The sequence below is a fragment of the Arvicanthis niloticus genome, chromosome 12 (genome assembly GCF_011762505.2).
Source record: "Arvicanthis niloticus isolate mArvNil1 chromosome 12, mArvNil1.pat.X, whole genome shotgun sequence".
Classification (NCBI taxonomy): domain Eukaryota; kingdom Metazoa; phylum Chordata; class Mammalia; order Rodentia; family Muridae; genus Arvicanthis; species Arvicanthis niloticus.
The window spans coordinates 75,463,183-75,746,499 of NC_047669.1; the positions used below are offsets into that span (position 1 = coordinate 75,463,183).

The following is a 283,317-nucleotide window of genomic DNA, read 5'->3' on the forward strand; positions in this document are numbered from 1 at the left end:
AGCTGAGGGCTTCCTAATGCGCACACGCCCTGGGTTCCTTCCCATCACCACACACACAGGGAGTGTTAACATGGAGCCCAGCAGGTAGAGGCAGGACAGATGTTCAAAGTCACTTGGTGGGGTGGTGCATGCCTTTAATCCCAGCCTGGTCTACAGAGCCAGGTCCAGCACAACCAGAGCTACATGGAGAAATCCTGCCTCAAGAAAACAAACAAACAAACAAACAAACAGTTTCAACGTCATTTTTCATTAGCAAGTTCAAGATCATCTCGGGCTCCTCTTTAAAAGCTGTACCTTGAACCAACTGGGCTGGAGGGTTAATTAACTTCCCTAGGTTTCACTTTTATTAATCTAACGCCATCAGCATCAGAGAGCCTGAGGTCTGTACAAAGTAAAAGCAGCACTCTGTCCCTCTGTAGGAAGCCTCCTGGTGCAACCCTTCTGCCCCTCTGTAGGAAGCCCCGTGCTCACTTCTCAGCTTGCCAAGCCAATAGCTTGTCGTGCGGTTGTGCTTTGTCTGTGGTGGTTTGGACGAGAGATGCCCCCACAGGCTCTGTATCTGAACACTTGGTTTCCAGCTGGTGGTGGATCTGCTTGGGAAGACTTAGACAGTGCGGCCCTGTGAGAGGAAGTGCGTCACTGGCGCTTGGCTCAGAGAGTCTGAAGAGCTCACTCAGTCTGCTTCCTGCTCCAGCTGCCACACCTCCCGACCATAGTGGACTCTCTGGAACAAGAAGCCAAGTGAACCTTTCCTTTTATAAACTGCCTTGGTCATGGTGATTTATCGCAGCAGCCAAAAGAGACAACAATGCCTCTTTTGCTTGGGGTTTGCTACTGCCTCTAAGCCAGAAGGCGACAGAGGCTCTGCGTGGCTCTGACTGCTCTGTTCCAAAAGCCCTCTCTTCTTTGATTCTCAGATGTATCCCTTTTCCAAGTGACCATTTTTACTGAGAAACAACCGTCTTTTCCAAACACAGTGAAAAGGGAGGGGCTGAGACCTAACCAGCACATCCCTTAAAATCTGGAGTTTCCTGAGGCAGTTCTTGTGGGCTGGACACTTCTGCTTAGAAGGGCCATGTCTGACTTCTGACTCTGTCTGTGAAGACAGATCAGAACAAGAGTTGTCCTAAACACAACTAGGAAAGCTGGGAAAACACCAAAGATACCTGCCTAATGTCAGCGAATGATCCAAACATCATCTGTTCCTGGAGAGACGATAGAGATGAGCTGGTCCTGAGCCTGTCCACCTAAGACTAGCCTCGAGGAAGGCATAGGCTTGGGAAGAGCGGAGCAGCCAGAGGGGTACAAATTCTTAGAAGAGAAAGAAAAAGGAACTCCAGAGATATGAACTTCATAGTCTATGCAGGTTTTCTGCCCAGAGTTGAAAAACAAACAGAAAACCACTGAGAGATGAGAAACTAGGCTCACGTTTCAATATTCTCCTTGTTAGCTAACTGTCTACTCAAAAGACATCTCTGAACGTCAGAAAATGATCTTCAGTGAATACATCTTCGGGTGAAGTCATCCTAGATTTGGGGTGTTCTCTACAGCAGCAACTATTGTGATAAGAAGGGGTGAAGACACACAGGCATGGATCAGGTGGATCACATGGCAGGGAGGCAGAGACCAGGGCATGCCTGGGGTCACAGCTGGAAAGGACAGGGAGGATTCTTCCTCAGTCTTAAGAGCCCTGCTGAGCTGCTTTTCCCAGACTTCCTGAAGAGAGTTCATTTCTCTTAGATATAAGCCTCTCAGTCTGTAGTCATTTCTTCCCATCAGTCCCAGGAAACAGTTCGAGTTTCTTGGTGATGAAGGTATAGAACTGAAAACTTTCCAGGCAGCTATCTGAAATTGGGGAGCCGAGTCCACACACCCCAGGCTACCCACTGAGACCCAGCAGCATCTGGCCCCCAGAGAAGAAGAAGCAGCAGCAGTCTGAATATGAAACAAATTTCTTTACGACAAAGATACTAAGTGTGCGTTTGAGTCAGGTGGGATCTAGTGTATTGATCTGACACAAGTACAGTGTGGGTGGAGACAAGCAATAATTGAAGGCTTCATCTGTCAATCACCTTCCTAATACAGTGATAAAACACCATGACCAAGGCCTGAGAGAAGGGTTTATTTGGATTGTGCTTCTGAAGAAATAAATGGCGGTGGAGCGGAGGTGGCAGGCAGCTGGATACATCTCACATCTCAAACCACAGAAAGCTCCCCAGCTAGGATAAATTGAGAAACCTCAGAATAAGCAAGAAAGAAAAGGTCTTGTGTTTTAGGATCTGCAAGGCTTTTTTCTCCTGTCTTTTGAACAAGAACCTTCACTTTTATTTTTGACTGAATGTGGAAATGATGTGAATTACTTATTCCCCACTATGTCTCAAGGCAGAGCTCAAGTGAGGAAGAGTTGGGGCAACAGAAGGGAAAGGAAGAGAAGCTGGAGAGATGGCTCAGTGGCTAGGACACTTACTGTTCTTGTAGAGGACCCAGGTTTGGGTCCCAGCACCAAATGGCAGCTCACAACTGTCTGTAACTACAGATCCTCGGGATCTGGTGCCCTCTTCTGGCCTCCTTGAACACCAGGCATGTACCGCACACACACACACACACACACACACACACACACACACACACAGGGAAAACACTCATACTTGTAACATAAAATAAATCTAAAGGGAGAGTGTAAATGGAAACTTACAGCTGAGCTTGGAAAGTTTTTATCTGCCCACAGTGCATATTATAATATATTTTTATATTTTTAAATTTATTTCTTAAGTGCTTCAATGTGCCTGATTCCTGAGGAGGTCAGAAGAGGAAGCTAGGTCCTCCAAAACTGGAATTATTGACAGTTGTGAGCGGCCACCTGGGTTCTGGGAATCCATCTCCAGGCTTCTGTGAGAGCAGCAAGTGTCCTTAACCATGGAGTCAGCTCCCTAGCTCTGTAACGTATTCCTGAGCAGGGAGCTGGACTCACACAGAAGCAATCTGAACAGATACCTATGTCAGGATTGAGGGGCCTGGGTGTTTATAAGAACTGAAACTCCTTTTAAGTTCTTAGCATAGACATATTCTTTAAAATTTTGTTTTCATTCGAAAATCATTTCAGGGTCTGTGGAGATGATTTAGTCAGCAAGATGCTTGAAGCTGAGGAGTGAAGCCTGAGTTCCACCCATTGATCCGCCATAGTACAGGCTTCAGTGCCAGCCTGTAAAGTCACGATGTGACAGGTCAGACTGTGTGAGCTCTCTTTTTGGGAGATTGGTTTCTCCTCTGACTGGCACCAGGGTCTAGCCTGTTTCTTTATCCTTCAGCATGAGATTCCTAGAGAAATTCTGGTTCCTTGGAGCCCACTGTGTCCATGAAAGGGAGGGGCACATGTCTCTCTCTAAAATATCTTCGTTACTGCTAGGATGGCTATGCTAGGGACACCAAGAAAAAAAAATACAGAGACGTTGCAAATACTGGGAGAGATTTCTTTAAGTCCATCATGATAGTGGACCTCTGTGTCTTTTGACCCAGAATATCAAGTCTTGCAAGCATATTGTCTGTCCTATGGTGATTGCTGGAGCCTCTCAATAGTTGGCACCATGAGACACAGTCATGTTTACTCATAGACCCTGGAGAAACTGTAGCCTCTGGGCACTCACCAATTCTTTCATGGAATATCCCACAATCCTGGGCCCCAAATTCTCCAAAAGGCAGGAATCTCTCCAAGAAAACATGCAGAGAACTGGTTTGCACTTACCCCAACTCTGAAGGAAGAGCAGGCTCTCTGAGTGCATAATCCACGACCAAGGCTCCTGCTTCTCCTGACCCACTAAATTATACAAGGGCACCAGGCACCAGGCACCAGGCACAGAAGCTAGAATTAATGTTTCATGGGGCATGCCAGAGAGTTCTTATGTCTCTGGTGGAAAATTTCCATGCTCTTGTGACAGACCAGTTTCCACTGATGTCCCCACAGGGAGGGGAAGAATTGAGTTCCTTGCTTTGTTTTTCCCACTGCATAGAAAATCGCCACGTGAGCGCCATGCTGCACAGAAGCCCACACAGCCACGTGGGCAGCCTGCTCGGCTTTTGGTGAAAATCCCACATTCACTCAACAAATATTTATTGGTCATCTGTGAAGTGCCTGGCTCGGACTCAGGGTGCTGAGAGTGAGAGACAGGATGGACTGTAGCATGTGCTAGAGCCTGGGCTGCCTGGGCCTCCTTGCCCCCCCCCCCCGCCTCCCATCCCCCCCCCCACCAGTCGCACAGCTCCTGGCCAAGTCTGATAGTCACGTAATGTCTAAGAATTGGAAGAATTCTGAGAGAAAACCGTGCCCTACCCCATGTCAGGAGGAGCTTAAATTCCCAGCTCTCTTCCTTCCCAGCTGCACAGTAGAAATCAGAGGCCATTTGGATATGGTCAGAAAAGAAAAAGCAATACCTGGCATAGGGGCCCACAATGAAGACCAGAGAGAAGACAGGGCTGTGGCATCTTCCTTTCTCTACCCTGGGTGTGATTTTCACACCCTGAAACAGTATGCCCAAGTTGTAATAGGAACACTAGATGAATAGCTCACCAGAGTCCCGTCTGCCATGGTGGGACAAAATATACCCAGCACCCCAGCTGCTAGAGGCTGGAATGTGAAAATACCCAACATTTAATTTCAGGACTTACTTCTGTGATGTGGCCACAGTTCGTCCTACCTGACTTCAAATAGGCTTTCTGAGCAGGATAGGAGGAGCTCTCAGCCAGAGAGCACTGCTAATGTGAGGGGGGAGGAGCTGTCAGCTGCAGAGCCCCCCTGAGCTCCTCCAGAAGACCCCAGTTCAGCTCCTCGCAGCCGTGTTGGATATTTCACAATTGCCTGTAACTGCAGCTCTTGGGAATATGATGCCCTCTTCCTGCTTCTATGGGAGCCCACACTTATCCACGTACATGAACACACACACACACGGGGGCAGTGAAGGGGAGAGAAAGAGATTCATCTATAAACATATGTGTACATACATGTGGTTGAGTGTGCTCACATGTACATGTGTGCATATATGATTATATGCATGTATACACCCAGCTGTGGAGTCATAGAGAAGGCAACACACGGGGGCAGGGGAAGGGAGAGAGAGGAAGAGAGAGAGAAGGAGGATGAGAAAGAGAAGAAGAAGGAAGAGGAGGAGAAAGACAAGGAGAGGAAGAAGAAGAAGAAGAAGAAGAAGAAGAAGAAGAAGAAGAAGAAGAAGAAGAAGAAGAAGAAGAAAGGAGAGCACTCTCCATCTATAGACCCCTCTGTGGGGTCATAGAGGAGGCAACAGACAAGTCTAAGGCATAGGTGACATAAGACCATAAGTCAGAGCTTCCCCTTCCTAGAAACTGCAGGAATTTTCTTGTTTATCAAGTCCATCTCCAAAATGTCCTTCTGAGCCTCAAGTTCAGTGTGTACCCAATCACTGGCCAATGATGTGAGGGTGGAATCTTCCACTCAGTGCGCTAGCTAGCCTGGCCATGTTGTCTTTAGAGTCTAAAATTTCCTAACTTCTTACCATGTAATTAGTACTTGGTCAGGAAGAGTTGGAGGTGTGACCATTGGAATGAGAATTGTCCCCCATCGCTGCATATGTTAGAATACCTGGTTCCCATTTGGTGGAACTCTTTTGGAAGGATTAGGAGGTGTGGCCTTGTTGGAGGAGATGTAGGTAGTCTTTGAGATTTTTTTTTTAAGTTTTATTTATTTTATGTATGTGAGTACACTGTAGCTTTCTTTAGACACACCAGAAGAGGACATCAGATCCCATTACAGGTGGTTGTGAGCCACCATGTGGTTGCTGGGAATTGAACTCAGGACCTGTGGAAGAGCAGTCAGTGCTCTTAACCACTGAGCTATCTCTCTAGCCTAGTCTTTGAGATTTTAAAGCACCAAGCCACTCCCACTTAGCACTGTCTCTCTACCTTGCAGTTGTCTCAAGATGTGAGCTCTCAGGTACCACTCCAGGTCCATGGTTGTTGCCAGCCAGTTCCATGTTGTTCCACCATGATGGTCATCGGCTAACCCTCCAAAACCATAAGACCCCAAAATCTTTCTTCTGTAAATTGACTCAGTCATGGTGTCCTCACATCTACAGAAAAGTAACTAAGACAGAGGGTATACACATGCACATACACACTGCATGCATGTTTATGCATGCACATATACATGCATATACTCATGCATGCACACATGTTCATGTGAGCTCATTTAACCACATGTCCCTACACATGTTATTTGACACGGTTCCTGAGAAGACATTAAAAAGAAATGTCTACTCACAGCAGATAGGGAAACAATGACAGATCAAAATAAGAATACCATTGAGTCCAGCTTGCTGAACCAATCAGTTTTATTGGTGCCACTTACAGGAACAGATGTTACTAAGAGGCAACTACATTGTCAGAGCCCAGGCTAGAAAGGGTGATGGCTCATGAGAGCTAAAACCTTGGAGAGCACAGAGTAACCTGCCCACAGTTGACAAGCTGGAGAATCACTTCTAGGCCACTGAACTGGTCTGAGCCTCTTCCAAGCAGCTCTGCTTGTTTGAAAGTGTCTCTCATTGACCTTTATTGCTTACATAGGCTTGGGAAAGTAGGAGCCTAGTGAATCTGGTCAGTTTCAGGGACTTCCTAAACCTTTTGAGTTGTTTATCCCTGACTTTTAAGGAGCATCCATCCATGGAACTCATATCTCAGAGGAGACAGTTGTACAATAACAAACAAGTACACACACATGCACAAGTGCACACGCGCATACATAAACCGAGTGTTTGCTCATGGTCTCTACTAGCAGAAACCACAAAGGCAGCAGCAATGTGTCTTCCATTCAATCTTTGAATAAGCACATCCAACATGCCATGCCTAATTCTATTCAGAACTGCTAGCTACGGGGGGAGTCTGGGAAACATACGTGTATATGTAGGAATCGGCAAGGCATTTACCAAGCCATGTTGTTGGAGACTCTTAAAATCTTTGTATCAGCTGCACATCTTTTTCACTGAACATATATAAATATCAACAGCTGCCCACCCTCACCCATTTAGGATAGTTTGTTTTCAGAACTTAACTGTATAAAGGTCCTAGTGTTAGTTTTCTGTTAATAATACTGTTTATTATTATTTAAAATGATACCAATAATAACTACACTTTACTAAACATTCCTTCTCCTGGGCAATGAGCTAGACCCTTTGTTATTCGTTATATTTATCTTTTTTTTTTTTTCAATCAAGCCTTTGTAAGTCCAGACTGATCCCCAACTCATGATCCGCTTGCTACGGCCTCCCTGGGTGCTGGGATCACAGGTGTACGCCATCACATCTGTCTTATAAATTTAAGATTTTAAAATGAAAAGTTGAGCTAGGAGTGGCGGTGCATACCTTTAATCCCAGCACTTGGGAGGCAGAGGCAGGCAGATATGAGTTCGAGGCCAGCCTGGTTTACACAGTGAGTCCCAGGACAACCAGGGCTATACAGAGAAACCCTGTTTCAAAAACGAACAAATAAATGAAAAAACAAAAAAAAAAACAAAAAAAAACCTGTTAACCTCTTTCTGAGATAACTGTTAGCACCACTGTGCAGATCATGGGCTTAAAGGAAGTCAGATCTTGTACCTGTAGCACAAATACTGGTGCAAAAAAGTTTTCTTTTGCTTTGCTTTGTTTTACATGACACATGCCTCCCAGGAGTCACACAAACAGAGCCAGTATTTCCAGTGCTGAGGACCTTGCTCAGGTCCTCCGTACATATGTGCATAAGCAGGCCAGATGCTAACTCAAAGTCTCACTAAGAACTCACTTTGTCACATCAACGCCTGGCTTGGGTCCAGGAAACGCTGAACAGTTCCCACCTGAGTCACAGCCTGGGTGAGCACACCAATGATTTCTCAATCCAAAGGGCTGCTGCATTCCTTTTTCAGTAGGCTTCTTCTAAGCAAGTGTTTCTGGACTGCAAGTGAATGAGGCGAGCATGCCTGAGGCGTGCAGCCCTCTGTTGGCTTCAACCACCTTCACACGCTAGGTGTGTCACCACGAAAGAAGACCCAAACCATCCTGCGAGCCAGAAGTCATGCAGTCTGGCAACCCTGCACAAGGCACTGATTCGATATTTTTAAAGATGTCATTTTTAATTATGCATGTGTGTGTGTGTGTGTGGGGGTGTACACACGAATGCAATGCTTGAGGAGTCCAGAAGAGGGCGTGAGATCCCCTGGAGCTGGAGTTACAGGCAGATGTGAGCAGACCAATGCACACGCTGGGAACCGAACTCAGCCTTCTGGGGAAGCAGCGGTTGTCTTAACCGACGAGAGCTCCGGCTCCTCGATGTTTTGGGTTTTGTTTTGTTTTGTTTTTATGTTGATAATGGGAACATCTTTTCCCAGCGAGTGCAACTGCTTCAGTCTGGATTGCTTAATAAGTTAATTGCTCTATCATAAGCTAGTCCTCACATAAATATTAGCCACTGACATTCGATGTTGCTCTCGACCAGTGCCCGAGGCAGTAGAAACTAACGCTGAATATGTTCACTGCTACAGGTCACCGAAGGCAGTGAAGCTGCTATACCAGGCGATAGTGGCACACACCTTTGATCTCAGCACTAGGGAAGCAGAGGAAGTCAGATCTCTGGTCTACAGAGTGAGTTCCAGGAGAGCCGGGCTACACAGAGAAACACTGTCTCAGAAAGAAAGAAAGAAAGAAAGAAAGAAAGAAAGAAAGAAAGAAAGAAAGAAAGAAAGAAAGAAAGAAAGAAAGAAAGAAAGCTTGCCTTACTCCTCCTACCAGGAAGGAGTGGACCTTAAAAGCATAGATTGGTAACTCCCTGCAGAGCAGATTGGAGTCAATAGGATTGGTTTGGGGAATTTCATGAGTTAGGCACCAAAGTTGCTTATTGCTGACTTGAAAGCCTGGGCCTGCATTCCAATGAATCCCTTCTGACTTCCTGTTTGGGAGTTCCCAGTCTTGCTGAAAAAAAAAAAAAAAAAAAAAAAAAAAAAAAAAAAAAAAAAAAAAGGCCCCTGCCCTTTAGCCTCAGGCAGAGGCAGGCAGATTTCTGGGTTCTGAGTTCAAGAGTGAGTGAGTTCCAGGACAGCCAGGGCTACACAGAGAAACCCTGAGTTGAAACAGCAACAAACAGAACAACACCAACTAAATTCTGCTGTTATTAACAGTACTCTTATTTGAAACTGTAAGTTCCCCAGGGAGGCTTTGAAAAATTAAACAGGAGCAGACTAGTCGGCTCAGCAGGTGAACATGCTTGCTACAACCCCAAACCTGGAGTCCCCAGAATGAAACCTCTAACCATAAGTGGAAGCTGCAGAGTCAGGCAGAGTTTGAGGCCATCTTGGGCTACCTGAGATTCTGTCTCAAAAAAATAAAATAAAAAGAGAGGCTTCCAAGGCCAGCCTGGACTACGTATTAAACAAAATAAATAAAACGTAAAGAAAATCTTTTGGCTCCCATCACACAGGCTGTTCTGAAATGTATAGCTCTGTATCAGATCCTCCTGGCACCGGCAGAGGAAGGCTGGGAGGCAGCATTACCCAGCCAGACCTCGGTTTTATTTATTCCACATGGTTCCACAACGTGTTTAAACACGGCATGCTATAATTTTTCTGGTGATTTCTATGAATCATTTTTTAATTATGAATAATGTTCTCAGAGACACTCCTGCAAAATTTTACCCAAGGTTCCCTTGGCAACCCTCACATAAAACATCTCAAGTGAAGCAGCTTCCAGGATCCACACAGAAAACCAACTTCAGAGATTCCTAAAGATCCATCAGTCATCTCTAAGCCACCACCACTACCTGTCTCTTGATTCCTTCAAAGGAAGCCTAAGAGTGAGGGCCACAAACTGACCTAGTGAAATGCAACTCATTAGCCCAAGGATTGCTCTACAGATAAATTTCCTAACTTAATTTAGATGCATTGTTTCTTGTGGCTAGGAATTGTCCTTGGGTTTAAATGGTTACCTTTCTGTCACCCTCTGAGGGGAGCAGGGGGTGTTGAGTTTTCAAGCAATCTGCTATTGCTGCCTTCTTGCTTCTTAGCTCTCAGTCCAAGTGACCCAGAAATTAGAATGCTTATGTGAGATCTCCACTTACAGTCTTCATCTCCAGAATCCCAGAACTGATGGATCTCCAACATCAAAGAAGGTCCAGATGTACCAGGGCTGCAGCTCAAAGGCAGGGTCTGCGGGTAGCTTATAGGAGGCCCTGGGTTCTCTCTCCAGCCTGCAGAAAACAAGCAAAGGAATGCTTGAGGTGTCCTTATGAACCAGAGGGTGGGGTTGGTCCTGGAATTCTAGAACTTTCTGCCGGTGAATCTCTTCAGGGATCTACTGCCCTACATTTGTCAGAATTGGCTCCGAGATAGATAGATAGATAGATAGATAGATAGATAGATAGATAGACAGACAGACGGTAAACAGAATATAAACAGTCCGTCAGCTGTTACTATGGGATCAGGACGCTGCTTAAACAGGGCAGAGGGTGTCCTTCCGGTCAATTACCTTAAGTAAGCACTAATAAGCACTTTGTAAATTATTTCTGTGTGTGTGTGTGGGTAACAATGGCAAGCTTCCCCATAATCCAGTAATAAAAGCAGGTCCGCACGTGACCTTTCAAGGATTAAATAGTTCTAAAGGTATTTGAAGTCCCTGCTTGGTGCCGGCACTGTACAGATCTACCCTACCTACTCTCTGAATGCGGCTCTGACACCTGCACGCTCCCCACCCCCACCCCCGCCCGCCGCCTGCAGGGATCTACTGAGAAGCTGAGGATATCAGTAAACACTCTAGCACCCTTTCTCCTGGAAAACGGAAAGTCTACAAAAATAAATGACTCTGAAATTTTAACTGGCTTCCAGTCCCTCGATTCCATTCCGCTGCGCGCGCTTGCACCTGCCTTCTGTCCCTAAAAGGACAGTGACCTGGGTGCCAAGCCCCGGAACTCCGAATGATTCCAACGCGTTTGAGAGGGAAGCATGAAGAACCCTGTGGCCAGAAAACGAGTCCCTGTGCACATCCGCGGGGTGCAAGAAACTTCAGTCCCGCAGCAAACACGATTGCTTTGCTTTTGTCCTCACGTAGCGGGTGGGGGAAGGCCTCGAAGTTGGAATCAAAAAGATCCGTAAACCGCGAGTCATTTGTTAGCTAACGGATGCTTTCTCCAAGGACAATATTCTTGACTTGAGAACAAATGTTAATCTCTCTCTCTCTCTCTCTCTCTCTCTCTCTCTCTCTCTCTCTCTCTCTCTCTCTCTCTCTCTCTCTCTCTCCCTCTCTCTCCCTCTCTCTTCGGTTCGTTTTACACGAAAACCTGCTCTACACTGTGCAGAGGGTTCCAAGGTGTTTGCTCTGGCATCTAGACAGATCTTTATCTACCTCTCCCTCTCCCCTCATTTTAAAATTGGAGGCGATTTGGACGGACGAGGCATGTTGGATTTTATTCCTTAATCGGGAGCCACTCCAGAGTTTAATCCAAAAAAGGTTGATCCTTCCGGAACTCCAGAACGGGGGACGCGGAAACTGGAGGCCCGCGTAGGGGTAAAAGACTCACTGGGTTCCGATAGCTATTAGACAGATCCCCACACTCAATGGCCACTCTACGGGAGTCTCAGCGGTCCCAGGCCACTGGTTCTCGTGTAGAAAGAACTTGTGGAGGGGACTTCGGAGCGGGCCTGAGACCTACGCCCATGCGGCTTCCCGCGCGCGCGCGCGAATCACGCTCACTGAGCAAACCTCTAGATTCAGGAAAGCCGTGGACTTGCCGCCAGGTTTGCATTTGTTAAGGACCAAAGTTTTCAGTCTGAAAAAGGCCAGAAAAATCTCATCGCCAACTCGCACTGGGCCCAGAGGTGGGTCTCTCGGAGCTGAGCCGCTTCCACCGAACTGAGAATCCTCCCGCAGAATGCAAGCCTGACTCCCGCCCCCTCCTCCAGCCAACCCCTGCGGACCCTAGTGTGACCCTCAGCTCCGCAGCCCGAGGAGGGCTTCAGCGCCTGTCTGAGGAGCCCACATCTGCGGCCATCTTTCGTTAGTGGCCAGGATGCAGAACTTCTGGCCATCGTTGGCCTTGAGTCCTGAGTGTCACCCCTCCTCGAACGAAGGCTGAGCGTGTTTTAGATACACGTCCCAGTAATCCTGCCTTTTACGCTGGCTTTTAAAAGAAAGAGAAAAACAAAATGAAAATCTGAGCAAGACGGGGAGAGCCCGGGCCGGGGTTTAGATCCGCCACGGTTGCCCAAGCTGTGGCACGCCAGCCCTGCCTACCCGCTTTCCAGAAACTTCCTCTCCTTAAACTTTGAACGAATCCGTATATTACAGATTTATTTAGAATAGGGAAGAGACGCCTCACTGGCAGCTTATGGTATGTTAATTAAACGAAACGAGCTACTATCTATAAAATATTGTGTCAGCCCTGTAGTGTAGTCAACCCTAATTTAAGCCTGGGCTGCTATCTATCACTTAGGGGGTGAGGTCGGGGCATCATATCCGCTCTTTCTTTGATGTTCAGAAATATTTATCTCAGGTGGGTAGGTTTTGTTCTGGCTCTTAAAAGGGATTTTTTAGGTTGAGGTGTTTTTGTTTTTTTTTTTTTTTTTTTTTTTTTTTTTTTTTTTTTTTTTTTTTTTTTTTGGCTGCTTCAGCGACGTCATAAATGAACTAATCGGGTTTTCAGATTTCAAGGCGGTGTGTAATTGATGTAACCACTGAGGAATTTCAGTACACAGCCGACTAAGCCTCCTCCCGCTTAGGGGTTTTCAAACGTGATCTCGGCCTCCCTGAAAGCCATAAGGATCGTTTGTAGAGGAAAGCAGGGCTTTGCCCGGTAGCAGGTGGGCTGCCTGGCCCCCACCAGGGATTTTAAGGGGGCTGTTTCCTTTAAGCTGCTTCAAGAGCCCTCTGGGAGAAACCGAGCGGGTGGTGGCAGGTCAGGTAACATCACTCTGGGACCTGACTACCCCTTCTTTTGCTGGAAGGGCCTAGCTTGAAGCTGGGCAGCTAAGTGTACCTACAGCCTAGGCCCCAGAGTGACCTCCCCAGGAGGTCACTACCGTCTGTGTCCCAGAGGAAGGGGAGGGGGCAGGAGGGGGAGAGACATGTGTAATTCTTCAGCTGCTGTGTCTCTCAGAGACCAGGGGGAAAGCATGGTCAGATTTAGAAGACAGAGAGAGAGAACATGTGGGGAAAAGGACTACCCCTTCATCTCCAGACAAAATTAAATGGATCCGATTATGCACAGCCCCCCCCCCAATCCCTGTGGTCCTCTCTCAGGAACCTGAGAACCCCTACAATAAGTTCCTAGTGACAGTTTCTGGCACCCTAAATGCATCTTCTTGAGAGAAGGGGAGAGGAAGGCAGGAGTAACTGTGACCCTCTGGATTCACCATCTTGAAATCTTTAGTCATCCTAGATGACCAACTCTAGAACTGCTCTTCTCGAAATCCAGCCCCCTGTACCCCAATACTGGAGCCCTGAGCTTAGCGATATCTCTTTTCTCCAGGGCAAGGAGAGGTTCACAGGAACAAGAAGTGCTAGTGTCCTGACGGCCATTGTGGTTGCCGGCTATAGGGCTTTGCCTCAGACTCTGGAAACCTGATTCTTGGGCCCACCATAAGAAGATAGATATGTCCCATTACTGGGGTCAGTTAAATGCCTAGACCAAGCTAAAGCAAACACTTTCTCCAGAGGAGTAACTTCCAGTGGGAGAAGAGGAAGGAGGAACAGAAATTTTATACAACTTAAGAAGGAACAGGCACTGTCTTGACCTCTGCCAGAACAAATTATTCTGAAATTGTTCTGGCTACCTGTAATTTATATTTTAAACAATGGGTTTGTTAACATTGTAATTGTCTTGGAATAACAATGACCCCCAAGGGGTGTGGGTGTAACTTATATATGGAACAGAGTGAGGGCAGAAGAGTGTAGTATTCTTTTGGGCAGCTCATGCCAGAAAAGACTTCCAGTTAAGAGCCAGTTCCATCTGTGAAGCTGGATGGGAGGGAATGAGGCTTGCTGAAGGAAGCACACATCCCACTGACTGCCTGTGCAGATAATGGCTAGAAATGAATGTTTCCAATCTCCAAGGATTCAAGATTTTCTGTTTCCTTCGAAAGCTCAGGAGGTTGAAACTCTTAAATTTCACTTAGAGGCAGGAGACAGCCAGAAACAGGAGGTCTCTCCCCCTTCACACACACCTTGGTGGTGGCCAGATCTCTGATCTCTGAACTCCTTTTGCAGCACCAGCCTCCCCAGAGCCTATCCTTGGAGAAACATCCGGGCGGGCCTTGATCTAGCGGAAAGTCAGTTTCTGCTGGCGATGGGCCTCAGGTAGGCACAGGCTGTGCAGCTTGGCAAAAACAGCCCCAAACATCTGAAGCGGAAAATTCAAACAGATGTGGGGCAGCCTGGCCCCACCTCTTTCTTCTTGGGGCCCAAATTTCATCCAGATTAGTTTTCCTAATGGAAAATTTCTAAGAGGTGGGATTGGTGGGCTGGGCTTCTGATGGAGCAGATTGAGAGGTGGGTGCCCGGCCAGCAGTCACACTGCAGGATCCTTGGGTGGCTTCTTCACATTCTCCCTCTGCAGGCTCATCCCAGCCAGTGGGTGAAAAGAAGCTTCTAAGTGGTACCCGCGATCCTAGGGTCTCTGTAGCTCTGCCTCTTCCCCAGGGCCCAAGGCTGGTGCCATGCTTGGTGCTTAGATGTAGTTCCAGTCTGTAGACCCTTTCTCCGGTCCTGCAGCCAGAGACAAGCAGTAGCTGTTCTAAACTATGGTCAGAGCCAATGAAAACTTGTTCAGGACCCGGCACGGTGCCTCAGTAGGTAAAATACCTACTACACAACATGAGGACCTGAATTTGGAACTCACATAAAAAGTCAAGAGGGACCAGGGGCTCTTTAATGTCAGGCATGCTGGGCCTCACTCGCCCGTGGTCTCGCTGAAATAAGCAGACAAGTTCAGAGCAGAGACCCTGTCTTAAAAATGAAAACTGGCAAATGACTGAGAAAGAAATTCCACCCAATCCCTGCTTCCCTCATGCTCTACATATACCGTGCACATTTCTCTCTCTCTCTCTCTCTCTCTCTCTCTCTCTCTCTCTCTCTCTCTCTCTCTCTCTCTCTCTCTCTCTCTCTCTCTCTCTCTCTCTCTCCCCTTTTTCCCATGTCAAACGGAGCTTCTAACTTAATACTACGGTCTCACAATAATAGACTGTGGATGTCTGGAGTCTTGTCCTGAGGATCCCATGCTCCAACTCCCGAGGGAGAGCTCTAGATGGATCTTTCCTTATTCCCCACAGACGTTAAACTGCATTCTAGCTGGAAATCCTCTAGTACTGAGATACCCGCCTGAAAGACTCGGACTTTTGACGGTGGCTCTGGGGACCCTAGTTCTATAGCCCCGAAGTGTGGTGTGAACCGATGTTTGACATTTGGAGAAGCGTTTCTGTGGAGCCCGTCTGGGCGTCTGCTGGGCCTGGAGCTACCCCATATCCAATTCAATCGCGTTTGCCATTTCTTTTCAAAAGCCAAAAATGTCTTTCGGATGCTGCCACTGCGAAAATCCAGTCGCAAGAGTTCAGACAGGCTTTCCTGTTACAAACTGGGAAATTCGTTTGAGAAGTTTCAGTTCTTGTTACTTGCCGGGTTTCTCCCATCTCCACTTAGCCATGTTTCTATGATCTGGGTAATCCCTTTCAAGCCGGAGAGGAATTCTCGGGAGTCCATAATTGAGGGTCGGGAATCCTGGGCGTGAGAGAAGCGTTAAACCCCATCGTAACTGCAGAGTACAGGGGCGCATTCCACGGAGGCCCGCGAAGCGGCGGCAGGGTGGGTCCGCAGCCCCTGCTCGCCCGCAGTCACTAAAGGCACAGTGCCCCACCGAACTCCCGACAAGGGCTACAGGTTTGGACACTGGGTACCCGCGCCACCCGCAAACTGCCCCGACCGTGCACGTGCACCGTACTGCTGCAGGACCCAGAAAATCTCGCAAGCGTAGAACCCAGCTCCAACTCAAAAACCCGAAGCGTGAGCTCCTCTGTGCTCCCGCCTGGTGCGACTTCGCACCACCCGGCGCGCCGGGTTTTTTGTTTTGTTTTTTAATTAAGGAGCGAAAGGCCGGGGTTTGTGCACCGCGCGAAGCCCACAGTAGTCTACAACATTTCGAAGGCCTTCGAACTTCGGGTTTTCAAATGGGGGGTCCCAGGAAAAGGACAGAAGAATCTGCTTCATGCAAGCGGTTGGGAGGCCCAGCTCTCCCATCCCGGGGGAGGGAGGTCTGCAGATACCAGGAGCTGGTCGACTTGCAAACTTCTCTCAGACTTGGGAGAGGACTGGGGGGCGGGGGTGAGGGGGGGAATGGGGCAGTGGCTAGGACTTGGAAATCCCGTGTCCGGCACCCGGTTCCCAAGGTCAGACTTCCTGCATCCCATAACTTTACAGCCGCCAAGAGAGCCACGGGGATCACAACTACAAAAAGAATTTCCCAGAGACCTCTCTGGATCTCTGTCTAGGATCCAAGATGCCTGGGAAGTGGTATCTGACCCGTGTCAGGAGATTCAGGCTCCAAAGTGGAGTGTGGGTGGGTTCGGGCAACCGCCACCGCCCGAGTGCTCGACGGGACTAAAGCGCCCGCACCTATCCCGGCCTCAGGAGAGGGGAAGACACCACAAAATGATTTAACCTAGTGTGACTCAGTGGGAGGATGCTTGCACGCGGTGACCAAGTCTCCCTTCGCCAACTGCCTCTGCTTCACCTCTGAGGGTCGCGTCAGCGTTCCGGGTGACCCTAGCTCTACCTTGGTCGCCCTGAAACTTTGGCCCAAGGTCGATTGTTCTGTTCCCTCTAGTGCCCCTTGGGCTCAGCGCCCCCGCGTGCCCTCCGGCCCACCCCGTGCGCCCACGGCCTCTCGCTCTTCTCCAGAAGGCGACAGTCTCTTTTCACCCTTGTTTCTAAAAGAGAAGGGACGAAAAGGTCACTTCAGTGCACGTGTGCGTGTGGATGAGTTGGGGGAAAGGTGTAATTTTTCCTCGGGCCACCCCTTTAGGCTCGCGAACCGGCCACCCAAGGAAGGTGCGAGCGTGGGACTAGAATTGCCACCCCCCTCGCCGGGCACTTGGCCAGCTGTTCGCACCGCCTTTTCTGGGCCGCGCCCGCGGGTGACCTGCCTGGAGCCTCCGTGGAAACCAGCTCCTGCAGCCCTCCCTCCTTCCTGCGCCGCACGGGTCGCCCATCCTCCATCCCAGGCCCTGACACTCAACCTCGGAGCGGGTAAGCGAGACGCTTCCCGTGCTCTCACCCCGGCTTACCTTACCCCGGGAGCGCGCCGGTCTCTCGTGGGGGATAGTCCCTGGAGGTGGCGACGCGGAGGCGCGCCGGGGACTCCCGGGCCGCGGCGGGGGTCGGAGGCGAGACTCACCGCCCTCGCCGCGGCCCCACCCCTTGCCCCCCCCCCCCACCCCGGCGGCCCCGCGCAGCCCAGTGCTCCGCCCGAAGGCGGGTCCGCCATAAACAAACGCAGCTCGGTCACACGTGGACCGCGGAGCAGCTGCGCCCCGCCACCGATCGTGGGTTCCAGACGCCCGGGGTTAAGGAAGCCGGAACTGCCGGGAAGGGCAGGAGAGCGCACCGAGCTCAGGCTCGGCTCCGGCCACTGCCACCTCGCTCCGCTCCTGCTCCATGGCTCCGCGGCCGCCGCCGCCGCTGCCGCCCTTGCCTTCCGAGGGCCTTCGAGGCAGCGGGTGCAAGCCCTCCTTTAAGGACTAAACAGGGTCGCCGCCTGCTCGTGCCAACCACAGCCCCAGGAGGCCCGAGATACCGGAGAAAGAAGAGCGAGCTGGAAGCAGGTCCACACCGGACAGTCCAGCCTCCGGCCTCAGGCAAAGAGGGGGACCGCGCAGCTGGTTTGCGACGAACTCAGGGCTGGCGCCCGTGCAGAACCCGTTGGTTCTGCCCCAGGCCCTTTCCCCGCACCTGCCTGAGCCCCGCACCCCGCGACTCACCTGACCCCTGGCGTCCCCGTCCCCATCTCGGCTGCCGCAGCCCAAGCGCGACTCCACGGGCCTGGAGCGCAGCGAGGTCTAATATGCCCAGAGCCGAGGCGCGATGAAGGAGAAGTCCAAAAATGCGGCCAAAACCAGGAGGGAGAAGGAAAATGGCGAGTTTTACGAGCTGGCCAAGCTGCTGCCGCTGCCTTCGGCCATCACCTCACAGCTGGACAAAGCGTCCATCATCCGACTCACCACCAGCTACCTGAAGATGCGCGCAGTCTTCCCGGAAGGTGAGGCTGCAGGTGGGAGTCCGGAGGCGCGGGGGAGCTGGGCAGCCCGCGGCAGGAAGGAGGCTTCGGGGCGCAGAGAAGCCCGCGCGGCCTCCTGGCTACTGTGGCCGCGTCTGGGGAGGCCGCGCCGGGGCCTCTTCCAGGGCCCGAGCTAAGGGAGAGGGACAAGCTGCGCCGGGCCAGGCGACCCAATCACCTATAAGTCCCGGGCAGAGTCGGAAAAACCAAGCGTTGCCCCGGGTTGGTGTTTGCCAAGCTGGTACGGGCAGGCTAGTTCGTTCTGGTTGTTCTTTCCCCTTTCCTTCCCCGGCCCTCTCCTCTCACTGACTTCTTTCTTTTCTTCCGTCCATACCACCAGTCTCTCTCTCTCCGGCGCTCTCTCTCTCTCTCTCTCTCTCTCTCTCTCTCTCTCTCTCTCTCTCTCTCTCTCTCTCTCATTTTATTTTTTCCTTTCTCCCTACTTCTCTCTCGCCTCTGCTTTGGCTTCTTTTTCCCATTTCTCTCTGTTTCTGCTCTACCCTCTACGAGACTGGATGCACAGCAAGGCCCGCGCACCGCAGGCCAACGCTGCCGAGCCGAGCGTTTGTGAGCAGATTCGAGTCTCTCGTATATATTGTTTTTCCCAACTCGCCTCCCTTTGCTCTGGGAAGCGATGATATGGATAGGAGACAAGAAACTGGATAAGCTTGGGCACTGGCATTAAGAGAAAAGGGATTATTTCAAAAAGTGGCGGGTGGGCCTGATGGTAACATTTCAGGATTTAAAAGCGCTACAGCGAGCAGTTGTCACCGGGCCGCAGCTCTCCTGCGTATTTGGGTTTGTAGGAAATAGCGGCCTGCTGGGTGGACACGCTCCAGCGGGTGACAGGCGGCTGGGTCAGGCACCGTAGGGAATCAGGTCTGGGGTCTGTGGCCGGGCCCGAGGGATTCTGACACGGTCAGAAAGTACCGGGCTCCGAGGCCTGTTGTCACAAGGACCTCCAGGCTTTAGGGCTGGTAGGGCAGGCCTCTTGGAAAGCCAGCGCCGCGGAGGAAGACAGGGATTTGGAGAGTCGTTGCTCCGGTGGCGACAGGTGTCCCTCGGCCACAGGGCTCCTCCACCAGTGCTGTCCCGCGGGGCGCTACACCCGAAATCAGTAAGCTCCCTCTGCGGCTGTCTTCCCTAAGCCTGTTTACTTTGTCTGAATCTTAGCTGAATTTTCTCCACCACAGTGGAGGTCAGCTGTCTTGTCCGCGGGACAGCCTCTAGTACCGGAGGGGCCCGGGAGTTAGCGCCGGCGGACCCAGGCCGGCCTCGGGAGAGCTCTGCTCTGGCATCCAGCGGTCCTAAAAGCATACCCAGCTGGGACCAAGGAACGTTCCTCGGTATTTCTCCCCTTGTGCAGAAAGTTCTTGGTCCCCTTGATCTGAGAAGCAAAGGTGGTTTCCTGCTGGCTGAAGTCTCAGTGAAAAGTTTAAAAAGCGAATTGGGTTTTATAACAGCAGCTTTTCCTTGGTCTCTTTCCACCGGAAAGAGTGGTGTTAGCTGATGTTAGTGGTGTTAGCAAGGAGCCTTCCTATCCGCTTGCTACAAAATAGGCGTGGAGATCAGGCCTCCTGCCTCCTCCAGCCATACTTGGTTTTAAAAATAGAAATTATCAAAAGAATAAATGCTATGTTGTCAGTTAATTGAAGCAAACCAGAGATTAGCTGGCAGGGGAGGACTGGGGTAAAGGAAACTATTCCTGTTTGGGAGCCGGCCAGCAAAAAACCGGACACTGTTGTGTGTACCGCACAGTAGCCATTTAAATAAGCTCTCAGTCTGGTGTGCTTAAGACAGCACTTGTCTGCGTTCTGGGTTCCTGCAGGAGGGGGTCTTCTGTGGGTGCTGCCCTGAACAAGTGTTTCCAGTGCTTTGCTCAGATGCTGCCCAATTCCGGGGGCCACCTCTGCTTCATAGAAGATAACTCTAAAGCTTGATACTCCTTGTGGGGGTCAGCCTGATACCATTTAGCTCTAGAAATGGCTCTGAAATTGTGGGGCCAGCATAAGGAAGGAAGCAATGCCCTAACACAGACACCCCTTTCTAGCAATGCTGTCACAGGAATGAAGTCAGAAAAAGGGTAGCCTAGGGTGTAAAGAACTCACCTGCCCACTCACTCTGTGTGGTGACACCCATTCTCACAGTGTCTGGAGCAGTCTTTGTTTTTTGAAGTACCTCTGTTATGCAAAATAACGTACTTCCTTCTCCAGAGGCGTTCTTCTTGTAATTGATTTAACCTGTTTGGGGGGAAACTAGGTTGGCTGAGGACTGCTGCATTGAAGTCAGATCAAGCCCGTGGCTCTCAGGGGGCTTGGTGGACAGGGCAGTACTGGACACCAGCAGGATCTTTAGATCAGTTCTCCCACACAAATTGAAAAGATTCTGAGCAAGAACCCACCCACCAAATACAATTTTGCCTTGAACAAGGGTGTTTACTTGGTAAAGAAGAATCTAGAAGACCAGCTTGGGACTGTGAAGGGAAGTGTTGTGGGATGCCCCAGAGCACCGGGTCTCTGTGCTGCAACCTTTCATGCAGTTCCTCGTGCTGTGATGAACCCCAATTGTGAGATGTGAGATTACTTTCATTGCCACTTTATAACTGTAATTTTGGTACTGTTGCGACCCACAAGTGAAGAACCCCTGTCACAGAGGAACCCTTCCTAGCTGGGGAATGTGAGGCCAAAGGCAGACAAGCCAGCCGTCCAGCTTATGCTGTAACTGCGTGGCAGGCAATGGTGGGTGTCTGTACTCCAGCAGTACAGAGACAGGAGAAAGAGAAACTGGAAAGGGTCAGGCAGCGAGGTGTCCTGCAGTTTGGGGAATGCCTCCAGTTTTCCCAGGGGAGTAAAGGCTGTTCTGCCTTCTGTAAAACAGGCCCATGAGCACACCATATTTGCACAGCGTTGTTGTGGATGCAACAACAAAAAAGTGAGAAAAAGCAGAGGAATCTTGCAACAGAAACTGGGAAAACCACTTTGTTCCTGTGCCCAGAAACACCTGAATGGCAAGGAGGCAGGGGCAACTGGCTCATGCATGTCTAAAGACCCTCTCCTTTCTACCTCTGTTTTCTTTCCAATGCTAAACTGATAAGGCTGGTTCTGTAACAAGGGCTAGAAATAGGGAAGAGGGGGGCATACTTCAGTGGGTGGTTGAGGGTGGGTAAACAGGGCTGTGGTATAGCCTGAGCTGTGCTGGGTAATGTGGCCCAGCCTCTGGAGGAGCTTTTAAATATGAGGCAGCTATAGGTAGCTAATTTTTACCAGACAGAGCCAGAGCCATCCCTGCTGTAGAGTTCACCAATCCATCTCCTCCAAGAAAGCCTCTGTTGAGCTTCCCATTAGTGAGAAAGCTTACTTCCTCTGGACCCAGCACATTATTCCTGGCAGGAGAGACTGGCCCAAGGCTAGGCTCAGGACAGGGAGTCTCCGTTTCCACCTTCTTTTAATGTGGGAAGAGGAGAAGGCATAGGTGCCTCATCCCAGTATACTTAAGAGAAAGCAACATCCCCCCCCCCCCACACACACACACAAACGGGTAGGGAGAGTTGGTGTTCAAGGTCTGAATTTTACCAACAACTGGATTCTTTACAGTTTAAATTTAGCTGCACACATCCCCCTCACCTCTGTCAAAATACCCAGCAGGCACTGGGCTTAAGTCACGCTTCCTCAGGTCAAAATTATTTTATTTCAAGACTTTGGCGAGGAAACTCTTGCCCTATGCCTATGTGCTCACACCCATCTCTTTACAGCCATTTCTTTATTTACATTTTGAGGCCTGACGCTCCTGGGTTGGTGCAGCGGCTGCCTGCTATGCAGCCGCTGGCTTTGGAGAGGAGAGACAGTTTGGCACTGCAGACTGAGAAACTTCTGGTGGGAATAAATCTCCCAGAAAGAGAGCTTCCCCTATGGGCTGTGGGCTCTGCCAGGTAGCTTTCTCCCAGGCGCCACTGGTGGGTACCACACTTAAAGTAGGGTTATGTATTTATTCAGCCTTGGAGGTTACTATCTCAGGGGCCTTTGGCCCTGGGGTCAAGGAGTGTACACTCTAGCTTGTGGTGGGACACCCAAAGCTTGAAGCCAACCCCTTCCTTGTCCCAAGACCCAGTAGGAGGCCTTCTTGGGGCCTCCATCAAACTGGTCTCTTGGCTCAGTGATTTGAAATGGGCGTGGGTGCCAAGAAAGGTCTTTTCAGAGACCTGGGAGAGAGCAGAACTCTAAGGTAGGGTGCTGGTGCACAGGAGAAGGACAGCTGTGGTCCAGAGGAACAAGCCAGATCTCAAGTCTCAACTTTATAACCCTGCAGAGGCTGTAGCCCTGGCAACCACCAAACCTTATCCAGGGCAAGGATTTCATGTGTGTGTGTGTGTGTGTGTGTGTGTGTGTGTGTGTTGGTGGTGTACAGATCCATGTGGTAGATACTGTGAGGGTGCTGGGATTTAGATGACTCCTGTAGCAAACCCCCACCCATTTTGACAGGCTTGATTTATAATCTGGAAGAATCTCAGTGGCCTGGAACCAGCTTGAAGTTGCCTTCTCCTGGACCATGTCCTCTTCCCCACTCTACAAGAGTGCTATTTGGGGGAGGAAAGGCTGGTGACAGAGAAGGAATGACAAGGAGCTATTAGATGCAGTAATAATGGCTTAGAAGCTCTCATCCTGGTGCTCCCCACCTCATCCTGGTGCTCCCCACCTCATCCTGGTGCTCCCCAACTCAGTTCTCTCTAACTTAGTCCCAAGAAGATGAGGTCTAGAGTTGAGAAAGTTAGAGGTCTTGGGGTGGCCTGAAGATTAAGATTGATGAGATGATGCCTCAAACATCAGAGGTGAGGTGTGTGTGTGGGGGGGGGGAGGAGCAGGAAGCCAGATCTCTGATGTAGAGAGGCATCTCTAACTGGGTTTTATACTTTCTTTGCCAGGGTGGGGGCCAGACAGTCCCCTCCAAAGAAGGAGGGAGGTATTAATTTCATTAAATTTCAGGAGACCTTCATGGGGAGCCCCTTTGTCACCACTTTTTAGACACCCAGGTTTGAGGGGTGAGAGAAAGAAGATGTGGAGCCCCACTGTGTTCACCAGCACCCAGGCCTTAATTGGATCAGGACCCATCTCTTCCTAGTCAGAAGGATCCTGCTTGTTGGTACAGTGGTGTGTGCAAACCCAGGGTCCTTGCATCTGAGACACAGGTGGACAGCCAGCCTCCCAGAGGCACTCATTTCCCATTTCCCGTCCTGTTCTAAATGTCTTGTTTTGTGGTTTGGTACTTGTGGTTTGTGGTTCGCATCTAGAGGAACCCTCAAGAGCCTGAGACCCTCATACTTGCTCACGGGTCATTTGTTGACCATCTGACCAGGGGGTCAAGAGTGGAGGGACCACATTTAGCTGCTAAGCTTTAACTGAAGGGCAAGCAATATGGCGTTAAGTGCTGACCCAAGGATGTTAGAGGAAACCACTAGAAATGAGCTTGGCTCCCTCCCTAGTTGTCTCAGAAATGTCTCCCTGGATCTCTCCATGCAACCTGGCCTTCTACCTGGGGGCTCCCTGGCTTCTCCTGTAGAGGACAGCTATTGGGGAATCCAATCTTAAGACCAACTGCAGGTGAGGGTGGGGCTTTGTGCTCCCTTCCAGGGGAGGATCAGGTTTAGGGTCCAGTGAAATGGACCACCATTAACTATAAACCCTGGGGTACCCTCATTTTTTTTAGATAAGTACGTAAATCCCTTGGTTGGGTCTAAATAAGGGCCATTTACCTGGTGCCTCAGTTTTCAGGGGTATACTATCATTTTCCAGGACCAAGACCCTCTTCATGACAAATCTTACTTTATTCCATCCCTAAGTACAGCCCAAAGTATACTTTTACCTCTCCCGCAGCGGTTCCTAATGGATTAGCTGGCAGAGCCACTACTCCGGGATGAGGTAACTGGGGGTGGGGTGGGGTGGGGTGAAGGAATTGTCCCATGCAGCCCAGCCACCTCTTGCCAGATCCGAAAGAGGAATATTTTCAAGAAATTACAGGAAAAGACTAGCAAGGTACAAAAACATCCGGGCATTTTAATTATATGGAAAAGAGTCATATGTGCCCTGGGCTCTGTAGAGACAAGACCTTCCGTGGAATTTCTGGGAACTGGGAGAGGGGCTTCTGGGGAGAGATCATTCTGGAATGGGAAGAGTACCTGAAGACTCTGGGAAAAGTCAAAAACGTTGAGGAAAAAGAGAAGCAAGTTTGCATAGAGCCGGGACGGCTCTATGGCCAGAGCACCATCCAAACCCAGGAAGGCTGGGGAGGCATGGGAGAGGACAGTCGCCATTTCAGACACTAAGTTCCCTCGATCCTTACTAAATTCGTTCTTCTCTGTTAACCTGGGGGGGGGGGGGTTTACACCTCGGTTCTTTCTGTGGCTGTTTCAATGGGGATAAAAATTCGGTACCCAGCTTTCCTCTCCACAAAACAAAGTACCCAGCCCAAAGCAAACGGTGCTCTGGGTGGATTAGGTGGGATGCTTGGAGGGGAGCGGATACAAACCCACCCTTGCTGGTCGGTGGAGGCAAAGGGGCCAGGGATAATGAGCTACGCCCTTGCCTGGCACTGGAGGGTACGTGTTAATAGCCACTTCTCTCTAGGAGCAGAAATTAGAGGTTTCCCCCTTTCAGTTCCCAGGACGCCTGTACTGTACTTCAAGGTCCGTTTTCTATTTCCTAGGTTGGAGGATCAGAGGCCGCCGTCAGCAGTGACTCTTAGGGAATCCACTTAAAGCTGTCCATATTGAGGGGTTTTGTGGCCACAAGGTTTGCTAAGGCTGGCCAGGGTGCGTGCTTAGAGTGTCTGAGGCCCCTGACCAGTGGCCCCACGCTTAAGGCACACGGGCAAGTAGAGATTTGGCCTAGCCTGCGGTCCCCCAGAGGAAGCACCCGCTGGGCTCTATTCTGGGAAAGAGCGTTTCAGGTGCTCGAGCTCAGAGCTCCGGCTGAGGCTCTGCTCACCAGCCTCCGAAGAGGGCAGAGAAAAGCCTCTGCCTGTCCTCCGCAGGCGTGGGGAGAGGGAGACTCGGAAGGCTGGCTCTCTTTCCCCGCGTGCATTCTGGGATAGAAGGGAGATGGTAGGAAGCCTAGGCTCTTAAGGGATCCCCTGTAGATAGAGGGGATGGGGAGAAGAGTCAAGTGCCCAGAAAAGCAAACCAAGTGAGCCTGGAACTCTGGGGTTGAAAAGGACCCGTTCCGGGAGAAACTAAGCGCCCAGAATCCGGGGTCTCAGGACCTGATCATCTTTGTGGGCTGTGCTCGATGAAGTGGGAAGAGGGCGGCAGCGCAGATCCTCCAGGGAGGATTTAGGGCCAAATCGATACCCCGATTTGGCTTCCCGGATGGCCAATTTTAAAGCAGATTAGATTACCTTGTGGCATTTCAAATAAAACAGCAATTTTAGAACCATGAGGACGTCAGCAACCCTCGGGAGCAATGGACCTGACGAGATTGGGATGGAACGGGGAGGGGGACCCCAGAACTGGGAGCCCTGTGGAAGTTTGTCCTCGGGCTTTTGTTGTTGTTGTTTTGTTTATTTGTGTGTGCTTGCCGTGTTGCGTGAGTGTGTGCACTCTTATTTGAGATAGGATTTTTCTGTGGTCCTGGTTAGCTGAACTCACTCTTGGATCAACCTGGCCTCGAACTCAGAGATCCTCCAGCCTTTACCTCCTCCACCTTAGTGCTAGGATTAAAGGCACGCTATGCCTCCCCCGCTTTGGGCATTCAGGTTTTTAAGCCCCCATTTAGGGGTGTCAGAGAGGACGCGGCGCGGGAGGGGGCGCGGGGGGGGCGGGGAATGCAGTGGAGGTTGGAGCGGAGGGCGCACAGGGTCCAGGTGGGTGGATTTCCACGTGCCTGGCCTGGAGCCCTGGCGTCTATGAGTGCTGCGATTAAATTATTTGCTTTATTCCCTTGTCCCAGGTCTAGGAGACGCGTGGGGACAGCCAAGCAGAACAGGGCCTCTGGACAGCGTGGCCAAAGAGCTGGGATCCCATTTGCTGCAGGTAGAGCCACGGGACAAGTGTGAGAAGGGTTCCCTGCGGCGCCTCCAGGCCGCAGAAGTGGGGGGCGAAGGGACTGGGAACTGGGGCGCAGGGATCTGATGTGCATCTGGTCAGGACCCAGGCATGAATCTTAAAACTCAAGAGTGCAGAGTCAGGCCAGCGATATCTACACCCTGTACCCCGCCAGCACCACACGAGTTTCTAGGTCTGGGACACACCGCCCAGAGCGGGACTAAGTCCTTGGCACTTTTGCTTCTCTCGGTGACAGACCTAGACCAGTCACTGTCGTGGAGACCGAGCTCGGCTCCATAGCTTTGCAGGAGTTGAGGTGACCGAAGCGGAATGCGAATCCTCGCCTTTTTTTTGCTCCCCAACCCCACACTACGCTCGCTTGCTTCTTTTCAAAACTTTTTCACTTCGCTGCAAACCCAGAGCTCCCCATTTTATTCTGAGAGGGAAATTGAAGACATGGAAATTGTAAATAACACCCACGGGGTCGCAACCAGAGTTGGAGTCCAGTTTTGTGGCCCATTATCAATAACTCAAATAGGGGGGTCCTCAGGCATTGGGCTTCCCGAGCCTCTATCACCATCTCGACTTCACGCGCGCGTCCGGGTTGCGGTTGTAACTGGGCAACTCTGGAGCCCGCGGCCACTTCCACTGCAGCGGCTGGGGTAGCTGAGGACAGGGCCGCCTCTCTCCCATCTCAAATGCCCGCCTCAGAATCCCATCAACGGTGCGATTCATTCCCCGTACTCCTGTCATTTGTCTCTGCCACCGAAAAATGCCCACGGATGGCTATTTTGCATTTCCTTCCTCTGTTTTGTGTTTTCAAAAAAAAAAAAAAAAAAAAAAAAAAAAAAAAAAAAGGTTCGCGGATAGCCCTAGTGGCTTAGGTGGGAAAGTCAAAGACCAGCAAACAACAACACAGTCCTCCAGATCTTTGAATAGCTTTGCCACAAATCCTGGGTGTAGCCTTCAAACTGCACATCCTGGGGAGGTGGGTTGTATTTGGGGCCTTAGCGAACTTTGTGGCTGCCAAGTAGGGTGGCAGCCGCAAGCCTGCGGACTCCACGGTGGCAGCTAGGAGCCGGCTGTTTTGCGTATTTCAAACGCCTTCATACAGTGACATTCATGTCAGGTACATCTAAGGAGAACCCCGGTGGGCAGTGTGAATGCCCTAGATGTCTTTAGCGTGGGTAATTCCTTAGTTGGTGACACTCCACACTTTCTTTGAGAACAAGTTTTTGTTTGTTTGTTTAAGTTACTGAAGCCAACTTTCAATTTTTAATCGTAACTTTTTAAATGTCCACTCATTTCCTTAGATACAATGAGAGATCCATTTGTCATTCCTTAAACGAATTTCGAGTCCAGCATTCAGATTAAAACATTAGAAATTGATCTTTGGTTTTCATATTTGAAATGTCACTGATTCCGTTAGGAAAAATACAACATAGCTGAGTTAAAAAACGGAGAAACATTTTTAAAAGTGATTTTTACCCGTACTGTAATGAAGGTAATGACAGGTTAGATGACAAAGAATTTTGGTAGCAAACTTTGATACAGCAGAAGGTTATGAATATCTTCACATTTTAATTCTTCTTCACTCTTTTGACCATCCCACCCCTTTAAAGGAGTGTTTTTTGAAGAAACCCAACAGTAATCTGGTTTCAATTACATGTTGTAAAAATAGAATTCGTAGCCAGAAATTAATTTGGGATATTTTTATGGGTGTACAATTGTGAGTTTGTATGGAGCTTTTAGCAACTTTATTGTCCCCCCCTCTTTAAAGTTCCTGATCTTAAAATACGAATGAGTACATACAGTATAGTTTTTTCTTTTCAAAAAGTATTTAGTCTTTTTGTCCTTGGTGGTGCAGTTGTTATTCTCTTTCTTGTCTGGATCGCTTTTTACAATCTCATATTATTTCTGGAAGGTTAGCCAACTCAGACAGAAATCAGAATTTCACTGGGTTCGTTTGCATTTTTCAGAAGTCCGATACTCTTTTCTTCTTGACTTTGGCAAAGGTCATTTGATCTGTTTCAAAGTCTAAATGCTTGATTCTGTAGACACGGTCTGGTAGAATAATCGAACATTTTGTTTTATTTCCCAGTGAATGGCAATGGTAGGAATTTATTATTCTAACGGTACTTAGGGGTAACTAGAAAACCGTGGCAAATAAAGCGTTGGTCCTAGTGGTATAAGCCACTGCCAATTCCCACATTAAGTAGCCCGTGGAGCTGTAGATGCTCCCCTAAGAACCATAGAATGCCGGATTCGGATTCGTTCTAAGTGCTAAATAAGGCCGAACAATAAAGCCATGTCGAGCTGAGCTGGTTAGGACTTCTCAAATGTTTTGTGTAGTCTCTGTACTGTGGATGTGAGATTGTTGTAAAAATGCGTTGAAAGCATTTGAGAGCTTGGCTTGGGAATCGGCTCCGAGCATTGTTACCTGCAGTCCTTATGGCCCTGGGCTTTTAGTCTCTCAAGCAGCAAATATGCACATATATAGTTTTGTCTCAGGGCCCCCAGGCAGGCTAAGCAAACACCCTCCCCCCAAAGCAATTACCCACCCTCCTCCTCATTTTAATAGACTCCTCCAGTCCAGAGTCTTCTGGTTGTTGGATTCACTGCAAGGTGTCTAACTGAAGTCTCTCACACTGCCTCTTTCTCTTTACAGACCCTAGACGGATTTGTGTTTGTGGTGGCCTCTGATGGCAAAATCATGTATATATCTGAGACCGCTTCTGTCCATCTGGGCTTGTCCCAGGTAGGTATTGTCTGATTCCACGGGCCATTGAAACATTAAATGTTACCCTGACAGCATTGCCCAACCTTTTATGTATGCTTTTATAAATGAACATAATCTGTACTTGTAAAGTCCCCTCCGTGGGCTTTCCTCGCCTTACATTTTTTTTTCTTTGAGGTTAATGTCAGTCCGTCTCAGCTGTGGTCAGCCCTGTTTTGAGATCACATTTTACAATCTTTTTAAAGGCAGATTTCCTGATCTGTCACTTAGTAATGTGAGGTGGTACCAAAAGGAACTTTCCTAAGAGGGACTTTCTGCCCATGGTCACTGTCTTGCCTGTGGTATCAGGCATTGCTGTGGGATCAAGAGGCAAGCTCTCTTTCAAATTGTGTAGCATGTACCCTGGGGAAACTAAAAGAGAAGAGCGGGTTCATCGGTTGTTCCCATGGAATTCAGGGTCATTTTTCCTGAGGGTTTTTTTTCTTTTTCTCCAGTTCGATGCTTCAGTAAACATTTTACACTCTGTGACAGAAAGCCATAAAATTCAGCTCACTACTGTTCGCAGGGTCTTGATTTCTTCAGAACTTTTCTAGAGTGCCATTCCTTAGAAGAAGAACTGGGCTCAGCTTGTCTCAGCTTGCTTGTTTGCTAGGTGGCTAAAGGCACATCTGGCCAGGGAGAGGCTGAAAGGTCAGTCCTATTTACTCCATCCATGGCTCTCTCTGGTCACAAGACACACTGAAAAAACCTTGTTCTGTGACGGATTTCATGTGTGTTTAATGTGTCTGACTACTCTACCCCTCACTGCCTCTTATGCCCCACCGTGAACACCTTTCCCACATTCCTATCTGCCTTGTTTTCTTTCGTGACCCACTGGGTTTTACTGGAGGCTTCTGTGTGAGTGCTGGCCTGAAGCTACTCACTGGAGCCTGGCAGACTCACAGGGCGTAGACAAGTAAAGGCAAAGACTGTCCTCTCAGTGATGAGTAACCAGTCGCTCAGCGCTGGGGGGGAGGGGGTAGGCCCTCCAAGTCCCTCCCTCACCCATGCCTGTATTCCAGCCTATGGGTTGATAGGCCCATTCTGTGCAGATCCAGCACAAAGGCATTTTATAGTGGCAACCTCAGCTGCTATGAGCTCAGGATTGCAGTTGGGCTTCATCTAGAAGATGGGTTTGCAGCCTTTCTTCATCTTCTGCCTCTTATGCTCTTTCCAGTTCCCTCTTCCACGGTTCTGGTTCTCCTGACCCTTAGAGAGGAGATGGTGGAAGTGACCTGTTTAGAGCTGGGACGCCAATGTTACTTCTTATTTTCTTGAGCAGCCATGAGTCTGCGCAGCCACCATCCTCCCAGTGCAAAGAGACGCTTCTCCGACTAAGGCGCAGAGGAACGTTTGTCTATGGCTGTAAACACGAATATTAGAACCTCGTTTGGGAAGTCACAGTTTTTTTTATATAGGTAGGAACTTAATGTCTCTCTACATTATGAGCTGTCAGTGTAGCCAATGATGGAAGACACTGGAATTAGTGACAGACATAGAGAATGTGCCCTGAGAGACACCGAGGGCTTCCTCCTGTAGTTAAGCAAAAATGAGGTTTCTAATTTCCCAGTTTCTCCTTCTCTCTCCCTCCCTCCCTTCCTCCCTCTTCTCTTCCTCCACTCGACTCCCCTTCCCCTCTTCCTCTTCCTCTCTTCTTTCTTAAAATACATCAGCTCTTCTGAATATAATTCACTGAGGCTTAACTCTTGTACCTATTTGACTCATAGGATTGACACACTTGTAGGACTGGAAATACTGTTGACAACATGAGATTTACTAGTCTATAGGGCCGGGAGCAGGGCTCAGAGGTAGAGCAGTAAGAGCACTAATCCCCAAAACAGGAAAGAAAAGGAAGGGGGAGAGGGAGGGAGAGGGAGAGAGAGGGAGAGGGACAGGGAGAGAGGGGGAGAGAGGGAGGGGAGAGGGAGAGAGGAAGGGAGGGAGAGAGGGAGGGAGAGAAGAAGGGAGGGAGGGAAAGAGGGAGGGGGAGAGGAAGGAAGAGGGAGAGGGAGGGAGAGGAAGAGAGAGGGAAGGAGAGGAAGGGAGAGGAAGAGAGAGGGAGGGAGGTTGTATCTATAACCACATTTCTGTGGTTATAGTTCTATGAATTTCTAGATTATCATATGCAGAAACAGTTAGGGCCCTTTAACTGTACCCAGATTGGTTTATCATAACTCTTGACTTGATCTGTGGTCAAATGACCTCAATCAGGTGATTTTTCACTTTCACTTGTGATCTGCAAAAACTACTGTAAAACCACTGCTACAGCATTATAAATATACCAAAACGTTTCATGCACCTTTAGGCTGACCAATCAGCAAACTTTTAAAGTAATAAAGTCACTATTATTGAATATTAAACTTAGATCTGAGCTTCCTAGCAATCAAAACAAATCAGTCTTACAGTTTTCATTGTCTGGTTAGACAGGCCCTTCATGTCCCAGAACCATAATTTAAATAATAAAGTAAGGCCTCCTACCCTCTCTGAAGGCAGGGATTGAACAACCATCTTCTAACTTATTAGCAGCAGCATCTGAACCCAGGCTAGATAGAGCCTTTGATGGGTATCTGCTGGAACTGGCAGGTTATTTGGAATGTGGTGGCTCTGCCTAGGTCCTGGGGGAAGCCTAGGACTATCCACTGCTTCCAGTAGGTGGCTTGGTCCACCAGGCAGCGCCTCCTGGTCATTTTTTTCGGTTTCCATGTGGGAAATGGGATGGATTGACTATGAACACTCTAATTAAGAACTACCAAAGCTTGGTCTAGGTGACAGAGCTGCATCCTGCTCCTGATTAACTCCGCTGAAGAAAAGCTAGGCAACCTCACGAGCTGTGTATCAGGTTTCCTTTTGATCAGGCTCAGAAATAAAACTTGGTAGCATCACTTTTGAAAGGGGAGAGGGACCACATGCTACTATGTTGCAAGAAGGCTGTAGGGGATACCTTTTGATTCTGCATCCCCTGAAGAAAGATTAAATAGACTGAAGCCAGACCAACTGCGGAACAACTGGTTTCTTCCTGATTCCTATGTGAAGCTGTGAGTTCTAGTCAGCAACGTTAAAGACATAGTAACTCTGCTGCTGCTGCTGCTGCTGGGCATATCCTTGTTGGTGTCTGGTGTCTAGGGATCCCCAGTGAGCTATTTAAATAAGCAACAACAAAATTCCCCACCCCCACCCCAACCCTATCTCTTGCTCTCAATTAAAGCCACAGAGGAGAAGGAAAGGCAGGCAGATCTGTGGTGTACATAAGGAGAAGTATTAAATGGGATACCCAGCCAACTACTCTTTAAAAACATATTTTGCATGCTGGACTGTAGTGAGACATACTTTCAATCCCAACACTCAGATAGAGGCAGGAGAATCTCTGAGTTCTGGGCCAGTCTGGTCCAGGACAGCCAGGGCTACACAGAGTGACCTTGTCTTAAAAAACCAAAACCAAAACAACAACAACAACAACAGCAACCATGTTTTCCATCCTGGAAGTTATTTCTGCAAGTAGCGACTGTGAGGTCAATATGACAAAAAACATTCATTTATTAAATTGATTTACAGTTGGTTCTTAAACAAGATCACTAGAGATGGGGGTGTAGCTTAGTGTTAGGCATGAGGCCTTGAATGGCCTTGAATTTGATCCCTGGAACAGCAAAATACAGTGAAGTAGTGTTAGTGAGACTTTCTGGAGTACGCTTAGTACTTTCTGATGAGTGACAGCCAGAGTCTTTCATAGGTTCTAGTTTCGTGGTGCCATTCTATGTTCACAGAAAGTCCAGGTTATAGTCAGTGGCGTCATCAGCAGATGACGCTACCCTGGAGTCCAGGTTACAGTCAGCAGTAGAGGGCCATGGGGAGCACACGCTGCTCCGAGCCATGGTTGTGTGAAAGCTCACAGAAAGGGATTGTCAGAATGATCTATTTGAGGTAAAAATAATTCTTCATGTGTAGTAAGTTCTTCTCCGTTTAAAGACCATTATTACATTTTAAAAATAAAGGTTGGAATAAGAAATCTGTTTATCAGGGATGAGTTTTCTCTTTTATTTTGCTTTCCAATTAGCAAACAAATGTGATCACTGCTGTCCAATTCTGGTTTAAAAATAGCAATGAAGGGAAAATAGAGCTGTGTGTACATTTTAAGTTTCCATGTGGTTTAAATCTAACGAAGTTATGTTCCACGATGTCTAGGTAACCAATACTCACGTTCAAAGACGTGTACACATATGTGAAATAGCTGTTTATGAGACACATAAAGAAAAATGGAATATTTGAGAAGGATGCCAGAGACTGGCTAATAAAAACAGCAGCCATGCTGTTCAAGGTCACGAGCCAGAATTCTTCCACTTCAGGAATTAAGGGCAATGACTCATGTTTGTACATAGCTCGAATCCTGAATCCCAACCCATCTTAATTTAAAATGCTTCATCTGCTAGACTCAGCAAAGTGCCCAGGCAGAGCTGTGCACGCTTCTCAGAGACTGAGAGACTCTGCCTTTTCCACACAGACCCTTTATCATCAAATTTATCATATCAGCTTTCTGGGCAGGAAGAAACTTATTCAGCAAAGCATTAAAACGCTCTTAGTGGGAACACCATTGCTTTTGTGGCCAGCAGCTTTTCACAGACACTGGAACTATTGAAGTCCTGGTTTAATATGGCTGAGATGAGAGACCTGGGGAGTTTTGTTGAGACAAATACATATCTTTAGAGTTACATGTATTTTGGGGACTGGGGTAATATAGCTGCATTTCTTTCAGCATTTAAAAGCATGGACACATATATAAATACAGGAAACACCACGTCAGCCATAATTTTGAGTTAAGGTCCACACTGTTATATATTACTCCATATTTTTTCTATGAAGACATTTCCGTTGTTTAAAGGTTATTGGGGTTCCTGGACAACCCCATGCGTTTTATAATGGACCCCAGAGCTCACAAACAGCAAGTCCTTCACCCACAAATCTTAGATCAGCTTATACTCCCGCCTGTCATGAGAACAGAAGCTTTGAAACCAGACGAAGCAGTTTAGTTTAAGGGCAGCTGGGTCTTCAGCAGAGTCTCTGAAGATGCTTGTCTGCAGAGACATCACTTGAATACTTTTTTTTTTTTTTTTTTCAAACGGAATTTCAACCAAGATTAAATGCTTACTTCCTTCAGAAAAAAAAAGCAAAGGAATCGGACAATATAAAATCCATTCTACCTCTGGTTTGTTTCTAAATAAGCCATTGGAATAAGCCAGTGGATGGGGGAGAAGGTGGATTGGGGGACGGTGTTGGACAGGAGGGTGGACGTGTGTGTGTGTGTGTGTGTGTGTGTGTGTGTGTGTGTGTGTGTGTGTGTGAATGGACAGGGAGTTGGTGGAGGGAAGGAAGCAAAACCAGAAGGAGTTACTGTTTGAACTGTTGACTTGGGCCTTTCCACTGCCTGCACAGTGAACCCTCCCGGGGCCCCGCCCCAGACACCTTCAGAGAAGGGCAACTGTCTCAAACAGCTGGTTTCAAGGCAGCTGGTTATTCAAACTTTTTAGGAATTAACAAGAGTGTAGTGCAGGAAAAATGATTAATTTTTCTTCTTTATTTTTTTTAATAAAATCACCTGGCCGGAGGTGGGGGTGGGGGGAGATGGTGTAGTGGTCAGGGTGCTTGCCATCAAAGCTGGTGACCTCACTTTTCAGGCAAGTTCAACTCCTGGAACCCATACGGTGGAAGGAGAGACTCAAATCTAACGAGTTGTTCTGGCCTCCACTTGTGTGTGCCTTCCCCCTGCACAGGCACAAACACAAGCACACACAGATAAACAAGTAACCGAGAACCAACTGTAACTCAGATGTGGTTTTGAATCAGGCCCTGTAGTCTCAGAGAGGCAGGTCTGCGCTGGGGATGGTGTGAAGCCTCAGGTTTAGAGTGTGAGGGTTAAGTAGGTGGCAGGGAGGAGCTCTCTGCCTGGATCCCCCTCCCCCTGGTCCTGTTTGTATAATATTGGAAGCAAAGATTCCAGGGATGATGAAGAAAGTAGAGTGGCAGATGCTGTCTGTGAGGTAAGGCTTAGAAACATGGTTTGTGTCAGAAGGGAAAGTAAGCCACATGCCCTGACAAACTGGAAGAGCTGGCTACAGAGGATGGGGAAGCAGAGTCGCCCCTCCTTTGCTTCTTGGCCTTGGGGCTGATGCTAAGGAAGCTGTGAGTGCAGGGAAACTGTATCACTAGGCTGCTTCTGGAGGTGGCACAGTCAGATCCTTGGGCAGAAGATCCTGTGATCCACAGCTCTCAGCACCAGGTGTGACCACTCAGTATCTGAAGCCAGGCGTAGCACCAGCTGCACAGCCTCCCTGTTGCCTCGGTTTACCCTCTGCCTGCGCTGAGAGGTCTTCAGATCCACCTAAGGCTCTTGCCACTGAGGGCACTTTGTGAGTGCAGAGTTTCTCCCTACACTGACTGGGCTTTGAGGCCCACTGACTCTGATGGAATTAATACCGCCATTCCTAGTATAATACTAGATATGCTGACTCAACTCTTTGGATTGTAGTTCTAAAAATAAGACCCATTACTACTGCATAGGAGTCTATTCCAGGGTCCTGTCCAGCATAGCTGTTGCCTAGGTCCTGCTCTGGAGTTCCCTGTGGGGTGTTTCTGGGATGTCTAAACGTTGAGATAGTGACCTTGGGAAGCAATGGCTGCTTCCTGTTGCCTAAGCCCCACCCCTCTATAGGTCACAGGTCATGCAGAGGGAACCAGTCACACCCTGGGTGGGTCCACACAGTAAGCTTGAACCAGGAAGGTCAGAGTCATATTCCTGGCAACACCAAGGAGCTCTGGCTGTGCCTGGGGCATGGTTCAGTGCTGACACAGAAGGGCCATTGTCTGAGTGGCACGGGAGTCTTCCTCTGTGGTTCTCAGCTGGTCAGCCTTGAGTGGACATGGCTCTCCAGAGGGTGCAGAACAGTCAGGGCAGCTGGTCTCCAGCTGGCTATTCCACTTACGTGGCACGTATGTGACAGAGAGACAGGCTGCTTTAGTGTTCCAAGACATTCTCTGTCTGAAGGACACTGTTCAAGCCTCCAACCCTGAGTGCCACCTCCACCCTTCAGTGTGTCTATTGTCCTGTATACCTTGTCCACTTAGAACCCTCTGGAAGCCCAAGCCTGTGCCTTTGGCTTTTTCGGGGGGTGAGGATTGGGGGCACAGTTCAGAGCTATGCAAAGAGGAGCTCTTTTCCTTCTTTGCATTGGGCCAACGTGTGAGCTTCAAGGAGAGAGCAGAGTCCTGTCCCCACATGAGGTGAGCCTGTGGCACACCTGGTCTGTGTTCTCTCCCCTTGCACCCACTCTGGAGAGACCTGTGACATGTCTGATCCTTCCGTCCCCTGGCAGGTGGAGCTCACAGGCAACAGTATTTATGAATACATACATCCTTCTGACCATGACGAGATGACAGCAGTACTGACCGCCCACCCACCGCTCCACCATCACCTGCTCCAAGGTTTGTCCTCCACAGCACGGGTAAACCAGAATGAAGCAAGGTCATACTCTGACTCTGAGGGTTCAAATCGGCTTCCCACACCTGCCAGTGTGGGTTTGGGTCAGATTAACAGCACTATTAACAGCAGCTACACTTGGGCCTCGGGGCTGCTTGCTTGCACTGGTGCGGATCAAGCCCAGGGCTTTGCACTTACAGGCCGAGTGCTCATTCTTTGTCTCCCAGCTGCCTCTGTGTTTTTGGTAGACAGTTATAGAGTCCCTACTGTGTGCCATAAGCTATTCAGCATTGGATCACAGGCTGTTCCCCTCACATGCTCCTGGTTCAAAATGCCAGCATAGCCTGTTGCGAGCCTAGGCCCGCCTGCTTCTTCCGAGGACAGAACCAGGGGCTCGAGAATGCTAGATACCAGGGGGAAATTATATCTGTGTAATTTTGCATGTCACTTGCACATGATTGGAGGCTTTTGACCATGCTGGGATCATTAGAACCTTGGCTTTGTTGCCACGGATGTTACAGATATTTAAAAAGATGTATGGGGTGAATACTTGGAAACTTTCTGAGTAGTGAGGCCTGTGACTGAATCTTAATTTAACACAGTAAATGGACAGTTAGTTATATTCATATTGCCATGTTTAAAGATGTTGGTAATTCTTTGCCCACATAGCTGGTTTCTTTTTGTAATCTATTTTTTGCATGTGGAAGTATTCTGAGCAGGGGCTTTAGGTTATGTGCCATGGCACAGATTAGTTTGGGAACCCTGGGCATCACACACACACACACACACACACACACCTCTTTTACATTATAGTTCTGAAGAGTGCAGGAAGACACAGTGTATTCTAGAGGCCCCAGCCTGTCAGCTCCCCTGGCAGTCCTGTGAGGCATGCTGACTGTTTTGGGTCTCCTTTGTACCTGGGGCTACCTTTAATGGTGTGGCCAAACTTCCCTGTGTGAGGGATGGAAAAGGAAGGCAAAGGCCTGTAGATGGCTCAGCAGGTAAAGTCTGAGCCCTGGAGAGAAAGACTTGGGGAAGGGGGTTCTAAGATGACAATCATCTTACCAAGCTATAGTGTTCCAGAGCCCACCACGTAGCTGCCAGGAGGCGACTGTGTCTGTCTCCCTCTGCCAGGGACAGGGGCTAAGTTGTACCTGGCATTTGGTATCTGCTGCCTTGAAGAAAGTAGATGCTTCTGAGCCTTTTCAAGAGCCACCTTGGCACCCAGTTCCTCTCTGGCCTGTGAGGGAGTCTGTCAGGCTGACCCCACTGGTCTCCAAGGTTCTTGCTATGGTCATGGTTCAGGCTGCTTTTCTTCAAAGTCTTGGACACTGTACCAGGATGATCTGGCCAGGATGGACCTTCCCCACTTAGACTTTGGTTGTTGGCAGGGCACCGTGGGTCAGGGTCTGGGTGTGGGCGAGGAGGCATCTGGATGCACTGTCTGCCCTGGGGATTTGTGGGTGCAAGGTTGGGGGCTGTTGGGGACACAAGCAGGATAGTTCCTGTCTAACGGCGTCTCTGCTTCCAGAGTATGAGATCGAGCGCTCTTTCTTTCTCCGAATGAAGTGCGTCTTGGCAAAAAGAAACGCAGGCCTGACATGCAGTGGATACAAGGTATACGGGGCTCCTGGGTGGAACAGAAAAGGCTGGCAGGGGTCTTTACTGTGTGTCTTATATCCTGCTTCACACTTGAGGCAGGAGAGAGAGGATGGGGGAAGCCACCATGTCACCTCTGCCAGGACAGAAGTCTTGAGCAAGGCTCAGGGTAGATTATGAGCCCAAAGGCCTGGCACTGTACACAGATGTTCCAGGCTGGTTAGATTTCATCATATAAGACCAGGATTGCCGTGGCTTAGCATAGATTTTCGTCCCCTCATCTATGAGTTCCACTTTGCGTGCCACGGATCGGCTCCACTGGACCAGCTGCCCCTGTGTTTGTTGAGTATCCTGGGCGGGGTCACAGTGAGCAGTGAGCAGATGCTTCACAGAGATGTTGCTCTCTGCCTGAATGCTTAAGAGAATCTGGTATCTAAGACGGTGTTTCACGACCACCACAGAGGCCCTCCTAGAGGCCAAGCTCTGCCCTTTCTGTGGTACTACATCCATCTGGCCACCATGGCCTTCTGAAGGGAGTGACACTGGCCTTGTTTCATCCTCAAGCAGGGGAGGTAAAGGGAGAAGGGGTGGCGTGCCAAGCTGAATGGTACAGCTGAGACTTCTTAGCCTAGCCCATGGTTGAATTTCCCTGCCAGATATGGCCACTTGTTGAGGTTAATTACACAAGCTAGGAGCAGATCAACTACATGACCAGTTGGCAACAGTACACCTCAGCGTTAGAGACAGGAATTTCCAGGTAGGAGGGTAGGCTGGGGACAATCTGCCAGGGATTCCTGCAGGAGTGTCTTGTGCTGTATTTCTCTGGGGTGGGGGTGGGGTTTAGGGTGGCAGCCTTTTCCACTTGCCCCCTGGGAAAGGAGGATGGGTTTGGGGTGCTATGTGGCCTTTGTGTTTTTCTTTTTGGAACACCCTCCTTTGGAACAGCCCAGCATCCTCCTGCCTCTCAAGCGGCCCTGCTTTCTCAGCTGTGATCTCTTCCTTTGACCTTTACCCTAACCCCACTCCTCACTTTTGTTTTCTGTGGTTACTTTTTGTACAACTGGAATGAAACCTCGTGCCTTGGCCTCGGTGGGCAACCGCTCTAACCCAGCTCTCCCACCTCCCACGCTTTTACAGCTTGAGGGATACACATTATTTTTCTGTACTCAGGAAGCCTCCTTGAGACAGGGCTGGGAACCCTTAGCTCAACCTGCACCTAACAACATGTTCCTCAAGAAGCCCCATGCTTTACTAGTTTCTGCCACTTGTCCAGCTGTAAACACATACATCATCCGTTTGTCTTGCCCTCAGTTGTCCCCGACAGAAAGGTGGGAGAACAGGCCAGACTGGAAGGCTTCAGGATCTCTTCCATCTCTACACACTGTAGATTTGTGAAACCTGTAGAATTTTTGAACAGAGAATTTGGGTGCCCTGTGGATGTGGCTCAGCTGTAGAGATCTAGGGCTTAGCACACAGAAGTCTTAGGTTTGGTCCCCAGCACTGCAGAAACTGGGTGTGGTAGTCAACTCCTGTAACCCCAACACAAGGGGGGTGTGGACAGAAGGATAAATTGAAGGTCATACTCTATTGTGCTGTGAGTTTAAGTTAGCTTAGGCTATGTGAGACCTGGCATGGGTGTGTGTGTGTGGATAGAGACAGAGACAGAGAATGATAGACAGAGACACACAGAGAGACAGAGATAGACACAGAGAGACAGATACAGAGAGAGACACAAAGAGAGACAGAGACTCAGAGAAAAAGACAGAGATGCAGAGAGAGACAGAGACACAGACAAAGAGAGACAAGACTCAGAGAGACAAAAAGAGAGATAGAGACACAAAGAGACAGAGAGAGATAGAGAAAGACAGAGATAGAGAGATAAAGACAGAGAGAGATAGAGAGACGGAGGGAGAGAAAGACAAAGACAGAGAGAGATAGAGAGACAGAGGGAGAGAAAGAGAGACAGAGAGAGATACAGAGACATAGAAACAGAGAGACAGAAAGACAGAGAGAGACACAAAGAAGACAGAGAAAGACAAGGAGAGAGAGAGAGACAGAGAGAGATAGACAGAGACAGAGAGCTTGAGTTCAGATGACCACTGTTGTAACAACCATGGTCCTCGCAGGATTTCAAGTGTTTAAACGGCAAACACACTTGACTATGGGTAGAAGGAGGATCGGATGCCTCCAGGTGCCTCCTTTGCCCTAGGAACTGTGAAGTCTCCAGGGTGGTCTTTGGCTCTCTAACTACTGCCTGGTGACTTATTACTAAGTAAAACTTGAATTATAAACAAATTAAAGGTGAACACGTTGGCCTGGGGCGTCAGCTCAGTTGGTAAAGTCCTTGTCAGGCAAGCGTAAAGGTTTCACTTAGAGAATTCTTAATTCTCTGGAGTGATGAGTGTGTTGGGTGATAGAAATGTCAGAGTCAATTCCATTAGAAGTTGGAAAATGTTTTAACTATGGCAAGTGCTCATAGAAAGGCAGTTAGTTCCCTAGTGCATCTTTATTGTGTTCTTTAGTCAAACGTGGCCAGGAGTTTCTGTCCAAGTCCACCATGCCTGAGTGAGCCTGGGGCAGCCGCTTGCCTACTGTGTACCTGATATCATAAGAAACAGTTGGGTTTTGTTGTTTTTCCAGACAGGATTTCTCTGTGCAGCCCTGGCTGTCCTGGAATTCACTCTGTAGACCAGGCTGGCCTCGAACTCAGAAATCCGCCTGCCTCTGCCTCCCAAGTGCTGGGATTAAAGGCGTGCGACACCACCTCCCAGCTGTAAACCAGGCTTTTATTGGCCTGTTGACGATGCAACTCAACAGAAACTTGGCGGGAGAATGTTCTAGCACTTCAAAAACAAATGAACAAACAAACAAAACCAAAAAAGCCAAGGCAGAGCCGTCATGCCCACTGAGCTGTGTCTTCCTTCCCAGGTCATTCACTGCAGCGGCTACTTGAAGATCAGGCAGTACTTGCTGGACATGTCCCTGTATGACTCCTGTTACCAGATCGTGGGGCTGGTGGCCGTGGGCCAGTCGCTGCCCCCCAGCGCCATCACGGAGATCAAACTCCACAGCAACATGTTCATGTTCAGGGCTAGCCTCGACCTGAAGCTCATATTCCTGGATTCCAGGTGAGTCTGCCCCTTGCTGTCACCGTTGCTCCGACTCCCCAGCAGGCCCCAGTGGTGGGAACTGGTCCTTAAGAGCTACACTACTGAGGTAAACTAAAACAAGAAAAAAGACCTACTAAGTGTGTAGATTAGCAAGGAAGTTAGTCATGAAGGGAAGGACTTAAGATGCAGGAACTTGTTTTAATTAATTGCCTAATGTTTGGATCATAAGCTTGTCAGGAGCATTTATGTTACGATATAAGAAGACCCTGTTGCCTTCCCTTCCTCCCTTCCTTTTTCTCCCGTCCCCCTCCCCTCCTCTTCTCTCTTTCTTTTGAGACAAAGTCTCATGTAGCCCAGGCTGGCCTCAAATTCACTATTTTCCCCGAGGATGACCTTGACCCTCCGCCTTTTCCTCCTGTGTGCTAGGACAGGCATGTACTTCACATGTTGCTCTCCCTTTGTCTTCTCTGAAAGCTGTAACTTGAATTCTCATTCATCTCTCCACCACACTGGTAGGACTTTGAAATAAATGATATTCCACTCTGAACAGCGTGTGAAGCTCCTACCTCTGTGACAGCCACATAAGTCAATGGTGAAAGCAGACAGTTCCCCTTCCATGTGGGGAGGTGTGACCGTAGTGTGTGGACACCTGGTCAATGCCTAGGCTGGGGAAGGGAAGGAAGGCTTTTGTTTTGAGGCTTTTGTTTCAGGGGGCCTTGCAGGAGCAGCCTCTGATCTTACCCAGAGATCTTCGGGTCTCAAGAGTTAAATGTTTTTTTGGTTTTGATTTTTGTTGTTGCCATGGCTGTCCTGGAACTTGCTCTGTAGACCAGGCTGGCCTTGAACTCTCACAAAGATCTGCCCATCGCTGCCTCTCGAGTGCTGAGATTAAGAGCATTCAACATCGCAACTGGCCTCAAAAGTTTAGTATTTGATAGCCAGTAGTTGTATTTTTATGGGACATCTGAGGTGTTTTGATACTGGTATGCTCCACATTCTGGAATGATTCAGTCTCCACAGATCTTGACTGTGTTGCCCTCTTCCATTGCCTTGGGTAAAAGCTGTCAGCTGTGCCCACCACTCGATTTCCTGGAAGTCTTCGGGAAGATGAAAGTAGCCAACAGATTTAAGCAGCTGAGAGCTCAAAGCCTCAGATACTCGAAGGGCCATGTTGCCACTTGGCTTGTGGGTTCCTTGGCTGCATAGGCCAAGGTCTTTCCAGGGACTTCAGTACTCAAGCAATCCTCCTGCCTCAACCTTATGAGGAAGTAAGACTATGGGCATGTGCTACTACTCAGAGCTACTGATTTTTTTTTAATGTTCTAAGTTTTTCAAGTTAATGAAAAATAGTGTAAAGACTCACATCTGTAATTATACTACTTCTGAGGTTGAGGCAGGAGGATTAATATGAGGTCCAGGCTAACCTGAAGCAGATTCAAAGCCAGCTTGAGCTACAGAGCAAGACTGACTCAAATAAATCAAACCAAACAGGACAAACAACTTATAAAGAAAGGTAAACTACAGAATTAAAATATCCCATTCCACCCAGGTATTGGCCCTTTATTGAAAAGAGACAAATCCATCTGGCCCTGGATGGGGTGTGAGATGTGAGGTTAAGTCAGGATTGATTCTCGTGTTCCTCAAAGCTGTTCAAAGGATGGAGAAGCGAGAGAGATAGCGTTACAGGGTCACCCTAAAATCCCAGGCAAAAATGAAACAGAATCATTGGCCAGCACCTTCTGTGATGGTGAGATGGTGGCAAGTTCTCTTTTGTTTCCTGCAGAATCAAGGACTGCTGATGTAGAGGAGGGGTTGCAAGCTTTGTCAGAGACTGGGAGGGATGAGGGAGGGTTCTTCTGGAAGTAGGCTGCATGTGGGCTGTCCAGGGTCATGACTGGAGAAGTGCAAAAGAAACACCTGGCTTCTTCCTCTGGTTGCCTCTGTCCTAGTCAGGGTTACTATTGTTGTGGTGAAACACCATGACCAAAAAAGCAAACTGGGGAGGAAAGGGTTAATTCTGCTTACACTTCCAGATTGTAGTCCATCACTGAAGGAAGTCAGGACAGGAGCTCACACAGGGCAGGAACCTGGAGTCTGGAGCTGATGCAGAGGCCATGGAGGGTGCTGCTTACTGGACTGCTTCTCTTGGCTTGCTCAGCCTGCTTTTTATGGAACTCTGGACAACCAGCCTAGGGATAGCACCACCCACAGTGGCTGGGCCCTCCCCCATCAATCACTAATTAAGAAAATGCCCTACAGATGGAGCTTATAAAGGCATTTTCTCAATTAAGGCTTTCTCCTCTCTGATGATTCTAGCTTGTGTCAAGTTGACATCAATCCGGCCAGCACAACCAGCTTGTATTTTTCAGACAGTTCAAGAAAACCCCAAGAGAATTCTCTGATGAATTCTCTCAAAGAGGAAAGAAGAGACTGCATCCCCAGAGGAGCAACTGGAACGTCTTTTCTGCTTGCCTAGCTCCCAGCACTTTGAAATGTGGAGGTCTTTTCATGGAAGGGTGTTGGCTAGCTCAGAAGTCAGGCTGCTGTCATGTAGGAACACTTAAAGGGTCAGGACCCTTCACTGTCACTTGCGTTTCTGTCTCCTTGCCAGTAACATGTTCTTGAAAGCCTGCTGGGCTAGAGCCAGCTCTGGAGGGACAGTCCCAGATTGACAGTGAGGAAGGTGTTGGCCTGAGGTCTCCAAGTCCCAGGAGCAAGGTTGGTGGACCTCGGGGAGCAGCTGCTGGTCACTCACCCACCATAATCCCAGCACAACTGAACTTGGCTTAACCTGATGTTTGGATCCTCAGGGGTTTGTGGTATTCCCTTTAAAACTGTAGCTGATGCTGTTGCTAAGGTTGGATGAGGCCAGCAATGTCTGTGGTGTGGCACATCACTCCAGCAGGTTTACAGACACTGGACGTTTGAACAAACCCAGAGGGCACCCTGCCAAGCCCTTTCCCTGGCCTTTAATTTTTAATGTTGGTGAATGGTTTGCTGAGAACATGGTGCATGTGTTTCTGATTCTTTGATGCATTCGTGTTCTTGCTGATTTAGCCCAATGGTCCAGGGGCTGGAGAAGCCTCTCAGTCCCATGCTGCAGAGATTCCTGGGCTGTTTTTGGAGTCAGCCAGCTGCATTTTACCCTTCCTCCCACCCAATTAGACTCGACTGTGTTTGCAATTAGGGGCCCCTTGGAGCAATCCCTAGAGTCCTGAACAAACAGAGCAGGAGCCAGCAACACCCCCCCCCCCATGCTCACCTGGAACCCTGTTCCCTCCCCGTCTTAGAGGAACATCAGTGGAAATACACAGACAACTGAAGAGCCATTCCAAGGGAGAATCTGAGGCTCTGAGAGATGTGTGATCCAGGTCTGAGCAGATTAAAGAATGAAAATGGGGTCACATTTCCAGGTTCCATCTGGGGCTAGTGTTTCGTAACTGGCAAGCATGGCCCTCAGTGCCAGCCTTCTTCATTACTGCCCCTGTCACTCCGCCGTCCCCTGAACTGACTCCTCTCGGCTGCCAGGCTGCTTTCAGAATCCTTTCTTCTGCTCTTTCATCTGTTCTTAAATATCTGTCACCAACATGCTTAGGGCCACCTACCTCTTTTAAGGACACAGTTCCCAGCTTGGTTGGGCCAAGTCTATGAAGCCATACCATGGAAGGGGCAGCCCAGTGTGGTACTGATGAGGGCTTAGTTGCTGACAGCCATTTCTCTTCAAAGCGCTGACGTGAGAAATTAATATGTCTGGGACTTGTTGAGAGTAGAGGGATCATGTCACAGGCACACTGGGAAAGCCTTCCACTCCTGAGGAGAGTGAGCCCTTCCACCTTCCAGCCAGAACATTTGCAGTCCTTGTGCTGTGTTCTGGGGGGTCTGTGGATAATCCTTCATGGATACCAGGCTTAAACAGTTACTCTGTGATTCTCATTAGTAAAAACCTCCAAACTGTAAGATCTGGAGACCAACTACCACGACGGACAGCACTCAATGTAGAAGAGTGATTTAAGCCGCCAACCCAGAGCCAAGAAGTAGAAACAGCTTCAGTACCCACCAGCAGTCAAGGGAATAAACAAAGCACAGTGTGGTATCTACACGTGAGAATACTCAGTCGCAGAAAGGAATTCTCTGCCACGTGCTACAGACGGCAATGAACTTAAACATGGGATTCTGTATGAGGGAAGGCGGAAGCCAGAGGGCAGACACAGGAGCATTCCAATTTTGAACATACAAGTTCAGGGAGACAGGAAGTTGAGTGGAGAGCAAGGGCGGTAATGGAAGGCTTGGTGGTGTTTGGGGGAAGGATGGCTGGCGGTGATGTTTTGAAGGTGAGGGATTTCTGTTTGGGATAACCAGAGGGTGTGGGAAGGTGATCGTGGCACAGCATGAATACTGTCAGTGCACGTAGACCATGCATATAAAATGGCAACATAGTAAATAGTATGGGGTGTATATTTTATTAGGATTAAAGAAACAAAGGAACCAGAGGGCAAAGTGTGGGCTGTGTGAGCGTGAGAATGAGTTCAGGTCTCCAGCAGCTACGTACAAAAGCCACCATGGCATTGCAGCCTATAACCCCAGCACTGGAGGACAGAAATGGGTGATTGCATGCAGGAGGCCAAACATAGAACAAAGCAGGTTCACGAAGGACGGTCCCCACAGGCCCCCTGAGTGACCCTTCTTTATCACACGGCTTAAGTCAATGGTCCGATCAACGCTTTCCCCTCAGCACCCACAGATAGGCAGGGTTTGAGAAAAGTTCGGTTGCCAAGCCGTCCCAAACGTGCTGCTGGCCTGTGGTTCCAGAACATTCTTACACCCAGTTCTACAACCTACCCTGAGCTAGGATTCAAAGACTTTCTTCCTGTAAAAAAAGATCATTACAACACCCCCACCCCCACTCTGAGCCTCTTAGCACTTGATTAGTTGGCAAATACTGGTTTAAAGGAAATTGCCTAAGAACAGCTTGGCTCATGGAACAGCTGTCCTTCCACAGGGTGACAGAGCTTACGGGCTATGAGCCACAAGACCTGATCGAAAAGACACTCTACCATCATGTGCACGGCTGTGACACCTTCCACCTCCGCTACGCACACCACCTCTGTGAGTATCAAGCCACCAGGCCAGGGACAGCTGGTCAGGGTTGGGGCACTAGTGACAGGGAAGGAACATGCCTCTTGCCTGGGGCTGGCATCTGTGTGAATCATAAAATCCAGTGTGACTCTCTTTGTCCCTTGCTAACGATGGCTCCTGCCGCCTTTCTTTACTACTTACAAGCATGGTCTTAGTGATGATGTCAGACCCCGGTGGCCTTGGGTTCTAGACTGTGGAATTGGAGGTCCAGTAATCTATGGGATCTGGAGTCCAGTTATGAATACCGGCAGTATTAATACAAGAACAGGATAGAGCCCTTAATATGCATAGCCAGGCACTGGATTAAGAAATTAAGTAGAGGAGCTGGAGAGATGGCTCAGTGATTAAGAGCACTGACTGCTCTCCCAGAGGTCCTGAGTTTAGTTTCCAGCAACCACACGGTGGCTCACAGCCATCTGTAATGGGATCTGATGCTCTCTTCTGGTGTGCCTGAAGACAGCTACAGTGTACTCCAATACAGAAGAAGAAGAAGAAGAAGAAGAAGAAGAAGAAGAAGAAGAAGAAGAAGAAGAAGAAGAAGAAGAAGAAGAAGAAGAAGAAACTAAGTAGACTACCAACTAGTGAGAGAGATCTTCATTTTACTTTTAAGGATACTGAGGTTCAGATAGAATGATGCAGGTGCCTGTGGCCAACCCTTAGCAGAGTTCAACAGTTGAGTCTTGTTCTACTGGGATGCCAGAGACGCCTTCTGTTCTAGCACAGGGGACAGATTTGATTTGCCCATGGAGGCAGTTTCAGGACCTTGGGGTTTGGAGAGGGTGTATAAAGAAATGGCACTTTTCTTCAGGAATGCATTCTTCAGGAGAATAATTTGGGTAGAATGAAACATCTTGTCCTTTTGCCTGCCAGCCCCTTCAGGCTCACAACAAGTCTTGGGTACTTGCAGGATGCAGATGCTTGGACAAGCTTCCAGTTGTGCCCTGGGTCATGTCCTGGGTGTTGATTTTGTTCTGGATCAGCTAGAGATGTTAGAGGACATTTGCTGGTGTCCTTGGAGGTGGCCAGCAGATCCAGGGCTGTAGTGTCCTCTTGACTATGTAGTGTAACCAGGGAATGGTGACAGGATATCATTTGGGCTCATCTCCTTTCTCCAAGTTCACAGGGAAACTGCCATGACCAGATTCCTGGCCCCTTGGCACACAGAGATGAGAAGTTAGAAACTGTGTGTGTGTTCACGTGTGTGTGTGTGCATGTGTGTGTGTGTGTGTACATGCATGTGTGTCTGTTTTGCATATGCTGTATGTATGTTTATATACATATATAAAGTTATATATGCATTTATGCACAAATGTGAGGTTATATATGCATGTGTGTGTGTGTGTGTGTGTGTGAGAGAGAGAGAGAGAGAGAGAGAGAGAGAGAGAGAGAGAGAGAGAGAGACAGAAAGCCAGGGGTCTCATGGGAACATTCCTATCTCCACATATTGACCAGAACCAGAGGAAACTCTGACAGGAGTTGTCTGTCTGCAGGCAACACAGAATCACAGGCCCTGGGTTCCAATCCCAGTAAGATCAGAAGTTTTTCCTTCTTTCTCTTCTCTTCTCTTCTCTTCTCTTCTCTTCTCTTCTCTTCTCTTCTCTTCTTTCTTTCTTTCTTTCTTTCTCCTTTCCTTTCATTCATTCATTCATTCTTTTGTGTGTGTGCTAGAGAGGCGGGGAGAGAGAAAGGGGGAAGAGAGGGAGAGACAAGGTCTTACTGTGTAGCTTGGGTGTCCTGGAACTCACTCTGTAGACAAGCTGGCCTTGAACTCAGAAATCTGTGGCCCTGTCTCTGATGCTGGGATTAAAGTCCTGTGACTCCCTGCAAGGCATCCTTATCTATACAGAGTTTGTTACCAGCTTGGAGATACATGAGACCTTGTCTCAAAAAGGAAAGTATACAGACCTCACTGGCTGCTGCTGTTCCAGCTGTCTCACAGTCCTTGGGTGCTCTGGGAGCCAGTGGGAGCCGTATGAGTTAATGGGGTAAAAGAAGAGAAAGTGCCCAGCACTTTTACATGGCAGTTCCTGTCATTCTCAGCTAAGAACCATTTGTGAGTGACATTAATCCCCTGACTTATTCCATGTCTGGTCAGAGTGTGCTTTGCTTAAGGAAGCTCTCCAGCAGGAGAGCAGGTGCCCACAGCTGCAAGCGGCCACCAGCTAGCCCCAGAGCCCCAGGACCCACTTCTCAGTCTCTCCTCAGGCTCCTCCTCTCCTTGGCTACCATTCAGCTGTTTTCCAGTCTCTGTGTACAGCAGACCTTCTCCTGGGCCTGTCACCTTCCCTGTCTGAGGTCCCCACTGACTGACAGTCATGACCTCAGGCCATCCTCACACACCTGCTCCATGAAGAGTGAAAGGCGCTGAGGCCCCCAGCCCCACTCTGACCCCCAGCGCCATTCCCAAGGCTGCTGCCTGTCCTCTCACAGGCGCACCTAGCTGTGCTTGGCTCCTTAGAGCCCTACAGAAGTGACATAGCTTCTTTCTCGAGGACCCTGCTGTTCGTGATGCTTAGATCTCTTTGGGGACCAGATGAGTGTTCTGGGACAGCCACAACAATTTCTCCACAGTTGTGAGGCACAAGTGTGTCAGCATGGCATCTCCTCTCCTCTGCATCTTCCCTGTGCTCTGAAGTGCTCGGTCGTCTGTGTGTGTCTGAGCATCTTCTCTGTGCTCTCAGTGCTTGGCCCTCTGTGTATCTTATGGTCCCATTATCTTATAAAGACATTGGTCATAACGGGTCAGGGCCCACGCCTTCTGCCACCATATTTACCTCTATAAAGTTGCTATCCCCAAAACGTCACATTCTGTGGTGCTAGGGGTGAGAGTTTCAGCTCACTGTGGGATGACACAGTTCAGCCTGTAGCAGGGACGTTCTTTACACCTCTGATCCCACTTCAGCTGTGGGTGCAGGCCCTTTGTGCAACTTGGTAGGAAAGCTCCATTTCATGAAGAGATCACTTCCTATGATGTCATGGTGATGGGGAAGTAGGTGAGGCAAGGACGCATTATAAATACCTCACTCTGTGGCCTTGTCCATGTTCACAGTGCGGAGCCCACCCTGGCCATGCAAATGTACGGAGAAGCCAGAATTAATCCTGAGCAGAAAAGAGTAGGAGAAATGGCTGTCACACAGTAGGGTCACAGGGATGGCTGTCACACAGCAGGGTCAGAGGGATGGTTGTCACACAGCAGGGTCAGAGGGATGGTTGTCACACAGTAGGGTCATAGGACTGGCTATCACACAGCAGAGTCACAGGGATGATTGTCACAGAGCAGGGTCAGAGGGATGGCTGTCACACAGTAGGGTCATAGGACTGGCTATCACACAGCAGAGTCACAGGGATGGTTGTCACAGAGCAGGGTCAGAGGGATGGCTGTCACACAGCAGGTCAGAGGGATGGCTGTTATACAGTAGGGCCACAGGGATGGCTGTCACACAGTAGGGTCACAGGGATGGCTGTCACACAGTAGGGACAGAGGATGGCTGTCACACAGCAGGGTCAGAGGGATGGCTGTCACACAGTAGGGCCACAGGGATGGCTGTCACACAGTAGGGCCACAGGGATGGCCATCACACAGTAGGGTCACAGGGATGGTTGTCACAGAGTAGGGTCATAGGGATGACTGTCACACAGCAGGGTCACAGGGATGGTTGTCACACAGCAGAATAAAAGAGATGGCTGTCACACAGTAGGGTCACAGGGATGGCTGTCACACAGCAGGGTGAGGTGGCTATTACATGGCAAAATTACTACATGCATCTCCACAGATGTTCCTAAAGGCTTGGGGCCTTGAGTAAGCTGTATTTCTGCTTCCCAGCCTCCCATGCAAAACACTTTTCCATGTTAAAAACAAAACACCCAATTGTTTGCTCTGGTTAGAAAACTCAAACCCCCGGGCAGTGGTGGCGCACGCCTTTAATCCCAGCACTTGGGAGGCAGAGGCAGGCGGACTTCTGAGTTCGAGGCCAGCCTGGTCTACAGAGTGAGTTCCAGGACAGCCAGGGCTACACAGAGAAACCCTGTCTCGAAAAACCAAAAATAAATAAATAAATAAATAAATAAATAAATAAATAAATAAAAGAAAACTCAAACCCACTCTTTGCTACAACTTTAGAGGATGAGAAGCCAGGGCCTCATCTGTCAGCCAGAGTTCCTCAGGAAAGGTCTAGCCTTTGCAACTGACTGTATGTCAGGCACTGTGATGATCCTTCTTCTATAAATGAGAAAACTGAGCCATGGGCTGTATCATAGAAGATTGTGTGTCTGTGTGTCTCTGTGTACTTATGTGTGTCTCTGTGTGTGCGTGTGCATGTGTGTGTGCTTGTGCATGTGTGTGTCTCTTTTTCTGTGTGTATATGTGCCTGTGCGTGCATGCATGTGTGTATGTGCATGTGTGTGCATGTGTGTGTGTATGTATGTGTGTCTCTGTGTGCTTATGTGTGTCTGTGTGTGTGCGTGTGCATGTCTCTTTTTCTGTGTGTGTATGTGCGTGCGCGCGGGTGTGTGTGTGCATGTGCATGTGTGTCTCTCTTTTTCTGTGTGTATATGTGCGTGCGTGCGTGCGTGTGTGTGTGTGTGTGTGTGTGTGTGTGTCTGTGTGTGTGTATAATAGCTGCCATGCCTTTGCTCAGCTCTCTGCTCTCCACTGGCCACCTGCATCTCCTGGTGTTCTCCTTCCCTCCCAGGCTTCCCTCCATCTCCGTCCTTGAGGTCTGCAAGGGGAGGAGTGACAGTTTATAGGTGCCTAGCAGCTTTGGGGGACTGCTCGGCTGCCCGGCGTTTGCACCCATGCATGGAAGGTGGGCTCATGGGCCCAATTTTCAGGAGCTGTGTCACCAAGCTGAGGGCTTTCTTACACGAGCAACACAGGAAATTAACAGCCCGAGGAAAATGGGTAATTGGGAAGAAAATATAAACGGCCCCCTAGTGGGGTGCGGCTTCTCCATGAACACACAGGTCCCGACAGATGGCAGATGTCAGCACCAATCTGACACTTGGTCGGACGCACTAAAATTAGCGTTCTGTTTAAACAACTAAGTCCTTCTACGCATTAAAGGTTTGGGGATTAAAACATAATTGGAGCATTTTGGATTCTAAAAAGGTAATCAGGCCTTACCACTCTGCAGGTACTGGTGGTCTCCAGGGGCCTTTTTCTCCCATGAAAACGGTGACTGTTAAGTCAGGGCTCCTAATAAGTGGGGAGGGGCTACTCCAGGGACTGTGCAAAGTTGTAGGTGACATTCCTTCATGTGTGTGTGTGTGTGTATGCTCACACGTGTGCACGTTTGTACGGTGAAAGCCCACCCACTCCGTTAAGTTTCCTCCTTTGCCCCAGAAGGCTCTCTGTGTGTCAGGGGGTAGGGCAGGATCTTCTGAACTCCAGGATTCATGTCACTTTGTGTTTACAGTGCTCGTGAAGGGCCAGGTCACCACCAAATACTACCGGCTGCTGTCCAAGCTGGGCGGCTGGGTCTGGGTGCAGAGCTACGCCACCGTGGTGCACAACAGCCGCTCCTCCCGGCCTCACTGCATCGTGAGTGTCAATTATGTCCTCACGTAAGTCAGCCGCATTTGTTTCTCTCCTTGCTCTCTCTCCTCCATCCCTGTCACACTGCTCCAGGAAGTGTCCCCTCCCATTCCTCATTCTCTGGACGGTTTGCCTCCCTTTTTGTTTATGGGAATAATCTGGTAGATCGGGAGCTCCCAACCATTAACGTGTCAGGAAGCAGTGGCTAGGATGGTAGGGGAGCCTTGAAGGATTATAGTTTATTAGATCCTGGGACTGAGCCTGAGAGAGGGGCCCAGGAGGGGACAGTGTGCAAAGAGGGTGGATCCATGTCCTGTGTCAGTAACACACTTCTGTGCTACTGCCCTTAGGGACAGACACTCTCTCCCATCTCTCTGTCTTCTCACATACTCTGTTACCAGTGTGGTTGAATAGTTGGTGCCTGAAAAACCCCAGATTTAAACTGAAAAAAAAAAAAATCATTTTGAGACAGAGTCTTAGCATTAGTTGAGGCTAGTTTCTATCTCATGACCTTCCTCCATCAGCCTCCCAAGGACTGTGATTTCAGGAAGAGGCCACCAAAGGAATGCAGATGTGTGTAAGTCCACAGAAGTCACAGCAATCCCTTCCTGGAGTGTGGCTCAGCGTGTCCATTAAAGCTACTGTCGCACAGTCACCGTACACTGGCCTCTCAGCCCTGACCTCAGCCAAGGAAGCCCTCCTTAGTGCCCTGAACCCTGAGGATTCAGACCCCAGGTTCTTTCACAGAACGATCACCAGGCTACTTTATGTTTTAGGAGGATGATCTGGCAAAGCTACACGGGGAAAATGCCCTGCCCCTTAATCACACCAGCCAGGCCTGGCAGCATTTAGCAGTAACTCTCCCTCTGGGGATATGACTTTGCCAGATTGAGCCTGCAGGCTCGACACGAGTCCGTGTAAAAGTGGGCAATGTTAGGAGCTGGTTCCCCACAGGTCTGCCCCACCAGGCTTCTGGGCCCCTCAACAGAGAGCAGCTGGGCCTCAGACACACAAACCAATCGGGGTCATGAGGGTCATTGGGGTTGCTGCCTTTGCCTTGTTAGCATGTCCATCCCTTGCCATGATCAAGAGCGTCCTTGGGACATGTATGTGGGCTGCATGGGTTTGGAAGAAGCATATTATGTTCCTTCATTCTTGCCAAACAGTATTAACCGTGCTCAGAGCCCTCGGTCGCCAACCTGGAGCTGCTGGTGGCCTCTGTCAGAACCATGTGTCCTTCCATAAGAGTTGCTCTGGGACTGGAGGAGGAGCTTGCTCAGGGGGTGCAGCTCAGGCAGCTGCTCTTCCTCCATGCATGAGCTGCTGGGCGTGACTTGCCCACTCTTGCTTTCCAGGGATGTCGAATACAAGGAACTTCAGCTGTCTCTGGACCAGGTGTCCACCTCTAAGTCCCAGGAGTCCTGGAGAACCACCTTGTCTACCTCACAAGAAACTAGGAAATCAGCTAAACCCAAAAACACAAAGATGAAGACAAAGCTAAGAACCAACCCATATCCCCCACAGGTAACACACACGGGGCAAGACAGCATCTGTCTGGGGGCTCAGGATACCTGGGCATGAACTAGGAACCTCTGTTCAGGGGTGTTCTTGCAGAGAGAGAAAAGGTCCCACAAACAGCTCAGAGGATTAGTATATGCTACCTCACTTGGCTTATGGTAATATCAAAATGAAACTTTCCCTCTCAAAGTGTCATTAGTAAGCTGTGGGAAGTGGTAAGTGTCCACAACCATCTGGTGTGTGGTCATCTCGGAGAATAACGTCCTTCCACTCAGAGATCTTGCAGTAACACTGGGGGCCCCCTGAGCTCTGGTCTGGTGGACTAGAAGGTAGGTAGCTTACCCTTGGCCTCTCCTCTGTCTTCTTTGCCCTGCAGCAATACAGTTCGTTCCAAATGGACAAGCTGGAGTGCAGCCAGGCGGGAAACTGGAGAACGAGTCCCCCCACAAATGCTGTGGCTCCCCCGGAACAGCAGCTCCATTCAGAAGCCAGCGACCTTTTATATGGGCCGCCCTACAGCCTCCCCTTCTCCTACCACTACGGACACTTCCCATTGGACTCTCACGTCTTCAGCACCAAGAAGCCAGGATTGCCCGCCAAGTTCGGGCAGCCCCAAGGATCCCCGTGTGAGGTGGCACGCTTTTTCCTGAGCACGCTGCCAGCCAGCAGTGAATGCCAATGGCACTATGCCAACTCTCTCGTGCCCAGCAGCCCACCGCCAGCTAAAAACCTTTCTGAGCCTCCTGTGAATGCTGCCCGGCATGGACTTGTGCCAAACTATGAAGGTGGGTCCCATTTGCACAAGGGGAAGGGCAGGGGTTCAGCATCAGTAGCAGTGGGTGGTAGATGGAAAAAGAATCCTCATACTTGGGGCAAACTGGCCTTTTCTGCTTCTAAGTAGGGATTACCACGCTTCCTATTGGCAATCATGGCTTCATGGGTGCGAGCTTCATATGACAAGGACCCCAGAGACGGCGTAAACTGCAGAGGGAAGCTGAGTGTCCAGTCCCCATACAAGTTCTGGCCTTATTCATGACCCCGCAGGGAGGCAAAAGTGATTTTCTAAACCAGCTCCCATGTTTGACCACACTCCAGCTGCATCCTGGAGATGCCTTTTTGCCATACCTCAGAGCGAATGACAGACTTTAGTTCTCTTCCTAGACTGGTTTTCAAAGTACAGAAAACAAATGCAGAAATGCCTGGCCTTGGGGACAGAAGCCATGAACATAGAACAATTAACAAGGGCTCTTTAAGCCTCTGCCTTTCTTTCTGTGAAACGGGATCACTGGCATCTATTAAGTAGTCCCCTGAAATGTGTACCCCCCCAACACATCCATGTAACACAGCCACGTCTCTTCCCTGTCCTCTGTTTCCCACACTCTGCCTCTCTGGCTTTGCTTTTTGTGCTAACTCTGAGAATATGACTCCATATTGTGATCAGTCTACATTTTTTTTTTTTTTTTTTTTTTTTGCCAAATCTGAGCAGAGGAACAATTAAGGGAGAAATCAGGCCTTTGTGGACATAAGGAGGACATTGTTTTCAAAAGTAGATAATTTAGAAGAGACCAACCAGCCACTGGGCCCGCCCTGCCTTGGCGTCGGCCTGTCCCAGAACTCATCTGTGCAAGAGTTCTTCACAGTCCAGGAAAGAATAGGGGAAGGACCTTGCAAACACCCATGTGAGCCAGACTTATTTCTTTGTATGTGAGGACTGACTGGTGATATAACACACAAAATCCAACTTCTATTGCTATTTTAAAGCAGAAATGGTTGGCAGCCAGGCGCCGGCTTGCCACATGTGATTAGGAGGGGCAGGAGGAAGGACTAAAGGTGATAATTTGAAGCAATTTGTGACCAACTTACTAGTCTTTGGTATTAAAAGAAAACAATGGTCTCATGGGAAAGCTCAGGAGTTACTTGAATGGGCACGGTTAATACTTTTAATTATGGGCCTACTAAACAGCACAGGGCAGTCACCACCCCCCACCGTCTTGAGGGATTAGTAAAATGGGTAGACTCGGTGCAGTGAAGAAGAGTCTGCTTGGCTTCTAGTCCGTGGCTGTCCGCAAGCTTAGCTCCGCGTGTCTTTAAAGCATCCTTTAATATTGATGGCACACTGGAGTATTTGGATCTGTTGCATTAAGCGTGTTACTCAGAATGAATCTCACCTGTTCCTCTGAAGTTTCCAGCAATGTCTCACGATTGCACTGCGCTGGCCTGAAATACAAGGGGTGGCACGAACGGAGGAGGACTAAGTAGCACTGTGCACGATGGAGGGCACGTGGGGCAGTGTATGATGGAGGATCCCTGTGCGTGATGGAGAAGGACCACGTGGCTCTGCACGTGTGAGGGCGCGTGTGGCTCAGTGCAGGAACAAGGAGGACCCTGTGGCTTTCTGTGCACGATCGAGGGCGTTCGTCTCTGTGCAAGGCTACCAGAGCCTGTGGCTAGGCAGGGCTGAGGGTACGTGTAGCTCAGTGCAGAGCAGAGGATGGACAGGTTTCTGAGTGTGTGACTTCCTCTCCAGTACAATCCTCTCACTTGTCGCTTGTCCCCACAGCGCCCGCTGCCACCGCGCGCAGGTTCGGCGAGGACCCCGCGCCCCCAAGCTTCCCGAGCTGCGGCCACTACCGCGAGGAGCCGGCGCTGGGCCCTGCCAAGGCGGCACGCCCGGCGTCCCGGGACGCACGGCTGGCGCTGGCCCGAGCGCCACCCGAGTGCTGCGCGCCGCCCGCCCCGGAGCCACAGGCGCCGGCGCAGCTGCCCTTCGTACTGCTCAACTACCACCGCGTGCTGGCGCGCCGCGGGCCGCTGGGGAGCGCTGCGCCCGGAGCCCCGGAGGCGGCCGGCTCGCTGCGGCCCCGACACCCCGGCCCCGTCGCTGCCTCTGCGCCCGGCGCACCCCGGCCGCACTACCTGGGCGCCTCGGTTATCATCACCAACGGCAGGTGACCCGCCAGGGCCCGTCCGGCTCCGCAGGGCGGCCCACAGGGAGAAGCCATAGGCCAGGCCTTCTCTGGTTCCTTTTTCACCCCCAAGGTCCAGCAGATGGAGGGGCGAACTTTATATGCACGATATAAATTAATTTATACAGAGACAACTATTTTAATAGAACTCCACAGCCGACTTTTAGATTTTTACCGTAGATGCCGGTGGAGAGGGTTGGGACGCAGTTGAAGGATGGGAAGAAGGCCCATCTTTGTCGCCAAGGGCCTGTTTTCATGAGGCTGAGCATCCAGATGTCAACCTGTGACCTCAAACTACCGTTTCCAGGGATCTTGGTTTCCTCACTATGAAGTTTATCAAGCCGAGGCCCTATAAATGAGAATTCAAGACATACATGCAGCTTGACAGATGGATGGCACCTTAAGCACCCCCACCTCCCACCCCGGTGGTCCTCTGTTCCCGAGGGGTTGAGACAGGGTGGAAAGTCCTTTCAGAGTCCTTTTGGACACTTGTAAATGCAAAATGTCATCCTTGTAAGTCCCACGAGCAGACAACAGTTTCTGCTGTCTTTGAACTCCTGCATCTCATTTTCAAATTTAATCCTTTTAAAAATACAAAAACCAACAAGCCAAGGCTAAGGAGCTGTGCAAGCCTATTGTGTGTGTGGACATGGGTGTGCTTCAGAAGCACACTAACAAGCTCGCTCATAACCCAGCCCTTAGGCACTTTGGTTGACACCCACAAGTTGCACCTTCAAAATATGAAGTAGGCATTAAATGCAAAAAGATATATCTATATAGCCAGGCACAGTAGAGAATGGCCCTGCCAAGCGTAATTCCCTGGCAACATCCCTCCAGCCCACACAGATCTGCTAGCCCTATGCTTGTGTTTGCTTGCAAGTAGGAACTCCTAAAGCTAGTTAAAATGCATGTGCAATACGGAAACCGGAACGGACTGCACCTTGTGGAAGAAAAACATGCTTAGGGGATCTGATGAGAGCGGTGTATACATGTAAGCGTTTTCTACATAGTAAGAGCTTCATATGAACATGTTGTGTGTGACAGGTGAATGGAGACCCTTTTTATAAACTTACCAGCAGTGTTTAAAAATAAACCTCCAGTACTTTTGTTTCACATTTATGGTTTATTTACGGTTATATGCATTTTTCTTTTGGGGTCACTATTTAGGGCTTGGGGTGTGACTCAGTGGCCTGGTGCTTGTCTGGCAGGAAGGAGATACTGGTTTGAACCCAAGTATGGAAAAAAAAAAAAACAGAAAATCACTATTCAAAAATGTTCTCATGGCCCTGACCTGGACATCTGCATTGACCAATAAATATCTGTGTTAGCTGCCCCCTTTCAATTTCTCTACACAGGAAATATCTCATCCATTTACTTTTTAAAAATATAGTTTATGGGGCTGGAGAGATGGCTCAGCGGTTAAGATCACTGACTGCTCTTCCAGAGGTCCTGAGTTCAATTCCCAGCAACCACATGGTGGCTCACAACCATCTGTAATGGGATCTGATGCTCTCCCTCTTCTGGTGTGTCTGAAGACAACTCATATAAATGAGTTTATATGTGTACTCATATAAATGGAATAAATTTTAAAAACTGTAGTTTACATGGGCCTGGCAGTGGTGGAGTTTGCCTTTAATCCCACCACTTTGGATTAGAGGCAGGAGGATCTCTGTGAGTTCCAGGACAGCCAGGGCCACACACAGCAAGTCTGTATCAAAAAACCAACCAACCACCACCACCACCACCACAACAACAACAAAACCCCTTTACTTTAGAAAACTCTTCCCACTTGTACAGAAAGGTTCCACATTAAAACAAAACAAAAATCAAACCAAAAAAACACAACTAATCTGTCTAGAATCAGTGGCTCGAAGGAGTGTAAACTTCAGGGGGCTGGCAAGGTTAGGACCAGCAATATATGTGGAAAGGCACTGGGTCTTGGGATAGCTGCTCACAGCCCTCACCTGTATCTAGCACAAGATGCTCTCAGTGTCTACACATGACAAGTCAAGCTTTTTCCCCCTTCCCTTCTCCCTCATGCTCCAGCCCAAAGGTTTTTATTTATTTATTATATGTAAGTACAGTCTTCAGTCACCCCATAAGAGGGCATCAGATGTCTTTATGGATGATTGTGAGCTACTATGTGGTTGCTGGGATTTGAACTCATGACCTCTGGAAGAGCAGTCAGTGCTCTTAACCACTGGGCCATCTCACCAGCCCCCACAAGCCAAGCTTTTATGCTCATGAGTCTCAGGATTAATCCATGGTTCTTGGAAGGTCTCTGCTTGATCCGTGGGCATTAGCACCAATATTTCTCAATAAAGTTCCACTTAACTGCTTTTGTGTCAACTTGTATCCACTAGACACAACCCACAAAGGAGGTTAATAGGAAAGGTTATTAGTGGCGTGCAGGGGGAAGAAATGACACTGTTGTAGATTTATAAATGATAATGTAAACAAACATAAGGGAGTCTGTGTGTTCCTAAAAATTAAAATGTGTATTAATAAACATTTGCTTTTTTTGGACAAAAATCACCAGTTTTCATAGCTGACAATAGGAAGGAAGATTCTTCAGAGAGCTAAGCTGGCTTCCAGAGGTTATGGACTCAAAGTTGCCAAGCAGTTACCATGGCAACTTAATATGTTCTCCTCATCCTCAAGATTTTGCCCTGATATCTTTTCTCAGTTCTGTGAAGCTTTAATAATGATGCATTCTCTTTCAAACAACAACAACAACAAAAATATCACTGTGGGCCCTACCTAAGATGGAGCATGTTGACACAAATGCCAGATCAAATGGACTTGAAGCCTAAGCCAATTCAAGCCTTTGGCCCTGCACAGGGCCTCCCAGGGAAAGGAATTCCTTTATGTTCTTGGAAGCCTCTTTCTAGAAAAGCCATTCCACTCATACCGCAGCAGAGACAGGAAGGGGTAGAAGGGTCGATCCCCACCCCACCTCCACTCCCTTCATCCTTTCAGAAACCCAGGCCTTCTTCCCTTAAACCATAAAGGTATGTGGTGTGTGTGTGCATGCATGTGTGGTATGTATTTGTGTGTGTATGTGTGCATGTGGTGTGTATGTGTGTGTATTTGCATGTGGTGTGTGTATTTGTGTGTGCATGCGTGTGTGGTGTGTGTGTATATTTGTGTGTACGTGTGCATGTGGTATGTATGTGTGTGCACATGCATGTGTGGTATATTGTGTGTATTTGTGTGTGTATGTGTGCATGTGGTATGTATGTGTGTGTACATGCATGTGTGGTATATTGTGTGTATTTGTGTGTGTATGTGTGCATGTGGTATGTATGTGTGTGTACATGCATGTGGTATATGCGTGTGTATTTGTGTGTGCATACATGTGTGGTGTGTGTGTGTGTATACGTGTGCATGTGGTGTGTGTGTACATGCATGTGGTGTATTTGTGTGTGTGCATGCATGTGTGGTGTGTGTATGTGTGTGTATGTGTGTGTGCGCGTGTGTATAAAGTCTACACATGTAAACTCTATCCATGTTATCATCTCATCTATTAGAACTGCAAAGCAGTTCTGTCAACCTATGAGTTGATGCAAACTGATCCCTAAGACAAGCAAGATATATAATATTAAAAGTCTCAGGACAAAAATACCTTTAATGAAAGTTGAGCAGTTCAAACACCCAGAAAGAACAGTGTTGGCGAGTGCTCACTTTGGGTAAAAGATGTTAGCTCTTGGAGTCTTTGTGAACCTTTTTTCCAACTAGTAAGATTTCCTTTCTGTCAAAAATACGTAAAAACTCACAAAGTACCAGGTTCTTGAATTCTTACATGTAATCTTTGTTATAAAAGCATGTTCAAATATCAAATAAAAACAGTGTAATCAGAAGCCACTGATCATTCTTAGTGAACCCTGGGGTAAAGCAAGAATAAGCTGGAGCCACAGTGAAAATCCTAAGTTTATTTTGGTAGAATTACTTTATAGGTATTGGTTTATAGTAATTCTTTTCACAGATGATTCTTTGAAAAGCTAAAAAATAAAAAAGTAGTAGGAAAGGGTTACATTTTTGTTTATTTCAAAGATGCATAGAGATGAACCAGGAACAAGGAGGTCCCATTTCTGGTATGTCAGGGTAGCAAAGCCCCTAAGATCCCCCTCTTGCATTCTGGAAGTGTCAGGTGGGATAGGCCAGTGACTACCACACTGTGTGCTAGGTGTAGGGGATCCCCAGAGTCTGTAGTCCCTCAGTGGGTGTGTATTTGTTCAAGCCTCTGACATGACATTGCTTCCATGCTGGGTCCCATCATTCTGCACAGTGACATCCACAGGACACAGGCCCCTGCTCCCAGCCCTCCCTGTAAGAACTCCCTCATTGCTCTAGCTGAGCCACGTGAAACCCAGTGTTTGCTATGTGTGCCTTCCAAACACCCAGGGGTAGATATGTAAGCAGGTTTATACTACTAGGAGTAACCTGCTCTAAGGCAAATGGAGATTCGGGGTTAAGTGACCACATCTCAAGATTCGGAGGGAGCAAAGTTAGGAGACTTGTAAAGTTCCTGGAGATCCTGGGGTGCTGAGTCTGAAAATACCCTCGCATGTAGCAGGTACAGTGGCAGCCTTCACACCCCATCAGCAGAATGCGCTCTACGACGTGGAATCTGAAGTCTTTGGTTCATGTGAAGCAATGGGAAATGCAGCATCTGCTTCAGGCTATTTTGTCTCTCAAGACAAGGAGTGTCATGTCTGTATAATCGAGAACACCCTAAACAGTTTTCCACCCTAAAACTACTCCAAGGCCAATAAGCATGCCCAGAACATCTCTGTCTGCTCTGACAAGACCACACTTAATTAGTTTTATCTTACAGAAAGGAAATTAAATGATAACATTTTTTCCCCCAATGTAGAACTATCCAGAATAGCCCTTCAGCTTAAAATAAAACATAGCATGTTTTTCATTAAATAATCCCCTGTAGAAATTTAAAATGTAATGCTGGCAGTCCTGAGAGATGAACAGCCTTATATTACAAAGTCTGAGAAGTGAAGCTTTGTAACATCAAGCCCAGAGATCTTCGTTCTTGATGATATTTTACAGATGCTCTCTCAAGGGCCCATCATTTTGTAATTTTGGGTGGTGTACAGTTTTATTTAAACTTGCATGAATTTAAAAAAAAATATGGGAACTAAAATTTATATATGTATTTTTTTCTTTTGAGAAAAATTTTAATCTAAGTCTTATTTGCAAGAAAAGTTACTTTCAAGTTCTTTTAAAGTCACATTCCCTCAAATACGTGTCAGGTTGGTGTAGTTTACCGTTATTTTTGCTTCTGTGCTAGGCTGAAGGTGGATGGGTTTCTATACTGAAAACCTCTGGTTTCTGGAGTTGGCCTGACTACACAAGCTGGATAAAGATGGTACTCGTTTATGACGAGGATCTTGTTCAAAGCTAAGTGTTCTGTTCCGTCGTTTCCTTTCCACCCACTTCAGTGGAAGTGGCAGGAAGCAGGAGGGCAGACAGGAACTGGTTCTTTTAGGCTGGGCAGCGATGGGTATGATTCACAAGCTCCACGGAGATGGGAGGTACATGGAAAAGCACGGAGCACATCTGGAAACACAAACCTAGAAAGGCTTCCTTTCCTTTGTTCTTCCAAGGAGACTTTTAGCACATCAAAATTTGAACATCTCCTTTTAAAGCCACACACACACACACACACACACACACACACACACACACGCAATCAGGCATGCACTGTACACACATACATCTCTTCAAACTGATGGCATTTTGTGTCACCCTCTCTCTTTCATGACATTAGGAAATAGGGGGCAGAAAATCATGACTTACAGTACAGTGCTACACTCGGCTCTGTTGGAGGACTCAGGCTTACGGGGAGCACCACTTCTAACAGAGCCTGTGACTAATCATCTTAAAAGCTCCAAGAATCCTCCCTTGTGTGAGCGAGAGGGTGAGCCCACATCTCCATCAGCCTAGGCAAGCCTCTACCTCCAAGGAAGATGCCGTCATGGCTTCAACATCTAAAACTTGACACATCTGACCCTGGGAAAGGGGCCTCGCTGGCTCTCTCATCTCTGCAGTCATCCTTCAGCCCCGTGTTCTAGGCTACTACAAGAAGCCCAACTTGACTAAGAACAACAGCGACAACCCTGTGTGTAAGTAAACACTTGTGTGTTCTGGGACAGCTCTGAGTGTTCACGTGAGCTGTGGGCCTCCACTCCTTGGAACATATTCGTACCATCTCACCACCATTCCCAACCCCTCGCTCCTTATTCCCCAAAGTACACACAAACCCAAGCTCACATGGGGAAGCACACTTCCATACCGCACAAGGCAAACTAAACTCCTAGACTAAACTGACTCTTCATCTGCCTGACAGTCAATCCTCACCAAATGCCCCTTCAAATACCCAGTAAAACCAGAGATATACATTAAAAAAAAAAACCCAAAACAAAAACCCAATCCCCGGGGTGGGGGCAGGGAAACCACAACCTGAAGAATTAACAAATGGCACTGGCCTCTGACTCTGGTTAGCTTCCCAGCCCTAGGCATGCAGAGACAACAGTTCTGCAAGCCGAGTGCCCGCCCGATCAGAGCTCCCAGGAGATCCCAGGAGCAGCTTCCCTGTTGCTGCTTGTTGCTGCTGGGGCAGATCCAAGCTGTCTGGGGACACTCAGAGGTGTTACTGTCGCTTGGGTACAATGAGGTTTCTCAGCATGTCGAAGGAGTTGCCGTCTGGATGCACCGTCACAACCCCACCGTCCTCTTGGTGGACCTGCAGGAACCCGGAATCATCAAGGCCCACAATGGACACCTGTGGCCCCTCGCTGCTGCCCAGGCGGACTTGCTGACCACTGAGAACGAAGCACACCAACAGCAGGGTCACAGGAGGCAATGGAGGCTGGAACGTCTTGCTCAGTGACTCTCCATTACAAGGGACTAGGTTCTGGGGACAGGCTAAGGCTTACTATGTTGACCTCTGACCTTCTCTGTCCCTGTGAAATGCCTTAATACCTACTCAGGCAACCACAGAGCCAGACTTGAGCTTCTGTGTACCAGATAATACTAATTCCGATCCCGTTGCTGGTGATTTGTGCCTCTCCTCACCCCAAACACTCTTAACTCTTAACGTGCAAAGAGACAGGAAAGTGGAGAGGAAAGCCGAGGAGGCAGGAGAGACAAGAGGGGGGACTGGGGGCCAGTGAATGTGGCCAAATCACGTTGTAAACGTGTGAGATGTCATAACCCAAATTCAATACTTTTCAAATCAATATATGCTAGCTAAAATAAAGAAAGGAAAAGAATTCACTACAAAGGGACAAGCAAGATGGCTCAGTGGGTGAGGCAAGCCTGGGTACCCGGGTCTAATCCTTGGAACCCATGTAAAAACGGAAGAAGAGAAGCTGCCCCACCTTCTCTTAAGTGTGTTTTGGAAGGGTAGAGAGGCTTGTCTTACACACTTGTGGCTCTCACACCTCAGCTGCAGAGGATGCTGGGAACAAGTGTTAGCATGTGGGGCTAGCCCCACCCTAGGGTGTAGATTTAGTAGATGCTGGGTGCAGGTGTGGCTGCCATTGTCCCATGGGGATCCCACCTCGAGATCTAGAAGGATCTACCACTCAGACATGTCTGCCTCTTCACAGGTCACAGTCCTCCCACTCACCCTCCTAGGATGCTGGCCCCTGCTACTCCTGCTAGGCCGACTTAGGCTTTGTACTCACTGGGCTTTTCCATCAGAGTTACGAAATAACTATCCAGACCTGTGCTCAGATGTTCCTGTTAAGAAACTCAAGTGATAACTTCAAGGAATTTCAAAAGAAAGAAGAGAGTAGGACTGACCTGTGCACCCAGTATTTATAATAGAGGGGCAGAATGCCGTCGGGCCCTTGGTCCTGAAACCTGTCAATCAGTTTCTCCAGCACGGTCACGGCCCTGGCTATGAGACAGTCGGCTCGCAGGGGCTTCAGGCCTGCCTCGTGCTGCTTGTTGTATTCTTCGACGAGGTCATTGATACATATGGTAGGATTACTGTTGGTCACATTGAATCCACAGCCTGGAGAAAAGCAAAATAAGCAGCTTGGCGTTACTGATGAGTCACCACCTTCCTGATGCTGGGAGCCGCTAAGACATGATCACGTTCTGCATGTTGTGCTGACCTCCAACCGTGAGAGCATTTCGTTGCCGTTTCATAACTGTAATTCTGCTATTGTTACAAGTCATGGTGCAAATATCTGATATGCAGGGTATCTGACATGTGGCCCCCACAGGAGTCTCGAGTAACAGGCTGAGAAATGATGTTCTAGATGATGGTATAAATTCTTCCAGCATTCATGAATTAAAAGTCTGAGGGAGAATAATCAATTACCGACAACTTGGGCTTTCTTTCTAGAAGCCAGATCACTATGTTGCTAACCCTGAAACCTGTCCTTCTGGACTCTCAGGCGTCCCAAAGCTTTGCAAATATAGCACAAGCTACACAGCAGAGTGATCCTGTCCTTTAGCTTCCTGAAGCAATGTACTGGCCTCAGTACGGGTGGATGCTGGTCAGAATCTGTGTCTAGTACACGCGCTCACGTAAATGCGGGGTGCGTAGCATTAGAAGCATGGGGCAGCCGGCCTAGAAAACACTGCCAGTTACATCAGGACTGGAAATGCACAGCCTTGTGTTCTTCAGCTGGCACTGGAGACGTGATCACATGGTTCTGTCTGTTGCTGACTTCAGAGTGTCAAGTGAGCTCTCCTGGGAATTAGGGGAGGTTGGTAGTTGGATGCCAGGGTCCTAAAATCTTCTGAAACTGCCTGGAGCCTCCTCCTCCCTGGATGTGCTGAGGTGGATCAGGCAGGGACTCTATCTTACTTTGACTGGCCCGGGGTTTTTTTGTTTGTTTGTTTGTTTGTTTGCTTAAGGCTAAAAGGGCAATGTTTCATGGCTAAGAATGCAAGGCCGATATTGCCCTAGTTTTACCTCTGTTACTGCAATAAATAACCCAGCAAAAAAGCAGTGGATGGTGCTGCCACACCAGGCTGGGTTTTCCTACCTCAGTTAACATAATCAAAACAACTCCCCAGACTCTCTTTCCAGGTGATTCTACACGGGTCAGGTGGACAGTTAACCACCCTAGACATCACCTTACTGTTTATTATAAAATGGTGAAGTATTTGTTCCAGCCATTTCAAGTTCCATGAGCAGCAGGCCTGTGGAGAGACACCTGTGAGGTGTGATACCAATCTGGCAGTTTCGGGCCGCTAAGCCCTTGAAGTGTTCTCCACTCATCTGGTCCTCTCTGTATCACCTCACACTCTGTAACTGCAAGGCTAGAAACAACCATCTCAAACCTCTCAAACCGACACTTGCTCTTTCCGATACAGGCATGTGCATTAAACATTTTAATTTTTGCTGGTTTTTGCTAATATTAAAAAATGCTGGTGGAAAAGTGTTAAAAGCTTACCAATGAGGATATAAAATGTTTCTCCCATAAGTGTCGAATTAACCAGAACCCCACCGATCTTCATGAGATCGCTGTAATAAATATCATTGGGCCACTTCACTCGCAAGTTGATATCCTAAGAAGAAAATCTGCATGTTAATTGAGCAGTCGGCCGTAGGGCAGCAAGCAGCGATGAGACGGAAGATGAACAGAATATTCTCGAAACTAACGGGGCAGGGAATCTGTCCTCTCCAGCTTTCAGCAGTTGACCACTCTGTGGTCCATCACACAGTACTTTTTTTACACTTTATTTTATGTTTATGGATGCTTTACCTGCATGTGTCTATGTGCCTTGTGCAAGCCTGGAGCCATAAAGGTGTTGGACGCCCCTGGGCCTGGGGTAACAGACAGCTGTGAACTGCCACAGAGGTGCTGGGAATCAAACCCAAGTCCCTTGGAAAAGCAGGCACTGCTCTTAACTGCTCAGCCAGCTGTCCAGCCACGGGTGACACAGGGTTGAAGCTCCTGCTGGAGCTGGAAGGTAAAACTCTGACAGAGGCCACTCAGCATCTCCTCAGCACACTCCCTTCCCATCACCCTCTCTCATTAAAACGCCTTTTGCACAAACGGCCCTGAGGCTCAGGCGGGAGGACTGCAAATTTGGGAACATAAAGTTAAGAACAGTGGCTACTGGTCTCCAAGTCTGTGGACCTGACCTTCCCGCTCCGGCTGAGCCCGTCTCAGCACAGTCTGCATCTCTGCCTTGGCTGCGCCCCTTTCCTATTTAGACCCACACGGCTCCTGAGCTGCATCTCTGGGCACCCAGGCTGGGTGCCCAATGCTATGCTTCTGGACCTACTATTGCCACGAAAGCCCGTCCTCTCCCACCAGACCCTCACTGCTCTTAGCCCTTACATAGCCATCGGTTGACAGCACAAGGCAGCAGGAAGGGCCTACGTGCTGCTGGGGCCCAGCAGTGCTCACAGGTGCTCCTCACTTGTTTCTGACTAGCATCTGGCAACCACAGGGGACACAGGGGTCAGCCTGGCTCAGTGCTGCTGGCCCTCAGTGGGAAAGGCTGTGTGACTTTCCTATATGTAAAGTGCTATGGCCCACACAGACCCAAGTAAAACAAATCCTGCCTGCAAATTGCTGGGAACTCGTGGTAAGGGAACAGGGTACATGCAGTTCTCTCTCAAAGTCTGTGCCTAGAGGAAGGAATGCTGGGAAAGGTACTTTAGCTCAGAGAGGAAGAAGACAGAGCTTTAAGACACTGAAAGAAGTGAGGGTTGGAGTGAGAAAGGGATGTGAGGGTCTCAGGAAGGACAGGGGAAGACAAGGGAGCACAGAGGAGGACAGGAGAAGACAAAGGAGGACAAGGGAGAACAGGGAGGACAGGGGAGGACAGGGGAGCACTCAGGAGGACAGGAGAAGACTAGGGAGGACAAGGGAGAACAGGGAGGACAGGGGAGGACAGGGGAGCACTCAGGAGGACAGGAGAAGACAAGGGAGGACAGGGGAGAACAGGGAGGACAGGGGAGAACAGGGGAGCACTGGGGAGGACAGGAGAAGACAAGGGAGGGCAAGGGAGAACAGGGAGGACGGGGGAGCACTGAGGAAAACAGGAGAGCACTGGGGAGGACAAGGGAGCACTGGGGAAGACAGGAGAGGATGGGGGAGCACTGGGGAGGACAGGAGAGGACGGGGGAGCACAGGGAGGACAGAGAGGACAGGAGAAGACAGGGAGGACAGGAGAGGACAGGGGAGGACAGGGGAGCACAGGGGAGACCAGGGAGGACAGGGACAGAAGCCTTGGAAAGCAGACACAGGTGGCCTGGGATCAGGAAGGAGGCCACGTCTCAATGACACTGATTTACTATGTGAAAATCAATCCTGGTTTGTATGCTGACAGTGACATCCAACTAAAGACAAGCTGGCACCCAGCGAAGGCCATAAAGAAGGGAGACCCAACACAGCAGAGGCTATTTCCACCATCCAGTCACTCTTCTACGTAGGTCAGCTCAGCCACATCAAAACTAACTCCACTCGTGGGGGTCACTCAGGCCCAGAAAAACAAACTCGGTATGACCCACGAGTGTGGATTCCAGCTGTGGATGGTATGACCCACGAGTGTGGATTCCAGCTGTAGATGGTATGACCCACGAGTGTGGATTCCAGCTGTGGATCTTTAGTTTTGTATGTTTAACTCGAAACACCCACAGAAGCCAGGAACTTGTAATGTGGCTGCGGGGTGGGGGGCAGGGTGCATGAAAAGTGGGGGACAATAGGTCTGGGTAAAAGTTAAGAGCCATACAATGGGGGAAACACTTAAGAAGTGACAGAGACGGGGGAGGAATTGGGGAGTAAAATGTATGGGGTGGGGGGGAGAATTAACCCAAATGAAGGGACTATAAAAAGACATGGAAATCTATAATTTTTAACACCCCCCCTCAATCTCGGTGTCATGGAAATCTATAATTTTTAACACCCCCCCTCAATCTCGGTGTCAGACACAGGTAACCTCCTTATGAGTCACATGTCAGGGAGGCTCCCAGGGTACCCAGGGTACCCAAAACAACAGAGGCTATTGTCACTTACCCTTGGCTGCCCACCATCACTAACTAGTAAGTCCCTACATTGAGGACATCACACACTTTGGTTGCAGCGCAGTGAGGGATCAGTCTTGACCTGATGGGGCATCCTCCTGGCTGGCCAGATCTCCTATGCCAGATGTGTTATATAGGCTAATGAAGACACCAGTGGGCTTTTCCAGAGTTGGACTCTGAATGTTCTGTTACACACCTGCCAGACAAGATGCGCTCACTGCTGCGGTGGCTGTCAGGAGGACATACTATGACTGCACTGGAGACCTTTTTCTTAGAAGAGGATTCACGACCGACACTGTAAACCTGACCCATGCCCATGTCTGGGGAGGTCTCAGGCCCCGGCATGAAACGTATTATTAGTGCTTTACTAACTGGTTATGTTGTCAGACTGTCATGGGACTGCTCATGTTTGCATACATGTCTACATATGTTTACTCCTACTCTGTGCTGTTCTCCACCTTGGTGGGAGACATTTCTTTCTGTAGAGGGCAGTGGTTAACGCAGGAGCTCACAACTCAGAATGACTGACTACAAGTTCTTAGCCCTGAATAGATGTCTGAGAGAAATCTCCCACTTTCTCTAGGCTCAGGGAACATCAGGTAAAGGGGACAGAAAGAACCGGAGAGCCAGAGAACGGAAGGGGAGGACTTTTGTGGTTACCTGAAAGAGACCTGCACAAGATTCAACCAACCAAAATTTAGTATGGATGGGGAAAGGGATCACACCAATAGCTGAGGAGCTATTAAAGTTGATTGATGCTGAAGGAGAATCCTTTTTCCTTAGAGGGGTGGCCACCGGTAGGTTGTTTGTCCTCCATTGGATGGTCCCACGCCCATGAGCAAACACGGAGCACTAATCGGATTCAGTGGATTATAAAAAAAACAATTAGAGAAAATAAAATTGGGAGGGGGATGTGTTAAGGGGGTGGGGGTGGGGCAAGAGTTGGAGGCGTGAAGTAGGGGTGATATGATCAAAATGCATTGCATAAAGGTCAGATAAATGAACGAAAATAACTCCACTCAAAATGGAAGTCATCTTATATAGGACATGTCATGGTGGACTCTCCTTCCCCCTGACACAGTAAGCCAGAATGAATCTTTTCTTCTAAAAGTTTCTGTGGCCATGCTATCCCATTACAGCAACAGAAAAGTAACCAGGAGTGGGGTCATTCAGGCAAGGTTAAGGATGCCAGCGTGCCTGTCCTTGCAGTGGGGGAAGATGGCATCAAATGAGCCTGGCTGTGAACTCCCATCAGCTGCAGACAGAGCAGCTCTGCCACGCGGACATGAGAGTGGGGGGAGGTGGACAGAAGTTAGCTAGGTCCATAAAACAGCCCCGCTTTTAAAACTGAAAACACAGACAGCTCCCACCCAGCCCAACAGTCTGACACAATACGTTCATTAAGAGAAAAGAGAAGCTTGTCCTTACTGGGATGCTAAGAAACCTGGCAGACAGCCTGGGAAGGGATTCTGGAAGATGCTCTGTGGAAGCAGTCACCCACAGTGGCACTGTAAAGGGCAAGCCCACCGGGCGAGCATTCTACCCCTGAGCTATGGCCCCAGCCAGAACTACTCACTCTAAATGGTGCCACACAAACTTTGGTGACAGCTCTGCCGATTGTGCAAACACAATCTGGAGGCTCCACAGGAAGGGGAAGGACAGTAAAGCCACACATACCTCATACTCTGGGATAGACCGCACTGCCTCCACCACGGCCAGGGACATCAAATGCTGGACAAATGGAATCCTCTGTCCCAGTTGTGACCTCAGGGGGATGGAGACCAGCAGAGTGAAAAGGGCGCATCCCACAGGGCTCAGCCAGGCATTCGGGCCCCTTCCTGGAAGACAGACACATTCAGAGAATACCGCTTCCCACGTGGACGCTCCCTGGACAACAATGTCCCACTTGGGTCTGTTTGTGCTCCATAATACATCTTGATGTTCTGGGCCAGAGTTCAGTCTCCAGTACTCATATGAAAACCTGGGTATCAGAGTGTGCTGGTGTGTACTTAAAACTCAGTACTGTGGACGAGCAAGTCCCTGGGGTTCTCTGGCTGGAACAGCCTAGCTGAATCTATGAGCTCAAAGTCTCAAAAAGAGAGACACTGTCTAAATAAATAAATAAATAAATAAATACTAAAAATAAGTAAGATGGACAGTTCCCAGTGAACAATACTGAAGGGTGACCCCTGGTTTCCACATGGACATACATATACCATATCTGTACAGACACCTGCGCGCTGGTGCACACACACACACACACACAGACACACACACACACACCGATGCTGCAGAAACATAATGAGGGTAACCCCTGCCTTTGTGCTCGGACAATTAACAGTCTTACAGTGTCTGCATGCTGTGCTACCGCATGGTTGGGTGTGTGAGGGATAACAGCAAAGCAGGGTGACCGGACTAAGTACACTGGTCCACGGAAGCCGCTTCTGAAAAGCGGTGCTTCCGGTAGTACTGGCTGTGTGGCCCAGGCACATGGAAACCCAGAGCCACGCCTTTAGTAATAGTAGTGTGAAAGGCTTCACAGTGCTTTCATGCTGGGTTGAATCTGGAGCTCTGTGTACGTTAGGCAAGTGCCAGCCTGAGCTACGGACTGAATGTTTAACAAGCAATCCCCGGGGGCTGGGGAGAAGGCTCAGTCTGTAACGTACTTACAGCTCCAGCCTGAGGATCTGAGTTCGAATCGGTAGCATCCACATAAAAGGACAGGCAAGAAGCTGGGCAGATGTCTTGACAATAAAGTGGTTGTCACACAAGCATGAGGAAACTTGGGAAAGAGAGGAAGGGGAAACCAGGTACTGGCTAGAAAGACTAGTTAGAATTGTCACACTCCAGAGTCATGGAGCGACCCTGCCCTCAATAAATAAACTGAAGAGTAACCACGGTTCCTCCATACGCGTGTACACACACACACACACACACACACACACACACACAGAGAGAGAGAGAGAGAGAGAGAGAGAGAGAGAGAGAGAGAGCCAGACATGATGTGCCTTTGCTGTAATCTAAGTGCTGAAGACATACAGGCAGACAGACGGATTCTCAGGGTCTTGGTAGCCTGCTAGTCTAGCCTATAGGTGAGCTCCAGGTTTAGTGACAGCACGACACTTGATGACACTGACTTTTTGCCTGTACACACAAGTGTACATACCTACATACATGTGCAATACACACAAATGCATGCTCATGTATTACAATACACACATACATGTACATATACGCACATACACACACATGCACATGCCACTATGCACACACACATACATACATATGCACACACATACATGAACATACACACACACATGATCCCTGATAGCAAGTCTCTAAGCTGCTACTTGTTTTGTAAAACTGAAGTTAGGAAAAGGAAATAATCAAAATGAGAGACATAGGTTAATTAAAATTCTTCTAGAGTGTCTTTCTAAAAACTCCACCATCTCCAGTGGGAATGGGTGGTGTGCATGGTGGTGTTTACCTGTAATTTCAGCACTTGGGAGGCTGCAGCAGGAAGTTTGGGAGCTGAAAGTCAGCTTGAGCTACATAGGTAGTGTGGTCTAATATATATCTCCACCCCATAGCTTTTATGCAATATATTTTCTCAAAGAAGTGGCAGACTCCCATCTCTCTGCTCTGAGCAGGGAGCAGATGTGGGTGGTCTGGTGCTGGCTGGCAGGAACATGACCCATGTTCCTGTAAAGCCTCATCCATGCTTCCTGCTGGTCCCACCATGGCTCTGGGACAGTACTGACTCTCAGTCTGCAATGGGCAGGCGGTGGAAACCCAGACTGGCTCCGTACTCTTGAGCAGGCACTGATCCAGTGCCATTTTGTGGGGGCTGGTGGGCAGGAGGCCTCTGGATGTGATGTAAGCTTACTACAGACTCCAGCAGACCCTCACCAAGGACCTTCAGGAGAATGTCTTAGAACTTCGTTTCTATCACAACCTGCACGGTGTATGGGGAACATAGGTTAGCAGGCGTGGCAGCCATCAAACGCAAACACTATGTAGTTAACAAACTGTGGACTGGGAGACTGCCTGTGCCCTACTGAAGTCAATGGGCCTTCTCCTTTCTCCTGCCCCATTTCAGAGGGCCGTTAAAATGGAAAGATCCTAACTCGAGTGGCCTCAGGGCTCAGCACACACTGAGCTCTCCAGCCAGGAGGTTGGTGGGTTTCCTAACTCGAGTGGCCTCAGGGCTCAGCACACACTGAGCTCTCCAGCAGGAGGTTGGTGGGTTTCCTAACTCGAGTGGCCTCAGGGCTCAGCACACACTGAGCTCTCCAGCAGGAGGTTGGTGGGTTTCCGGAAAGGAAAACAACAGCAACGACAACAGGAGATGACTGACCTTTGCCCTGGGTCTGCCGAACTGCAATGGCGATTAAACCCATTTCCTGCGGCATCTCAAACATCAACCTGCAAACGGTGGGAAAAACTGGTCAGTTAGAACGGACGCATAGAGGAGGGTCAGCAGCTCGGACAGAACAGGGACAAGTGTGTGCGTATGCACGGTGGCTAGGAAGGGCCAACAGTCTGCGAAGCTGTAGGAAGGAGGAGTGCTGGTTCCCTCACAGCCTTTGGTGGGAACCAGCACAGGGGTGAGGCAAATACCAGTGAAGGGCAAGAGAACAGAGAGGGGCAGGGGTGGAGAGAGGAGAGCGGGTTGGGGCTTGGTTTGACTGCTAGGATACAGTTCTTTGGACGAGTGTATCAAGTTGTTTCTTTCCCTTACCTTGTATCTACCTTCAAGTGACAACAGTGTCTGACATTTGTTTCTACTTACAGTGAGTTTCTGTTTGAACACGCACACGTTTCTGATTACCCAGAAAACCAATATGCTGGCAGTAAAGCATTTAAGAGATACCCCCATCCCCTGAGAACTAATTACGCTTTAACTGCAGTAAATAAATCAACACCTTTTGAGAATTCCCAAGAACCGCAGATCTGTTTGGGCTTCAGGTCTGCTTTTAAAATAGTTTCACTGAAAAAGATACAAACTTCTCTTTGCCAGTTAAGTGGCAAAGCAGACTGAGGTGCATCTCTACCTGACTGGCTGATACTGGGGCAAAAAGAAAGAGAAAGGAGAATGTGCACACACAGCAGAGGCCCTCACTCCGAGTGCTGTTCTCTGCATTTTATTTCTGTGCTAAGACACCTCTCCATCTTCCTGCAGTTGCTGACCTGGCATCAAGCAGACATAGTTCAGGGCAGGAGGTATTAGTAGCCAAAGCCAAGCTTCCTCCTCTATCAGTGATATGGGAGCAGTCTTTTTAAAGTCTGCCTTCGTGTCTTTCTTTCTGTCTGTCGTTCTTTCTTTCGTTCTTTCTTTCTCTCTTTCTTTCTTTCTTCTTTCCTTTTTTCTTTCGTTCTTTCTATCACCTATCTATTTGATCTATCATCTATATGTGTGTACTTATATATGTGTATGCATCTATCTATCTATCTATCTACCCATCCATCCATGCATGTATGTGTATGTACTTATATATGTGTATATGCATCTACCTATGTAGCTATCTATGAATCCATGTATCTATACATATCTATATATGTGTATGTATGTAATGTGTACCTGTATGTATCATCTATCATCTATGTGTACTTATATATATATGTGTGTATGCATCTATTATCTATCTATCTATCTTTCATCATCATTTGTGGGAGAGGTGGGTTGAGCAAGGCAGAGGACAAACTGTATTATGTATTAACAAGAAATTATAAGTCATTCTGAAGTGTTCAACATTCTTGCAAGCAGAACCCCTTAAAGCAAGCCTGTGCCCTGTGTAGCTCTCCACCCTCCCCTGCAGGCTAAATGAACCCCTAAGAGAAGGAAACTGCTTAAAAACCAACTCCCCTGGCAATACCCCGTGCCTCCTGTATCCCCGAGGTGTGCAGTACTTGCACAGGGGAGGAAGCCTAAGATTTCTTTGTGTGCAAACGAGACATCAGACTATGTTGGGCAGGGTCTAGCTATGCAACAGTGGGCTTTTCCTTACAGCTGCAGGAGCAGAACAAGGCACCAGGGAGAAACCCAACCTGTGCCAACGCACGTGAAACACATCCTCACAGTATTTCTCTTGGACACCATGAATCACTTCTTGAGGTGGAGTATGCTTGCCCACCCCTGGGCACCAAGAATAAAATGTCTTTTGCTTGTGCCGGACAAGAGAAAAATTCTAAGATGGAGTCTTTGTCCCACGGCAGAATTAACATTGTCTTTCAGGGATTTCTGCTTGCTAGAGGGTCCCATTCATGAGTCTGGGCTCCCGGGTAAATGGGGGGGGTGGGGAGGGGGGAGGGCAGGAGGAAGATGGGCTTGAGTATTCTGTGAATAGACTGCAGAAGCTCTCTGGAAGGTGAGTAATTTAGAATGTTCTTTAAACATGTGGACCGTAGACGTTCAAACGCTACATACACCCAGGGATGGAAAGGGATGGGGGCAGGGCCGCAGGAATAGAGTGGCTCAGCAACCCAACCCGGACTTTTAGAACAAAGAGGAGCGATTAAGGGAGCTACACACCAAACTGCTAGGGGTTTGGCAGCACTTAACAGACCATGCTAATGAGCAGAGTGAGTCCGTGCTGCTGAGGCCAAGAGGAAACTGCAACAGAGACAGAGGAGGAAGGAGCTAATGCCGGTTTGAGACAACTGTAGGCCGCCAGATTTATTTGTGCTATCTGAGATAACTCTGGGGGCCAAGCCTCGCGGCTCATGGTCTACAAAGGAGCATTTATGAACTTTGTCAATGCTGCATTTCTGAAAATGGAGCTGCTGCAGTCTGCTTTAAGTAGAGAAAAAGCAACCATGGATATGTGCCATCCTTTCTTGGTGCCCTTGAAGAGGGAAAAATGGGGGTAGGGTAGGGAGAGGATTGCCTAGTCTTTACCTACCAGCCTCTGTATTTGATTTTGTGGCTGGCAAAGCCACCTAGTAAAAGGTTTGGGGCCTGTGCACTCCTCGTGGTACCAAAGAAAAGTCCTTGTGTGCTGAGCCTGAAGCTTCTGCAGCCCGGTAAGGGATCGATCTGCAATTGAGATGATCTAATCCCTACACCAAGTGCTCTGGTTACAGAGGACACCACAGTGGTGCTCTGCGCAGACTGGCCAGTAGGATAAAGTTCTGATATTCATACAGCTAAAATGGTGAGCAAAAGCTTGACTGAGATCCAGCCCATCCTCTGTGGGGATCTGGGGCAGCCACATTCGCCACTTAGAAAAGCAACAATTTGGAAAAGATCTAACTTTTTGAGAGGAACAGTTAGTGGAGTCACAGTGTGAGGACCCTAAAGGACAATCGGTGGTCATTAAAATATGAGCTCTGACACACAGAACTGTGGAAGGTACGCTGGCCCCGAAATGCACATTGAACAGCAAGGTTCAAAGGTTACACGTGCATTTATTCAACCTATGGGAAATTCAAAGGAAAAGGAGGCAGAGGCAGAGGCAGTCGGATCTCAGAGTTCAAGACTAGTCTGGTCTATAGAGCCAGTTCCAGGACAGTCAGGGATACACAGAGAAACCCTGGCTCAACAAATAAATAGATACACACACGCACACACACATGCACACACACACACACACACACACACACACACACTGTCTCAACAGATATGTAGATAAATAACTGTGAAGATGGCAGTGTCAGAGTCTAACAATGCACACTGACACCATAAGCAGGCCTTCCTAACACCCATGGATGTTAGCTTTGTTTATTGTTAATACGTTCTGACTCAGTAACTGTGTTGCCTGCATCTAGAACTGAATCCTAAAGAGTGAAAAAAACTGAGTTATAACTACGTTCTTTTGTCCCCATTTTATATTTTATATTGAGATATGACCTACATCCAATGAAGAACACAAATCTTTTTTTTTTAATTTATAAAATGAACATTATTTTTATTTTTAAGGTAATGCTACGGTACAGAGACCTCAGAATAACTGACCGTCCTGCTGGGACAAACACATGAGAGAAAGAGTTGAGTGTTTGCCTGTAGTTCTAGTCTTCCTCAGCCTGAGGTATATAAGCAAACAGATGTCTACAAACTCCTTCAGTGTGTCCTTTCCCCCCTTTGTCCCATGTGGCCATCTTGTGTGGCCATCCCTTTTGCCCATGTGATCAGGCTTGGCAAAGATCCTGACTTCACTTCCTTCCACCAATCGCTGTTCCTTTTACATGTTTAAAGGTTGTGAGTTGTGAGGTGTGTGTGTGTGTGTATGGCCTTGTCTTAGTTACTTTCCCCTGCTGTGATAAGACACCAAGGCAACTTAGTTGGGGTCTCAGAGGGCTACAGACTCCATGCTGACTGAGAGAAGGAACTGAGAGCTCACAGACTGATCCACAATCACGAGAGACACACAGTGGGGAGAGTCTTTTGAAGCCTCAAAACCCTCCCCCAGTGACACATCAATAAACCACTTCTAACTCTTCCCAAACTGGGGACCAGGGATTCCAATCTATGAGCCTGTGGGGACACTTTCACCATGCTCCCCCTCCCCTTCCATCCCTTCTAGCTGGTCTGTACCTCTATAATGTAAAAGCAAGCCAAGCCTCAGTTGTCTCTGCTTTGTTCTTTCATGACCCCTTCTGCACATGGTAGGCACATGCCTGCTTTCTTCATTCTCTCCCTTCCTAGAGAAAGCTGCCACCCTGGATCTACATCATGCTCTCTGTCTCTGTCTCCCTCCCTCCCCTCTCTAACCTTTGATGTAGGCTGGGCATGCTCAGCACATCCAGGTCTCCCTCACTCCTGTCTGGTCGCTGCTGCGTGGTGCAGAACTCCACGCTGGTTCATTACTTAGGTGTCCCTGGACCTTGATTGCGTGTGTAGAGCCACCGCCAGGGTTGCATCTACAGAGTAGAGTCAGAGGTGGGATGCTGCACGGAGAGCAAGCCCTTGTGTGACTTTGTGAGATATGGCCAGACCCCCGACCTACTCTTGGACCAACTACAGAAGACCCTCATTCTACCACATCTTCCCTGATGGCCTGCGATGCGTGTGTGTGCATGGGACACCCAGTTAGGACCTGTGCATGTTTATGTTTGGGAAATCATGTGCATGTATATGTTTGGGAAATTATCTATGCTATCTATTCCAAATATTTTCTTCTAGCTTGTTATTTATCTTTTAATTTGGCTTATAGTCTTCTACCATGAAAATATTCTCTCTCTCTCTCTCTCTCTCTCTCTCTCTCTCTCTCTCTCTCCATCCCCCCCCCCGTGTGTGTGTGTGTGTGTGTGTGTGTGTGTGTAACACATTGGCTTTCCTTTTTTTCCTCTTGCTTTTGCTTCATGGCTAGAGACTCTTTCCATCCCCGACTTCTACAGGAATTCACTTGCTTCTTGTGTATGAATGAGTTCCTGGTCCACCGAGTTTCTTCCTGAGTAGGGAGAGATAAAACTTTGGTACACGCCTGGTTTTTTATTTTTCCAATTCCTACCAGTTTGTCTCAGAACCGTTGGTTGGGAGATCTTTCGTCAACAGACATACTACCTACCCTTTGCCCTGGAGATGTGGGACCCCGCCTTCATTTTGTACAATATCCAATGCACTCAGGGCTGTTTCTGAAAGGGAATCCTTTTCTGTTGGCATCGGTCCCCATTCCTAAATTCCCAGCTCTAAAGCAGGGCTGACATCACACAGTTTTAGTTACCAAGCACATCTCGGTGTCCACTGAGCCCGGTCCTCCTCACTGGTCTCCTCTGGGTGCTACTTCCCCAGGCCTTTGCAGATATCGAGGGTTTCTGTCTATCTGTTCACTTTGTATAAAAACATTTTCTAAATTAATTTGAAAATTGAAATGTTTGTGAAGCCGAGTCACCCTGTGAGCATGGAGTCTTATGTTGCTTAAACACATCTCTTTAGATGTTCCTATAAGGTCCTTTGTTGTTGTAAACGAATGCCATAATATCATTTCACTGTTATGTGTGATGAAATCTTCTGATTGCTATGGGCTAATTTTATATCCTGCCCCCAAATGAATCCCTTCATTGCTTACGTTAGAGAATTATCACTTCTCTATGGTTTCTCAGGCCAGCCGTCATTCCATCTGCACACACAGTTCTACTTGCTTTCCAGTTACACCTTTAGTAGGCCTTAGGTTCTGTGATGTCAACTTGGCGGGTTTCCACTAGTTAGCCTACCAGCAACACAGTGACGTCTTCACACTCAGTTAGAGCTCTCTAAGGTCTCAAGAACAAACGAACTACCAAGCCATGCAGAAGGGTAGCTCCAACTATGAATACAGAGTAGGCTCTTTGGCTCTTCAGAATATCCTTAAGGCTTTGGACAGTATACAGCTCTTAGGTGTCTTTTACTGAGCCAATTCTTAAATGCCCCCAAATGGTGCCAGGTGTCATGACCATGTGGTCACATTTTACAGCTGAGGAAGTGGAAGTTTGGGGGTCGGGGGCTGGTTCACTACAGAAGACCTGCTGTTTTGTTTTGGGGTCTTGATATGTAGCCAAGCTGACCTTGGATTTGAGATCCTCCTGCCTCAGCCTCTCAGCTCACTCTTCACCAATGAGATTGTGAACACCATTAGTCAGTCTCCTCAAAGACATCTGTGTCAGTTTAACAGTCCTAGGAGCTGTAAGGTTTTCTGGAAAGTTCTGAATACGGAGCCCTAAACCTGAGAAAGGAATCTCTTTTATTTTAAACAACTGAAATAAGATCTTAAATCCTCAAAAACTAAATGCTACTAAATTTGTGGTGAAGTTCATTCTCCCCCCCCCCCCCCGCCATATTTCTGGGAAGTAATTTTTCCTGTTTCTATGAATTCTGGTCCCCACCCCCTTTCTCATTCCTCCCCTGTCTTAAAAAACAGGATCTCATGTGTAGCCCAGATTGGCCTCAGATTCTCTGTGTAGCTGAGGATGACCTTGAGCTTCTGATCCTCCTGATTCAGGGATTACAGGCAGGTTCTACCACATTTAAGTCATGTTACTGTGGACCATGCCAGGGACGTCACACACCACTTTATCAACTGAGCAACATTCCCAGGAAACAAATTCTTATTTTAAATTTATTTTTTGATGGTGCTGGGGATTGAGCCCATGGCCTTGAGCATAGTAGGCAAGGCCTCTCCCACGGAAGCCGGTTTAAATATGCCAACTTCTCCTCACCACATTTACATAAAATAATAAAATAATGAGTTTCCTTAGCTACAGAGCCAAGGAGTTTCTGAAGCACCTGGGTGGTCAAAGCAAGTTTCATGGAATGAGTTTCTTCTATAAAGGGAAGCCCCGCCCCCCCACTCAGGCCCCCATCCAGTCTTTTTCCACCTCAGTTCCATCTGTGCTTCAGGGAAGGACTTTCCCACCCTGCCAGCTGGCCTCCAAAGCTAGAGCATCTTCTACCACTGCTGCCCTGAACATCACCCTTCCTTCCTCTCAGGCTCCACCCTGCCAGGGGCAAGAGGCACAGAGAGTGTGCCGGGGAAGCTTAGCACCAGCTCAGCTCCTTGCGCTGCAGGACAAGGGGCCTCTTTCTTCAACGCAGAGCTTTGCTCCATGACACGCTGTGTTGGCGGCCCCAGGAACCAAGCCTGGTCCTGGATCCAATGCTGGAACAGGTACTCATTCAAATAGTTATTTTCCATGTCCTCTGGGCCAATTCCACTTTCTGCCCATCTCTCCACCCCTACGAGACTGACTGGGTTCCACGTTGGTGGGACACTTCACCCCACTCCCTCACTGAGTGACTCTTCTGCTCTCTGAGGGGTTTGACTGCTGATCCTCAGAGGATTCCTCAGCACACCAGCACATGAGACAGCATCTCCGTGCGCATGACGAGCGCCATTCCTTTTTTTATTCTGATGTCTCCAACTGGCTTCCTGTGTCCCGAGCTGTAGGCTCATGCTTCCGAGATGGTATCAAGGTGAAGAGGTAGTAACTTCACAGACATGCCCCTGCCCCACCCACTTCATTAGGAAAATATTTTGTGTCTGCAACGTGTAAGTGTGGAAGTCAGAGGTCAGCTGTGGGAGCCGGTCTGATCCGCCCATCACAGGGGTTGCCAGGCATTGACCCCAGGTTCTCAGGCTTGGTGGCAAGTACCTTTTCCCACTAAGTGGTCTTGCCAGGCCCTGGCTGCTTTCTCCTGGGTTTAGTTAGCTTTAGGCCTCAGCTCCTATCCACTGGGAAAGACAGGCAAACTCTCCCTTGTCCCTCCTGACTCAGGTGTCCGAGTGTCCTTCTAGGGCCATCTCTGGCGGCTTGTCCATCCCACACCATTCCCATCAGTCTGCCAACAAAGTCTACAAGGTTTTCCTTCACATGAGCAAGGTCCTGAGCTCACCTGTGACCCTGGCTGCTGGAGTTACATACACAGCCCTGGGTAGTGAGACAAGCTGCCTGCTCGCTGAGGCTTCAACAGGGAGAGGAGCATCCACACAGCTGGGGTTTCTGGAAACAGCCTTCTCTCTGGTCCTTTTCCTGCCCTTTAAAAATAAAGTGTGTACGTGTCCATTTCTGAGACTTAACTGCCTTTTTTATTTTGCTTGACATCTTAGAATCAACCTTCTGTCTGTGTTTGTAAATGCTTTTCTATTTAAATCCCCCCCCCCTTCTCTTTTTAAATTTAAGAAACACAGGACCATACTGCTAAAGGTGTCAGGAAACATGCTCAAGTAAGGGAGGGCTCCGAAGACGGCCCTGCCAACAAAATGCCAGTAAAATCTGAAACCTGGGTTCAGACACACTGGGAATGTTCCAAAACTTAAGACCTAAAGAGCGTCTCTATTCCAGTAAATCAGCCTCTCTGTGAATGCCATCAAACCAGAGCTTTAATGAGAGAGGGAATATCAGAGGAAGGGGTGGAGAGGAAAGAGTTTGGACCGGTATGAAACTTAATTTAAAAACTATTATGAGAAGATTAATTTCCCCTCCCCCAACCAAATATACATATCCTTCCTGAACATTTTGTTTCATTTTTCCCCCCCACCCGCCAAAATGGGAAAAAGTAAGGAAGAAAGGAAATCCCTAGCTCATGAGACAATGACTGCATGTATGTGCATGTGTAAGTGCACACGTGTGTGCCTGTGCATGCATGTGTGTGCACACACGTGTGTATGCCTGTGTGTGAATGCATGTGTGTGAGCATATGTGCATATGTGTGTGAGCCTGTGTGTGCACACCTGTGTGTATACGCATGTGTGCGCGTGCAAGAGCATGTGTGTACATGTGCCTGCCTGTGTACAAGCTAAATGTTGGTTCCAATCCCTTCCCCTTTGCTAGCCTGGCCTGCCTGGCCCCTCCTGTTGAGTGCTAGAGCTGTAGGCATGTGTGGCCTAAGCGTTGAGGATCTGAACTCAGGTTCCTTGTGGTTACATAGCAAGCACTTTACCCACTGAGCCATCTCCCTGCCCCAAGGTGCACTTTTAAAAATAACAAATATTGTTTGCAGGACTTCTACGGATTGAAATGTCATGGTAGCTGTGTGAAATAATTCGATGAAACCAGAAACAAAGTGGATTTTCACTGAATAGGGCGGGTGATGAATAATAAAAGGCCACAGGCTGTTTGTTGGAAGATGGACAGTCAGATGTCAGCTGAGTGGGTGTGGCCACAGATCAGGCCTGAACACTGAGCCTAGCAGCTGTAGTTAATGACGTGTGCACACAGTGCCGTAGCGTCCTCTGCAGAGGTGCAGCTTATCAGAGCCTGGCGGCAGAGGAGAAACTGACAGTGTGGCCTTGGGCTTTGTAATATTATGAACCATTTTGCTGTGCCTGTCTCCTCCACTTCAGGAACGGGAAAAGATTGGTTCTGGAAGCTTCCCTAGAGCACCCAGGGCCACCGTTGAGGCGTTTCTTTAATCTCACCAGGAACCTGCAGAGATGGCCTGAGACAGGCCCGTGCCCCCTCCCCTCCTGACAGTGATAGGCTGCTGTCTTAGGAATCCTAGTGGAGAGCTTTACTGAGGGCACCTGTGGGCCTGCTCCTCTGCTGAACTCGGTCTCCTTGTTGATAAATGCCCTGAGCAGCGCTTGTCACACTTAGGTCCCAGCTGCTCTTGCTCTGGCTTTCCTCTTATTGACCGGCCAGAAGGCTCCTCTGTGATACCTCTCCTGGATAAAAGCACGCACGTGTGCTCGTGCAAACACACACACACACACACACACACACACACACACACTCTGTCTCTTTCTCTCTCTCTCTCTCTCTCTCACACACTCTCTCTCACACACACACATGCACACACATGCACACTTGCACATACACTCACACACATACACACACTCATACACACATTCATACACACACACACACACACACATACACATACTCACACACACATATGCACATGCGCACACTCACACACTCACACACATACACACATGCACACTCGCACATACACTCATACACACATGTGCACACACACGCACACTCATACACACACACTCATACACACACACAGATACTCACACACACTCGCACACAGGCCACTTCACTTAAACCATCTTCCAGCTCATCTGAGGTGTTTCCAGTTCAAGTAGGTCTGGAAAAGAGGCCCTGTGTGTCCTTGTACTCAACATGGGTCAGAACAGATGAAAGCCCCATGCAGACACCCAATAAGGCCATCAACCCACCAACTTCAAGGGTAGATGCTGTGTCTGTGTCCAGCTGATAAGGTGTAGGAGTTACCTGTGTTGATAGCCAGGTTGAAATAGCCCCTAAAAGTTGGGGATCCCTGGGGGTACACTCTCCCTGGAATACATTTTCTAGCAACATTTTTCCTTGGACATACTTTCCTGGGAACAAACTCTCTCAGGGAAACCCTCTCCTAGATATATAAGTTCTTTCATGTGAACATTGCCCCTGGAGCTCGCTCTGCTGTGGGGCACGCTCTGCTGTGGGGCACACTCTGCTGTGGGGCACGCTCTGCTGTGGGCACGCTCTGCTGTGGGGCACGCTCTGCTGTGGGGCACACTCTGCTGTGGGGCACGCTCTGCTGTGGGCACGCTCTGCTGTGGGGCATGCTCTGCTGTGGGGCACACTCTGCTGTGGGCACGCTCTGCTGTGGGGCACGCTCTGCTGTGGGCACGCTCTGCTGTGGGGCATGCTCTGCTGTGGGGCACGCTCTGCTGTGGGGCACGCTCTGCTGTGGGGCACGATGCAGCCAGGAGTTTATTTCCCCTGTGTTTCTTCCCTAGTTTGGCTCACGTTTGAATGTGGGTTTATTCCATTCCAAGGCTCAGCTCATTCATCGCCCTCAAACTTCGAGACAACTCTGTGTCACCGTGACTCCTAGAGATGACTCTTTTACCTCTCTGAACCCATACGATGCTGGATCCCCTTTGTTCCTGTGCTGGAAGCTTAGAGAGGCGCCCTTGAAGAACCTCCCTGAGGAAGTCACTCATCTGGCACAGAGGAGGGGCTGTGCCCACCTTCCACACATGATGTGTATTCTGGGCACAGGCGCAAGCATGCCAAACATTAGCGTGGGACAGAGAACTTTAGTCAAGGGAGAGGGGCCTTAGTGGACTCCCTAGTGGGACTTGGGTGCTGACATACCCAGGGACCTGCCGTTCCACACTGGTCCACCAAATGACCCTCGTAAAGCTGGAAACCATAAACGGAGCTTAGCGTTCTAGGGAAACAAAGACTGCTGGGTGCGCTTTTCTCGAAATGAAACTGCCCGAAGCTTCTCATAAGGCTTTTTACGATAAGCATTAAAATGCAAAGAGGAAGATTAAAGTTCCTGCCACAGATGAGGCCTGTGGGGAAAGAGAGGAGGGCTGGCGGGCAGGGGCTGGTGGAGGCTGTGTGCAGCATTACAGCGGGATATTATTATATAAAACGAGTGTGTTATTAAAAGGATCCTAAAGTTATAAAAACTCAAAGGAACCTTTAGTGACGATGAATAACTTCTTTGGTAGAGATGAATAACTCACATTTCCTCCTTTGGGGGAGGGGGTGGTTACCTGGCCGAGCTCTTTAATTGCTAATAGTTGGATCTGGTTGTTTTTGTAGGACGCCCTGTCTAGGGGTGGGGAATCAGAATGCAGTGTTGGACTAGGAACACATTAGTGGGCCTGAGGGAGGTACTCCCCTAGCAACTGGGTACCCTGATTATCCTAATAAAAAGGGCAACAAAGATTCATCTCCAGTAGCTACCTGAGCCAGGAGACATGGTATGTCCTTCCCTGTAGTACAGGGGACTGAACCTAGGGTACCATGCAGAGACAAGTGGTCTCCCAACAAGCTACAAACACAGTCCTCTGTTCTCCTTAAAAACTACAACAAAACACAGGTCACTGCATTCAGGCCACAGTGAGAATGAATTCAGTAAGCCAGATACTGTCTCGTGTAGCCCAGGCTAGCCTCAAACTCACTTTGTAACTGAGGCTGACCTTGAACTTCTGATCCTCCTGTCTATACTTCCCAAGTGCTGGGATCACAGGTGTTTACAGCACTTCGTGTGGTGTGGTGCCAGGGACAGAACTCAGGGCATTCCACGCGCCAGGCAAGCGCTCTAACATCTGAGCTACACGGCCCAGCCCCTTGGCTGCCTTATGTCTTTGCCTACCTACATGGAAAGCTGCAGAAGACAGCAAACAGACTTCTGCTCTGCAGAGACCTTGGCAGTGAGGGGCCCTTCTGCTGTACCCCCATTCCAACAGGGAAACATTCTGGTCAGCCCACCAAGACCCTGTGTTCCGGACAGCAGAAGGAAGAATTTTGGAATGCTCCCTGTTGCAGAACATCATGGCGTCAGCAGAACGTACACAGGCCTGCTCCTTTACCACCACAGTCTACCCATGTTGAACCGGCACTGACTCTTGATTCTCTTCAAAGTAGGGAAGCTGGGTGTTGAATGATGTGCTTTGTAAACAGAACTAACTGCATGATAAATGGAGACTGTGCACTTATCACAGATCCGGGACACGGATCATGATACAAACAACAGAAAAAAACCCAGCAATAAATAATAGGCTTGTCCCGAAACAAAATGCCCCTCATGTAACCCTTGAAATACTCTAAAAGAACATAAAGAATTAACTTCAAACATACACTAAGAAGCGGGAGTCATAGAACATAAACACTGTGCATCAACAACTGCTAAGCCTTGCCATGCATGCACTGGAGACCAGGGACCCTCGCCCTGGGCACCCGGCAGCTTGGCCGCCCAAGTCACAGCACATCTAGAATCCATAGCACCCTTTAATATGTGACTTCCAGAGAGGCAGCTCTTAGCATTTGAAACAGCCCAGTAGACTGCCAAATTCCTGCTGGGTCGGCCAAGAGGTAGGAACCCACCCCTCACCCACACCCCCCAAAGAAACCACGAATGGTTTGTTTTTTAAAAGCAATACATCAAACACAGAAAGGGCTCTTTTGTATGCCGTGTCCATGTGGGAGCCAGAGAGGAGAAAATGGCTCACCCTCCCGGGAGGAAGGCGCTTGGCCTTACCTGTAACTTCTCTTCTACCGTGTAGATTTTTCTCACCCCATTAAATGTAACCCACCCTAGTGGGGTTTTTTTTCCATGTGAGAGAAATAGAGGGTGATGGGGAATGGAGCCAGCAGGCGAGGCTGACTGGGCGGCCATCATGAGCCACACAAGTGGGTGCCACAGCACCACGTGGAACATGGCTGTTCCCCAGGGTCTGTTGGGCAGACATACAGGACTGCTTCTGTGGCTTCTGAAACCAAAAGCTGAAGATAAAAATGAAGAAAAATAGGGGAGTTAAAAAAAGAAACAAAGGCGGGTCAGAACAGGGCGTCTTCTTCCCAACTGGAGGTCAGCCGGTGGACGCTGCAGGCCTCATGCTGTGGGGCCCACAGGGGAATCTAAAATAACTGGTGGACAGCAAGCTCAGAGACAGGCAAGATGCAATCAGCACTTGGGAGCTCGCTCTGAAGAACAGAAAAAGACAAATCCTCCCTGAGCCTCTTCCCAATAACTAGCTGCCAGCAGCAAGCAAACCCATGTGGAGAGGCTGGTGAAAGACACCTGTGGGGGTTCTGCAGGCCCGGCAGTAAGCCCTGGAGACAGGCAGCCTTTTCTTCTGTCACAGCAGGAAATCAGGCTTTGGCTTGTGTGTGGGGACCGACAGCTGCCACCTGCTTATCAACTGTCCACCACGGCAGCCGCGGGGACACAGGAACCATGGACATTTGACTGTTCGGTCCTGTGAAGGGCTAATGTGGAGCAGGAGAGGGTGGTCATGCTCGGGTTTTATTTCAACAGCCCCGTGTGAGGGAGCCACTGCTGGCTTCATCTGGGCTCTGAGATGGGGACTGCTTCTATCCCATTTGCAGGTGAGTAACTGCTAGGAGCATTGGGATCACTCACAGGGCCTCCCAGCTGGTAAGGGGCGGCTCACCCTTCACAATTGCTCCTGAGTAAAGAGCCAACAGCCCGCACAGCCTCCTGGGACTGGGAATAGGCCCAGGAAACCGCAGGGAAAGGCTTATGCAGAGAGCCGTGTCTGTCTCTGCCACTAGCCACACAGCAGGGACATAGATGTTTCCTATGCTCTCTCATTGGAAGTGCCTGACCTTCCCAGGAGGGTGCTGCTCCAGCACAGGGCTGCTGTGGGGTCTCAGTCATGCCCATGGCCCTCTGGCTTCTGCTCTGAAGGACCAACCACCAAAGTGGCACAGCCACGCTCTTCTGGCCTTTCTGGAGCACCTGTTCCAGAGGGGCCACCTCTGAGTTCCCTGAAGTACAGGGAGAAAGGAAAAGAGCTTGGGTCATGTGCCAGCCTCCTCAGGTTCTAGGGGAGTTACAGTGAACAAATACCCTGCATTTACCTCGGGGGCTGTTATTCTAGTGTGTGTATGCTGGGGAGGGGCAGGTAAACAGGCTAATTAGGGAGAACACAGGCACAGTAAGGAGGCCAGCGATGAGCACAGAGAGGGAGGGACCAGGGATGGATATGAGTGGGCAGGAAGGCTGCTCTGATAGGTGGTTTTTTCAGAGGGTAGAAGAAAGTATAAGCGAGTGCCTGAAGACATCTGAGAGCAAGGCCGGAGGCCCTGGGTAGGCTTGAGAGAGACACAGTAGCCACAGAGGCTGGAGCTCACCCCCAGGGCCACGGGAGCATGGCTGGCTGTGCTCAGGGGCAGAGCCAGGGGCTTAAAGATCATAAAAGAGACTGGGTTTTAAGAAGAGTGAAATAAGATGTGAAACTGAGCCGGGTGTGGACGTATATGTGTTCTTTGCACGTGGGAAGCTAGCCTGGGCTATATAGTCCGAGCTGAAATCCACACTTTAAATGAGTTCACCTGGGGTTCTATGGAACCAGCCTGAGTATGATGGGCTTGGGGCAACCAGCAAGGAGGTAGTCAGAGTAGCCATGCTGGCTGAGAGGGAGTGGGTGCACAGGCATGTTTGGAAATGGTTCATGTGAGACAGATGGAATCAGAGGAGCCTAAGGGGCTTGCCTGGCCTTGGAAGAGCTGGGCTGAGCTGCAGGTGCAGGTCTGGATTAGGTGAGTGTGAGCCAGTCCATCAGACAGCCCAGGGGATTTCCACAGTAGCCCAGGGGTTGCGGGGGCGGGGTGGGGGAGGTCTGGGTAAGGAAGGATGTAGGAATCTTTACGTAGAATATTTGTTCACTGTAACCACCCGAGGGCAGAAAACAGACTGGCACCTGTTCTTCCAATTTTCCACATGCTCTGCAAATCTGAAATATGCCTCAAGCCCCACCTAGGATGTGGGGGAAGAGTCAAGCAGAGAGGGTGGGACTTCTCGTGACCTCCACTCTCACCCTCTGTCTCTTTTCAGAAAAGAAGTGTGGTGGTCACACCTTCACGACACATGAGCTGCAAACAGACAAGGATTGAAAGGAACTTCCTTCCAGCCCTGGAGCTCGGAGAGTCGGTGCTCCAGCATTGGGGACAGAGGGCAGGACAAGGGACACACGGCCTTCAAATCTTAACGTAAATGATGCACACACATCCTTCAAAACACTGAAGACCTTCCACACAAATGACTTGCTGTGGTTTGAACATGTCTTCCCCGCCATGAGTTAGAGGCTCACGCTGATGCAATTAGAGGTGAGGACTGGTTAGGATGAGAGGAAGGTGAGGCCACCATGGCACTAGAAGCTTTAGGAGGCTCAGACAACAGACTTGACAGGGCTCACTATGTGGCACCCTCCACCATGTTGGCACAGCAAGAAGGCCTTGCTGAGTTCAAGACCCTGCTCACGGACTCCCCAGCCCAAGAGCTATAGACCAAGAACACTTCTGTTCTCTGTTCTCTGTAAGCTGCCCGGTCACAGGCAGTTTGTTACAGCCACAGAATATGTTCTGAGAAACTACTGAGACAGACTTTATGGTGTCTGCGCCATACACTTTGCCTAGAATAGTATATGGGTTTCATAAATAGTTGTTGAGTAATGTATATTCAGAGATTTTAGAGCCATGCTTAATTCACAGCTCAACAAATATGCAAAAGGATTATTCCTTGAGAGACAAACGTGTGAAGGTCCCTTTCACAGACACAGACAGCCTGCCACAGGTGTAAGTTATTACTAGCTGGACATGTTCTGTCTCCCTTCTGAAAGCACCAGCAACAGCGCTCTGGTCATTCATTTCTCTGCAGCACCGAGGATAATGCCCCGTGCAGAGCAAATGCCCAATAAATTTAAATAAATGTCAAATAAATGAGTGAATAAATATCCATTAAAAATTAACTGGACAGTTAATTTAGCTTGCTCCCTGGGAAAAAAAAAAAGGAAAACAGTAAAACTAGAAAAATACCTTTTTAATTTAAAAGGTTAATTAAGAACAAGGTTAAAAAAATATTTTGGTGGCTTAAGTAACCAAGCACAAAAGGGGTTCAAAACAGCACCAGCTTTGAAAACCGCCCATTCTGTGACATAAAGTAGAGAGGGCAGGAACTTGTTGTGCATGCTCCATGATCTCAGCATGACTGCAATCCTAAAACGAGACGGTTAACCTGGCACCAATAAACACAGATGTGGAAATTCTAAATAAAATGTCAACCAACTGAAGCCAACAGCACACCTTCTGGCTACACACTGCAAGTAGTTTATCCTAGAAACATAAAGACGTCTGGTTTAACATCAGAAAAACATGGTGATGAACTACATCACACCCGTGCTAACTGAGGGAAATCACGAGACTCTCTGGCCAGCTACAGAGTGCTCATCCTCCGTGGCTCATGGCTTGAGGTCGGTGTCCTGATTACGGTACAAGTTTATTAGAGAGGTGCTTTGAGGACTTAGTCATGTCTTGGAATGAACAAAGATTCTTTTGTTCTTTTTTGTAAAAAACTAAATAAGAGTCACTTTAATCATTGTTTTCATTTACAGCTCATGTGTTTTAGCCTGCCAGAAATATTTCCTTCTATACTTTTGGCCCTACTAAAATTTCAGTTTTTGGTTCATTTAAAATTATTATTATTTTTTTTTACACACTATCAAGTAAATTTCCCCTCTTATATAGCTATTTGGTTGTCAGAGTACCTATTGAAATAGCTCTCTGCCCCATCCAAGAATACTGCCCCTCTCCTCAAAATTCAATTAGTGTATACCCAGGAGTCTCTTTCTGCACACACTCACTGCCCTGTGCACACTCACTACTCACACCTTCATTGTCATGACAACCATACTATCTGACCTACAAGGTCAAGCCAATTTTTAAGAGTCTCTTAGCTATGTAAAGATTAGCTGTCTATGCTGAAATACATTTTATATATCCAATCAGCAAATCTACACAGAAGCCTGAAGTCAGTGGAGAGATCTGAGACACGGTGATGAGCCTTGAGATGACACGCAAGCAGAGATTAAGTGATCTTCAAGGGACACGGGCACTGAGAGACAAGGAGAAAAGGAAGGGACTCGCCTGAGCTCCTGTACCCAAGTGACCGTGAATGTATTTGGGCTGTGGATAGTCTATATTGATTGTCAATTTGACGGGGGTCTGGAATCATCCAGGAGACAGCCCCCCAGCACATCTATAAGGGATTATGTAGAGCAGGCCAGCCTTTGGGAATGCCTGTGAGGGATTATCTTGATTAGGTGGGAAGTCTGTCCTAAGTGCATATGGTGCCAGTGAGCCGGCTGGGGTCCCGGACCACATACATGGGAGGTGTGACTGAGCACCTGTGATCTTCACTCTCTCCTTCCTCGCTGCACAGGCACCATGATGCAAGCTCTGGCTGCTGCGATTTTCCTGTTACACTGAGGAAACCCTTGAACCGTGAGCCAAAACAAATGCTTCCTCCCTTCAACTGCACAGCCTAGGAAAGGTAATAGTGCAGTCCGCCTTTGTTAAAATAACAAAGTAACCAGGTGTGGGCTCACACTTGTAATTTCAACTCTCAGTAGGCTGAGGCACAAAAATAGCAAGGTCAAGATCATCTTGGACTACATAGTGAGGTCTTGTCTCAAAAATAAATAGTGATTCAGTATAGTGTTAGTCATGAAAGCATGGGGAGGAGGGTTGAGTTTAGTACCTACACAGAGAAGCTAGGTATGGAAGCCTGTTTGTAATCTCAGTGTTGGGGACATAGAGATCAGATCTCTGGGGCTTCCTGGCCAGCAGGCCTAGCCTACTTTGCAAATTCCAGGCTAATGAGAGACCCCATCTCAACAAACAAGGTGCAGGGGACCAGAAAAAAACCAAGGTCAGCTTCTGGCCATCATATATACGTGCATATATGTGCTCCTGCACACACACACACACACACACACACACACACACTAGACAATAGATAGATAGATAGATAGATAGATAGATAGATGATAGATAGATAGATAGACAGACAGATGGATGGATAGCTGATAGGTTGATGGATAGATAGGTAGACAGATGATGGATGGATGATGAATGGATGGATGGATGGATGGATGGATGGATGGATGGATGGAACACACACATAAAGTGTAGCCCCCAGTGAGCTCTGGTCTGCAAACAGTTTGGTTGTCACATGCCATGCCAACAGTGCCCAGTACAGCTCTGTTTAATTGGATCTGCATATTTTCCAAAGGCCAAAGACTCCCTCAGAGTCCCAGATTTAGCCTGGAGGCTCAGGATGTCCATCTAGTTTTCTAAGCCTCATTTTCTAAGCACAGTTGGGATTGCAGTTGCACAGAGCCACTTATGAGCAACTAATATGCAAAAATGCAAATGAGACTCAGGCTTCCTGAGGAGAAGCCCCTTGTCTCCTCCTCTTGGCTGGAGGGTTCCACATAATTCTCCTTCACTGATTCCCCATGAGCCACAAAGAGCACAGGACAGGTCAGCCTGCCCTGCCATCAACATCAAAGAGGACCCAGGCAACAGCCTGGAGGATGGCTGCTCTCACTGAGGAAGTTCAATGAAAGCAGATGTGGCCACCTAAGGCAGCCCATGTGGAATGCCTGGCACACAGCTACACCATAAATACTCAGTGCACAAGAGATCCACACAGAGACAGGCATTTGCACAACCGGCAGACACTCTGCCGCCAGGCTGTCCAACGCGATGGGAACAGACATCAGATCTGGACCGAGTACTAGAATCACCACAGCTCAGACAGCTTTCTCCCTGCTGGCAGCGTTCTCAGCATCTGATGCAGAATGCCTTGTTCATCTGACAAGGTATTAACCCCTTGCACTGAAGTATTAACCCCTTGCACCGCCTAGGGGGTAGGTAGGAGGTGCTAAAATTGTCTCCTTGCTAGACATAGAAACTAAGACCCATATAGGTGCCAGTGATCACCTGACTGTGGGATTCTCCAGTCTGTCCTCTGTGGAGCATTTGCTTCCCCACAAGTGGGAGCCCTTGAATGCACATCCCATGCTGTCCTCATTACCTTAAAACGATCTAACTTGCAGAACTTTAAAGTGCAGTCCGTCATGATGACGCCCCTGCCTGACCTGGGGAGTTTCATGTTGACTACGATTTCTTTCCTTTGCAGTGTGAATTCAACCCACATTCTATCTATCTTGGTAGTGGGGCCATGAGGTACCAAAGCTGTGGCAGATTCCTCATCAGCACCACGGCTGCTGTGATGTCAGACTCAATGGCATCCTTTGCTCTGGTGGAAGCTCAGCTGTGGACAAAACCTATGAGCTGTGTCACACAGATGTCATGCAATGCAGGAAGCTGTGCTTGCCTGGACAGATTTACAGAAGAAAGGTAAAGACAAATGGGAAAAGTGTCAGGCGAGCACAGGTGCCCTTCTGATAACTTCCTTCTTAAGCACACGCACCCTACTACCCAGTGCACACAGGGATACCTCCGACTCTTCAACTGACTACAGTTGGCTGAAAATCAACTGTGGCAGCTCTCTGCCCAGGGACATCTTGGAATCAGGTTCTCACATACCATTAGCTTAAGGTGCTGTACTAATGCTATGATCCCATGCAGAACAGTCTATGACAACCAGGATGCAGAGAGGAAAGCTCTGGTCTCATGGCTCGGTTTTAATAGATACGAAGGTAACTGGAAGGTGAGTGGCAGAGCTCACAGGTGAGCTGGATTTAACTCCTGGACATAAAGACAGAAGAAGCCAGGCATGAGGGCACATGCCTTTAATCCCAGCACTCACCAGGCAGAGGCAGATGGAGCACAGAGCAAGTTGCAGGACAGCCAGGGCTATGCAGAAAAACCCCGTCTTGAAAAAACAAAGGATGGAAGACGAGAACTCTACCTTGTCTGCAAGAGTCTCACAACCCTATGTCATTATTACGGACGGTTCTGGAGTGAACACACCTGTCAGGAATTTGTAAGAATTTCAGCAGGTTGTTTTATTCCTGTGTTGTTAGTGGTGGTATAACAATAGGAAATGTTTTAACACATCATACGGTGTTTATAATACACAGTGCAGTTACACATAAAGAGCTACTATTTCATATGTTACCATCAGCAAAACTATGCTTAACCAAGGCAGGCTAATGTGAGCTAAAGGAGCCTGACCACGGTGGCCTCGGTCCAGTGCTGTCACATGGGTTTCCTCTAAGTGGTGGCTCAGGTCCTCAGGCCTCCTCCAACTTGTGAAGCCACCATATTCCCACCTGACTGCAAAGGGGAAAGGGAGACTTGGGGATCCCAGGGGTGAGGTCTAGAAGAGGCACCCTTCCCACTCACCCTATCTGGTCACCCAGGAAACAAAGAGGAAATAGCAGGGCTGGGAACCACTGGCAGGTTGCTCTCGCCACTACATGGACTAGACGGTTTGTATTTGATACACTGTTCTCATTGTGCTTTCCACCACATGCTGTTTCTCCGCCTTGAGCATTTGACTCATTCAGAAAAAGCTGACAGGTTGAGAATTGGAGAAGATAGCACCAGACCCTGAGTATTCCAACTGAGCCAGGCGCCTATATCTTAAGCCCCTTTGTCACTCTGCACTGGACTTGAGGAACATCACAGATTTTGGGAAAGACTCGCTCTAGATTTAGGGTTACCCTCCTGCTGCCAATGGATTTGGAGTAGTGTCACCCGATCATGGTGTGGTCCCTGTGAGAGCCAACAACGACAGTGTGAGCAGCCAGGCAGCTCTTGCCAGTCAGTAGCCGTCACCAGTCACTTGAGTGTGGAGGGGCCCAGCGAGATGGTTCAATCTGTTAATAAAGCGCTTCCTGTGCAAGCATGAGAACCTGAGTTTGGATTCTCAGCACCTACATAACAAGCCAGGTACCAAGCATGCACCTATAAGCCTAACGCTGGGGAGGTAGGGACAGTAGGATCCCTGGGACAAGAAGGCAAGCACTAGTTAAACTGGTCAGCTTCAAGCTGAGTGAGAGGCCCTGTCTTTAAAACTAAGGTAGAGAGCAACTGAAGAAGAGACTCAGTGTCAACCCCCAGCCTCCACACACATGTACAATCGTCAACCCTGTCCCTTCAACCGAAAGCAAGGCCAAGTCTAGCACTAGCTGCTATGGTCATATGCTGGCCTGACTAAGCTTAAAGACACACTCAGTACACAGAGCAGTGGTGTTGCTGAGGTGGACAACAGAGACAGTTGCAGAAGCGACACCTGTCTATCGACAATGTCCGCTGCCTCCTTCTCTGTCTAAAGTACCAGCATTTCGCTGCTAAGGATGGAGGGGCTTTATATAACATTAAAAGCAGTGGTGTTCTCTTCTCAAAATGAATGAAGCGTGCAGTATCCAACCCCAAGTCCAGAAGTACTCGCACAGGGCAACCTTGTGTCCAGCCAAGGTTTATTGCCAAGGTTCCAGTTTATGCCCGCGAGGCACGGCGAGGTTCCTGCATGTGGCTGCAGCCTTTGGCTTCCCCTAACAGAGTTCCTGGCTCTGGCAGGTTTTGGCTGCAGGATCTATCCTGCGACTGATTTATTCTGCAGTTCCTTTTTCTCTGCATGAATCGTACTCATGTTGCCAAAGCAAGAGTAGAAAGAAGAAGAAAACATAGATTTTAAAAAAAAATTACAAGGTTAAGAAAAAACAGTTTTCAATATAGAAATGAATTTGTGATCAAATACCCATTTGGGAAAACTGTCAGAATCAGGTAATGGAATGGACAATTTGGTCTCTACATCTCCATCATGATTGAGAGCTATGCACATGCAGGCGACCCGCACACTCCCAGTCTGGCCACCGCAACAGACCATAGGCCTTTACTGAGGACAAATCCCAGGTGGTAGGGTAATTTTCTCTCCTATACTGACCAATGCTTCATTAGGCCATGACATAGCATTCTCCGCTTGCCTTTAGCCAGGTAAATAAAGAGTCATGAAAATGCTAAGCATTTCTCCCTTATATGAACGTGTGTGCCGCACTGATCTTCCAGGCTTGCCCTCCGCTGCTGCTGTGGCGGATGCTCTACGAGTCTTCCATGAGGCTGCGTTAGCTTTTCCTGTACTCCATCCAACCCTTAAAACCAGTGCTGTAACTGCTAACCATTCCACCCCTACCCCATCCCACCCTACCCCACTCTCACTCCTAGTCCCAGGGCGCTGGATCACACACATACGCGTGCACACACACATACACACACACACACATACACATGTGCACACACACGCGCGCGCGCACACACACACACACACACACGCACACATGTGCATGCACAGGGGACTGCTCTCAATTTTGCTTCTTGGGTTCTTTGATCAGGATGGATCTTTAGCTACATCTGCAAAGGAAATAAAGGTAGTTATAGGCTGGAATCAGGGACAACTCTGAGTTCCCTCAAACCTCTCAGAAGCTATGAGCACCCAGGTCTGCTTTAAGTGTCTACAGGGCTATCTCCAAGTTACTGACCCACACCTCTAGGAAGAGCTTGCCTGCTGGTACCAGCTCTATGCACTTGCATGGCTTGTGACAACTGGACACCTCCCAGGGGTTGAGAGTCTTTTGTTTTCTCCTCCCATAACCAGCCCTGGATTCTTCAGGGGCCTCAGAGCCATTTAGTCTAAAAGCCCAGTGCATCCTGTCCACTCTGTGCTGCAGAGGTGAAGAGCTGTCCTGTAAATCAAAGAACACTAACCACACCGGATTTCTGGTGTTCTCCACGTACCGTGGGAATGAACACTGACCTCAGCTACAATGGATGAGACACAACATGCCCCCCTCAAGTCTATCATCTGTAGTTACCTGACATTTGTGTGTGTCTGTCAGTTGACACACTAACTCTGGAGACTAGAATCCACCCAAGTCTGAGAGCTCAGGACAAGTAGAGTCGATCTCATTTTGTAGCTGAGTCACGTGAGTTGGTGGTCCTCAGGCCAGCAAGGGCCTCTGACTTTCCACTCTGCCAAGCTGTATCAGCATGTGACCCTAGGGACAGGACAGCATATGGTGTTCCAACAGGAACGTGTGGAGATATGAAGTTGCCAGAGACACTCCCAGATTTTAAACAATAGCAACAAAACATCTCTGAGAACTCTTGGTACTTAGTCAAGTATAAACGGTGATGGTTATGGGCAGGAAGATGGCTCAGTGTATGAAGTACTTGCTGGGCAAGCATGAGGACCAGTTTAGATTCCCAGTGCCCCATGAAACTAGGTAGGATGGTCCATGTCTGTACCCCAGACCGCGGGGCAGAGACAGGTGGGTCCCAGCTCACTGGCTGAAACCTTGAACTCCAGGTTCTCTGAGAGACCCTATCCCAAAATTTAAGGGGAAAACAAAAGGGGAAGATTCCAGATGTCAACCTCTGACTTCCACACACATGCGCAGAGACATGCACACCCATATGCACACACAGGTGCACACAAATGTACACACAGCCATATGAACACACAGGTGCAGACACACACATGCATACACACATGAACACATAGCCATATGCACACACAGGTGCACACAAATGTACACACAGCCATATGAACACACAGGTGCAGATACACATATGCACACATAGCCCTATAAACACACAGTTATACACACACACTCTACTCTCTCTCACACTCAAACAGCCAAATACACATATATATACACACACACCACACATACATACTCCTCCAATATGGACATGCAGATGCACATACACACATATGAACACACAGGTGCACACACACACATATACACCTATATGGACACAGAGGTGTACACACACATACCCATATGGACAAAGGTACAAACACACACACATATGGATACACATGCATACACACACACCCATATGGACACACAGATACACATTCATGCACACACAACCCCATATGGACACACAGGTATACACACACACATACAGACACACACACGGACACACACACAGTAGTCGGGCATGCCCTGAAGCAATGTCAGGCTCAGATCTGTGCTGGCTTCCTCCAGATCTGTGTTTAGGTGGCTCCTCCTCCCAGGCTGCCTGGCTCTGGGCTCTGTGTTTATAGGCAGGGTGGCAGGAAGGACATGACCTCTCCAGCTCATGGCGGGTTAAGCAGCCTGATTGAAGGCTGCTGCTAATTAAGGGCCCCTCTTGTCTGGCAGGACCACCGGGGTACCTTCTGCACTTGTTCATGACCACTGCACCTCTCTCAGAAATTAACTCCTGATGAGTACAGACAGGGGCCCAGCTGGTCCTCCGAGTCCTCCCAACTAGATAAATGGAAAGTAATCAGAGTGCTGCTGACTGCCAAGGGGAGAGGGGCGCTCCGTGACCTCTCGGTAAAACCCACAGTATACTTTTACTGTGGCTTAATTCTCCACACTGGGGCCACTCAACGGAGCCAGGAATGGTGTGAGGAGGGCTACAGGGATGGCCACTGCATCCGGGCTGAAGTCCAGCTTGAAGGAATACAGAAGTGACTCGAGAAAAACTAATTTCTCCATCAGCAAAATATTTTCAGATGAGCTGTTTCTCCCTACAACACTGCACAGACCCCAAACAGCTCCTAGAATGGTTTGCAAACTGCACGATGTTAAACCCTTTAAATGTTAAATCCTTATTTCCAATTACTTACAGAAGAAGCCTCCCTTACAGCTAGATTTGTGGCCCCAGTGTCCAGCCCTTCCTTCCAAATACAGAAAAGAGGAGGCAGACGTGTTATTGATTATCTCCTAGTTTCTGTGGATCTGGCGGGCTGTGCTTACTGCCTTTGGCTCAGGGTCTCCCTCAGTACTGTAAGCCGCTGTCAGCCTGGGCCACAGCCACCTGCAGGCTTGGCTGGGGAGGACCCACCTCAAGCTCATCCCTTACCGTTAGCTCTCCATAGGCTGTCAATCATGAGGCTTTTGCCATGGGCTCCTACAGCCTGTCAGCTTGCTTTTCCAGGCTTCCTTTAGCTCTCTGGGATAGAGAGAGACAGATTCCATGAGGACAGGGAGAGGAGGAAAGGGGAGGGGAGGGAGAAGCAGCAAGCAAGACAAACGTAGCAAGGAAGACGCTCATTTGTAACCCAGTGTCAGAAATGGCAGCTGTACCTGTGCTAGACTGATTTGTTAGGACGAGTCACAAGAGCCACCTCACCCAAGGTGAAGGCTTACAGCAGAGTCCCAAGGGTAGGAGGCAGAGGCCCCTGGGCTGTCACAGCTGCTGACCACGAAGGGACTCTTCATATGTTAGATGAACCAGGGCCTGACCTTCCATAATGAGCCCCTGGAAACTACACACAAGTACACAGCAAGGTCCACGTGTAAACTACACATGACTACACAGCAAGGTCCACGTGTAAACTACACATGACTACACAGCAAGGTCCACGTGTAAACTACACATGACTACACAGCAAGGTCCACGTGTAAACTACACATGACTACACAGCAAGGTCCACATGTAAACTACACATGACTACACAGCAAGGTCCACATGTAAACTACACATGACTACACAGCAAGGTCCACATGTAAACTACACACAACTACCCACAGGAGGTCACACATCAGTATCACTGCCTTCACCCTTGTCGGTCTTCATGTTTCATAGAATATGGCTTCCTATCACATGTGGAGCATTCGCAAGGAAACTAGGGTAAACTAGCTTTCAGCCACAGCCGTCCAGAACTGACCACTCTCAGATGCCAACTGTTCTTATCACGTGTGTACAGACTGCTATAGCTGCTGCTGGCACTTGGCTCTGCATGGGAATTGAATGCTCAGGGGTGCAGCCTCACAACAGAAAGCACCACTAGTGTGTTGGCTGTGTGTGATGGACAAATTCTGGATCAAGCACCTGCCGGCATGATCCTACTCGTAGACAGAAGAAATACCAGTTACCAGTGTGATTTCACATCACTTAGGAACTACAGGTGAGCACTTCCAGGTCCTGGCGATACTCAGCTGCATTAAAAGAGACAGTAACAGACCACGTATCCAAGCACTATGAAAATCTGAAGAACAGAGAAAAGCAGAAAGTGGAAGTACCCACAACTCTACCACCAAAAGATATTTTGGTAGAACGGATCTAACTTGTTTTCTATAGTTGAAGGAAGAGGAGGAGGAAGAAGAGGAAGAGGAGGAGGAAGAGGAGAAAAAGAAGAAGAGGAGGAACAAGGAAGAGGAGGGAGGAGGAGGAAGAGAAGGAGAAACCACCACCACCCCAAAACACTGCCAGATACCACTGCCGGAGTTTGCTGCTGTGTTCAGGGTGTGCGCAAGTTTTGCAGCTAATAAATGTTCTTCAAAACACCTGATTCAGGCAGGTGAGCCAGCTCAGTAGGAAACAGGTGTGCTGGGCAGATCTGGTGATCTGAGTCTGATCCCTGGAACTGTGGGAGCAGGGAACCAATCCACAAAGTTATCCTCTGACCTCCACGTATGCACTGTGTCATTTGCACACACCCCCCCCCCCAACACGGGAACAATAATAAATACATGTATATAGAGAGGGGGTTGGATAATGGTGTGCTACACATGTGGGGGGTTGTGCGTGCATGGGTGGGGTAGTGTGCATGTGTAGTGGTTACATATGCATGTGCATGTGTGTGCATGCGTGTGGAAGACAGAGACAGTTGTCAGGTATCTTCTTGATCACCCTTATACACCTAAGGCAGGGTCTCTCACTCAAACCCTGACCTGAATGATCAGGGTTGTCTGTCTAGCTAGCTTGCTCTGGGGATCTTCTGTTTCCACAGCAGATCACAAGAGGGCTTCCACACCCACTTGGCATTTATGTGGTGTTGGGGTCCAATGCTGGCCTCATCCTTGACTGCAAACACTTCGCCCACCATCTCCCCCCCAAAAAAAAAACCTGATTTAAAATGGATATTTGAATCATTCATCATCTTATTATGACTTAATTTGTAAAAACTGGTTCCTTTTACTTGTTTTAAAAAAAATTAAAATTGTATCCCTTGGCTCCTCATTTCCTGCTTCTTAGAAATTACTGGGATATTCATTTCAATTTCTCTATTAGCTTCTTAGTTATGTTTCTTTACATTTTTAGGTTATTGCACCAGGGACCACAGTATATGCTGTAACTTTTTATAACCCGCCACAGTCAATACTGTACCACTTCCTGTATGATGAAGAAACCTTAGAACCACGGAGGCCCGTATGAACTGCTTTAGGCTGACGTTGTTACGTGTACCGCACCTACAGATGTTATAAACCCCATGAGGCAGTGGAATAATCCTTGCTCTAAATAGTTATGTGGTTAATAAAAAAATTAAATATGGGAAAAGCACATAAAGCAATATTTTGTACAAACAATTCGTTTCCAGTTTTCGTCACGGCCCCTGCAGGACCTGAGTTCCCCATGGCTCTCTCTCTCTCCCTCAGAGGTCCCTTTAGCCTGTGTCTCAGCAATGGTCTGATGGTGATAAGCTTTGAATTTTCTTTGAACCAAAAATGCTGTTATTTCCCCTTCATTCTGGAAGGATGCGTCTCCTAGAAGTCAGAGTCAAAACTGTTCTCTTTCAGGGTTTCATAAAGACACATCTGACACGGTCTCGTTCTGTTCCCCTGGTTTCTGGTGAGAAGTCCAAAGTTAATTAGATGCCACTGTTATCCTGTATGACTTCTGTCGCCAAGGGTTACTTTTTGCCTTTAGCTTAACCCTCTGAAAGAGTTCCCCTGGCTTTCAAACGCTATTGTTCCTGCTTGGCATTCTCTGGGCATCTATTTTTCATCAATTTGTTTAAAAACTGCTATCAGTTCCTCCAATTATTCCTTCTGTTCCACTTGCCCTTTCTCTTGATTCATCTCCTCTCAGCTATAACCACTAAGTGGTTTATTTTTTAATCTGAGACAGTAGTAGGGGTTGGGACACAAGGCCCAACTCGCAGCAATTCCTGGCCCTCCAATAAGAAGATGACACACAGGTAACATGACTGTTCTTTCAGCCCCAGAATTTCCGCTCAGTTCTCGTTTGATCACTTCTCTTCTTCCCCGTCTCCCCCTCCCGTGGGCATGGGGTGGGGGTGGGGTGTCTTAGCAGTGCAGGGGGCTGTGTGCTGTAGCTCACCTCTGTGCTAGGTTCAAGCATTCCCTCATTCTCCAAGCTGCCCTGCATGAAGGGCTCTCATTGGTCAAACCTGGGGCCAGTAAGCAAAGAGAATGAGGTATGTAGCCAATTACATCACATTAGAGAAAAGCACACTGTTGCAGACTACTGCTTAAAAGAAAGAAAAACCTTATTCTGAAAATTATTCTTTACGAAATACTAAATGAGGAATGGAGAACTAATAATAAGAAAAATCACCAATTTACAAATGCAAGAAAATAACTGATCCAGGCAAGGATCACTCTGGTTATTGGAGAACCAAGTCCCACCTGATTTAAAAAGAGCAGACTTGGAGTGAGGGGGGTGGGGGATTAGCTCATGGTTTGAGACCATGGTGGGTTGACGCCTTCTGTCTTAGTCACTATTCTGTTGCTGTGAAGAGAAGCTATGACCAAGGCAATACTTATACAATAAAAGACTTAACTGGTAGCTGGCTTACAGTTTCAGAAGCTTAGTCCGTTATCATTATGGTGGGGAACATGGTGGCACACAGGCAGACATACATGTCGCTGGAGCAGTAGCTGAGAACTATGTCCTGATCTGCAGGCAGCAGACAGACCAAAACTGGTCCTGGTATTGGCTTTTGAAACCTCAAAGCCCACCGCAGAGACATATTCCCTCCAACAAGGCCACGCTTCCTCCAACAAGGCCACGCCTCCTGATCCTTCTAATCTTTTCAATGAGTTCTACCTTTCTGGTGACTGAGCATTCAAATATATAAGCCTGTGGGGACATTCTTATTCAAACCACCACACCCTCTTTTAGGAAGTGAGGTGAGACAGCTGTCTGGTACCAGGAGGTGGAGGAGAAATGCTCACCTCATGTGGCCAGAAACAGAGAGAAAGGAAGGGACCAGGACCAAGTAAAACCTTGGAGACACCCTTATCTCTGCCTTGGTTCCTCCCACCAGGCTCCAGTTTCTGAAGTTCCTGCCATCTCCCAAGATAGCAGCAGCAGGGAACCAAACCTTAACCATACAGCCCAAGGAGGGCATTTCAGGCTCAGATCTGCACGATGATGACAGCTTACCCAAAAGGGAGTTTCCATGTATAATGGAGGAGCCCACACTTATTGCCTTCGCCAAGAGGTCGGGTTCATATGCTAACAAGACTGAGGTAAGTGGCACCATGTGGGGAGCCGACAGAAGGCAGCTATCATCCTTGCAGCCATCTTGAGCCATATACCCTGACAAGAGACTTGTTTTCAACAGCCTACAACAGCTGAGCACACTCTGATAACATCTTGTTTTATATACCCAGGATTTTCCCTTGGGTGTGTGTGACTTAAAGGTGTGACTTAAAGGCGTAACTTAAAAAGTGAGACTTATAAAAGGCGAGAGGCAGACAGAAGAAAGACGGGAAACTTGGAACTTGGAGGCTCTAGGGACTAGGAACTAGGGACTAGGAACTCGAGACTTGGGAACTTGGACTAGGAACAAGGGACTTGGAAAGAGAGAAGAAGAAAAGAGACTTGAGAATAAACGGGACTGAATCACACTCTGTCTGGTCTCCATTCTTCGAATCTGCCCTCATTCTCTCTCTTGCTGAACCCTGACCCGCGGACTGGAGCAGCAGTACAAGCCGGGACAATTTAGTCCCCAAAGCTTGGGGCAGTGTGGGCTCTGACAATTTTGGCCCCCAAGCTTTTGACAGTGCAGGTTCCAATATCTGGCAGAGCGGTCCCCGACAGCACCATGTTAGCTTGAGGGGGAGGGGAGATCCTTACTCAGGGCGTTCTGAACAGAATCAAGTTCTTGGTCTTAACTTTTGGCACATAAGACGCAGTCAGACTCATAACCTAGAATATTCCTTAAGACTGGCCTCTTCACATAGCTGGTCTAATTTTTTTTCTTTAAGCTGATTAAGGAAATGTAAATACTGCAACGCATAACTGTGGTTGCATCTTGTTAGAAGCACACAGCCACACAAGACACTTGCTACAAATGAAGAATTTGAGCACAGACTGAACACCCATGAGCTAATGTTTATATGAGCAGCACAATCACCGGGGAGGGAGAGAATTCTTACTGGTAAGAGAAGCATGGCAGAGCCAGCAGGAGTAGTATTTCCTTGAAGCAGGTCAAAGTATTAATCACTGTGGAATCTATGTGTGTTATATACTACTGTTCATTATACTTTTTCTTCAACTTCCCAGAGTGTTTAAATTATTACTTTTAAGATGTGGGGGTAAATCTATTCTACTCTGTAGTAAGGTCATGGCTTAAAACTGGGGATTAAATCCAGAGTTGAGTGGTTTTCATGTATTAGCATCCATCTTGTATTAGCACAGAGGTGACAAGCTGGTTTCTTTCCATCACTCTCTCTGCTTTGACAGTGCCTGACTGGAGAAAAGTGACTCGTGGTGGTGCCTGCCCATCTCAGGCCAGCATGACTTGTTAACTCTAGTCCATGAGCAGCCCCTGGGAGAGGGGTTGGTTGAGATCCCTGGATGAAAGTGGCACTCCAATGTTAGTAATTACTTATTCCTAGTGTCCCTGCTCTGACCTGCAAGATTCCAGATACCAGAGGAAGCACTGGAGACAGACCTTTCGAGTCTCCAAGGGACTGGAGTCTCTGGCCACAGAGAAGAAATCAAGCCATTACAAATCAGTAGAACCAACTGGATGATGATTCAGGACAAAAACTGGAGGCCAGGAAAGAAGCAGCACTCTAAGGGACACAGTTTTGCTCAGAACTCCCCAAGAGCCCAGTGGACAGATGTCCCCCTACTGCCTCAGGAGGACAGGCACATAGTTTCAAGCACACAGGTTAGATGTCTAGACTAACAGACATATGGATTTCCTACTCAGTCTCCCTCCATGTTTTAGTGCTGCAAACAAACCACCTCCCTTGGTCTGGCTCACACCTGCAGTGGCTGGGGCAGCTTTTTCACACCTGCAGTGGCTGGGGCAGCTTTTTCACACCTGCAGTGGCTAGGGCAGCTGTATCACACCTGCAGTGGCTGGGGCAGCTGTATCACACCTGCAGTGGCTGGGGCAGCTTTTTCACACCTGCAGTGGCTGGGGCAGCTGTATCACACCTGCAGTGGCTGGGGCAGCTGTATCACACCCGCAGTGGCTGGGGCAGCTGTATCACACCTGCAGTGGCTGGGGCAGCTGTATCACACCCGCAGTGGCTGGGGCAGCTGTATCACACCTGCAGTGGCTGGGGCAGCTGTATCACACCTGCAGTGGCTGGGGAAACTGTATCACACCTGCAGTGGCTGGGGCAGCTGTATCACACCTGCAGTGGCTGGGGGAGCTGTATCACACCTGCAGTGGCTGGGGAGCCACATCAGCATGGTGTGGTTACAGCATGGTTACAGGCTGCCAGGGTGGTGGTAGTTAAAAACTTAGCCAAAAATATATGGGATTCAATTCTTCCTTATGAGGCTTCTACACAGTGTTCCAAGAGACCAGATATGGAAGTTGTCAATCCCTTGAGACCCGAGTCTGGGATGCCAGCAGTCAAAGCTGACCCAGAGCCCACCCACACTCAAGAAGGGGGAGACACACAGTTAAATCTTGTTTTGAAATAAGCCTGCTTTTTATTTTTTATTTTTTAAAGATAACATCTTGCCATGTAGGCCAGGCTGGCTTCAAACTCATAGTGATCCTCCTGCCTCAGCCTCCTAAATGCTGGTACTACAGACATTTGCCACTTTGTCCAGTTCTGAAATGTTCTACATAAGGGTTAAAAGATACAATTACCTTAACCATCAAACATATAGGCATCAATATCCAGCCACATTGTAACACAACAGTCTTTGCTACCTGGAACTTGACAAAAACAGACTTCCCTTTCAAAGTCAAGCAAAGGTTCTAGAAAGAATGTACATCATTTCACAGCACAAGAACCAACTTTAAACCAAATGCTCCATTACCCAACCAACATTCACCATTGCTTGCACTCGCCCAGGCACTCAGGGAATACAGAAAGGAATCAGGTGTGATCATCTCACAACACTGCAGGGAGCCAAAGGTTGTCCAGTGAGCTCTGATGGGTGGCCTTCACGGGAGCTAACTGTGAGCAAAGCCCTGGGAGCCAAGTGGGAGAGTGGGTGGACAGTACAAATTAACCAGCGCCCTCTCATGTACCCAGCAGGGTCGATACGCTTCTCCACTTCGCCATCTATAGTGCCTCTTTTCTTAGCATTTCTACCTGGGCACCCCGGTCATCGGCCCTAGCAAGTAGCAGAACAGGGTCCTTTTAAGTTATACATCCCTAGTGAAGTCAATATAATTTGAAAGACAAATATTCATTTTATACAACATTTTAAATTCAAAGTTTTATTAAAGTAATTAAGAAAAGGCAAAATATTCATACATGAAACAAATCCAGAATATATGCAAATCAAATCTCATGTTGTAAATCTTAAAATAGGAATAATAAAAACAAATTTTAAGAAAGGTTTAGGCCTGGGAAGTAGCTCAGTTGGTAGAGTGTTTGCTAGCATCCAGGGAGCCCTGGAGTCAATCCTCAGTACCACACATGCTAGGCATGGTGGCACATGCCTGTAAGCCTAGCACTGAAGTGTGCACAGACAGGGAGGTTCAAGGTCCTCTTTGATTATGCAGAGAATTAGAGGCCAACCTAGGATACATGAGATCCTATCAGAAGGAAGGAAGGAGAGATGAATGGAGGGACGAAGGTAAGTTGGTTGAAAAGCTTAGTTCCAAATTCTCCAGCATGCTGCCAATGGAGAGACAGAGGCTTTCTTGGGAGCCTAGGCATCCATGGAAAATATTTAGATTCCATGACCACCATGATGGGCAAGAATATGGGGAGTGTGTGTGTATGTGTGTGTCCAGAGACCTCACCTGCAACCCCATCTGCTGTTGACACCTGAGGAGTGTTGGGAGCCGACTTTAGCAGAAAGCGGCTAGATCAACTTTGCAGCCATCTGGAACCATATACCCTGACGAAAGATTTGGTTTTCAATAGCCTACAACAGCTGAAGCACACTCTGATATCCCACATATTTTGTGTTGCTGTTTACTGGCCCCAGCTACAAGGTGCATGTGGTAGTCACGCCTGCAAGACATGTGGTTCACGTGCTGTCCACGTGCTATCTACACCATACATGCCTGTAAGGCGCACGTGCTATCCAAGCCTGCAAGGCATTGCGGTGCATGTGCTGTCCACGCTATAGACGCCTGTAAGGATTACGTCATATCAACACCTACAAGGCACGCGGTATCCACGCGCCTACAAGGCACGTGGCAAAAGCCTATAAATAGCTCAGAATTCCCTTCAATAAACGAGACTTGATAGAAGAGACTTGATACGAGACTTGATCAGACGCCCTGTCTTGTCTCCATTCTTCGCGTCTCTTGCCCCAAGAGCCCCTCTCTCTCTCTTGACCAGAGCACTTAGCCCCAAAAGCGTTGAGGCAAAAGTGTTGAGGCAGAATGTGGGCCTCAACATTAGTGGCGCCCGAACAGGGACTCCAGTAAGCGGGATACAGTGGAAGACACCCTGTGCTGGAGAACCAGTGGACTGACAGAGCCTCAACGTTTGAACTCCAGTAAGCGGGATACAGTGGAAGACACCCTGCGCTGGAGAACCAGTCGACTGACAGAGCTGGCTGAATTCGGAAGTGAAACAAAGGTGATTACATAGTAACAAAAACGGGGCAAGAAATAAGTAAATAGAAACAGATGAAAAAGGATTTAAAGATACAAGGAGTAAATTGCAGGCTGCTCTGAGTCAAGAGAGCCAAACAGATAGATAAAGGTTATAGTAACAAAAACGGGGCAAAAAAAAAATAAACAGAAACAGATGAAAAAAGTTTTAAAGATGCAAGGAGTAAATTACAGGCTGCTCTGAGTCGAGAGCCAAACAGATAGATAAAGGTTATAGTAACAAAAATGGGGCAAGAAATAAGTGAGTAAAAACAGATGAAAAAGGCTTTAAAGACGCAAGGAATAAATAGAAGGCTGCTCTAGACAGAGAGCTAAGCAGAATGATAATGTTAATTGATTTAACTTTCAAAATGGGTGTGATTCTGAGTTATATAGTTATATTTTTCTGGATAAAAACTCAATGTAAAGGTTTTTCTGGTTACTGGCTTAAGGAAAGGCTAATTTAGAAAAAAAGGTTTTTCTATGAGTTTTCTGATGAGGTCACTAAGGTAATAGTTATGTCTTCCAGAATTATATGGATATGGATCAGACATGACAGAGGTAGGCCTCCAGAACACTAGATTTCAGAGAAGCAAAATAATTATCTTGATACTAAAACTTGTTTTGAGATTTGTATATTGCAGAATACACAGCTTTGGAGAATGAATCTTATCACCTGCATGTTCACTGATGCCCTGGACTTCCAACAGGATACAGTTAAGACAGACGTCAGAAGCTTATCAACTTACCCTACCCCTCATCCCTCTTCTAATATCTCAACGCCCATGTTCAGCTTGAAGAAGTTAATGAAGAGTCGGTGCCCCAATTCCCTGGACTTGGGGACTGAGATGGTTAATATTAGGCTGTCTTAATCTGTATAATTGTTACTAAGCTGATGCAAAATTCAAGGATTTCATTGGTATAATTTCTTCTATTGAAAATTTGTGGGTACAAGGCTTAGACCTTTCACTTCTCCAACAGGGGAAGTTGTGTGTTACCTTAAAGAGTGTTGCTTTTATATCAACAGTTTAGATATTAAGTCTCTTGGGTTAATATGGTTCAACAAACTGATGGTTTTTGTACAAGATACTATACAAATGAAACCCATACAGGTCCGCTATTACAGGCTGGAAACAGGGGACTCTTAAATCTCTGTCATCAAGACTGACGAGGATTAACCCCTAACTTACGTGTTAAGCCAGATAGCCAATGACGGGTAAGAGAGCATATCGAGACCCTTGCCCCTAAAATAAGGGAGGCCTCACCATCTTAAGTGAGGCTGGGGTCCTTTGTTCCAACCTAGGACAGACACGGTGTCCGTAAGTTTTCCCAGCCTTCCCTTTTGAAAAAAAAAAAATTTAAAAAGGGGGACCTGTTGGGAGCCGACTTTAGCAGAAAGCGGCTAGATCAACTTTGCAGCCATCTGGAACCATATACCCTGACGAAAGATTTGGTTTTCAATAGCCTACAACAGCTGAAGCACACTCTGATATCCCACATATTTTGTGTTGCTGTTTACTGGCCCCAGCTACAAGATACATGTGGTAGTCACGCCTGCAAGACATGCGGTTCACGTGCTGTCCACGTGCTATCTACACCATACATGCCTGTAAGGCACACATGCTATCCAAGCCTGCAAGGCATTGCGGTGCATGTGCTGTCCACGCTATAGACGCCTATAAGGATTACGTCATATCAACACCTACAAGGCACGAGGTATCCACGTGCCTACAAGGCACGTGACAAAAGCCTATAAATAGCTCAGAATTCCCTTCAATAAACGAGACTTGATAGAAGAGACTTGATACGAGACTTGATCAGACGCCCTGTCTTGTCTCCATTCTTCGCGTCTCTTGCCCCAAGAGCCCCTCTCTCTCTCTTGACCAGAACACTTAGCCCCAAAAGTGTTAAGACAAAAGTGTTGAGGCAAAATGTGGGCCTCAACAGAGGAGAGCATGGATGACAGGCTAGGCGCTGGGGCTAGCACCCACAGCCCCACCAGGTGACCACACAAAAAACTGGCCTGCATGATCTTACATAATCACCCAGGGAAAGAAGTATCTGTCGACAGGGTGAAATTTAAAGGTGGCAGGTTTTCCTAACCCAGCTAGCTCTCAAATAATTGAGACAAGACCTAGAAGCTTTAGGCATAATAACTGAGCAGCTATTCCTAACCCTCTATGCTATCTTAGCCACTTCCCAGACATACACCCCGTGTTACTTGTATTTTGTCTCCCCTTGGCTTGCTCTGCTCCATGTGTGTCCTTAACGAGTCCCTTGGTGATTCCTCCTCATGTCTGACCTCATAGCGACCTTCTTCTTCCTCCATCTGACCTTGGCCCTTCTCCTGGACTCTTACCTGCCTCCTGGCAAACTCCTTCTGCCTTGCTCTTCTCTCTAGACTGGAATTCCAGCCTTCCTATCTCCTCTGCCCATCACTGGCTGTTCAGCCCTTTAGTGACCAATCAGAGAGAATGAGGGATCATTGTTTACACCGAACTGATACTGGAGATTCTTTGATATTCAAGGCAATGCTGTGTCTTGCACAGAAATCAGCATCTGAACACACAGAGCACAAGACCCTCCTCCAACATCTCTCTATGCTTCTCAGAGTCTTATCAAGTCAGGGGAACAGGTCCCCAACAGAGCTCACAGAGACAAGAACAGACCCGCCCCCCTCAGCACTAGGTCTGCGTGTCCTAAGAGACGGCTGTGCTAATCAGACCCAGAGTTCCATGTCACTTTATATTGTGCATGATTTACTGTATCTACTGGATTATTTTATCATTATTGTTTTGAGGCTTCTGAGACAGGATTTACCCAGTTTGGCTTAGAGAACTCTAACCCTGCTGACTTGGCCTCCCAAGTACTGGATGACAGGTGGGGTATCACTGCACACAATCTATCCACTGACTGTGGAGTAAGACACAGCCTGGCCAACATGAGAACCTGGCAGAGGGCTTAGAACATTTATGTTTAAAATAAGTCAATGTTTAAAAAGTAAGACTTCATAAGCCACCTGGTACAGCTTTTATTATTTTTGAATTAAAGTGTTTGCTTAATTTGTTAAGTGAGATCCTCAAAAAACAAGCGCCAGTTACTGATTTTAGAGAGTTTAAAACGGAAAGAACTGTCCAGGTGAAATGGCTCAGCAGTCAGCAGCGGCTGCCTCACAACCCAGAGCCCATAAAGACCAGGTGCCTCAGTGCGCCCCTGTAATCCTGGGGCTCCTATGCTGAGATGCAAGGCAGAGACAGCAGAGACCCTTAGGAAACCAAGTCTGGGGAACCATCCTCTGCTTTCTTCATGGGCTATGGCAGGTGCGCACTGACATGTGAAACACACACACATGAGCACACTCTCACACACACACACACTCACGCATACACACGCACACACGCACAGGATTTATCACAGTGGTTTACAGAAGAGAGGGAGAAGGGACAAATTAAAAATTTCACATCTAACATTTTCTTCCTCTCAAAGGGAAACAAGTCATACAGACAAGAAGCCCTGAGTGCCATGATACACATCTTGCAAATAAGTAAAGCGCATGGACACGGTTTCCTGGTATTAACAGTGTCACTTCGGCAGATTATAAATTCACTCAGCGTTCTTCAGCACCCGCTCTCGGTCCTAAGCAACGCAAACATGCTGCCTAAACAGCCAGGGTTCTAAAGCCCCCACTTCCATCCTTCCACCACATCATTTCCTGGATAATCTCTCATGCCCGAGGCCCAGAGACACACTTCTTTTTGCACCATAGAGTCTTCGTGCCAACAGCAAGAATTCACCCTGGGAAAGGCTGAGCTATCCAACTGAGTCCTGAAAGAACTGACCAGGGCTGTCCACTTCCCGGGGGATGGGGGTCATGGTGGAAGCAGATGCTAAGAAAATGGTCTGAGGCCATTTTCAGTTGGAAGGATGAGGAGGTTCACAAAGACCAAGTCACATGCTGGCTTCTTGCAAACGAAGCCAGTACTTGGTGCCAATGCAATTATGAGTTGGAAAGTGTGTAATGAGCAAAGCAGCCCATAACTCCTCTCGGAACATGTATGCACAACTTATTAAGTGACATTAAAAGCAAAAAGTCACGGCGCACGCTGGAACCTCAGCTCCAAGGCTCACTGCTCTGGGGCATCTGAGTCAAACCCCTTCATCTGGAAGTACCTAACGTTGAGAAACGTTAGGTCAGCCGCTCTTGGAGAAACAGCTGCGAGCCCTTTGCCTAATGAGGTGATTGGGCCAGCACTTCAGGTGGCTGCTCCAGTAAGCGAGCCCAATAGTTAAATCTAACGTAAGCCTAACCCCCAACCTGCAGAAACAAAAACACTCGTATGTGGGTGTTTTTCTCTTCCAAAAATCTCAAACTGCCAGCTCTCCCACCTAAAGCCACCTGGTGGAAAAACATGTCCTCACGCTCAGCGGACTTCCCTGGAGAGCAGGCAGGGAACAGCTCACTTGGTCTTTAGAAATGGCAGAAATTTTCCCTCGGGTCTTCAGCCTCCACCTTCTCCTAACACACATACCAAGGAAGCCAGAGGGGCCTCACTGACCCCTCAGGGCACCAGAACTTGTCTCTTTCAAGACTGTCGCTGAGGGATCGATGTGAGCGGATGACTCTGCTAAGCCGGCTCACACACCCCTCGTCCCATAGAGGAACTTGCTTCCAGCTGTACTGTCAGACTTCACAGATAAAAATACAGAAGGTCCAGCTAGGTGACAGGATTTCCTTATCCCCAAAGGCCACATGTTCAAGGCTTTATTGAGAGGCGAGGGCACCTCAAGGAGGTTGGGGGTGGCTGGTGGAAGGCCTTTCACAGAGGGTGTCTCTGATATGGATACTGGGACTCTCTCCCCTTCTTATCTGTTTCACCTCCTGGGCCCCAGGTAAGCAGCTTCCTCTAAACACTCCTGCCATTATATTCTGCCATACCACAGACCCAATGGGGCCAAGAGGCCATGAACGAGAACAGCGCCTTTCAGCCTTCCTAAGGCTGCGACCCTTTAATGAAGCTCCTCATGTTGTGCTGACCCTATCCGTAAAACTGTTTTTGTTGCTGCTTCATGACTGTAATTTTGCTACTGTTATGAATTGCAATGTAAACATCTGATATGCAGGATATCTGATATTCCACCCCTGTGAAAGGGTTGTGTGACTCTCCCCCCAGGGGCCGTGACTCACGAGTTGAAAACCGCTGAACTAAAAACTTCTAAAACCATGAATCAAAATAAACCTTTCCCTTTTAGAAGTGGATCGTTGAGGCATTTTGTCACAGTGATGGGACACTGACATAAACGTGAATTTCTATTAAACAACGGTCAGAATGGATGGCCCTGAATTACGAGGGCAATGATGCAGGGCGAGCAGGATCTGTAGGCAGTCGCGGTGGCAAGTCTCAACCATGCCTTATGATGCTAAGATACAATGTATCTAAGTCAGGCCTACTAAACACATCTCCTCCCACCTCCTCCTCCCTCGTCCCACCTTCCTTCTTTCCTCCAATGGATTACAATTTTAATATTTTTTCCCTTGTCACACTTTTTTTTTTTAAATCTGTGTCTGTCTGTCTGTCCCAAGTGTCCCCACCTTGGGATACTTATTTGTGTGAAACAAGATGGCAGCTTTGTGGTTATTTCTTGGTTCCCACATCATCCTTGATGATGCAGGGTTTGTCTTCTTATCTCTAAGGTATCATGTAGACCAGGCTAGGGGGCCTGCGAGCTTCCAGGTAAGTTTCTTGTCTTTACCTTCCATCTTGAGGTAGAAGTGCTAGAATTACAGAGAAAGACACCACACCTGCCTGTTTGTTTGTTTGTTTGTTAGTTTACATGGGTTCCAGGGATCAAACTCAGGCCTTTGGGCTTACTTGGCACTCTATCTCACATCTTGCCAGCCCTTAAAATTTCACCTTAGGATATTTTCAACTTCCATGGGATGATGATGATGATGATGATGATGATGATAAACCTATCACAAGTTAAAAAGTATCTGCCTCAATACAGTCTAATTGGTACACTAAAGATTTGTCCCGAGTTTATCTGAAACTCAAATTCAACAAGACATCTGGTATCTTATTTCAAAAGTCAGGGCACAAATATTAAAGATGGAGGAGAAATGAACACCTTGCTCTTTTCCTAGCAATCAGCCTGGGAAGAGAAAAGGCGGCGCCTGGGAAGGAAAGACTTGGGGCGAGGGGAGGGTGTGAGACAATAAAGCCGTCCTCAATCTCATGTGCTACCTCTCAACCTGAACATCACTGGGATCTGGTTAGTTTAATATGTGGAGACTGAGAGGTGGGGCCAGGGGCTGGGCGGGGCTGGGGGTGGGGCTGGGCGTCTTCCTTTCTGAGCCCCTCCCAGGCAAGATGGCCGTTGCTGGCCCAGACCTATCACTTTCTGAAGCCCAACTAGGCGAGCGATGGTGGAGGTCTGTAGAGGAGGAAGGCAGCCATGGAGCAGTAACCCTCATCTCCCCCACCCCCATTTTAAATTCATGTAACTCTGCCTCCTTACAGTTCCCAGGGAGAAACTACAAAAGAGGCAGACTTGGCTTCAGACGCGTGGCCAGCCGGCCGGAGTTCGAAGCAAGGTCCATGGCACCGCTACAGGATGCCTGGGCACACCTAGGCTCTGGGGTATTCGAGAGCAGTGTGCAAGCTTTCTTTCCTCCCACTGAGACGTTCTCATTAACTGCTGTGTAGAATACACAGAGCCTGCAAGTCAGCCTGACAGTTGGAGTAGGTCATCTGCAGTGGCCCGCCGGAGTCAAAGTCTCGTATTCTTCTTTCAAAGAAGGTGAAGGAGAAAACAGCTCCCCATCCAAAGCTGACATCTAGTTTTACCACTGTGTCCACCAAGCTAGGGTCCCACTTCCTGTCGGGTCTTACACGTTCCCCACCTTCAGCGCCAGCCCTCCTCACACCCCCAGGCTCCCTCCCGCTTCTGACAGCGTTGGAGTTCAGGGCTGGGGAGCTGCTGTAGGAGGAGCACTTGCTGAGTTCTAGAGGAGCTGGGCTTCATTCCCAGCACCCACGTGGCAGCTCGAAGCTGTCTGATCCCATGTATACATCGCTCTTGCTCTCTTCTGACCTTCTGGGACACCAGGCACACACTCAGTACACAGACATACATGCAGGCAAAGTGCTCATACACAGAGAAAACAAACCAACCTTAAAAAGAAAGAAAGCTAAATATAAATATCCCATCTCTTCTGAGTTTCCTGGTAGCTTCCCACGGTGAGAAACCACCACTCTTGTCGAATGCTAAGACGTCTGACAAGAGTTCTGATCGGAAGCAGAGCAGCTTTGGTCACGCATGCTTCCTGTATTGCTGAGACCAGCAGCACATGCAACTAGCCAGTGTGGAAGCCTCCGCTGGTGTGGGCAATCCACAAATACAAGCCAGTGGGACTCTTTGGACCGGCTTTCTCAGGTTCACCACAGCCACAACACCAGCTATTTGAAATCCTCCATGGGGAAAACACAGGTGGGAAGAACCAGCTGGTCCACACAGGCCTTCTCCAGTCAGTCCCAAATGCATGCATGTACACTCATCTTATAAACAGCTCACTGCCACAGCTAGTTTCAGAAAAGTATCATTCTATCCACATTAAAGGTGGCTGCACCCCCCATGCCCCTGCAGACACTTTCCCTGCAGAGAGAAAGATACAAAAACCACAATTAAACTTGTTTACGCTGTTGGCCACCCCCACAAATAAAAGCAGCAATAACCATTTTCAAAGTCCCTCTCCTGAGGATGATCCCATCTCAGACTGAGGAATGGCCCAGGACAAGACTGCAGCAGCGGGTCCCATGCTGACCTCAAGAGATGCCACTGCACCTGACGCCCTACGCCTTGGCCCAGAGGTTGTCAACCCTCCATGACTCGTGCTTCCCATCCAACTATGAGAGAAACTGGCAGCTGACAGTCCCTTCCCATGCCCAGGGGCCTCGAAAGAAAGGCTTAATGATGACGCCTCCATGGAGGACTGGCGACAGCTGCCCAAATGTCTGAACCCCAGAAGGATTTAACTTATTTTCCTCTTCTCTTCTTTATTTGAGGTGGAAATCCAGTACAGTCCAGGCTGGCTTGGATTCCCTTTATAGTCCAAGATGACTTTGAACTTCTGATCCCAAGAGCTGAGTTTAGGCATGGGCACCACACCGCTCAGTATGTGCAGTGTCAGGGATCAAATCCAGGGAACTATGCATGCCAGGCAAGCACTCTACCAACTGAGCTATGGCCCCAGTCCCTCCACCACACACACACACACACACACACACAGAGAGAGAGAGAGAGAGAGAGAGAGAGAGAGAGAGAGAGAGAGAGAGGAAGACATCCAAGTAGCAAAACCCCAGGTCCAGTTGGCAGCCCTTCTGCCCAGTAATCTTGAAGAACAGCTTTGCTTAGCTCCAATACACCATGGTGGTGGTCAGGTGACTTTTCTGAGCACAGTAAGCATTTGATAAAGACTGAGATTACATTAAAGCCAGAGGACAAAGAGGGGCAAACAAACCTTTGCACGGCATCTTAGTCTCACAGTGGGAAAGGATGCTTGCACACACACCGGGCATAGATTAAAACATGGATACTTTTCTTTGGATTTACCGTTTGTATCTTTATTCAGTCTGGACTTAACTGGTTTCTCCGCCTCTCCCTACAACACTGAGACTTTTCACCAAGCGACCCTGCCTTCTCTAATTTGATTTTCGGGATCGGAGACTTTCATCTTCTGAATCGCCGCTTATCCGGGTACTAGTGGTGATGAGCTCCCCAACGACTGTTTGACTGTGGCTCAAGATTTAAATTTTCGTCTCAAAGAAGAATTTAAATCTCTTAATTCTCCAAAACTCACCTACCCTCCACCCACTGGGCACCTCCCTCCCTCACTAGCTTCCCTGCCCGCCTGCCCGGTGCATAAGGTCTTCTTGCCTTTGACATCACTCAACTCTGAATAAAAGAGGTTGGAGTTTTGTTACCAGCGAAACGAACTCTATCTTGGAGACATCCAAGTTGTGTGGATTTGGCATAAGCTTCTTTCAGAAGCTGCTACTCCGTTATTGGGCCTGTTTATGCCTAAAAAGAAGATTCTGTGTTCTATTGTGTCCAAAGCTTTCAAAGTACGATTGTTCAATTTGCAAACTGCAATTGGTTAACCAAGCTGAACTTAATTAGTCCGGCGATCCTACAGCCTACATCAAACCCCAGTGTTTGATGTATTCTACAGCCCTCCAAGCCGCCTACAGCTGGCTGAGGGTCACAATGAAAAGGCAGGCGGCCTTAGGTCTGGGAACTGAAATGAGCCGTTCTGAGTGCGGCTTTCCTTGCGTTTTCTGGGGCTGCGCAGCTCTGACCTTCTCCAAATCAATCCTTTGCGGATTAACATGTAAAGCAGAGCCGAATTAATTTCAGAAAGGGAATATGAGATCAGACCAGGATCGTACAAAACATCTAACTCCTAAATACACTAACACCATTCAACGGGAAGCTGTCAATGGGGGGGGGGGGGGCAGGGAGGGGCAGCCGAAGGATTTGAAGGTTGGAGAAACCTATCAGACTGGTTAGCTCGCTGCCTCCTTCTGTGGCATGGCTAATGCATTCCTCTAGACGTTAATCCTATTTCTAAGGACCCTCCTGCGAGGCGCACACAGGCCGTGATGAATGGGAACTCAAATGCATTAAAATTCTCAACAACTTCACCAAAAGGCACACTATTAAACTCTGAGTGTCCCGGGTAAGACGGTTCATTAAAGGTGCAGGTCTTATAGAACCCGCTTTTGTCCTCGCAAACTCGGGAGAAAGGGGCCTGGGTGTCACTTGTGATACCTGCGGTCAAAATATTTTTACATTAGGTCGTTGGAGAAATCTCATAAGAGATGCTACACGAAGCAGGCCTTTTTCACGGTCTGTCCTAACCAACGTTACCCCTCCTGTGCCTGGAGGATGGGTTTCCACGGCTTTAGCTTTAGCCATACAATAGTGTCATTAAACCCACTTAGAAAAATCAGACATGAAAGAGCACTTAATTTCCCTTGAAGAATGAGCGGCGCTGAACACTTCTCCTTTTCCCCCCATTGTATTTTGCTTGTACTCAATTAAGAGATAATTTAGCCGTTTATCAAGATGTGATCTGAGCTGAGCAGTCAGACAGTCATTCACTGCAGCTGTCTCTGCAGCCGAATCTGCGGCCACCAGCCACACCAGTAGGATGGTGGCCTGAGGGTGTGTGGAGTCCATAGCTACAGCTCAGGGAAGGCCGCACAACCCCAGACATGATCATAACACACATGAGCTCAGAAACACCGAAGGACAAAGCACTTGGGACCCTACAAGACTAGAGGGGACTCAGGAACAAAACTGCCATGTCACCCAGAGGCCAGAGAGCTGTGGTGGCTCAGGACATAGAAGTTTACCCCGGGTGCTAGGTGCCACTGGAGCAGAGGGCTCCGCTGGGTGGAGAGGCACAGGCACACGGACAGAAGCTCAAGCCAGGTCACTCTGTTCCCATGGATCACGGTGTGCACGTGCACATGGGGTCCCCAACTGACTGCTCCCCATGGCACTTTTCTTTGTGCTGAATACCACACAAGGAACCTCGAAGTCTCCACCCTCACCTTTGCATCTAATCACAGCCCCTGAAACTAGCTTGTCAGTCCAAACTCCGGAGTTTGACACGAGTGATAATCATGGCGACCACTCGACAGTTTTGCACACATTACCCCTAAACCTCACACTCCTTCAGGTGGGTGGTGTCTGGGAGACAGATGAAATAGGCTCAGAGAGGGCAAGGCCGCTGTTAAAGGCCACACAGCTAAGCCACAACAGAATGGAACAGAGAGGTCTTTTGGACTCCAAACTACAGGCTGGTCCCATAAGGAAACGGTGGGAAAGAACCCTAAGAAATGAAGTGTGGTTCAGACGCCACAGCCCCAGAGGCTGCAGGGTCTCTCATGCCCAAAGACACTTGTTAGACTTCGGGAGAAGGACTTTAGGAGTAAATGAGAAAACCACCCTACCTAGGCTAGACTGGGTGTCCTCACAGAGCAGCAGAGGGAAACAGGAACATTGGGAGTCTCTAAAGACTGATGACCAGCACCTGACAGCTCTTCCCTTCAGCAGGGGTGAAGCAAGACGAGGGGACAGAGCACAGAGAAGAAGAGGCCTGGAGGATGAGCTTGGGAAGTGGGCAGGAGGTGTGGCGAGATTACCCCAGTGCCAGGTCTTGCCCGTGCATGCATGATCATCCCTGGACTGGGGCCCGGACTCGGGAAAGAGCAACTATGGGGAGACAGAAAAAGGAGAACACATGACAGGTTATCTCTCCACCTGCCCTTTTGTCAGTCAGTGACAACGGACACAGATGTAGGCACGGGTGCTGAGCAGACATGATACACAGATATGAATGCAGATATAAAGATAGATACAGATAATCCTTACTGTAGAGTTTACTGCTCATGGTACTTCACAAATAGGGTTCTAGAAGTCTGGAAAATGTCCAGAAAATGGAAGAAAAAGAAAAGGATAAGACCTATGTTTAGTTACAGCAGGAAAATCGGTTCAAAAACTGATAGCCAGGCTGGTGAGATGGCTCGGAGGATAAATGAGATAAGGGAGTTTGTCTCCAAGTGATGACTTGAGTCCCATCCCGGAACTCACACAGTGGGTTGCTCTCATAAACTGTCCTCTGTGCTTCATGTGTGTGCCATGGCAAGTGCACACACACACATACACACACAGACACACACACACACATATACACACACAGACACACATACACACACAGACACACACACACATTCACACACACAGGCACACACAAACACATGCACATACTAAATAAATGTAATAAAATTAAAAAAAAAACAAAACAGCTATTCTTTAAGCACCAATAAATACAACATTTAATTCAAAGTCCAATTAAAAGAAATAAAAACAATTTAGAAGTAAGCATATCGCATGCTGGAGTTACATGTTCTACTGGTCAGGACACCGTCACTTGTGTTTCGTGGACCTGTATGCCAACGCTCACTCCCCCCCCACCTCTCTCTGTCTCTGTGTCTTGTGTGTGTGTGTGTGTGTGTGTGTGTGTGTGTGTGCGTGCGCGCGCGTATACACATTTCCAAAGCACTGTCATATATACAAGAACCAACTGCTTTTTAAAAACTTAAGAATTCCCTCCAATGTAGAGTACTCCTCCCGATTTCAGAAGTATTAAAACTGATGAAACAGAATAAAATCAAGCTGAAGCTGGTCAAGCCTACATTTCCTACTATCCTGGGGAAGCTGGAGTTTAGACAGGTCACTATTTACTGAATGGCTGGATGGTCGAGGAGGTGGCATTGATTAGTCTGGATGGCTTGCAAGTCTCCCTGTGCCATCTTTCCTCTCCTCTCCCACTCCTCTGAAGTAGGGGACAATCACACCACTGTGACGCATGAAAGTTGGCTCTGTGTGACCTGGAGACACTAACTTGTAAACCACACAAATCCTCCCATCTGCTCATCTTTGCTTATACGTGTAAGCGTGAATGTAGCCCAGGGGTAAACTGGCAGCAGCCAGGTCAACAATTTCAAATGCACAGCCTGTGTGTGCCGGTTGTCTGCTGTACTTCCGTTTCTACACAGGCTGGAGGGATGTGAGTGTGGAAGTACAAGAGTGCTCAGGGGCTGAGAGTGTTACCCTCACCCTGTGAGTCTGCTACCATCCGAGGTGCAGAGTTAGAGTCACCAGTGTAAATTAAACACAGTTGGGTTCAGTGTATGCATTACCTAGGTGAGTCTTTTCCTCTCCAGCCGCGTAGACTGGAACTATTTAACTATTTCCTCCTCAGAGGTTCTCTACCTATTTGACCCTGTGACATCAGGACAAAGCCAAAGACTGGAAGACTGTGGGTGATCGCAGGAGGACCCTCCCCACACCCGCACTTTCAGTCTCTGGTTTTAGTGGGTTGTAGCCATCTGTGGCCCAAGAATATTACACTGAAAATTCTGGAGATGAACATTTCATCAATGTTAAGTGGCACACCATTCTGATAGCATGACTGAACGTTGAGCTATCGTTCATCCTACCTGGCACGTGACCTTTCCCTTCACCCAGTGTCCCAACAGTGTGTAGTCCCTCTCACTGGCCAATAGCACCCATGATGCCTGTGTTCTAATAACCCTTATTGTACTTACTAGTATCTTCCAAATATGAAAATACCATTGCAGGCAACTTGAATGTGCCAGAGAAGCCATAAACAAGAAATGGTGAAAGTTCGTTATAGGCATATATGTATGGGGGACAACTGCACATGTGTTGGGGTTGCTACGATCCCTGCTTAGTTATCTTCTGGGGCTATGCGCACAAAAAGAGGCACACTCACTTTCCTCAACCACGAGAGAATGCAAGTCAGATATTTCCTTTCTATTGATACCTCTGGAAACTAGGCATCTAAACAGCCACACCCACGACTGACTAGTGCTCCAGGTAGCTCTGCCCTTTGGGAAGTAATTTGGTGATGACCTGCTGCTGGTCGGTTGTTGGTATTATGGTCACTCACTGGTGCATTGCTGCTTGATTTTATTACAATAGGTTTTAGATTGGTTGTTTGTTTTAGTAAGGAAAGAAAGACATGGGCATAGAAGTGTTGAGTGTCACTTCAGAATCACAGGAATTTGGAAGAGACAACTGTCGAAATTACAATGTCAACGATTTACAGAGTGACTCTGGCAGCTGCCCCACCTCAGCGGGCCCCAGCTGGGTGCCTGGAGCTGGTGACCACAATAGGTGGACAGGAGCATCCTCCTGCTATGTGGTCCTAAGGAACTACCTATAATCATATCTCCATTGTCTATAGATAGAAAGTATTATCTGTTGCCCATCGTTTTGGCCAAGGTGTACCCAATGGAAACTCTTAAGAGTTTCTATGAATCTGTGCAGTGCCAGGTAGGGTATCTGCAGCGTCTAAGTCTGTTCAAGTTGGAGAAGCAGGAAGACACAAACACACACAGGCAGTGCTGCCAGGTGCACCTGCTAAAAGATGTCCTCACAGGATGACCAGGTGTGAGGTGGGTGTGAGCACGGTCCAGCACACCTTCACTGTAATCTTCACCCAGGAAGAATATGTGTCAACACTTGAAGCCTCTCTCACACATAAAACTCTGGAAAATGACAGTACACAATCCTAGCCACACTCAAGTAAGACTGTGTGCGTTACTTTTTCTTACTGCTGTGTCAAAATACCAGACAACATCCATTCACACATTCTGCCATGGAGAGAGGTGTGAGGTGGCTGCTCACAGTGCTCACAGGAAACAGAGGTATTAATTAGCATGTTATTAGCATAAACGCTAATGTTCTGCTTACTTCATCCATTTCATTCCTTGTGGGATACCAACTATACCCAGGTGTAGTTAAACCTCTCTGGAAATAGCCTCACTGTGATCCAAGTCCTGTCAAGTTGACAAAATTAAGCATCACAGTCTCTGTAGACTGATCTTTGCTGACAGACCTGGGATGGAAGCATTTGAGAAAATAAACCGAAAACATACTACTTGGTGTGATAACAGGATTTTTTTTTTCCCTGTTGTTTTGCCATTTTCAGTATAATACAGTCTGTCCCATCACCTGGGCTAAGACCTGGCTAGTTCAGTGTGTCTGAAATCTATATCAGGCTGTGCTGAGGTGTCACTAGAGCTGTATTGTACATGTAGATGAAATGGCTCAGACTTACACAGAATCAGCAGCCAGTAATGAAACTATGGCTTGACTGTGGCTCTTAGCTACTGTGCAACCCTGTCCATCGGGATGGGGGGATAGGTGAGTTCCCATCCTAGACTCTCCTCGTTAGAGCAGAAACTAGCAAGGCCTGCTGCCCACACCAGTGCTGAACAGGACAGTCCAGGGTGGACTGGAATGTCTGAAGCCCAAATAGATGTCCACCACAACAAAGAACACATCTGAAGTCAGTTTTGGGGCTATTCAAAGGGCTGCAATACGCAAGCCACAGGGACTTTGGGGTGCCACTTGTTTTGGGATTTGGTCTTGCTCACTGGCTCCAAGATGGAGGACAGTTATTGGTTGAATTGTGACCCCAATAAAGAACCTGGAATGCTGACTCCCAGGATGTTACATTGTAACCTCATTTGGCCTTTGCAATGTCATTGAGTTAGAAACAGGTTATATTGTAACCTCATTTGTGTCTTTGCAGCTATCACCAAGTTGGAAGGAGGTCATTAGAGTAGCAGTTAACTTTCTTAAAGGGAAACCACAGACAACACTCCTGCAGGGAGGAATGATGTGAGGCACAGGTGTGAAGCTGTGTGCTGTGTGCCAGGAAATGCTGGAAAGGGGAGACTACCGGGGAGAAGAATCTTCCCTGGTGGGTCCTAGACTTTCAGATAGACCTCCAGCTTAGAGACAATAAGTTTCAGACACTTGACACCACACCCCTATAATAGCTGGCCATTATAAAACTCCATCAATCAATCTACCTAAGACTCAAACTCCTTGGGGTGTAGCTCAGGGGAAGAACCTTTGCATATGAGTAAGTTTCTGGGCTTAATCCCTATCTCCCGAAAAAACTGATCAACTAATCAATAATGTATATTCCTTTAGTTTGATACTAAATATAATTACTGTCTGTTAATCAATTCTTGAGATTGGTTTGGTTCTAATGTCTGTGTACATATATATGAGTTTGAGCATGTACCCACACAGACACACACACATTTGTGCACACACATGCATACATACATGCACACACCTGCATATGTGCACATGAATATGCACACACACACAGGCAGACACACACGGGCTTACACACATGCATATGCACGTACACATACACATGTATACACACATGGACACACATGCACACGTGCACATGAACATGCACACACATGCACACACACATGGACTCACACATATGCACATACACACACGTGCATGCATACACACACACACACACACACACACACACTGCTTTGATTTGTAAGAGGTGTTCCACTCGTCCTTCCTTCTTAACTCCAATACACCAGGTAGATTCACTTCTACCAGGGAGTCCCAAAGCTGTTCCCAGTCTGAGGACCCTGTCCAGCCACAAGCAGGGTTAGCCCTGCCGGGGGACCATGGATCCTGATTGCTCCCCTGCCACCTGGTATCACACCTGTAATGTGGTGGCTTGTGAACAGCAAATAGCCAGCCAGGAACTACTGAGGATAAAATCCAGTTGGAACTGGAACTCTCACATCTGCCAGCCCTAGCTGAAGGACATAAATTGAGGGGCACCACTCTCCAAACAACCAGAGGAGAAACATCTGGACAGAGGAGACTTTCCCACCTAATGCCAGGAATAAGAGGCCCATGTGGGTTTTTACAAAGAAAAGAAAAATGAGGGAGATTGCCCTGGCTTCACTCTGGACCAACTCTAACGTGAGAACAACAAACGGAGAAAGCCATCCAGCCCAGTTTTGCACCAATCTGCATGCTTTGTGGGACAGCTCCTGACCAAACTACATGAATTTTTCAGGTGCTATCTGACATCATCTTAGGCTTTCGGTGAAGGAGATGTTCACTCTCTTCCTCCTGTTCCAGGTCATTCTCTTTCTTACAGGCCTGGCAGAGGCACCCCCATGACAGGAGAAGCTTCTCTGATGGTCACTGCAGTCCTTCCCTGTCCCCTAGGATCCGGTGTCAGGACTTCTTAGTTATCTCCATTATAGTATGCCAGTGACTTTTTTTCTTTTCCCAAATATACTAAAGATCTATGCCACACATCAATTTTAACTTTTAGGGGACAAGTAAATCAATCCTGATACAAGATGACTAAAAATCCAGAATAAAAATAATCTACTAACTGCGAAAGGTATGTACGTAAGCAACCCTGTCTCCAGGGAGGGGAGGCGGGAGCCTGGTTGCTGATGAGGACTGAGCCTCCACAGCAACCACGAGGACAGCAGTATTGATGAGGACGGAGTGGAGCACAGAAGAGGAAGTCACTGAGTGTGAGATGAAAGGAGGGAGGCCGTGTCTGTGAGGCAAGCAGCCATACAGGAAGTGATATATCTCCGGGCCTGTGTGAATGGGCTCTCAAAACACAGGCAAAGCTTGGATGTGGTCCAGCGTCCATGGATTATCTCTGTGGCGCCTGGTGGTGGTAAGCACCTCAGGAGATGGGCTGAGGATGAAAGCGAGGGTTCCAGAGGTACTGGGAGGCAGCAGGGGCTTTTCTGGAGATGAACTTTGCAGCAGAGGTGAGCAGCCAGGAGGAAAGACTTGGTACCCCAGTGATGTGGAGAGACACAGGAGGGCTGAGCAGAGCAGCCCAACGCACTGATCCCATTTGTCCCCAACCAAAACCTTCTTTTAGATCAGCAACTTTTTGCTGACCTCAGGAATAAATCAGGGGGACTGGTGCCCCAAGGCCTCCTGCCCTTTTTGTGGGGTGCTTTCCTGTCTCTCAGATACTGCACAAATGCACACAGGCATTCACTCCCTAATGCCCTGCAGGTGAGGCTCTGGAGGTGTTTCTGTGAGGTTTGGAGAGCCTCCCTTGCTGTTCTGCTCGGCTTCTGCATGTCCAGTCCCCACATGGCAGAACAGCTAGGGTACCCAAAGCCTGCTTCCTGGATGCTGTGAGCAGGCACAGCCACAGTGGGGATCTGTCGTGGGGTCTCAGCTGCAAGGGACACTCTTGAGATCAGCAGTTCCAGTGGGGACATCTTGCTAAGCAGTGGCTACTTCAGAGGCTGTGACCCAGGAGTTCTTCCCGAAGCCAGAGCAGAGTCAGGACCTCGTGGCCATGGTCCCTGACCTCCGAGTCCCAAGGCCCCTGTATTAAATCCCATTCTGCTGAGACTGTCCTAACTACCACGCCCACAAGGGTCTGTCTGAACTGACCTCACGATGAACGTTACTGTCCTGTAGCATTATTTTCTAGAGTGGCTATATCAGCAGATGGTCCACTCACCACGAGTGACGTACACACCAGCAGCGCTCCGTTCACCAGTGAGAAAGTCCACCCATTCACAGTCAATCAGTCAGCCGCAGAAACGTAGCTTGCCTCCTAGTGAGTTTGGAGCTTACTCAGGAAAGGCCAAGGGGAGAACGGAGACACCAGGGTTCCAGGGTTGGACTAAAGAGGAAAAGACGGGCCTGAGCAGAGGAGAGAGTGAAGGACAACAGAAGGCCGGGGTGGGATACAGAGGTGCTGTGACAGACGAGCGTGAGGGAAGGGGGCAAGCAGGACAGCAGAGCCAAGAGGACAAGAGGCAACAAGGGAGTGGATGAGGATGGGAATCTGCTGATGGGATGGGAAGGGCCGGAGCTTATACACGAGTCTATTTGGAGAAGAGGCAAATCCTCTCCAAACGTGCACACCCGACGGTGAGCAAGAGGAGAGAGCTGGCGCAGTGGACGCTCCCTCCAGGAGTGGCTCTTGGAAGCCTTATGTCTGCTCTTTCATGGCTCTATCCTTTCTTTAAGAATTAAAGTCTGCTGTCTTCTACCTCTATTCCGTGTGCTGAGTATGAGAAAGGATATCCGGCTTTTTGTGTACGTGGAATCGGGAAAAGGTGTCTAGATCCACAGTTCAGAAGAAACTGAGTGAGAGGCTCTAGCAGCCCAGGGCACAGGGACAACACTGGAGGTCTTGACAGCAGGACTGCATGTCTACAGATCATCCTCATTTGCATCTCTGATATTGGGAACTTGCACGAGAAAGCTGGAGCAGCCAGTGACCAAATGGGCAAACGGGTGGATTCTTCACTCCTGCTAGGATCCTGGAAGTGTAAAGTAAAGTGTAGGCAAAACTTCCTTCCCTCCATCCTTCCTTTTGCCCGAAAGGTTACCAGCAGATTCAGCAGTCTTTGTCCTGACTGTAACAGATAACGTAATGCTGTATTTTCACTAACAGCGAAAACAATTCACATTAGAAGAGGCCCTTCTATCCACCAGGTTAATTTTTTAAGTGGATAAGCAATTAAAGATGCCAAGTAGATTAAAATTGATCCCCTGCATAAAACTTGTGATCAATAAAAAAGACCATCTGTAAATTTGATTGCATAAATCCCTTTTACTTAAGCCGCCATGAGCACAATCTCAAGGATCACGCCTTTCATCTCCTCGAAAAGGAAAAATGTAATAAAGGTCGCGGCCTTCAGAAAATGCCAGAATGTCTGTTCAAAAACTCGAAACCACCCTCAGGAGATAAGTGGGCTTCGATCAGCTTATGCTGTTAATCAAGAAAAACTGTGATAAAAAAAAAAAAGAAAGAAAAGACAGTAGCTGAGTTTCCAAACACGAAAACACAAAGAAAGTGCTCTAAAAATGCAGCTTGCATCATTAACAGGTTCCAATTTGTCCCTTACTGGTTTCCATGGCCTGGCAACTTGACATATTGTCCTTCATCTTCTTGACATGGGCATAGCTTGGGCATCATCCATCTCCTCCTCTTCCTCCTCATCGTCATCCTCCTCATCCACCTCCCTCCTCTTCATCCCCTCTTCCCCCTCTCTCCTCCTTGCTGCAGTGAGACATCTGTTGCAGTTCCCCCGGCCCTCTGACACTCCAGGTGGTAACATTACAAATGTCTGCTACTGTCTTATTTCTAGACAGGTCTCACCGCTCGGGCCCAGCGTTTGGCTCTTCTTTGCCCACCCACACCATACTGCTTGATGCAATTGCTAATTGTTAGTGGCTGTGTACGGATCCGTTCTAAAGTCTGGCATACAATGGGCATTCATGTCATGGCATATGAGCACAAATTACAATGTTAATTATACTGATATTTATTACATATTATACAAGTACTATAGACACAGGATATGGCAAAGACTCTACAGCTTTGACTTGTGACGACCGTGGAAGGGAAGAAACTCCCCCTCTGTCCCCTGCACCTAGACGGTTTTTAGGCTCCATCAGATCCCACAAGGCTCCTGCAGGAAAGCCCAGCTAAGCGGGCCACTGGCGCTCAACACACACTCTCGTCTGAGGGCCTGAACACAGTCCTTCTGGCTTTCATGTACTCAGAGTTGTAGCTCCACAGAAAGGTCGAAGAGGAGTAATTTGCCTGACAGGAGGGTGGGCGCAGAATGGACACAGAACTCCAGGACTGAGTTAGCAGGGACTCCTAGCTGGGAGAATATCACACCAGAGACACTTGATAAAAATATCCAGTGTAGATCTTACAGCTGTGAAGATTCTCTAACATGTGTCAGTCAGTGGATCAAATGAGTGTGGGGTGAGATGAGAAGCCCACCACAGCTCCAGCTCCTTCCTCTCACTCAGAGCCAGTGAGGTGAGGATTCCCACGGCCACACGAGGCCAGCATGTGCCAGACACGGCTCTGCATCCCTCCCAACCATTGCTCACTGGTTGCTACAGTGACCTGTGAGTAGCCCCTACTTTACAGACGGGAAGATAAGGCATGGTTAAGGTGAGTGACTTGCTAACCAAATGCAGCCTCAGATCTGATAAGAAGGCCATCCATAGATCCTGTTCACTGCCTCCTTTAAGATGTAACTGTTTAGTTACTTTCTTTCATTTAACAAAGGAGTGTTACACCAGTCTAAGAGTCCCCAAAACGTGTCCTTGGAGGTCGGTATCATGACCTTTTTGAGGGCTCAGAGGTAGCCTCAGACTCTATATTTGGCTGATTTGATAAGATCAAGGTGATGCAGCCCATCATGACAGGGACAGCATGGTGGCAGGGACAACGTGGTGGCAGGGGCTGGTTGCTCACACGCATCCACAGCCAAGACACAGAGTTTGAACAAAAACTAAGTTGTGCTGTAAACCTCAAGACCCACTTCCTCCAGAGGGTTCCCCCTCATACAGGTTTCCCAAAGAGCGCCACCAGCTAGAGACTAAATTCCAACATGGGAACCAATGGGACATGTCACACTCAAGCCAAAACTTAAGAAGACATCCACGCAAATGTCTCAACACTAACTCTTTCAGCCAAACCCCCTGAACCTCCTCAAATACTATCACCGACTGGGGACCAAATGTTCAAATGCCTGAGCCTATGGGGACATTTCTCACTCAAGTCACCAAACCTGCAAAGGAGGAGTAAGATGGAAAATACTTCAAGTGAACAGAAGAGGGCAAGGCAGCTGCTAAGCTGAGGAGGAATCAGAACAAACAGAGGAAGACACTGTAATGTCTGGGATCTGGGGATCCCTACACCAAAATTACTACCACTGCCTGCAGAGACTTTCGGTGACCACCAGGCAGCTCAAACAAGCCATGTGGGCTTTGTAAGATTCTCTTTCACTGATCTCTCCCAGGCGCTAAGGAGGATATGGGAGCAACTGGGACAATCTCACCCCAGCCAGGGCCCGTTGCACTGAGGTCACCGGATTCTGAAGATGGAAGTGAACTTCTCTAATTGTAAGGGGGTGTGACCATATATCAAAGAAAGTAATGGAACCCAAGAATGTCCCATCCAACAGGCTGAGAAAGACAGCAAGCATGAGTGACATTGTGGAGAGACACTGCGCACAAGTGTGACCAGCATCCAGGGGAACTGATGGGGGGGGGGCGTTCAACTCTGGATTGGGGGGGCAAATGTTAAGGGTGACCACGCCTGAGCGTCTTGAGTTCTGGCCAACTGGGGCTGCTTGGGAGGAGGCTACTCACGGATGATCCTCAAGCTTAACTCTGAACACATATCAAGGATTCAGGTTGAACATGAGAACAGTATCTGAAGAAAGAACAGTTCTCACTCAGGACCAGGCTGAGTGTCAGCGGCCTTTGCAAGATGGCCATCCTCTGAGGTGTACAAAAGATGGTCTTCCGCCTCATCATAAGCTCTTCTGGCTGAGCAGGTAACTGCCTCAAGGGGAACCCAGGATGGTGAAGTCAAGTTATCAGTAAAGTGGCTCTGTCTGTCCTGCACATGATAGCAGATTTCACTTTACAGTAATTAAGTCAAGAGTTTTATGGGGCCAACAAGCTTTCCAGGACTGAACACCCTTACTTGAGTCTCATGGAAATCAGGCAATCGAAACCATCACCTTTTGGGTTAATAATCTGATTAAATATAAATAACTAAAGACTGCTTTATGAGCAGTGTGATTAAACGCAGAGCAGATGTGCATGCTGGGTATAAAGTCGCAATCTCTCCAGATTACAGCCAAAGCAGTCATTTTATCATCAGTTCCTCTCTAGCCCATAAAGTCAGACATAGCTCAGAAGCCATTCTGATTGCTGGCCCATGCCCAGCCTGGTGCAGGATCCTGGGGACGTGCTCTCCTCCTGACTCCCATAAGGCCTCGGTGCCCGTGGCAGGCCACACCCAGGGCTCCCTATTCCCTGAGTTAATGAACTGGGCATCTCTCCCAGTCCAGGGCTGGGATCCGGTATCACAGGAATAGGTGCTCTTACACGCCCTAGATCAGCTGTCTTGGGCAGTCGTGCCAGGGAGGGGTCTAATGACCCACTTGAAGATGTCACGCTCTGTGAGGAACAATCAACACCAGGGCAACTTTAGACGTGAAAACATTCCCTCGGGCTTGTCAGAGCTGGCTCCCTCCTGTGTGTACTTCAGCCGCATCAGAAGAGCTGATTCTTATTTTCAAAATTCATCTAGGAGTCACCTGACTCACCATGACTCCACCACCCTCTCCTTCTACCACACCCCCGCCCCATTCATGTCTAATGTGATGTTTTACTCTACATCGACATATGAATCTGTCCGGCATAGACAGTCTCAAGGACAAGCCCCCCTTCCGCCAAGGCAGCCTGCTTCCCCCTCCCATAAGGCAGGAGCTGGGAACATGACACCCCCAGCCCCAGGCTCCACTGCACCCTTGACATGCCCCCAGGCACGAAGAGATCCTGGGGTGACTTTTTTTTTTTAAGCAGCAGGTGTCAGGCAGGATCTGAGCTTCTCTCTCCACAGCTGGAACCTGTGTGGTGAATGACAGTGAGCGCACGAGCAGGGTCCTCAGTGCTGCCTGACCCACCTCAGAGAAGGCTGTTTATGAAGTAGGGCATTTGGAGCTCTGTGCTACGCTGGTCTTTATAATCTGGCTCCTTTAAGAAACCTTAACAAAACTCAAAATCCCCCAAGGACACAGTGTCTCTTAGGTTCAGACATTTCAAAATACAATACAAAAAGTGACATCTTGACCACATGCATGCCAAGGACAACTAAGAAAATAAAACGACCTGGTTACGTTTAGAAATCCTTGCCCGGAAAGCAAGGCGAAGGGAGCAGGTGTCTAACTCGTGGGCACTGCTGGTGCAGGTCTTTAATATCAAGCTCACAGAATTACCAGCAGGAATGTAATGACCGAACCCCTTGCCAGCAAGGTTGGACACTGTGAGAGAAAAGCCAGCAGTCAGAGACAGAGTCATGAATGATACTGGAGATGTGGATTGAGATATTGTGATTTTGGAGAAGTGGGCAGGATGGCTACCATCACGAATGTAATGTCAAGTTAGACAGTGTAAGCCACTCAGCGTGGTGGTCCAGGGGCACTGTGGTTCTTATCCACCCGGGAATGACAGCAACCTGGGTGGGGGTGGGGCTCCAGGACATGCCCCACACTTGGGTTCTCTAAGCAGCCCTTGGAGAGTGGCCTCCTAACCAACTGCTGCCTCCAGCTTTCTCCCCACTTTCCAGATAACAGGAACCCAGGCTAGCTGTAAAGGCAGAGAACATCAGGGAGAGCTTCTCAGTCATTTTGTCACAGTCTTGGTGAACCTGAGGAACAGTCTGACTTTGAAGAAGTGAAGCAAGATAACCCTTCTCCCAGACCCAGGGCCAGGAGCACTTCTGGCCTTCAGGAGGGGGACCTGTCACCACCCACCACCTTGCTGCTTACCAATGGGAGCTGTCTTTCCTTCTGTAGTGGACACACAGACAGTGTCCACACCCGGACATGCAGACCTCCTAATGCCTGGTGTTTGTGGGTGCTGTGATCCCAATGTACTCAGAGGAGCTCATCCCAAGTGACCTGGGCCCTACATCCAATGGTGAGTATTCTCCTGAGAAGGGAGAGAAGAGAGACAGCCATGCTCAAAGTGAAGAGACCTAAGAGATGCAGCTGCCAGCAGGGGATGCAGAAGGAACAAAGACTGGATCCCCACTTAGAGCCACCAAGAGCTCCACCTTGTCACAGCTGATCTTTGACTGTGGCCTCCAAATGCTGAGGGAAAATCCCAGATACACTGTGCACACCTGTCATCTGCAGGCAGCAAGGGCCCATCACTCTGGCAGTTTTAGTGCTTATGTGACCATGCTATCAGGGCAGCTGAAACACTGGGTTCTACGACAGTAAAACGGGGGGGGGGGGGGGGGTGAGGGGGGGTGCTGGGCAGGATGATGGTGTGTTTATATCTTCAGATAGATACCTCAAAGCCTCATGTGGTCTGCAGGAACTTACATATGTGTTTTCCAACTCCAGCGACATTAGCATGTAGAACCCAGGAGAACCGCACAGCATGGCCTGTTGTTCTGGATAACAAGTTCTAAAGTGAACACTTACTCCCCTGGGTGTTAGGCTGCTAGATTGTGAAAGGTACACTTGTAACCTGTTACCACTACACTGGAAGCGCTTTCCAGCAGCGGGAAGCATACGGACACACTCTACCACTCAAAGGGAAGGTCGAGAATGTTTCTTAACTAGATCATCTTCAGAAAAAGTAAACATGGCTTTATTTGAGAAATTCACATCTCATAAAGTTATTTATTTTAGAATTTCATTGTTATCTTTTACAAACTCATAAACCAGACATCTCTATTATTACCTAACATTTTTATTTAGTCGACGGCAAAATCTAATATCCCCCAGTGCTACTTCTATATAGAAAAATTGAGTAGATATTTAAACAATTAATCTTCTTCGCAGATGAAGGTATGTTGCCTCCATAAACAATGATGGGTATTTGTAATGTCTCAAAGGAAAGCTTCCGAAGTACCTAAGAACTTGCTCAGGAACCCCTAGGCTCTTACTTTCCAAGGACTTAAACTGCTCAAGCAGAAATCATGAGGCTCAAATAATAACCATCTCTGCTGTGCTCTCAACGTGTCAAGTCTCCCACAGGCTTGTGTGTTTTGTGTGTGTGTGTGCGCGCGTGCACGCGCACACACACACACACACACACGCACATTTCGTCCCCAGTTGTTGGTGGTGTTTAGGGGGGCTATGGAGCAGACCCTTTGCTGGAGGAGGTGTCACCTCACTTCCTGACTGCAGACTCGGTGCACAGTGATCTTGCTCCTGCTATCACTGGTTACCTGCGGCCATGTCTCTGCAGCTGTGACCAGCTGTGTCCCCTAGACTATCACCCCAAGTAAGCCCTTCCCTCCCTTAAGTTGAATTTTGTCAGATAATTGGTCACAACAACTAGGAAAGTTAGGAATACAGTATCTCATGTTTTAAAGTAACATTTATCCCTGACATGCCATTATGGATTAGCAAATGATTGTAAGGTAATCTTCCTAGGTTATGAAAAGAACAACAGGCTAAGCTAAACTTGCTTCTAGACTAAATTTATTATCTTCATCAGGAAAATTAATAGAAATTTGATTTTTTTTGACAGAGGAATAGAGAAATGATTTTAAAAAAGGAACTAGGGTGGATGAATTTTACACAATGCAAAGTATACCCCACTTTACAATTTTAAATAACATTAACTTACATTTTAAGATGACAGGACCTCGCTATGTAGCCCTGGCTGGCCTAAAACTCATGATGTAGACCAGGCTGGCCTCATACTCACAGAGATCTGCCTGCCTCTGTTTCCTGAGTGCTGGGTTTAAAGGTGTGAGTCATCATGCCAAGCCTTGAAATTTTCTTAAATAAACATATTCTCTATAAAAATTCTGCCAGTCAATAATGCCCTTCTGGCACTGATGGTATCCATGGCAAACACAGATGTCCTCTAGTCATAATCTCTCCAATACTTAACACACAGGATTGCTAAATCAGCAAAACTATTGTAGAAGAAAATGCAGTGGGTAGATACATGCCAGTATATTTTTGTAAAATCTACAGAGTGTATAACCCAGGCAATGGACACAAATGTACATAATGATGGAGTTAGTAACAACGTATCAACAGAGGCTCATAAACGTAAAAGCCCCACAGCAGTGAGAGTTACTTGTAACAGAGAAACCAGGAGGAGGAGGGATTGTGGGAGTTCAGGGGGAGTAGGCAGGAGCCCAAGCAAGCTCCATACCTCCTGTAAATGTAACGTTCCTCTAAGGGCGATGGGATCATGCCTCCCGCTTAAGGGCTGGCACTGCTTGCTCGTTGCTAAGGGCACCTACTGCTCCTGCAGAAGACCCAACTTTGGTTCACAGCATCCATATCAGGAAGCTCACAATTGCCTGTAACTCCAGTTCCAGGGAATCTGATGTCTCTGGCCTACCAAAAGAACCTGAACTCACATGAACACACACACATACACACACACACACACACACACACACACACATACACACACGATTTTAAAAAAATGAACCTTATTAACTAAAAAATAAATCATCCTCCCACCTTTTTAAAGATTTCAGTATCTCACACTGGTTTGCGGAGCACGATACACAGCAGGAAAGAGCAAAAGCCCATTCCCAAGGCTTTGCCTCTGTGTGCAGTCTTCATCGTAACTGGAGATGCCAGGTGCTAGTTTAGAGATACATTATGGCGAACACCTAGCATGGGTATTTTTCTCTTTCTTTCTGTACTTGGCTGGCAAATCACGCTGCCTAAGAAAACATGATGCAAGATGTATTCAAATAAAAGCAAGAATGAGGGTGGACTTTAATCCTGCAGAGAGAAACCCAATCGATTGGGCCCATAAGGAAAGATGTAGTCACTAGGTGCTCCCTAATTACAGCTGCTTTGGTGGGCAGCGTGCTGGCGAAGCAGATGTGGGAGACCATTAAAGCTGGGCTCCAACATCTGTTTACAATTTCGAGGCAATTGTAAATACAGCAGAGAAGGTCAATTGGGCCAATTAAGGCCGATGTGCAAACCCACCACTGTGGATTTCTTTCCAAGCTTAGGTAGGCTTGACTCTTTCTGCCTGCATTTCCTATGACCACATGCAAAGAAGGAAAAAAATTAACACGGGAAATGAGCTTAATAATAACTGTTATCCATTTCAATGGTGACATTAAAAAAAAAAAAAAACCAGCAGCAAACTTTGTGTTCATAGCCATAAACGTACACCCTGAGCTTCACGGAGCCCGTGCTCTCTCCCTTTCACTCCAAAGCTGCCTCTCAACTCCCTTCCAGGGGGGGCTTGTGTGAGACACACCAGAGGGACAAGGAATGATGAGAAACATCCTTTTATACAGAATCAAGAAAGCCAGCGCCATGACACAACCCCACGATGCTCAGACATCCCTTGGAATATTCCTGCTTCTCCTTTAAGGATAAAACCAGAACCTTCCAGAACTTTCTAAGCCAGTGTTGCAAAGACCAAGACTGATAAACCACATGTTCCTGGACAGACAGTTGGTAGAAAGGACAAGGTGTCCATGGCATGACAGGGTCATCTTTGTTGAAGTGGCAGCTGAGCTGTTACCAGTTGGTGGGGTGTTTGTGAAGGGTAAGGAACAAGCATAGTGGATATCCTCCCCCTTTGAATTCAGAATGGTGGCTACTAGGGTATCTCTCGCATTGGTTTTAGGAGCACAGACCTCTAAATCCCCCTCTTTGTGGAGAAGGGGAAAGGATGGTTGGGCAGACTTGGGTTCAAGTTCTGCATCTTCTGGTCAGGCAGCAACAGCCCGTTTGCTCGTCTGTAAAATGGGCATTCTATCACCTTCTAGAGCTCTAAAACTCGGTGCATGTGAGGCACTCGATAAATGCTGGCTTCTTGGGGTCGAAATGCATTAGACAATAAATACTGGGTTCCTCTGTCCTCTTCTGAGAACATCAAGACACTGCCCCAGGGGCTGGATCTGTGGCGTCAATCATGGCAGCTGGTTCTCATGAATGCTGTTTCTACCTACTTCTGAGGAAAGTCTGTTGGGGGGGGAGGTCTGTCCAGAGAAAGGTCTGTCGGGGGAGGCTCTGGGATGTTGTTCCTATATACTATTACCTACTTTGGTTTTGGTTAAGCAAACAATGTGGCTGATGAAAGCATGCTGCCAGTCCTGATGGTGGCAGCAGAACGGGAAGACTTGGTCCTAACGTGACACAGTGGTGAAGGGAAGACAATACAGACTCCAGGAATCTACAATGGGAAAGAATTTTTTGTCTTATGTGTTCTTTTTACTTTTCAACCTTGAGGCTCAACCCCTCAGGTCTGAGCTCAAATAAAGAGCCTCCTGTCTAAACAAATGCTAAATCTGAGAGCAAACAGCTCACCAGCATGTGGCTCTGCTGTTGACAACCCTGTCAATAACTCGGACCTCGGCCTGACCGGCCCAACAATGCTGCCATCCCTCTAGCAAGCAGGGAGATTTGCAGAGAGCCACACCAAGTACAGCTCTTGCAAGGTTTGTAGCCTTTTCAGAAACACGAAAATCTAACTAATTCAGTTGGCTGGTTGGTCCAGGCATTCAGCTTAAACCAATTTTGTAAATAGTAGTGTTTGGAATACTCCCACTGCATGGTATAAAATGATAAAAAGAAGAGGTTCTCCTGTCCTCCCATCCCAGGAGAAAGCCTGGTAAATGTTCATCTCATTTAAATGCACATATAAACAAACTTTTTAATTATAAAAAAATGGGTAATGCTGTATGTATTATTTTTGGACATGATTTATGATCTGTTGGAGCTATGTAATAGAGGTATAGAATCTATAATTAGCTACGTATAGAATGTATAATTACTGGACACAGATGGTGTTTTTCTATATTATAGAGCATAGATTAACAAACAGCCACACACGTACATGTCACCCCATCATTCTCAGGTTAAAGTCCTAAGAACTGAGTTGTTGAGTTCAAATGTACACACAGTCGAGGTATTTGATGCACTAGGTAGCCAAGGAGGCTATATTAGATCCACAAGTACAAAAGCATCCTTAGCCTGGTGCTTCCACCCAAATAATCTGTGTGGGTTAGAGCACGGAGTGTATGCTCCCCTGTGTGGGTGTGCGTGGGGCCACAGCATGACCTGGGGTGTCTTTTCTTGCTCTCCACCCTGTTTTCTTTCCTGACAGGGTCTCTCACTGACACTGGAGCTTGTGAATTAATTTCATTGTGACCAGGCTGGTGAGCTACCTGTCCCCCTCATCCCACAAGTGCTGGGGTTGCAGATGTGAGCTGTCATGACCAGCGTCTTATGTGGATGCCTGAGATCTGAACTCAGGTCCTTTCGCTGATACAGCAGGAGCTTTACCTACTGAGCCATCCCCCCCCAGCCCACAAGTAACTTTAATCTCTAATACGTTATTTCTATTTTTATTAATAATGACATTTAGATCTTTCCCACATTTCTACTGGTCGCCTGATGTTTTTGAGAAAGTGTTCAATTCTTTGACCCACTATGAAAATGTTAACCCTTCGATGACAGCATTCCGCATACTTTCTCCTCCGCCGGTCAATGGAATGTTGGCAGCGTGCGTTGCTACCCAGCTGTATCATTAGGCACAGCCCATCGGTCTCTCTGCCCATGGTTCTCTGGGATCTTCAACCTTTAGAGAGCTTTCCTTTCTCTGAGTAAACAATCTTACACACTGGCTGACAGTGGTGCTGTCCTGACTTGGTTTCCTATGGCTACATCTCTTTGTATTGTTTGAGAGTTTTATGCACTCCTTCTCCTCTCCCCCAACCCTCCTCCCCTCCCTCCTCCCACTCCGCTTTTCCCTCCCACTTCATGGACGGTGCTCATTTTAATTGCGGTGACCGGGAGAGCAAAGCAGAGCTGAGGAAAGAAAACAGAAACCCCAAAGGAGGGAGAAAGAGGTGAGAAGGCTTCTAGAAATAACATTTGGCAGACTGGGGCTAAATGCACGTCTAATTTGCTTCTCAGTTAATGAAGGAGAAAATGGAGCTTTTGAAGAAAAGGTCCATTCTAGAGCTGCGACAGTGAAACCCCACCGAAGACAACACCAGCATCCTTGTTATTCGTGGAAATCTAATCCTAAAATAATAAGGGATGTATTGATACAACAGTGCTGTGAATAAATTTCATTTAAGTGATGTTATTCTAACAATGACCCAGAAAGTGTTGAACTGAAGTCGTCTGTTACCTGTCCCAGGTGTGCTTGTGGCGGGATAGAGCCCACTTACAGAGCCACAGGCATCCAGGAACATATGTATGGAGAGGCGTGTTTACTGTGCAATTAATCAACTAGTATGTGCTACAGGATGCCTTGTGTGTGTTTATAAAGAGATTAGACACACATATATAATGCGCGCACACACATAAAATTTGCTTCTGTTGAAAGGTAAAACAGAATATCAAACTCGGTGTGTGTTGGCCATTAAATGTAATCATAATCTCATTAGGTTCCAACAGAGATGAATGGCTGGCCACCACTGTGCCAACCCATGCTCCTCTCAACTGGGGAAGGAAAAGGAGCCTCAGGAGTGTCTGGCTGGAAGGAGGCTGAGAAGGCTGGGGAGGTGAACCCTATTCAGTGTGATAAAGCTGTCTGGGACAGCCTAGAAACCCTGCTGAGGAGCAGGGTAGAGGTGGCCAGGGCAGAACCCAGCGTGTGGCACCATCCTCCTGCCTTTCTGGGTATGTGTGAAATTCTGGCTCAGCTCAGCCTCCATTTCTGACTTGCTTTCCCAGATGTGAGGTGGCACTGCAAGCTTCTCTGCCCACATCCTTTCTTTAAAATGTGTGCATGTCGGTATGAGTGCATCTGAGTGTGTACATGTCTGTGCGGGGGTGTGCAGATCTGTGTGCACACATATGTGTGTATGTGTGTAAGAACAACCGTGGGAGACATTCTTCAAGAGCTTCTACCTTGTTCTTTTGAGACAGAGGCTCTCAGTGCTAACTGGAGCCCACCATACAGCCAGGCAGGCAATCAATGAGCCCCAGAGACCCACCTGCCTCTATGTGCCTAGTTCTAAGTACACACCACCATGCTGGCTTGTGTGTAGGTTCTGAGACCAAACTCAGAACCTTATGATCACACAGCAATGCAGTTCACTGAGATGAATCTCTTCTGCTTGTTACTGTTACTATTAATGCTTCTGCTTTTGACGACACACAGATTTGCACACTCTTATTAGTCTCTGACACAAACTAAAGCATGTGGAAGCTCACTCTGCTGCGGGGTCATCAGCACAAAAGCATACACAATCTGTTAAAAGCTACTTGGTTAGGCTCTTGCTTCTCTGTGACTAGGCCTCACACTTGAATGTAATCCTTTTATTATTTTCTTTCTGTGTGCCTGAACCTCCTCTCCTTAGGGCGAGCCATGTGCAGAGCTCAGGGGTGACGGTGGGAGATTGAAAGACCAGAGAAAGACCGTGGGGAGCAGTGGCCGCTTCCTGCAGAGTTAGGGGATAGCCTTCCTGTTTCTCATATTAAAAGTGAGCCAGTAAGACTGGGACTTGCTTTAGCATCACTGTCCATGGTCTCAACATCTGCACATCCTCAGTTAAAGAAAGGAGGAGGCCCTGAGTGAGAGGGAGGATGGGGAGGCGAGTTCCGGAGAGCAGCTGCTCTCCTTAGCCCACTCACCCCTTAGGGTTTGGGGGGTTCTCTTTGGAATTCACAAGGCTGAAGGATAGGTGGGTACTCAGAGGTGTGCAACCCCCACCCACCCTGCTTTGGGAGTTAGGGAGAATGGGAGAAGTTTTCTAACCACATCACCCAACTTCCCGAGCCTTCCCAAAGCTGCTAGGGACTTAACTTTCTTATTTTACAAATACATTAAGGGATCATGGGGCTATCTCAGGAAACCCCTGTGATAGCGGGCCTAATCTTTACTCCACACAGCATGGCCCACACACTGGCCAGAGAAGGGTGGAGTCTTGAGACAACCCTCTTATGCCCACCTGCACCCCACAAGGCTCCCTTCCTCACTGCAAAGTAAAGGGAGAGAGGTCCTCAAAGGATTGGGCGCTGTGGCCGCCTACTGTATGACTTCCGTGCACCAGCTGTTATTAATTTAAAGATGAGCGCACACCTGTGAGAACTATCTGTATTCATCAGCTCACTCTGGGGTCAGTGACAAGCCATACAAGGCCCAGGGACCCTGCGTTCTTTAGCATCACAGGAGACCAGCCAAAGAGGCTCATCAGAGCTTGCAGCAGGCCCTCAACACAAGGCGCTGATTCACCAGATAACCACCGTCCATAGCCAGAACCTGGGTCGTGCTGCTTAGTGTCAGCCATTGCTGTCCCACTGACAGCAAGCCCATATGACGTGAGATCTAAGGGTCCCTGCTCACAGTTGGTTCTGATTGGTAAACAAAGTTGTCAGTCGCCAATGGCTGGGCAAGAAGACAGAGGTGGGACTTTAGGATTCACAGGTAAGGGAACCAAGGGGAAAAGGGAGAATTGCCATGTTGGGAAAGGAGTAAGATCCAGGCCTGAGAGCTGCAGAAGAGAGAGCATACAATCCTATGACCTGCCTGGGTCTAGGGTAGCAAGGATGGAATATAGATTTTAGTAAGTAACAACTCAGGAGTATTGGAGGGGAGGTGTTAGCCATGTGGAAGTTTGAGAGTGGCCCAGTCATTGAGCCATTTAAGGCATATTAGAATAGAAGGTTGCGTGTGTGTGCGCATGTGCGTGAGTGTGAGCCTGTGTCTGTGCCTGTGCCTGTGCCTGTGCCTGTGCCTGTGCCTGTGCCTGTGCCTGTGCCTGTGTGTGCGCATGTGTCTGTCTTTCATTTGGAAACCCAAAACTAGTGGGTAGCTAGGAACTCGTACCACCACCAGGGCAATTTGAATAGCTTTAATCACCTATAGCTACAGCTCCTAAGTGTAGATATGTTTGTATTTGTGTATTTGTGTGTGTGTGTGTGTGTGTGTGTGTGTGTGTGTACACAAGTACACATCTGTATACAAGTGCACATCTGTAAGCAGGTACATGTGCGCATAACTGTAGATGCCAAAGAACAGCCTTGGCTGTTGTTTGTTGTTTGTTGTCTCCACCTACTTTGCTTCTGAGTCAGGGTGTCTCACTAACCTGAAGCTGGCTAAGCAGGCTGAGCACTAAGCATGCACCTATTCCTACCTCATTTCTGGGGGTGAAGAGCAAGCCACCAAGCCCTGCCTTTTCCCACAGGTTCTGGGGAGTGCAGACAGACCCTCGGGATTGTGAGGCAAGTAAAGACTACCCGAGCCATCTCCCCAGTCTGCACCTCAGATCTTTCTGATGAGAGCAGACTATGGCTTTCAGAAACAAGATGTTCTGATTAACACTGCATGGACATATACATGTCTCCGTGGTGGGGCAGTCGGAGCGCAGACACCTTTGTTTGACACCTGGAACCTTCCATGACTGAGCTATTCAAGAATGCCTGACTTTGGAGAGAAATAAAGAGGACTGTAACACGGGCACCCCACTTCCTCCAGGGACAATGTCCACGCCATGCTTATCCAGCTAAGCCTCTGAGGGATGGAGTGGGACCCCCCTCACAGGAACATGAGCACCAACAGGCTTGTCTGGGACCTAATGTGGACCTTAGCCGAGAGCCTGGTATGGCTAACTGGCATGCTATGAGGACTGGCTTTGCCAGCTATGGTACAGATCTAAGCACTAGATCCACTGAATTCCAAGGTTCACTGCTTTTTATGAAAACATATTTAAAGCACAGATAGAGTAAAATCATTTTAAGAAGCATGTTGTATTGACAATGATGTTTTAAAATGAAACATTTCAACTTCTTATCTATTTTTAAGTACCTCAGGCTAACCCATGTGACTTTCACAAGACATAGTAAAGTTTTAAGAACCCTTCAGGGATTGACAGGTGACCAACTCTAACGACTACCAAGAAATCCTCCCACAGGTCAAGTGGCTTTCATCAGAGCTGAAGGAGGTCCTGGCGTTTACGACTGACAAGCTGGCAAAAAATAATTACTGATGGGATACTGAGGTAATCTCTGATATTTTACTTGTAAACATCTCAAAAAAGTTATTGGGGCTGCTTTTAAAAGAAACCAATTCCTTCCATTCTGGAGGAGCTGACACATGTGTTTGCTGTGGAGGAACAATGCAGGCGACCAATAAAAGATGTTTCAAGCCTGAAACCAGATCACATTAATATAATCTATGGAGAAATTGAATGGAAATCCAACTTCGGGGAGACAAAACACCAGTGTATGATCATAACTATTAAGAAGCTTCTGGAAACTACAGCTAACGATAGGTTTAGCTGAAGCAGCTGCTGGAGAAAGATATTGAAATACTGTCATTGAATGTCAATATTTACCATACCATTCTTTGGAAACAGTTGCACTTTTGATAAAATTGGTAACTGTTGCCTTAAATCCACATAAGGGGATTTAGGATTTTCAGAACTATTCTGGGGTACACAAAGACAAAGCTGAGGAACACTGAGGCCCTGGCACCCCTCTCCTGTCCTGAAACCAATGCCCACTGGGTCCTCCTGGAGAAGGCTGCACCTGTGAGAACCCGGACCTGCAGGAGACCAGCTCTGAGCGCCTGGCAGCAGCTCCTCAGGGAGCCACACTGGGGAGCAGGCCAAGCTGGGAAGCTTGGGAACCCAGTGTCCGAGTCACAAAGCAGACCTGGCTCTGTGCGAGGAGGTCCTCCACAGGGCCGTCCTACCCCAGGGGCCACAGCAGAACTCCTCCCTTTGCTCTTTGGGTTGTTATTATGGTGATTTTGAGTTCAGAGGGGCCAAGGGTTCCCACTGTCTCATCTCATCCAATGAAACAACACTTTAATTCTGTTAGACATTCACTCAAGATGGAGCACCTATCCACAGCTGTCCAGTTTCAGAACCTGTTTGCATTTTTGTATGTGCAGTTTTACTACATACTGAATGTTCCAAACACGCTGCCTCCACAGAACCCTGCCGAACAACCTCTACTTCACACAGAGGCATGGCGCTAACTACTGAGCTTCACCTCTGCGAGTGACAGGAATGAGCATAATGCTTATGACTTTATTTTAATAAAGTATCTTACTTCTTGTGAAGCTGAAATATTGCACTGATTTTTAAAACAGTGTGTATAGATGGGCCGTATAATCTACAAATGTAATTGCAGAATATTAAAGCCTGTGGTGTAAAATATTAATTATGGAAACAGAACTGGGCATGCTACAACCTGGATGAGCCTAGGAAGAACTTTCATTACTGCCTGGGTCCACAGCACAGTGGCAAAGCACTGGCTTACAGAAGCAACACCCTGGTTTTATTTCCAGCCTTACACACACACACACTTACACACACACACACCATACACACTCAAGCACACTCACACACCACACATACTCATGCACATACACACACACCACAAGCACTCTCACAAACTCTCACACACTGACACACTCACACCCTCATACTGACACACTCTGACAGACACACATACACTGACATACACTTGCACACACACTGGCACACACTCACACATGTACACATGTACACATGCACACTGACACACACTCACACTGACACACACAATCATATATTCTCACACAATACTCTCTCTCTCTCTCTCTCTCTCTCTCTCTCTCTCGCACACACACACACACACACACACACACACACACAGAGTGAATGCCCAGGCTGAGGAGGGATCAGAGAGTATGAAGAGTGACTGCTTATGGGTACTTATGGGTACAAGGGCTTCCTTGGGGAGGATGAAGGTCCACTGTAGTGAGGACATGCTGAAAGCCACTGAATTAGACCACGTGCATACTTTAAATGTCCAAATGGCATAAGGTGTGAATTATATCCCAGAGAGGCTGTTTGTAAAATGCAATGGGCCTAACTTGTTTAAAAACCAGGAGAAATGTAGTGGGACACACTGGCAGGGTGCCTGCAGCGTTAACATTGCTGCGGAGTCCCAGAGCGACTCTGCTGAGCAGGGTGGGAAGGCCAAGTTCTGAAAGGACACACAAGCTCAATAAACACGAGGCGACACTTTCCAAAATAGACTGTCTCAGATTTCAAATAAAAACCAGGGCTTTTATGAGTCAGAAAGATACAACACATACCACACCAATAGCAGTCCCTGCAGACCCAGTCAGCACACCGAACGGGCCTTTCTAGGAAGCACGGCATCAGGCCATGTAACGCAGCCCACAAAGCCATGAAAACAGCAGGAAGAAAAGCCCACGAGTGCCCCGGCATCCCCCAGTAGCACCCAACACCAATAATCACCTAGTTAAGACAAAACCACATCTAGGGACTGCGTTCTCTCACCTCTGGTTATGAGGTGGGCACAAGCCAGTGCATGAAATAGCTAATGTATTCCAAAGTCAGAAACATGGTGCAAAAGAACAGAAATGTATTAGCATAGAAAATCTCACACATGTGTACACACCCCAGATATAAACATCCATATATTCACCATACATATTTGTGCATACACACACACTTGCACACACACACTCATGCTCTCACATTCATGCTCACACACACACTAGTACTCATACACACAAACATGCATACACACATACACTCATACTCACACACTCGTGCACATATATGCACACACACTCATGCCATACTCACATACTCATGCACACACACTCATGCTCACACATATACAATGCATATATATACTCATGCTCATACATACTCGTGTTCACACACACTCACCCAAGTGCACACACACACAAACATGCATACACACATGCACACAAATATACTCATGCTCACACACTTGTGCACACACACTCATGCTTACACATATACACATGCATACATACACTCATGCTCATATACACTCGTGCTCACACACACTCACCCAAGTGCACACACACTCACACACAGTTTTCCAGGTGGTGTCACTCTTTTTATTTAGTAATATAAATAAATGCAGTGGGCACTTAGGATGGTGCCGCACTGACACATATGCAGGAGTCCTTCCTTGGGTATTGTCCATCTTGTTTTATTAAGCTTGGATGGCTGGTCATCGAGCCACAGGGATTTACAAGGCTCTGCCCACCTAGTCCTGGATTACAAATGTGTGTCACCACACTTGACTTACTACATAAGTTCTGGAGCTTGAACTGAAGCCCTCATGCTTACAAGGCAGCAAGTACATGACTGGCTGAGCCATCACCACAACCCAGTAAGGATGTCCAGCAAGACAGGGAAGTAGTATGGATGTAGGTGTTATAACCCAGGTTTGGGGAAAGTAACCCTGTGAAGCATCCACCAGCCATGCTGGTCCAGGAGGCCACGAGGCACAGGGGAGGGGACAGGAGGAAGGACCCAGCAATTATGCCCAGAGAGCAGGGGAAGCGAAGGACAGAGCTGGCCCTGACCCCTGACCTGGAGTAGCTCCTTGCAAGACCACTCACCTACACCACCAACATTCACACAGCAACTCAAGGGCAGGTCATATGTTAGATGGGACAGGACAGCATGTGTGTGCACATGCATCTTGTACACAGGACACATAGGGGACCTTGACGGAGCATCTGATTTATTCCCAGTGAGCTCACCCTTTCTCTCTGGGTGTCCATTATTATTCCTGTCTGGAATGAGGTTATGGATGGTTGACAGCTACCACGTGTGCGCAGGAAACTGAACCCACCTCCTTCTGCAAGAACAACTGTTCTTAACCACTAAGCCGTCTTTCATCAGAAGAGGAAACTAAACAGAGAGACCATGCTGCTTCTCCACTGTCACCTAGTGCCCCAAGATCATCTAGTCAGTAAGTCCAGCCACGCCCTCCATAAGGCCATACCCCTGCTAAACCACAGTAATCCCTCACCTGGCCTCACAGAACCAAGTTTGAATGAGTGGTGCGGAGAGAAGAAGGCAGAACAAAAGCCCTTCATTACATAAGGTCCGAGTCCACTCCACGTCCTGCATCGTGAGACTGCATCTTAACTCTACGATACTGTGGTGCTGCTCATGAGAAAGTTGTGTGAGTCAATGAACCAACCAAGTGACACCGTTAGCTTAATCTTGCAGTGAGGAGACACAGGAAGGAAAACAGGTAATAAATAAAAAGGCAAAACAATTATTTCTCTCAGAAGCTCACCAGAAACGAGAATACCGAACCGTCTGAAGCAGTCCAGTGTAGACGCAGCATACCTGCAGAGCCGTAAGTGCTTCCCACAGCAAAAACAAACACGTAAGCGCTCATGGTGGCGGCGACTTCTCAGCCGCAGGAGCCACTTCCCTGCGTTAACGTGCTGCTGCTTAGAAATTATCACTTGATCAATTACCGTCCGCCTGGGTTTATTTTCACGGAGTGCTTCCATAAAACAAGTGAGAACAAGTTCAGAGCAGTTTGCTCATTTTCTCGATTTTTCGCCTCTCCCAGTGGTGGGTGTGTTGACAGAAAAATTACTTCACTTTATTTCCACAGACATTCATAGAAATGCTGACCAGAGCTGGAGGCACTCACTCTGTGACAAAGCGGAGAAACAGACCCCGTCCTTGAGGAGGACATATGTGTCCCGTGGCCCAGATCAAGACACCCGAGGGAATGTGGGCCACAGCGTCCCAGTCTCCGCTTCTCCCTCCACCTCCACCATCTTCACTGCTCAGACGCAGACCTGAACAACCTCAGCCACTGTCAGCTGTGGGAATACGCTGTCACCAAGAGACGGTTAATACGTTCTGCTGCTGTTGCTGTTTTAATTAACAGGACCCCCTGTTACCTGTGCTGGCCTCAAACTTACTGTTAGCTCCAGCATAAACCTGAATTCCTGATCCTCCTGCCTCCACTTTCCACATGCTGTGATCATGGCATGTGCTGGCAAACCCGGCTCTCATGTTCATCTTAGAGACTATTTCCTGTTGGGGGTGGTGAGGTGGGAAGGTGGATAAGAACCTCTGCTCAGCACACATGAGGACCTGAGTTCCATTCTCCAGCACGCATGTACGTGTGTGTGCCTGTATCCCCAGCATTTCAGGGTACATACAGGTGAATCCTGAGAGCCCCCAGGCTAGCCAGCTGAGCCGAAAATACAGAGCTTCTGGTTCAGTAACAGACTACAACAAAGAAATGAGATGTCTCAAGGCAGTAAGGCCAAGAAGGATGGCTAGAGGAAGTCATCCTGTGTCCTGCTCTGACTTCCTCATCTCACAAACAAACTTTCTCTCTCTCTCTCTCTCTCTCTCTCTCTCTCTCTCTCTCTCTCTCTCTTTCTCTCAAACACACACACACACACACACACACACACACACACACACCCCTCCCTTTCACATAATTTCCAATGCAAGCTGTTAAAATTCTATCATCAGCTTTTTTCATCCTCTAGAAGTCCAAGGTCCAGCAGTGCCAGCCTCCTGGCCGAGCTACTCAGCCTTCAACATCTCTGCAGTCCACAGAGGAGGCCCCTGCCCTGCAGCATCTGCTCCATCCAGGCTGGCAACCTTGGTGCATTTTATTTTTGTTTTGTAAACATTTTTAGATGTGTTTATTTTCATGTGTATGACTGCTTGGCCTGCATGTGTATATATCTGTGCACCACTGGTGCCTGGTGCCCACAGTGGTCAGGGGGGCATCAGATCCCCTGGAACTGACGTTATGGATGGTTGACAGCCACCACGTGTGTGCTAGGAACTGAACCCACCTCCTTCTGCAAGAACAACTGTTCTTAACCACCAAGCAGTCTTTCTAGCTCACTCCAATTAATCCATTCTGCATCTCTGTGAGATTTTCAATTCTGGGCATCCCATGTAAGTAGAGTCACATGCTGTCTATGGTTTGCCTCTAGCTTCTCCCACTTAGCACAGTATTTTTAAGGCTCACCCAGTGTGGCATCTATCAGCACTTAGTTCCTTCTATGGCTGATGCTCGTTGGTATGAACAGATTGTCAAATCACTTAGGGCAATGCTTCTCCATCCTAATACTCCTGTCCCACCTCCTGAGTTCTGGGTGTGAGCTACCACACCTATTTTATATAATGCCGGGACTGGAACCCAAGTCCTCTGCCTGCTGAGCCACAGCCCCAACTGTTTTACAGTTTCTTCTTCAACAGTGTTTGTTGGTGAAGACCAGTGTCAGCTCCATACCACCACGTGCCCCAAGTTCCCGTGTGCCCTGAAGCACACAAGAACTCAACTTCCAAGCCTCAGCTTCACACCCCTGAAAGAACTGTCACAACCATGAAACAACCGTCTGTGGTTCTCTTGCACATGCAGGCAAAACACCAGTGTAAATAAAATAAAAAGAAATAAATTAAAAAAGAAAACATGGACACTCTGTTTAGGTTTAAGTTGTCATATAAAAAGTTCCCAGTCTGTGGGTAATTGTAAGGGATGATATTTCTGGCTTAGGGTTTGTCATGACATTGTAAAATAAAGCAATCACATGATGCAAACATGCATTCGGAGGACTAGAAGCCCAGTAGAGACAGTTTGCTACTCAGTATCTACCTTTAAAACACACAAGCAAACCCCTGCAGCCTGCCAGCAAGCTCACTCTTCTGTCCACCCCAGATCACATCCTATCTCTGCTTCAGAATCTTAATCCCTCTTTTCCACTTGCCCACATTACAAATATTTATATAAAAAATTAAGTGTTTTAAGTTATCTTATCTCCATCCTAATTGTCAATTTTAACTGAGCCTCGATTCAGCTCTGATCATTGATAGCAAATAATCGTTTAGAACATATAAATGTTTCTGATTTTGATTAAAATGTTAACTGAAACTTTTTTGAGAGATACTGGAAATAATATTTTTATATTTTTAAAACTCTTGAGAATCTGTTTTTGGCTTGTGTGCGTGCGTGTATCGTGCCATCTGGGTGTGTGTGCTTGCCTGCTGACTGTGTGTGCCTGCTGACTGTGTGTGCCTGCTGACTGTGTGTGCCTGCTGAGTCATCTTTCCAGCCTGGAAATATATTTCTTAGTTAGACAAAAGGGCCTTTAAATAATCATAGCTGTGGAGGAATGCTACTTGTTGCCAGAGAAAAGAGAGAGGGAGGGAGGGAGGGAGGGAGGGAGGGAGGGAGGGAGGGAGGGAGAGAGAGAGAGAGAGAGAGAGAGCATCAGTATGGTCCCATTCCTGCTTTGTACTGTGTTAGATGCGAATCACTCCTCAGCCTTGCCTTTGTGGGAAACAGTTTTACTAAGGCAACACTTCTCAATTCTCTAACTGCCTTCCAGCTTACCTACTTAAATGCTACGGTTATCTGTTACTTGAGTCTTTTCAAATGATCTGTCAGGCCACAGATTGTCTAGTTCCTCCTTTGATTCGTTCTAGAAGCAAAAGGAGACCCTATCTGAGAAGCAAAGGGAATTGCCACTCCGGGTCACCTCCCTCCTAGAGGTGGCGCCATTCAGAGAACCTTGTAGCTCAATGGTATCACGTTGGACTCCAGAGAAGCCAGGTGCTGCCAGAATAGGGATGGGTAAAAAAGGCACGGATGCAGGGGTGAATGAGGAGCTGTGGGGATGGAGCGGACAGCGTGGGCGTGGACGGTTCAGGAACATCCCAAGTGAAGACCAAGGGTATGAAAACCGGCAACTTCCTACTTCCGGTGCATAGACACTACATCAAGGCAGCTTGCAGACTTCTGATCTACCATGGTGGGCCAGTTTTGTTCCTAACGGGCGGAGCAAGGCTAAGGGGTCAGAAGAGAAGTGAGGTGAAAGGAGAGGGCACAGACAGGAGATTCTCTGTAAGTCAGTCATGGAGCTCACCCCCAGGAAGTCCATCCCATTAGAGATCTCCCCTGCACGCCACCCTCTCTGCCATCTCTGATTCAGTTTCCATTCCTCTTGGCTTTTTTTCCTCCCTCGTTTTCAAGCAGAAGGGTCATCATCCCAACCATGGTTTTTCCAAACAAATGGTAAAATGTGATAGAAAATTCTGAACATTCCACCAGCAGTGACCCTTACTGCTCTGATATGGTCTAATAACTCCAAATTATTCCCCACCATAAGCACTGCGTATGACATCAGCTACCACACAAGATTTTAATACACAGTGAGCAGGTGGCCCAGCAATCCCTCCATGCCTCACATCTGGTATTGTACTCCATATAAGGTGCTGAGTCCGATTTTTTAATAAAAACATGGCCTGAGCTTATAAAAGTTCAAGTAAAAATATGCCTTTAAAACTGCTGTGTTTAATTTCAGTCATGAAAGTCTAAAATTATTGTAAAATAATACTCGGCTTTTTCATAGTTCCATTCAACGAAGCCTCCAACTGCTCTCCTTCTGGGAGGGGAAGACCTGCAGCTCACAGCTCCCTGACTCCACATGCGCTGTCCTGCTCTGGGGAGCTGGGGCTCCATAAACTGTATAACCTTTCAGTCTGGGCCAGGTTAGTTTGGTTGGGACAGTGAAGGACTAATCCACTTCAGATTCTGGAGGGCGGACAGCAGGAGGAATGCTGAATAACATAGGACGGAAGGAATTGGTTTTGGGGTTTGGTTTGGGTTTTTTTTTTTTTTTTTTTTTTTTTTTTTTTTTTTTTTTTTTTTTTTGCAAAAATGAAATTTAGACCCAGAAGGAAGATATATGCAAGAGAAAAAAAAACATTTTAACACATGCATGTGATTATACATGTGTTAAATTTTTTTTTTAGATTTATTCATTATGTGGGGTGTGTGTGTGTGTGTGTGTGTGTGTGTGTGTCTGACTATATGCCCACTTCCCACTTGTGTATGTAGATGCCCAGAGAGGCCAGGATAAGGCATCAAATCCCCTGGAGCAGTCTGTGAGCTACTCAGTGTGGATGCTGGGAGCTGAACCCCAGTCCTGTTCCCTGTGATTGAGCAATAATTGTCTCGCCAGCCAAGCCGTCCCCTCAGCCCCATACACGATTTATAAACACTGCCCTGAAACCATGAGAAGCCTGTTCTGTGGTCGTACTTCACAGATGCCACTGTAAAAGAGTGTCTGCAAGCCGGCGAGGACGTCGGCCAAGTCCGCGTTCATGACTGTGTGAGGACAGAAGTTCAGATGTAAGCTGCTCCACTCTTTCCCAAAACCCCGCCTGAGAAAGGTAAGTCCCTCTAATTTAGATGGCCTACCCCATGACTGAGTAGATCCACGGTAAAAACACCCTGGTCGCATTCCTCCAACCATAACTCCTCAAAGCAATCTGGCTCCAGGGCCGCTCGCTGCTTCTAAATCAAAAGGTAACTTTCATTTCCTTCATATAATTCAGTTTCATCTTTATCATCTTCAACTACAGACTGGAAATTGATACTAAGTAAGGGTTACGTAGAAATAAATCAGCAGTCGAAGCTGGCTATAAAACAAGACGTTCAAGTCTCTGCTCTAATGAATCTGTTCAATAATAACTGTTTCCCTAAGGACTTTATACTAGCGGTCGTGTTTTCATTTGCAGAGTTGGGGAAGGGGGTGGTTACCCTCTCTGCTGTCATCATTAAAACACACATTCAGCCGTGGACCTTTGCAGGGTGAAGGGTTCTCCCTATCCTAAGGGCTCAAGTACAACCGGCACACTTCTCAGGTTAGGATGGTTCAACCACAGCTACCAGCCACAGAGGCACACACCCCATTCCTACAGGAGGCGATCACCACACCCGGGCCTGAGGAACTCGGCCCGTGGGCATTGTAGCACTGACTTTAACAGAAAAACCGGAAACTTCTTATGAAAGGCTGTGCTTGTGGTATGGTTAAAAGGACAAGCTATGTTGACACACTACAACATGGCTCAGCTCCAGAAGACATAGCAGAGGCAGCAGTTCACCCAAACCTGCACCCCCATCGCCAGCCCAGGTAACAGAATTCCAGGAGGACAGTGCCTCAGCCAGGCTGGCTCTTGCCTACGGGTTGCCTAGGTAATGACCAGCAGAATCACCCTCAGCTGTAAATGTATCTTTTATTCCCTGATCTAATTGTCATCTGGGAGGCTTACTGCCTCAGTCTGCTAACCTAGGCCTTGTCCTGGAAGCTTCTAGTCTCCATACAACCTAATCTAGCCCTAGAATGTTTTTAGCCTCTGAGACTTACTGCTGAATAAATAAGCTCACCCTTTCTTGTTCTTTCTAAGCTCTGGCTGGCTGGCTCAACTCAGCTATTCTGGCTCAAACTCCTCTCTATGCTGACTAGTTCAAACTGGCTTCTCTGGGTTTCCCCTGAAGTACTCTTAGCTTGGGCTCAAACTAACTCTAGCAATCTATTCCATCTTCTGGCTCCTTCTCATTCTCTGGCTTGTTATGTCTTCACCTTTGTCTAGTTTGTTCTCTCTTCAACCTATCTCTGTAAAATTCTTCTGGTAATTCTTCTGCCTTCTCCTTACTCTCTGCACTGCTCTCTCTTAGGTAGCTTCCCTTTCCCTTCTCTTCTCCTGAGAGTTGGGAAGATCCTTTTCTGTCAAATCTTTCTCTGATTCATCACTTTGTCTGTGACTCGGTTAGACATCACTTTCAAGTATGGCTACTTCCTTCTACAAACTACCTTTACCTTCAGTTTTTGGATTAAAGATGTGTGCTAAGGGCTGATTCACACCACAACACAATCTCGGGGTTCACAGTGGGCTCAAATATCCAGCAACACTCAGCCTAAGCCCACAGATGGCACCATGGAACACGATGGCCAGGAGAACAGAACTTCATATTCCATTCTCCCTGTGATGCTGGAATTGAACACAGCGTACACACACAATGTAAGTGAGGGCTCTGTCTGAGCTGCATCCCCAGCTCCGAGATTTTAAAGACAAACATTTTTAAAAATAATTTTTAAATGTATTTTATGTATATGAGTTCACTGTAGCTGACTTCATATACACCAGAAGCACCAGAAGAGGGCATCAGAACCCAGTGTAGATGGTTGTGAGCCACCGTGTGGTTGCTGGGAATTGAACTCAGGACCTCTGGAAGAGCAGCCACTGCTCTTAACGGATGAACCATCTCTCCAGTCCCTTAAAGACAAACGGTTGACCTGGGACGACACCAGCTACTTCTTAGGCTGAGGCAAAGGAATAGGAAACACTGCACTAGTCTGAGCAACTTAGCAAAAGCCTGTCCAAAGCCCTGCAGAGTGCACACTGAGAGCACAGCTCAGTGGAAGAGAACTTCCCTGGCAGATGCAAGGCCACAGTTCAATCCCTAATACAAAAACTAACTGAATGACTGAACAAATACATAGACAAACTTGTGTTGAGTACATTGCTATGGCAATATAGTCTTTTATCCTAACATAAGGCCAGTTTATAAGCAGTACTGGGTTGAAAATCCCTGAGATAGACAGACACTTCTCCCGGGAGTGAGGGTGAATCAGTGACAACGGTGAACAAACAGAGCAGAGAGAAAGAAAAAGAGAGAGGTAGTTGTACTTTTACAAAAAGAAAATACATTCCTGTGTAAACAACAAACCAATAACATAGAGGTTTCTGTCTGTCTGCTTTTTGAGACAGGGTTTCTCTGTGTAGCCCTGGCTTTCCTAGAACTTGCTCTGTAGACCAGGCTTGCCTAGAACTCACAGAGATCTGCCTCTGCCTCCTGAGCGCTGGGAATGAATGACTGTGCCACCACTGCCTGACAACCTAGAGAATTAATGCTCTGAGTACTGACGTCATAGCTCCTCTGAGAGTTTTGTTAAGCTTCTCCGTTGGCTCTATTATATAATTCCAAGTGATTCCTAGAGTATAAAGAAAAAAATGCCTCCAATAAAAACTGCTGCTTGTCACTCACACTGCAGAAAGAGTTGGCTAGATCATCCAAGGAACTTTGTCTCCACTGGGCTACCATAGGAGCCTGGCAGTGCACCTCCACTTCTGGGTTACCAAAACCCAGGGCAGTCTAGGAGGGCCCTGGGTGGGAACATGATGTGGAGTGGGGGACCAACTATGCTGGCTTCACCCCAAGAACAGGGATAAGTGGCCTTACTCTCTCCTAGCTGCAGGATCTTCCAATGAAGTCAGGACACTGGGTAATCAGTATCTGAGCTCAGCCTATCAGGTCTTGGCTAAGAGATTCAGAGAGAACAATCTCTCTCTCTCTCTCTCTCTCTCTCTCTCTCTCTCTCTCTCTCTCTCTCTCTGCTTATTATATGTATATGAGTACACTGTAACTGTCTTCAGACACATCAGAAGAGGGCACAGATCCCATTACAGATGGTTGTGAGCCACCATGTGGTTGTTGGGAATTTGAACTCAGGACCTCTGGAAGAGCAGTTAGTGCTCTCAATATCTGTGCCATCTCTCCAGCCCACCCTTCCTCCCTTCATTTTTCCTTCCTTCCTTCCTTCCTTCCTTCCTTCCTTCCTTCCTTCCTTCCTTCCTTCCATTACTGAATCAACTCATTAAAAGAAAGACGCTTCTTCCAGTCTGGGCGTGAGCACTGAGCAGATCTTGGGCGGCAGCTCTGCCCTTAATCTCAAAGAACCCAGAGGAAGCAGGCCTCCCAGGAGCTCTAACCCGGGCAGTATCTTAGGTAAGCTGACAGCAAAGCCTGCCCCAAAGAGGGAGTAACTGGGACCCACTAGGACCCAGGAAGTCACTCCTGGCCAGGAGCACTGGTTCTTTCCTGTCTGTGCCTGAGCACTGAGCAGATTTTGGGTCCCAGCTTTTACCCCAGTAGTAACACCCTCCCCACACAGTTCTGATACAACCAAGATAATAGAAAAGAAAGGCTCCAGTCAGAGACAGGGCAGGTAGCACTAAGGAGATCCAGATGGCAAAAGGCAAGCTCAAGAACATAAGCATCAGCAACCCTGGGTACTTGGCATCATTAGAACCTAGTTCTCCCACACAAAAAAGTCCTGAATTCCCCATATTACTAGGAAAGCAAGATTCAAATTTAAAATCACTTCTAATGATGATGATAGAGGACTTTAAGAAGGACATAAATAACACTCTCAAAGAATTTGAGAACACAGGGAAACAGGTAGAAGCCTTTAAAGTGGAAACACAAAAATCCCTTAAAGAATTACAAGAGAACACAACCAAACAGGTGAAGGAATTGAACAAAACCATCCAGGACATAAAAATGGAAGTAGAAACAATAAAGAAATCACAAAGGGAGACTACCCTGGAGATAGAAGACCTAGGAAAGAAATCAGGAGTCATAGACACAAGCATCACCAACAGAATACAAGAAATAGAAGAGAGAATCTCAGGTGCTGAAGATACCATAGAAAATATTGAGATAACTGTCAAAGAAAACACAAAATGCAAAAAGTTCTTAACACAAAATATCCAGGAAATCCAGGACACATGAGGAGACCAAACCTAAGGATAATAGGTATAGATGAGAGCGAAGATTCCCAACTTAAAGGGCCAATAAATATCTTCAACAAAATTATAGAAGAAAACTTCCCTAATCTAAAGAACGAGATGCCCATAAACATACAAGAAGCCTATAGAATGCCAAATAGACTAGACCAGAAAAGAAATACCTCCTGTCACATAATAATCAAAACACCAAGTGCACAAAACAAAGAAAGAATATTAAATGCAGTAAGGGAAAAGGGCCAAGTAACATATAAAGGCAGACCTATCAGAATTACACCAGACTTCTCACTAGATACTATAAAAGTGAGAAAATGCTGGACAGATGTCATACAGACCCTAAGAGGACACAAATGCCAGCCCAGGCTACTATACTCAGCAAAACTCTCAATTTCCATAGATGGAGAAACCAAGATATTCTATGACAAAACCAAATTTACACAATATCTTTCCACAAACCCAGCATTACAAAGGATAATAGCAGGAAAGCTCCAATACAAGGAGGGAAATTATACCCTAGAAAGAGCAAGAAAGTAACCCTCTTCCAACAAATCCAAAAGAAGATAGCCACACAAAGATAATTTCACCTCTAATAACAAAAATAACAGGAAGCAACAATCACTGTTCTTTAATATCTCTTAACATCAATGGACTCAATTCCCCAATTAAAAGACATAGGCTAATGGACTGGATACATAAACAGGACCCAGCATTTTGCTGCATACAGGAAACCCACCTCAGTGCAAAGACAGACTCTACCTTAGAGTAAAAGGCTGGAAAACAATTTTTCAAGCAAATGGTCCTAAGAAACAAGCTGGAGTAGCCATTCTAAAATCTCTAGCCCGAGCACACAAAGGGAGGGACTCATGGCTCCACCTGTATAGGTAGTTGAGGGTGGCCTTGCCAGGCACCAGTGGAAGTGGGCAGCCTTGGTACCTACAAAACGTTGGAGCATCCGATCTTCAGCCTTCTGGCTCAGGATCATCTGACAGACCTAGTGATGCAGAATTATTAAGGGCTGATTACTCTGTCCAGGTGTTCATCGGTCTCTATAAATCGGCTAAGTTTTAGAAGCTATGCTTTGTGCTTCGCATAATTTCAGTTAATTCGGTCACTCTGGATTTCTGACGGGGTTGAAAACTTATAGTCTCATAGCCAATCCTGGCTATTTACTTTGAGAGAAAAGATTTGAGAGGATGGTTTTCAGCTGACATTCATTCTAAAGCCAAGAAAAAAAAGCCAGGTTCAGAACTAAGTCTTTTAGTTAGAAGTGACAGGTTCTCTTTAGTCAACAAAGTGATGGACTGGGTATTAGGTCTATCTTGTATCTTACTGACACAAATTGGTATAGTTATTCTCTAACTGTATTTTGAGAGCAAAGTTTTATTTTAACAGGAAGGGTGATATGTAGGAGGAGCTAAGGTGGGAGGAGTATGGAGAGGAAGAGGAGGAGTAATGAGAGAAAGAGAAGGAGAGGAGGAGCTAGGTGATGAGAAAGGGGGAGGGGGGGACATGGAGGCAGATGTTCACATGTCACTGCCAGTCAAAGATAGTTGATATATCTAGGCTGGGTATTGGGTTACACTTCTGATTGATATTGAGCACTACCAAACTTATAAAGCCATTGGTTAACATTAAAAAAAAAATGTATAAAAGCAAAAGGAGAAGGGGGTATGGGATAGGGGTTTTCTAGGGAGGGAAAATGGGGAAAGGGGATGGCATCTGAAATGTAAGTAAAATATCAAATAAAAAATATAAAGAAAAAGAAAAAAGAAAAAAAGAGGCTTTATTTTAGGTGAATATTCTGTCAGCCGTGCCATGACAGAAAAATGTTTCAGCCAGTGGGACGGCACTGTGGGTAACGTAGGATCCCCTGAGTGTGAGTCACTGGAAACCATGTAAAGCTAGAAGGCAAGAACCAGTTCACACAAAGTCCTCTCACCTCCCTACATGGGACTTCCCGAAATGCAAAGACATGTTGAAAATGCAAACTGCAGGGTGTGGAGGTCATCTTAGGACTGAAGTTGGATTTGAAGGTGAAAATCTCTTTTTTAACATTGTTATTATTGTGTGGGTGGGGTGGGGGTTCGCACCATGCTACATGTGATGCAGACAACCCTGGAAGCCAGCCATTCCAATAATCACCTCTCACTCTTCTCTTCTTCCTAAGACTTGGTCTGCGGAGTTCTGCCCTCTAAGAAACCCCGTTCAGCCCCCATGCTGCCCCACCCCCAGCAGTCCCTTCATGATTGTAAATGCACGAGCATCTCTAATCTTGTGTGTACAAGTAGGTTCAAATCCAATTTTTAGACCCACCCGAGAGTCCCACGCAAGCCTCGGCCTTGGAGCTTTTAACAGAAAGGCCTAAGCTGCTGCTGCTGCTTTGGATTCTCTGGGGAGCAGAGCAGGCAAAGGAACCGGAGAAAACTGCCTTTGGAACAGCACCCTGGGGCCCTAGTTACAATGCTCCTGGACTGCAAAGAATCCGAAATGTTGTTTTATCACGACTTTAAAATTAACTCCACACCAGAGCATGTGTGTTTTTACTTAAGAGACGTCAGAAATTGAGACTGAAGGACTGTCAGCAGGAGGCCGGGCTGCTTTGGCTTCTGGCCCCAGCACTACTGGTAGGAGCAGGGTCTGCTGCCCTGGTCAGGAGCTCCTTGCAGAAGGACCACCTCCCTCACCCACACTTAGGTTTCTTGCTACCACAGAAAGTTGTGGGGAGGCAGTCAGGGGCACATCTGGACACAGAAAGAACTCACCCAACAGGCCAGGTGGGTCCTGTCACCTCCTGGCTGCCATAACTAAGTTACAACTCTTCACTCCTGTTCACGCTTACTGTGAGTGTGTGGGTGCGTGTGTGTGTGTGTGTGTGTGTGTGTGTGTGTGTGTGTGTGCATACGTGTGTGTAGGGGAGTTCATGTTCACGTGTGTGAGAATGTATAACACGAGCAGGCCCATGTGAATGCCCAGTGTTGTCCTTAATGGCTCTGTGCTGTGTTCTGTTCTGTTTTGATTTTCACCTGGGGCTCATGGATCCTGCTAGTCAGGCCGACCAGCAAACCCCAAAGATCCTCCTGTCTCTGCCTCCCCAGGTTGCCTGGCTTCTTTTTTTACACAGGTGCTGGGGATCTGAACACTTGTCTCACACAGCAAGTGTGTTACCCACTGGGCCATCTCTTGGTCTCCTTTCTCACATCCTAAATGCACCGTTCCTTACACTATTAATTTAGAAACAAGGTGACCAGGAAGAGTTGGCTTCTCTGTCTGTCCTTCTGTCCTCACACACTGACTTCACTCAAATCAGAGCTGAGAAGATTTTTCTGAGGCCCAAGGAATTCCCTTCCCAAGGGTCTGGAGGCACAGAGGGACTAGCTTTAACCCACATTACAAGAGGAAAGTTACCTCAAGGACCATCTCCTGGTTCTTCAATCTAACTGTTGGGAGAAGCCAAGGAGGCTAGGTCAGAGCATACCTGGCCTCCTGGGTCTGGGTGACAGTTTGAAGCTCAAGGGCAGAAAGGCCTGGGAAAAACATGGGGGGAGGCGGGAAACTTGGCACCAACCCCTGCTCTGGCCACACCCCACCCCCCTCCAGAGGCTCTTTTGAGGGATTATGGAATAAAATTACATCAGAATATACATTAATGAGAATATTTTCAATAATGAGAACACTGCTAATTGTATCTTTTCTTTTTTTAACACGAGGTAGAATATTTCATGGCGGCCCTGAGACCAGCCAGGTGCCCGGCGGGGAGCCTCGTATTCTGGGCACACTTGTAAAGGCTGTGACAGGAGGCCGAGAGATGTGAGGTGTGAGAAATGAAAACTTTATGTGCATACAAATTTAGATTTTTTAAATATTTTCACTAGGGGCATAAATAAAGAGAAATTAGACCCCTGGGTTTTCAGGGGGTGAGAATGCAGACTGAGGTTTTGTTTTAAATTTGAGTACTTGGGGCACCTAAGACCTGAGGAAGTCACCAAGAGCAACACTTCAGCTTGACTTTGTGCTTTTCATAGAATTTAGTTTTCTTCAAGGAAGGATGGGAGGTTAAACACACATTTAATGTTTAAAGGATGAGAGAGAAAGAGAGAGAGAGAGAGAGAGAGAGAGAGAGAGAGAGAGCACGAAAACATACCACACATGTATACAAGTAAACATGCATCTCTCTTCAGCCTTTATAAACACAAAAAGGGCGACCAAAACAATTTACTTAAATTAATTTTTTAATTTTAATCTGTTTTAAATACAGTATCACTGCTACTTAATAAAAAAAAAAAACCCTCTGTGGTGATTTGCTCATTATAAAAATATTTACACATTACAAGAAGGCTAGATTTTGGAATGAGCGCCCCCCCCCCCCCCCCCGCGCCAGCCACCTCAATTCTACCGTCTATAAACACTTGCTTTAGTGCATACCAACCCTGAATCCATCCAGTCATCCGTCCCTCTGCCTCCCCCATTTCAACGCAATCACAGACAGGACGGCCAGGTCAGTGCCCATGTCATTAAATGCCTCAGTTTGCCCACCACAGCCCAGCATTTTAGTTCTCAGGTGAAACTGGCTGGCTGTGGTGTTCCCAGGTCTGCTGAACTTGACAGCCAGGCAGCTGGTGTCAGCAGACCCTGTAAACCTCAGCAGGTGGCATGTGCCCTCCCTGCTGACCAGCACTCCCTGCTCCACAGCCAACCCCCCTGAGTTCTTCCAGCCTGTTCAATGGAGCCACGCTGTGTGCCCTTTGTGGAGGGTTTCTCTTGTTCTGCCTTAAGTTTGTGGGTTCACACCAACCAATGTATGTGTCAGCTTGAACCTTAACTACTGAGTAACTTTCTTCTTTTCATCACATGTATTAATCTGTGTGTGTAACATGTATGGGTGTGTGCGTGCTGTGGCTTGTATGTGGACAATATACAACAACTTTTGGGAGTCCATTTTCTCCTCCTACCATGAGGGTCCCTGGGACTGAACTCATGTTGGTGGTCGTAAGCACTTTGAACCACTGAGCCTCCTCAATGTCCCAATTGTTTTTCTTTTTATAGCTCCATTATAAGTATATGCTTCAGTTTACCCAATATATAATATCCCGATATGGGTTCTCTGTAGGGAAATAACTGAGGTCAGGTCACTGACCTAGTGACAAGAGCTTCCAAAGGAATGCCAACCATGTACATGCCTGGTACCCCCAGGCGTCAGGAAAGGGCATTCAATCCCTAGAACTGGAGTTACAGATGGTTGTGAGTCACCACATGGACACTGGAAACCGACCCTGGGTCCTCGGAAGGAGCAGCCAGTGCTCTTAACTGCTGAGCATGTCTCCAGACCCCCAGCTTGGTTTTTAACTGAATCTTTTGTCTTATGCTTTCATGGCTACCCTAGGGATCACAGCCTCCCTTCCAAACTCACACGTTCTCTTAGCATGACCACTCTGCTGTGCAGCAGTGGCTGACTCCCCCTCACTGTCCAGGAGGCCAGAGCTGCAGCAATGGCTGACTCCCCCTCACTGTCCAGGAGGCCAGAGCTGCAGCAATGGCTGACTTCCCCCTCACTGTCCAGGAGGCCAGAGCTGCCATAAGGCACCGTATCTACGTGCGGACCACCCAAGATGGCAGCTGAAACTCTGTTCCAGCAGATGCCCATAACTTGTTTAATAAATTGGGTAGAGAGAGGCTTTCTGAGGTCACTCAGATTCTCCTGGTAGCCTTGTGGACTAGGTACTTTCTTCAACTGCTGTGACAAGAGTAAACGTTGCAAAAGCAGCTAAAGGAAGAAGGGTTGGTTTGGGCCACAGCTTGGGGTTCAGTCCATCACAGTGGGGGGAGGGGCATGGCAGCAGGAGTGTGAGGCAGCTGATCACACCGGTCAGTAGTCAGCAATCACAGAGTGGGATTAAGTGGGTCCAAGTTATCAAATCTCAAGGCCCATCCCTAGTGGCCCACCCCTTCCCACTAGCCCTCCTGATAGTTCTCAACACCCAGTACGGTGCAGGATGGGCACCAGGAGCCTCTTCTTCCACCTAATCCCTACCACCTGCATTCCCTCGTGTCCTCTGCACTCTAGGAAACTGTGTTCTCTCTCTCTCTCTCTCTCTCTCTCTCTCTCTCTCTCTCTCTCTCTCTCTCTCTCATCCTTCCAGGGCACCTGCACCATGGTCAGCTGTTCATCTGAAAACATTCGTCTTTGCTGGACAAGCGTGTTGTTCTGTGTATGAGTCTGGGTTGACAGCTTTCTTTTCTTTGAGCCCTTTAAAAACACAGTTCTGACTCTGTAAATACAGTCTTCTGGACTCTGCGGCTTCTGAGAAGGCCACTCTGTTCTTCTGAACATTAAGTGCCGGTTCCTCGGACTGGCTGACATATTTCTCTGTCATTTGGGGCTTTGGCACTGAGTATGGAGGGCCTAGGTGCATTTCGTTGCATTTATTTTGCTTCGGTTTGCAAATGTCTTGAACTTGTAAATTTATGTCTTTCGTCAAACTGGGGGAACATCTGGCTGTTATTTCTTCAAATATTTTTTCTTTCTCTTGTCCTCCTGGACCTCTGATTATACGTGTATTAGACATTTTCATACTGCCCCATAGGTCTCTGGTACTGTTTACTTTTTAAAATCTAATCATTATTATAGTTTTGTTTTCAAGTTCACAAAACATTAGACCTCGAGACCTACATAATTGCATTCACTGCAGCTGACCTTTGAAGGGTTACCGTGAACGAGACAAGGTAAAAAGAAAGGCAGCCTCGACTCTCACAGGAAGTTGTATTAACTAGAAATGTTCTATACCAGCTGCCACTGAAGGACACCGAGAGGGTGCTACTGGTCAGGACCGGGGCTGTCACCTAAGACAAGGCCCTGGGTGTGGCTACGGTCACCTAATGTAGGTCTCATCAGTGTTGGTATCTACACCCACAGACAATGGCACAGAGAATCAAGCAGCTTGTCCCACTAGTAAAATGGAGAGGCTTAGAAAACAGACTGTATGGGATAAGAAAGTCCATAATGGCAGTCAACTTTAGTCTTAAACCAATGAAGACACGGCAAGCTCTTGGGGCAGGGCTAAGTGTTTTTCTATTTAGAGTCATAGGCAGAGTTCCACTGTGGAATGAGATGAGTCTATAAACACCCATTCAGAGAGATGGAGCTGACATGAGCCCAGTAACTGACTGTTACCTCAGCCTGTGGCTGCTTAGACGCTTTGAGGCACAGGTGGACTGCAGTGGGTGGGTAGCCTTTCAGATCTAGGAGAGGATGGGGTCTGGAAAACACTGCCCACCTGATGCCAGACACTGGAGATGCCAAGTCTACCACACACTCCTGAGCCATGCTGGAGAGGGCTATTTCTTTCACATCTGTACTCTGGGTACCGACAATAACAGGTGGATGCTGTTTTGGTCTCCAGAAGACCTTGACTTTACAAAGGCCTTGCAGATATTGAGCAGTTGACAGGCACAGGAGAAGGGAGGGGAGAAGAGACCAAAATAAGGGCCATGCAAGCACTCAGCGGAGCTCCTGGAGGAGTGCAGATTCTCGCCTGAGATTCGCAATCACGGCTCCCAACACCCAAGCGTCTTGGATTCACCTCTACAGATATCACGGAATGCTAAAAGTCAAATTATCTCTCATTTGGTTCCTTTTGAGTTTCATGGATTGTTTTCAAAAGCAGAAAGGACACTAAAAAGAGGATTAAAAACTCCAGAAAGGGGGCCAGAAAGGGAAGAAGGCAGAACTTATCTAAGTTTCCACCTTGCACCTCGTTCTAGGCATAAGGGCCCTCACTCGGGGGGGCCAGGCAGAGCCTGGGTGTTATAGGGAGACTGACAAGCTTGGAAGGAACTCTGAGATGTAAAATGTTAGAAAGACCTCACTTGAGATCGCACCCTTCCCCTCTGCTGAGCTTCCCCTCCCTCCACCCACCAGGCCCTCTCAAGCCTTCAGGTTGTTCTGTGGGCCAGGGGGTGGCTCCCAAGGCCCAGCTGAGTTTTTCCTGCAGTGTCACCCACTCCTGCAGTTCATGGAGTTGTTAGTTTAAATAACCAACAAGTTATTTAACCGATATTCAGACAGGGTTTCACACATTCCAAGCCAGTCTCAGAATCTACTACACAGCTGAAGACAACCTTGGACCCCTAATCTTCCTGCCTCGGCTGGGATGGCAGGTGTGTACTACTATGCCTGGCCATCCCAGCTCCCCCCACCCCACCCATGACAGTGGCTACTTAGTATGAGAGGGACACAGGGCCCACACAGATTTCCCTGGGTGCCAGAAGTAAGTTCTAGCCATCCATCCCTAGAACAACTCTGGAGAAGTTGAGAACTTCGAATGACACCATGTGTTGTGAATAAGGCTTTCCCTTGGGGGCTGGAGAGATGGCTCAGCAGTTAAGAACACTGACTGCTCTTCCAGAGGTCCTGAGTTCAATTCCCAGCAACCACATGGTGACTCACAACCATCTGTAATGGAGTTCAATGCCCTCCTCTTGTATGTCTGAAAATAGCAGTGGTGTACTCACATAAAATAAGTAAATAAATAAATACATAAATATTTAAAAAAAAAAAAAAAAAAAAAAGGCTTTCCCTTGGCATGGGACATCCACAAGGCAGAGCATGTTACATTATGACTGAACAGCGCTTCCAGGAGGCGTAAAGGGCTTAAAGGAGAGAATGTGAGACCCCTGTGGTCTTAAATTCTTTTCTGAGCAGGGCATGAAATAAAAAAAGTAAGTCAGCCAGCACGTGAGTATCCCAGCTTGACAGACTTCAGGTACCTTCTGGTACAGCCTCTACTCAAGCCCTAAGGCTGAGAAAGTCCCCAAGGCCATTTGTATGTAGATTCTGGTATCTACCTAGTTTGAGAAGTTTATTACTTTAAAAATGAGCTCCTAACAGTGAGAACAGAGGCTGTCCCTGACTCCTCTGCCTGCTTGTGGGACCCTTTTCCTCCTACTGGCTGCCTTGTCCAGCCTAGCTGTGACGCTGTGTGCTGGGTCTTACTGTAGCTTATTATGCCGTGTTGGATTGATGTCCCTGGGAGACCTCATCTTTTCTGAGGGGAGACAGTGGTGGGAATGAAGAGATGGGGAGGGGGGAGGCATGTGGGAGGGGAAACTGTGGTCAGGACGTAATACATGAGAGAATTAAAAGAATTGTAATATTAGACATTTTTTAAGCCATATATAGAACATCATCTTACAAACCCGTGCCTTGCAAACAAGGAAGCTGGCCCAGGGAGGTTGAGAGATTCACTTACCCCAGAATGTCAAAAGGACATGAGAGGGCAGTTGTAGCCCAAGGCTGTTAACATGGCTATCGGTCCCACCATGTACTTTTGGTTTTGGGTAAATGCTACACACACATACACACACACACACACACACACACACACACACACTCCCCAGATCCAAACAGTGAGAACTCCGTTATCAAGCAGGTGACCTCTGGAACCCACAGGCAGGACTGAACCTCACTGGGCTCCCGGCCTCTCTTCCTGCTCCCTGCTCCCTTCCCACGTCCTAGGAGAGCCCCTCTGCCAGCCACTGGCCTCACCATCCTCCTTGCTAATTTGAATACTCTTCAGGGAGAGCCATACAAATACTGAGAATGATGAATGGCTTCTTGTGCAAGGCAGAAATATGTGGCTGTGGGCCCTCCAAGTAACAGGATGCCCTCCGTGCAGAAACAGACCTCTGTCCCCAAGGTGTGCCCATGTACAGAGACCTGTAAAGGGGCAGGTGAGAACCATGTACCTCTTGCTCCAGAACAGGTGGTTTTTTTTGAAAGGAAAACAAAGGTTCTAAATAAGCCTTAAAGCAAACTCAGGAAAGAGGTGGAAGTGAGGAGAAGCAGCCTAATAAACAGCGGAAATATCTGCTTCGTTACCCAACACAATATTACGGTTATTTTTTCTTTACACATTTACAGGGTTTTAATACAGCGCATTTGTAAGCCCACTTACCAATGGGCCTCCCCATCACGTGTACACAGGTGAGTGAGTGGTCACGCCTCCACAAACACGCCCATGAACACGCCATTCTAAACCTATCGAAATCGTTTCCAGTTAGGGCTCGTGCTAACCCATAAACCAACGTCTGAGAAGTTTTTCCTATCACATGTGTCTTACTGCACCAGACCTGTAGACCTATTCACAGCCCTCTCGGGCAGTAAACTTAGGTTCACTAGACAGTGATGTTTCCAACCTAGGACCAGAAGTACAATCAGATCTCATTCTGATCAGAAATCATGTTAAGCATTAAAGAAAAACTAGAAACAAATGTACATATCTGATCTTGCTTTTTCTCAGTTTCCACTGAGTGTACACTGGGTGTACTCTGTCAGAGAGGAATGCCATCATCTCGGCTTCAGACAAATAATTTAAACCTCTGCTCACCAACCTTCTGCCTTCATGCCACACGCCCTGCAAAGGGCCTCCCACGCAGCTACCCCTCCTAGTGGCATGAGTGGGCAGCGATGAACCTGACATTTTCACAAAGGAAAAGACATGAGATTTAGCCCAGGCCCAGTAGCCAAACATCCCTGGCTGACTTGCCGGGCCATAATCAGATGTCTAGTGAGCATATCCTGGGTTGGCCCAGATCAGGTCATGGCCCTGTTATTATGGACTAACTCGTCTCTACCCTATAGGCTCCAGGGGAAACATTTCCAGCCACCAGAGGGGTTCAGATCACTTGTAAATGGCAGTCACCTCCACAGCTTCTTTCTCTAAGATGAACCTGAGCTACGAGAATGAGATTTTAACCATGTCCTTCAGGTTATCTTTATTGGCTGTTTCTCTTTTTTTTTTTTCTTTCTTTTTTACTTCCTTCTTTCTTTCCTTCATATGAGACAGGGTATCTCGGAGGCTAGGCTAGCCCTAAACTCACTAAGTAAGTGTGATCTTGAACTATCTGCACCTTCAAAGTGCTGTGGTTACAGGTGTGTGAGACCACATCAGGTCTATACAGGTCTATACAGGGTAATTAAGTACAGGGACCTCACCACACTAACTGATACCTGTGTCCAGCTGGAGCTCACAAGGTATTAGCTGAGTGGCTGAACTTTAAATAAAACCAAGCAAATGATTACCAAGTACAGAATGCACAGAAGGAAAGACTGTAAAGTCACTCATTTGCTAAGGGCTACTGGTCTAACACACAGCTCAACTGTGTCTGCAAACACTGAAGCCACACAAAATTTGGCTACAATAAAAGGTTTCTGAACACACAATGAACCAAGATTAACTCAAAATCAAACACCCAATGAGCCCAAGGTGTTTCTGTCAGAACTCAGCTTGGTTCACCCTGCAATGTCACGGTGGACACGGTTCTGAACATACGATCCTCTTCACCGTGTGCACGCCATCACAGAGTGGAACTCCAGTGACTGCTACCTGAGAGAGTCACCGTGGCTTGGCTTTGACACTAGCAAACAGTATTTGACATAACATATTATGAATTACAGTGGTACACACAGATGTTTCATTCTATATAAAAACACAGAAGAGTATGAGAAGCAAGACTTTTTATATCTGCATGATCTTCTCATATCTCAACAAGTATCAAACTGGAATTTTTTTTAAAGTATTACATTCACCTATTTATTACGCATATTCACGTAGCGTCTGGACATGTGGAAGGACAACGTGAAGGAGCCAGTTCCTTCCTCCTGGGGATGTGGGCTGCCGGGATCGAATTCAGTCCTGAGGCTTGGAAGCAACAGCTTCCACGCACTGAGCCATCTTGGCAGGCCTCAGATTAGTCTATCTATTGATTGTGTTAGAATGTCTGGTTTTAAACTTTCTATTTGAGTTAAGCTGCATTTGAAAACATTGTTCTGTAAATTTTGACCTGGAATTAGAACAGAATTTCCAGCCATCTCTGAACTGGCCCTGAGCACACTCTGTCTTTTTTTATTTAAACAAAACAGTGTTCTCGACACTGATGACTACAGAATCAAAGTATCAATCAACTGTGAAAATATGGAAGAGGCCCTATGTCCTGCAGTATTAAATATTCAGCCAAAATCTGTCTTTTTGTAGAAACAAACAAGTCCACGATTCTCATTAGTGGGCAAATCTTCTTTTGTATTTAATCAATGGCAAAATTATACACATACTAAAGAACTGCCTTTAGATAACTCGCTTTATGATTTATTTTTAGGAAATGCTTAATTCGAATGCCTGTTTGATATACTTAAATACTTGGAGATGTATTAAAATTCCCTGGTGAAAAGGAGCCCTGAAGACTTGAAGCAACCTGGTCTAGGACGTGCCGGGCCCATCACCCCAGAACAACAGGACCCACCACAAGATCCACCCTGGCTGCACATGGAGAGGGCCTCAGGGATGGAGCGGGGCGCCCATGACAACCACACAGCTACGAGGCGACTGCCTGAAGGTCTCAGGCTCCCCAAGAGGTTCAGACTATCACCACTGAGAGTATTCAGAAGACCGTGCTGTGACCCGGAAAGTCTGAGCAGGCCTGCCCTGGACCTCGCTGAGGCCGGGCGGCTTGCCCAGGCTGAGCAGCTTGTCTCCCCTGAAGAATCAGTGTCTGCTGGGTTGGTTGCTGGTTACATCCACCAGTACAGTAAAGGTCTGGGTGCCGGTTCAATGGTGCACTTTTCGGTGTTTCTTTACTTTTCCCTCCCAAGCTCATCCCTGTAGAGATGATGTGAGGAGGCGGGGCCTGTGAGAGGATGAGGTTAGGGTGTGAGGAGGCGGGGCCTGTGAGAGGATGAGGTTAGGGTGTGAGGAGGCGGGGCCTGTGAGAGGATGACCTTATGCAGTGGAGCTTTAGGATGGGGTCAGTGCCTTATGGAAGGGGCTCTGAAGAGTGTTCTCACCCACTTCTGCCGTCTGAAGGCAGCAATGTGCAACTCGTAGCAGGGTGGGTCCTGACCAGGACCTGACCCCGGGGGCACCCTGGTCTCTCACTTCCAGCCTCCAGCAAGGAGAAACAAAGCTCTGTCCTCATCAGCCTGCCGCACCTACTATGTTACAGCAATGCAAACTGACTACGGTACCAAGTTGTGAGAAACCTGGAAGGTTCACTCCAGTGAAATGTCACCCAAATAGAACATGCTGTGTCCATTAAAAGGTCAGTGTCACAGTAAGAAGTAAGTCCTGCCTCTGGGATTCTTACAGGGTCCATGCTTGCCACTCAGGATCCCAACCTCACATAAAAGCAGCGCCGGGGAGGTGGAGATGAGTGGACCCTGCGGCTCAGGGATCAGCGAGGCTAGCTGATCCCAGAAGCTACGGGCTCAGTGCGGCCCTGTCTCAGAAAAAATGATGGAGAGAGAGCAATTGAGAAAAGCAGCATGTCAACCTCTGACCTCCGCATATACACACACACACACACACACACACACACACACATACGCTCACGTGAACGCGTGCACATACATAACACAAACATACAAACGCAGGAATAACAAACCCTCGAAAAAACGGATGTGGAGATCTCTCTAAGAGAAAAGCAGGCCCCTGTAGTAATTCAACCTGAGGAGCCTGGCGTGTGAAGGGTTAACTTACTCAGGTGTCGAACTGGGATGGCCCAAATAAAATTCCTGGAGAACTTGCCAGAAGAACCCTTCAGTCGTGACTGCTGCAGAAGTCTAACACTGGAATTGTACCCTAAACTTTAATTTAGAGGTAAACATTCAAATAAGGCCAAACCCTGCAATCATTTTCACTCCTAAAGTACTAAATTGCCCCCTTTTTTTTAAATCTCACATTAATTATTCAAGCAATCAACTTCCTAAAGCCCTTTTATTTCACAACTACACTAATATCGCATTAATTTGGGACACTTACCAACAAGTTTTGTTCTCCGCCTGTTACCTGTGTGCACATTAAGAGCATGCAGATAACACACCACGGGCATTAATATGTAAAACGCCAACAAAAGCCATCTGGAAAGCTAATGAATAATCAAGGGATTTCGAATTAAACGACAGGATTTTCCCTCAGAATCTTTAGGACAACACTGTCAAGTCCAATCTATTCGCTCGGCCTCCAGAATCAATTTTTCAAACGCTCTGACAGCTCTAATGGCTTCCACCTGTGTCTCCGGCCTGACTCTTGACTGGCATGCTACCAGCCAGGGTGGGAATGGAGACAAAGCCTCCTATTAGGATCCGGCTGTTTCTCCACTGTGAGGTCACTCAGCCATTAAATTAGTTCCAGCCCAATTTCTGTCCTCTCAGGCTTGGACTTGAGGGGAGGGGGTGCAGGGCGGAGTGAGAAAGGGGAGGAGAGCGTCAGGACTGGCTAGAGAGGCGAGCGAGCGGGCAAGCAGGCAAGCAGGCAAGGGGGCAGAAGGCTGAGGAGCTGGGCTGGCCCCCGACTTTGAAGATCAAAATACTCTTTCCAAAATGACCGTGGCCATTCTCATCTAATGTGACCCCTCCCCACCCCTCCCCAAGAAAATCATAAAAATTCTGGAAACAAGGGTCTCACTGTAGCCCAGGTTGACCTGGAACACATGACACATGTAGCCTAGGCTAGCCTTGAATTCATGGCAATCCTCCTGCCTCAACCTCCTCAGTGCTGGGATCACAGACATGATTTACTATACATGATATCCAAAAGTAGTTCTTCAAGGCTCTTACGGAATTGTTTCTTTCCTTTCCCTTGGTAGGAGAGTCAACTGTCTCTCAAACATTCCTCCCTCCTCAACCTGATCCACAGGACCTCTGTCCTCTGAACACACTGGCCGTTACTTAGAAACAGCAAGTGTGCTTGGTGGCAGCTCTGACGTGGGAACACTTCCAGGTCAGAGGAAGCTGGTGAAGGTGCCAAGACAGCTTCTGATGTTCAATGTCCCCGTCCTCAGAGCTCAGGGAGGGGATGGCACCAAGGTCCCAGAGCCACCGGCGATGCTGTCATGGTCCTGCCATTTTCCCCATCCACTATGAGCCTTATAACAGCACCCAGTAAGCAATAACTGCACAAGAGACTCTTGGTGACCCCACCCCACCCCACAGAAGCATCTGCATTGTCTCTACCATGCCCTCTTCCAGACCAAGAGCAGCAGAACATCTTATGATGTACTTTGGGAACCTGTCCTGAGGCAAGAGTAGTATAAACTCTTGGACACAGTACCTGGCTTATTTCATACAGTGCTGTAGCAGACATGAAAAATTCAGGGATTTAAACAGTGGTAATTAAACATTAAGTAGGAAAATCAAAATTATTCTTTTTTTTTTTTTTTGGTTTTTCGAGACAGGGTTTCTCTGTGTAGTCATGGCTGTCCTGGAACTCACTCTGTAGACCAGGCTAGCCTCAAACTCAGAAATCCGCCTGCCTCTGCCTCCCGAGTGCTGGGATTAAAGGCTTGCACCACCACCGCCCAGCAAAATTATTCTTTAAAGGTAAAAAAAAAAAAAAAAAAATACCCGACCCTTACCGAGTCCGCCAGCACTCATATACAGAGTTAGTTTGTAGTCAGCTGGCTCAGCCTAGGATGGCTTCACAAGTAAGCCATTTCAGTATCTGACAGAGACTTGGCGTAAGTCAATCAAGAACGATTCTATGGCTCACAGAAAAGACAATTCCAAAAATAACAATGATTCATGGTTTGGTTGCCCCGTGATCAAGGGCTCTGTGGCCTCAGGCTGTCCTCACAAGCAGGCTGGCCCCTCATCTTACCAGTAAACAGAACGCACAGGCTCCCTAGATATACCATCAAAGCATACACTTGGGGGTGCTTCTCCCCCAAGTGATGGTGATGGTCCTGTGCCTATCCACATCTAGGCTGCACCACATTTGCAGACAGCTCCCTGGCCTAGCTGTAGGACGTGACCATGGAGCACTCGGAGGTTTGCTGGGCCAGACACAGCCTGGATCCTGTATCTTGGGACTCTACCCAACAGCTGAGCTAACTGAACGTGGAAATAACACAGAAAGAAAAATAAAGGCCTCTGGACTCCCACAGAGGCAGCAGCACAGACCAATATATCCAGAAGACTCTCCCCTTACAACAGAGCAAGGTAAAAGTCACAGCCAGGAAGACAAGCCAGAGAACATGACTGGACAGAGGATAAAGACTGAAATTGCCTGTCCAACCTAAGAAATCAGACAGCATGGCCAAGTCTAATGACTGCAGAAGAATTGCCCACTGATCAAGTGTTTACTTTTTGTTTTTGGAAGGGAGAGCCATGTGCCCTTTGACTGCCTCTAGTAATCAGTAAGCAATTCTTAACTTCCTATTGCTCCAATGCCTAGAGTCACAGGGTTGGGACAGAAGGTGAAGGGTCATCATAACTTCCAGATGAACCTGGTGTCACACCCAGAGACCAAATAAAGGCTCCCAGCATCTCTTGCTGCAGCGTGGAGATCATGTGGTCCTTGCTGTAGCGTGGGGGTCACGTGGGCTTTGCAGCAGAAGCAACAATACAATGAGTGCCAATGCCTCTATCATGTGAGAAATCTCCGAATCTCCCTAGATTTACAGTAACAGAAGGGTGCCTTTAAAGATAGTAAGAAAGCAATAAAAAAAGCTACTGTTTCCTAAAGAGTCTCAGGCGAGAGGGATGGCTCAGTTAGAGCACTGGGCTGCTCTTCCAGAGGTCCTGAGTTCAATTCCCAGCAACGACATGGTGGCTCACAACCATCTGTATGGGATCTGACCCCTCTTCTGGTGTGTCTGAGGACAGAGCACTCATGTACATGTAACTATCCCCACCAGTGATGGCCTATGGACACTGGGACTCTAACGTATTCACAACACAGTGTCCAGCTGCTTTTTCTTAGAATGAACATTGCCATGAAGACTTCTGTCACCACATATCTGTCCACCACTTTAGAAATGACCAACCTTCAGTTGGATCCACAGACACCTCATAGAGAAACGGCTCAGTTGATAGAGTTTCTGCCACACACACAGAAGTACCTGAGTTTGGCTCCACAGCAGCAATCTAAGGAAGCCGGGTGTGGTGTCCACACCTGTGCTGGGGAGGAGTGGGGACGGGTGGATCCCTGAGATTTGCTGGTCGGCTAATCCCGTCAAATTAGTGAGCTCCAGGTTCACTAGAATCCTATCTCAAAAAGTAAGGTGAAAAACAGCAGAGGAACCGCCACCCTCTGGCCTCCGTGTGCACACGCACATACATGAACACCACAAAGACTACAAATACATAAAAACCATATTTGTTTCTTAGGTTTTTTTGTCTGTACATAAGCCATGTGACTTGGCATGGCCATGAGTTAGGAACATATGTGTAGCTTCTAGTAAGAGTCCAGATAGACTGCAACCCAACCAGTTCTGCTCCACCCCTGCCATCGAGCACACTATACACCACTGTGACAGGAACACAGGGCTGTCCACGGATGGTCACCAAGCATCAAGAGATGATGAATGATATTGTTCAACTCACTAGCTCAGCACCACTCCAGTGTCTACGTGAGGTACATGGTATAGATCTGTGATACATGAGGGACATGGTATAGATCTGTGATACATGAGGCACATGGTATAGATCTGTGATACATGAGGGACATGGTATAGATCTGTGATACATGAGGGACACAGTATGGATCTGTGGTGGTCTGAATAAGATATGTCCCACAGGCTCTAGCCTTTGAACTCTTGGTTCCCAGTTGGTGGCTCTGTTTGGAAAGGCCTAGGAGGTGTGGTGTTGCCGGAAGAAGTATGACCCTGGTGGCAGGCTTTTTAGGTTTCACTTTGGGGGTCACCTGCCACCCCCAGTTTACAGTCTGCTTCCTGCTTTCCATTTGAAATGTGAGCTCTCAGTTGCTCCAGTTACCATGCTTGCCTGCTGCCCTGCTTCCCTATTGTGACAGCATGAACTCCTATCCCTCTTGAACCGAAAACCCAAATAAACCCTTCCTTCTATAGGCTGCCTCAGTCAGAGTGTGTTACCATAGCAACAGGGAAGCAGCTGGTAGAGAAATGTAACACCACACCAACTGGTTGCATGCTTGGAACACAACAGTCTGAGGTTTGCCTCCTCTGTCACTTGGTTCCTTCGAGCATCATTCTGCATCCTTCTGGAATGTGGTGTTTTGAATATGCTTGACCCAGGGAGTAGCACTATTAGGAGGTGTGGCCTTGATGGAGTAGGTCTGGCCTTGTCAGAGGAGGTGTGCCACTGTGGGGTTGGGCAATGAGACTCTCCTCCTAACCACTTGGGAGCCAGTCTCTCCTAGCAGCCTTCAGATGAAGATGCAGAACTCTCAGCTCTGCCTGCACCATGTCTGCCTGGATGCTGCATGTTCCCACCTTGATGATAATGGACTGAACCTCTGAACCTGTAAGCCAGCCCCAATTAAACGCTGTCCTTATAAGAGCTGCTTTAGTCATGGTGTCTGTTCACAGCAGTAAAACCAAAACTAAAACGTGGCACTAAGGAGACCTCATCAGATGCCGCTTCCTGACAGCTACAGGCACTAGGGACTTGTATTTCCATAGGCTGCTGTGAGCAACTGTCTCTGGGAGTGCCAGGAAGAAACTCACATAGACGGTGGAAAGGACAGCTGCCCATCCGGTACATGCCCTGCAGAGGGACCAACAATAAAGCCATTTCACTGCCTGTGCTTGCCACAGACCAGACTAGAAGAGAGAGACAGATTACTCACTAACTGAGGAAAACAGAAATACTTTTCACTTGGGGGAAAATAAAACTGAAAAAACTAATACCTACAGCAACACAAATTAACCAACTAACCAAAACCCACTAACCTAATTAAGTAATTAATATGGCTCACCTTATAGCTTGTTCCTCAGTGTCCCCTGCTCTACCCCTCCTCTGCTGATTCCCCTACATATTCTATACGCTGTGACTGTGCCTCTGCCTCCTGTGTGAGTCAGGAGCACACTAGCTACTTACTTCAGTATCACATACAATAATTAACTCTATTCCACGTATAATTAGAACAAAGGCAACATTTTCGTACAATAAATTGCATGTCTATCTAATGACCCCTAAGGGTAAACCCTGGGAACTGGATTCAGTTATTTCTGGAGTTGTTAGTTTTCAGTTTTGAGTCCACATCCAGAGAAGACCCTCTTTCTGGTCTCTCGATTCTACCCAACACCTTAAACTAAATTCGTATTCATTAGTACGGATAATTTGTGGCATTTAGAGAAATCCCTCTCAACTGTTTTCCACATTTTAACTTCAAACAGAGGCCACAGAATAGAAACAGAAATGAAAGCTTAGCGTAGGAATGAATATCAAACAACCAAATGGGATGAGAGAGAGTCTGGAACCCGGCTGGCTAGGACTGGACCAGGACCGTTTGCAAAGCACAAAGTCTCAATGTATTTCCATTTAACCCGGTTGTGTGTCACTCTGACAGACTCTTAGCACCCTGCAGAATGTCCTAGATTAAATGTTTCACACTGATTACGACACAAAGAAAATGGTCACCCGGCCACGATCACCCAGCCACAGCCACCCGGCCACGGCCACCCGGCCATGGCTACCCGGTCACGGCTACCTGTTGAGCTATTTTTCATCATTTCCTTCAAGGGCATTTGGAATTGGCTGATTAAAGGAATAGCACCAGCCACAAAAGCCCTGTGTAAAACACCAGCTCCAAGCTCCGAGCTCCAATCCAAGCGCTTCTTTTAATTCCTCTTTTTATGGGTCAGGAGGAAGGGGGCGGGAATGGGGGTGCGAGGGATAGGCAGACCTCTGGGTACAGAGAACAGGCATCAGTGGACACCTTGGCCAGGCCTGGCTGGAACTCACCCATCCAGGAGACTCATGGTCGTGGACGTCACTTCTGCAAACAGAATTACTTTCCCAAGGCGCGTGGTCTGCAGGTTCTGTCGATAGGTCTCTAGGTTAAAGTGCTCTGAGAAGAAGGCTTCTGGGTCGGTGACCACGGGGATGGAAGATGGGGTGATCTCCGCTTCAGATGTGTAGGAGGAAACAAACTTAAGGGAGAGCTTGCTGGATTTTATGATTCCTTCAGGATCCGAGTGCTTCCCGAGCCACTGCATAAATGGATCCTGGATTTCCTGTCATAAGAAGGGGAAGACTTATGACTTGAGGTACTGACAGTAGTGTTTCCTGAAAATGCTGTCTGGGTAACTTAGGTACTTCCTAAGTCCTAACAAAGGAGCCATGAGAGCAGAGTCCACAGTCTAAACCCACACAATATGTTAAACTGAGAACTGTGGTTTCAATTCTGTCTCCCAGAATTCATACATTAGAAACTTAATGGTGTTTTAGGATGAGACTTTTGAGATATGACTGAGTGGAGGGTCTGCGCCCTCTCAAGTGGATTAATCCATTAGTGGGTCACTGGGTCACTGCGTGAGTCAGTTAGCTCAAAAGTGGGTCGGGTCTGTAATGAAAGCTAAGGTAGCCACCTTCTAGAAGCTGCTTGCCATTTGACATTCGCAGCACTCCCTGTGGGCTCTGCAGAGTTCTCTGTCACCAGCAAAGAGGCCTTCACTCAGTCACACACACACACACACACACACACACACACACACACACACACACGCACGCACAGTGCATGCACTCACATACACGTTTACATTCTCAGCCTCCAAACTGTGAGGAATTAAGTTCCCTGTGAACCACCCAGCCCTAACAGAGTAGGATTCTAACTATGTTTACGGTTTAGGAATTATCCACCAGGATCCAAGGAAACGAGGCGAGCCCGTCCGTCATTTCCTTTCTAACTCAGTCCTATCCCAGCACACATCAGAAGTCTCTCTGGCTCTAGAGTTCCTATTTATCTACTACTCTGTGAAGTCTACAAAGCAACAGCAAAGAAAAGGGAGGGGAGGAGGGAGGGAAAAGAAAAGGAAAGAGAAAAAGAAAAAGAGAAAAGACAAACCATCACCCTTACATCTTTATACTTTTGCCTCACATTGTAACTTATTCGCCAACCTGAAAACAAACCCCAGGCAGAAGTCTCGGAAGGCAAAGTGCCCTCACACAAGGGTCTGAGCTCCGTCTCTAGAAGACACGCTGCCTGCGTGTAAAGGCAGCTGGACACTGTCACCAGCAAAGGGGAAACCGTGTGGCACCCTGAGCTGCTTTCCTTTGTCCTAACTGTGACGGCAGAAAAGACAGTGCTTAACCCAGAGTCTCCAGCCCAGATCTAAGGGGGGGCTCGAGGCCAGGACGAGGCTGCCATGCGCATCTGCAGAGGTCAGAGACCTTACTTTGGGATGGTCATCAAGAACTGTGTAGATTCCTTCCCAAAAAGGCCTGCACAAAACAGATCCAGGTGTTTTAAAAGATGGTATCACTTTTTTTGTATGTGTTCAAGTGTCTGTCTATCTGTCTGTCTGTGCAGCACATGTTTATAGTTCCCACAGAGGCCAGAAGAGAACATCAGATCCTCTGGAACTGGAATTACAGACAGTTGTGAAGCACAGTGTGGGTGCTGGGAACCAAAACCAAGTCCTCTGCAAGAACAGCGTTGTCCTCTTAACCACAGTCATCTCTCCAGCCCCGAGAGCCAGGGTTTTAGAACCATGCAAATGTCAGAACTTTCAAAATAAAATAAAAGAGTGTCCTCTTCTCCATTAATATTACACGTGTGCCCCAAAGCTCCCCACACTCCAAAGAAAGGGCACCCAACTAATCACTGCCCACCAGCCTTTAGAACTCACTTCTAGGTTGTAGGAAACATCAAGCAGACAGGAACAACTAATAATAATACCGGAAGAAATCCAGATAGTGAGACACACTGCAGACCTACAGAGCAGGCGGGAGTCCTGAGCAAAATGGAATGAGGAGTGATACAGAGTGACAGAGGTGGCCACTGTGTAGACTGTTCAGAGGGCTCAGTGGATGAGAGTCGGTGGGACCAGGAGTGATGTGCACGTCTGCACCCAGGACACAGGAGGCTGAGACACAGGAGGCTGAGACACAGTGCCTATAGCAACCATGACACAGGAGGCTGGGACACAGGAGGCTGAGACACAGCACCTATAGCAACCATGACACAGGAGGCTGGGACACAGAGCCTACTGCACCCAGGACACAGGAGGCTGGGACACAGTGCCTACTGCACCCAAGATACAGGCAGCTGGGACATAGCACCTACTGCACCCATGGCCACAACAGGCTGGGACACAAAGCCTACTGCAACCATGCCACAGGCAGTTATCAGTTTAAGGGACACAGGAGGCTTGGGACACAGCAACTATCATTTTGAGGGCAACCTGGGCCACATAGTAAGGCCGTGTGTCAGAAAACACACAAAAGACCTACTGAAATGCAATCAGTCATTCTTTATTGGATTCCTATTGGAATAAAGTAGCTGGAAAAGACATGAAGCAATCAGATAACCGGAACACAGGAAATATGTGTACTTGTAGTAACAAATTTATTTGAATAGGTATGGGAAGACACTGTGGCACTGTAGGAAAATGTCGCTAACATTTATAAATGTGCATATGTCACAGTATACATGATTTATCTCCAACATGGTGGAAGCCTGTAAGGCCACAGGATGCTATTACACAGAGGTGACAGGTACCAGGAATGTTGGTTAAATGTTTCTCCCCCGATCTCCTCCACGTTTAAGATTGGGCATGGTTTGTTTGTTTGTTTGTTTGTTTGTTTGACAAACTCAGTTAAGATACATTAGCCACCTACAAATTTATCCACTCAACAAATATCCATTCAACAAGCATTCATTCAACAAATAATCCCGGGCAGGTCATTTTGTGGCCTCTGAGGAAGCAGCAGAAAGTAAAGGGGACCTCCCTGTCTCAGAGGGCTTCTTATGAGTGAGCCAAAAGCCCACTGGGCGGGTGCTAGACAGAGAAGAGAGTTAAGGGAAGAAATAAACATGAGAAGGAACATGTTGGAGGCTAGCTAGTCACTGGGAGTGGCCATTAGGAAAATGGCAGCATTAGGAAAGACCTGGGGGGTGGTGGGAAGGGAGAGAAGGAGAGAAGGAGGGAGAGAGGGAGGTGGGGAGGAAAGAAGAAGGCTTAGCTGTCTACTTTGTGTCAGAGTTCTATGATGCTCGCACAGCAAGGAAATCAACACATCCCCCAGAACATATCTGCGTCATTATGCAATGCTTGACTGCAATGACGTCATTTGTATTTAGTAGGGAGAACGGATTCCAGAAGAACAGGGCAGATGCTCCAAGAAGACAAGCATGGAGATAGCAAGAAAGGGGAAAGGATCTGGAAGAACAGAGGCTAAGGAGGTGGAGCAGCAAAGAGACAGGGGAGCCCACCTGGAAAGCAACAGGAAGCCCATACGATGAGGCAACTCTGTGAGAACAGGATCCCTGCCCTGACTTCTGGGCTGGGCTGACAGAAAGGGAAGAAGCAGATGGAGGGGGAGTGAGGTCACAGGCTGAAGCTGCACGACAGCACACATGGTGAGAACATGCTCCCCACACAGGCTACAGCATCTGCTAACAGGTCATACTTAGAATGTTATCAAAATGGGGAAGCCAGGCTCAGTGAGATGGCTTGGTGGGGAAAGGTTCCCAACAAGTCTGACAACTGGAGTTCAATTCCTGGAACCCACACCAAGGTAGAAAAAGAGACTAATGTCACAAAGTTGTCCTCTGACCTGTACATACATGCTGTACACACAAATGCATGTGCACACATACACATACACAGATATACAAACACAAACACACAATATTATCATATATACACACACACAGAGAGACACGCACACACACATACACACAATCATCATCATGTACACACAGAATAATAATAAACATATAAAATTTTAAGTGGGGAGGTCAAATGTGAGCACAAGATTCCTGGTCTAGACACTGAAGGACAGTTGTTACCAGCAGACATCCAGGGACCTGGTGTGCGAGGAGCTGAGGGTCAGCATGGCTGTGCTCGTTTGAGGGCTACTGGGATAACATTGCAGTTGAGTGAATGAATTCAGAATTCCATTCACAGTGAAATGGGCAGAGAGGATCTGTGAGCCAGGGGAGAGAGCAACGCAGGTTCAAAGTCTCTTCCTTGTGCACGGTTCCTCACAATCTAGGTTAGACTCCCACAGGCCTTCAGCGACCTTACGGCCCTCATCGTAACTGGTAGGCCTCTTATTCAATGTCCCCCTGTCCTGTTAGAACTAGAATTCCATAAAGGCCACACATGTATATTGTGTCAGGACATCCAGGATCAATTCTGGCAAATACCTAACAATCATTCATGGTGGGAATTCACATTAAGTCCGCAACCAAGGCAACTATACGAGGAACAGGCACATACACACAGATATACACAGTGTGCACATCTACCTGGCTCCAGGCAGACCCCTCTAAGGGCAATGAGGCAATGTCATCTTTTGTGTGTGTGTGTGTGTGCATGTGTACATGCACTTGTTGGGTATATTGGCTGGCTTGGGTATCAACTTGACACAGGCTAGAGTCATCAAAGAAGAAGGAAACTCAATTGAGGAAATGCCTCCGAGAGATCCAGCTGTAGGTCATTTTCTTAATTAGTGATGGAGGGTGGTGCCATCTTTGGGTTGGTGGTCCTGGGTTCTATAAGAAAGCAGGCTGAGCAAGCCAGGAGGAGCAAGTCAGTCAGCAGCATCCTCCACGGCCTCCGCATCAGCTCCTGTTCCAGGCTCCCGCCCTGTGTGAGTGCCTGTCCCTACCTCCTCCAGTGATGAACTATGATGTAGAAGTGTAAGAAGAATAAACCGTTTCTTCTCCAAGTTGCTTTTTGGTCATGGCGTTTCACTGCAACAATAGATACCCTGACTAAGACATGGAGGTTGGAGACACCGTGTGTGGGATGGGTACTCTCCTTTCACCCTGAGGGTTCTTGATCTACAGATTCAATGTAATTACAATCAAACTCTCAAGCACCTTTTTCTTTATATATATATATGAATTGAAAACTTATACTAAAATGAAGAATACTTAAAATGGAGAATACTTAAAATGATTAGAATGTTTAATAGGATCTCAGAAAGGAAGAAGTTAGAAGACTATTACCTTTTTCACAGCTTTTTTTTTTAATAAAGCCACAGTAGTGGGGACACATTGGCTCTGTACAGACACAAGGATGCAAAAGCAGGACAGAGTCCAGAAAAGTGGGGCCATACATTTGACCGACTATTTTGCAAAGGTACTAAAAATACAATTAAATCAATAAAATAGGGCAATGCCTTTCTTAAGGCATCTTGATATCTTAAGATATATAATTTCTCAGAGGGGACAAAATATAAATGAATGTTAAAAGGGGAAAAATGTGACACATTAGACTTCAAAGGCAGCAATCCAAAAGGAAGAGGAAGCAGTACCAGCCACTCTCCAAGAATTAACAGGCAGGGCTGGGGACCAGGCTGGACGGCAGAGCACACGGGGAGGCTATGCACAGCGCTGGGCTTGTTCCTCAGGATGGAGGGAGGAGAAGAGGATAGAGGAGAATATTAAAGAAGAAAGGGGAGGCAAGCAAACCAGGGAAACGCTTCTCAGTGCGCCGTCAGACACAGAACTTTTATCTAAAATATATTTTTAAACTCTTAAAATCTGCAAGAAAACAACTTAAAACATGGGCAAAATTTCTGGACGAACACTGCCCAAAAGAGAAGAGGAGACAACCAGTAAGTATGAGGAAACCGCTTAGCACAGTTTGCTGCCCAGAAATGCAAATGAAAACCCACAGTGAGGTGAGATTCCTACGCATCCACTGAAATGACCAAGGCTTAAATCCTGATGCCGCCGTGTGCCAGCAAACTGCAAAGCAAACAGAACTCTGAGAAAATAAAAGGACACCGTGATTTTGGAAAACAGTTTAGCTGGTTGCAAAGTCTTGCTCTGGCTGACCCAGAATTCTCTGTAGAGACCGGGCTACTCCGTCTTGAGGGTATATCGATCTACTTGCCTCTGCTTCCCAAGTGCTGGGACTAAAACCATGAGACACCATGCCCGGTCCTAGCAGTTTCTTATAAAGGAACATGTATCATACAGTCAAAATGCAGTTCTTAAAATACTGGTCCAAGAGAGTGAACCCACAGATTCACACACAGACCTTCATTTGAGTGTCTATGACACTTTAGTCAATAGCCACAAGGCACAGACCCAAATGTCCAACAGTAGGAGACAAATAAATAAATAAATGATGGTCTATCAAAACACTGGAGCATGACAAAGCAATAAAAATAAATGAACAGCAGAGCATGACTCAGCAATAAAAGTGCTCACCAGAGCATGACTCGGCAATAAAAATGATGACCTACTCACATATGAACATGTAATGACTCTAGAAAACGGCACCAATCAAAAAATAAGACAGTCTAGGGAACTGGTAAAGTGTTTGCCTTGCAAGAATGAAAGCCCACCCTAAGGAAGCTAGGTGTGGTGGCGCACACTCAGTAGACACTGGAGTCCCAAGTCCATCACTGAGGCAGGAAACACAGGTACATTCCTAGGGCTCACTGACTACCTGTCCTCACTATTTGGCAATTTCCAGAGGAATAAGAGACTCTGCCTCAAAAAGAAAAAAGAGGGAAGGTGTGAGGGGGGTGGGGCTCACCACTGACCTCTGCATGCTCACACATAGGAAGATAAACAGGTACAACAGGATCCTATCTAGGCAGCATTTCAGAAAGGCCAGGCTCACGATCCATGGGCTGGGCATGGGGTGAGAGCTCAGGGGGATCCAGAGATCGGAACTGGGAAATGGGCTGCACAGCAGCCTTTTGTCAAACTGTACACCAGAGCAGGCGCATTTTTGGGGTACAAATCGTAGCTAAATAAAATTGATTTTAAAAAAAATCAAATGGTAGCAAACTTGAGGCGCACAGAGACGAGCAGCACCTGAGCGTCAGCGTTCAGAAGCTGTGGGGGCTCGCTTGTGCTATGCACACACTCTGCGGTGGCACTCTGGTAAACACGGCAACCAGACTGCAGCTGCAGCGAGGGCCCGGGCCCTCGAGCCACCCCTCCACACACACCCGCTGCTCATCTGACGAATCAACGTTGGATTACAAGTATTATTACCGTCTGCATCGGTGTTCTGAAATTCCATTTCTCAATCTATAAAGCTTTTTATCTCAGAGACACATTTGGCTCATGATAAATAATTAGATTAGTCCTGCTTCGGTCACAACATCGGCAGTTGCTAGGCAACCAGAAGTGGGCAAATAAGAAAATGAGTCATCAAAGACAAGGCACGCAAGCCCTTTTTATGGTTGTCTGGTTCTTAAATACTTTAGGGAACAGGAACGAATGTATGTCTACTCTCATGGAATGTATGTGAAACGACCCAGTTCTTCTCCATCTTTTTATTTACTCAATAAAGAAGGAAAAGTAAAATGTTTAAGGTTTGAGTCTATCTCGCTGACCTATGACCCCAGCCCTAATAAAAATGTACGGAGCACCTACATAGCAATGTCACAGTGACACCTGTAAGAGATGAATGACCCAGCCCTGCAGGAAGCCCTAATCCAGGCATGTGAGCAAGCATGAAGTGTGTTGTCTGAGAGCATTTGCTGGCTATGCCAATGTGAAGAGTTCCCAGGAAAGCAACTCTCTGGACAACAGCCTCCCTAAAGTGGGGTGTCCTGAAGACACAAAGGAACGGAGCCCTGCTGGGGCACAGCTGGGGAAAGGGCAGAGACCCCAAAATCACCATTATCACATTGTGTCTCCACTAACCCCTCTCCTCTCACTGAGGGAATGGGAGGGGCAGGCCCTGTGTGCTTGCTGATCTTGGATATGGGATAGCAGAGATGTGCGAGAGGGAGTCAGAAGACTGTGTGCTACGAGTTGTTCAAGTCATTATGGGGAAATCAAGGCCCAGCACCCTCTTCTTAGGAAACCCCTACTACCCGCTACAGTGTTTTAAGAGTCTTAATATGTAGCCCTGGCTGTCCTGGAGTTCACATGTAGACCACCTGGCCTTGAACTCACAGAGATCCGCCTGCCCCTGCCTCCCAAGTGCTGAATTAAAGACATGCGCCACTATACCCAGCTCCTCTACAGTTCTTGAAAAGAAATTTTAATTTAACTCTTATCTCCTACTCTAAGACCATGCACAAAAACTTCACTCTTGCCAGGAGCGATGGTGCCTGACTTTCATCCCAGCACTAGGAGGCAGAGGCAGGTAGATCTCTGTGAGTTCAAAGCTAGTCATTGCTACACTGGGGCTAGTCACTCCTTCACAACACTCCTGAAAAGTTCACTCTTAAACTGAATTACTGCCACCCTCCCCCACGACAGGATCTAAAGTCGTAGAACATGGACTGAGCTTTTAACTACTGGATGGAAATTACAACCCTTCCTTCCTTCCTTCCTTCCTTCCTTCCTTCCTTCCTTCCTTCCTTCCTTCCTTCCTTCCTTCCTATCCAGGCTTGCAGGATGCACTGACGCCCCTAAATCGTCACTGCAGGAAAAAGCTCCTAAGGCACGCAAAGGCGTGCGCACACGCTATGGTGTCCTGGAGGGACATGCACAGGGCTCTTGGTGACTGAGCTTCAGGAAGATGTGGCCTCTGAGCTAACGTGAGAGAGAGTGAGAGAGAAGACTCTCTCAGCTACTTTCTCCTCGGCGGGTGGTGGTGCCCACCTTTAATCCCAGCACTCTGGAGGCAGAGCCAGATCTGTGAGTTTGAGGTCAGATTGGTCTACAGAGTGAGTTCCGTGACAGCCAGGGCTACACAGAGAAACCCTGTCTTGAAAACATATAACCAAAAAGAACAAACAACACAAAAAGACTTCACTTCTCCCTTCCTGGAATCTGGAGCATCCCAGATCCAGGTAAAGTAAAGGGTATTTTCAGGGCGACAGAAGGCGATGACTAAGATGAGGCACTCTTGTAGCATGGTCCCCTCCAGAGACACAAAAGGGTACACACACAATTCCAACCCCTGAGCAAGATCTAGAACAGGCAAACGCATCAAAACAGGAAGAATGACAGAGGACGGCAGGAACCAGAAGAGGAGTGAGCTCCCAAGAGTTTCTGCTTGTGTTGATTTTTAAAAAGAAATGTTTTAGAGGAGCTGGAGGGATGGCTCAGTGGTTAGAGCACTGACTGCTCTTCCAGAGGTCCTGAGTTCAATTCCCAGCAACGACATGGTGGCTCACAACCATCTATATGGGGATCTGATGCCCTCTTCAGGCAGGGGGATGTATATGCAGCAGAGCACTCATACATTAAATAAATAAAAAATTTTTAAAAATGTTTTAGAAACAGACAATAGAGATGGCTGTGGAACACCATGGTATCATTTATGCTGCAGAACTGCTAACCCATGAATGGTTAAGGCATCAGATTTATTTTACACACACACACACACACACACACACACACACACACACACGCACGCGCGAAAGCATGCACGTACCAGAGGGGCTGGCAAGTGGCTCAGTGAGTAAAGGTGCTTACCACCAACATGGGTGGCCTGAGTTGGAGCTCAGAACCCATGTCCTGGAAACAGTAAACTGACTCCCACAAGTATCTTCTGATCTCTAAATCTCCCATACAAATAAACAAGCATAATTCAACATTTCCAGAGGTCAGACTTCTATTCCTCTACTCCATCAGCTCCCACTTAGGTCCCCATTCTGTCCCCCAGGAGGATGTGCAGGATCCCAAGTGTCTCACTATGAACCCCCCTCCCTCCCAACCCTGCCCCTCCCTCGTGGCCCCGAAATGACTAGGAGGAGAGGCCACAGAAGGTGCCTCTCTGCACAGGTCTCTCAAAGTGACTTTACAGTGGCGCCAAGATGTTAGCGGCAATTTCCTCTGCTAAATGATTTTAAATACCATTTCTCCACACAAGCACCTACAGCAACAGTACAATGTGATGTCCCCCATAGTCTCGGGCATTTGAATGCTGGGTGCCTCGGTTGGTGGCTTAGGAAGTGTGGCTTTGATGGAAGAAGTAGGTCACTGGGAGCTCTGTGTCATCCTCAGTGCGGTCTCTCTGCTTCCTCTTGCCATTCAGAAATGTGTGTTTTCAGTTTCCAGCTCCAGCTGCATCATCGGCCTGCTGGAGATACCACACACACGTACCCTCCCCGAGTGATAGTGACGGACTCTTATGCCCTGGAACATAAGCCAAAATGATCCTTCTATAACTTACCTTGGTCATGGTGTTTTACACAGCCACACAAAGTAACTCGAACAGCCACTGCCTGCTGTGCAGTGCACCTGCTCCGCGCCAAGCATGCTCGGACAGTTCAAACCAGAGGGCATCTCTGTGTGCCTCAGACCTCCCACTGGACAGGAAAGATGGCCTGCGAAAGCCATGGTGGTTTAGAACACTGTCCTATGACCCCACTGAAAGCAGCCAGAGGAGTCTTTAAGGAAGCTCCACTCAGCAGGGTGTGCTGGCATCAGTCTTTAGTCCTGGCAATGAGAGAGGCAGAGGCAGGTGGATCTCTATGAGTTTAAAGCCAGCCTGGTCTACAGAGTAAGTTCTAGGAGAGCAAGGGTTATATAAAGACTCTGGAGAGAGGGGGAGAGGGTTTTTTGAATCAACTTGACACAAGCTGGAGGTATCACTGAGAAAGGAGCCTCCTCCCTTGAGGAAATGCCTCCATGAGATCCAGCTGTAAGGCATTTTCTCAATTAGTGATCAGGGGTGGGAAGGCCCATTGTGGGTGGTGCCATCCCTGAGCTGGTAGCTCTGGGTTCTATAAGAAAGCAAGCTGAGCAAGCCAGTGGAAGGAAGCCAGTAAGCAGCATCCCTCCATGGCCTCTGCATCAGCTCCTGCTTCCTGACCTGCTTGAGTTCCAGTCCTGACTTCCTTTGGTGATGAACAGCGATGTGGAAGTGTAAGCTGAGTAAACCCTTTCCTCCCCAACTTGCTTCTTGGTCATGATGTTTGTGCAGGAATACAAACCCTGACTAAGACATAGGGGAAGGGAGAAGAGGAGAGGAGGAAGGAAGGGAGATGGGGGGGGGGAGGAAGAGGAGGAGGAGAAGAGGGAAAACAAGAACAAACACCAGGTAAAACCAGATTCTTGGCTTTGCCACTGAAAATTCAGGACAAGTCAGTACTGAGAAGAATTGAAGTTTATTAAAATCAACTTTTGTGTCTGTTTGCATGTAATACACATGTATATTACAAATGTGTGTTTGTGTGTGAATGTGACACACGTTTGCCACAGCAGACACTTGAATACCTCTTGTCTTTTTCTACTCCGTTTGAGACAGATCTCTTATTTGACACATTCCAGGCTGGCTGGCCCTGCAAACTCCCAGCACCCTCTGATCTCTGCCCCTCATCTCACTACAGGAAGACTAGACCTGGATCCGTGGACTCTGGGATGGGAGCCCAGGCCCTCAATTTGCACAGTGGGAACTTTATGCACTGAGCCATCTCCCCACTCCTGAGAGACCTGTTTAACATGTAAGAAAGGGAGCTGATAGAAAGATGTTCTGAGAGAAAGCGAGGCACGCCCAAGAACAGTCGCACATTCTTGTGTGTACAACAGCCATCGAAAGAAAAAAAAAAAAAAAAACAAAAAAAAAAAAAAACGGGTTATTTCCAAAGTACCTGGAGCACCGGGGGCATCTGGCAGGACTCTAGTTGACTTGGTAAAGCTGGAGGGCCTAGGATGCAAGAAGTTGGAAACTCTCCACTGTAGCAAAGGTAATATGTGGTCCATAAAACACATTTTTATGGGGGGGGGAGCTTTGCTAGGGGCCATATTCAGTGGGGCCCGAAGCCTCTTTCCGGTTCACCTTCTTGTGAGTGCCTATGAACGTGATGGGGGAGGGGGAGGAGCAGGGGACAGCAGGAATCCGTATGCCCTCAAGGCAGGGTGTCTCACTGACCCCAGACCTGTGTCTGACTGAGGTGGCCCCAGGATCTCCTTGTCTCTGCTACAGTGAGCTGGGGTTACAGGCCAGTGAAGCCACACACAGAGGTTTGTTTTTGTTTTTGTTTTTGTTTTAGATTTATTTATTTTCACGTGTTTGAGTGTTTCAACGGTTGTGAGCCACCATGTAGATGCTAGGAACCAAACGAGTCCTCTGTAAAAGTCGTAAGTGCTCTTAGTCGCAGTGCTAACCACAGAGCTAACGTTCCAGCCCCTACACCCAGATTTTCCTGGGACCTGGAATTCAAACTCAGGTCCCCACACGTTCAAAGCGGGTGCTCCTGCTCACTGAGTCATCCTCCTCGCCTCCCCGGTAGCATGTATTCATTTTGTTGTGGGGAGGGCAGAGATGCCACTGTGTGTGGTGGCCAGAGAAAAGCTTAAGGGGGCCGGGCAGTGGTGGCACACGCCTTTAATCCCAGCACTTGGGAGGCAGAGGCTGGCGGATTTCTGAGTTCGAGGCCAGCCTGGTTCACAAAGTGAGTTCCAGGACAGCCAGGACTACACAGAGAAACCCTGTCTGGAAAAACCAAAAAAGAAAGAAAAGAAAAGAAAAGAAAAGAAAAGAAAAGAAAAGAAAAGAAAAGAAAAGAAAAGAGAAGGAAGGAAGGTAGGTAGGTCCGTTCACTCTTTCAGCTAGGTGGGTCTTTTGGATCACAGTTGGTCAAGCTTGGCAGCAAGCCCATTTACCCACTGAGCCCTCTTGTGAGCCCCCAGCTATATTGGCATTCTTCACAGCAGATGTTGGCTCTCAGCTCCTCCACACACCACCATAACATCCCGCCTGTCCATCCTGCCTCACAACCACACAGGCAACAACTTGATGCAATGAAACCAAATCCACCTACCCCCGAATTCTTGTTCTAACTCCCCGCCCCCACCTTACCCAAGTTCAAGCAACACAGAATGTCTGTTGACTGTCATGAACTGTTAACAGTGCCACACAGAGAGATACAAACTCTGACAAGTGCAAGTTTGGGAGTAGTGATAATACATGGGTGCAGCTAGGCACTGGGAAGAAGGGTGGGGGGACTGTGGGTTGGTACAAGGGACTTCAGTCTGAAGCTTGGATTCCCCATCTCCCTGCTGCTTCTATTCTGATGACATTCCTCACACAAAGTAAAGATTTTTATCATGGAGCTGAGTTACTGCTGGCCTCATGGCAATCCGGTTTGGGCAGGATATAGGGCATTCAGAAGGTCCAATAAAGATCTCTTCACGGAACTGTGGGCAGAGTTGAAAGAATCAGAGTGAGGGGTGATGAGGCACCCGGGGCTCACAGGACCCGGGGAGCAAGAGGAAAGAGCCTCTCAGTGGGGCTGCAGCACGGGGAACACAGAACAACCTCAAGATGGAACCAACCACAGGTGGGTGCCGGAGGACCAGAAGGTGAGGGAGGACTGTGGAGGGGCCAGCACCGCTCTGCTGTGGGAGCTGCCTGGGGAGGGTTCTCACAGACCAGGCTTGACTTCTGTCCCTGCTGCACACTCTGATCCTCTGCTAGAACCTAGGACAAACTGGAACGGCAAATCTGTGACTCTTAGTTACTTTCCTGTTGTGTTCAAACACAATGAGATAGAACCCAGTGGGCATGTGGAAGGAATGGTGGATTTGAGCGGGTGGTGCCTCCTGGCAGGGAGGCATAGCAGTAGGCAGGTGGCCAGAACAGGAAGCTGAGAGGCCATGCCTTCGACTGTAAGCCTGAGACAGAGAGCATGAGCTGCAAGTGAAGTTAGGCAGTGACCTCTCCAAGTCCACCCCCTAGTGACCATACTCCTGCAGTCCCAGAAGCGTAACAGGGGACACAGCTCATTTAAGCCACCAGAGTCTACTATACATGCCACCTGTGACGTGACTCTGAGGGGCTTGCTCCTGGGTCTCCATTCACACCAGTGCCTCTAAAAGTAGGCACTCGGTATGTGTCCAGTAAATCGTCTTCCTTTTATTATGTAAAGTGATAGCCTGGCTCGGTTGCAGTTAAAGGCCCTAGATTTACTACTTTCTACCCCCTCACACCCCTGCCAACTAGTGAAGACCACAAAGGGCTTGAGGGGGAACAGTAACAGGAGAAATGAATAAGTCATTTCTAACAAGGCTGGTTTTATGGGCCTCACACCTCCTCCAGGCCAAGTGGGCTCACTAGAGGAGCACAGGGACAGGCGGGGGAGGGCTCTGAGACAAAGGGAGGCTTCAGGCAGGAGTCAACTGCTGCCCTTACAACAAGAGGGGTGGACTTCCACTCACAGGACTCCTGGGTTTGGGTCGACATCCGCAGGAGTCTCCAAGGCCTTCATTAGCCATGCCTTATGTGAAACACCCGCCATTTGTCAGAATCCAACACAAACCAACTTCTGACAGTTTGGGGAACATGAGGAGGGCAAAGCCAAGAAAACCGTGCCTGAGGTGCCAGTGGAAAAGCCTGTCTGCTCAGCTCTCCCGGAAGTGGATTCACCTGGCCTCCTCATACACAGGAGTGACCATTAATACTTCCCACTATGGTCTGGGTGTATCCCATACCAAGTTCATGGTCATGGCCCTAATTCTGTAATACAGCAGTGTTGGGGAGTGGGGCCTTGTGAACAGTGTTTGGATCACAGGAAATCGAGGATCCCAAGTGTGGATAACTGGTCCCCCTTCTCCAGAGGCTGGGTCGCCCGACAGCCCACTCTCACAGAGCAGTTCATCCCTCATGTGGCACCTCCTCCACAGATATCTGCTCCATGTTCCGGTTTGATGGTGACATGTACCCCACAAGCTCACACGTTTGTACATTTAGTCCCCTAATGGAAGCCCTATAGGAGCCAGAGCCTTTAGAAGTTGGGAGATAGAGACCGCCAGCCTTTCAAGTCAGCCCTACCTCAGCTCCTGGTCCAGCCAGGGTAGGCAGGGGCTCAAGCATACAAACACCCCTCTACCACTGAGCTACTCTGGCTTGATGAGCTATTCCTCTGAATCCACATCCAAAGCTAAACCCCTTTCCTTACATCCTTTCTGTCGGTGCTCTGTCCCACGGTGGACACGTAACCCGCACCATAGGCTTCTGCTGCCCACCAGGAGCCGAGACACCTCCTCTGCATCTGGGTGCTAGGATAAACTCGGGTCCTATCATTTTTCATGTGCCTGTCTTCTGTCTGCCTGGCCTGGACTTCTCTGGAGCACTGCCATGGAGCAGGGGCACTGGACCTGACCTGCTACCAACCAACTATAAAGTCAAGTGAACACAGCTTGTGCTAGACCTCCAGGTGTCTGTTTTCATTAGGCTGTAGTTGTTGATGTCTGTGGTTTTTGTTTGCTTGTCTGGATGGTTGGTTTGATTTTGGGAATAGTGTTTCTCTATGTAGCCCTGGTTGTCCTGAAACCTATTATATAGACTAGGCTGGCCCAAAATTAAGAGAGAGAGCGAGTACACCCAGGGCCAAGTGGGAACTAATGACCACTCTCTAACAACCCTAGAAGTAAGTGCTAAAGGCCACTGCCTGTCCTGAAAGGAGCCCAAGGGGGCTCTGAACTCTGTTTCCCTTATTAGTAATAACATAAGCATCTTTAAAAACAAAAGGTCTGGCTCAGAAGATGGCTCTGTCAGTAAGATGTTTGCCCTGGAGGGATGGGGACCTGAGTTTAATACCTAGGGACCTGAATAAAAAGTCAGTATGTCAGTCCAGGCCCATGATACCAGGAGAGTAGTGAGGAGGTGCATCCTGAACTCCCTGGCCAACCTGCGAGCTGAAGCAATGTGCTCGGGAGTCAGTGAGATCCTGTGTTGAAACACAGTTGGAAAGGGTCGAGCAAGCACTCCATGTTGTCCCTTGGTATACAGCCCCACGCACACACGCACACACATACATACACTCACACTCACGCACTTGTGCACCCACACACGTACGGTTGTGGTCCTTTTTATCAGCAAAATGTCAACAGTAGTGAATGTGGCTAAAGGTTAAGTGTGATCTAGAAGTTCTCCTTGTCCTTCTACTTTTCCAGAACAAAGAATGTGGGTTGAAGGCACTTCTGTCACTAGCCAAAGATGTGACCCTCATTAAAAAACAAAAAATCAGAACAGCTCAGTGTAGTGGTTTGCATGAAAGCCTGAGGCAGGAAAGCTGCTGCTGCTGTTAAAGCCAGCTGGTGGACAAAATGACACCATGGTTGGAAAGAAAAAAACCCAACCCTTCCCATCTCCCAAAGCAAAACACAAGGAAGAACACCAGGCATTTTGCATTTAGCTGGCTCTGAAGGCGCCCCTCACCCCACTCCCGTGACGTCTGCATCAGTGCAGGGCTGCTGAGGTCATGCCAGAGCAAGAAGCATTTGAGAGACTTGGAGACTGCAGAATTCCACCATGGTGGAGCAGCAGTCCAAAGACTGGTGGGCCACACAAGCCCCAGTGCGTTTTGTGAAGCTCCTCAGTCTAGGGGACCGGCTATTCGGAACGGCTTACTGGCAGGGAAGGGAAAGCGTACAGTCTTAATCTTGGGACTTGAATCCTGTCCAGATTCTATGTAATTGCTGGCTAACGGGCCTGCAGCTCGAGTGTGCATGGTGACTCCAGGCTGCTTGGTGAGACCTGAGTTTTGAAACCAGGAATGGTAGCTTAACAAAATTTACGGGTTGTAGAAAAAGTCGCCAGCCTCTGGGGAGGTGAGCTCAGCCTCACCCTCCTGACAGCTGCCCCTGGTGGCTTTGCTAAGAAGTGTTGGCTCTCATGCCGAAAGCTTCAACCTCCCTTCTTAACAAGGCAGACAGGCCATTCCAGGTAAGAACTGGGGGTGACCAGGGAAGCAGGAAAAACCCAAACAAAGGTGTGGCTTTGAGCCATATAAGATTTCACCCGTATGTAAAAAATATCAAAACAGTAAAAGTCCTATCTTTCAAAAGTAGAAGGACCCGAGGTATGTGGGGCCTCTACCACAGCACCACATGTGCACATGCACAAGAGTGCACACATGTACAAAGAGTAAACAGAATTGAGTTGTGTGTGTTTAAAGTATACTCATCTGTGCGGTGCATGTATACACATGTGTGGATGTGTGGGTACATGCACACATCTGTGCGGGTGCACGCTGCCTACACATAGGCCAGTGAAGGCCAGAGCTGAGTATCTGGTATCTTTTATCATTCTTTATCTTGTTGTTGGAGACAGAGTCTCTTCAGTGAACCTGGAGTTCAGTCAGTGCTTCTCAGCCTTCCTAATGCTGCAACTCTCTAATACAGTTCCTCATGTTGTTGTGAACGAAAAGTATTTTTCATTGCTATTTCATAACTGTGATTTTGCTACTGTTATAAATCATGATGTAAGTATCTGTTTTCCACTGGTCTTTGAAAGGGTCGTTTGACCCCCAAAGGGGTTGCACCCCACAGGTTAAGAACCACTGGGTTAAGCTATTAGATTGTCTGGCCATAGGCCTCCAGGTCTCTGCACCCCAGTACTATCTGGCTTTTTATGAGGGTGCAGGGTCTCCAGACTCACACAAGCAAGTCCTTTACCACTGAGTCATCTTCCCAACCCTGAGGGTCTATATCTGAGGGGCCGAAGTCAGAAGGGCAGAAAGGATTTTACTTTTCCGTCTCTCTGCATAGGACTGTACAGTCTGCTGTCTTCCACATTCTGAACTTGGGTAGTCTTTACTGCCACATAAGGATTGCTTCTCAGAGCAGAAACTTGTAGAAGATGCAGCTCACGCAGGACAAACAAGCACTCAGCACCATGAGGTCTTCAGAGTCACAACATTTTGAGATACAGACAGAAGAATGGGAGGCCGATGGAAGCCGTCGGCTCCTCTTCTCCCTACAGTGCACTCGGTCTGCAACCGGGAGAGAACAATCTGGAAACAATCGGCCGGGCAGCTGCTCTCATCAACAAACTGTTTACTGTAAGAAAGTGGCTGGGTCAAAGGCTAAACATCAACCTGAAACTCAAAGCATGCGGAGTAAAATCCAATACTTGCTAAGGAAGCCGGGGACTTGGAAAACTGAGGTGAGAAACTCACACTCAGTTCTTTCTAAAAGGGCCAGAGCCCGGATAAACCTGAGCAGCTCAGCTCAGCTCGCCTGTTGTTCCCCAGCTATTTACTGCTGCCTCCGGAAGGGCCCTGGAAGACACAGCACCTCTGTCTCCACCAACCCCGTGTTACAGTGGCTTCTCAGCTGCTCCCTCTCTCGTCTCAGCGGCCTCGGTAGCCTATGCACGGTACCTCAGCAAGCAAGACAGCTTGCTCTTCAGTGTGTCTAAATGGAAGCTGGGTGGGAGACAACTTGAAAGAAGCGCTCTGTCACGGATGCCGTGGTAGCTACAGGCCTTGTAGCAACATTTTCAAACAGGGCAGTTATCTCTTTAGAAACACAGACTGAAATACTCACAAGGAGAGTCAAACAATAACTGGGATTTGGTTTGGAATCACGGCACGGAAGGCGTGGGTGTGGACAGATGGGCTCTGACTGGCTGTAGGTGGACAGCCGTGTAGGTGGACAGCCGTGAAGGAGCGGGAGGAGGGGCTCTCTGTGTTCACTCACAGCTGCACATGCGGCGGTTTCTGTGAGGCGTCTGCATTTGCTTATGTGCACAGTTCAGCTGTTGCTCAGAGGGAAGAACATTTTCTTGTTTTTTGACTTTAAGAAAGTATTGAGCTATCAAAACAAATACACGAGCCCCGTCAAGTACAGATAGACATGCTCCATGGCGGTGCCTGGTGCCTGCTCGACACTCTCTGAGCAATGTCTGAGCAGAGCCGTGACTCTCTACCCAGCACTGGAAAAACAGAAGGGACGCTCCATGTCTTCTCAGCGTATTCATGGCCCAATGGTCAGAACCACGCAGAATCAGAACCAGCAGATGGTATCAAAAAGGGCCTGGAAACATTACTCAGAGGTAGAGCAGGTGCCCGGCATGGGTGAGACGCGGGTCAATTGCTAGCAATACAAACAGACACAAAGAGAGACGGACAGAAGATAGACAGGCACACATGTACACACACACACACATACACACGCACAATTATTTTATGGCAATCATGAGTTTGCATCAGAGGTCACCTCCCTAGGGTTTCACTGCACTGGGGAGCACTCAGTAAGAAAACCTAATATCGTAAGTAACAGGGACCACAGTCTTACAACAGACAACACACAGTCTCTGAAAATATAATTTTGTTTGAAAATCTGAGACTAGTTTAAACCATAGTGATAATTCTTACAGTAAAAGTAAATTAATTTGAGAAAATACTTGACATTTTTAAAAGTAAAATATTTTTTAATTGTGTTTAAATTAACCACTGATTGGTCTCCAAGCGTGATTTGTTCCGGTATAAAAATGAAAGTGGTAATAATTAGTTTGGGGATAGGATGCATCCCAGGGAATTACTTCAAGGGGTTGGTTTGGTTTTTTTTTTTTTTTTTTTTTTTTTAAGGGGGGGGTTAATGGTTTTTAAGCCTGAGAGTTTACTCAGCAGACATACCTAATGCTGAGGTGGGTCCCAGCGACACAGATGCACATGTGAATTCACTCACACGCGTGTGCACACTTGGGGCTTTTAGTCTAACTGCTTTGCCAGTTGCAACATAAACACCTCAAGGCATGGGGAAAAAATGTGGAGGGCATCTCATCTCTCACCTTCTAACAGAGAGGGACGACTTTGGGGTTTCAGTGACCATCTTTTACGAAGGCGTCGTCTATGAGAGACTCGGTGTGAACAATCTGCAGTGCTATGCCTATGCCCGACACCATGGAAAGAAAACATTCCAAAGAGTAGAATCGTCAAAGTTACATACTTTGGACTTTTAAATATTTTATAGACTACAAGGCTGTGGGAAAACAAACATGCATCAGCTATACCTCACGGCTGCCGAGAGAATACTCTACTTAACTCATCTTGGCGTTTTCAGGCAAATGAGATTAAATATGCCCCATGTGCTCTCAAAAACTTAACCACCATTTTTAGAATATGAAACTGCTGTCTGGTGCATCTTTTAAAAGTTATATTTGCCTGTCTGTAGAAATTACAGACGGGAAGGGGTAGCTGATTAAATATCACAGGATGTACACATGTGTATCTATCTCTCTGATCACCACAGGGAACCCTGTAAGTATGTACAATTTCCACATTTTTATGAATTAGTTAAATTTTTTTATTTGTAAAGAACTGAGAGGGGAATGGACTGGTCCATCGTCTCAACTCTCTCCCTCTGCAAAACATCGTTCTGAGACACAGAAAGCGAGTCTCCAAGTTTTATTCCTTTTATTATTATAGCTTTTAGTTTTAATTTTCTGAACTTTCACTTGCGTGTGGGTGGTGAGCTTATTTCACATCTTTAAAGTTCAGGTTGCAAATGAACCTTAGCGTTTGTGCCGCTGACACAGAGTGGCCCTCCTCCTATCCTTACAGACTGGTGATGACTTCCACCTTCACGAACATTCAGGATTTAAATGTCCTGTGCTAAAAAGCAAGCCTCCCCTCAGCTTTCTCCCCCTCTCTACCCAGGCAAATGCACACAACAGAGACGGACACACACACTGTGACTATCCATGTGTCACGGGGCGATGTGTGGCTTCCCTTTGTAGCAGAGGTCCCCAGATATTCCAACGGCATCTCCTTATCCTTGGGGTCAAGGAAGGAGACACTGCTTCACAGAGACAGGCTCTCCTCGGGAATCTTACTTTCACTAGTTTTAACTAAAGGATACATGCATTTAAAATGGAGAACATAAAAAAGTTAAACCTTACAAACAGCAATTAAGGCAAATCTTCTAACGTCTGTGCTGTTTCCACCTATAAAAGCCATGCTCCTCGGTGAATGGGGCTTAAATTCTAGAACTGTGCTATGCGGGACACTGTCCCTCATGACCAGTCAGAGCTGGCGCTGTTGTCTTTTTAACTCCAATACACCCCTCTTTTTCATTGACACATTAAATCGTATACATTCATAGTGAACCACATGATGTCTGACCTGTGTCAGTTACTGATGAAGTACCAGCCCGTCTTTCTCTGATTACATTACTGAACCAAACGCTGAAAACCCCTTAAGGAAGGGAACTTCACACACCCCCAGCAGGAGCCTAGAAAAACAGCCCCAAACACCTCGCACGATCCTACGCCCTGCATTAGGACTCAGCAATGGAAGGTCTACCTGGAATGTGTGCTCGTGTGCTCGGTCTGCAGTAAGTGACTGGTGGTCAGACAGACAGACAGCCTAACCTTGGTGGAGTTCCCTGCTTTCCCAAGGAAACCAGAGAAAGGTGCCTGAAGGATGCAGTCAAACTGCAGCACCCTGACTCTCTCTGCTGAGCCTTGACCACCAGCAGGGTGCAGCGCCAAGGCTGGCCTGCCTGTTTTGAAATTTCACGTTTGTCCAGGATGCCTCGCTCCACTCTCAGAGCAACATCCCCAAGTTACTAGCATAAGCAGAAGGAGCACATGATGCTCACTCTAGTTCTCAAGTGGCCATCAGGTCCCAGACCCTCACCTTCTTGCACTGGCAAAGAACCCCACAGGTCCGGGAAAAACGGGTTTGAAGGCCTTGCATTTACCACGGGTGCTTACCACTGGCCACCTTGAATCCAGGTCTCTCACCTCTGCACCTGATCACAGGGCCCTTTGATGGTGCCCCCTAACCCAGTACCAGTGTGGGCTGACTCCTGGGGATGAGTTTGTTGGGCCCGAGAGACAAAAATCTGCTGGTAAGAGTGTTCCGAGATTCAGTAGAGTCCGCTTCAGTTGGCTTCCCGGGAGGTAACAACCCCGCTCACACATGGCAGCTATTAGGGAGCTGGTGAAGGAGACAGAAAGCATTTGCTCTTGGAGGATTTTTTACTCCAAATGAGCCTGCTTCCCATCCACAAATCTGTGACTGCATAAACGGTGGATATAAATAGTCTAAGGAAACAGAGCCGCCCTTCCTAGCCACAACCTAGTGCAACCGTGAGCAAGCAGCTGCAGAGCAGCATGGACCCCCACCAACACCTCCAGATCCCACGGTAAAAGAAAAAAAAAATGCAGCTCAGAAAAAAACAAAATTGCACCGAAACTCAGTAAGGCTGGGAAGCAACGGGGACCACGTGTGTCTTGTGTGTGTCTCCTCCCCTAAGCTTTTCTCTCCTGCCTTGATGTTTGTCCTCGAGTGTGGACCCCGAAGGCAGCTTTGGAACACACTTGTAAGAACAAGATTCATATACAAGGGCAGGTCACCCAGTAGCTCAAAGGCTCCCCACACAAACAGCCTGTAAAGAAGGAGGCTGAGGACAACACCCCAGTATTATGCTTTTTGCATTTCGGCGTCAAAAGGGATCATGTCTCCTTGACACGGGTATTGTACTTGATAACAGGAAGTCAGTCAGAATGAATAACAACAACAAAAAAAAAATTCCTGCATTGGTGAGGAGAGGAAGAAGAAAGGAGAGAAAGGTATATGAAAGACCCTTGAAAACATTCGCAGCTATAAAAGCTTTTAGATGTTGGCTTTAATCTGCCAGCTGCTCCAGCCATTCTGTAACGCAGCCGCCACAAGACCTCAGCAGACGCATGCATTCCGGGAGCCACCCAGGGCACCTGGGACCCTGACTCTCTCCAGTTTGGATATCTGAAAAAGTATTTCTTTGACTGTGTTTTAAAGTATTGCTAGAAGTTTGTCTCTTATTCAAGATTCAGAACTAAGCCTAAAAGCCACAGGAGGGAGGGGAGGGTTCCAGGTCAAAACTATGCTTAAAAAAATGTCAGGCAGAGATTATTTTCTTAAATGGAGAATTGGAATTTAAAAAGCAACAACACTGGGCACTTTAGGCTCCAAAGGTTCACAACCTGGGGTGACGGCTTGGCACGCACAGCACTTGCAGGGTCTGGTGGAGAGGCAGTAACTCTAACGCTGGGGGTGCAGACAGGGGATTCCTGGAGCTGGATAGGCAGCTAGTCTAGCTGAACTGAGGAGAGTCGTGTTCAGGGAGAGACCCTGTCTCAACAACAACAAAACTATCATTATGTAGAGAAGCAATGCCGACAGACAGACCACATTCAGCCTCTGGCCACCCCGCACGCTCGCCAGGTTAATGCAGCCACACTTGTACATATCACCCCAGCCTACGCAATTTTGTTTTTAAATATTAGGAAAAAAAGAACCCGACTTTCAGGCTGAGGACACAGTTCAGAAGTACAACAGTGAGGCCCTGGGTTTGATTTTCCACCTAAGTAAATAAGTAAACGAAAGTTCAGGTTCCTCATCCCAAGGTAGAGACAGACAGACAGACAGGCAGGCAGGCAGGCAGACAGGCAGACAGGCAGACAGGCAGACATGCAAGCAGGCACGCACACACCTCATGCTGCCTATTGGGGACTCCAGATAAGATCATGAAGCATGATAAGAAGACTCGATTAACCAGAAAGCATACATAAAGATAAGAAATGACCATCTCCCCCCACTGCCGCAGCACCCTGCTCACCCTCACTCGCTCCCAAATATTTGCTGAATGAAGTGGCCAGTGCGGACAGAAGGGAGGCCCACAAGGAACGACTTAGTCTACGTTCAGTCACAAAGCAACAAGACCAGAAGAGAAACTTCCACTTCGTGATGGCTATGTGTTAAAACAGCACACTGAACACCTTAAATGTGTGCAACTGGAAATGCATTTTTAGGAAGGGATTCCCTGGGCAGAAATGTAAAAACTACAAATGTAAAAACTATTCCTACCAACAACAGCTAATCACCAGCAAGAGCTGTATTTTGAGGAAGGAAATAGTTTCTTTTTACGTGATTTTAGGTTGAATCGAAATGGAGTATCGTAGCCCTTTTTTGTCTTTAAACATATACTGAATCATGCCACGGCTCCCACAGCACCGACATCACACACACACACACACACACACACACACACCCCACACTGACTTTGCCCAGCTGCTTTATCAACAAACTCAGTTGTCACTTCTTGTTATGGTTACATCTTGATCCCAAGGACAAGTAACTGGACACCCTCAAAATGCTCCTGCCAAGCAAGAGTCCAGCCAGCGTACGCTTCCCAGGTCAGCCACACATCACTACCTCCCAGCCTGGTGAACACCTAGAAGATTCCAAGATTCTTCATTTTAGAAGAAAGCAAAACAAAAACAGAAAAGTGTGTGTGTGTGTGTGTGTGTGTGTGTGTGTGCGCGCGCGCGTGCACCTTATCTGAGTGGGAAGCCAGACTGGGGCAGATCTCAGAGCAATGGCATCCCCCCTTGCTAGAGGTGGGGTGTCCATCCTCTTCTGTAGCCTCTGGCTACCCAGGAAACATCACCATATCACATGGGCAGGGGCGGTATGAGGTGGGGTGGGGGCTGGGTCAGAATCGTGGCTTGCCCAAGTCATTCCACAGGAGAGCCACCAGAGACTCCAGTGTGCCCTCCTCCCTGTTACCCTCCCTCGGACAGAGATTAAAAGGAAGGGAAACAAGACAGCTCTTCGCTGAAAAGGAAGCCTCCCTTTTTAAAAATAAAATTATGATATTTTTATATAAAATATTTAACTTTTCCTACACAACATCACAGAAATGGATTCCTTCTCTGTCTTTTCCTTATAAAATGTCTGTCTCCCGCAGCATACCCCAGGACAACACAGTGATGCTGTGTTCCTGCCTTCTACTGGATGGAGGGCTGACAGGGAGGCCGCCATGTAATGCCAGCCCATAATATATCTTACATCAACCTTTCAGCCCATCAGCCTGACCCTTCACTGGCCCCTGTATGAATTTATTTATGAAGAAATAGTGCAGAGGGTTCTGGATCACCCCAGCAGGAACAGGGCTCCAGTCGTGACTAGCCCCAGCAATGCCTTCAGATCCCACAGGGGAACACCCGTGAGGCACCCACATCCCAACCCTCCCAGTGCTGCGACCCTTTAGTACAGTTCCTCATGATGTGGTGACCCCAACTCTAAAATTATTTCGATGCTATTTCATCACTGTAATGTTGCTACTGTTATGGATCATAATATATACACCTGATATGGAGGATATTTACCACCCACAGGTAGAGAATGGCTGCTCTCAATAATTAAGTCAGATGTCAAATTTTAACCAAGTGTCAGTGTCTACAGAAGATCCCAAACAATCAGGTTGTAAGTACACGTGAGATGCTTCCAAAGTCTGATGACACACTAGTTTATTTTTTTCATTTATTAACAACTGGTTTGGCTCATTCTGAAAGTAACATACGTTCATCATAGACAATTTGAAAAATATAAAGAAAACTTTAAAGCATTATTAAAATTACCTTAAGCTTACCACCAGAATGTGTATATAGGTATATATATATGTGTGTGTGTGTGTGTGTATTTGTACATGTGTGCATGTGTTATTTGTATATATAACTGTGTTTGTGTGTGTTTGTGTATGCATGAATGTATGTATGTATATGTGTGCATGTACATGTGGATGTGTGTTTGTGTGCATGTGTGTATGTTTGTGTGTCTGCATGCGTGTATATCTATGTGTATGTGTGTGCATATACATGTGCATGTATCTACACACCATAGCTCTTCCAGTCTTATTTCAGTGGACCCAGATACAAGGCATGTGGTGTTGGTGGTTTTCAATACACTGGCCTCAGCGGAGGCCTGAACTTCCGCCCGTCCCTTGGGGGACGGATCAGATGTAAAGACCCTTGTCAGAAAGGAAGGCGGCTTGGCACCGGACCGCCCCTCAGCAGAGCCCTGCTTGGCCTGCGTTTCCAGTGGTCTCACAGGTCACTGTGGTGGGGTTTTAGTAAGGGAGTCCCATGAAGGTTGTAGTGTTCAAGTAGGAAGGGAGTTCTCAGTGAATATCCTTCATGAACACCGAGGGTACCCAGTCCTTTATGTGTCTCTTTCTATCACGGTGACACAGAACCATGAGGGTGGGGGGTCATAAATCTTCCACGCCTCTTGCCGTCAAGAGCAGCTTCAGGGCTCCAAACTGAGTAAACACAGCTGCTGCTCAGTGAGGGTATTTAGATAATTTCTCTATTTATTTTGCTCTTTCACATCTTGTACTAGAACAGGACTTAATATTGAATAAATGTTGAATGAACGGATGAATTTTATGAACTGTGGCATTGAAATAATTTCTACAGACTCAAAAGAAAGTGCCACCGATATAGAAGAAAACGTCCAAATTACACTATGTGACACTGATATGTGGAGAATAAATTAAATTTCTGAACAGTTATAGTTAGAGAGGTCTGCGACACAGGCAGCCTAGCTCAGCAGCGACATCATGTGGTGGGAGCGTGGATTTCCATGAGCAGAGAGCTTTACAGGAAGCAGGAGTCTGCACACTCCTAAGGCATGTGGCAGGTCCAACAGATGGAAAAGGCCAAGATCCTCATCTTGTACCTTTCATCCAAGAGGGGTCAGTGAGACCTACTGTGCACAGATGTGGGAAGAGGGATCAGTGAGACCTACTGTGCACAGATGCAGGAAGGAAAACTAAATTGCCTCTTCAGTTTATATGCTGAGCTACACAGGAACGAGATGTGCCAGCATCAGCATCTGGACAACGGCAGGAAGAATCTTCTGTCTGCCCCCCCCCACCCAAAAAAAAAAACGATCTCTTACTGTTTCTATTTTCAAATTCATTCTCATTATAATTGTCTGGAGAACTTTTGCTCCAAGAAAACACAACACTTGATAAATACTAGAAAGGAAAAAAACCCTGACCTCTGACCAGAGTGTTGAGAAACAACATCAATGGAAACACACCACAGTCACACACACACACACACACACACACACACACACACACACGTGTGTGTGTTCACTGCCCTGAATTCTCAACGTGAAACAGAAGTCAGTAAGAATGAAGCAGCTGGGAGGCAGAGACGGTCCTCAGAGCAGACCTTAAGTCTATGTGGGAGACTGGGACCCAGAAAGAATCTCAAAACTATTCTTTCCACACTGGCTTTCACCTTTCTCAAGAACTTCATCCTGATGGATTGTGAGAGAGTAAATTAATGTTCCTCCAGCCGGTTATTCAATAGGAAAGCAAATCCCCACCACCACTGGCTGCCACGGTACATTTTAAAGAGCCAAATTCACTCTGTGTATGTTTGTGTGTGTGTTTGTGTGTGTGTGTGTGTGTGTGTGTGTGTGTGTGTGTCTGTGTGTCTCTGTGTGTGTGTGTGCACACACGAATGTTTGAATGTGTGCAAGTGAGTGTACATGTGTATGTAGACACCTGTAGAGGCCAAAAGTCCTCCCATTTGTTCACCGCAGTATTTACTGAGGCCGGGTCTCTTGCTGAGCCCAGGTCTCTTGCTGAGCCCAGAGCTAGACAATTGGGTCTGTCAGCTTGCCCAGGGCAGCCCTCCTCCACTCCCCACAGGCTGCAACTGCAGGCAGGCTTCTGTACCTACCCAGCTTTTTATGAAGATGTTGAGGGCCCCAACTAGGGGCCCACTGTGAATATATCCAGAGCTTGTCCACAGTGTGTCCTCCCCAGTCCAAGACCTGAGAGACAAATACCAGTGGCTCTTCTGACACAAAACCACAGCTTGGGTACTTCAGTTGTACATGTTCTATCTGAAGAGTGAAGTGTCCCAGACACCTTCCCAGGAAAATAGCCCGAGGTCATCTTTCCTTTTCATTTCCCTGCTGCAGTCAAAAGGCCTATGTCCTAAGATCCCATGGTCAGGACTCAGAAAAGGGCAAGTAGGCCAGGGGCAAGCCAGCCAGCATTACCCTCTGAGCACCCAGGCTGTGCTCACAGATCATACACTTAACCTCATCTCCGGCTGCACTCCTCAGTGTTCAGGAAAGGAGGGAAGGAGAGGCCTAGGAGACTGACGGTCACGTTCCACTGGAGACACGTGGCCAAGTACCTAAATCTCTGAGGACTGGCTTTACTCGGTATCTTTATGTTGTAAGTCAGAGTGGTTAAGTTTAGCCAAATGAACTGAACACAGAACTAAATATAAGTAACTTGGTGTTAGAATTCCTATGATGAAGACATAAACAGAAGCCATATGATTAATGCCCGGGAATGAACATCAGAAATGGTGCAAACTGCAGAGCTGGGCTTGGCAGCTCACATCTGTAACCCTGGCAATCAGGATGCTGAGGCAGGGGGATCACTGAAAGCTTAAAAGTGGCCTCTACTACATAGTGTGATAATGTGTTCCAGGCCAGTGTGGGCTAGTGAAAACTTGTCTCAAAGAAAAAAGAAACACCCTGCTTAGAAATTAATTAGATAATAAAATGTAATAAAAGAATGTTTTTTAAATGGCAAAAGATCATCCTGTGTTGATATTAATTCCCCCCCCCCCCCCCCGCTCCGGCCTGCTCGCTCCAGCCCAATGGTTTTTTTAAATTTATTTATTATATGTAAGTACTCTGTATCTGTCTTCAGACACCCCATAAGAGGGCATAAGATCTCATTACAGATGGTTGTGAGCCACCATGTGGTTGCTGGGAATTGAACTCAGGACCACTGGAAGAGCAGTCAGTGCTCTTAACCACTGAGCCATCTCTCCAGCCTGATTAATTTTTCAATTGGAAGCATTGCCTTCCATTTCTTAGCCTAGATCCCAGGAACTGGTTACGCACATCATGTTTTTTAAGCCATTCAACCTCTCAACAATCCAACCACCATTGCATTACCTCGCTGCACTATCATTTAAACTGCACTGTTTACGCCAGTCTCCCATGTTGCCTCCTCTAGCCCTTGTACAATCCTCTCAGACCTGCATCTGTCTCTCTAAGCCAGTACAGTGCGACCACACAAACTAAGCTCGCCCAGGGACAGTGGCCAACCTGGAAGGCAGCGCCCCCAACCCCTTTTCACAGTGCAGGCATGAAGGGGGGATTTTGCTCTTTTCAAGTGAAGCAGGTGGGATGGGTGTGTGGCATCCCCTGACCACCGTGCTTCAGCTGTGTGTGAACATCGCTAACCCCACAGACTGGCCTGTTGCTGGCTGACAACAGAAGGGGCTCCTCAAAATCATTTGTCACAATGAATAAGAAACTGACAGCGCGTCACCACGAAGGGATTAGCAGGAACACACACCTGGAGCGTCTGGCAGTCTGCCCAACACCAGGTATCTATCCCTCGTGGAGCATCGAGGAATACAGGTGGGGGAGGTGGGCTCCAAACGCATTTCCAACATTTCCCTTTTCCTTTTAGACATGAGTGGCAAACATAAAACCAAAAGCCTTCTGACCACAAGGCAGCACACAGAAGCTGTGATTTCCCACAACTGAGGAAAGCTCAGGGCAAAACCAGTTTGATCCCAACTGACTGCAGATTCCACAACAGTCACCCTTCAGCACGCTCAGGGAGCTGCTTCCTGCGCTCCCTCCCACCGGTGCCAAGAGCCTGAATCTCGAGTCTTATACAGAACAGCACAGCATCTGCATATCTAGAGATTAAACAGTCTCTAGGCGGCTGGAAACACGTACTGCATTGCGAATGCTGTGTGAATACTTGTTACACCAAACTGTGTATTGCTCGGGGGAATGACAAGAAAGATAGTCTGTGCTTGTTCAGTAGAGGCGGGATTCTTTTTAGCTGTGTACATGTGTGTGATATGTGTGCTATTCTCCTGTGTGTGTTGTGTGCTGTATGTGTATGTGTACATCTGTGAGTGTTCATACAAGTAAGGGTAAGTATGCACCATGGCACACATGTCACAGGACAGGCTTGGGTGCTCCTCTTCTACCCTGTTGGAGACAGGGCTCCTTGACATGCGGGCTGGCTGCTGACTGGCTGCTAGCTGAGGAGCTCTCAGGAGTCTCCATCTCTGCCTCACTTGAGGAGCACACACAGGCTCTTGGGACTTAAAGGTCAATCAATACGCTATGCTTGCTTGCTCTTTGCCTACTGAGCCGTCTCTCTGACCTAATACAGGCTCCTTCCTTATATTTTTTTTCAAATATCTCATCTACAGTTGGTTACATCCACAGATACAGAACCACGTGTGTGGAGATGGAGCCGTGCACTTTGAGCACATAGGACGGAGCTCCGTTTCTCCATAACAGGACTACAAACTTCAGACTTCACACTGGCAACTCCAGAATCACCTCTACTCTACACACACACACACACACACACACACACACACACACACACATGAGAATAAAACATTAAAGATATATTAATATAGTTTCGAAGCCCAAACCAAAGTCAAAATAGGAATCAAGGCTGAAAACAATCATGATAGATAAGTTAGCATTCGTGATTTCTAGGCGGCCGACGGCTGAGCCCGCTCACCTCAGCAGCCAGCAGTAAGTACAGCGGTGTCAAGGCAGGAACCTGTGCAGAGTCACAGCTCAGACCGAGGGCAGTCAGGATCTCCTTAAGGACCTCGTGTCTTCTCATGTTGCTGGATTTGAGCACATTAAAGTCGTCTGAGGTTTGCACCAGGGACGCACTTGGAGGGAGCTCCAGATGCACCTGAGGGAAAGAGAGCAGCAGGTGAACAGTGGGTTTGATGGAACTCTGAGCATGACTTTTCTTCTTATCCCATCAGCCTGGAGCCTGACCATCTGCAAACTGATGTCAAGAAACATCAGGATGAGGCCTGGAACAGCCACTTAAAAATAATGTCCTCCCAGCTCGAAAGTTACGATGGAGCCCGACCCTAGAGGGCCACCAGCCTCTTTCCAGGTCATGACTCTTGCCGTCAACGGTCCAACCGCAGGATCTTGGGAAAGTCACCAAACCTGGACTAAAGGATCTGGGAATCCAACATAGCACACTGCAGAACCTAGGGAGGCATGACGGGTCAGGCTACAGACGTCTACCCTACCTGGCAATCGGAAGAACAGAGTGGCATATTCATCATTTGGAGACTGTTGGCAGGACGTGGGGTGGATAGGGTGGGCTTCCTGGACAACAGAAAGGTGTTCCTGACCCACCCCCTACCCCACACCTGTCTGGACTCTAAAATGTGGGGCTTCCTATATGAAGTCGGGTGTTAAAGAGATATATAAGATGCATGCTGGAGACTGCATGGAGGTTTATAAATACACACGTATCTCCATCAGCAACCCTGTCAGGACTTCTAGCTCCCAGGAGAGCTGATTTCACATTCAGTGACAGCAAAGCACCCATGCTGAGTTTTACTTTGTTTTTGTGAACTGATTTCCCAAGCGGAACACTGGGAGGCTAAAGAAGTGGGATGCCAACCTCAGGTCCATTCAGCTGCTCACTTCACACCTCAGCTGGAACCACGGCGAATATAACCTCCAAACATTGTCCATAATGGGGCACGTGTTGAACTTGGGGCCAATCTGAACAAGCAGGTGGTCAGTGGACAGTGAGTAGACCTGTCCCCCAGACAGCCCTCAAGGGGTTACAAAAGAAAGGGGTGCCTGCAAGGGTCCCTGTCCTAGTCAATGGGCCACTTCACCCAACTAAGCACGTGCTTGCCCTGAAGGTTAAGCTATACAGGTGACACAATAAAATGTGCAAAACTGTGGGCAGTGGTGGCGCACGCCTTTAATCCCAGCACTTGGGAGGCAGAGTCAGGTAGATTTCTGAGTTCAAGGACAGCCTGGTCTACAGAGTGAGTTCCAGGACAGCCAGGGATACACAGAGATAGCCTGTCCAAAAACAAACAAACAAAAAGATAAAGTTGTGCTCCTGCAGGAGTTTAGGGAGAAAGGGAAGCGCACTGCTGAACACATGTGGCCTCACTGGATGGCACACACAGTGAAGTGTGCTGAAGTGATCTGTACACGAGAAGGACACACAGGGGAAAGGCCCCCATCAACAGGCCTCCGGGCCCAAAGACACCACCTCTAAAGCTGGGGCGGGAAGGCTGTAGCTGCTGGGCTGTGGAGGGCCTCAGAGGGCAGCATGTGCTGGGGGGTGGGAGGGAGGCTGTAGCTGCTGGGCTGTGGAGGGCCTCAGAGGGCAGCATGTGCTGGGGGGTGGGAGGGAGGCTGTAGCTGCTGGGCTGTGGAGGGCCTCAGAGGGCGGCATGTGCTCAGTATATACAAGATCCTGGTGCTGCCCTTAATGACAGACAGAACAGCACATGGGACGCTGGACATACGACCCTGCCTCCTGCTCGTCTGTGATCCTGACACGAGTCTCATGAGTCTCACATCCGTTTGCTTGCAACTCGGATGACGGGCCTAGATCGGATGACAGGCCTAGATCCGTGGCCTGACCTAGGCTTATGGCTCCTCAACTGGACAGAAAAACGTAGGAAAAATGTCTCTAGCAACAAATGCAGAGAGTGGTGGCCGCATCCATTGGGCAGAGACCAGAGATGCTGATAAATGTCTAGAGTTTATAGGACCACATGCCCCGCAAAGACTGACCTGGCCCACAATGTCAAAAACTGAGAGCCGGGCGGTGGTGGCGCACACCTTTAATCCCAGCACTTGGGAGGCAGAGGCAGGCGGATTTCTGAGTTCGAGGCCAGCCTGGTCTACAAGAGTGAGTTCTAGGACAGCCAGGGCTACACAGAGAAACCCTGTCTCGAAAAACAAAACAAAACAACTGATAAACTCTGCTGTGAAACGTCTTCCCTGAGCTGGGCTGGATGAGCAGATGCAATCTTCTCAAATTCATTCTCAAGCTGGATTTAGGCGACTTCATACCAGAATCCAGATCCATTTGATAATCAAATGCCAGCCTTGATTCTCGGCTTTACATTTTCTCAGTAACTGCAGTCCTCACGGCTGTGCTGGTACACCGCCTGCAGAATCTTTTCTTGTTACTATGACTGTGAAGCAAGCAAGCTGGGACGCCCCCGCCTAGTGGGCAGTCTGTACTCTGCCTTCTCCCACTGGGCTACATCATTGCTGAATTTATTACAAAGATGAAGGCTATGAAACTGAACAGAGAAAGAGGAAGCTAAGCAGCCTGTAATGATATTTATTGGTTGATTTCAGTGAGGTAGGATAGCAGCAGACACTGGAGGAGCAAACAGTGACCCTGCCACACAGGAGACTGGAAGTCATTTAGAACCAAAAATGACATTCTAATCCCCGGACTCTGATTTGTGAGTCTGCATCATATTGCCTTTTTTCTTCCCGGGGCAGCATACTGAGGTATCAAATTTTATGGTAGTATTGGGGTCGATTTGAAAGGCGCAACAGGCAGATGTGCCACGGAACTCGGAGAAACGGGCTGCGACGTGCCGAATCAATTTTCTAGCACAAGTCTGTGCGCAGAAGTGGGGGGGGGGGGGGGGAGAAAAAAAAACTCTTCAAAACTGAAACACGGCTCCAGGATGTGGGGTTTTCAAGCGAATCTCTTTGAGAATGCATGGTTGCTATAGTGACCATATTTGCAGAGACAAAGATAAGAGGAGCGTTTATTAGGTGCCCCCAAAACTAACCCATGTGGTCTGCAGCCTCACAGGAAACCTGATGGCTCCGTGTGTGAACATCTGTCCCACTGTCCAGATTTCTGCATTTTGAGCATCGTCTTCACAAATAATGGGCTTCAGAACAAAGAAGCAAGAGTGGGAGAGAGCTCGGGGTGAGTGCTGGCCATGTAAGTGGGCAGACCTGAATCCCCAGAACCCACAAAATACAGATTCAGCAGCACGCATCTGTAACCCCACATTCCCACAGAGGTGGGAGGTGGAGACAGGAGGCTCCCGGAAGCTTGCTGCCCAGGTAGCCTAGCACAGGTAGCAGTGAGCCAAGGCTCTTCCTGCTGAGCCGTCTCTCCAGTCCTAAGCACTCAGGTTTTAAACATAACAAATGGTAGGAGAGCAGAGGCTGTGAAGACCCCCCAATACTGCACGCATTCATGACCAGGAACATTGATAAAGGAGCCGGGAGCCAGTTTCTAATGGCTACCCTATTCCTTTGAACTTCTTGCATTAAACAAGGGCTTAAGGATATTAACCTGTGTGTGCTCTGAGGCAAGAAAATAAAGTAACATATTTTTAGGAAGAGTGATACTAATAATGATTAAAGCAAGAAAGAATTTTCTGGCTACTCCTTGGTTAACCTGAGGGTTTACATAATCTTGCCACCTCCTGCCTTGGCTCCTCAATCACATGCCGTTTGACCAGTGAGGGTATTCATAAAAGCCCTGACCTCGCACAGACCTCAGCCAAGAGTACAACTAACCACTAGCACTTAAAAGCTTGTGTGTGTGTGCGCGCGCACATGTACACGCACACAAGAACACATAAGCTTACGGGTGGAGGGCAAGGATGAACTCAGCTGCAGTTCCTCAATGATGCCCACCTTCATTTCTGAGACAGCGCCTCTCACTGGCCTGGAACTGTGCAAGCAACACTGGTTGTGCAGCCAGCCCCAGAGAATCCAGCTCTGGAATTACAAACACACGCCACCACACCCAATTCTCACATGGGTTCCAGGAAATCAAACTCTGGTCCTCATGCTTGAAAGTCAAGCAACTTCACTGCAGTATCACTGTCCCAGCCCCTCCTGGGACTTCTCAAGCCTTAAAGAGCATACTCTGTCCCAAATACACCCAAACACAACCACATATCAACATCAACCCCAGTACCTGGCAGAGAACGGCTTCCCCTCCGCAGGTTCCAAAAGGCACGTGCACAATCATTTTATCCTTGTCTTCATTCTCCAGGTGGCCCTGGAGCCTGCCAGGGCTTGGGCCTTCCTCATAAATGTAGCCACTGCTCAGGACACTGAGCCGTACCTCACTCCCGTCAGCCTTAGAGAAAAGCAAGCTCTGGGCTGTGTTCTGTAGCGCGTCTCTCCTGGTCACCCGAAAGCCACCGAACGTGAAGGAGGAAGACAGGCCCAGCACCTTCCCTCCCTGAGAAAGATAGGCCATGAACTTGTGGTGTATGTCCTTGGGGATAGGGTCCCTGCTGGCAATAACTAACAGGAGGCAGTTGTCTGGCCACGGGTCCCTCAGAGCGCTGTCTTCTAGCAGCTGGTAGAGAGTGTAGCTGTCCCTGTCTACACAGTCAGTCAGGACAGATCGCACCTGCTGGAGCCGGCCCAGGGCTTCCTCGGAACCAGAGCCCACGTACAGCAGGATATTGGGTGCCTTTCCTGAAATATTGACTCTCTTCGCTTTCCACTGAGGGCAGAGTTCACCGGCAGCACCCTCCATACCGCTGCGATCACAGGGAAGATCTGGAATGTTCTCTGCAGACGCACACCTCACCGACTCGATGGTGCTGTTCTCAAGTTGCAAACACTCGTGGCAACTGGACAGGTGGAGCTGACAGAGCTCCGTGGAGCTCGGCCCTGGATCCCCATCTGCAGCAGACTCACTTCCAGAGGCGCAGCCGCTCCTCTGTGGGGAAGGGCCTTCACCAGCAGCCTTCCAGTCACCTTGGCCAGCATGCTCCATGACACCTTCCACAGGCTGGGCCTCAAGGGAAGCTTCTGGGCTCAGGGGTAGAGCCTGCACTCGTTTGTCAGAGGCCTTGCTGAGCTCCTTCAGAGCAGGGTCCTTTAAGTGAACTGCTAGAACATGAAAGGGAGAGACCATCAGTCAACACTACTGATCAGAAATCCGGTGGATTAGAATGCACTTCCTGTCTACCCCAACCCCACACGTGTTGACTGCACACTTCTACGGTGCAATCAAACCTGTTGGCTAAAACTGAGAGTAAATCGTCCCCTAAGTCATGGCTTTGGGAAGTCATGACAGCCCAGTGAGGAATCACTGTGACATCCCCCGAGCATGGGAACGCTTTCTGAAGTCACTTACAAACAATCTTCTGGGCTATGAGGCCGTTATCCATCTGGAGCCTGTCCTCCATGAAGGCCGCCCCGAGCTTGCTGAAGTTGACCACGCTTGCTTCAGCAATTAACTGGTAGGGGTCCCCAGGGCGGCAGGCTAACGGTGAACAGCAGTCTGACCATCTCACAACCTGAGGAAGGAGTAGGAGAGGCAGAGAGGGAAGCTAAAACTTCTCATATCTAAAATAAGCAGACACAACATTTCCCCCTCAGGCTCCTCCACACCAGGCTACAGATGGGCGGATCCAGCAGGTTACAGATGCTGCCTCTGATTGGGAGCAAGGATGCTTGGGCTCAGACATTCCATTCTGACCTAACAAGAGTGATTGGTTACAGAGCACTAACCAAAGCTCTGCCATTTAATATAGCTGTGCCTGATGTGGGCTTGGCTCTCACACCAGCGGCACCAGAGAGGCCAAGGCCTGAGGCTCCCAACTTCAAAGCCAACATTAAGCCACATAGTGAGACCCTTCCTCAAAAATCAGAACAGGGAGCCCGGCGGTGGTGGCGCACGCCTTTACTCCCAGCACTTGGGAGGCAGAGGCAGGCGGATTTCTGAGTTCGAGGCCAGCCTGGTCTACAGAGTGAGCTCCAGGACAGCCAGGCCTACACAGAGAAACCCTGTCTCGAAAAACAAAACAAAACAAACAAACAAAAAAAAAAAAAATCAGGGGACCAGAGAGATGGTGCCATGGTTAAGTACACTTGCTGCTTTTCCAGGGGACCTGGGTTCACTTCCTTGCACCCACATGGTGACTGACAATCATCTATAATTCCAGTTCCAGGGAATTAAATGCCCTCTTCTGGTCCCCTGGGCAACACACCCATATGCAAGCAAAATACCTTTACACATAAAATTAAATTTAAAAAACAATAAAAATAAATGTAATTTAGAAATAAATAAAGGTAAGCAAACCCGCAGCTGCTTTAGACACTGAAGGTGACAGGGACGTTCTCCAGACATGGGTAAACCTAGCCCTCCCTTTTGTGACGGGCACAGGACAGGAGAGTCCACAACACCCAATAATGTAAAGGAAACCTGCCTACCAGCTACTTTCAAGCAGATGGGGGCCAGCTGCAAAGATCTATCTGATAGATCTGATAGCACATCAGACCTCTAGTCCCAGGGTGTGACTCTCTGCCATTACATTCCAGGAGTTCTCACCTTCAAACAGGTCCAGGCACTGATTGTCATGGGAAAACACCACAGACAGTTCACAATCCCATCACTAGAGGGCAGGAGACATGCAAGGAGAGAAAAGCCTTCCAGTTTTGTATCAAAGCACCTCACACAATCTCCAAGGACTCCCAGGGGAGCCTTGCTGCAGTCTGGACTCAGACTCCACTCCCTGCCCGCCTTGGCCCTGTGCAAGTGTCTGCACCACACAGCACCCTCTTTGTAAAGTCGAGAAGATGATAGCATTAAGGTCACCTCGGATCTATGTGGCAGTGAGATCAAAGAGACCCTGAAATGCCACAGGGGACTAGAGAGATGCTCAATCCCTACTTCCTGCTGTTTCTGAGGACCCATCTCCCTCTTCTGGTCTGATACACACATATATAAATAAGTTTTTTTAAACAACAACAACAAAAAAAAAACAATCTTTTACCAAAAAAGGAGTAAAGCTTAGGCTAAAGTCTTCAGTCAGTGGGAGCTGTTTCCATCAGCAGCCGTGAGCATGATACTCTCTTAGATGCTACAATTATCTGTCACCAAGCCTGATAGCCCGAGTTCAACCCCCAGGACCCACATGGTGGAGGGAGAGAAGTGACTCCTGCAAGTCGTCCTCTGACCTCCACGTGTGTTCCAAAGTACATGTGTGTACTGACACACAGGTGCATACACAAAGGATAAACATAATAAAGTAAAATTTTAAAAAAGGAATTGGACTCTGAATGCATGGTGGGTAGAGAGGCAAACAGTTCAGCCTCGTCAAGAACCATCTCAGGGTTCTTCGGAAGTTAAATGCTGAGTCACCACATGACAAGCAATTCCATCCGAGTATGCGCAGAAATTAGAAACAAGTCTCTCTCACGTGCGAGCACACACATGTACACATGTGCATGTGTGCACACACACACACACAGAGTACATAAATGCCCACGGTGCTGTACGTAATTTCTAAACCAAAACCAATCCTCCTATCCTGTAACAGGTGACTGCATGAAGTATGTATGTGTATACCCATAAATGGACAGTGAGGCAGGCGCTGAAGTACAACTCAGGTGAGCCATAAACAGCTCAAAGGACCCCGTCCCAGTCAGGTGTCCAGTGCTGTGATGAAGCCCCACGACCAAAACCAAGGTGGGGAGGGAGGGTAATTTGTCTTACTCTTCCATGCCACAGCTGATCATCAAAGGAAGTCAGGGCAGGAGCCCGGAGGCAGGAGCTCATGCAGAGGCCATGGAAGGTGCTGCTTACTGGCCTGCTCTCATGGCCTTCTTAGCCCACTTTTTACAGAACCCAAGACCACCTACACAGGGTGCCCCCCCATACACACAATGAGCTGGGCTCTTCCACATTGATCAGTGATGAAGAAAATGCCCTGCAGGCCACCAGTGCGGAGGCCTTTCTCAGTTGATGTTTCCTCCTCTCGATGGCTCTGAACCCGTGTCAAGATGATATAGAGTAGGTGACTACCAGTAGGTCCTTGGGCACTTTGTCTTTTCTCAGAACCCCACTCCCTACCCCACCTCCACTTCTCTCTCTCTCTCTCTCTCTCTCTCTCTCTCTCTCTCTCTCTCTCACACACACACACACACACACACACACACACACACACACCAGGTGAACAGCCCCTGACGCACATGCCTACCAGAGTCCAGGGCAGAGGTCCAGCTCCCAGTTAAAGTACATGTGGCCTTTTTGTCTAGGCTGCAGTGGTTCTCAACCTGTGGGCCAAGACCCCTTTGGGGGTTGCATATCACATATCCCACATATCAGATAGTTACACTATGACTCATAAAGAAATTACAGTTATAAAGTAGCCATGAAATAATGTTATGATTGAGGGTCCCCACACATGTGTTTGTCACACTTTAAGGATATTCGATTCTGCCACACAGTAAACAGTAAAACATACTCATGAATTCATACACTCCATATACTTTATCTGTTTTAGAAGTGTTTTTAATGTGTATGGAAGTTCTGCCTGCATGTATGTGTGTGTACCAAGTGCATGCCTGGTGCCCTCAGAGGCCAGACTGGGGCGTCAGATACCCTGGGCCTGGAGTTACAGATGACTGTAAGCGCTGAGAATAGAACCTGGGTCCTCTGAAGAGTAGCCAGTGCTCCTTCACCACTGAGCCGACTCTCCAGCCCCTGATACCTATTTTATGATATAGAACCATAAACCTGTAAGTGTGCCCTTCCCAGCCTTGATCAGGCCGAGTAAGACATACTAAAGACAGGCCTGTGTGTGCCGACTTGGATGTACGGATAGAACTGGAGCACTGCCCAGAGACAGGAAGTCACAGAGGACCAAGCACGATTGCCAATCTTCATGGTCAACTTGATCGATTTTAAGAGTACCTCTGAAACACATCCCATGGCTTATCAACTGAGGAGGGAACTCCCACCCTGAACTCAAGGGGCTCCATCGCATGGATGAGGGACCCAGGCCAAACAGGAAGCAAAGGCACTCTTCACTCTCTGTGCCTCCCGGTCTGCTGCACTGTGAGCAGACAGCTTCACTCCTGAGGCCACAGCCTTGGGCCCCTCCAGCATCACCCATCCCTGCCAAGACAGACAATGTCCTCACACTTCGAACAGAAAAAACCCTTTCCCTAAATCCTTTCTCATTGGATATTTGGTCACAGCACACACACACACACAAAAAAAAGAACACAAATCATGGTACATCTAGATGTGAAGTTACTCTGAAGTTACTTTGACGACCGTTCTCTATGTAGACAAATAACAACACGGCTTCCAAGCGGGCCGCAGGAATGCGGCCACATCATTACAACAGAGCAGCGGCGCACTGGCTTCGGGCACCTTCCTTCCATCTGCTGAGCCACGGCAACCTCTGGTGGCAGGAACGGCTGACACAGCAGAGGGGGACCGCACGGCCTGTGCCCCAAGCATGTGGTCCTTCCATCATGGCTGCCTGATCCAAAGTGTTCCACCCCAGACCTTGCCTCCTTTCTCACCGATCACTGAACTGATTTGAATGTGTTAACTTGATCTGCCAGCCTGTTTTGTGACCACTGGGGCAGCAGAGGCAGGTGGATCTCTGTGAGTTCAAGGCCACTCTGGTCTATTAGACAGAACCTTAGATAGCTAATGAGGAGACAGCTGTGGCAAGCGAGCTAATGCACCCCCATATCTAGTGTTCCCTCTTCCCCTGAAGTGACAGAACTCTGAGTCTTTGCTGAACCCAGAGTCTAGTGAGGGACTGACATCCTGCCCTCTCCTACTGCTAATAGGCCAAGGAGACTGGGCAGCTAATCTGAGCGGCTGGGTGGGAGCAGCAACAGCCCAGGCAATCTGTGGACCACGGTGTCAAAGAGAAAGCTGATCTTCCGATTTTCTCTCTTTCCCTATCCTGAGGGCTATAATGTGTGTGAAGTCCCTGGTGTCAGGGCACAGCAGGGGACAGAGGCTGCCTTTGACCCGGGAAGGCAGATAAACAGAAGAAAAGAGAATTGTCCCTAGCTGCTATGACACCTCACTGGGAGGGAAGTTCACTTTCAGCCTGCCTGAGCCTAAGTCACTGTGGGTCTCTTTGTTACAGTAGCTGTCCCATGCAGTGTAACAACCTTGTCACTTAAGAGGCAGCGTGTCCTTAACCCCATGGTAATGAGCAATTAAGTAATGACTTAGAAAATTAAAAACTACAGCAGCTAGGGGCTTAGTGATGCCAGGTCCTGTATTCAATACCCAGCTCCAAAAACAAAGACCATATTTACACCGTGATGTTTCGAAAGAAACTGCATACATTTGATGTTTTATTGTAGTGCTTTAAAAGTTTTAGCTTCGAGCCGGGCGGTGGTGGCACACGCCTTTAATCCCAGCACTTGGGAGGCAGAGGCAGGTGGATTTCTGAGTTGGAGGCCAGCCTGGTCTACAGAGTGAGCTCCAGGACAGCCAGGGCTACACAGAGAAACCCTGTCTCGAAAAACCAAAAAAAAAAAAAAAAAAAAAAAAAAAAGTTTTAGCTTCAGTTTTTTTGTTTGTTTGTTTGTTTTTAAGTTGAAATCTTATTAAATGGGCTGGAGAGATGGCTCAGAGGTTAAAAGCACTGTCTGTTCTTCCAAGAGGTCTTGAGTTCAATTCCCAGCACCCACATGGTGGCTCACAGCCATCTATAATGAGGTCTGGTACCCTCTTCTGGCCTGCAGGCATATATGCAGGCAGAAAGCTGTATGCTATATACATAATAAATAAATATTTAATAAATAAATAAAAAGACAATATCAGAACCAAGCTCAAAAAAAAAATAGAAATCTTATTAAATTTACACATACTACTTTAGGCTGCACGAGGCTTTTACTTCCCATTAAGCATGGTGTCTTGGTTATCGTATCTGTTGCTATGATAAAACACCATGACCAGAAGCATCTCAGGAGGAGAGGGTCTCCTTAACTTACAGGTCACAGTCTACCATCAGAGGAAGCCAGCCAAGGCAGGAAATGAAACAGGAACCTAGAAGCAGGAGCTGATGCAGAGCCATGCAGAGGTGCTTGCTCCTCACTGGCTTGCTCCCCATGGCTTGCTCAGCCTGCTTTCTTGTAGCACCCAGACTACCTGCTCAGGGAAGGCACCGCCCACAGTGCACAGGATCCCGCTACAATCATGAATCAAGACATGCCCTGCAGACTTGCCTAAAGGAACCCTGATGGGGGATGTTTTCAGATGCAGTTCCCTCTTCCCAGATGACCCTAGCTTGTGTCACGGTGACGAAGATCTAATCAGGATACGAGATCACCTAAGCTTGATCTCTGTGACCCACGTGGTGGAAGCAGAGAACTGGCTCCCTCAAGGTGTCCTCTGACCCCCCATACATGCTATGGCGTGCGCACATGTACACAAATAAATAAATGTAGTAAGAATAAAAATAAAGGGCTGGAGAGATGGCTCAGTGGTTAAGAGCACTGACTGTTCTTCCAGAGGTCCTGAGTTCAAATCCCAGCAACCACATGGTATCTCACAACCATCTGTAATGAGATCTGATGCCCTCTTCTGGTGTGTGTGAAGATAGCTACAGTGTACTCATACACATAAAGTAAATAAATAAATCAAAAAATATTTTTAAAAAGAATAAAAATAAATACCCAGAGAAGATAATACAAGCACATCACACAAACTTTTCATAGGTTAAAAAAAGTAAATACAAGCAATTTTATGTAATTTAACTAAATGATCATTTGTCATTTGTTTTGAAAATAATTCTTTAAAAGGTTAAGTATAACAGTCATTTCTATATACAAAAACTACTCAAGTTCATCAAAACAAAATGCCCTCAATCCTTGTTCTCCTGACACCAAAGGAGACTCTAGTCAGCCACAGGTACTGCTGGCTAGACTCAGCTTAACAAAACAGTTTCCTGTTTAGAAAATGCAGAATCACCAAATGAAAACCATTCATGGTTCCTCTGGCAACCAGGAAGGACATGAGGATGGAGCATCAGTAAACCTTGCCACTTGGCCCCCAGTGGCTTTAGGCACCTCAGCTTCCCTTCAAAGGCACTGCTGGAGGCACAAGGCTCTGAGCCTCGGATATGATGGATGTAAAATACCTGCAGGGGCTTGGTAGAGGGCATTGCCTTTGCCAGTAGACATTGAAAAGGTAAACAATGATTCGTGAACATTCTGGAGAAGAAGTGGGGTCCTCGGGCCTGCCTGCCACCCTCACTCCCACCAGCCTCTCCTTGATCTCCTCTCCTGTCTCTAAGTCCCACTTCTCACTCCAGGCCTCTCTCTGGACTGCTCAGGTGGGCGGGAGAGCTTGTCTCCCTCTCCTCTCTCCTCCCAGCAGGATATCCCAGCAGGTGATTACACAAACTAGGGATCCCACAAAGCTGAGTGCAGCAGTGAGCTGCAGAATCCCTGAAGGGCAGGCAAGAGGCATGGTGGACAAGTGACAAGGACAGCATCTGGGGGAGGGGGGGCAGGACGCCACCCACGCTTAAGCAAGAGTATCCTAGCAGGGTGTGCCCCAGGACCAGAACTCTGTCCATCAAGGGAAAAACCAAAGAAGGGCCACAAGACAAGGCAGGAGGACAGCAGTGCCCCAACTTAGACAGAAGGCTCAAGAAGGAGATGAAATGTGGCGCCATGGAAACACACATATGGGGAGCTGTGTGGATCAAACTTGTTATGTACAGCAGTGGGAGGAGGAGGTGAAGAGGTATTAACTAGGGATGTCTCTCTCTGTGTCTGTCTGTCTATATCTCTGTTCTGTCTTTCTCTGTCTCTGTCTCTCTTTGTTTCTCCTTATAAACAAGTTTTGGACCTGTGACTGAGTTTAAGTATTTTCAGCATGCTCCAGACAAGCTATCCAGGAAGGAGGTAGTTATGCAAGCCAGCTACTTGGAGTGCCGGGGAAAGGAAGAGATTACAGGGATGGACCAGTCCACCTGGGACAGAACATGAGAGCAACACTGTTGCCCAAACACACTGCAAGATGGCTCAGTAGGTGCAGGCACTTGCTGCCAGTGCTGACAACCTGAGACGGACCCGGGCCAAGCATGGAGGAAGAGAACTGACTCACGGCAGTGGACCCTCAGGTGCTACCCTCCATGTACACACATCTGTACATAATCAATCAACCAACCAGTAAGTGTAAACAGGACAAAATTATACAAAGAAATTAAGAGGGACCAGGGAAATGGCTCCATTTATAAACCCTAGCGCCAAACCACTCCAGGAGTGGTGAGCCTTCAAACACAATGGGAAGGTGGAGACTGGCAGACGGGTGAGCCCCAGGTGCCAGTACCAGACCCTGTCTCAAAAACAAGGCAGAGAAACTGAAGATACCTGATGTTGTCCCCTGGCCACCCATATCCACCCATGTGTACAAACACATGCATACAAACGCACTCGCACAAACGCATGTACATACACAGACAAACAGATGAAAGGAATCTTACTAACCCAATATATCCCAAAAAGAGGAAAGCTATGCAAAAAGTCCAGGAAAGATCATTCATTAAAAAATAAACAGACCAATAATAATAATAATAACAATTAATAATACAATAGACAAAAACCCACTTGGGTTTGGACAGAGACACATCCTTAAGATACACAAGTAGAGGCTGGAGAGATGGCTCGGTAGTTAAGAGTACTGACTGCGCTTCCAGAGGTCCTGAGTTCAATTCCCAGCACCCACATGGTGGCTCACAACCATCTGTAATGGGATCCAATGCCCTCTTCTGGTGTGTCTGAGGACAGCTACAGTGTACTCACATATAAAATAAATAAATTATTCTTTTAAAAAAAAAAAAAAGACATACAAGTAGAACACGTCACTCACGGTTTCTGAAGACGGTGGTTCCTGGAAACTGGTGCCTTGTGCCCAAATGCTCTCTGTCACAAATGCTATATGTTCTGCGTCAAGTATGAAGGGAGACACGAGAAACAGGGCCCATTTGTTCAAGTCGTCAACAGACTACAAATACGGAAAGAAAGGAGGAGTCCATGTCATTTCCCACGCATGTCACTTGTGTCAGCATGCCTGGCATGCCCTCCTCTTGCTCCTTCCCAGTCTGCTGCAGACCCCCCCCCCCCTCGACTCTTGTCTGACTGTGCTGTTTAAACAGCTTTATGGGACAGGTCTGCTTCACAAGAATGTCAAAAAGTCTCTGGGCATTTGTGCCCACAAAAGTCATTCTGACTGCTACTCCTCACAGCCTTATGTGCGTGAGCCTTCCAAATTGCACCTGGAAGGAAGCATGGTTACCAGTGAGGTACACACCTGGCAACTTCTAAAAGTCACACAGTCGTCAAACCCAGAGACTGGAGCTACTTCAGGAGGGAACCTTTCCCACATGCAGACATGCCAGCAGACATGCTTTAAAGGAAATGAGCGGCCAGTCAGGAATTCATTGGAGTTTTTAGGAGTGGATTAGAGACAAGACTGGTTAGGCAAGGAGATGTGTCTGGCCATTTTTACCTGTGGGTTTTACATCCCTAGGCTCAAACAAAAAATAAGTGTCTGTACAAATAAATTTACTTTTGTTCTTGTCATTGACCCCTAAACTACACTCTATAAATAACCATTTACAGCTTTTCCCTGCATCAGGGATTAAAGTAACCAAGAGGTGACTCAAATACGGGAGGAGTCACACAGAATGTGAAAACCATATTGTTTATACAAGGGACTGGGTCATCCTCAGGTGCTGGTATATTGTTTTAGGTGAGTTATCAACCTTGAAAATCCACTTCCTTCATTTCCAGATTTCTGGAAGGATTGTAATTTGATTTTAAGAGGTTTTAGTCTACTAAAATCAAGGGATAGCCAGAGCAGAAAAGGCTGCATGGAGACACCTGAGTCACAGCCCTGAATCCAGAGAGACACAGGAGGGATGTTCGGGCATAGCTCAGGTTGAGGGACAAGCAGGAGTGCATCCAGGGACAGGTATCCACAAGGCTGTACCCTACTTGGGGTTCTGAAGCAGGGAAGAGTCAAACAACTGAGTTAGCATAGTTAGAAAGCCAAGGTCATGAATATGTTCATCTAGGAAAATTTCTTTGGCAAATTCTCTACTCTGATATAAATCCCAAAGGTATTGTTTTAAATAACCAGCTTAGAAACTGCCACAGTGGAAAAGTCCACCCTCAATTGCTCTTCTTCGTGATCTCTCTCAAACCGTTTCTTAAGAGAACTGAGCCCAGAATGTTCTAAGAGGGGCAGTTGTCTGCACCCACTGCACCTGCCTTGCTCCAAGTGGCACTAGTCCTGTAGCTGTAAGCTTGGGAAATCTGAGAAAACTCGGTGTGTAATTCACACTTTATTCTTCAGTTTCTTTTAATTTTATGTGTACAGCTGTCTCGCCCCCATGTGTGTATGTGCACCATCTGCATTCCTTGGACTCTCTGGAACTGGAGTTACAGATGGTTATGAGACACCACGTGGGGACTTGGAACTAAGTGGACACGGGTGCTCTGCAAGAGCAACAAGTGTTCTTAACCACTGGGACATCTCCAATCCCTACACTGTATTTTTTATTTAGAGTGTTGTCTTTATTAGTTCCCTGGAAGCACGATTCCATCCCCATTCCTAAGCAGCTTGACAAAAATATTCACCCTGAAGTGAAATTATGATTCTCGTATGGGTGTTATGATTTGACATCTATGAAAAAACTCTCGGTCTAGTGCTGAAAGTGAGACAGATTTCCAGAAGGAAGCGGAAAGGGCAAGAGACCGTTGAAAAGCAAAACACTGTGTGATGTTCACGGAAACAAGCTATGTCGATTAGTATACTGTAGGAAGTGCACTGTGAAGTCAGGTCCCTTGCCTGCAGCCGACCTGTGCAAACTTCCCAGTGGGGGCAGCGGCCATCACCCTCCGACAGGACCAGAAGCTAGCCCATGGAAACACTAGGTGCCACGAGAGATGTCCTGGATGTCCCTGCTACAGCAGCAGGACCAGAGACACGAGGGAGGGGCAGCTGGCCGACGGCGCACAGCGGGGCTTCCCGGGCTCCAGTGCACGCCTGGGCTGTGCGAGCCGGGCTGCAATGCCGCCGCCGCGCCCCGTCCACGCGGCGACCCCGCCCGCCGCCCACCTGGCTCTCGCCGACGCAGAAGACGCGGCCGCCGCGGCTCAAGCACACGCGCGCGCCCCCGGGCTGCGCGGCCGCGCGGCAGAAGGTGAAGGAGCAGCGCGAGGCGCGCAGCCGCCGCACCGTGGACAGCACCACTGCGGCCGGCCGGCGCCCCCAGCGCGCCCACAGGTACAGGTAGCACAGCGTGATGAGCATGGCCGGCGCCCGCGCCCGGCCCGCGCCAGGCCCCGCCCCGGCCGGAAGCGAGGCTGGGGAGAGGGTGGAGTGCGCATGCGCTGCAGGAGTGGGCTGAGGGCGGGGCGGGTGTGCTGGGCAGGAAAGGATGCAGGGGAGGGATGCGCTGGAAGTGGAAGGATGCAGGCTGGGTAGCAGCTGGGGGCGCCAGGACCGTGGAGAGGGTGCCTCAGCTAAAGAGCGTCTATGCGAATAGAAAGGGCGGGCTAGGACTGAAGATGGCACTGTTAGAGATGTCACTGTCAGGTCTCAGGAGGCTAGCTTTTCCAAGGGGGGAGGGAGAAGAGCCAGGAGATTGGAGGTATGCTGTAGAGATGGAGGGTCCTGGGCTGCACAACTAGAGTGAACTGGGGAGGTGAGAGAGACTGTGCTAGGGACACACAGGGACAGGAGCAGAGTAGTGAGGGTCTGGGAAAGGAGGCAGTCCCGAGAAACAGGAGAGTTTGATTGGAGGCGGGGGATGGGGGTGGAAGTTAAGAGGGAAGGGAAGTGGATAGTCTGATCAAGCCAAAGTCCAACCTCCCTTCCTTGAAGGTGGGAATGAGTAAGGCACTGGGCCTAAGTTTATGTCAACAGCCAGTATTTGCTAACTATCAACACATCACAAATCAGAGGACTGACAGCCTCTCCCCAGCCCAGTTGGAAAAGTAGGTGAGGCTATTTAGGTCATGCTAAAACTTCAAAAGGTCTCCCAGGTAAATTACATGAATTCATATGAAGCACATAAAGAGACAAATGGGGTATTCCCACTACATGTCTGTTACCAGTTTAACTGTGAACGTCCTGAGCCCAGTGGGAGGAGGGGACATCAGTTATGGTTCCCAGAGGTCCTGTCCCAGGGGAAGCACAATTCTGGCAGGAATTAAAACAGCTGTTTTCTTCCCCAGAGCCTCTCTCATCCACAATAACTCTGAACAAACAATGTCTAGTTGCTTGCTGTCCTGACCCTTGCTCCCTCACTGTAAACAAGCAGCATAGTGCGTTAAGAACAGTCAGGTATACCGCCCACATGGCTTGCCTAATCCTAGGATAGATTTTTAAAGTACACCGGCCGTGGATCTGCCCATTTCAAATGGCCACTCATTCTGCAGTGGTGGTGCGCACCTTTAATCTCAGCACTTGGGAGGCAGAGGCAGGCCAATTTCTCTGTTCAAGGCCAAACTGGTCTACAGAGTGAGATTCAGGACAAGTGGAGCTACACAAAGAAATCCTATCTAGAAAAGAAAAAAAAAAGTCCACTCACAGAACCTCAGACTTTTGGTCAGATGGCATAGCAACAACAGATTTAACAGGAAAGTCCAGGAAGAAATGACTTGGCTCATAAGGAAGGTACATCACTGAGGACAGGAAGGCAGGCTGTATTGGAAGGAAGGCAGTCTGCTTCCCCCTGGTGGAAGTGGCTGGCTCCCTGTATGGCACTAGTTACCACCAAGTAGTGTTTGTCCTGATAGTGTTAATGTCAACTTGGCACAAGCTAGAGTCACTGGAGAGGAGGGAGGCTCAACTGAGAAAATGCCTTCATAAGACTGAGCAAGCTTGTAGGGCAGTGGTTCTCAACCTTCCTAGTGCTGTGACCCTTTAATACAGTTCATCTTGTTTGGTGACCCACAAACATAAATGAGCCCTGGTTCTATAAGAGAGTACGCTAAGCAAGGCAGTTAAGCAGCAACCCACCATGGCCTCGTAGGAATATGGAATACTTGCTGCTGTGAGTGGTTTGAACTGTGCAGACCTGGCCCAAGAGGTTTCAGTGGAGGATTTCAATATGTGGCCTAGAGACTGTTCTTGTGGTATTTTGGTGAAGAATGTGGCTACTCTTTGCCCCTGTCAGAAGGGTCTGCCTGAGGCTAAGGAGAAGAGACTCAGATTAACTGTGTTGACAAAGGACGGCTCAGAGACGCCCATCATAGACTGTTCTCTGCTTAAGTCTCATGAAGACCATTGTAAACAAGCATAGCAAACTGAGAAAGGAAAAATATAAAATATATGGTTTGAGTATTAAAGAGACACCAGGAAGTGAAGCAGAGCTGAATCCTGTGTTCAAGAATGTTAAATTAGCCCTGCAGTGGTGGCGCATGCCTTTAATCCCAGCACTCGGGAGGCAGAGGCAGGCAGATTTCTGAGTTCAAGGTCAGCCTGGTCTACAGAGTGAGTTCCAGGACAGCCAGAACTACACAGAGAAACCCTGTCTGGGGGTGGGGGGAGGGAACATATTAAATTCAATTAACGGAGTGGTGACCTTGGGGCAAGATCCCACTCAGCTAAATTTAGGTCCGGGCAGGGTGGTACAGGGCTTTAATCCTGAATTCAGGAGACAGAGCCATGCAGATCTCTGAGTTCAAGGTCAATCAACAGAGCAAGTTCCAGGACAGCCAAGCTTAGGCAGTGAAGGAGTTGGAAAACAGAAAACTGATAACAGAATAAAGGGGACCGTGTTCCAGCCCCAGCAAGCAGCAGAACACGGCAGCTTCAGCCATGTGGCTCTGGCGTTAGAGTCCAGAATAGAAGGAGACTACTGGGACAATTGATGCTGGTTAGCTGGAGTGGAGAAATTAGCAGTGATTAAGAAGAGACCATCACTGAGGTGAAATCTTCTGGGAGCTGTTTTCTGAGAGCATGAAGAAGCTGTGTTCCAGAGATAGCCAAGGTTGTACCTCATGCTGTAGCTAGACTTGGTAATATGTAAGAGTCACACAGGTGTTACTGGTTTTGAAGGCATGAAGGCGTCATGAAGAGCAGCTGAGGCTCGGCACTGTGAGAGGCCATGGAAGGCCATTGGTGAAGGTGCAGCCTCAGTTGCAGTTGCCTAGGACTGAGAGTCATGCAAAGAAGTTGAGGCTTGGCACCATGAAGAGAGCCTATGAGAGGCTATTGGTGAAGCCTAGTTGCAGCAGAAAACCCCATAGTGTTTGAGATGCCAGTGCCATGGGATGATCACCAAGAACAGCAGCAGCAGTGGAGTGGATCAACCTGAGGTTAGAGTGCTACAGAGGGCAGAGCTGGAGATGTGACACCAGCCCAGAAGATCATGTGTGGATCCCAGACACTGAAACAAGAAGCTATAACATTGAAGTTGCCTTGGAAACCCAAAGATGTAAGAGATGCCAGAGCCGTGGTCTATCTGCTGAGAAAAGCTGCTACCAGGGAGTGGAACCAGCCCAGGAGAAAGGAGTTTGTTGAACAAAGATGAAAAAGGAATTGGAGGTCTGAAGACCACTTTGACATCAGACATGGAGATGCAGAGTTTGTAGTTTGTCCAGCCAGTTTCCTGTCTTGCTTTGGGGATTACAGTTAAATAATTGGATGGGTCTCAGAAGAGACTTTGAACTTTGAACATTTAACATTGTTGAGACTGCTGTAGACTTTGGGGGCTTTGGAAGTTGGACTAAATGTACTTTTTTATTATGCGGTGGCTAAGTGTGAACCCCATAGACTCATGTGTTTGAATAAGCCTGTGGGGGCCAGGGAGTGAAATGTGATGGTTTGTATATGCTTGGCCCAAGGAGTGGCACTATTTGGAGGTGTGGCCTTGTTGGAGTAGGTGTGTCACTGTGGGAGTGGGCTTTAATACCCTAGTCCTAGCTGCCTGGAAGTCAGTATTCTTCTAGCAGCCTTCAGATGAAGATGTAGAACTCTCAGCTCCTCCTGCACCATGCCTGCCTGGATGCTGCCATGCTCTCCAGCCTTGATGATAATGGACTGAACCTCTGAACCTGTGAGCCAGCCCCAATTAAATGTTGTCCTTATAAGAGTTGTCTTGGTCATGGTGTCTGTTCACAACAGGAAAACCCTAATTAAGACAGTATAGAAAGGAAAAAACAAAGTTGTCAGAAAATACTTTTCTTATCTCCAAATATAAAAACATTAAGATTCCAAGAACACTGGGCCACCCAGATGGACCAGCCTGATGGTTAGGCTGCCAGGTCCCTGAACCCCACATGGTCATGTGAAAGGAGAAAAATCAGTTCCTACAATTTGTCCTCTGAACTCCACACATACGTTGTTGGGTGTCACACACACACCTCACACGTAAGAACTACATGAATGGCAAGGATAGTAAAACAAAGGAAAGGATGAAACACTAACACTAAGATGCTCAGGCTGCAGAGACAGCTCTACAGATAAGAGCGGTGATTTCTCTTCCAGAGGACTGAGTTTGGTTCCCAGCATCCACTTTGCGGCTCACAGCTGTTTGTATCTGCAGATCCAAGGGATCTAATGACCTTTACTGGCCTTCTTGGAAAACAGGCACACTCCTGGTACATAGACATACATGCAAGCAAAACACCCATGCTCATAAGATTTAAAAAAAAAAAAAAAAAAAAAACAACTTTAAAAAATGTAAATTAAGACCCTCCAATTTTTTGGAGGTACACACCTGACATGAGAGGAGACACCAGAAACAGAAATAGTTGATAAAGCCTTCAGATCTGGAATAAACAAAGAATGCCAAACTCATCAGACATGGTTAGTCAGGACAGAGAGGCTGAAGATTCGTGGGGCTCCAAGAGCAGATCAGAGCCCATTGATGGACAACCTGATGCTTGACCTGCAAGGCATTAGGAAATCCGGGTGAGAACCGGATTAAACAAAGTCTGGCTAGCGGGGCTCCCTTGGTAAACCCTATCATTTCACATCTGCCGGCGCTGCAGAAGCCATTGTGCAGACTTTCTGCTTCTGTGGTTTTCAGACCACACTTTTGCATGACAACAGAAACAACTAGTCAGACAAAGGGGATTCAACCGAGAGGACCGGCTGGAGCCTGATGAGGGTGCAGTGTGGACACAGAGCAGGACAGACACCTCTACCTAACGACAATGCATACAGCCACTGAGAACATAGCCCACACCTTCACTGAGAGCACAGAGCAGCTGCCTCTGCCACCACGGGGCTGGGCATAGAACTCCAGGACCCAGGCCACATGATGGAAACCCCTAATATCAACTGGCAAAGGCTCTGGGACCCAACAGGGAGAGGCAGAAAGGGGGTGGTGGGAACAGTAGCCAGCCTCTGGGTCTTTCAATGTTCACAGTCCTGTTTCTAGTCCAGTGTTTATGGGTGAACTGTGCCCCCCCCCCAATTCATACAGTGACGTCTTAAACCCTGGAACTTCACATGTAGCCATATTTAGAGGCGAAGCCTTTACAGAAGTGATTAAGGTAAAATGAGGGCATATGAGCCCCAATCTGGTAAGTGTGACAAGCGTCCTTGCAAAGGGCATGGACGTGCAGAGGAAAGATCATTCAATGACACAGAGAGACGCCATCTGCACCCAAGGAGAGAAGCCTCAGGCAAAACCAACCCTGGTCACACCTCCACTTTGGACGTCTAGTTCCCAAGCTAAGCCGTACTTGGCTGACGCACCCTTGGCAGTGGAGCACCTCTGAAGCATCAGGCTTGGGAAGGTCTTTGCGCCAACAGCCATTACCCTTGAGGATCATGCCCACCCTTCTGGCTTCAGCCACCACCACAGCCCACCGCTGTGACGCTATCCTCTCGCAGGCTTCGGTGCCACCGTGTCATGTCCACACTTCACTGTAGAGCTGGCTGGCACTTTAAAGGCAACTTGAATAAAACCAAATACATTTCCCCCAACAAGTCAGCTCCTGATTTCTTCCTTCTGTGCTCACAACAGTGTATTCTGTGTTGTGCTCTCAAGCAGAATTTAGTCATTTTAGAGCCCTGACTTCCTGCCTCCACATCTCACTTGTTTCTACGGCAGGAGAATGGCCATGTTTAATCTTTCTACTCCAGGCCCCCAGTATGATCTCCTGGAGAAGAGTAACATGGCCTCCTTGGTCCCACTGACCCCTTTCCAAACGCCTGCTGTTTCCCTCCAGGGAATTCAGGCCATTCATGCCTGGCATTCAAGACCAAACGCTATGCTGCCTCAGCTTCCATTCACTCACATGCCACGACATATTCCCGGCACCCACCACACACCAGGCACTGGGCCAGGCATTTCATACACCTAGGCCTCTCAGTGAGCTGGCACTGTGGCTAGACCTTGTTGGTCCCTGAGGGTTCATGAACTACAGCAGCAGAGACCTCTGGGTCACTGCTCCTTTGGGGACTGAATGAGTCTTTCACAGGTATCACCTAAGACCATCAAAAAAAACCACAGATATTTACATTTCGATTCATAACTAATGTTATGGTTGGGGGTCAGCACAGCACGAGGAGCTGTGTTAAAGGGTCTCAGTGTAAGGAAGGTTGGAAACCACTGTGCAGGAGGCTCGGTCCCCAGTGTAGCAGTAATAGGAGCATGCAAGGCTTCCAACCTTCCTGGGGAAAGCATTTTCATCTACAGGCGTCACACTGGAGAACTGGATAGTCAAGATAGCAGGAAAAACCTCACAATGCTTGCAGTAAGTTTGTGATTCTGCATTTGTGGCATTCATAGCTGTCCTGGGATGCCCTTGGGCTGCAGGCTGGAGCTATGTGCCTAGAGGAGGGTAGGTAGGTCCTGAGGGATTGCTGTCCTCAGAAGGGATGGATGGAATTCCCACAGGATTCAGGACAGTTCTCACAGAATGTGATGTTACAAAGCAATAGGTGTGCTTGCTTCTGCACATGACCGCTTCCCTTCCTGTCCCCAGAGAGCCCTGCCAGAAGCCATACTGATGGGTTACCCAATCTTGGCCTTCAGACTCCAAAACTGTGAGCTCAAAGTTTACTCATTACCCAGCATCCTGTATATGTTGTAACAACAGAAAAGGTAAGTATAGTGACTCAAGCTGCTTGGGAGGCTGAGGTAGGAGGGTCATTTCAACCCAGAGGGTCAGGACCAGCTGGGGAGACCACTCCATCAAAAACTTAAATGAGGGCTGGAGAGATGGCTCAGTGGTTAAGAGCACTGACTGCTCTTCCAGAGGTCCTGCGTTCAACCCCCACAAACCACATGGTGGCTCACAACCATCTGTAATGCCCTCTTCTGGTATGTCTGAAGACAGCAACAGTGTACTCACATAAATAAATTTTTAAAAACTTAAATAAAATAATAGAAAACAAACTGATACACTGTGCAAAATGACCATTATGGCCACCTTCTTGCAGAGGAAAAAAGTGGAATTTAGAATAACTGAGTGAGTTCCCCCAGCTCTCAGAACCAAACGAGGAAGCTAAGGGGACGGATTTATGGCTTTCTAGCTCCCTGAATGAATGCAGTTCCCACAAGGATGACAACTGAGAGCCAAGACCTGAACAGCGGCTCAGCAGTAAGTGCACTTGCCACGCAAGCTGGACGCTGTGAAGTCAACCCCTGGAGCCCATATCAAAGACTGTACCGTAAGTCATCCTCTGTGCTTCACACACATACTGTTGGCACTCACAGAGTTGCGCACACATGTGCACACATCATCATCAAAGATCCACACGAAGCACCTTACAAGGTTCCAGGTTTGGCACTGTAAGCCCTGAGGAAAACCTTCTGTATCCAGATTGGAGTAGCTGAGACTGTCCCTAACTTGGACACACCCCAAAGCTGTGGGTGAGGATTATCAAGGTCACCTGAGGGGACAACTTGCTCTGAAAGTGCAAGTGCACACTGTGAGGAGGAGGAAGAGGAGGGAGAGAAGGAGGAGGAGGGCAAGTGCAAGCAGTGAGGAGGAGGATGAGGAACAGGATGAGAAGGAGGTAGAGGAGGACAGGGAGGAGGATGAGGAGGAGGTAGAGGAAGAGGAAGAAGAGGAAAGGGAGGAGGGAGAGGAGAAGGAGAGGGAGAAGAAGAAGAGCAAGTGCATGCAGTGAGGAGGAGGATTGGGAGGAGGGAGAGGAGGAGGAGGGAGAGGAAGAAGAGGAAGAGGAAGAAGAGGAGGTAGAAGAGGAGGAGGAAGAGGAGGGGAGGAGGGAGAAGAGAAGGAGAGGGAGGAGGAGAAGAGCAAGTGCATGCAGTGAGGAGGAGGAGGATGGGGAAGAGGGAGAGGAGGAGGAGGGAGAGGAGGAGGAAGAAGAGGAGAAAAGGGCAAGTGCCTGCTGTGAGGAGTCAGCCTGGGACAGGCTTTCTGTACAGAAGCTGAACATCAGTAATTCAGTAACAGCTGCAGAAACTTCAAGTAGGGGGAAAACAAAGTAAAAAATTAAAAAGCTCAGCAGCCAAGCGTGGTGCTCATGCCTGTTGTCCTACAGCCAAGCGTGGTGCCTCATGCCTGTCGTCCTACTATTCACGAGACTCGGGAAGATCACTGTTAGATTTGAGGCCAGCCTTGACTACACAGTAAGTTCCCAGGTGGCCTGGCATAGAGTAAGACCCTGTCTTTTAAAAAAGTTTTAATTTACTAATTAAAAGTTCAATGCCAGGCACAATGCCGTATGTCTATTATCCCAGCATTCAGGAGGTGGAGGCCAGCCCCGACTACAAAGGGAGTTCCAGGCCAGCGGGAAACATACTGAGAAACTTGCTAAAAAATAAAAAAGATTGCACGCCTTTAATCCCAGCACTTGGGAGGCAGAGGCAGGTGGATTTCTGAGTTTGAGGCCAGCCTGGTCTACAGAGTGAGTTCTAGGACAGCCAGGGCTACACAGAGAAACCTTGTCTCAAAAAAATAATAATAATAATAAAATAAAATAAAAAAGATAAGGCTGGCAGGATAGCTGATTACTGGTTTGACTGAAGATGGCCCCCAGACGCTCATATTTCAGTGCTTAGTCATAACAGGATGGAACTGTTCGTGAAGGATTAGGAGCTGTCTTCTTGGAGGAATTGTATCACTGGGAATGAGCTTTGAAGTTTCAAAAGCCCACACCAGGTCCAGTCTCTCCCTCTCCTTCTTCCCTCTCCCACCTCCCTTCCCCCTCCCTGCAGACAAAGGATGTAAAACTCTCAGCTACTGCTCCAGTGCCAGGCCTGTCTGCTGCCTGCCATTATGATAATGAGTTACTCCTCTAAAACTGTAAATAAGCCCTTAATTAAATGCTTTCTTTTATAAAGAAAAGGAGAACTGCCTTGATCAGGGTTTCTCTTCACTGCCTTGGAGCAGTGACAAGTAATAAAGAAGCTTGCTAAGCAAGCCTAGCAACTTGAGTTCAGTCCAGGAACCCATGTGAAAATGGAGGGAGAGAAGCAACGCCATAAAGTTGTCCTCTGACCTTCAAGAGCAGTGCACAGGCATGCACACACAGGATGATGGTGGTGGTGGTGGTGGTGGTGGTGGTGGTGGTGGTGGTGGTGGTGGTGGGGTGGTGGTGGTGATGGTGGTGGTGGTGGTGTGGTGGTGGTGATGATGATGATGGTGGTGGTGGTGGTAGTGGTGATAATAATATTTAAATAAAGATTTGACATGCAATATAAATCCTGGGATGGATCCTAGACCAGAACAAGACACTAGTGGAAAGGGGATTAGATCTGGAGCCTGCATTTGCATTTGCATGTTGCACTAACATTACTGAGTTAAGATTGATCAATCCATGGTTGTGTAAGATGTCAACATTGGTGGGGTCTGAGGAGATGAGAGAGAACTCTCAGTACTATTTCTGCAACTCTTTAGTAAGTCTAGCGTGACTTCAGAATAAGTATTAGAGAGTGACTTTTTCCTCAATTGCATTAGCACTCCTTTTTCTGTCCTAAATTACCATGTAGCCATAAGCAAGTTACTTCATCTGATGAGTCCCGGTTTCTCACCAATAAAAAACAAAATGAAGTGGCAGTCAGGCATGCTGGCAGATAAATACAGTTTGGTTACTAGGGAGGCTGAGGTGGGAGGACCAGGCATTGGAAGCCAGCCTGGGCAACAGAGAAAGGCTCTCATCTTGAGCCAGCAAGATGTTTAATAGGTAAAGTGCTTGTCACGCAGGTCTGACCGCTGAGTTCAACCCTCAGAACTCACATAAGGGCCCAAGGGTGAACAGACCCTTCAAGGTTGCCCTGACCTCTGTATGAACCACCATGGGACGCGTGCACCCACACGCACTTTTAAATACAGGGCAGGAGAGATGGCTCAGTATTGACAAGAGCCCAGATTCCATTCTCAGCATACACATGGTGGGTCACACGCCCTCTTCTGGTCTTTGCAGGCACTGCATGCACACAGGACACACACATTCAGTGAACACTCTTACACATAAAATAAAAATAAATAATTTTTAAATAAAAAAATTTGCTCTTTAAAAAGAAAATTGCTAACCTCACTTTCTAAAAGGATGAACACAAACTAGCTAGTTTCCACTTGCCTCCCTTTGTACCCCCAACGCTGACGCTCAGATCCCAGCACAGCTGCAACATGACTCAGCTTTCTCGTGCTCACATCCCTGGTGTGTAGCCTGCACCATTAGGTTCTCACCACAAGTTCCTGAACCTAAAACACCATTTTTTTTTTTTTTCAGTGAGGCACTACTGCCATCTCTTTTAACTGCTTGGCTATTGGAAAGCAAAGAGCTGGCAAAACTTTCTACACTGCAATCAAATCCATGTTCGCCGAGCAGAGGGGAGAGGTCCTTTCCAAGCAGAATATACAGAAGTCAGCTCCTGGCTGCAGGAGGGAGGCCCTGTCCAAACAATCAGAGAGGGCCTGGGCTTGAACAGTACACACAGCTTCCAGATGAGCCCCATAGCCACTTCCCACAGAGCAGCATTCGCAGACTAGCAAAGTCAAAACCACCGCCGCAACTCAGAGCTGAAGCTAAGAAGGGGTGAGCCCCACTCCCATCTCATCGACGGTGGTGAGGTGTCCCCACGTTCATAAACAGTAAACCCCAGTGCAGAGAGAAGCTAACTACTGAAGAGGCAGAAAACATGAGGCAGCTGGATTGAGCAGGCTTTCCGCTGCCGGTTTCCTAACAGATTCTGTCCCTGCAAAGCCGACAGTATCCAGACCGGTCAAGCAAAGCCAGAAGAGCCCCGCTGTGAAGAAATTATTCCTGTCTATAAATAACTCCCCTAGGGGGACAAACAGAAACATCAAAGCCAGGACAGGAGCCGAGCTGGGCAAGCCGGCTAGCTCCTGAGGAGCTAGAAAGGGAGTGTGTCCCCACTGGAAGCCGAGGTCACCGTGGAGCACGTACCTGTAAAGCCAGGCGGCCACGGTCCCCGCACCGGTGCTCCCGGCCCGGCCCGAGCTACCCGCAGCTCCAGGAGCTGGTAGCAAGCAGGGAAATGCACGGGAGTGGGCAGCGCGTCTTCGCCAACCGCAGGCAGGTGGCAGCCTCGTGAGCAGGAACAGACCATGGGAAAGGGCCAGATCCTGCAGCCTCAGATCCTGGCCACACCCCAGCCAGGCTCAGGCGGTGCTAGGGATACCTGTGGCCACACTCAAATGAGACTTGGGCCCTCTACACACAGGGTCGCTCCTCAGTAGCTCAGCCTACCCCACAACAGGCTTGTCCTTAGGGATGCTGGCCTCAGTGGTCAAAATGTCTCCTCCTGTGGAAACCTGCAGTCCCCTCCTGCCCCCAGAATGGATTGCTTGTACCCCTGTGCCTGACTTGGTTCGAAACCCTCTGGGATGGAGGCTCGGGCTGTTTGGGCTGTTGTCCCCGCAGGTAATAAACCCCATGGAAAGTTTTGCTTAACGGGTAAGAGAAAAGAAAGCAGATCCCGCCCCTTTAGAGAGTTACTCCTCCCTCCTCTCAGCGGTGTGAGGGAGGTTCCGATTTCTTAATCCTTACTCTTCCAGCTTTCCCTTCTCCCCTAGGGACCCGAGTCCTGAGAGGGTCTTGATTCTTACCTCTGAACCTCCGATTCCTTCAGTTTCTTGTCAATATTTTCAAGAAGTCCTGCCCCTTTTCTTTTGTCTACTACAACACACGCAGAGGCACACACGCACACCACTCTTTATAAGACGATTTTTTAGACAGTCTTATTATTGCCTAAGCTAGCCAAGAACATACACTGATCCTCCTGCCTCAGCCTCCCCATTAACTGTAATTACAGATGTGTGCAGCCAGGCTCTGGTACAACTGGAGGAGGATTCTTTATTCTGGGAGCTCAGGGTGCTCTCCCACAAATGTGACATCTATATGCTATATATGACACAGTCAGTACACACTCACATACAACACACACACAACATACCGAGACACACACACAGATATACACACTCACACACAACACAAACACACAATAGACACAAACACACAGACATACATACTCACACACAGACACACACACAACACTCCAGACATACAATACTCACACATATAACACACACAGACACACAACACACACTCCCACTCTTACACTCACACTCACACAACATACACTCATATACTCACACACAACATCCAGACTCACACACACACACACACAAGTATAAAGTACAATTACACACAGGACCTGAGAGTTAATGTTAGTGACAAAGATTGGAATAAAAACACCCAGTAGGAGCTGGAAAGATGGCTTAGCAGTTAAAGGCATTGGCTGCTTTGCTGCTTTTGCAGAGGACCCAGGTTCAATTCCCAGCACCTACATGGTGGCTCACAACCATTTAACTTCAGTTCCGGGGGATCCAACACCTTCTACAGGCACACACACAGTGCACAGACATATACGCAGGCAAAACACCAAAACACATAAGGTAAAAACAAAGAAGCTAAGACTACAGCAGCTGTCCAAAGAACTCGGGATTACTTGGAAGTGGCAGCCAGTAAAACGTGACACGGCTTTTGAATTTATTGCTATTCAATACATTATGGCATTGTGGAAAGACAAATGTACATATGCCCGTGACACTGCATACCCACACGAAGATAACGCTAAATTCCTCCAAACACCAGCATTGACCACATCCCCATTATCAGCGGGTTTTGTCCTCAACTCAGTCAGTACTATAAGGTCAGGAGTGTCATGTTTGTTTTTCCATTCAGATTTTAGGTTTCTGCTGATTTTCACAAGTGCTTTGGAGACTGATGGATCTCTGCACACAGTTTCACACTGTGGTGCTTGGGGAAATCTCCTAGAGGCAATGCTCCAGCTAATTGCAGATACCGCACTGTCCAAACTCTAAATCTAGGTCAGAGCAGCCCCAGGATAATGTCAGGGGCATTTCCATCCTCCAGAGTTCCAGGAACACACAGGAACACAAGGCTTCTCTGTACAAAGCAGGCACCTGCTTACAGAGAGCATGGCATAAGCTAGGCATTTACCCTAGAAGTGGTAACAAAGGAAGAATATTTTTAAGGAATAACTTTCTAAGTTGGCAAAATGTTCAACCTAGGGAACATATTCTGCAAACGTTAGTGCATCTACAATAGTACAGAATGCTTTCTTTCCAGAATGACTTGAGATTCAGCAGCAGAAATCATGACCCTTCATCCGTAAGCATTCAGGATGTATTTCCTAAGAACATGTCTCTTACCCAATCATGCTGCACTAACTGAATTCAGATTCAAATTGCCCCTCAGCTAACATCTGCCAGCTGTAAGATTTTCCCAGGACTATCAGGTTGCATCTGTTGAGGTTTGACTATGTCCCCTTCTCTCCCCCCCCCCCCCCAAGCCCTGTTGTTGATTCTCCCTTGGTCTGTAGACGGAGCTGGGGCTCAATGGGGGTAGGAATGGGTCGTGAAGGCTCTGCCTTTGTGAATGGTTTTAGGGGAGTTGCTCAGTTCTCCTGGTGGCAGCTCTTCTATGCAGTGACCCTTCTCCACTATATGATGACATTTCAGGGTGTACAGTTTTGGCACTTGACATCAGTTCGACCCACATGATCATGCTGACTCCAATCACATTGTGTATGTGTGTCCAACAAATTCCTTTTTAATCTTTATAAAGCGCTGTCTGTGGAGTGACACTCTGAAACTGTAGTGTTTCTTTCTCAGTCATTCACCCAGTGGTTGTTGCACCTGTTGTTTGTGTGTCTGAACCATGACTGTCTCACTGGGCTGTTCCTCCAGCATCTCATTACGTAGGTCTGTTCTACGGCTCAGAAATGCCCCTTCTGCTCTGCTCACATGTTTGATTTTAAGTTTCATTTGCTTTTTGCCTTCACTCTTGAGTGGCAGACTTTTTTTTCCCATTTGTGTGTGTGTGTGTGTGTGTGTGTGTGTGTATGTGTGTGTATCAATGCACGTGAGTGTGCTTGTACTCATGTGCACATGCATATGGTGGCTAATCCTCAATCATTCTTCCACCTTACCCACTGAGACAGGATCTCTCAATCAAATCCAGAGCTAATTGATATGGCTGGGATAGGCAGGCAACTTCACTTCACGAAGCCTTTATGTGGGTTCTGGGGCTCTGAACTCCAGTGCTCACCCTGCACAGAAAATACTTGACAACTAAACCGTCCCCAGCTCCAAGTCTTTCCTCCTCAGTGTCATTATCCTGTATTGCCACCATTCACTCTCATGTTCAGGTTGTGCCAGGCTTGACAAATGAAACTCCATGCTCTCTGGACACCTCTGTGCTTTCTGGCAGGAGCCATTCCTGGCCCATCTCTCTCACTCTCCCTAAAGGAGGCACTTCTCCAAGGACCGCTGGCTCCTTTTCATGGACAATATTTAGAAACAAAGATATGGGCCCAGGGAATTCCCCTTCCTAGGGGTGGCCCTGTTCCCAGGCTCTTAGAAATAGGTGCTTAAAAATAAATCCAAATGAAAAACCTTTCATTCCAACCCACAAGGTCCCCTTTTCTCCTAGTGAGGACCCTGGCTCCCAGCACTATCATTCAATTTAATGATTTACTTAAATCTGTAACACACACACACATACACACACACATACACACACACACTTAGAAAATTGCTATATGGAACCATGACCAACTATTAAGCTCAAGACCCTTTGTAGCTTTAGTGCTGACATTACATAGAGAAGACTGAGAACAGAAGTTCCTAGAAAGTTACACGTGTTGGAGATTCTTTAGACTGACTGACGGGAACTTCATGATTGCACAGTTGGAAACTGCAGATTGTCTTAGGCTTGTTCAGTGCCTTAACAACCTTTTACCGTAGACCTCTGCTGTTCATCCTGCTATCCTCTTGACTTTCAGTGGAACCTTCAGAATGTATTAACTTAGCAGACCACTAGCTTGCAGCAACCGAAAGCTAAAATTAACATGAGCTTGCATCTGAAACCTGTGTAGCCTGCATACCTGAGCTCCCTGGTTTTGGGATTTTTAAATGGTGTCTCATGTCTCCCAGGTTGACCTCTGCCCTAGTTAGGTTTCTATTGCTGTGATAAAACATCACAACTGTAGTGGTTTGAATAAGAGTGGCCTCCACAGACTCATATATTCGAATATTTTGTCCCTAGTTGGTGGACTTGTTTGGGGAGGATCAGGAATCATGACTTTGTATCATTGGAAGAGGGATTTGAGAATTTAAAAGATTGGAGGACTGGGCCATGGCCAGTGCCCACCTTTAATCCCAGCACTTGGGAGGCAGGGGCAGAGGCAGGCAGATCTCTGAATTCGAGGCCAGCCTGGTCTACAGAGTGAGTTGCAGGACAGCCAAGGCTGAACAAAGAAACCCTGTCTCAATATACGTGTATATATATTGTGTGTATATACATACATATATATATGTATATATGTATACATATATATGTGTATATATGTATGTATACACACACACAACGAGAAAGACTGGAGGGATTCCCAGTGTACACATGCTGGGCACTCTCTGTTCCTCATAATTGTGGATTGAAACGTGAACGATCTCTTCACTCTGCCATCACAGACCCTAGCCCTCAGAAACCGTGACACAAACTGGTCACCTCCCTGTAGAAGCTGCCTTGGCCATGTTGTTATCCCAGTGATAGAAACCGACTGAGGCAGCCAAACACAACTTGGGCAGGACAGGATTTGTTTCAGCTTACAACCCTCGGGCCATACTCCATCCCTGAGAGGAATCAGGACAGGAGCTCAAGGCAGAACCTAGAGACAGGAAGTGAAGAAGCAGATGTGGAGAAGGCTGCCCACTGGCTTGCTCTCCACAGGCTGCACAGCCTGCTTTCCAGTGCCACCCAGGACCACCTGTGCAGGGGGACACCACCACAGTGAGATGTATGTCCTACATCAATCAATCCAGACAGTAACCCACAGACCTGCCCACAGGCCGAGCTTATGGAGGCATTTCTCTCACATCCCCTCTTTCAAGGTTTGTGTCAAATGGAAAAAAAAAAAAACCCAACAAACACAGCCTGCATCTACGTAGCCAAGGCTGGCCCTGAGCTCAATCCTCTCATTTCCACTTCCTAGTGCTAGGGCTGTGGGCATATTCGTTTTTCTGTGATTAAATCTGCTCTGGTGTCTAACTTTATAGCCCTAACCATAACACATCACTTAGCAAAAACCAAAATAGCTAATATTTACACGGACAGTCACCAGCCTGTGACTGACTACAGCATGCTGCAGACACAGAGGAGTCCTAAGTGAGGAGTCCAGCCTGTTCAAACGGCCAACAGATGACAGGATTGTTGAATGCTATATGTTTGCCCAAACAATTGGCAATTTAGAAGATATTATGGAGCTGGAGAGATGATGGCTTAGTGGTTCTTCCAAAGGACCAGGGTTCAATTCCCAGCACCCATACTGGAGCTGACAAGTATATAACTCAGTTCCAAAGTCCATCTTCATGTCTGATCACCACAGGCACCACACAAGTGGTCCACAGGCATATCTTCAATGAAACACAAGCACCTGTACACACACACACACACACACACACACACACACACACACAAGCAATGAGGGGGAATAAGGTTTTTTAAACTTCAAGACTTGGGCAAGTACACTAGCTTCACAAGGGCAAACACCCAAGTTCAAATACCTAGTACCCACATACAAACCTGGGCATAGCCACACGCTCACCCATAACCCCAGTACTGTGTGGGTTGGGGAAAGCAAAGAAGGGGTATGGCAGAAGTGTGCTGGCATCCAGATCAGTAGGGACTTTGTCTCAAGGGAGTGAGAGTGATAGACCAGGACACCAGACATCCTCTCCCCTCTCCTGTGCTTACTCAGGAAACAGGCACAGTGCTCTCTCTGTCTCCCTCTGTCCCCCCTCCACCTCTGTTTCTTCTCTCTCTCTCTCTCTCTCTCTCTCTCTCTCTCTCTCTGTGTGTGTGTCTCACTCACATACACAGAGACAGAGAGAGAGAAAGAGAGAGAGAGAGAGAGAGAGAGAGAGAGAGAGAGAGAGAAGGGGGGGACTTCAGAATTGCGTACAAAGTCTTTTCTAAGATCTGCCTGGGAGACAAAGACCTAAGTGATAAAGAGTTAAAACCTTGTGTGTATTGGAGAGAGAAAGGATGGAGGAGACACAGGACCCTAACCGATGCTCCTCACCTGTGCTGAAAGCTTCAGGAGTGAGCTTTAGATCATCATGTCCCATCTCAGTTCACTGTGAAGCCGTCTCCATGGACTGCAGAGAAGCTGGGTGATTCTCAGCTGTAACTGTATGGACAACCGAGCACTCCAGGCAGCAAACCCCAAACCCTCTGGCAACATTTCTACCAACTCTGATGCCATCATAACAGTTTGCACAGACGTTTGTATCTATTACAAAATGTCTGAGACATTTGGAATTTACTTTGGTTTATTTTCTTAAATAATAAAAAAATGACAATTTAGAGAAATCACAAATGAAGATAGTGGTACCACTTCCATTGAAGGTGTTGTTATAAATACTGCTTATCCAGTCTCCCTGTTTTCCATAAACCGTCTTCATATTTGAAGAGACCTTCCACTTTCTCTCGTTTCTTCAGTATAATTATCTTCTTATCCTTTGGGGGACTGTACGTACTGCAGACTCACGTTAGACAAATCCTCACTCAAAGATTCTCTACCCCAGAATAATTTAGCTAAAGTTAAATCCCAAGTTTTAGAATGGCAAAACTCATTTTAAATCTTCCCTTCATTCTTTCATTAAAAATACAAAGTTTTTTTTTTTTTTACTAGTTCTCCCTTCTCACAGAAAAATAATAGTTCTACAAGCATTCGTGTATGCCTAGCTTTCTACTTCCATTTGCCGGTGAAATCTAGAAATCATTCTGTCAGATGACATCTGCACAACCGAATGGTGCTGCATTGCGGATTCATCCAACCAATGACTGGTGTGCTAGCACTGACGCTGTCTGCAGAGCTGTGCCCCTGCAGGCGACCACACTGAGCAACCACGTCTCGCACGCCTCCCTATTGCGGTGTTCCTAAAGTTTGAGTGGGTACGACGTGCGTGGACATGATCAAAATTCCCTTTACCAGGATGACACCACCTTTCATCAGCACCGATGTCTGAGCCACAGACTAGCGGAGCCCCACGGCGGGTGAAGGCACAGGCTGTGCTCCGGCTCTTGGAGAGATACTGAGTATCTTTCCATCCAGCAGAAATCAGGCATTACGTCATGTGGTGCGCGTCCTCCATTCCTGTCCCCTTTAAATTGACTTTTCTGTTGCCCTCAATCTTCAAGATGCATCTACGTATTGTGGACACTAATCTTTCATCTGTGAAGTATGCTAGAATTGATTTTGATCATTTACCAGTTGTCTCTTACAGTATTTAGAGGTCTTTGTTTGTTTGTTTGTTTTGTTTGTTTTTTTTCACCTACGCAGTAACATTTCCCTCTCTGGAGGGCATTAGGCGCTTCCCAGCGAGTTCCGGTCTCGCGACTGCACGCATGCGCAGTGGGAGTGGCGCAAGGTTCCCGGATGAGGCTCCAGCGGAAGCCCCGCCCCCGGCGCCGAAGCCAGAGTCTCAGCGCTGTGGGCGGTGTCCCCAACCCTCGCTACAGTGCGGGGACGACACCCCAGCCCGGCCCGACAGCCCGCCGGTCGACGGCCCCAGCCCGCCGGCGAGTCCCCGACACCCGCCGGCGCGGCGCCTCGCTTACCTCACAGTCCTGAGCGCGGCTCCCCGCTCCGGAGGGTGGTCGTGCTGAGACCCCGCTGCGCCCCCTGGCGGCCGCGGCGAGCAGCTCGCGGGAATGCGCACTGCGCAAAAGTGCCCGATCCTCGGGGACGCGCAGCCAGGCTGCAGTCTGCCCCTGCAATCTGGATCCAGAGCTCCCCGTCTCCTGCAAAGCCAGGCTTGCCATTCGCTCTGCACCGCGTGCCAGACACATTTGCCTCCGGGTCCCCACCCCGCGGCGTCTTTTCCCAGTACCAGAAGACTGTTGCTCAAAATTTCCCACCCAGCGTCCAGCAATTCAGTTCCAGAGCCAACTGTTAAAGTTGGGAAAGCCGGCCCCATTTAAGATGGCAGCCCCAAGTGGGTGTATAAGCTACCCTCGTTTCTGCCCATCCAGTCGGAATTGCGAGATGGCCACACGAGAACCCAACCCCATCTCAGGCTTAAGTAGTTCCCTAGAACAGCGTTTCCTTAACTGTTTCCACTCCTGAACATAACACCCCTTTCGTCTGAGAAATTTTCTCACAACCCCAATGTATAGCTATATAAAGTAGTTACATAAATCAAGCGTCTACTAACAATAAATTGCAAGATAATTCTTAGGTTACTTGAAAGCAAATCTGCACACTGGTGTGCTTGGTTTTGCATAAAGAGTACGTACAGAGTGAATAATACTTGATACTGTAGAATATAGAGTATTGTGCTAGTACATGAGGAGAAAGGGTTATTTCTGCTTCCACTTGTAGACGGTCATGAAGTCGGCAACACTGGAGGCAGGAACTGGTGAAGAACACAGGGAACTAGCTTGCTGTCCGTGGCTTGCTCAGCTAAGTTTCTTATATAAGCCAGGATCATTTGCCACAGTAAACTGAGGCCAGCATAAGTCAAGAAAAAAATATATACATATATAATTTTTTTGAGGTCTTTGGTCTTTTTCTGCCTAGCTCTGGCTGGCCTGGAGCTCTCTATGCAGACTGACTTGACTTGAACTCACAGAGCTCCTGCCTCTGCCTCCCAAGTGAGGGATTTAAGGGATGCAGCACTACAGCCTGCTCCAGAAGCCAGCCTTGTGGAGGCATTGTCTCTTGAGGTTTCTGATTCCCAGATGAACCTACCTGTGTCAAGCTGACAACAAAACTAATCACCACAGGTGTCTTCTGTATTTTTCAGAATTGATCAATATTTGATTTTACAATCAAGGCAGAGAACGCCACCTCACATAAATATCTGAATGAGACTACAGAAGTATATCTAAGGCTATTTCAGAAAATGCCGGAAAGTCTGCGTTAATCTCAAGCCAAAATTTACTAAAGGTTTCTTTTATGAAGCTCAGCCCAGACAGCAGCTTTGAAAATTAAACATTTCAACACAATACAACCCAAAGCTACACATACTAATTTGATACATGCTGACATATGGCATCAGGAAAATATTGAAAGCCTTTGTTTTTGTAATTAAATCATTAAGTTTCTGTAAGGGCAGAAAACTTCATATATACAATAAAAACACTAAGTTAGTACAGGGCCATCCTGGGTGCCAAGCCCAGATGTGTCAGACAAGGCTACAATGAGGTCAGGGAGGGTACCACACAGGCAAGTGCTGCCAGACACACTGACACATTATGTATTTGATTAGGGTTAGTTTATGGTTGTGCCAAAACCTTCTACTATTGCCAAGTTTTTGTTTTTGGTTTTTTTGGGTTATTTTTTTTTGGGGGGGGGAGTGGTTTTTCGAGACAGTGTTTCTCTGTATAGCCTTGGCTGTCCTGGAACTCACTCTGTAGACTAGGCTGGCTTTGAACTCAGAAATACACCTGCCTCTGCCTCCCAAGTACTGGGGTTAAAGGGTGCGCCACCACTGCCCGGCCTTGTTGCCACGTTTTTAGAGACCAACACATTCAGTCACATGACCATATATGAGTTGTAATACCATTTAAGAAACTTGGCCCAAGAAAGACACAACACAGGGAAGTATGCAACTTGCTGTTATCAGGTTATCTCAGAGGATACAACCCAGAACAGAGAAAGAGAAGCATGCATAGACAATGTGAGAAAGAGAAGGGCAGGAGGGTTCATGCCTCTCTGGGATGGTCACCTCCCTGAACCTGTATAAACCACCTAATCCTGCATGGCCTGGAACTCCCAGTCCCTCCTGCCTCTGCCTCTGGAGTGCTGGAGTAAAGGCCTGCATGCATTATCATATTCCCTTAAAAGTATTTGAAATTTTTCTTATCTGACTTCTTTTTGTTGTTGTTAACTCTAAACACTTCATGAAGTTGTTAGCACTTTGGAGCTTTGTATTTGGGACAACCCAAATCCATACTCACTCATATCTGGATCCAGAATAAGTAATCTATTCCCTTTAAGATAAGAGCTGAGTTGAGCAGCCTCGATCCTTAGATCATTGAGGGGACCCTGAAGGAGACTGTGGGACCCTGTCCTCTGTTGCAGGATATCTGATCACACCCTGGGATTGTGTTATTTATTGGAAAACCCTCTTTTTTGTTGTAGTGTGGCTTAGTCTTAGCATATACCTTTAATCCACAAACTTTCTGCTTGAATATTGTAAACAGGATTAAATAAAGTCAGCCATAAGTTAAGAGTTGGAGCAAGCAACCAGTTGACAGGAAGTAAACATATACTTATTAAGAAAAAAAACATAGAGAGTCAGAGGGAGTGAGGAGGACAGACAGGGAGATGAACAGGAAGTAGAAGGGAGGGACATTCAGTTTGAAGGATCATGGGAGAAGGGCATTTCTGGGATGTCTCCTGAGGAGGAGGGTCAGCTGGATGTGCTCTCTGCCTCTCTGAGCCAGCAGGCTTTCACCCAGCATGTGGCTCCCAGATCTTCATTGGTATAATTGAACGATTGGGATTTTGTTAAAAACAACAATCCCCTCTCTGGTCTTCCTGGTTCACGATGTGAAGAATTTACAGGAGCACACACCCCACTGTTGCTAACCAACACTATAGCACAGACTCAAAGCAATGCCCTTCCCCATCTTGAACTGAGCCCTCTAGAAGATGTGTAAACCTTTATACCGTAATTGCTGCAGCCATTTAATTGCAATGCAAAGCTGACACAGACAACCAGATCCAAGTCCTTTCCATTTGGAGATGGGTGTCACTCATTACCTATGAAATCCAGAGAAAAGACAGATGATACCTGCTCCCTAAGCATGGCAGGAGGCAGAGTATGCTGCAGCCTCCTGCTCAGCCTGTGGACTTCGTATGGGCCCCAGAACCATCCATGGGCTGAGGGGCCCAGGCACTGGATCTACTAGGCTCCTGTGCAAAAAGGCTATGTGGAGTGCTGGGTCTCCAGGAGGATGAAGAAGTTACAAGGTAGTTTCCAAAACTGAAGGACATCTGAAAAAAAAAAAAAAAAACTGAAGGACATCCCGCTTGTCCAGCAAGGAAGACACGACAAACCAACAAACCGGATTCTTCTCAACAGCCTTTATTGGAAGCGCTCTTTTAGCTTTCTGGGAGAGACTGACTCGAATGCCCAGAATGGGCTGCTTATATACCCCCAGCCCTGGGCGTGGCAAAGCGCATGGAGGTGTCCGATTGGTCAATTTGCAATGACTCATTAGCATACTCATTAGCATACCCCGCCCGGGAGGGGGTGATTGGCCAGGTTCGTGGTACCTTAGTTGTACCTCATTTGCATACCCCGTTTGGGAGGGACTGGAGTCAAATTCTTAAGTGCACTGCGCATGCGCAGTGCACTGATAGTTCTACCTGAGCCTAAGTAGCCGCCATCTTGGATTGTGCCTCAGAGCAGCAGACGCGCGAATGTCAGCGCTGTCAGCCACTTTGAGGCTGGGGCGCTGCTTCTTTCGGCTGGCAGCTGCAGCCGCTTTTCAAAGCAGGCATGGCTGCCACTTTTCAAAGCAGGCAGCTGCTTTTAGTCAGCGGCACCGTGAGAAAAGGCAGCCGTTTTGAGTTGGCAGCGGTGCCGCCACTTTTCAAGCTGACAGACCTGCGGTGCCTTCCAGCCTCCAGGTCTGTCAGGTCAGCTGCTTACATCTCCCCCTTTTTTGTTTTATTTGCAAACCCTGAGTCATAGAATGGGTACACGATAGTTGCCCTATGAGTGTAGTTGTACAGTGAGGGAAAGCAGAGGCCTGATCCCCTGTGCAAGATGAGATATTGTAATGGGTTTACTTCCCATACCCATCTCGATGCCTTTTGATGGGGAAAGGGAGCCTTCACCCTGGGGCGCCACCAGGAGAGGAGGTTTTTGGCATCAAACCTTTGTGCAATCAGGCATACTTTCGGGAAATCTATCCATACTCGTGGAACATTCCCTGTCGAGTACCCACTCACAAACACCTCAAACTGCCAGTAGAGCACTCCTTAAGGGCTCGTATCTATGAAACCCGCTCATATTTCCTTTAGGGTTGCTAGCCAAACATGGGGAGATTCACCATTCTCGATGGCGGCTAAGGCTTGGTAGACTACGGTTTTGTGCCTGGCATGGTCTCTTCTTAGTCTGCATAGAAGCCATATGCAAAAGACACAACCGGCCAACACCACGGCTCTCCAAACCAGGATTCCCGCCCACTCTTTAAAGAAGGAAAAGGCATTGGCCATCCAGGATGTGAGGTCACTGAGGGAGGGAGGCTGCAGTCTGGTCCCGTTCAGCTGGGCAACCTGGACAAACAATCTGGTCACCATCTCTTCTGCTTGCAACGACCAGTTGCCTCTCAGGTATTCTGACAGCATCCTAGATTGATTGATAGACTGAGAAAAGTTAGCTTGTAGGGGGGTGACACAGAGGCCTCTCATGGAGTACACACAGGAGGCCTGAATGACTGAATAGTTCCTCTACTTGGTTTTGGACTATATCAATGCGTTGGTTAGGCAGTAGTATTCCAGAGGTAAGATGGGCATTAATCTCTCTCTGGGTAGTCAGTGCAGCAGCTGTCTGCTCTACTATGGAATTGACTGTCTCTGCCGTCTGTACTTGAGAGGTCATAGCGACCGCAGCAGTTGTGGCCGCGGCGGCAGCTATTACAATAGCAGTTACTATCGCTGCTGTGATACCGAAATCATGCTTATGGCGCAACAGGGTAAGTATTGGAAATTGTTCAGGATCAGCTTCGACAGGGACGGGTACAAAGGTTGGTAACCGCACCACCAGAGCTGTGGTACTTGTCCCATCCCAGCACTCAGATATCAAGCAGGCAACCCCAGAGGTGTTGCAACTTAGCACTACCCCTGAGGTGTTAGTCAGAATAAAGAAAAAGGGGGGCTTCACACAAACGGGAGCCTCTGCATAAGAAAGATTCTGTAATTGCCCCTTAATCTTGATATCTGACAAACTCACATTGGGGTGCCTGGTGGCAGTAATGTTAACCAATGAGAAATTGCCCCCTCTCAACCTAGAGAATGGGGTGAGGGAAGTAAAGGCTGACTTGTTATTAGAGAGCAGCCATTGATACCAGGGCCAGATGTTACCTGGCCTGGATGCAATCCTTAAGTTATTGGTATACTTTGCTTTAAACAAAGGGGGGCTAAATTCAAACCCAGAAGATATCTGGGTGTCCCGGTGATCGGGACTCTGGCAAGGAGAGAAATCAGGGGGAAACTCTTGGTATGGTGGACAAATAGGCAGGATTTTGCGCTTAGTGGACTTGGCTTGGGTGGAATTACCATTAGAGGGTATAACTAAATATTGAGACATAAGCAAGGTGGTGATATTAAGGGAGGCACTAGAATTAGTGCCTGTCTCTCCTGAACCCTGGCTAAAGCCGGAGCTCAGCTTTGATAGAGCTGTGTGTAATACTCCGGTGCTTGTTTCCCCTATATCTATGGGATCTAGCCAATTCACCAAATACTGGGATGCTAGGAAAATGCATGGAGCAACACTCCTATTAAAGGTGAAACATAAGGTGCCTGCCAAGGTGTAATTAGTGGCTGTATATCTTGCAGGGGCCTCCTGAGTGGGAATAGTGCAGGGCATATCTTGGTCACAAGAGGTGGAGAAAAAGGTGGGCAGAACTGGGGAATTGCTATGGATGGGCATGGGAACCGGCCAGGTTCTGGCTATTGCCCATAGTTGAATGGCTAATCCCTGGGTTACCATCAGCAGTAGACTCATCATCTGGATCCTCACGTATGTCTTCCGCATCGTTCTGGTCCCGGGGTGGTTCAATACGTCTAGTGAGGCGTTCAGGGACCCAAATCGGATCTTCCTGGTCCTGTGGAAAAACACAGACAGCTCCCCTGGATCTGGAAATGACCAGATCCGGACCATGCCATGAGCCTGTTAAGACATCCTTCCATTTTACATCTTGCTTAACGGTTGGGGTGGACAGTGAATGCCGGTCGGCCGCTGAGCGTCCGTCCGAATCCAATGTCAAAAAATTTAGAGTGAAGAGGGCTAAAGAAAGTTGATCTTTTGGGGAGTGTCCATGAGCTACTCCCCCTTTTTGTTTTATTAGCAGTTCCTTTAGTGTGCGATGGGCACCTTCCACAATACCCTGACCTTGAGGGTTGTAGGGTAAACCAGTGATATGTTTCACCTTCATGTGTTGACAAAATGTGGCGAAAGGCCTAGATGCATAGGCCGGTCCATTGTCCGTTTTAATGACATCGGGTTTTCCCCATGCCGCCCAAGCTGCAAGGCAATGGCTTATCACATTGCGGACTTTTTCCCCACTTAGGGGAGACGATGCCTGAACATGTATCTATAGAAAGGTGGACATACTTAAGAGTCCCAAAGCGGGATATGTGGGTAACATCCATTTGCCAGAGTTTGAGAGGCAACAAGCCTCTAGGGTTAATGCCGGTATGAGGCAGATGAAGAAACTGTGCACAGTCTGGACAATTGGTTACAATATCTCTGGCTGCTGCTCGTGGCAAGCGAAACATATGGCGGAGTGTGGTGGATGGTACATGAAACTGCTTATGAAAAGCAGAGGCTTTAGTAATTGCATCCGTGTGGAAGACAAATTCCATGTGGGTGGCTGCATCCACCAGAGCATTGCGCTCTGTCATGGGACCTGGCAGCATAGTATGGGCTCTCATATGTTGGACGAAAAACTTATTTTCCCTTAGCCAAATAAGCTTCTGGATTTGCTGGAGAAGGTGGCAAACAGGACTATTTGACTTAATAGGTCCTGCAAGTCCCGAAGAAGCTACAGCATTAACTACGTACCTGGAGTCTGATACCAAATTAAATGGACCAGGGAAGGTTTGAAAGACCACTAACACAATCTGGCACTCCACGAGTTGTGGAGTTCCAGGGATAAACTGAATTTGTACTGGGGGTTCAGAGCCAACAACGTAACTGCTAACTCCTGTTTTGGAGCCATCCGTGTATATATCCACTGCCTCAGGTATAGGTAATGAGGCTGTAACCTTTGGAAATATAATGGGGTGATTGGTAAAAAACTGCAGGATAGGGCTCTTGGGGAAATGATTATCAAAGTCCCCATCAAAGCTACATCTAAGAATAGTCCAATCATCTATCACGGCACACAAAGTTTGTATCTGCTGACTAGTGTAAGGGGTAATAATCCTCATTGGAGGCACACCGAAGTGTGCCAAGCACGATTTAAGGCCCATTAAAGCTAACTGTGCGATGACCGTGGGATAGTGTTCCACGGTTTTACTAGGAGAAACATGAGGATGTATCCATAATAGGGGGCCCTCCTGCCATAGAACCGCAGTAGCTTGTCTCAGTGTCCGTAAAATACATAAAAGGATGGTATGCACATCGCGGACGCGAGTAACTTGTGCCTTACTTAGGGCAGTTTCTACCCTTTGCAGGGTATCATACACCTTTAATTCCAGCACTCAGAAGGCTGAAGCAGCCAGTTGTCTGTGAGTTCAGGCCAGGCTAGCCTGTGTCAAGAGTGGCAGGCGAGCCAGAGCTACAAGGTGAAACCCTGTCTCAACTGAGGGATGGGCAAATGGCTCAGTGGTTAACAGAGCTGGTTGCTTAACCCTAAGTTCAGGTTCTAGCCCTCATGTGAGATCACTCACAAACACCTGTATCTCCATCTCCAAGAGAATTAATGTTCTCTTTGGGTCTCTGGACAGTTCACACATATGTGCATAGTCTTACACAGACGCATATAGAAGACACATACACCTAAATAAAATGATTTTAGATGTAAATTGTAAATGTAGCTTTTTATTCTCCAGAGGTAATTGTCATCTCAGAGGCTCACTGCCTCTGTCTGCTAACCCAGGCCCAGTCCTGGAAGCTTCTAGTCTCCATACAATGTGATTGTCTCAGAGGCTCACTGCCTCCGTCTGCTAACCCAGGCCCAGTCCTGGAAGCTTCTCGTCTCCATACAATGTAATCTAGGCCTAGGATGTTTTCAGCCTCTGAGACTTGCTGCTGAATAAGCTCACCGTTTTGATCTCTTTCTGAACTCTGGCTGGCTGTTTCAACTCAGCCGTTCTGGCTCAAACTTCTCTCCACGATGACTGATTCAGTCTGGCTTCTCTTGGCCTCTGATTGCTTGCTCTGCTTGGCCTCAAACTAAATCTGGCAATCTGTTCTAATCTGGCTCCTTCTCATTCTCTGGCTTGTTCTGTCTTTACCTGTGTCTGGCTTGTTCTTTCTCTGCAACCTGTCTCTCCATAACTATGCCAGTAAAACTACCCCCTTTCTCCTCCTCTCTCTGTGCTGTTCTCTTAAGTGGATTCTCTTTCCCCTCTCTTCTCATGAGAGTTGGGTATATGCTATTCTGTCAAATTTTTCTCTGATTCATCACTTTGCTACTCAATTAGACATCACTTTCAAACATGGCTGCTTTTTTCTACAAACTAACTTTACCTTCAGTGTTTGGGATATGTGTACTTAGGGCACTTCTTTTCCAGCCAGAGGGATTAAAGGTGTGTGCTAAGGCTGAGCTACACCATGACTAGAAACAGCTTTTTTTTTTTTCAGTAAATAACACAATCTTGAGACTCACAGTGTGATCAAATAGCCTTCAACAGTAAATTAATTGACTATGTGGACCTGGATGTGTAGCTCAATGGCCCGACACGCACGAGGCCCTGGGTTCACTTCTTAGCCCTGCAGAAATAAATGTAAAAGAATGTATCTTTAAAGATTCCCATTGCTCTCTGCATAGCAACACAACCACATATTCCCCACTGATAATATTCTCTCCCTCCAGTAAGCTGTCAGCATTTCACCTAGTCTCTGCCCAACTGCAGGTTGTTGTTACCTAGCAACAGCCAGGTATGAGCCTGGCTTGCTATAAAAAGGACTGTTTCTCTCTCTCTCTCTCTCTCTCTCTCTCTCTCTCTCTCTCTCTCTCTCACACACACACACACACACACACACACACACACACACACACACACACCAGGCAGCATTCATGAACCCCAAAAAAGACCACCAAGGAGTCGATTCCAATGCAATTGAATTAGGGTCTCTTTATTACACACTCAAGCTTGGGCTCCTCACCAACCCTGACACAGCAGGAAGAAGGTGGAGCCCTGAGCCAGTTTCAGGCAAGCGTTTATAGAAGCAAGAAGGGGGTATCTAGACTGGCACACATCTGACTGGGGGTCCAATATGGCCTTTTAACATTGGCTGGTGCTGGAAGCCAAACCATAAACTTAACTTCTGCTTTCCTCCTGATTGGTGGTTGTTAGGAAGTGAAGTGTCAGGGGCAGGCTTGTAACCTGGAGATGCAGACTTGTTGGGGTGGGGGGTGGGGGGTAACCTGGAAAATGGTGCTAGATACCTACCTGTTAGTTAACTTGAGTTTAACCTTAGGTCAGGTTCTCTAAGATGGAGTCTGAATCCAAAAGATCTGGTCTCTCAGTGCCCATGTAATTAAATTAATTGCTAACTTGACAGGATATAGAGGCACATAGAAGACAAACCTTTGGGTAACTGTGAGGGAATTTCAAGATTGGCAACTGAGGTGGCAAGACTGGCCTCAGATGCGTATTGCACCATTCCATGGACGTGGAGCCAAGGCTGAATAAAAACAGAGAAAGCTGATCACAGGTGTTCACCCTCTCTGCCCTGACTGTGACATGACCCCTACTATGGACCCCTGCCTAGACTTCTAACTCATGTAGGTCATTGTGCTTGTAATATAAGTGCATCCAAACTCACCATACACAACTCGGACGTTGTCCTGGGCTCTGGGAACAAAAAAGGAATAAAAAGGTTCCATCCCATGTAGGAAGGAAGATAAACACTTTAGGAACGAAACAGCTTGTTCATTTAAGAGGCATTTGTAGAGTGTCTATTATACACCAGACAATGTCTTAGAAAGATGTAGCCACTGGTGATGTGGCTGGTTGGCTGGTTGGTTGGTTTTTCAAGACAGGGTTTCTCTGTGTATCCCTGGCTACTCTAGAACTTGCTCTGTAGACCAGGCTGGCCACAAACTCACAGAGATCTACCTGCCTCTGTCTCCTGCATGCTGGATTAAAGGCTTCACCACCACTACTGGGCTGGCTGCTGTTTCTTTTGTTGTGGTTCCAAGGCTGGCCTAGAATTTGCTATTAGCTGAGGATGACCTTGACGCCCAATCTTCTGCTTCCATCTCCCAAGTGCTGGGGCTATTGGTGTATGCCATCAAGTCTGCCTTGATTTACTTTTAAGGTTAGAACATTTGTACACATTTCCATGAGTTGTGGATACTATCCTTACCCCAAATCCCCATCAAAATATCTGTCTGTCTGTATCCTCAGGGGATTGGTTTTAGGGCCATTAGATTAATACTGATAGATCATATAATGCTGATCTAGTTGTTAGCTTACTGATCAAGAGAGAATATACTGGGGACCAAACCATTAAATCACCAGCAGGTAAGGGATACTTTAGATTCAAATGCTAACAGGAACCTTTTGACTCTTTACTTCTGAAGCTGTCCATATCAAGTAAACTGCTATTTTTTTCTCTGTTACGTTGTCTTTGTTGTAGGTAGATTGGCTGTGACCTTCATGAGGGTGAGGAGAGTCACCACAGCTTCCTGTACCTACAACAGGACTGTTGGCAACCACCAAAGGCAGACCAAGTGTGGGTCACATGACGACGAGCATGCAGTAGAACCGTGCTCCGTCATCAACAAGGAGGGAGATGGGACCAGCAAGATGGAGGGCTTCTCAGGTAAAGGTGCTTGCTGCCAAGCCTGGCTGTCCACATGGTAGAAGGAGCGAATCACATCCTGCAAGTTGTCCTATGCAGAGGACACTGCATCATACCCCTCAACCAACAGACAAATAAATAAATGTCAAAAAAAATTGTGAAGGATGGTAATTGGGACTCACTCTGCAACATGGACGAACTCTGAGAATACCATGCTAAATGATACACGCGAGTCGCAAATGGACAAATGCCATGTGATTCCACTCACATGAGCAACCTGCTGAAACCTAAACTAATCCAATTCAGAGAGACAGAAAGGATGATCGGTGCCAAAGTCTGGGTGGGAAGGCATGGCAGCCGGTCACGTGATCCACTGCCGAGCAGAGAACAGACCAGAAGTGGAACGGGGCTACAGGACCTCAAAGCTTACCCTCCAGCGACTCACTTCCTTCAGCAAGGCTCTGCTTCCTAAAACAGTACCACCATCTGGGGACAGCTTTCGAACATGTGAGCCTGGGGTGTTTCACAGACAAAGCTCAACAGAAGTTGGTGTTAAAGAATTTCAGTATAGGGCTGGAGAGATGGCTCAGCGGTTAAGAACACTGACTGTTCTTCCAGAGGTCCAAGAGTTCAATCCCAGCAACCACATGGTGGCTCACAACCATCTATAATGAGGTCTGGCGCCCCCTTCTGGTGTTCAGGCATACATTCAGGTAGAACATTGTATACATAACAAAGAAGTCTTTTTTTTTTTTTTTTTTCAGCATAACAAGATGAAGATGAAATGTTCCGGGAGGAACCAAGGGAGGTGACAGTGTGATCAGTGTATCAGCTGCACCCTTAAAGGGGCTAGGAAAGGACATTTTAAATTATATACACCTTAAAAAAGTAATGTCACATAAAAAATATAACCTAAAATATATCTCTTATTTCTCTGGAACAGATACACTGTTGATGTTGGTGATGATCTTGATGACACTGATGTTGTCGTGGTTAAGAAAGTGATGAGGACTGACAAGATGGCTCCATAGGTCTAGGTGCTCACCGGGAAACCTGATGACCTAAGTTCAGTCCCTGGGTCCCAGATCATGAGAGGAGATGACACTCAGAAGCTGCCACCTACCTTCACACCAGTGAGTAGCTAAGCACAGCAACATGGGTGCAAACCCTCCTCATAAATACATAAATGTAGTTAAAATCTTATTCTAAATCTTGAACTCAGGGTGTCACTCAGTGGTAGAGCAGTTGCTAGGGTGTATGAGACCTTGAGCTTGATTCTCAACTGTGAAAGAAAAAAAAATAATAACACACCCAGGAATGGTGGCATCTCACACGTCCAAACCAGCTTCCAGGGCTGTGCAAGGCTCTGAGGGCAGATAGCAGGAAGTGAGGCTGAACCAAACAGAAGGAACGGAAATGATCACTTCCCTGCTTGTCTTCCACACTGTTTATGTAAAAATACTCCACCCTTTAGATGTTTTGGCTTTGCCCTTCTCCTCTGAGACCTGCCGGAAACCCTCTGATGGCAGCGGGCATCTTTACTCTTTGTCTCTAAGAACTCACCCTAAGTCAGTGTCTGAACAAGAGTTTTTAATTAAAGACAACAGCTCGAAATAGGATCTCTGTTTATCTCCTAGTTCGTCACCTGAGGTGGGACTGATACCCTTGAAAGTTGGTAGATTCCCCAAGATAATATGCCAGGACCCTGTGAGCTTTCCGTCTTTTCTGCCAAATGACTTCTTCTCATATAGACATCTGCCCTGGACTCAAAAGTTTGAGAAGTTATTTTACTCAAATACTTAGCAACACAAAAAAGGCCTTTATATTCTCAATGACTTTAATTGTAGATTTTTTTTTTTTTTTTTTTTTTTTTTTTTTTTGCTGTAATTTGTTTGAATATTTTACAGGATCCAAATACAGGAGCAACCCAGGGCCTCGTGAATGCTAAGTGATGTACCACTAAGCTATAGCCCAACCACTTTCTATATCTTAATCCCTGTACCTATGGAATGTACTTAAAAACAAACAAGAAAGAAAGAAGAGATGCTAGATCCAGGGTTCAAAAGTAAAACACACTGGCTGCTCTTGCAGAGAACCCAGGCTCCCAGCACCCATAGGATGGCTCACAACCAATTGTATCCCTGGTTCCAGGAATCTGACACCCTCTTCTGGCCTCAGTGGGACCAGTTTTGCATGTGGTGCACAGTCATACATTCAGGAAAAATATCAATCATATAAAGTAAAAATAACCCCTCATCAAGGTAACTACTATTTGGAACAGATAAAAGCCACACTCTATCAAAGTACAGAACTATGCCCAACTTCAGATAATGAATGCATCTATAACACAACCCCTGCATCTGAGGGTCAGGGATTTTTTCAAATGAGGGAGCAGACTAAGAATCCAGGAAACAGGAAGTTTGCTGTGAGATTATTTCCCCGGCAAATGTCAGAAGCTACACCATCGAGTCTTACCAACATGATTGTCTAAACATGACCTGAACAGGGATGACACCAGTAGACATGCTAACGTGGGTGGGGGTGGGGAGCTCATAAGGCCTCCACCCTAAATGAGGAACTACAGGCAACTAAAAATTGCTTAGACCAGCTGAGAGTTCTTCTGTCTTCCCCACAGAAGAGCACACCAATTAGTTATCCAATACCAAATAGTAAGCCCTGAAAACACACACACAAAGAACATCTATACATATTGAATGGTGTGTGTGTGTGAACAATTAAGGAGAAAGAAGCCATAAATTTGAAAGAAAGAAAAGGGTGCAGCCAGGGCTACACAGAGAAACCCTGTCTCGAAAAACCAAAAAAAAAAAAAGGGGGGGGTGGTACATGGGGGAATTTGAAGGAAGAAAAGAAGTGGGGGTAAAGATGTAATTATAGCCCAGCATTTGGGATGGAGAGGCAGGCAGGTCTCTGTGAGTTTGAGGCTAGCCTGGACTACATAGTGAGTTCCAGGTCAGCCAGAGCTATTTAGAAAGACCCTGTATCAAAAACAAACAAAAAAGCACACACAGTTGGGCAGTCCAGATGGCTCAGCTAGTAGTCACCTGCCGCTTGTCGATGCAGACCTGGCCCCACAGAGTTGCTCTGTGTATTAAATAAAACATCTAAAGCACACAGAAGTTGAATTTGAGATCTTATCTGTTATGGTGTCTTGTCTCTCCTTCACAGTTTTCAAATTTTCATTTATTAAACATATATCGATGTAACTAGAAACTTGTGGATATTTATTTTATACTTTGAACTATAAGCAAATATTTTGTTACCCAAACTGTCCAGGTTTTAACCATGGAGAGCTTACATTTCTTTAAGCATAAGTTAAAAAAAAAATGAAGACAAAAGATGGAAGATGGCATGCCACTGTGCTCCTGCACTGGCCGCTGTGCTCGTGCACTGACTGCTGTGCTTGTGTGTCAGCCACTGTGCACATGTTCTGTATCAGAGCTTTTTGATTTTACATTTATTTCTGGTGCTGTAATTTTTAAAAAATCTTTCTGGATTATTTAATTTTCTGGTTATTTAATCTTTCCAAATACCAGTTTCTTCTACTTTTAAAACTATGTTTGCCCGTGTGTCTAGAGGTCATGAGAGGCCAAACCTACTCCATCTTGGAACTGGCCTCCATCTTAAAAGAAAAAGAGCCTGAGAATTTGACCTCCAGCTGAACCCAAGCTACACCCAAGTATCAGGAAGGACCCCATGGCTTGTCCTTGGCTCATATCCCAAGAGTTACTCCCTAGCTACTTCCTAGCAACAGTCAGTCAAAGATTAGTCTGATTGTTTCAGATTCTTTCAGACCATTTGTGATTGTTCATGGTTTTGCTTCAAAGCACCCACCTGTCGGCTTAAACCCCCTTGTTTGCTCGTCATTCCCTATAAAACCTTATCCCGATGAGGACTCGGGGCTGCTCTGCCTTCCTGTCCTGCTGTGTCAGGGTTGACAGAGAGCCCAAGTCCAGCTTGTAATAAAGAGACCCTAATGCGATTACATCAGAGCCAGCTTTGGTGGTCTTTGAGGTTCACAATGTCCTCTGACCTCCACATGCAGGTATGTACCCATGAGCACTGGTGCTCACCACAGAGGACATTAGATCCCTCGAGGTTTCAGCCTGTGGAGAAACACTTAGTATGAGTACTTGAAGCCCAGTCCTCTGCAGAATCAGTTACATGCTCTGAACCACTGAGCCATCTCTCCTGCCCACAAACAAGATCTTGTTTCTTAATCTGCAGACTGAAGATAATGCCTAATTTGTAGGCTTGGAGTGAGGATGACAACATTATTATATAAGGAAATTAGAGTAGTGGTTACCTAGGGTGGGGGAGGGGAACCTAAATCCTAAGCAGGGACAGCTTCAGTGTGGGATCAAAAGCTTCTGAGGATGAAGTGGGTGTTGGAAGGCCAGATGTGAGTAACTATATCTCACTTAAGTGTAGATCTGAAAATGATTAAAATGGCAAATCTGTACTCTATATTGCAACAGTAAAAAAAGCAATGTGTTCATTGTTGAAAATTTAGAAAACATTTTAAAAATCCTTAAACCTGGGTCAACAAGATAACCCAACAGATAAAGGTCCTTGCCTTCAAATCTCACTACTGAGTTTGATACCCAGAATCCACCTGGGAGACAGAATGGCTCCCCCAAAAGATGTCCTCTGATCTCCACATGCCTTGCCCATATGCATGCATGCATGCATGAATGAATGAATGAATGAATGAATGTAGAAACAAAGTAACCTTAAGTAGCCCCTCTCTCTAAACCTTGTATCTAGGGGGTGGAGATATAGCTCAACCATTAAGGGCACTTGCTGCTCTTGTAGAGGTTTGGTTTCCACCACCTACATGGTGGCTCACAGCCATCTGTAACTCCAGTTCCAGAGAATGAAAAGGCAACAGGCAGTGGGTCAGAGATGAGTGCAGGTAAAACACACATAAGATCCAATGATCTAAAAATTACCTGTTATCTAATTTCCCATAGTGTTCAGAACTCTATAGAGCTCCTGGATTTCAGACGCAGGACTAGGAGAGAAAAAAGACAATTTATTTATTTATTTATTTACACTTGTGAGACAGAGTTTCTCTGTGTATCCTTAGACTGTCTTGGAACTCCCTCTGTATCCCAGGCTGGCCTTGAACTTACAGAGGTCCCCTTGCCTCTGCCTCCTGAGCTTAACATGAATGGGCTTTTATTAGCTATATTACATTCCTCCATCCTTTATGTACTATTTGGGACATTTGGTTGTGACTGAATACCTTTTCGTTCTTTGGGCTGACAGATACACGTTATCAAAGTTCTTTCAAAGGCACCCACATCTAGATGTTTTGGATGTTTTGTTATTAAAACAACAACAAAAACCGTTGACACCTTACTGTGTTCAGTGATTTCATATTGTTTGCCCACTTCCAGCCTCCTGCTTTATACTCTGGGTTTTTAATCCTGTGAGTAAAATTTGTAATTTCTCCCCCTTTCCAGTTTGCCTTTAATTAGCGTTAAACATTCCCCAGATCTTAAATAAACCATCCGTAAACATTTTATTCCCCACCTGTCTCGGTTGTTTTTAAAAAGCAGTCACTTAATTTAACGGATACAGGTCAAACTACAGTCTTCACATGCAGTCACCTGGCACTGGGGAACAAGTTATTGTGCAAAAGGGTACCCAGGAGTCCTGGCTGGTGACCCCCACAGGAAGCACCCCCATCTTGGGTGCAGAGGTTGCGGCTACGCCCTCGCCGGGCTTCGTTGTACCCAGCTGTCACACACTCGTGGGGCTGCCCGGGACTCTTCCGATCCTTGGTGTAGCGAGGACTCTGTGCCCCACACCCACGACCTCTCGCAGTACTGAAAGGGAGATTCTAGGGGAACTGGGGTGCGGGGTGGGGCTGCATGCTTTAGGCATCAGAACCCCGAGGGCGGAGGGCCCACGAGTTGCTCGGCAGTGGGGACAATCGTCCCCCGGGACGCGCAGCCGCCACCGTCATCCTGGAACGCCCTGTCGGCCGTCTGTCCCGCCCTGCGCTTCCCGCTCCGCCAGTGACCCTCCGGGTTTTCTTTTGTCCCTTCTGCACTCTGGACACACAACCCTCCCCGGACCCCGCTCTCTTCCTTGAGTCTTTCTGGTCTCCACCCTCTGCTTCCTCCGTCCCTTCCCGCGGTCCCTTGCCCTCCCCCTCCCCCCGGGGAGTAGTTTGCCGAGTCCCCTCCCCGCCCCGCCCCAGTTTTTAAACCTGGCGCGGAGCGAGCGGGTAGGTGAGCGCGCTCGGCCAGAGGGACCAGGCGCCGTCGAGTTGCGGGACTCACGCGCCGCCCGCATTATGAGACCCGAGGCGGCCGGAGCCCCGGAGGTGCGGGGACGCCTCTGCCACTGTCCGGGGGATGATCCCGGGAGGCCACCGCTGCCACGCGGGCCCGAGAGGTGAGGGTGTTCTGCGGCCCCGGTGGAGGTGCACCCAGACACTGAGCGAGCTTAGTTAGCCTGGGACCCACTATTGCAAACTCCTGTCGGAAATGCAGGGACCCTACGGATATATGGCAAGAAAATGGGCAACACTTGCGTGTATTGAGGATCTGAAATTGATCCAGCTGGGAAATACTGGAAGCTGGGGGCCTTATAAGAAATTTATAAAAAGGATCCTGTGGTCTATCACAAAGTGACAGTCTCCTACCCTATGCTGGGCTCAGTGTTTGCCCATTCCCGGAACCCAGCTGTTTTTAAAGCCGTGAAGTTTAAGGAAATCAGATTAGCTGGGGAGGTAGGGAAGGCTCAGCTTGGCGATGCAGAAACGCAATCCCCTTTGGCACGCTAGGCTAAGGAGCTGAAGTATCAGGAGTCTCCAGCTGCAGGGGTGGTGTAGTTGAAACCAACCAGCTGTGTTGGAAAATCTTGAGGTATCAGTGAGAGATTTGCTAGGAGAAAAAATATCTCCACTAACACGCGCCCCAATAATAGTGTTAGATTTGGGGCTTACCTTCTCAAAGTGTACTTGGAAGCAGAGACCGAGAGTTCTGCAGGAGACAGGAAGAAGTCTGGCCCATCGGCAGACAGACCTTAAGGGAACATGGTGTGTGCAGGGACTCTGTCAAACAGACACGATGGTATCAATCTCATAGTAACATTTGAGGGGCAACAGAAATGCCAGGGGTTCAGTCTCTCCTGACGCTTGTTTCCAGTTCCAACCCAGCTCCGTGGAGACCGTGGATGTCGCCTCCCGGAGATGCAGAGCTGACCAGAACTGAACGTCCGGTAAGCTAAATGTGAATGCTGTAGGTAACTGTGGAGCCAGAAAGCGGCACCATGTCTATAATAATTTTAAAAACACAAAACAAAACCTGGGGGAAAGGACTCCTCCCTCCTGCTTAGCTTGGTCTAAGTAAGTACCTGGAGAAGTAAGTACCTGGAGGCCAGGCAGGTAGAGCCCAGAGTGAATCGAGGTGCTAATGGGCCCACTGGGCTCCTGATTGCTCCTCCATCCTTGAAAAGCAAACAGCTGAGGACGTGGCCTTTGCATGGTAATTACATGAGGGGGGTGGTGTTCTTCTGTAAACCAGAACGTTCAGGGATGGAGGGGGCAAAACCCAGACTCCTTAGAGAGAAGCCAATTGTGTACCACATTGCAAAGAAGGCAGACCTCATCCACCTCAGGTGCCCAGACGAGGTAGTTAAAAGCTCCCACCCTTGTCTGGCCCTGTCTACAAGAACTCCTGCAGGATCTTCTGTTCTCTGTGCAAATACACTCAAGCACGGGGCTTTGTCAGCAAAGATTAATTGCCACAGCTATCCCTTTATCTTTGCCTTGCCGGTTAATTGCTTCTGACTTATTAGGGGAATGTTTTACTTACATTTGCTATATTCTCAAATATAAATTGACTTTAAAACAGTGGAGTTAGCTTAGGGAGGACCATGCATCTTACTTACACAACAACTGTGGGATACAACTTAACGTGCGATAGATATGATATGAAAAGTTAAGTGTGAGAAAGTACCTTTCCATTATTATTTTACACTTAAGTTATTTTCTTTGAATAATTCAGTACTTTAATGCAGTTAGTATTTATAGAAGCTCAAAGAACGAGGCAAACAAAAGGATAGCAGTCTGATAAGTGATTTTGTTTCGGTCCTAATAATTCCTGATCCAGATTTCTAAGTGACTAAAGAGAATGGTTTTTATCTTACTGCATTCAGACTTGAGTTCTTAAAGGTAAGATTTTAAAGAACTCAAAAACTACTAAATTTCCTTTAAGTGAACCGCGAGTGTGGGGGTCGCTCAGTTGTGTGGGAGACTAGAATGCTACAGGGTACATGCATGGCCTGAGGCAGGTAGCTTTTGGCTGAGGAGAAAGCCCCTTGTGATTATTAACGCACAGCCCCTTTCTAGTTGACTGCACTGCACACAAGGCAGCTAAGTCCTGGATTTGGGCAGATAGGGGAGCCTGGTGTTCTGTAGAGACTGTAGAACTGGCTGCCTTCCCACACCCTTGTCAGGGCGAGATCTTGGGATCCACCCCTGGGTCTTTCCTTGTCACTAGGCTCTGGCTTTACCAGGGAGCTAAATCTCCAGCTCTACCCAGACAGCTCTTTGTAGATGTCACACACAGGTTCTCTGCAGGCCTCAGAAAAGTGGGTTCCCCATAGCAGGCTGGGTGAGCGCCCAGGTCCCCCCAGGAAGCTGGGTGAGCACCACTTGGGCTGCACAGCTTCTATGAATGACATTGGCTCTTGGCAAAGCAGGAAAATTCCTCAGCTCTGGTCCCCACACCATTTTGTAGAGGATTCAGTGAGGGACTGGGGCTTGGTGACCTGAACCAGGACTTCCAGCAAGCAGATTGAAATTAGAATAAGATACAAATTTGAGAAAAGGCCCCAAGGCCTCGTTCCTCCCACTTGATGCCCCCTCGACAGCTGTATCTTCTCCTAGATTGGGAGAAAAAAATAGACTACATTTTTTAAAATTTTATTTATTTTTTTGAAACAGGGTTTCTCTGTGTAGTCCTGGCTATCCTGGAACTCACTCTATAGACCAGGCCAGCCTTGAACTCACAAGATCTGCCTGTCTTTGCAGGGCTCAAGGGCATGCGCCACCACAACCTGATAGACCAAATTAAAAGAAGAAAGAAAGAGAAAGAGAGAAAGAAAAAGAGAGAAAGGGGGAGGGAGAGAGAAGAGAGAAAAGGAGAAGAGAGAGAATTGGTGCTAAGGATGAGCCCGAGACTGGCATATCTGATGATAAACAGATGTTTCTATCTCTGTGCGGCATGACAGACGCCCACCCCCAGCCTTGCTGTTTTTTGGCCTCAGCGTATTTCCCTCCTGGCCGTTTGTGCACACTGCTAGGGCCTAGGCCTGTCCTGCTACCCAGACTTCCCACCATAGCCTTACAGTCAGAAGTTCATGGCTGAAACTCTCTGCTTGGCGCTTAAGAAGACGCACATACCTTAAACACACTGTTTAACTGGTTTATCGCTCTGGTCCCATTTAATTACCAAAGTGTGAGTGTTTTAATGATTCCCTCCATGAGAACTGGTCCTTTCTTAAGGTCTTCTGAAAGCCAGGTGTGGTGCCTCATGTTTGCAACCCTAGCACTTTGGCAGATCTCTAAAAATGTGAGACCAGCCTGGAATACAGAGTGAAATCGTGGGTCACCCTGTGCTACATAGTAAGACCCTGTCTTAAAAAGTCAAAAAAAAAAAAAAAAAAAAAAAAAAAAAAGGTTAAAAAAATGGCATAAACGGGCAGTGGTGGTGCATGCCTTTAATCCCAGCACTTGGGAGGCAGAGGCAGGCGGATTTCTGAGTTCGAGGCCAGCCTGGTCTACAGAGTAAGTTCCAGGACAGCAAGGGCTACACAGAGAAACCCTGTCTCAAAAAACAAACAAACAAACAAACAAAGGCATAAAAAGTTAAGAACCCATGTTTGTGGGGCTCCATTTCTACAGCTAGTGAACATGTATTTCTAGTTCCTGGTCTAGTTAGAACAGGGTGCTTAAGGAAGCAGCAGCCTTTCTCTGGTCAGATTAGCATTGCCCTTAGCCATCTACCACAGTGTGCACTGCTGCCCCCTACAGGCCATTTCGGCAGGACAGGATTGCAAAGTGAGAGCCTCAGTTTAGGGGACTGTTTGTGATTATCATAAGCGGCTGAACCCAGAAGTTGTTTCCTGTAGCTCTGAAGAGTCAGAAATAATGTGAAGGACTGTGTTCCAAAGACCCTCGCGTGTGTCCACTTAGCTCTTCCCGGTGTATCACAGAGAGACCACGCTGATGCACTGTTAATGTCTGCAGGGGCATCTTGTAGTCTAGTTTATTTACAGATATCTCTCTCTCTCTCTCTCTCTCTCTCTCACACACACACACACACACATACACACATGCACGCGCATGCACACAGGCACGAACGCACACACACAACACACACATACACACATGCACGCGCATGTACACAGGCACGCACGCACACACACAATCACGCACATACACCATGCATATTCTTTCACCAAGGTCTCTTACAGGGTGAAATGTGAAGTGCCATGGACAGTAACCATTTCAAGATCTTCTGAGTCCTCATTAGCAGGCTTTGTGCTGTCTCTAATCTGGTTCTCACATATAATATATATATATTATATATTATTATATATATGTTCCAAAAGTACTTGGGTTTTCTTATCTCTCTGCTCAGCACTTCAGCTCCATAACCCACTCTGTAAAGCTATCAGAGACCTCTCACTATAGAGAAGAGAAAGAAGGATAAAGGAGACAGATAGAGGTCCCCAAATCTAATTTCTTTCATTTCTTCTTTGAGCACGACTACTAACAAACCACAACCAACCCCTGAACTACCAACAATCAACATACTGTGCCTCTTGGGACCCTAGCATTTATATACCCTCTGAAAAGCTCCCAGAATTCCAAACAACAAACACAGAAACTATCTGCAGCTGGCAAAACCAAGCCTCTGCTAGAGCAAGAGGCAAATCACAGTCAGTTGCTGGGAACGGTCTGAAGTAGCCCCACATCCCCACACCAGGGATTCAAATGAAAGAATAGTCTTATATTCCTGTGTTTTTTAAGGAAACCAAAATTTCAGAGTTGTCATTACAACCACACACACAGATTTAAGGCCTGAGCCCTCACAGTACCTGGTTAAATATTCTGAAAGCAGAACTTGTGAGATGCCGGGGAATGTTTAAGCTCTAAGGCTAGTATTCTAGCGATCCTGACAGACTTAAGTTGTGTCTTTAAAACTTCAAGATGGCACCTTCAGGGGCTCTGTGACTACACCTGTGTTTCTATACGTTTGTCTTTGCAGTGTGAGCCTTGGGGGGACCGACAAACCTTGGGATCAAAGGGAGCCTTTGGATTCCAGCATCCGGTCAGGTAATCTGTTCCTCTGTGGGAAGCACATGATGATAGTACGTATTTGCACTTCCAACAAAGCGAGAGTTAAATGTATTGTCTAGCTTTATTTTGCTTCCTTACCAAGGGATTTTGAGGATGATTTGTTTTATTTCTGGAATCTGTTCTTTATTTCATGCATTTGATGTTTCACTACAAGCTGAGACTTGCCATATCCCAACTCCCATTTACCCTTCAAACTCGTTGGCAAATGCTTCTACATAATCAACTAACTTTAAGCATGGCCAAGCCTAAGCCTTGCTTACACTTCTGTTTTAGATGTGTTGGTGCATGTTGCATGTGCTCTGCCTGCTGCAGGGTTCCTACCGCACTGACCGCTCAGCGGTCCACTTGGCAGCACTTCCCACTCCTGCCCAGAAACACCAGGAGCTTTCCCTCAGTCAGGGTAACACAGTCAATAGCCTGCGTATTCGCTCTCCTGTTCTATGTCCAAGAAGGAGGATACTAGCTAAGGTTAGCAGCAATCAACCGAGACACTCTACTTCCTCAGGAGACCAAAGGGGAGAAGCCAAATGAGTTAGTAAGTAAAAAAATATTAAGAGATTATTGGGTGGTATTTTTTAAAAACTTTCCATTATAACTGGAATCCTCAGTTTAAAACTTGGAGGTTCCAAGTTTATGCATTTAAATTTTTCCTTCTCTTCCCCTGCTTCCCTTGTCTCTCTCCCTCCTGCTCCTTCCTCCCTTCTCCTGCCTTCCTTTCATCCTATCCCTCCTCCCTTTGTCCTTTCTCTTTACCTGCTCTCTCTCCAGCTCCCTTCCTCCCTCTCCTCCTCTCCCCTCTTCCTCCCTCCCTCTTTCTTTCTGTCTCTTTATCTTTCCCTGAGTGCATATTTTCCTTCTGTTGAGAGGGACACAACCCTTCAACTTCTCTTCACCTCTAGAACAGTCGGTTATTCCTCCAGGTCAGAGTTTCAGAGTCAAGTTTCCTCCAATGCTCAGAGCTTTGCATTCCTGTGGTCTATGTCTTCCATGATGTGTATGTGTGTGTGTGTGTGTGTGTGTGTGTGTGTGTGTGTGTGTGTCTGTGTGTGTGTGTCTGTGTGTGTGTGTGAGAGAGAGAGAGAGACAGAGAGAGAGAGGCAGAGAGAGACACAACACAGAGACACAGAGAGAGACTTGAACACCTACAGTCCAGGAGGACTCAGGTCATCATCTGGTGAGAGCTGGTCTTTTAAGATTAGAGCCTAGAGTCTTCGTAGCCTGCTAATCTTAACCTCTTTGCTGGTGGGTCTACTCGGATTGGTGTGGGGTTTTAGCTAGTCCCTCAGCAGATGTTGAGTTCTGTGCTCTGGTAACTTAAAAGCACCTTGTACACAGAAAGCACAGGAACAAGGAATGAGGTGCTTTTGGTGGGAGCCTGGGTCCTTTTTTTTTTTTTTTTTTTTTAAGGTTGACTAATAGTTTATTTGTTTCTTTAATATTAGACTTTACTTACCCATTTCAAAGCGTCAAGAATACCTGCAAAGTTCTGGGGAAAAGGTGCTGGCCAGCTTCCCGGTGCAAGCCACCATTCATTTCTACAACGACGACGACTCTGAGTCTGGCTCTGAGGAGCAAGAAGAGGAGGCCCGGCCCAGCTCCCTTCAGTGCCTGGAGACAGACGTCATCAGGGATTCCACTCAGGAGGGAAGGGCTGGGTAAGGCTGGCAAGCCTGTAGGACAAAGGAGTGACCTCTGGAAAGGGTCGGCTGCCTGCAGGGGTCGTCGTGAGAGCTCCGGAAAACGAAGGGAGCCCCTCTCCCGTGTTGGTCACTGTGTCCCGGGACAGCCTTGCCTGCCAGGACTGAGCCTCTTCTCCAGCCTCCTGTGTTGGAAGCTCAGAGGCTGGACAGTGCTCAGCCTCTGCTCAGGCCAGGAGCTCAGCTTTTACTCATATTTTCCTGATGTGTGTGTCTGTCTCTGTGACTGTCTGTCTGTCTGTCTGTCTGTGTGTCTGACTGTCTATGTCCTGTGTCTCTGTGTGTGTGTGTGCACGCGCGCACGAGCATGTACGCACACATGTGCTCATGCATACCTTTGAGTGCCTGGAGTGGTGTTTTCAGGAAGAAGGCCTTTGGAGCTCACTGCCACTCTGAAAAGTTACTCCTCCGTAAGCCCTGCCACCCTTCTCTTGCCCAGACACCCATTATCTACTGATTCTCCCTTCATAAAAATAATTTAAATATCAACTCCCATTTTGAGAGTTCATTTGGTTGCTCAGTAGCTGTTTGGAAAAAATATTCTTTTACTTGCAAAAACAAAAAACAAAAAATTAAAACACTGAATAATTTTCACAGGAACAAGAAGTAAGAAGGTATGATTTCTTTAGGGGATAAAATAGCTGTTTCTGAGACCTATGTGAGAGCTGTGTGTTTAAGTGTATGTGTTGTAAGGGGTTAATTTTTCTTACTTGGTGTCCAGCATGGTCTTGTTATTTGCATGAAATAACACTGTTTTTTAATAAAGTTTCTTCTGTAAAATTGTTTTGAATTTTATCATTTTGATAGTTCAAAAACTCTGCTCCTCAAAGCTCTCCCTAATTATCTTACTGGAATCCATTTTCCACCCTGTATGAATTTTTACTTGGGATAAAATATTTTGAAAGAATGTTTGACAATCATCTTTTTGTGTAAAATGTTCTTAGAGTAAAATAGTTCCTGTTTTAAAGATTTTTTTAAATTTAAGTATCTTAAAATTATATATTTTCATAAATGCAAGAAGGGGCCAGCAAGATGGCTCAGTGGGGAAGAACACTTGCCACCAAGCCAGGTAACCCGAGTTTGATTCCCCCAGAACTCATGTGCTAGAGTTGTCTTTTGATTTAGAGACACACACAGTGGCATAATTCCCCGTACTGTATCCACACAGGATCAATGAGTGTACATAAAACGAATGGACTCATGTACATAAAGTAATCATTCTTTAAAGAAAAGAAAAAAAAACAAGCGTAAGAGGCTGAGGCAGGCGGACCCCAAGCTCAAAGCCTGCCTTGGCTGCACAGTGGGCTTAGGGCAAGCTGGGTATTTAGTGCGACTGTCTCAAAAGGACAAACATAACATGAGAAGAGTTGGAGGTGTGGCTCAGTGGTGCAGTGTTGACCAAGCATGTGTGAGACACTGGGGTCGATTATCAGTAAGTAACACACTATCCATCTCTGGCTGTTCTGGAAGTCCTGGAGCAGACCAGGCTGACCTCAGACAGAGATCTGCTTGTCTCTTCCTTGGGTGCTGGGATTAAAGTCAAGCCATGTTCTACCTCCATGGTAGGTTTTATTCCCTACCTGGGTTTTTTTTTTTTTTAAATTGTTCCATCCTTTAAAAAACATCAACAACAACAACTCTTCCTTATTTCCTTTCTCCCTCTCCTTGTTCTCTGTCTCTCTCTGTCTGTCTTTCTGTCTCTGTCTCCTCTCTGTCTCTCTCTCTGTCTCTCTCTCTGTCTCTCTCTCTGTCTCTCTCTCTGTCTCTCTCTCTGTCTCTGTCTCTCTCTCTCTCTCTCTCTCTCTCTCTCTCTCTCTCTCTCTCTCTCTCTCTCTCTCTCCTACCCCCGTGCTGTGGTTCAAGCCCAGGGCCTCAGGAACTTAGAGTTCCAGAGTAAAATTTGCTCTTAAAGAAAGTTCTTTTAAGTATGTTTTTTCTCCACCCCACATGTTCTGAGTTCAGCGCCCGGCTTTGCTGGTAACTGTGGTTGCACTGATTGTCGGGCCAAAATGAAATCCCTAACTTGAAAGCTCTATGCTTTTTATTTCTTTTTTTCTTAATCGTGTGTGTGTGTGTGTGTGTGTGTGTGTGTGTGTGTGTGTGTGTGTGTAGTGCAGGTGTGTTCATGCCACAGCACAGGTGTGGAGATGAGAGGACAAACTTGGCCAACAATCCTCACCTTCCACCTCGAATGAGGCCTCGAATGAGGCTCCTGTTTACTGCGGTGTGCCAGGCCATCCGCCAATCGGCTTCTGAGGGCTCTGTCTCCACTTCCGGTCTGGCCCCTGGTGCTGGGGTTATAGGTACACTGCAGGATTTGACTCTACATGAGTTCTGGGAATCCAAACCAGATCTTCATACTTCCATAGTGAGCAGCTTACTATCCATCCATCTCCCCAGCCCCAAGTTCCAAACATTAAAAACTATCCTCCTCCTACCTACCCTCCTTCTCCCCACCATTCCCCTTTCCAATATTTTATATCCAGGTGGATTTAAATACACACACACACACACACACACACACACACACACGGATGTGGAACGGAAGTTCCTTCTACCATAGGAGTCCTGGGGACCAAGCTCCGATTGTCAAGTTTGGAGCAAGTCTCTTTATCTGCTGACCACCTTGTAGGCCCCAGGTAAATGTGTTCTCTTTTCCACATAAAGGGGAATCTATTAATGCTTGGATTATTGCTCCTGGCTATTGCACTGCAAATGACAGGATTTCATTCTTCTTCATTCCACATTATTTATACACAATGTTTTCTCTTTAATTTTTAAAGATTCATAAATTTTATATGAATGGATGCTTTGCTTTTTGTACATGCATACTGCATGAGCACCTGGTGCCTGTTGAAACCAGAAGAGGGTGTTCGATCCCCTGGAACTGGTGTTTCAGATGGTTGTGAGCTCCCATGTGGGTGCTGGGAATTGAGCCTGGGTCCTCTGGAAGGTCTGAAAACCACTCTTAACTGCTGAGTCATCTCTCCAACCTGATCCCATATTTTATTTCTCATCCCTCCCTGGATAAGCATCTACACCGATTCATACCTCAGCTATTGTGAATCCTGCCTCAGTCAGCATGGGTGTGCAAATATCTCTTTTCTATGGCTTAATTTCTTTTGCTTATATACAGTATTGGATAATTTCATGTAGTTCTGAACAGAATACCTGCAAGGAAAATTATATGGAAGAAAAGCTTACTCTGGTTCATGGGTTTATTCCACTATTTCAGGGAAGGGCATAGCATCAAGGGAGTGTGATGGAGATTGTTCACATCAAAGCATAACAGGAAGCAGGGAGCCAGGCAGTGGTGGTGCACACCTTTAATCCCAGCACTTGGGAGGCAGAGGCAGGTGGATTTCTGAGTTCGAGGCCAGCATGGTCTACAGAGTGAGATCCAGGACAGCCAGGGCTACACAGAGGAACCCTGTCTCAAAAAAAACCAAACCAAACCAGGAAACAGGGAACACAAAGAGAACCATGACACAAGAAGCCTGTCCCTGGTGACTAATTTCCATCAGAAAGGCCCTGTGTCCTAAAGGTACCACAGTCCCTTTGCCCCACAGGACAGTGCAACTAGCTAGCTGGGGAGCAAGCACCAGATTCAAATCACAACATCCTCAGTCAATATGAATGCTGGCTCCCATTGTTAGATACATGAACAAAATGTACCGACGTTACTACCAAAGAATAAAATCAGCAAAACTCCATTAAAAAAACAAAGTCTCCTGGAGGAGGACATGGTGGTGCATGCCTTTAATCTCAGCACCCTGGAAGCAAAGGTAGGTGGGTAGCTGTTGAGTTTGAGGCCAGCCTGGTCACATAGTGACTTCCAGACAAGGCAAGGCTACAGAGTGAGACAGTGCCTCAAAAGAGAGAGAAAAAAAACATGAATGAATGAATGAATGAATGAGTGAATAAATAAGGGCTGCTCGACAGAAATTCAAATTTCTCCAGGCCTTATCTGAATGAGGAGGTGCATCTTCATTCCACAGGCTGCTGGCCTCAGAGACACATAAAATGGGTGAAGAGGAAAACTAGCTGAGGCAAGTATCCTCCCTCTCTGACTCTGTCCACAGTGATGTGAGCTCCATTTGTTCTTTCTGGTCCTCTGGGTCTTAACTGAGGCAATGGCAGTCACAAGAGTCACCCACCCAACCATGGTCCTCTGCTGCTGCCATGACCCCTCCACTGCACACCGTGTCCCTGCTATTGCACACCTATGACTCTGTTGTTGCACACCCAGGACCCCACCATTGCACACCCAGGGCTCTGCCATCGCACACCGTCCACACTAACTGTAGAACTCGCTAGCATCTTTCAGTGTCACCTTGGGTCCCAAACAGTCAATCAAACTCACTTCTCCTTGCTGAGATAATCCCTTTATTTTTGCCATCTAGATGTGATATATCCAAGCAAGAGGAAACCTGCCCTTCTCAAAAGCACAGATGGAGGCCTTGCTGCTTCCTGAAGGAGCAAAGCATGACTCATTTTTATAAAAGTGAGGAAGGGTCAGTGCATGTATGTGCACTTGTGACGACAACATGAAAAACAGCTAATTAAATACTGACAGCAATGTGGCTGCCTTAGAAGGGGACTTACCGAGAACCAAAAATACAGGAAGGGGGGATGGCTGCATCTGTGTTTAAAGTTGAAAAAAAAATAGACATTTGGAGGGTGTGGAGAATCTAGAGGTCGTGGAGAATCTGGAGGGTGTGGAGAATCTAGAGGTCGTGGAGAATCTGGAACCACAAACTGAACGATGAAACATAAAGTGGTGCAATCACCCTGGGAGATAGCTTAGCAGTTTCTTTTGAAAGTAAATATAATTTATCATACAACCCAGCAGTTTCACTTCCAAGACTCTCCCCAGAAGAAACAAAGACATTTGTACATGGAAAGACATTTATATGGAGGTCCTTACAATATTCCCAAACCAGAAGCAGTTCAAATAGATACCCACTGATAAATGGGTAAGCGAATGTGGCACAGAATTCCAAATGCTTTCCATTCTTGGTTTTGCTGTCGGAGGTTTTGGTCACTTTAATCATGGCCCCAAAATATTAAATGAAAAATTTCAGAAACAACTTGTAAGTTTTAAATTGAATGTTGCCCTGAATCTCGTGATTAAAATGCATTCTGTCCTACTGCAATGTAAACTGCCCCCTGTCCAATGTATCCCCCTATATATCTCAGTCACTAGAGAGTACCTAGTCACAGTAGCTGTCTAGGTCATCAGATGAGTTGCTGAGGTAGAGCAGGGCTTGTACACAGGACTCATGCTCTCCAAGGATAAGGATGGACTATTGTACATTTATACAATGAAATAATATTCTACAAAAAACAGCGACGAGGTAGCGACTCGTGATGAAGCATAAAGGGACCTTGAAAATACTCTGAAAGAACCTTCAGAGGCTACATGGTATAACTCTTCTGACACGTGTGTGTTTCCCCAGAGAGAGAAGGAGGAAGACAAGGTGGGGGGACTTGCAGCCATAGAAGCAGAGCAGCGGTGGCTTAGAGTTGCTGGTGGGACACGGTTAATTATAATCAAGCAAAAGGACACATAGGAACGGTGGGCTTGTCCCAAAACTGGACTGTGGTGACTGCTGAGCTAATTGACTAAGGCGTTTGTATTATATAAGACAACAGGCAGATACACATAAATTACAGCCTAAAATTATTTTTTAAACACACTGGAATCTACTACTGAAAATATTTCTCTTTACATACTGAGCTACTACTTTTTTATTCTTCTGTTTTTCAGCCATGACAGAATTTAAAAGTTTAAAAGTAACTCAAAGGGAAAAGTTCTAAGTAAAGTGTTCTGTTCCTCACCTAACATCCCCTAGTTTTTAACTCTGGGGCTTATTTATCAAGATGCTGTCTTCTGAAGACTTGTTCTGACCTCTGAGCCATCCATCACTGAGAGGTAAAACGGTCCCAGGTGTACTTCAGGGATAATGCGTTCAATTCCAAAATAAAACATGAAGGAGCAGTTGCCCAGTTTCAGGTCATCTTGAGGGTAGATCTTCGTGATCTGTGTTCAAAGATATGTCTTAAGTTACTTCGGATTTTTAAATGTCATGGTAGGGCCAATATCCAAATTTAGGTTAGGCATAAGACCTAGGGCTTTGCATATCAACAATGCAAATGATAACAGCCTCCACTGAATATATTACATATATAATATATGTTACAATGAATATACATATACTCATTGAAATACTTGTCACTATGCACATTATTAAAAGAGATTTTTAAATGTTTATTTTAAAGTACACCTTTTTTTTTCTCCACATAAATAGGTATGGAAAAAGGAGGCACTCAGAACTGCCTGGTAACTTTCAAATGTAACACACCTTCTGAGACCCCAGCCAGCTACCTCTTTTGGTTTCTTCGCCACAAATAACTACTGTTCTGATTTCCAATACCACAAATCCATGTTGCCCAATTTTTAATTGCATATAAGTATCAGTCATGATGTTTATTCACTTGCATCTGGATTCATACGCTGGGCGTGATGTTGTAAGTCACCCATGGCCCTGCGACACTCTATTGGAGAAACATCTCCCTACTTCTTTTAGTTGGTGGATGTTGGATTGCTAGGTTTGGGCCGTCGAGAAATGAGACTATGATCTATTTGATGTGTCTGTTGTACACACATGTGAAAACGTCTCCCGAACACCCATCATTATGGTGAGCTGTGGTAGAAATCGCTCTATTTCACTAATGTCTCCAAAGCCATTTGAAGTGGTTTCACTGTAAACAAAACCAAATGCAGAAATCCCTTACTATAAACAGACGTTCATCCTTCTTCAGAAGTGACGTGAGCAAACGCTTTTATACGCAGGACAACTGAGTATCAATCACAAAGTTACTGGACTGTGGTGTCTCACAAACATGGCAGCTTCAGAAGACACCATCCCCTGTGGGGGTTCCTTGGGAAATGTACCCAAGGGAGCTTCCCAGCATCCCCTGAGGGGATGACCTCCATGATGGAGTCTGATGAATGTGGCTTGGACTCAAAATAAAAAAAGTGTTCCATTTTCCCCTAAGAAATGTGCTTGTTTGTTTATTATCTATTCCCTCACGTGTTGGTTCATGCGTGTGCACCTGCACATGTGTGTACGTGCAGCCTGTGAAAAGCGTACATCAACCTTGGATGTTCCACAGGAGTTATTCACCTTGTAATTTTTGTTATTGTTGCTTTAAGACTATCTTTTATTATTGCTTGACAGTTTCATAGATGTATAAAATGGGTTTTTGTTTTTGAGACAGAATCTGTCAGTAAACTTGGAGTTCACTGATTCAGCTAGACTTCCTGGTCAGTGAGTCCCAGGTACAAGGAGAGTCTGTCTGCTTGTCCCCAGTCTTAGGATACACCAACTAGACAGTCTCCCATACACATAATTAAAAATTAAAAACAAATATTAACAGTGGAAGAGGATGGGCTTCATCTAGCAGGGACTTGGTGCACCAGGGTGGGGGACCCTACCCTCTCAGAGGAGAAGGAGAAGGAGGATGGAGGGAGGGTCTCAGTGAGGGGGGGTTGGGAGGGGGCAGAGCTTAGGATGTAGATTAATTAATTACTAAAAAATAAATATTAAGACGGAGTGTGGTGGTATAGGCCTTTTATCCTAGCACTCAGGAGGCAGAGGCAAGTGAATCTCTGTGGGCCCAAAGCCAGCCTGGTCTACAAAATGAGTCCAGGACAGCCAGGGCTCTGCTACACAAAGAAACCCTGTCTTGAAAAACAAAACAAACAAAAAAATTAAAAAGAAAATGTATCAGATGTTTCTTTTCTCTGTTTTATTTGGTTTTAAAAGTTGCCATAACTTTTGACATTTTTACTTGCTTGATGGACTTCTTGAATCTGGCCAATCACACAATCTTGAATATCTGTGAGTGTGTGTTTGTGTGTGTGTATGTCTGTGAGTGTGTGTCTGTATATGTGTGTGTATGTCTGTGTATGTGTGTCTGTGTGTGCATATCTGTCTGAGTGTATATGTCTGTCTGTCTGTGTGTCTGTGTATGCCTGTGTGTGTGTGTGTCTCTGTGTGCGTGTCTACGGGTGCATATCTGTCTGAGTGTATATGTCTGTGTGTGTGTGGCTGTGTATGTCTGTGCATGTGTGTGCGCATGTGTGTGTGTGTGTGTGTATCTGAACAGGCCCTAAAACAAAGTTTGTGAAAAACCTATCAAATGGTAACCCTTCTGTACAGTGACACACAGCGCTAATCACTCATTTCTTTGAGTTAAATGTAGATTATTTATTGTTTTTAAGCTTCTGTATCTTGTGATGAAATGTCACTTAGAGTGTATTATTCCTTGTATCTCAGATCACTGTGCATAAGGACAGTTGGGTACCAGCAAGGAGGCAACTTCACCAAGAGGACAACGAACCAATCAGCAATCAGCCTTCCTCAGCCGGCGGCATATTCTCTATGCTATATGTTTGGGAAGTCATAAATCTGAATGTATTCAAAGATGTATTCAAAGATTCTTGCTGTAAGCAGTTTTCATTCATTCATTTTGTAAAAACAAAAGTGTGTGTGTGTGTGTGAGAGAGAGAGAGAGAGAGACAGAGACAGAGACAGAGACAGTGTGCATTTCAAACATTGGTGTACACATGACCAAGCTGTGTCAGAGTGATTCTCTTGTTCACCCCATGTTGGAAAGCGGTTTTGTGCACTGTATATTCAAATGCTGATTTCTGTTCCCACAGATCTGGGTACAGTCTGGACTTTGACATTGTCATTGTTATGAAGCATACATATCCTGAATCAGCATTTTGTAAAACATTGTTCTCTGTCACCTTCTGGTTGGTTAGCTAAAGAGCTGAACAGCCTATAGCTGGACAAGAGAGCAAAAGGTAGGACTTCTGTGCCTGGAGAGAGGGAGAGGGTCTGGGAGTGGGGTGGGGTCAGACCAGAGGGTCATCATCGTTGCAACTCAAATTAAGAAAGAGGTGCTAGGGTTGTCCCACATGGCAGATAACAAGCCCCAAGGGTGGAGAGTAGGCCAGGCCGGCATGTCCAGTTAAAATAGTTTAGAATCTGCCCAGCAATAATGCTTGAATTGTTTAATAAATATGAAGGTCTCTGTGCCACTATTCAGAGCAAAGGCAGACAGAAAAGTCTTACACCTCCCACCTCACTGTTGGAGAGAATTGAAGATGTGTGTCATTACATTTGGTTTTTCATGTGGGTTCCGAGGATTGAACTGTAGTTACCATGTTTGTGTGGCCTTTGAATCTCCCCAGCCTCTTTCACTCATTTGTTCATTCATTCATTCATTCATTCTTCATTCATTCATTCATTCATAAGCACTTATGCTGAGATAATTCGTATACTCTATAACTTTTCTGAAGTACACTATTTAATAATTATGTATTTATAGATATGTATGACTATTACCACAATTATAGACCCCCAACCCCCAACAAGCTCCTTTTAGCTGTCAATCCCCTATTCCCTGCCTCTGGCCACAACTATACATCTACTCTTCTTCATCTTTATAGATTCTCTCTCTCTCTCTCTCTCTCTCTCTCTCTCTCTCTGTGTGTGTGTGTGTGTGTGTGTGTGTGCATGCACACACATGTGCATGTGCAAGTGAGTGAAAGTCTGAGGTTGACACTGATTTTCTTCTTCTATGGCTCTCCACCTCAGTTTTTGAGACAGCGTCTCTCACTAAATATGAACCTTGCCAATTCAGCTAAGCTATTTGTCCTGTGAACCTCATGGATCTTCCTGCATCTGCCTCCTCAGTCGGATTAGAAGTGGGCCACCATGTCCACCTGGTCTTTGGTGGGTGCAGGGGATGGAACCTCAGGTCTTGATGCTTGTACAAGCTCTTTATCCACTGAGCCATCTCAGTCACCCTGCTCTTGACCCCTTCATGTGAATGGAATCGGATTCTAGGCAGCTCTTGGTGAGTGGGAGTTTTATGCACAATGTTTTGAGACCCACACAAGTTGAGGCGTGCATGAGTACTTCAGTCCCGGGTCTGGATGGATAACAGGCCATTTCTTGCCTGCTGATGGATGTTTGGACTATTTTTCTAGATATCTAAAAGTTTCCTGGAGTTTTGCAATCCTGTCGTTTCTAAACAGGAGGTTACCCCATCCGAGAGTAGCTAACACTTAGCAAGAGAACTGTCAACGGGATCTCTCTGTGTCGCTAAGAGCATCTGGCTTGCACTCTGGCTGCAGGTACCACGTGCATTCTTCGCCTTACAAATCCTAAGAGGAGCAAATGGCTTTTTACCTTCTTTAAACAAAAGGACAAAACCATCCTTCTTCCTCTTTGTTCCCTCTCTCCTGCCAACTCTTAACAAAGTTGACCCGAACGCCAGCACACGGGAACCCCGAACACCAGCACACGGGAACCCCTAACACCAGCACACGGGAACCCCGAACGAGGCCCGTCCTTATAGTTATTTCCTTCATTGGCCAAATTGTTCAGTACAATCTGACCCTTGCCAAGCACGACAGTGGGAAAGCTCTAGCAGTAGTCTTTGCCTTCGACATCGAACAAACTGTTTAAGAGGTGACAAGGAGACAGCTTGGACTGTGGTAGTCACCTTTCCATTTCCAAAACAAAATACCTGTGATAATTTATAAAATGGGAAGGTGTGCTAGAGAGATGGCTCAGTGGATAAGAGCACTGGCAGCTCTTCCAGAGGTGCTGAGTTCAATTCCCAGCAACCATATGGTGGCTCACAACCATCTGTAATGGGATCTGATGCCCTCTTCTGGTGTGCCTGAAGACAGTGTACATTACATTAAATACATTAAATAAATACATAAATCTTAAAAAAAAAGGAAAGGTTTGTTTTGCTTATAGTTTTAACGGTTTTACTGGTTTATTTGTTGTGTGTCTTTGTAGATGCATCCTTGTGTGTGCACATATGTGTGCAGGCCAATGGCCAACCTCCCATGTTTTCTTCCTCACTTCAAGACAGCTCGTAAATACTCAAGAGCTCTGAGATTAATACTAGCTCTTACCTGTTTTTCTTTTCTTTTTTTTTCTCTTCTTTTCTTCCTACCTCGAGTTTTTGAGTCAAGGTCTCGCCTCCTGGAGCACATCAGTTAGGCCGGCCAGCTAGTGAGCCCCTGTGATGCTCCTGTCTCTGTCTCCCAGCACAGGGATTTTGAGTGTACACTTTTCCTTATGCTTTTGTTTTTAACAAGCGTTCTGGAGCTCGGACACAACTCCGTGTGGCTGCATGGCTACATTACCAACAACCAGTATTAATAGAATACCTACTATCTGCCAAACCCCGACCTGGTTAAGGCTGTTGTAGGCAAATAAGACAGTATGTCTTCCTTGGATGCTTTCCTCAGCCTCTATCCACCTTGTTTTTTAAAAAGAGTCTCCCAGTTGGTGTTGGGGCTCACTGATTCAACCAGGCTGGTTCAGCTGGTCACTGAGCCCCAAGACTCTGCCCCCCACCCCCACCTGAAGGCATTATGCTTGATTTTTTTACATAGGTCCTGAGGATCAAACTCAGGTCCCCGTGCCTGTGTGCCAAGCCCTCTAATGACTTAGCTGTCTCTGCAGGCCCCTAGTTTCAGAGGTTATAGTCACGAGTGCTCGGTCTCACTGCCTCTGAGGCTGAGATGAGGGAGAACAGCTGCCGGAGAGAACTTGCTGGAACAAGCTGTTTTTGCCTCATGGTGTCTGGGAATCAAAAGAAAAGAAATAAAACAAGAGAAGCCAGATATACCCTTGAAGGGTGTGTGTCCATCCATCTATCCCCCTACTTCCTGTAGGTTCCACCACCCAATAGCAGCACCACGGGCTGAGGGGCCTTCAAGACAGCTTGTGGACACCCAAGAGCTGGGACGGAGATTAGCGCTAACTTTACCTGTTTTCCTTTTCTTTTTTTTTCTTCTTTCTTCCTTTTTTTCTTTAGACAAGATTTATCTCTGTGGCTGAAGCTGGTCTGGAACCTGTAAAGCTCAAGCTAGGTTTTTTCTTTTTAAAGATTTATTTATTTGTTTATTTATATGAGTACACACTGCAGCTATCTTCAGACACACACTAGAAGAGGGCACCAAATCAGATTACTGATGGTTGTGAGCCACCATGTGGTTGCTGGGAATTGAACTCAGGACCTCTGGCAGAGCAGTCAGTGCTCTTAACCACTGAGCCATTTCTCCAGCCCTCAAGCTAGTTTTTAGAAACATAATCCTCCAGCCTTAGCCTTTTACGTGCTGGAATTACAGCCATGTTTTTGTTTTGTTGTTGTTGTTGTTGTTGTTGTTGTTGTTTTGGTTTGTTTTGGTTGCTGTTGTTTTTAATCAACCCTTGACCTGGTGCTTACTTAGAGCACACTTTGTTCAAACTTCAAATTCAAATACACTCTATTTAATAGAAAAAAAAAAAAAAAAAAAAAGAGCAGTGTTCTACACTAATCAAAATAGTGCCCGTGTTTCCTGGGACCGACCGTGACAGCTGTGGTGAAGCATTGGCAGCTTGTCTAGAAAAACCAGTGATTCCGCTGTGGTACGGACACAAGCTGTGAAGAATCCTTCCTGTGCGTGGTCTCCTCCGTTGCAGGCACTGTCTGCAGCACGTGCTCTCTATCAATTCTCCTGCAGGAGCTATCACTTAGCTCATAAGGAGAGCCAAGCCAGAGATAAGGCTGAGTCTGCCGTATGAGCACCAGAGCTGCAAATGGATACATTCCTTGGTCTGGGTGGACTGGAGAATCTGCTGAAGAATGCAAACCTAGAAGATGTGGTCAGAACAAAAACCCATCACTAAGAGTTCTGTTAATTAGTAGTTCTTGGCTCCTTTCCATCTCTGATGCCCAGCTGTCTTCCTGCTCTGGGTTGTTCTGTGTTGCCAATGACAACGGTGACATAATTACATACGAGCTTTTTCGTGCTCACTCTGCCCCAGGTACTGGCTTGTGTGTTTTTGTTCATCTCATATGCACATAGCCCTGTGGCTTCCCCATGGATAACCAAGGAACTGAAGTTCAAATATGGATATTTGAACTCTAAAAGAAGACACCTGGGAGCCAGCATCTGAGCTCCCGGGCTCTGTTTAAAGCACAGGAGAAACAGCACTGCCAGATGCTAGGCTTAGGAGTGGGGACCACGAAACCAAACCATGTGCTGAGTAGCTGAGAAAGGATTGCAGATAAAGAAAACAGGAATGTCACGGGTTTCCCAATGTCAGGGTCCATGTCACCACTCTGTGCTCTGCCGATTTTTAGGAACACAGTCAAAGAATGAAGTCCAAAGAATGGACTCTGAGTAACTACGAGGAAATGCCAAGAAAACCAAGAGTTGTTCTTCTGACCAAGAGTCTCATGACCCCCATTTCTTAAAAAACAACGCTGTTCTTAAAATGTGCTCCTCGCAGGTAGAGTGGATAGGACTGAGTTTATGTTAGGTCGTTTACTACAACTGGCTACCAGTATTTGTTCATATGCCTCTATGGAAGAACGTGTTTTGTTCTTATGATTGTATGGTTTGCTCGGGTGACTCTTAACCCTCAGAGTACAAACTGTCTGATGTTCTGAATAAGTTGACTATTGCATGAGACTTTACTCTGCCTCATTTTTAGGCTCTATTCTCCCAGGTCCAAGTGCCAAATAGAGCAATAAACCCATGGCATCCCAACAGCAGCTGGGGTCAGAAAGCAGGTACAAAGTGGTGGTTCTCCTAGGGTATGGTGGGTACTGTTGGCATGGGAAATGTGTGGTCAAGAATGCTGTACCTGGGCTGGTGAGATGACTCAGAGGTTAAAAGCACTGACTGTTCTTCCAGAGGTCCTGAATTCAATTCCCAGCAACCTCATGGTGGCTCACAACCATCTGCAATGGAATCTGATGCCCTCTTTTTGTATGTCTGAAGACAGATACAGTGTACCAGTATACTCATATACATAAAAGAAAAAGAAAGAAAAAAGAAGGAAGGAAGGAAGGAAAGGAGGGAGGGAGGGAGGGAGGAAGAAAAAGAGAATGCTGTATCTGCAGGCAGAGAGACCTTACACAGTTAGCTTATGTTCTTCTGGTTGTGGGCTCAGTGGGTAGAGCTTTAGCCGAGGGTCAGGCAGCCTGTGTCTGCTGTCAGGCAGCTCTGAGGCAAGAACCTGGGGCATTTCTTCTCCCACAATACTTTGCTCATTGGTTCATCTGTCTAAGATGGCCGGGCAGCCTTACTGGGTTAGCGGTTACAGGGATATCAGATTGGGAGTGACCAGATAGTTAAAAACTGCAATGGTTTATTCAAAAATTTTAGTCCTGACAAATTCTGAGCTAAAGCCACCATAAACTTTTATTCTGTTTTATATGTTATAGACATAGGTCTGTACTGAGTTCTGCACAGCTGTGTGAAGCCATCTGTACATGTGTGAGCCATAGGTGAGGGGAGAGGGAGGCCTTCAGGTGCATGACTTTCCTGAGAATGGGATGAGCCCATCAGGTCACTTGGCACTCCAGGGCTTGGTGTGGCATGCAGCACCTCTGAAAAGCCTGCCCCAGAACTTCTGCCAGAGATCACCCAATGTCTTTGCTCTGTCCAGCCCCTCTGCATACAGCATGCAGCTGGTTTTCTCTCTGAACAGCTGCCATTTCCTTCCTGACTTTTGGGAATGGCTCTATTCTACACTTAGAACTGAAGGAGGAAGATGTTTGTGTTCTTAGTTGAAGCCGCCTTTTGTCCTGGATCCAGATACAAAGTGTGGAGCCCGAGATCACTAATATCTGACTGCCTTGGCCTCCAAAATGCTGCATACATTCCCACAGATCAGCTGAAAATGGGCCTTGAAAAGATGTATGTTCAATTGTCCGTCTGTCTGTCTGTCTGTCTCTCTCTCATGTGTGTGTGTGTATGTGTCTGTCTCTCTGTGTGTGTATGTGTGTGTCTGTGTGTGTGTGTGTGTGTGTGTGTGTGTCTGTCTCTGTCTCTCTCTTGTGTGTGTGTGTGTGTGTGTGTGTGTGTGTGTGTGTGTGTGTGTGAGTAAGTGAAGGTGCTCTTAGAGGCCAGAAAAGGGCATGATCCTCTGGACCTAGAGTAACAGCTGGCTGTAGGACCCCAGCTCATGACATCTGGAGGAGCAGGAAGTGCTCTCACCTGCTGTGCCATCTCAATAGCCCCAATACAGGCCTTTTATTGGAAACATTTGTGGTAGGAAAATAGATACAAAAATTTTTAAAAGTAGGTATTTTTAAATCTAGAGATCACAAAGGATAAGTGAGACAGAGAGACAGACAGACAGATTGACTGACTGACTTTATATTCTGGCTAGTCTGCCTTTCATTTATCTATTTACTTTTGTTATTTTATTTTTTGGTTTTCATGACAGGATCTCATGTAGCCCAGGCTAGGTTTGAACTTTGCTAAGCAGCTGAGGATGATTCTGAAGTCCAGATGCTCCTATTTTTAAAACATCTGGCACTCACCGTGATGTCCGGGAAGGTGTCAAAACTCTTGCCCCAGTCTTCTTGGAGTGAGGATTACAGTTGTGAGCCACCACACAACTGTAGTGAATTCTGAGGCATCTTCCATGGCTGTCATAACAACCAGCTCAGGTTCTGGGCCACATGGCTGCCTCACGTGGTATCTCTGCCTTATGTCTTAGAGTCTCTGATCCAACTATGTTTACTTCCTGCTATGTTTCTCTCACAGTTATTTTGTTTGTTTTTCCAAAACAAGGTTTCTCTGTGTATCCCTGGCTGTTCTGGAACTCACTCTGTAGCCCAGGCTGGCCCCAAACTCAGAGATCCACCTGCCTCTGCCTCCTGAGTGCTGGGATTAAAGGCGTGTGCCACCACTGCCTGGCTCCCTCACAGTTCCTGAATTTGCCACGGTTCACCTGCCCTAATCATAAAGGGATATCCAAAGAGACCCTGACGTTTATCGCAGACTTAGCCCAAGCTGGCTCTCCCTCAAAGTGAGGTTTTCAAGCAGCAGAGGCTACCCTTGGGAATCCACCATGCTTGTCTGGGATGGCCCCATTAGTTTCTTGTCTCTTACAGACTGTCTCTATTTTGAGTGTGGGGTCCTGCTGGCCTCCCTTGATACCCTATGTCCAGTCTCTGTGGCTCAGCTTCTCCCTCATTATAAGAGGCCCACGTTGTACACTTTAATACTGCCTCCTCACAGTCTCTCAGTGTTCTGGTTTAAATAGATTTTGCCTCCATAGATTCTTGTGTTTGAATGCTTGGTCATAGGGAGTGGCACTATTAGGAAGTGTCACTATTAGGAAGTGTGGCCTTGTTGGAGGAAGTGTATTACTGTGGGGGTGGGCTTTGAGACCCTCCTTCTAGCTGCCTGGAAGACACTCTTCTGTTAGTTTTTGGAACAAGATGTAGAACTCTCAGCTCCTCCTGCACCATGTCTGCCTGGGTGCTGACATGCTTCCTGCCATGATGATAATGGACTGAATCTCAGAACTGTAAGCCAGCCCTAATTAATTGTTGTTCTTTATAAGAGTCGCCCTGGTTTACAGCAATGGAAACTCTAAGACAGCCCCCATAGTAAATACACACACACCACACACACACACACACACACACACACACACACACACACACGCACACATGCACGCATGCATGATTAGGACAGAGGAGCCCCTGACTCCCACAGGGCTTCCTGTGTATCTGGACGAGTAAATAAGGCCTGAGGCTAGCACCAGAGGTTAAGGAGTTACCAACCAGGCTATGGTGAACAAAGTGGAAGGAGTGTTCAGAGATTTCCACAACAATTTGGCAAAGAGTTTCACGTTTGTAGAGTTTAGGAAAACAAACAAACAAGAAAATCTGGGTTCCTATTATTTTAATTTTTCTTGGAATTTGTTATTATATTTTACATAAATGCAGTGCAGCAAAATATTGCAAATTCTGAAAAACACACACCCAGTGGTGAGAAGAGATGTTCTGTACTACACTCAGAACCGTGTGCTATGAGCATTGGGCTGGAGGAAAGGGAAGCCGCAGTAGAGCCATGTATGGTGACCAGAATACTAAGCATGAGGCCCTAGCCAGGGCAAAGGCCGGAGGAGTCTCCCAGGTGTGTGGATAGCCCTAGGCAATGTGAATCTGGAGAAGGAGATGGATCCAGCCAGCGGAGGTTAGCAGCAGCAGCAGCAGCAGGGAGGCTGGGGGAGGATGGGGAGGCTGGTGATGGCCCCTCAGGTGCTGATGCTTTGGTGTTGAGAGGAGCTGAAGGGATGTTAAGCAGAGGGAGGAAAAGGGGTAGCTGTTGCTGAGAGGCTTCTCCTGCGTACAACACACTGGAGCTGAACGGTGAGGTGAGAGGCATCAGGGATACAGGAGGAGGGCAGCAGCAGACACCCAGGAGCCAGGATGTAGGTCGACTGTTTCTCATGGCCAAGACCCTGAATTTGATGCACCAAAGAAAGAAAGGAGAGAAAAATCACAGAACATAATTGGGGACCAATATAACAGGCATCTGATGGCTTCCTGCTTCCTTCCAGGCCCTCTAGAAGCAAGCAAAACCAGTTCTGCCATGACCTTAGAAGAAAGGGAAGAGAGAGAACCACATTACATCTCAGCCAGACAGAGCCCAAGCCCAGCCAGGCTTTTCAGAGTGGCTTCCTTGCAGAGGCCTTTGTGAGCTCCTTTAAAGGGACACTTAACAAATGAGTTAACATGTTGTCAAGATGAAATTGTCACTGAAAAAAAGGGGATTTTTCTTAAAAACACTAACAGTGCGGCAGAAAAAGCCAAAGATGAAAAGGGAACCTACTAATTTTTGTGATAATAATTAAGAGGTTATGGGAAGGCTGCTTAAACCAGCTTTCTCTAGCAGCTGATCACACAGCTGTGAACTGCGCAGTAACGAGAGCTCCTGGCTGTGATGCAGAACCCGTGCGTTACCATCTCCATGGTTACCTATAAGTCTCCCAAGGCACAGGAAGTCGGGACAGCTGAGGAGGTGTGGTCTCTGCTTTCTCTGTATGAAAATATGATGGGAAAATATGATGGAGATCCATTTAACAGGACACTGCGGAGGACTTTACAGCACGTAATGTCTATAACCAGATCACAACCTTCCTGTGTGCCAGGCCGCTGTCAGAGCTGCTCACCCTCTTCCTGAATCGCAGAAGCGGTTGTGAATCTCTCAGATAAGACACAGACCGACCTGGAATTTGAACCAGGCTCATAGTCCTTGTCAAAGAATGACTTGGTGTAAAGAGAGCTTTAAAAACGAGTTTGAGTTTGTCATGTGTAAAAGGTTGTTTCCACCTCCTGAGTGTGCAGAAGCAGCTTTCGACAGAACTTTTCCCTGTGTAGCCCTGGCTGTCCTGAAACTTGCTCTGTAGACCAAGCTGGCCTTGGCCTTAGAGACCCCCTGTTTGTTTGTTTGTTTGTTTGTTTGTTTGTTTGTTTGTTTTTGAGACAGAGTCATATTTTGTAAACCTTGTCTCGATGATCCTCCTTCCTCAGCTTCCCAAGTGCTGAGATTACAGCACTTAGGAACTCGAAAACAACCACCAACAACAATAATCAAAACAAAAAAAATATTAATGGAATAAAACCTAAAATTGAGGCTCCCTTCCCAGGAGCTTCCTTTGGCAGTAGGTGGGAAGAGTATTCGAAAGACGTATATTGATTACCTTTCTAAAAGTCTTTTCTTAAGGATATAATCAGAGCTAAGGACAGAGATTTTAATATAAAAATATTTTATGATATTTATGAAAATCTCAACTTCAATATAATAATAAGGACTTTAGGAAATAAGTTACAATGTATCGATATAGATATTGTTAAATGACCGCAATGCAGTGTCACATAAAGTTATATTCATCATATGACATTGCACTTTGTTAACTACACACACTGACATGAACCTTCAACTAAAGAGTGGTTATTTTAGGGTGATTTCAGTATTGTTATTTGCTATAACTTAAAATATCTATTTGCTATTTCAAAAGTAAGTGATATTAACAAATGACCATGTAATCACATTAAAATTCAGTCATATTCTATGTTTATCATTTATTTATGTGTGTAAAATTCTATAATTATAAAATCTCGTTTGTTTTCCTTCCCACAGTCCATCTGTCCGTCAGTTTGTCCACAGACCATCATGATGGATTTTGCTGCTATCTTTTGACCATCATAGCTGTTGGGTCCCTGTCATCGTCATGATTGCCCCAACACAGAAAGTCTAATTTCCTCCATTTTGGTAACTACCACTAATCCCGTGGTGACAAGATGCCTGATAAGGAAGAGCTGAGGAGGTGAAGAGGAGGGCAAGTTTGGGGATTTCACTTCAAGGAAGCCATTCTCTTTGAAGGGCTGGATATTTGATCTGGTTCCCTTTACCTTCAGATCTTTAATCCTCAAACAGGTGTGCTGGGGGGTGGGGGGAGGGGTCTGGTAGCAAGGGGTGGGGGAGGGGTCTGGTAGCAGGGCTCTGTCGAATTTGTTTTGGGGGCCACTTATTAACTGCAGCTGACAGCAAGGCACATCTCTGAGAACCTAAATGCATGAAAGTAGCCTGTCTCGTAGCGCTCAGGCGGAGGACAGGCACAGCTTGGTTACTTCTCTGTATTCATTTAAATGAATGTTTGTGTAGGGAAAGAATTAGAAATAAAACAGATAAAAGTCATCTTTCAAACTCATCGAGCACCTGTGCCTGGTGTGCGGTCCTGCCCGATGTCCAGGATGGCTCAGGGAAGTTATTTCTTTTGTAAGATTAAAGTTTGAAAAGGCAAAGATACCATCGACTTAGATCACACACTCAATAACACTTGAGAATGGGATGACAGTCGGTCCTGACACACTCTCCATGTTTTGGCCAGGAGGGTTAGTTATTTTCAAGGTTAAGTAAAGGCCATCACTGAGCAGTGATGGAAAAGCCAACCTCAGCGTTGTTGCCTGGGAATTTCACTTATGAGA

At 47.6% G+C, this 283,317-nt stretch overlaps 3 protein-coding genes across 9 annotated transcripts; 2 read left to right on the top strand and 1 right to left on the bottom strand.

The window, feature by feature from the left end:
- Positions 1-17,557: 17,557 nt before the first annotated feature.
- Sim2 (SIM bHLH transcription factor 2) lies at positions 17,558-57,765 on the top strand. Its single transcript, XM_034514777.2, has 11 exons — positions 17,558-18,285; positions 26,241-26,323; positions 29,004-29,093; positions 36,473-36,581; positions 38,108-38,193; positions 41,104-41,303; positions 46,285-46,391; positions 51,836-51,983; positions 53,310-53,478; positions 53,849-54,257; positions 56,033-57,765. The coding sequence occupies exons 1-11, from the start codon at positions 18,111-18,113 to the stop codon at positions 56,422-56,424; spliced, it is 1,968 nt and encodes a 655-aa protein (XP_034370668.1). The 5' UTR covers positions 17,558-18,110; the 3' UTR covers positions 56,425-57,765.
- A 2,585-nt stretch (positions 57,766-60,350) lies between these two features.
- Hlcs (holocarboxylase synthetase) lies at positions 60,351-239,524 on the bottom strand. Of its 7 annotated transcripts, none has more exons than XM_076943179.1 (12): positions 239,225-239,524; positions 217,976-218,110; positions 209,465-209,627; positions 208,286-209,214; positions 204,050-204,232; positions 173,800-174,071; positions 72,815-72,882; positions 70,135-70,295; positions 69,118-69,309; positions 65,873-65,987; positions 64,263-64,476; positions 60,351-63,277 (listed from the first exon to the last, which is right to left on the bottom strand). In XM_076943179.1, exons 1-12 carry the CDS (start codon positions 239,453-239,455, stop codon positions 63,106-63,108), a joined length of 2,835 nt encoding a protein of 944 aa, XP_076799294.1. In that variant the 5' UTR covers positions 239,456-239,524; the 3' UTR covers positions 60,351-63,105. The 7 variants fall into 7 exon arrangements, with proteins under 7 accessions (XP_076799294.1, XP_076799293.1, XP_076799297.1 ...); XM_076943178.1 differs by having other exon boundaries at positions 208,286-209,217; positions 239,225-239,379; XM_076943182.1 differs by lacking the exon at positions 239,225-239,524 and adding an exon at positions 231,461-231,947 and having other exon boundaries at positions 208,286-209,217.
- Positions 239,525-256,534: 17,010 nt separating this feature from the next.
- Positions 256,535-264,391, top strand: Ripply3 (ripply transcriptional repressor 3). Its single transcript, XM_034515606.2, has 4 exons — positions 256,535-256,749; positions 257,505-257,577; positions 261,636-261,703; positions 263,170-264,391. Exons 1-4 carry the CDS (start codon positions 256,649-256,651, stop codon positions 263,384-263,386), a joined length of 459 nt encoding a protein of 152 aa, XP_034371497.1. The 5' UTR covers positions 256,535-256,648; the 3' UTR covers positions 263,387-264,391.
- The last annotated feature ends 18,926 nt before the right edge of the window (positions 264,392-283,317 follow it).

Bases quoted from the DNA above. Each gene is read 5' to 3' on its own strand.
- Ripply3 (XM_034515606.2), top strand. From the start codon at position 256,649: ATGAGACCCGAGGCGGCCGGAGCCCCGGAGGTGCGGGGACGCCTCTGC. The intron at 257,578-261,635 runs GTAAGCTAAATG...TTGTCTTTGCAG, and splicing joins TGACCAGAACTGAACGTCCG to TGTGAGCCTTGGGGGGACCG. The intron at 261,704-263,169 runs GTAATCTGTTCC...CTTTAATATTAG, and splicing joins GGATTCCAGCATCCGGTCAG to ACTTTACTTACCCATTTCAA.
- Hlcs (XM_076943179.1), bottom strand. From the start codon at position 239,455: ATGTGTCTGGCACGCGGTGCAGAGCGAATGGCAAGCCTGGCTTTGCAG. The intron at 209,215-209,464 runs GTAAGTGACTTC...ATGTTCTAGCAG, and splicing joins CATAGCCCAGAAGATTGTTT to TTCACTTAAAGGACCCTGCT. The intron at 69,310-70,134 runs GTATGTGTGGCT...GAATCCGATTAG, and splicing joins GGTCTATCCCAGAGTATGAG to TGCTCCGTGTTTGCTCATGG.
- Sim2 (XM_034514777.2), top strand. From the start codon at position 18,111: ATGAAGGAGAAGTCCAAAAATGCGGCCAAAACCAGGAGGGAGAAGGAA. The intron at 18,286-26,240 runs GTGAGGCTGCAG...CCCTTGTCCCAG, and splicing joins GCGCGCAGTCTTCCCGGAAG to GTCTAGGAGACGCGTGGGGA. The intron at 36,582-38,107 runs GTTTGTCCTCCA...CTCTGCTTCCAG, and splicing joins CCACCATCACCTGCTCCAAG to AGTATGAGATCGAGCGCTCT.